A 242,455-nucleotide genomic window follows, 5' to 3' on the forward strand; every position below is an offset into this window, starting at 1 on the left:
TCCTTCCTCCTCACTTCTCTCTTGTGGCTGTGTCCCCCCTTCCCCTTTTCCTTCCCGGCTGGTGACTTTGCCCTGAGGGCAGCCCCCATCCCACCGCAGCCCCACGGCGCTGCTGCTGCCATGAAGATGGCTTTTGGGGCCACAGGGGCTGAAAACGGGCCTTGCACATCCCGTGTCAGTGCCAACAATGCTGGCTTTATGGGACCAACCCCCCGCACACCAACACGCGGTGCTTTGTTCCTTCGGTTCTGAGGGAACCCTGTTTCAAGTGCCCCACTGCTGTTCCTGCTGCTGTTGCCTGACACCGTCTTGTGCTTTGCTCCCAGGCCACTGGTATGAGAAAAGCCGCTGATAAATGCTCACCTCAGCATTAATCGAAGCATGCAGAGGTGTAGGAATAGTTTCCCATCAGCTGGTGATGCTGTGCCAGTCATCTCTTGCATTTCCTGGGTGCTTTTGCTAGTACAGCAAAGTGCTAGATTTGAAGGGGCTGGGTGGAAACATGCTGCCAAGTTCTTTATTCTTTTTCCACTGTACGGCGCTGAGCTTTTTTTTGCTGATGTAAGAGTGTGCAAAAAATAGCGTGGGGGATTATAGCCCTCAGAAAGAAATATGTAAATATCTGGCTGCCTCAAAACAAAACAAAAAACCCTGCTTACATGGGGCTTGGGCTCTGACTTTATTTTGGTCTCCTGTTGTGGTTGAGTAAATACTAAAGGGAACGAATGCTGATGTCGTTTGTACAGACCCAACTAATGAGAAAGGGTCGGGGTGGGGAGGTGGAGATTACGTGGGGAAACCAAGCGCGCGTTCCATCCCCAAAGCCGGCTTTTATCAATAACATTGCAAATTTGGCTCCTGGCCTGCCTGCGGTGAGCCTCCGAGAAATGATCTCATCTCTCCTTCACGGTCTGCCTGCCATGTGTGACAGGTCTGACTCCGGCCGCTGCGTATCGGAGCGTGCCCCCCACGGATAAATAGAGGAGTTTGTTCCGCCGGCTCCTTACACTGCCACGATGCACCCGTTGGCCCGGGGGGGAACAGGAGCCACCATGCTCCTGGGGCTGCTGCTGCTGATGATGATGATGATGATGTCCCGCTCGGCCCATGCAGGTGAGCTTCTGGCGTCCTCGCAGAGATACCCACGGCTGGGAGCGGTCAGCCAGCCTCGGTCCCTGCTGCCTCAGCAGGGGAAGGTGTCAAACCCTCGTCCTGCACCACAGGAGACCCGAGGAGCCAGGGACTACCCTGGGTGCCTCACCGAGGGCTTCTCCTGTAGCCAAGGAAGGAGTTCTGCCTTCCTCTTTGCTGGTTCAGCTGGCAGGAGCTGTAGGGAACAGAAGTACAGGCACAGATAGCTGTTTCTTATACTGGTCCCCAAAGCACTGTCAGTAGAAGCATGGAAAGGGGCAGCTTTGGCTCTCTGGGAGCTCCAGAGTTACAGCATCTCTCAATAACGCTTTGTCTCTGTAAGCTGCTCCCTTCTCTCTTTCTCAGCCATCCTGGAAGTGAACGGAAACCTGAGCTGTAGGTGTGTAAAGACAACTTCAGACTACATCAGCCCAAAGAGATATGAAAGCATTGAAATAAGACCCGTGGGAAGCACCTGCAGACGTACAGAGATCATGTAAGTGCTGCGAGCTGCTTGTCGTAGCCGTAGGGGCAGAAAGCTGCTTTCTCCTCTGCTCCCGCAGAGATGCAGGGCCAGCACTGAGCGTCGTCTTCTGCAACCACTGTGCTTCTCAGCTTCCTTTCTGAAAGCTAAATCCTTTCAAAAATCTCAGCAGCATTCATGCTTCAGGGCTGGAGAACTTCAGGTCACCTCTGGCGAAGGAAATGTATCAGAGCCAGTGTGCCAGAGGTCCCCGGGACCCATGCAGCCGTGCTCCCTTGTGCAGCTGCAGGGAACACTGCTCATCTTCCCACTGCTTCGGCTTCTGCAGAATTACCTCCCAGAAATGAGGTGCTGAAGTTTTAAACGAGCCTTTCCAAGCAGGGAAAAGCGTGATTTCCCAGCACTGGTGCTGAGTGGCGAGCATACGGGTGGGGTGTGCTTGTAGTTTGTAGGACGAGCCACAACCAGGTTTTTCCTCCACTGACATACAACACTTCTGAGAGCAAGCAGATCTCAGCTCAAACCCTTATCTTCTTGCCTCTGTCCTGTGAGGCAGGGTGTTAAGTGCAAGCGTAGGATTTCTTCAGCTGCTCAGCACTGATACATTTATGCCTTCTGGCACATGTTAATTGACTGATTGAATAGTGGCTGATAGATTGCCTTTGCTCCAAAATGCGAATGGTTTCACTTGTGTACATCTGCAGAGAAACCACCTTTGTGTGGTGGCCCCTGGGCTTCAGGTGCGGTCTCTGCTCAGCACAGGAACACGTTGCATCCTGCTTTTCCCTCTTCTCTTCGGCTTCCCTCTATTGCACGCAGCTTTCTGCAGGTCCCACGCGTGGCGAGCGCTGTGAATGAAAGCTGTTTCTTGCAGATCAGCTCCGGCTGTTCAAATCCCTGCCTCTGGAGGGAGTATAATGCTCATAAACACTCCTTGTGTTTCAGAATTAAATTAAAAACCTCGGCAAAAGTGTGCGTGAACCCCGAGGCCCCTTGGGTAAAGAAACTACTGAAGCGTATTGCGACCACGTAAGTTTCTTTGCTGAAGCCCCTTTGGCTCATGCCTGCAGTCCTGGGAAGAGCTTACAGGAACAAGGGCTCCTGGGGGGCTGCTGGGGCTTTCTGTGGGGCTGAGGGACCCCGTCCCATGGGGTCACCCAGCAGGGTGAGCCTCGCAGCGCTTGGTTGTGCACCAACACCGCCACCCCTAGGCTGTGCTCATCTCGGTTTGTGTGCGGCGCCCCACCTCTGAAAACATCTCGGGGGGGAAAAGAATGTTTTTTGGGGGAAAAAAATCGTGGCAGGAGCTGTCGTGAGAGTGCAATGGTGCTTCAGTGCTAGGCTGGGAAAATTTCCTCCTGCAGTGGTGCCAGGTCCCTGGCCGAGCGGAGGGGTGGCAGGAGGTGTCTGTCCCTGCCAGTGACACCAGCCCCAGGGGAAATGGTGGTGACCTCCTCCAGCTCGGGCAGGAGCTTCCTCCCCTAGGACCCGTTTTCTTCTGCGTTCACACATTTCTCCTCCTTCTGCTTTTTGCAGGAAGAAAAAATAAGTTTCCTGCTGAGGAAGTTGATGCTCAGAGCCCCGAGGCAGACTGCCAGATGATGCACAGGCGTGGAAACCTGGCCGCTCCTCGCTCTGCCCCTGCTTCCCCCTTTCCCGAAAGCCAGAGCCCCGTGTCTGGCCCTGTGGCAGCCGAGCTGCTCCCTGTACTCACAGATGTGTGAGTGTTGAGAGTGAACCCTTCGTTTGTTCCCCTGCCCATGCACTTTGAAGTCTGTGTTTTTCAGGGGCTATCCCCACCTCTCTTGGAGCAACTTTGAGAGCGCTCACCAACAGAGCGTGCGTCTTGTCTCTCCTTACAGGGCGCGGTGCCCGGTGTCCTGAGAGCTCGAGTCAAATAAAATCTGGGTTTTTCTTCTGTTGTGTTTTCCCTGGGTCTTGCCTTGAGCCTAGTTTTGAAGATGCTCCGTGGGGCTTTGGTAAACCCCAGCTGTTGTAACTTAGACCTGAGCTTGCTTTCGTTCTGCATCTGGGGTGCTCTCTGACTGATCCTTGGCTGGCATGCCGCAGGCATTGTGGTGCGCTTTGAGTGCACATCAGATGGGGCACTTTCATGACAGATCAGGGGATGAAAACCCCTTTGGCATTAGGACGGAGACAGAGGTTTGTGCAAGGCGGCAGCGTTAGCTGGGATGGGTGTCCCAGCCCTGAGGCCCCAGGGAGGGTCGGGGGGAAGGGGCCAAAATGAGTGTCCCCAAAGCTCAGGCCAGGATGTGCCTGGTGGGGGGGAAAATCAGCTTGTGGGGCACGGATGTCACGGACCTGCTGATGTTCTGAGGTGCTTCGTTAGCTTGCCTCCTGCCGATTCTGAATGTCCCAAAGTAAGTGGGGAATGTTTTTTAAGTGTGCCAGGCTGTTACAGCTGACACACAAACAGTGACTGTGCAGAAACAAGGAATGGCTGGCCCTGCAGAAGGTTAAAACACCCCAGGTTTGTGTGGCTGTGTGAACTAAGAACAAGCGATGGGGGAAACGTTGAATGTTTTCACAAGACCCAGCTTCTCAGGAAAGGGAAAACAGCGCCGGTTTCGGGAAGCCCACACCCCTACACAGCCCCGACCCGCTCTTTATCAGCAGCGCTGCGACCTCGGTGAGCACCGTCAGCGGGGAAGGGCGGCGGGCGAAAACCACCCGACCCCGGGGCCTCCCGCCTGCGCCACCGCACTTCTCCTATTTTCTGACTCAAATAGGGGGATGCCGACGGGGCCGGGGATGGGGCCGGCATGGCAGCGTGGGCGGCCCTGCTGCTGGGGGTGCTGCTGGCGACCCACCGCCCCGGGGGCGCAGGTGAGGCCGGGGGGCTCCCCGTGCCCCCCTTCCATCTGTGGGGCTGCCGGGAGGAGGGGGAAGGTTTTTGGAGTGGCATCATGCTCCTCTGCCGGGGGCTGAAATGTTTCTGAGGCTCTTTGGCAAAGAGGTGCCGGCCCCGGGAGGATTGGGGAGGGGGGGAGACGCGTTTTCCGGAAAGGGTTTTGCAGAGGGACGGTATGGGGGAAGCGGTCGGGGGTGGGTTTTGGGGTGGTGTGTGAGCCGTGTGCCCCTCCAGCCCTCCTGGAAGCCAACGGCAACCTGAGCTGCCGCTGCGCCAAGACCACGGCCACCTTCATCCACCCGTCCAAGTACGAGAGCGTCGAGGTCCGGCCGGTGGGGAGCAGCTGCCGGCGCCTCGAGGTGGTGTAAGTGGCTCCTGGGGGGCGAGATACTGCTCCCCTCTGCCCTCCGTCAGTTCCTGCACTCCTACACCTCCCCTCACTATAGGAAGCACTGGGTGGGGGCCAGGAGGGGGCTCGGTTCCCTGAGCCTCCCCCTGGAGGGGCTGGACGTGGTGGTGCCGAAACCCCGTGTGTTTTCTAGGATTAAACTAAAATCCCTTGAGAGGGTCTGCGTGGATCCCAACGCCCTCTGGGTGAAGAAACTCCTGCAGGACCTCCCGAAGCTGTAAGCAGCCCCGGCACTGAAGGGGGTCCCCAGGAGGCCTGGGATCCCTCCCGGGGCCCGCTCTTCACACGTTTTCCCCTTCTGCTGTCGGCAGGAGGAAGAAAGCTGCTCCTCCCTGAGGAAGCTGCCGCCGCCGGGACACACAGATGGGCCGTGCCCAAAACTGGGCAGCCCCCTCCCCGCCGTCGCTTCGCCCCCAGCCCGGAGGGGAGCGTGCTGCTGTGTGATGCCCCGCAGCCATTTCCCCCCTGAGTGTTCCCCCACTTTATACACCTAAACCCCTGCAAATGCCTGTGCACGCTTCCCTTGCCCCCACTCCACAGTGACGTTCCCCACAGCCCCTTGGCCCCAGCAAGAAGCCAAATGTCTCCTTTGGGCACAAGCATCCAATAAAGGTGGCCACCCTCAATTACCGTCCCTGGTGTCCCTGCAGTGCGCCGTGGGGCTCGGGGCAGGGGGCAGCTTCACTCAGTTTTTGTGCTAGCAGGTGAACCCGGGTTTGGGCCGTGGCCGTGCTGGTTTCTGCATTTTTTGGTGGCGATGCAGGGCGGGGAGGCGCTTCGGGCCACGTGCGAAAGGGGGAAGCGACGGCAGGGAAGTCGAAGCCGGGGGCGCGGGGCAGATCCTTTTCCCCCTGCGTTTCCCTACCCGCAAAATCCCCGCCGGGGCTGGCTATAAAGTGTCCTGCCCGCGGCTCGGGGCGGGCGGCGAGGATGCAGCTGCTGCCGGCGGCGCTGGCCCTGGCCCTGCTCCTGAGCAGCCTGGTGCCGGGGGACGGTGAGTGATTTTGGGGCCCGGGCAGTGCTGTTAGATGCGTGGGGCTTCTCCAAGCTTTCAGATTTCTCCTTCGCCTTTCGGCAATCGTTGAACTCAAAATTTCATCTTTTCAACCCGCCGGCTGAACCGAGGGGGGATGCCTGGGGTGGGATTCGCACGGTGGGGTTAAGCTGCTTCTCTTCAAGGCCCTGTAAGCCTGAGCGCTTGGCGGGTGGGCAGGGAACAGTCTTGGTTCTGAAAACATCAGCTGAGTTTTCAAAACCCCGAAGCTAAACCCTGCGATATGCACGGGAAGAGAGATTTGAAGCTCTTTGGGGAGGGATGAGCCTTGCTTCAGCCTTGCGCCTTCCAACGCCAGCTGCTTTTGCCCTTTGCTGTGAGCCCCACTGAATGGCACCACAGGGGGATCGGGATGGGGACTGGGGACAGCAGTGGGGGGTGTCCCCGTTTGTCCCCCACCGGCTGGGGACTGAGCCTGGGACGTGGGCTGCTGCGGCGCAGGTCTGTCGCTGGAGAGCCTGCTGACCAACAAGAGGTGCAAGTGCGTCAAATCGACCGCCCAGGTCATCAGCTTGGGGCTGATCCTCGCCATCGACGTTATGCCGCCGGGCATTCACTGCAGGAGGAAGGAGATCATGTAAGTGCAGAGCCCAGGGCCCGATCGGTGCGAAAACACCTGGGTGCTTGCACCCTCTCCAAAGCCCCGAAACCCCGCGGTGCCTCTCGCAAGGCCCAGCCTCTTGCAGGGGATGCTGCCGCCTGTTTCAACCGGGGTTACCTCCGGCACGGCTCCCAGGGCTGGGGTCAGAGCCCACCAAAGCTGCCCCTCTCGGTACAAGGGCTGTGCTCGGGACAAACCCCGTCCCAGCTGCCCTGTGACCATGGCGGGGGGGCAGGAGGGGTTTTCCCTGCAGATGGCAGCGCGGTTGGGAAATCTTTGGGGGAAGAGGCTCCTCGCGGGGGACTGAGCGGGTCTGGTCGCCTTGCAGCCTCTCCTTGACGAGGAGCAGGAAGGTGTGCGTGGCCCCCGAGGCGCCCTGGATCCAGCTGCTCATCCACAAGCTGACGCAGAGGAATGGCACCAGAAAAGAGGCGGCGGCGCGGTCACGGAGGGATGCGGAAAGGCGGCCGCTGGCCCCGTGACAGGGCCCGTGCCTCCCCCCCCAGCATCCCCCACCTCTGCCCCTGTCCAGCTACGATGAGAAATAACCAGACACGGTTATTTATCCGCCCACAGGGACAGCAGTGGTGTAACCACCCCACGCTCAGACCTGCCTGGTGTCACAGCACGGCGCAGGCGCTTGCTCCGCTCCTGGCCCCCCCGCGGTTTTGGCAGGGGGCAGGAGCCTTCCTCCGTCCCCTCATCCTCCCCCAAAAAGGCTTTCCTGTTGGTTCCCACTGCTGCCCCTTGTTCCAGTGACCCTGCTGCTCCCGTGCGTGGTGCCAGCCTGCCCTGGGTGCCGCTCAATAAAAACATGAACGTGCTCGCCCTCGTTGTGGCAGCTTTTTCCATGCGGATTTGCACGAAAATCACAATTGCCATCAAGTGCACCCCAGGGTGGTGGCCGAGGTGCAAAGCCCGCTGCCGGTCCCGACGGGTTCCCTCCCGCCCCGTGCTTCCCAGGAACCGCAGCAGGAGACCAGAGGGGTTGCAAAACGGCCATTTATTGCCTACAGAAGGAAACAAAAGTACACAGGTGCTAGGAAACAAGCAGATATTTAGCCCTATACATCACGTGTGAGCAGTACCCGATTTCCAATGGTAAAAATAAAATATAAAAAATAAAAATAAAACATAAAAATTAAAAAAAAAATAAAAAAGGAGGGGTGGAGAAAAAAAGTGACAGTTTGGGGTTTTGAGCATGTCCCTTCTCCATGCTGTTGTAAGGTTAAAGCAGGCAGGACTGCTTGGCTCAGGTGTCCTCCTTTTTCTCTGGCTGGTCCCTGCGCAGAGTGAGTCCCCCAAAGGCCCAGCCCTGGCCCCGCCGCTGCCCGTGTCCCTGCTGTCCCCCCAGCTCGTGGGACGTTCGTCTCTTTGCCTGCCCTGGGAGCTCCTCCCTGAGAAGTGGGGATACAAGGTTTGGGGAGGGCATGGCATGTCCTGCAGAATGTAGTTTTTCAGAGTGCAAAAAAGGATCTTTTTGTACAAGTGGAGCTGGCTTTCCCTTTACATAGCGCGCAAGGATGGAAAACACAAATTACTGGGAGGGAGGGAGAGAGAGAGAGAGGGAGAAGCCCTCTCCAGCGTGCTCCCGATTTCAGGCTGGGCTGCCATTTCCACGAAACGCCCCGTAAAGCCCCTTAAAACTTCAGCATGCCCAAGAGTGGCACTGCCGCTTCCTGGTTCTCCATCTCCGGGCAGTTCCACGTTCGGGGGGAGAGGATGTTGTGTCACGGAAAAAAGGAAAAAAAAAAAAAACAAAAACGAAAAAGAAAGAAAGAAAGAAAGAAAGAAAGAAAGAAAGAAAGAAAGAAAGAAAGAAGGCTGAACAAAGCCACCCTCCCGAGCCAAGAGCTGCAGGTGGGGCGGGGGGCAGCTCAGGCCCCTGAGGTTAGGGGCTGAGGGCAGATGTAGCTCACGCGGTGTGCACAAACACTTAAATTGCTCAGAAGGAAAACACACGATGCAATACTTAAAAACTAGAAACAAAGCCATGTAACGCCACTTGTAAAGACAGCCACCATGATTTTTTTTTTTTTTTTAATTTTTGCTTTGGAACAAAGACAAATACAGACAAATGCAAACTTGGAAAAATGCCTAAATTTTAGGAACTGTTGAACAAAGAGGATGAGACCACGGACCAGAATCACTCCGAACCTCGCCGCTAAAACGGTGAGAGCTTGTGCAGGCTAAATACATCGTGCTATTGCAGGAGAGGGCAGAAAGAAAGAGCCACATCACTTGGCGTGCGTTGCCATCAGTGCTGTGTTAAAAACCCCGCACCAAAGTGCACGAGCATTTCTCCACCTTCCTGGTTACTTTCAGCTGTACTCCCAGGAACTGCTCCTGGAGTCCTTCGTCCTCACACACAGCCAAAGCAGTGGACTGCCACCTCCGAACACCCACTGCGGAGTCAAATGACTTCTCTCCTGCTGAGAGCTCTTTGAAGCTGTTGTTTTCGTCCCTTTGCTGTTTGTGCAGTACCTGTGCCTACCTCATCAGCCCTGCTGTTTTAGAGTCCCTGCACTCATTTCCCAGAAGAAAAGCAAACCCGTGGTCAGCACCAGCGCAGAGTGGTCACAGGAGAAGGTCCCGGATCACTCACAGCTGTGTCTGCAGCTTTATCATCTCGTCTATAAATTGTTTTTGACCTTATTGTGAGTCTGCTAGGCTGTGTAGGAGAGCGACCCACTGCTCTTCCAACAGCCTGGCTTCAGTGGAGTGACCTCCTGCTGGTGGGCATGCCAGGGCACACGGCAGGCTCTGGAGTTTGCAGAACCTCAGGAACCCCTCAAATCCACCTACGGGCAACACCACCTGCTTCACTGGCAGTGAGGAAAGGGATTCTTTAGTTATTAGGGGAAAAAAAAAAAAAAAACAGATCCATTGCAAAAGTGTAATAAACTCTGGTGTAAAATGACGAGGGAGGAAGGGATGGCATTTCTCACTCTAACACCTTGGTATTGTCTCAGGAAGCTGAGGGGAGTGCCAGATGAGGTCGTGCTCGGCTCAGTCCTTGGCTCTCCCAGCAGGGAGAGCATCAATCCTTATGTTTACATTGGACATTAAATCATTATTACCAAAAAAACGTCTTTTAAGAAATGTGTGGTATCTGAGAACAGACAAATCACAATTACGTACAAAGCTGAGGACTTGGGGGATGACAACTGCTGTCTGAGGTTGGACTCCCTTTTAAACCAAGACAGAGGAGGGTACTGCACTGTTGTGCTATTTCTAGTGCAGGCTATTGATTTGGCTTGGATAGGATGAAAAAAAACCTTTCCATCAACCCCGCTATGCCAAGTTTCACGCCAAAGGAAGGTTTGGATGCTAGAAGCTTAAAACGCCTTGTAAAATGAAAGCTACTCCTGCGCTGCTGGGATTAAATCTCATCTTCAATGCTAAGGGCTGTCAGCCCGCTCTGGCTGCTGCTCACTGCTAGGAAGGCATCACTACTGCCCTCCAGCTGGGAACCTTTATGGTGTTTTCCCAACCTGGCCGGCCTCCTAAAGCCATGCTGATGCACCGGGAGAAACCTGGCCCGACACTCAGGGTTTGGGAGCTGCAGCTGCTCAGCACCTTTGTAAGCCTGGCCTTGAGTTCAAGCACATAAGCATGGATTTAGGAGTCCCAGCAGCTCAGCTGGCAAGGTGGGAGACCTGCGGTGGCCTGCAGCGGTGCCTGACCTCTGAAGACCACAGCACGGTTTTGGATGCTATGTTAGGTCAGTGGTAAGAGCTTCTGAAAAGGTTAGGATTCAAAGATTCTGGCTTTATAGTCTATAAAACAGAGAATAGCAAGGAGCTGAGCCTAACAAGAACTTTTCCGAAGACTTCTGCAGACTAAACAGGAGTGGCTTCAAACACACAGAGACAGCTTGCTGACAAAATGACATATTTTCTTGATGAATGCCAGAAAATGACGGAAAAAAGCTTTTAACAAGGCAAATGGGAAGAAAAGCTGGTCTCAGAACCCATTGTGCCATACCTGACTTCAGCGAGTGGTACGCAAACATTCACACTCCTTACATCAAAATAAGGAAACAAAAATATTCAGCTACATTGTACAAAATTCTCTTTTTATATATATATATATATATATATATACACAAAACCCCATAGCTAACAGATTTACCATATTGAATTTTAAAAAGTTGCCTGTAGAATGGTGTTGGATTTTTTTTTCTCTGCTTGCTTTAGGCAGTGCTGTTGCTTAGAAGTTGACACCAGGCACAGTATTTTTGAAACCAAACCAAGACAGCAAGGAGCAGTAAAAGGCTTCAAGCTTTTTTTTCCAGGCTTTTGGTTGTGAGGGCAATGCAATCTGTTCGAGGATGAGAAACAAGGGACAGCGATGAAGAAAAACTGTTTATAGTTGGTGATATTTGGGTTCGTGTATTACTTCCCTACTTCTCCCTTAGAAAATACCCTGCAGGACGCTGTCAGCATCCTTCTGGGTCAAAAGAAAAGGAGCATCACCACGTGGGAGATGTGTTTCTGGAACAGCTCACATCCCAACACGAGGCGTGCTGAGGGCTCCGCGTTCCCTCTCGTCTGGGAGCAGAAAATCTGCTCGGCTAGAGGAAAAAGCACGACCCCCTTACTGCTCCTTCTGCAGGGAAGGGGAAAAACCAGCAGGAAAACAGGGAGGGAGCCAGACGTGTGAACCGCAAGCAAACATGCCCCCAGTTACGTGCATCAACTGAAACATGAACGGAGCTTTAAACAGATTGTTTTTTTTTTTAAACAGATTTTTTTTTTTTAAATCCAGAAGTTTTGTGCAGCGTCTGGGAAAAGAACTTTTTAAAAATTGCACAGCATAATGGGCTTTGCGAGGTGCATTTTGAAGCAGAGAAAATCCAATTAAACACCTTCCTGCAACAGAACACTTCAGTCAGTTATAAACCAAAGGAAAGCAGAACCTGCGCAGTTTACAATGCTTACCGGTTGTTGGTGTTTTCATCCCCACCCTCTCCCACCCTGATATTACAAAAGATTGTTGTTGGTTTTTATTTTTATTAATAAACGGGCTCCTCTGCAGTTCATATACAATCATAGGTGAACTTTAAATTCCATTTTATACAAACATCTCAAAAAATATTGGGAGTGAAGTATGGTAGGAAATATTGCTCACGTTGCTCGTTAACATGCGTGTACGAAAGGAGGAGAATGGTTTGTTAGTGCATACCTCCAGAGCAGAGAACCCCCGTCCAAAAAAGATACAGTAGCTGATTACAGAAAGGTAATGTCCACAAAATTAAGTTTTTCATGCTATTCTACTTTCCAGTACTATACTCTCAGTCACGTTCTCGACTTATCTGCATGGCTAGGTGTCGAACGCTGAGGTATATTAAAAAAGAGATACCTGCACCTAGAGGAAAATCCGTCTTTCAAAAGGGCTTTTTTTGGCGCTGCACAAAGCAATTTATGTACATTAATTTCACCCAGCTATGATAGCTTCCAATTTATGTTAGGCAATAGATGATGCCTCCATTTTTAGGCACTTTTTTTTTTTTTTTAAAAGGGAGTTGTCATTTCGTTGAACTGATTTTTGCATTTGTCCCACACCATCCCCTCCCCGGCCCACCAGCAAAAGTCAGGGAATATTTTCTACTCTAGGTCCAATTGTTTTTTCCTATGGATAATTTCCTATGTATAAAACGACAAAGGAAATGCATATTTAAAGAGTAGAGGAACAGCCTGACTTATCAGTTTTGCAAGACAGAAGATGGCTCCTTAGCATTTAAAACTGATTTAACAATTTAAATTTGACTTCTTTAAGTATACGAATGAGACATAAATATAGGCTATCAATCTGTTTAAAAATTTCATTCACGTAATGGAAAATTTTTTCATTTATTAAAAATATCACATTTTGAGACTAGAAACAGTAAAGTGCATGAAAAGTTTAAAATATAAGTTCAAGAAAATCTTATAGCAGCAAAAAAGCAGAATAAAGAAAAACTTAAAAACACAGACACAACCTTTTCCTATTACTGTGCCATTTTTTTTTTTAACATTAAGCAGCCAACCAATTCTTGCAGAAAATTGCATTAGGTTTAATGCCTCTCGAGGCACAAGGTTTTGAACTGGCCACCTAGAGCATAAAAAAGAAAAAAAAAAAAAAAGGATTTCCAACACATCTAAAGAGCATTAACAGTTGGGAATGAACCAGCAGCTTTTGAATTCAACCCTGACCGACAACAGAAAATAAAGATTATTAAAAACATATGATGGCTATTTGGCAACTAGGGTCAGGAAAAATAATCCAAGGAATGATTATGGCTACTGCTCTCTCCCCCAGTGACAAAAGCATCCACATAGCTACCTCACATGCGCTTCGGAGACAGAAGTAAGATCATTTCCAGTGGCTTTTTCCTGTACCCTAAGCTCAACCAGCTCATCCAAAGTTCCTCATCTTTGCAACTGAACTTCAGCAAAGGGAACCTAGAAGGGAATTGGAACTTCTTTGTTCTCGGCTGCTTGTAACTGCTTGCTTTAAGTGCAATTCCTTCCCACCCCCAAACCCTGCTCCCAAGCCATGCTGCTGAGCAGCAGGTCGTCCTGGCCTGCCGAAGCAGAAAGGCAGCTCTGTCTCACAGAGGCCGTTCGGATTCCTGAATATCTTGCCCAGAACGGACCACGTTCTTCAGAGCTCCAAAAAACAAAAGCTACCATTACGTCTGCCAAGCAAGCGATCTACCACGGCATCAAATGCTCAAACTCAATCCTTGTGAGATGTATGTTCATTGGAATTTTTGTGGTAAGCGAACTTATGTCACAAGAATTTAGACCTCAAGTTTTATCATGGGTATTAAGCCATCTTTGGTTTTCTACTATTAGTTAAATAATGGGCAGGGCCACACTGCTAATAGCTTAGAGTTGGGTATTAAGTGCTTTGCTAATGTGCAAATTTTATTTTGGATGCGGAGCTCAGTCTCCATTTTGGGTTCAAACAAACATTTTCTAATATTCTTCCTACAAACCAGTCACTTCTATTTTTGTTTTTCTTTCTCCTAAAAGGTTGGCATGTTTTGCCCCGTTCTGGAAAAAAAAGCTTTATGTTTAAATACGTTAATATGCAAGTTTTTAATCTCATTTGTCCATTTATAAGTGCAGCTTCCTACTGAAAAGAAAAAGCTTGCCAGTTTAAAAAACAGAATTAAATTAAAAACCTGGAAAGGGAATAATACTTTGGTTCCAGCCCTAGTGCCAAATGATACCAATATGCACCAAAATGTGCAAAATCTCATATCAAACACATAAGGAAAGGAGCTTGAAGAAGCAGCTTAAGGTTGGCCATACTTCACTCCTATATACTTTGATTTACAACTGTACAGGTCCATAACAACAGGTCCTTGCCCTCAAAGGGGCAGGGCTCCACTACCTCCTGTTCGGCAAGTGCACACCGTTGACAAGAGGCAGGAGCGGAGGATGGAGTTCGAGTTGTGTTAACAGTGAGAAGTGGTCTGAAGGGATGTGAGGGTGTGGACACCCAGTGATGTTGTTCTCAACCAGCCACTGAGGGTCCAAAGGCCCCAGGACACCAAGCACGTTCATGTGAGTGTTGGAATAGAAAATGTAGTCAATCACACCCTAGGGAGAAAGAGAAACATGACAGTGAGAACAGGCCTCGGTTCTGGCAACCTCAACTCGACTGGCTGCTCGCTGCAAGTCACGGGAAGACGCACGGCCCTGGAATTAGGGAAATCAATGCGCACGCCACTTCGCGTTCAAAGCACTGCATCCGTTTTCGTTAAGTCACTGGCCAGAGCCAGGTCAGAAGCTTAAAAACGCCAACAAATCAAGGACTTTTGTGTGGTAGGAAAGCGTCCAGCAAGTGTAGGAGCCAGTGAAGAAGCACTTACAGGAACAGAGAGAAACGGTCAGAAAGTTAAGACAGCATCCTGGGGAGACCAGGTCAATGTCTGCCATTTCAGAAAAATCGCTGCTTACTTTGAAATCAAAAGTGTAATTGGTGTAAGGCATCAAGTTGTTTTCATAGGCGCTCTTGAGTTGGAAGCCATGTGTAATTCTTCCTTCAGAAGCCCCGTTTTTCCCGTTGCCGCTGAAGTTCATGAGACACTCGTTGTAACGCAACTCTTTGAAGTCCTTGTGGTTGTCAGCTACTATGCCATTGCTTAAGTATTCCACTACACCTGTTTGCAAAGGAAAGGGTTCAGGCAGTTGCTTTAAAATACAAGAGGAATACTCCGAGGAATTTTGCCCTCGGAGTTAAAAACCAGACCATTGATAAGAGACCCCACGGAATCAGGAAAAAAGAGCAGAAATCTGCACAGCCAGCGTGTCCATTCCTGATACGTTTACCCCTTTCTGAGAGGCAGCCAAGGAACAGGAGCTCTCCAGCAGCTCTGGCACAATTTCTTGAGGATTACAGTAAAACCACAGTGTGTATACTGCTATATGTATGTGACACAAGGGGTGCTAGAGAGGCAGCTTTTTTACATATGCCTGATATAACAGTATCAAAAATCACAATTACTAAAGCAAGTGCATCTCCTTAGGAAGTTTTCATGTTACGTCATGAACCTCTCATCCAGGTATTTATTTAACCATTTATTTAAGATCTATTTGTGCTTGTCTATGTATCTTTCGAGGCATGACCAACTTTTCTAGAGAGCACAATTGATCATAAAAAGCAATCTGCTCAGCTGGAGGACTTGCATTTTCTTCATTCAAATTTTAGAGGACTGCTGCTTCTAAAAAAGCTTTCCATAACAGCTACCCAGGGAAGTACAAGCTACTTAATCACCCACAGAGGAAAAAAGGACTCTAAAAAGGTACGTTAAAAATTAAGACACAACCAGTCTTACCTGAATCAGGCAATGAGTTAAGATCTGCACACAGCACCAGTGGGATAGAATTAGGATCTGCTGTTGGGCTACCAGGCCTGCTTGAGGCTTTCTCAAGGATATTTTTCAGTTCTGAGACAAACATCATAGTCTGAATGAGTTTCACATCCGAGTATTCAGGGTCCCAGTGCATGTGGGCATTGGCCACAATAAGCAGCTGTTTGTCCACATGAAGAGATTTTATACCTAGATAGATAAATACATTTTTTTTCAGTGAAAAGGCTGATTGTGTGAACACAGCAGATTTATCCCTCGTTATGAGCAGGGTCTAGCTACTAAGGACTTGAAGGGACGCACACCAGAAAACAGACGTACTTTCATTGCTGAGAAAAAGGCACTACTTAACCCACGTCTCCTTTCAAAATCAGCAGCTCGTACGTAATACCACTTCACTAAATCTCACCAATACAGGAAAGAAATAATCAGCATAAGCTGATACAATTACAGTTGCATTCCTTCTCTACTGGTCAATTGCTTTTCTTAACATCTTCTGAATGCTCCCCCTTTCTCTTCCTTTCCACATCTCAAGGACAGATTTTCTCAAGAATCTTCTCCAATGCCCAGTCACTAAAGGACATAATGAACTTAAAGGTGAAGGTGGCCATCACTTGACTTATAAACTATGCACCACTCCAATGGTTAAGGCACAAGCGAATTTCTTGACTCTTAGCTGCCACAGCTAAGATTATTATTAATAGATTAGCTTAGCTTATTAATTACTCCCTTGGGAAAAGAAGGCATCTGCTTGAATAAATGCAGTATGAGCCTAGTTGCCGGAAAACACTACAGCTGCTTTTACTATATACCTGAGAAGCAGTACTCTGAATGGTGGGGCATGAAGTTACACACAATTTCTCCCTGTCCTGCGATCCGGACACCCTGCTCCTTTGAAGAATACACATTAGAAAGCAGTGATCAAAAATCCAGACACGCAGACAGAGCAGGGTGGCAATTTTAAGTATCTTGAAACTGTCTACCGCGTCTGATCAAACATAATGAAAGTGTGACAGTCAGTCAATCAAGTGGCATCAAAAGACACCTGATAATCTCATTCTTCCACATCAATACATCAGCAGTGTCACGTAATCATTGGGGGAGGACAGAAGGATTCAATCAAGGGAAAAAAAAGAGACTTGAAAATAGAAGTTGAATATTACCAACAACTACCAGTAAGAGCATACGCATGCAGACACAGTGACCTTGGAAAAGCTTAATTCATCAAGTAAAATTTAGCAGTCTAACTAAACAAGGACAAAAGCCTCACAGAAGAAAGCTGAATGCTGGGCATCTGGATGAAAGTGCAGCTAGAACTGGAAATCACGTCACCTGTGTCCTGCCTCAGCCACCGATGGGCTTCCATTTCTCAAATTAGCAAAGTGAGCAGTGCTTGCTTATTTGCAAGTACTCGGTTACCACCACCAATGGCAGTGATATCACGTGGAGATGTATTGCCAAAGGAATGTCGTGCCTTCAAGGGGAACTGAGCAGTCAGTCCGTGAGACAGCCACGGTCATACTCACTTGCTCCAAATAATTCCTTGTGCACCTCTAACACCACAGCAACTCCGATGTTGTCCTTCGTCATCACTCTGTTTAACATCGCTTCTGAACCTTCTGAGTTGGCCATTGCCACCTGGTTGAACTCCACGGTGTGCTTCTGCACCAGCGTAAACCTGGTGAAACAAGCAGAATCGCACATGAACACGTGTGACATACAGCTGCATGAAAGGCATCGTTCCTGTCTGACCTCCAGTCTGCAACATCCAGGGACAGAGTCTGAAGGACAGGGTGAGGCACGTTTCTTTTGGCCTCTCATTTCATAAAGCAAAAACAGTTCTAAGAAGCACTCTTCCAGTCAGGGCAGAGTTCTCTGCCTGACAAGACAGAGACTGTCCTGGAATAGGAGATCTCTGGGGTTTAGGAAGCGTTTATGTGCTTCAGCAGAGCACTCTGAAAGGAGTACTCAGAGCAATGCTGAGAGGTTACTACACCTTCCCACAACTGTTCTAGGCAAAAAAATCAAGATGAGATGGTAATTAAAGGCTTGTCTTTTACTTTGGGCAAATGCATTATTAAAAACAGCTTCCTTCTAACCTCTAGCTACCACCATTAGTTTTGTGACATTGTTTTTTCTTTCCTTTACAGCCACAGGATGCCCCAAAACGCCTCGCTTCAGGACAAACCGAAAGCTGCCTCTTGAAAGTGATTGTTTTTGTCCTCTCAGAAAATAATAATAATAAAAAGTATGATTATTATTAGCAAGCAGGTAGAGTTTTTACTGAAAACTGTTCTAAGGGAATACTCTGAGGGATACTCAGTGTGGTACAACATGGGGGCAGCCCCCTGAGCAGTTCACACGAATGAGAAGCGTGAATGCCAGAGCTTCTCCTGCCTTCCCAGTGGTTTGATGCTTTTAGTGTGGCAGAACTTTTTGGAAAAGATATTCAATAATACACCCACATTAAAGCCAAGAGTGTTCTGTGATCCTGTGGCAGCAATACACCTTTTAATACCTGAAGATTAAGCCAGCACAGCTTTAAAGATTGAAGACCTTTAAAGATTAATCTTAGAGGGGTGAAACTTGTCAAGCAAGGCAAAGGTTTGTAAAGAAAGTGAGCTATTTATTAGATCAGCCAAAAAACGCACACGTGAAGCATGTTTGTTTTTACTCATACTAGCCCTCCTCCAACTTTTATGTTTCTTAAGATATCTTCAAGATATCTTCTTAAGAGATATCTTTAGTCTGAAAGAAAGGGAAAGACTCTTGCAAATAATCAGGGCAGCAAGGGGACGGAGGATCATTCTCTGTGGTGAACTTTATTTTTTTGTGTTATAGCACAGTAATTTGGTTACTGTGCACCCTGAGAGAGGGAGACTTTCAGATCTAAATCAAACTTTTTAAGATGTATGTAAGAAAAGCTGCTTCTGCTCCTTACTTCTCAGTTTTGAAGAATATTGCACAGCCATCCACATGCTTTTTCTCCTGCTCAGACATGATTTTGGCACGTGACTTTGGAGAAAAGAATCCATCATATCCTCGTTCTTTCAATGCTGGCAGAAAAAGGGTGAAGTATTGCTCTGTTTCCACTTCCTGGAATTGAACACAAATACTTTAGGCTAACAAAGTCGAGTAAACCCTTCCTATGTGACAACTACTGCTTGTCTTGGCTTGCAATCAGAAGCTCTTACCGAAGTCAAAAGCTTCTGTTTGCACAAATCATCTCACTTCCTAGATTAATGGCCTGATGGAAACAGATTTGCATTCCTGGATAACCTGGAATCCCCTCAAAAGGGAAAGTGATGGGTGGATTTTGAATAGCAAGAGATTACACCTGCTGCTTTTGACATATGAATGCAGACACTGTCCTAGATTAAAACTTGTTAGAGGTCGATAGATATCCAGCGCCAGTTAATATTTAACCTTGAGAACTCTGACACAGAAGGGCCTCTCACTGTAGTCTAACAATCCATTTTCTTTGTAATAGCATCTGATCTCCGAGCGGATTCTCTTGACGTTTCAGACCAAGACAGCTATTCTCTTCTTGTGTGGAATATTTACTTACCAAAGCTTGCTTAGAAAACAAAATACCAGTCTAAAGGCAGAAGTGCTCAGCTGTTCTAAACATTGGCGATAGATTTCTAATAGCACAACAGTATACGTGTACTAATGACAATCAATATTTAACTTTGACGGGCCAATGCCCTCGTTTTCCAGTGAGATTATTTTTGAGACTTTAATTGCTTTACCACGCAGGAACAGTGGCATTTGGGGATATAGCATTCTGCAGTCTCCCCTTTTGTAGGAAATCTCATACACCCAGAGGGAGAGTATTTAGGACATGTAGCTGAGGGGGAAAACCCTGTATCTTGCAGTGCACATTACATACTAATTTTGCTAAGTTTATCTCACACACTTTATCTTGTTTCATAAATCACAAGACAATATGTGAACAAGGAGCTGTGCGCACAGCTTGTATTGGTAGGCCCTGGAATTTGTTAGTGAGCTGGAGAATTTGATGTTTTCAAGGGAGCATTTCATTCTAAAGGTGGAAGTTAGTATTTTCTGCTTCTGATGAAAAATAATTTTCCAGTTACCTGAAGACTAATGATATCTGCATCACAGTTGACGATTTCTTCCATGATTCCCTTTTTTCTATACTCCCAGTTCAGCGCCCAAGACGGGCAGTAGCCATAGAGCTGCCGAGTGGCATATTTATCACACAACACATTGTAGCACATAACTGTGAATGAAGCTAGAAGGAAACAAAGACAGAAAAATGTTACCAAGCTCTGAAGATAGCAAATGATGAAGGTGTTCAAGTCAAAATACTGGTTCTTATAGGGTCTGTTCTGAAGGGCCTACTGAACACAAGTCAGTGGGATACTCCACTGAGAGTTTCACGAACAGGAGCAAAAGGGCCCTCATGAGGCAGCAGTTACGATGTAAGGCTAACCTCTTCCTGAAAAAAATCAGCTTTACTATCAAAATGAGAAGGCATATGTATAAGAAAGCAATGCAATCCCATTTTGCAGTTAAATTTGATTTGCATGGGGGATGGGACAACTCTACTGGTGGGCAACAATTCGGAACAGTGTCTCTCTCTGCAACTGGAGTCAGGAGAAGGAAAGGAGCATGCATTTCAGTGATCTAGTCAAAACCCAGTCATTAGTGCATTAGGTGCCTTGATACAGCGACTTCAGGCATAAATGACCTGTGCAGGTCAACAGCAATATCAAAACCAATCTACTAAAGAAGCTGTCGCCACGTCATGATACCACAGCATCAGAAAGAAATGCTACTTTAGAAGGCAGCATTTTAGGCAGTTTGATTCCAAAACATTTGTACAATTTTCATAGCACCCGTACAACATTTCTAGTGGCCTAGAAAAGAATGCTGTTCCTCTTATGTCTGGTTAAAGTATATTGAGTACAAGGGGAAGAGAGAGCCCCAGGTGAGGTCAGGGAAGATAATGAAAAATGGAATCATGAATTAGCAAGCGTATATATATTATTTGGTGACATTTAAAAAAAAAAAAAGAGAGAGAGAGAAGTCAGCATACAGCTCATGAGATTATTCAAACTGAATCATACTTTCACTTAAAAAAATTCTCAACTCTTCAATTTTACACCCAAAAAAATATAGGTAAATATAACACCCTAGCATCATGCCACTTGGAAAAGACTACTCATATTTGCAGAGGACGAAGTGAGGTTTTACTGTGAGGTTACCTGTATGTTATGTAATGTATGAGGTTACTGCTGTATGTTTCCTACTTGCAGTCAAAGAAGATTGCTGTTTGGTTCTTTCAATTTGATAATAACAATCAATTGGCTTATTGCAGTTTTTATCATGAAATATCCCACAGCTCATTTGCTTAATGCAATGCTATTTAATGAATTCTAAATTCTGTTTCTGCTAAAGATGATGGATTAAAAAATAAAACCAAACTCTGTAGAACTGCAGTGAGATACTGATTTGTAAAGGATATTAAAACGGAAATGCAGAACCTAATGTGGTGGTGGCTTACAGGACTTTTTGCATTTTCCCCTTTCCTACTGATTTTTTTTTCTTTCTGACTTGTTGTTCTTTAATATTAAAAAAGGACAGATGATCTTAACTGCAATGTTGCCTTGCCTAACACAATATTGAGCTAAGTTTTGAAGACCTGCCATCTTCGAGCTTCTAAAAACAAAAGTGTAGAGGACTGCCACATTGCCCTTGATGATTACTAATCTGATCTTCTGCAATAAAAATATTAGCATTTTTGTTCTTTACAAAAGCTCTTGGGTGTTTTTTGAGGGCTATATTGAGGATGTACAGGGGAAGAAGAGGCACTGGATGTGTAGACTGAAGAAATGCTGCCTCTTGCACTTCACCAAAATCAACAATAGAGGGCATTAAACTAACTTCAGTACCACTCAGTACCAGTGTGTTCTCTTGCAGATAGGACTTCCTGAAGTCTCACTCTAGTCAGTTTATGTATCGATAAGGAATTGTATGCAGTTATTTCAGTTCTTATTATTTCTGTGAAAAGGCTTTAAAAAAGGAGCTCTTCTCCTTTGGCATCAGTAGCTGGAACAGTTATGAAAAAGTCTAACAGAGAGAAGAAATGACCAGCATTCCATCTGAGTTACAAAAATTATATTTACGGCACAACCATGTGCTAATTATTTAATACAAATGAACACAAATTGCTGTTTTCAATCTGAGCCATGTAAGCCAGAAGAATTCTCTGTAAATAAAGCCCAAGAACAGTCCTTCAGCACATCATTGTTTGAACGCAGGGAAAAGAACCACAGTTTTACCTGAGGGCAGAATTTGGTCTCGTTCTTTTAAAGTAATCCATGGCCTTGGAGGCAGCTGCTCTGGATGAACTAAAAAAGAAAAAAAAACCACACAACAGTGAATAATTTGGGGTTTATCATTGTAAGTTACTATTTCTAAATCAAACTGATGACTGAACAATAATGTTCCATACTGTATTTGCAACCCCAACTCCCCATGCCTTTTTAAGCTCCACGGGAGACAAGGATGCACAACAAGCATTTAAATGCCAGAAGCAGTTAATTACAGTTAAGAACAAGCCTGTCAGTTGTAAGAATCACTATTTTTGTCTCTTTCTTGCAAATCTAGAACCACTGAAAGAGTCCTGCACCTTGAATAAATTGCTGAGGAAGAACGGTTCAGACAGTGGTTCAGACATCCTATCCTCGCCCCACATCCGTCAGTCCTGCAACGCGTGCTCTCCACTTACGCAGCTAGGGATTGCTATGAGGTGGCACAAGAGAAGTGCCGTGTCAAACCCTGGCCACTTTACAACACGGTCAAGTTCAGCTGTGAGCTGACCCTGAGACCATCTGTGGAAATTTAGCGCAGAGGCGGAGGTTTGTTTTGTTTTACCACAGTTTCTATGGCAAAACGGAAAGCTCAGTTACAGAACCATGAGGCAGCTCCTAGATATTCTTAATCACAGTGGTATTTCTAGATCTAAATCTGACATCCTGCTTGCATTTGGATTATAATTCCTAGTGGAAAGTATCAAAATGGCTTTATCGAGGAAGGCTTTAGGCTTTGTTGGAAACTAAAGGGTTATTTTGGGAATAACCATCTGGGTAACACGGGCAAAGCTTAGATGAAATATGTGAACTTCCTTCCCTGCATGCAAGTGTGTGTCTATGAGTGGAACCACTTGGCAGAAACATAAAAGCAGTTAGAAAAATGTTCCCCCTCAGTGGTTCACTTTCTTGTTTTAGTGGCAAATACTGTCAGCCATGCATGCTTTTAAACCACTTCTGTCAATCAAGGTTTGTAGGTCTGTCACCTGCTAGATTGTCAAGCATGTAGTTCAGTAGCTTTCGAGTTCCGTCTGGATCCTGGTAGAGGCTGAGAATATCTTGTGATAAAGGATTGCCTGCCAACAAAAAACAACTTGGTGATTAGCTGCCTGACTTTCCTGAGGCTTTCCAATAAAAGAAAATCTCCCATAATGAGAACAGACAAATTGACCCAGAAGGTATTTAGATTGCTTAACTTGTAACTCTAGAACACCACAGTAACAGATGCTTTAGAAACAGCTATCACATGCAGACTTTCTTCCTTCAGCTCACCTCAATCAATAAATAGAGTAAATTACGGGGTTTATTTACCTATTTATAGATTTGAAACAGGTTCATAATGAAGCTTAATAGCATTAAAAATAAGCACTGTTTTCCAAACTAGCTAGTCATTGCTGCTCTAACCTCAATATCTGGAACTGTAAGAAAACGTAGAGGTAACACACAAAGCTTTTGAGCCCAACTTCCTCGTTAATCCAAGAGTACTCCGCAGAATATTTAACCGTAAAGAACTCACTCACCTTTCAAACCTAGGGTTTGTAGCTGGAAGAGCCGTCCAAGTTCATAAGGCAAAACCCGTAACAGATTGTTATTTAAAAGCAATTCCCTGCAGCAAATGCAAAAACACTTTTGATGAGTTATCACTTCAGAAGAAAGCTCTTAAAGCTCTCTGTGCTGCTCATCTTCAAAGATGGCACTTTTCACGCTGAATTTTTTGTATTATGGAAAGATATGCCAATCCTCCCATTTCAAAGCACAACTGAAATATTCTCATTAGGAAAAACCAAACCAAAACAAACTAAAGCCAAAGCAACAACAACAAAGCATCCAACAAAATCATATCAGGGAAATATAAACAGCAGGCAATCACAAAGTCTCAAAGTGAGAATGTTTTAAAGCAGAAGACTACACAGCTTATGGACAAGTATCTGTAGAGATTAGAAAAAAAAAGAATAATATAACCAAAAGTAATTGCTAGAACTGAACCTTTATATCAATCTTGAATTTTTCAGAATTACCTTAAATCTAAGAATGGTTTTAAGTCAAAGAAGAATGAATCGAATCGAAGTTAAAAAAAAAAAAAAAACTCAATTCCAATCCCAGAATATAGACTTTTCCTGAAAATGTAACCAGCGTGCTTCCTCTCACCTGAGAGATACCATGTTTCCTAGTTCTGCTGGTAAACTTCTGAGTTTGTTGGATGACAGATCCAGGTAAACCAGATTATGAAGCTTGGCAATATCAGGTGGAATGCGAGTCAGATTGTTGTCATTGAGGTGTAGAGCAGTCAAGTGCGTCAGCGACCAAAGCGACGTACTTAAGCTCCGCACTCTACCTAAAAAAGAAAAGTGACAAACCACATCCTCAGCCAGCTTTACACTCTCAAACCATCAGATACAAACCATGGGGAACGTCAGAATGCCCCCTGGGAGAGCTGGGTGGGGGTCCCAGGGTGAAAACCCAGCCTCAGTGAGGCCTGCAGAAGATAATTGTGTGTTATCTTTTCCAGGAGCATCTCTTGAACAGTTACCTAACCCTCCCAGTTAAGAGGACAGTGACAGAGGTATGATTCTAGGGAAGGAGAAGCGCTATCCAACAACTCACGTCCATTCTCAGTCGGTGTTTTACATCAACTGGGCTGCAAGTGAGTCAGCAAAGCTGGAAGGCAATCTGGTAAGTTAATTAATGCTCCCCCCCACCGCACAGAAACTGTTTTCACTGCAGGATCCCCTCCCTGAAAGCGGCCGGTGCAATTCCGGGGCACTGACAACTCTGCCGAACCAAAATTCAAAGGCAAATCGACTCACCCGAGATCTCTAATTCGGCCCAGTGAGACTTCTTCCCATTGGCTACCTCTTCTGCTGACATGATGGTGTAAATCCTGCGAGGATCGGGAGGATCATATTTTTCCTTTGGCATCCCTCTTAGTCTGAAAGAACATCACAGCCATTACCGTCTGCTGCTTAACAACATTTCTTCATTTCCACCCCGCCGGGAGATCACATCCCCAGTGACAGCCTGCAGAACCACACACCCTGGAGTTTATGGACAAGAAATATTACGCTGACATCAGCCCGGCTGCTCACAGCCTGTGGAGCTAAGCAGGTGCTCAGACCTTTGCAGAATACGGGCCCATAACAGAAAAAGGCATTCTTCCCTCTAAAGTTTGGTTTTCTGCAGTCTTCTACAATGTTCCCTTGTACCGTTCCAATGTAGAATTTCTGTATTTCCTCGTTTATAGCCCAGACCGAGGCATAACCTCCATCACCACCAGGTTACTCGCTGTGCAAGCAGACAGGACAACAGCGTTTCGCTCATTCACTGAGAAAAAGCATGCAGATTGCTCCCTCCCGTAGTTTTCACAGGAAACAACTGAAGGGAAGACTCTTCCCTTTGTTTTTACAGCAATTATTTTCAACAGGCAAAGTCCCTCTTTTGCACTCCACTTATACAAAACTGGAAATTGCAATTTAAAGGGGAATTGGCTCATTTTTTTTCCATTAGCAGTCTAGCTTTTGTGCTTTGTGGTTTTTCGAGCCCAGTATCAGCCAAGACATATTGACTCCTAATGGCCCAGGAGCCACAAAGGAAGTTCAGGTAAAATTCACTTTTGCGGTTCTAACGCATATGGGGCTTCACACAAATGCAAATGATCTCATCTTCCAGATTCTTGTCAGAAGACAGCTCTGGCATCCCACTCAAAAACCATGCGCTTTGCAGACAACGCGGAGGGAGGTTTCCTTCCATTCCTTGCCAGGCCATTGGGCTAAGAAGCACTTGGGGGGAGAGGAGTTGTTTGATTTAAAAACACGAGATCAGCTGAATTTTCTGGTCACTGGTTCTGTCAACCCTGCCCTGTTCTTCATCCCCAGACACACAAAATACACAGACCTTGATTTTACACAAATCCAAAGCAGCTGGTCTCCAGGATGTATTTTTTTTCCTCATACATATGTCTCTTTTCCAACGGGCTCCAATAGCTGGGAAGCTCTTAAAATAACTCTAATTGGTGCCGTTTGCTCAACTGACAAGACAGAAACCTATGAAGAATTTGAGGAAACTCGTTCAGCTTTTTTCAGCCAGCCCAGCTGCGCAAAGCTCACGCGTCCCCGTTGTGAGCCCTGTTTAAAGTGCTGCAGGTTTTCCAGCCGGTAGGGATTGCTGGCACTTTGCAGCGAGATGAGGTACCAGGGCTGTCCTTTGTGATCGGTCTCGGTTACGGGTCTGCGTCTTCACTCCCCAACGAGCACACAAGGGAATCCCATTCACGCTGAATTACGACCGCCTGCTTCAAGCACAGGGCAGAGGCAAGCCGTGGTGCTAATTATAGCACCCTGCTATTTGCAGGTGAAGTCATACGGCAATGAAAGCTACGGCCTAAGAGGATTCTGCGCTCACGCTGCTCAGCTGCAGCGATCCAGTTCTGGGAGATGAATGAGACAGATTAGTTAAGGACACGGGATTAGACCCGAAAAGCTTAGGTCCCAACACCAGGAACGGTACTGCCCGACACAGCTCCAGGTACAGGATACATTTCAGAGCTGCTAAATCTCCAGATCTGGCGTTTTGCTGCACTTATTCTCACTGTTAAACGTGTGCATGTGCAGAGGCAGGGAGCAGCAGCCCCTGGCCTCATGAAGAGACCCTCACAGCCCCTGCAGAGAGCCAGAGCGGCCCTATTTCACATCTCCTCCTGGGCATCCTTGCCCTTAGACGTGTATAAAGCTAATCCACATTCCAGCATGTCTCGACACAGCTCTTCCTGGATTTTGGTAGACCCCTGGAGCCGACCAGAGCTGGGCTGTGAATTGCTGCAGGCCCTGGCAGCCTGGCGGGCACGGCTCCAGTCCCAATACCTGCGAGGATGCACATCTCACTGCCACCCTACCTCCTGTCCCAGCCTAACCGCCTTGTGCAGCGCTGCCTGCGCTATCTCGGTACTGCTCGGTACAAATCTGACACGAGATGCACCCAAATCAGGTCCTAGTGCTTGTCCGTGCCAAAAAACAGCCAGCTTTGTAGCAAGTAGAGCTGTCATGTCACCGTCGCGTCACTGCCATGGGATTGCCTGCCATGATCCCTTAATAGAAAATGAGGTTTCATTACCTGGCAGTGTTTATTTCCTCCGTAAGGCATAGTGCAGATTATATGGGGGGAACTGAAAGGCTATGTGTTAAAAATCAAGCAGAATGCCCACAAGGGATTAAGGGCTTATGGTAGGAGAGAGCTTTTTGGATCTTTAAGTCTTAATCATCAAGCATTTTAACCAAACCAGGATGGGTCTTAATTTTGCTTTTTAATCTGTCATATCTGAAACCAATGTGTACTTCCACCACATCTGGGCCTAGGACAACTGCAGCAGCGCAAACTTTGCTTCCCAATAGCCAGTGTTAGCACTCGGGTCAGTTCTTGGTGAGACAGGCTACGCTCACATGGCTTTTCTGATTGTTTCGTCAGCATAATGTTACAGTAATATCAGACCCAGACAGATGTAAATTTCAGTTTCTGCACACTGAACACACACACACACACCTCCTGCTGCGTACTGCTGGCGAAAGGCTTGGCCGCGGCCGCTTCCTACGAGTTCTCAAGGCGCACTTCCAGTTAAAAAAGGCAAGTGGGAAATCATTTGTATTCCTGCTTGCTGTTTCATCGCAAGCCAGGCGCAGATGGCTAACAGCTCAGGCAGGCCTGGTCCAGCCAGGGGTCCTTGCTATCACACGCATGGCGAGTCAAGGCCTGCGAGCGGCACAGGCCTCCTCTTGCTGTGAACCAGAGCAGGGCTCACGCCGCCAGATCCCCACAGCCTTGCTCCTCTCCGCCCGGCAGAAGTTAGAAAAACATCCCATGGCCCAGTGATGACGGCCTTCGTGCCGAGGTGGCTGGAGCCTGAGTCACCCCACGTTCATCCATACCTGCCCGCCGGCCCGGGGTGACCACTGACCGGGTGACACCTTCGAAAAGCTTCAGGATGGCTGTTTCCTCTTTGGGAGGAAACCCAATTAAGTTATGTTGAAATATCGCCTGTTATGAGAAGGGCTCTGCCAATTTAAAGCAATTTGCGGCAATCAGGGGCCCTCCAACGAAACGAGCCCCAAACGGCGAGTCGAACGACACGCACATTTTTCAGATGTTAGTCACTGTAGGATTATTTTGAAATAGTTGTGAGTCAAAGATCAGTGTGATTTCCACAGTTACAGAAAAAAGGAAAACAAACCCAAATCAAATATACTTGTTTCTTCGGCATAACAACAACGTTAAGCAAAACTCGAAAGCCACTGCGTGTATTTTTTTGAAGCAAAACTGAATTCTGCCCGAGTTCCCAGCTCCTACGGTTCCCTCTCCCCCTCTGCTTGTCCTGGCACTAAGCCAATATCAAAAAATCCCAACCTATTTTTGCTCAGTCTTCAGGGAGCTACACCAAGTCCCTTGAAGCCGTTAACCCCCAAATTGTTCAAGCAGTGGTGGCGTCGCAAGGAGCAAAGCAGCCAGGGGCATGGGGACCGAAGCAGCACAGGTTTGGGGCAGCTTCAGCTGGCAGGGATCACACCTTGAGAGTTTTGTGGGACCTCTGCTAAAGCTCAGCTAATGTGGTGTGACATAAGCAGAATGTGTGCGCTGTTTCTTTTCTTTTGAAGTGGGACAAAAAAGAAAATTCCCGATGTCTTTTCTTCCAAAGAGTTCCCTTGAGAAATTTATGAAGCTATTAAAACTTGCTCTCCACTAAAAACCTAAATATGTAAACTTCAACAGTATGACCCTGATATTGTATAAAGCAAAGAAAATCTGGATCTGAGAACATGAGTGCATTACAAAAATGATATTTAAGCTCCAAACAAACTTTGAAATCTGTGGGTTCCTAAGAACAGTTTCATGCTTATGTGCTAACTCTTCCTCTGAGTCTGCCCTCAGAGGCCAGGAGCTGACTGGCAGAGCAATGTTACCCAGCTGAAATCAAGTGTGGTCCCAGGTGAACTTAAGCAACTCTAGCTCAAATGTATATAAAAGGGGCTAGAAGGAAGTTGCTTGATTTTGGAGTGTTATAAGTAGCAGGTCTGTATCCCTCTTAGCACCCCCTTTGGTGTGGGTTTTCTCATTTTTTTTCTTTTCTCTTCTTGCTTTTAAATGCTATTGTAGGATTTTTTTTTATTATTATTTCTTCTGTATAGGACTTATTGACTATCAACTAGAACAAAAAAAGGCATAATGTAATAGTACCGAAGATGTGAAGAGTGTGGTCTATTGAGGAAAGAAGTATCAAGCTATCAGGCTCTTACTCTGAAGAGATGTTTTGGGTAATGAACAACAGGAGCTTCTGCATGCTTGGAGTTTCAAAAAAAACCCAAGCAGGTAACAACAGAAAAGAGCAATGCTCTTCTGTATCTAACTATCTGAGATCTTCTCAAGTTGTGTAGGTGTGGAGAGCATGAGATAAGCAGGATATAGTTAGCAGTGTGAATTATAAACCATGACTCCTCTTAGTGAGAAGCTGAAGGCGGCCCTACAAACCATATCAACTCAGGAGGAGAAATGAGGACACTGTGCTAGGGACAAGAAATCTCCCAAACTATGCTGTGGGGGTGGTTTGTATGGGTAGGGGGAAATCAACGGCAGTTGAGGATAGGGAAAAATCTCTTCCATTACACAGCACATCCAGACAAACCAAATTAAGTACCTGGGGGTTGCTACGAGAGATGAGCTGCTCTACCACTTCTAATAAAGTCGGGTCTCTTACTCTGAAGGCAAATACACCGTATATAGCCAAAGGATTAATGTATGTTCCGTGGAAAGAAAAACACTGCTCAAAGCTGTCCTGATTATTTGGCATCTATGTTGCAGGAGGACTTTGAAGCCAGATAGGTCAAAGTCCCTTAGAGCTATGTGCTGTTCCAAAATAATGACCAGTCCCTTCCCTGGGGAGCTTAAAAGATGCATTTCTTAAACAACAGCTACTCTAATGTTGTTCCGTGTAAGTTCTTTCAGAACTCAATGCGTATATAAGTTGTCTATTTGTAACGAGGGCAGAAATTGAGAGAAAAAAAATATCCAAGAGAGCTACAGCTTCATCTCCTTTCTGCCCTATATTTGTGGATGTGTTGGTACAACTCAAAATCCTGGCCTCCAGCAGAGTGACATTCTTTGTGATTTTTCAGCCTCTGTGTATACATGAGTCAAACTGCCAAAGCATTTTGAAAACTATCCAGCAGACAGCCCTGAATCACTCCTCCTTCCTCTGCACAGTAACAGCTTACTGTCCATCCACTTCCATGCAGTAATCCCTCACCAGGGTTTAAAAACCTTACCGGCTGACAAGGCCAGAGCATGTGCGTGTGTTTGTTTATATATGTATTATATATGCATACATACACACAGAGGCATGTGTTATTTAACATTGGAAAGTTGGACTCCAAGCTGGAAAACAGAACAGTTTTTAATCTATGTATCTTGTAAACAAGGCTAAATGGTTGCAAAGGGTGGAGAGGAAGGCTACTGCTCTGTAATAAGCACGCTCCATTTTCATACAAGTGTCAGACAAGTCTCATCTCAGGCTCCCCAAGGAGAAGAGAAAGTACAGCCAATGCCCACAAATACAAAAACTGGCTTTTGGAGTACTTTGAGCTGAAGAGCAAAAAAAAAAAAAAAAAAAGGGTGATTGTTCAATGGTATGTTATGGGGGTTTAAAACATAACTGATAATATATGTACAGATATATTAGCTTAGGGTATGTTAGTGTATATACAGTAGCTAGTGTATATACTAGCAAGAAAATATGTATGGAGAACTGTGATAGTCTTTGCTTGGATCTGAATTTTTTCCTCGTGCATTCCTGCAGGAATGTGTTCAACCGCCTCTCTAGCCATTGCATCTACCAGGAGCTCAGTGAGCGCTGGGGGTCTGTCAACAAAGGTACTCTCTCTCTTCAATTTCTTATTCCAAGCAATGTGATTGGTAATAGAGGTTATCAGTGAAATGAATTAAAATACCTCTTCATAGTGGTTTTTTTTTTTTTTATGAGTAAGAGAAAATAGGCTTTCTGTTATGGTCATTTCCCAAAACTGAGGTTTCAAACAAGCTTTGAAAGTACAGACAAAATAAATAAATAGAGGCTACTTGAACACAAGTAAATGTCCTACCAACAGCATAAAAAATAACAGAGGAAAATAACAAAGAGGAAAATACCACAAGGCAAAAGACCAAATTTGAAGTTAATGTTAAGTCTTAGAAATAACAGCTACAATTTTGAGCTGAGTACTATGGAGCTAGCAACAAACTATGCAGTCCACAAACGCAACTGAAAAAAAATCCTTTGTTTTATAAACCTATAAAAAGATGTATTTCTTTTCCTATCATCCATTCAAGAAAACTGTTCCTCGTGAGATGGCACACTGACTCTGCAATACAGAGAGTTTCTCTACGTGAACTCAGTAGGACTGTTGTAGGAGTGATCTCCACTCATTAGCAATCTTTTCTTTCTCAGAAAGAGCCCCAAACCACATAGCCAGGGGAACTTTGGAAATCTGCAGCATTTAGGATCATTTACTTCTAACTTCTTTCAAGTCTGTAGCAACAGAAACTTTGCCTCTACTGTAATGTGTAGACAGAGCCTCAGCACTGTTTGCTTTTTTTAAAACATAATCTGTGCTCCAAGTGGAAAAGACAGGACCTTGCTTGTGGAATGCTTTTAGCAAATTACATCCGCTTGTATTCTTCTCGACTCCTAACATATTTAAAAATACAGCAAGGTAATATGGAGGTTGTTTTGAACCACATCAGTCACGCATCTGAAAACAAACGTGCTTTACTGAGAGTTAAGATAACTTTGTTAGGTCTAGCTCCAGGATTTCACTTCCTTAACTTGAAGCTCTCTTAAGAGTCTACACACATTGCAAGCTGAATGCTTCATTAAAACCCTGCTCTGCTCCATCATCAAGGTAAATACTAGATGTAGAAAATATTTCAACATATTTCATATATTCATATTTCAAAATATTTCAACAAAAGCAGCTTGCTTTGGCCTTACTTGCAACTATCAAAGCCTCATCTGGCAGAGCTCCTTCAAGGCCCAGAGTGTAGCTTTATATCACAATTGACGCAATCTTCTCCCACCCACGTAATGGGGGGTGGGTCAGGGAAGCAAAATAAGTAGAAGACTAGGAAGACTTAAGTCATGGGATCTCTATACTAATGCTGAGAGAATGAGAAGCTGTTATTCCCAGCTGTAATCAGTCAAGAGGCATCCCTTCCCTGACAAGCAGAAGGGAGCAGATTCTTACGACAGTGCTGCCTGGCAGTGTTACCTCTTTGGTCATCAGCAGAGACTCAGACAACCACCAGGCTTCAAAGAAGCTCACACAGGCAGGAGGAGTCTTCATGGAGCAACTGTTGTCTTGGGCTGACGATTTAGGGAGTGCTATAGTCTTTATCACTGGTGGCAACTCTGTGAGAGACTGACTGCAGGATTTTGGCCTTGCACCCACCCGCTCCAGCTAGTGAGCCCAGAAGCATGGTGACAAGGCCATGTCAACAACAAGCACAGGGACAATACATGGAACGTGTCCAAATCTTGCCCTAGTTTTTATTCCATGCAGTACTTAGATTAGGCTCAGCAAGAGGAGGCTATTTAAGTTTCATATGCTCAGTTTAACAGGCAATCCTCTCTTTGTTCATCAGTGAGCTCCCCGTCATGCAAGAGGTGCAGCAGTGTCTGGCAAATCCCTGTGAAGTGACTGTGCTCAGGGACTGAGGACACGTTCACCGTCACCCTAACTTGCTTCGTTTTCAGTAGAAAATTGCCTGTGCCTGGCACGCTGATTAGAGCGCTGTCTCTGCTCACCCACGTGCTGTCAAGCCCCTGCAAGGCAAGCAAAACAAGATGTTCAGCTGGGTGCAGCGACGTTCAGCAACCACATCCTGCGAGGCTTCCCACCTCCTGCTCATCTGTGGCATTGCTTGCCTTGACACGGAGTACAAGCCCGAGCACAGTGAAATTCATTTGCAGGGGGAATCATGCAATGCAAGAGGTAGCCAGGATGCAGCAGCTGATAGCAACTTCAGTGGTGGCGGGGTCCCAGAGGGCTTCACATTATCACTTCAGCGACGATCATAAAAGCCAAGAGAAGCACAGAAAAGTCACAAAAAAAAAAAAAAAGAAAAAGGAGCAAAAGCCAAAGGGAGGAGTGGGAAGGGAGGGAACTAGCTGTATTCTGTTAATTTCAGAGCCAACTGGCACTTGACTGAAATGCTAATTGCCCTACTGACATACACCCATGAGTTATTTCCCCCCGTTTCCTCATCTCCTTTAAATGAAGTAGTGAGGCTTTCCTTAAATTGCAGGTAATGCAAGAAAATCCAGGTTTCCGCCCTTCCTTTTCCTTTATGTCACAGCCCCGTTTACAAGAACAGCTGAACCTTTTACTGCGTGGAAATACTATGCAGTATTAAGTAGTTACTTGAATTTCTGTATTAACATTTTCAGTTTTACTTAGAAAGAGCAGCTTCTGCTCTATTTGAAATGGTCTGTTACCTCTCGTTGTGTACACGACCTCTCCTGAACATCTGCATCCAGTCCCGGTAAGTAATGCCTGCCTTTGTTCGCAGGTGTTTTATACCTGTAACCGTAAGGAGGGTTCTTAGGGACTAGTTTACATGCAAATATGTGGTAGGTACCTGCTCAAAAGCAAAGCTCCATTTACCAGACATGCATACCAGGCTCAGTTATGGGACAAGGAGAGAAGACAGTTTCAACAGCCAGCCTGTAAATAAATCTCACCAGGAGCCCCCAGAGGGATGGTTTAAGCAGCATGTTTATTTACACGAGTGTCCCACACCATTTCAAAGAAGTGACCCACTTGCAGTGCCTCCCCAGCCCCTGGAGAGTGCTGATCTGTTAATGAGATGGGGCAGTGTGGCTTAAAGGATTAAGAACTAAAGTCACTGGGGGTCTGGGGAAGGAAGCAGCCACTGCGGCTGCCTGATTCGTGGCAAACATTGAGACAAAACACTGTCCTGGGCTGTGAGCACAGAAGAAAAGCAGCGGTGTGTGGCTGCAGCTGAGAGCAGGTTTTCTTGCTACCTGCTTGACATTGATAGGACCAAGGAGATGGAAAACTTCCAATGCTGAGAACTGAGTAGGTTCAAAGTGTTGGAGCTTACTAGCATCGCTCCCAGCCTCTAGGGAAGGGACTGTTGTATTGACAAACCTAATCCTACACCTCACTTCATTCAGCCACTCACTCGGAAACAAAGAGCCTGTTCAGGTTGCCCTGAGCCAACACCTTGGCTCATTCAGCTCCTTGGGTTCAATAACTGGAGAGAAGCTGGCTATCGATCCGTCTTTTGAGCAGAACCACACCAGAATTATTAATTCGCACACTCCACTGCAGCAGCTCTGAAGGGGCCTGCTCAACAAATGCTGCTTCCTTTCTTTAAAACACAATGCCAATCATCAATAACCTTTCATCCTCCAAAGAAAGTTTGTGTTCGGAGAAAAGAACGAATGCGATTATTTCCGTGGCTACAATGCTATCTTAACCTTTCCGTGGTAGGCTGCCAGCGCTCTAACAACATAAGCAGAGCCCAGCAGCACTTCAGCTACTCTCCCTACCTGATAGGGAGATAACAGCCAGCTTATCTCTCACAATCTGGTCTTTGCAGCAATAATTAACAACGTGGAAGTGTGCCACCACAAAACTTGCTTCAAACAGCTTTAAAGTTACAAAGCCTGCCCTGTTCAGCTATGGGGAGATTTGGACTAGTCAAAATAAAATAAAATAAAAAAAAAGTCAAAGAAAAAGCACACCAATAGTGGAAAGTGTTTTGCAATCACTGGCACAAAAACCTAGCCCTTTCATATTAGAGTCCAGTTTAACTGGGCCGTGGGATGCTGCACTAGGCCTGTGTGCCCAAAAGTGGAGGAGAAATAAAAGGGATTATTTAAAAAATGAAGTACTTTCTAGGCATAAAAATCCCTTTCTTGGTAGGGTGTATTTAAATGTACTTTACTTTTTTAGTCAAAGAAGTAAGAAAGTTTGCCTGATTGCCAGAAAAAAAGCTATCAGGTATCAAAAATTAGTTCAGCTTCTCCTGTATTCGATAATCCAACTCTTCCCATGTGCACTTATACCAAACCTAAGCTCTAAATGCTAGGTTTAGTTTTAAAATCAATGTTAACGATTAACATGTACTTCTAGATGCATTCCAGAATGATGGCAAGTGAGAAATTATGCTAATAACAGCCCAAGACCGTCTCTGTGGGGACCAAGGAATTCCCATCTAACAGAAGAACCAGCCCCGAACATCTGAAGGTTAACTTGCTCCAAGCACCCATAAAACCTGCCCGCAACGATGAGGCACACGAGCTGTGACCCCCGGTGGGTGAAGGTGCTGCCCAGCACTGAGGTATGCCCGTCTCTAAATCTGAATTCGCGTAAGGCTAATTCTGCTGCCCTGAACGAGGATTAATGCTCACTCTTAGTCTATTAGAGTGAAACGTGAAGGAACCCTGCTGTGTATGCTAGCTAGCAAGGGGCACGGCCAGGAGCTACCCAACTCGGCTCGTTGCTCTGCCGAAAGGTAAGTTAGACTTGGGTGGTTCCCCCGCTCGCCACTGGAAGGGATTTCATCTAACGCGCGCTCATTACCTCACCAAGGAATACCCTTGGCAATTTTTGCTGACGTTCCACAAACAGATCAGTTTTCTGTTCTCCGTCAGCACACAGGCTAGCACACAAGATGATTAAAGAGTTCCCTAACATCTGTTTTCGGAAAGGCCTCCCTGCAGTCCCCTTCCCTCCCCACCACGCCGAGTTTTGGTTGCAGTCCTTCGCTGCAGATTCGGAGCTAGGCAAGCCATCGGCTGCTGCTGGAAGAGCTGCAGCACGCGCTGCCTTTCAAGGGTGGCAATGCCCTGAGACGTGGGGGCATCCAAGTGCTACGTAAGCTTGCAAAGAAGAAGATGGTCTCTGAAAGAAGCGACAGAAGAGCCCAATCTCAGACAGCGGTCCTACCAAGCGGCACTCACCTCCGGGCTGCACACACGCCACTGCTTCGCAGAGACAGCATCTAAAGCAAGAGCACAGACACAGTGGGTACACAGAGGAGACAGGTATGGATTTAGGAATACTGTAGCACTGTCTAGGTTTTAAAACACAGAATTTTGTAAGTAGAAAATACTGTAAAGTTGTACTCATCTCCCTGCATACACATCCAGGGTTACTTTGGCCGTACCTGCATCTACCACGAGAGGAATGGCATCAATTTAAACCTGAACGGCAGCACCTTCAAATGCAAGGGGAGCTCAGTTCAGCAGCATTTGGGGTTACTGCAACAGGCAGAAAAACATCTCGCAGTCGTCACAGGACTGTTTACTGTCTTCAAGTCAAACCGTACACCAAAAAATGCATCAAAGAATGAAATGGATATCCTAAGGCCCATATGTTAGCAGGTCTCAAATACTTGATATATATGCTTCTCTCATCCACTCAAAATATTCCTCATTTATCTGACAAGCTTCCCTCCTTCCCAATCTTCCCCTCCAGACTAAGAGGGAGAAGGATGAGGGTCACTGCACAAGCCAAAAAAAAAAAAAAAAAAAAAAAAGCCTGAAGATTTAACTGCTCCCAACAGTAAGACCTAATTTGTCTGGAGGAAAAAATGCAAGCTAAGGGCAACCTGATGATCTGAACCCAGCTCTTCCTGGCACTTAAGACTATATTCTGGCATATGAGAAGTTGCCCAGCCCTATTTTCCTTTTGCTTTCTTAACTTTCCACAACAAAAAGGGATTAGAGGAAAGGCGTTCACAAATGGAAATTTCTGCTGGGTGGATAATTCATCCTGTGGTAGCTCTCTCCCATTTCCAAGGCCAGTTGTAAATTCATCTACCAGGGTAAATACAAATTGAGTTTTAAGGAATAGAGGAAGCCAGTAAAGAGAAGTCCCCAGTCCTCTGGAATTATGTCCACCACTGCCCCAGCTGGCCTCTTCCTGCCCTGGGCTGGTCAGTTCCTCTCCTCTAAGAAAACGCCAAAGAGAGTGTTTTCCCTTGCCCGGAGAGAACTTTTTGGACAAATATTCTGCCTTTGTGTCCCGTGAAAATCAGTTTTAAGTTTCACATTTCTCTTTATCAGCAGGAAGCTCTGTTTAGCAGCAGCCTGTGTCGTTTGTGTACAAGCTGAGCGGTGCATACCAATACGTGCTCCGACAAGAAGCTAGCGAACAAGCCCTCTCCGAAAAGCCAGGCAACGTTTGCAGTCTCACAGCGCTGGCAGCAGTTCCTGTCCGTGGTTCTGCCCGCAGATGGCCGGGTGATAACGCTATGCTTTCGCCAAGCATTGTAACTCTGCTCCTGCTCTCTATGCCCAAAGCAAGGAGAAAGGCAAAGGAAATACCCCGTTTGTGGAGGGCACTATAGAAGAACAAAGGCGTTTGTTTGGGAAGACCCCCTCACCCCAGAGCCACCAGAAAGCTTAATAACTTCATGCAAGTGTAAGTCAAGGTGCGTGGGGCAGGCAAGTCTCGGGTGGCCATTCACCTCCATCTCCCGGGAGCAAACTCCCCAGCTTCCGTGGAAGAGACAAATGTTTCCGCGGCATTTGAACGGGGCCTTTCCATCGGAAACTCTCAAACACCTCTTTAGACTGTGAAACCTTAGTGCTGAGCACCAGAAGCTGAAACAGCTGCAGGCCACATAACTGAAAGCTTAAAAACCTGCGAGAGCTCTCCACCCCGTCGTTCACAGAAGACAGGACCACAATACTGAGCCAAGCACACAGAGCAGCTTCTCTGCTTTCCCCCTTCCACAGTTCTCCTGCCACAAAAAAAGAGTAAACGAGCTCGTTTATTGCTGAAAGAAGCGATTCCCTTTTCTCCTTGCTTCCTGAGGAGACTGTTTCCCTCCCTGCCTCCCCCAAAAGCTCACAACAAAACTCACTGTGCAGCAGCAGTGTACTAATCATTCATCTATTCCACTACCTGCAGAGCTGCCTCAACCTGTGAATATTCTTTTGCCTTTAAAAAGCGTTTAAAATATTCACATTGGTTTTGAGTTTCAGCTGGCTGCAAGAAGGGACCGGAGAGGTGCCAGCCTGCAGTAGTGTCTGTGGAAGAGCTGGTGGTGAGGACGAAGGATGCACAGGCAGGAGCTTTTGGTTGTGTTCCCATTGCCCACACGGGCCCCCAGAGACCCTACTCATCAGCAGGGCTGGATGGCTGCAGGGTGCTATGAGGGATCGGTCAGTTCAGGTCTGTACACCAGCAAAGATTTACCAACCCTCAAGCTGCAAACGGGGAAAAAAAAGAAAAAAATGAAGTCCCATCTGAAGTTCCATCACCACGTGGATTCAGAAAGCGTACGTCTCCTCCAGAGGGCTGGCACCTTTATTCCCATATCAGTCCCGCCACCTCCAGCAACTTTTCTCTCTGGAACAAGCACTGCTGACGGTCGTAGGCAAGACAGATAATCTGGTGGACAAAGTAAAGCTGTACAAGCGTTCCCATGGACCTACTGGAATGGGGGCCAGCCTGCTGCTGCTTTGATCCTCAGGTAACCAGTTTTGACCCCGCCATCTTTAACTACCAATGTCATAAGCAAGCCTCGCCTTGCTTTCAGCAGCAAGGTGATGAGCAAAAAGCCCTCCTCTTCCTCTCTCCCCTGGCCCTACTCACAGCGTTGTGCTCAAAGTGGCAGCATTTCGCATTCCCCAACGTGTTTACTTTGACAAAAAAAGGAAAAGTATTTCATTTCTCTCCTGGTGTGTGACCGTCTGAACACCTTTGTTAACATGACTGCGTACAAGTGCTGTAGATCTGTGAAACCTGCCTGCAGACAACACACACAGTGTTAACTTTATTTGAAATACACATCTACACATCCTAGGAAATCTGCAGACAGTCCTACAGCCCTTTTAATCCTATTTTATACACCTTTCTCGGGGCAAATATCACGTATAAAGCCCCCTTACCGGCAGGCAGAAAGACAATAAAACCCTTCAGCGAAATGCTAAGCATAACCAGCTACAACGCCGTGCAACCATAAAACGCCATTAATCATTTACATCAGGAAATGCCAAAGTAAGGGAGAACACACAGCCTTATCTGCTCCTTGTGTACACACGCAGGTTGCAAGCTTTAGTTAAACCAGTCGTTTGCAGGACATGCAGCCGCTAAATGGGGTTCTGCTCCCTGGCCCTGGGTGCCGGCTTTGTGTCGCTCCGAAATCTCCGTGTTCGCTGCCTGCACGAGTGGTGTCTAAAATTGTCTGCAGCTGCTTTTTCTTAATCTCGTGGAATTTTTTTCAATGCTGATTTAATGTCTTCCCTCGAAAGGTATAAAAATTGTTTCTTGTAGAACATCACATAAGGTATTTCTGCCTGGTTTTAATTGTATTTTAAATGACTGCCTTTTCAGCCCTAGAGGGAAAGCTTTCTGGTAGTGTCTGAACACTGTTAAATCACTTCTTGATCCTCTGTACGGAGATGTGCAAGTGGCTGCAAAAGTTATTCTGCTGAACAGGACTCCGGAGCAACTTTTCTGGTGAGATCTTCCTCCAATGCACTTCTTTTTTCCTTCAGAACAATTCCAGGTCGGGTTTTTTGGTTTTCAGTGCTGACCTGGGAGATAAGTCCTCTCCTAAATAATGGGAACCGAGTCACGTCCAGTACCATGCCAGCACAGGTAGCTGTAACTTTGCCCTTTTGTGAGTGTATCAAGCTTACAGCAAAACCAGCCAGCGTGTTCTGCTAAAAGCCTACAGTCCCCTCTGCACCTCGCTCTCTGAGGTCTACTCCTGAAAGAGGCACAAAGGGACCCAGTAAATCCTCTGCATATAGAGTCCTTTTGCCATCTCCTGCAGGTTCCTTGAGAGTTCGCTTTGTCCCCTCTGAGCTGTCTGTTCGTTTTTTGGAGGGGTGTCTTGTGGCTGGAAGTACACGTGTGAAGTTTACTGACACAGACCTGGGAAGCGTGAGCCTTTTAAGATTCAGAAATGCTGTCATCAGATAAAGATAGCCACGAAGAAACGTCCTAAAACCCTCTCTGCTTTTACCATTACAGATGAGAGGCAGGAGCCGTGAAGACCAATCACTAAAAGCCACGGGACTGCTCAGAAGATGAAGTTACACGGTGCCTTCTGGAGATCCAACAACCACCACTTCTCAAAAACATGAGCGCCCCGCAGCCTCTGCCTCCTGCTTTGTTTATTTACCGCCAGGTGAGGGAGCGAAACCGGTTCAGCACAGGACCCAACACATGCCAGCGCCGGGGCAGGCAGGGCTGGGAGGAGAGCAGGGCTTCCCCTTCTGGCTCCAGCAAAGCGCAGCGCGCTCCGCTGGGACGGTGACAACTCCACGGAGCTTGCCGCACGTTTTGACACGCAAATTTACAACCCGGTAAATGGGGGAGAAGGCGCAGCTCTTGGATCCGTTCGCAATTTCTACACAGCTGGCTAGGGTGACGGAAGACCCGATGACAACGCAAACGAGCAGGGCAAGGGTTGGGCAAGCAGCAGCACAGGGAGCTTGCCAGCTTGAGCCACCGGTGGGACACAGCGCACACAGGCAAGTGCAGAGGAGAGTGTTTGTCTGCTTAAGAGCTGTCGATGTTTCAACAGCTCTAACGCATCTGCTTGAGGCAGAAGAAACACTCTGTTAGATGGAGGGAGGCAAGTAACTAGCATGCAAGCTTTGTCACAGGCCATTATCAACATTAAGCGCTGAATTAAAAAAATATATATATTAGCAGAAGCTTAGCATTTAACGCTTTAAGTAGAAAATCCACAGCAAATCCTCCTGAATTAGATCCAGGAGGTATGAGTAAAATGTATTTTAACTCGTTTTTCAAAGTTTTCTGAAGCGCCATCTGAGGCTCCCAAACAACTGATCTCCACCATGATGTTGGCTTTCTCAGCGCTCTGCAGATCAGATGACACCCAGCGCCTCACACACCTGTCTGCAACTCAGAAATCTCTTTTTGGTAAATAAAAAGCAAACCGTTTATTTGCATTTAGCCCCCCTCTTAAACTTATGTAACCTGAAAGCCTCCAGCAGACTGAGGCTGAGCTAAGCAGTGGTTTTGTGTGGTTAAAGGAAATTTGCTCTAGAATTATGCATGTTACCACTTAAAACGGAATGTTTGCAGAAAGAAGAAAAGAGAGAGACACCTCCCCGTTTGTGCACACTGACTCTGAACAAAAAAGACAGCAGCTGCTGCGAGCTACCTAAATGTAAGTTTTTCTTTGCGATGTTTTAGATTTAAATTAAGTAAAGATTCACCCGGGTGTGCAAATTAATTATTTTTTCTCCACTGATTCCTTCACTTCACTTCCAGAGTCCACACACACCTTGGGGTCACGTTCTGGCTTACTTCTGGTCAGACTGGTGTGAGAGCTAAATATTGCTGTGCTTGGCGAACTCAGAGAAAAGCCTGCCTTGCTTTTTATAAAAATAAGACCGGTAATGAAAAACAACCAGAGTCTGAATGATAAAAGAATCCCAGCTTATCACACGAAATGAAGTTTTATAAATACCCTCGCAAGGCAAGAAAACAAGTAGCAGTCATAACACCACTTACTTGCGGAGAATTCCCACTGCAGAAGTTACTGAGCCCCTAGCGACGGCGGGTGGGGAGACGAGAGCCACGCACACGAAACACAGACTGACCGCTCGTGCCTTCCGAGTCAGGCAGCCGAACAGCTGATTACACCAGATCCCCTCCTGCCCTGCAAGAGTTGTGCTTTCCTGACAACGACACTGCTACCAGCACAGGGAAAAAAACACCCTTAAAAACGAAAACAAGCTCTATCAGTAAAAGTCCACTTGTGCAGATAACTGCATCTACAGCTGGGGCTTCTGCTGGCACAGCTATGTCAGTCACGGGTCACACTTCGTCACTGCGCTCGCAGACAGAGCTGTGCCAGCAGAAGTTTGCCATATAGACCTGGTGTGAAGCTCAACAGCGATCAAAGTGAATCTGCAAAGTTTTGCGTTTTGCAGGCCGCTGCCAAATGAACTTTTTCCAACAAACAGTCTGATGATCGGCATTCTTGCTCCTGTGTCGTGGGCATGTTCGCATCTTGGCTTCCGAGGGGAGAAGAAACCTAAACTTAGCCCAGGAATGTGGCAATACCTATCATCCAATTACGTCGTACTTTAAATTCACAAATTAAATTAGAAAGCAAGAGCCCCTGCAGGAAGAAAAGGCACAAGCAAATAAATTAAGTTCTGCTGTACTTTAGCACTCATGGTGCTAAAAAGTTCTTGCTTTTAATAGCAAGAAGAGAACAAAACCGAAACTGTTTGACGGGATGTGTTTAGCAGACAGAGAGAGGCAGGCAGCAAAGCACTGCAAAATTCCCACTGTTCAGTTAAACCGAACAGGCAAACTGCAACAGGCCTTTTATCATCTGCAATCATCTCTGAAGACAGCGGGCAAGGAGATTTCATGCCCCAGCGGATGCTCGAACATAAGTTCTGTTCGGATGAATCAACACAACACTGCGGGTCATGCATATGGTGATGCACGTAGTTATCCCAGGGCATGGAGCAGCGAGATGTCACAAGCATGCACCGCTGATCTACTCTGGAGCAACATTACGGGATAAAGTCGTAAATAACTCTTTGCTACCCTCCGAGGGAGCACAGTGAGCTCCAGGTGAGCGTTTGCAGTCCCGCAGGTCCCTGCAAACCTGCTTCAATAACAAGAAGCCGGCCCGAGATGCAGCAGGGTGGCAGTGGAGACGGCCACGCGCAGGAAGCCAGGTCAAGCTGCTGCGCTGGCACGAAGCGAGCCTCGCACGTACAGCCAGCCTCCACCTCCCGTGAGGCACCGCTAGCGCATGGCCGCACCTCGTGCGGGCTGCGTTTTGGTGCTCGTCCGTATGAATTTCACAGTAACTCGGTGTATTTATGGGGAAAACACAGAAATGAAGTCACCGGCTGTGCTGTGTTTGTAAAGGCCACGCTCCTCCCCTGTCAAAGCCTTCTGGCCCTCCAAATTCGGATGCAGCTTCTAGGAATTCCTGGGGTTTTGTCGCAGAGAAGGCGTTATGAGAAGGAACATACTTTGTGGGTTTTTTTCGTCAAAAAACATGCACCGGGGCACAAACATCTCGGAGGAACGGCAGGGGCTAAAAATAGCCGCGTTATCGTCACTTTCGTTATCGGCCATGTCCACACAGGCGAGAAGCGACCTCGAGGCGAGGTGTTTTCCCCTCCAGGTTGGCTGCAGGTGGCGGGGACGCGTCCCCGTGCCTGTCCAAGCGGCACAGCGTGGCGTGGGGGTGACAGCGACAGTGGCAGCACCCCATTACCCCAGGCTGCCTGGCGACAAGTCACAGCTCCCCGAAGCGGTCGCTTGGCCTGCTCCGAGATCCCACGGCGGGCGGCTCGGGGGGCTCTCGGAAGGCCATGTTCCCCGCCGTGTTCCCCAGCAAGTTTCCACAGCGAGCCCCCGCTCCCCGTCCCCGCAAACTCCGCCAGGGCGCGGGGCCGGGCAGCCGAACCCCCCGAGCCCCCCGCAGCGGGCAGCCCTCCCCACACCCGTGGGGCGCCTGCTCCCCCCAACCCCGGGCTCCCCTTCCCGGGGCCGGGCTCCCCTTCCCCGCGGCCGGCGCAGGCCCCGACATGGCGGCCCCGCTCCCCGGGCAGGCCCCGGCGGCGCTCACCTGCATCCGGCGCGGCTGGCGGCGGGGCGGCGGCGGCGGCGGGGCGGCGGGCAGCAACGACATGCAGGCGGCGGCCCGCCGGGGACGGGGACGGGGACGGGGAGACGGTGGCGGCGGTGGCGGCGGCGGGGAGGAGCGGGCCGGGGCTCGGGCGGCGCGGAGGGCGGGGGAGAGGGAGGTGGGGACGGCAGGAGGAGGAGGAGGAGGAGGGAGCGGGGCGGGCGGTGCTGGGGACGGGAGGGGGTGCTCGGAGCCCCGAGTGGGGACGGGACCCCGAAATGGTGACGGGACCCTCAAATAGTGACGGGACCCCGAAATGGTGAAGGGACCCTCAAATAGTGACGGGACCTTCAAATAGTGACGGACCCCGAAGTGGTGCCCCAGCCCAAAATGGTGCCACGACCCCAGCGAGGCCACCCCGTGCCCCCCCAGTGCAGTGAGGGTAAGCGGCCCTCCGCAGCTAATTGTTGCCGTTAATTGCAGTGAGGAGCCTTTTCCAGAGCCTGCGTGAAGAGGGCACCCCACAAAGGCCTGCCGAGCTGAGGAAGTGAGGCAGATGTCGGGGTGAGCGGGCCCCTCGCCGAGCGTGAGGCAAAAGCCGAGCGTTGGGGGTGTAGGTGGTGTCTCAGCTCACATTCGTCACCTCTGTTTCTCCAGAGGAAGCGTCTGTCTGCTGCAAAACCTTTTGGGCGCCCACACTGTGGCTGTACAGGCCCGTGTCTGAGGGCGGATGAAGCACGGGAACGCAGGTAAACGGCGTGCCAATGTTAGAGCCCGTTTTCTCTAGTTGGGCACACCAAAGTTGGAGGTTGCCTTCTTCTCAGGGCTGCTCCCAAGTTCAAGAGAAAAAATAGGGGTGTTGCATGAAGACAGAGCATGGATTCAAAATAGAAAAAAAAAAAAAGAAGAAACCAGGGGTGGAGAGGAGTGTAGGTCTTCGTGCACTCATTCTGTGGGATAGCACAGGAGGGAAAACTGGCAACAAAAGCGGCATAGAGCTGCTGGGAAGTACCTGTGAGGTACCTCGCAGCGAGCAGCTGGGGAGGTGTAGGGTAGGACAAGCAGTTCTTATTGAAACTCAGTTCTTCTGCAGCTGTCTAGACTCGTGCCGGACTCGTTTATGCTCAGAGAACAGAAGCGTGGAAGGAGCCTCCAAAATTTTTCAAGGGGTTCTGTTAGCAAATGGAGTAAATGAGTAATCAGGAGCAAGCACGGACATACAGAGCAGGGCAGAGAGAAAGGAGGGAGAAAGAAAAAGACTCTTCAAATAGAAGTTTAGTGGCCTGCCTTTCTTAGGAGAAAAATCACGTACAGCCTTTTAAAGGCTTTGGTACTGACTTTGATGGCGGTGCCTTTAACTGTTTCGCTCATTACTCCTCTTCCCTGAAAAATACAAACGGACCAGTGAAGGAGGACTGTGCCCTCCCTTTTTCCCCTGCCTGGGTTAATCATTCTGTAGGTTTCCCAGCTCCCATTACAGGCCAGGGCCTCGCCACCCTCACCTCAGGTATTGTTTCCCTCCCTTCTCAAAAGGGAGCGTAACTGAGAAACCAGGTTCTGCGAGTGGCCTGCCCGGGGTCACCGCTGGCAGGATCAGCATCTCCTGGGGGCTCCCCCACCACTTGTACAGCAAACCGCAGCCTCCCCAAGGCCCTGCTTCCTTCGCAGAATAAATTTGTTATGTCTGGGTTCCTCACCGTGCTGTGCACAAGAGGTATTCAGAGTATCCGTACAGGTGATACGGAAGAATCATTAGCAAGTTAACCATGAGCCTGTGTTTCCCCACAGAGCCAACACCCACAATCTGCAGCAGTGACCTTTTGTTGAACAAATGGGAAGCTCATGAGGGGATTCAGAAGTCATGGAGGAACAGGGTGAAGGATGTGGGTTGTTACCCGATCACAGGTGCATATTAAGCAGACTCGCGTGGTAAGTCTTGTATTACGTTTGCCACCACTATAGGATACGTAGGTGCCTATTGCCCATCCAAAAAGAAACCCCGTTGCCCAAACCTGATCTGCCTCCATGCTTGGATTTTGTGCTTTTTCACTTGTCATTAAGACTTTAACTGAGGAGATTTTCTTCCTCCTGTCACCCTTGTACCTTCCCATCTTCCTGGATCCTTTCCTGAGATACAGTGTGAACAGTTACATTGGAGAAACCTGTATCGGGTTTGTTATGCCATGTTTTGCATATGCACATAACATCAGCTACTCTGATTTAAAAATAACAATTCTAGTTCGAGGGGCTCCCTGCCGTATTTGGGAATGCACGAGGAGATGTAAACATCAAACAGCTGCCTGCAAAACAACTGCCGGGCCTTCAGCAGGGTCATTACCCATTACCCGTGGTCCCTGTAGAGACAAAAGCTGTATTTCTTTCTTCACCAAAGGGGCATGGTGATCTGGGCTGAGACCCCTTCCAGGTCAGACTTCCAGTGAGCGTGGCAGCCTCTTACTCAGAAGTAGGAGAGCACAAAGGCACTGAAACAGCAAGAGAATATGGCAGACTGGGTTAGACCCCCATCAGAGTCTATTAAATCAGTAAGAAGCTTACAGAGAAAAATTGGACTCGTCTTGTGCTACTGGAAAATACACTGTTCAGAAAAGAAACTTACAGTGTCAATGTGAGTCAGATGTTTCACAAACACTTCAGAGCAAACCAATAGAAGAGATAGATAAACCTCTCTTCAGAGTTCTAAGAAAAAAAAAGAATTTGGAGAATATTCTTGGTCCCAGGTTCATCAGGGAGGGAATGAAACTGCAGAAGTCAGCATGTTTGTAGCCAAAAGCACGTCAGTGTGAAATAAGTGGGCCCCCTTTAGAGAGCAAGAGACTGGAATATAGCGCATGGTGTATATTGGAGCAGCTCAGCATCCAGATAAACAGAGTCCTTACATGCTCCACAGGTAGTTTTGTAGACCAGACAGATCTTTTCCAAACACATTTGAAATGGGACAAGGGTGACTTTGGCCAGAAAATAGCTTTCTTGAGTTATTTGGAACAACTGGGAATTAATTGACAACTGTTTCCGTTATTAATAGCACAAACGTGGCTTTTAAAGCCACGTACCCTGGAACTGGGGTTTCTGGCAGGGCCGAATTTCCCAGCCAGAAGCATCGAGTGTCTCCAGATGAGCACAGCAAGGCTTGGGAGCGGCTGCAGGACGCAGCAGGTTTAAGCCAGGGCCCGACACGCCGGCTACACAAACCACGCAGCTTCAGAGGACATCAGTCCCTGACTTGGCAGCAGATGTCTGGGGCAGGCAGAGTTTTGTTAGGGACTCGCAGCACATCATTTTGGAGCAGAGCAGCCGATGTTAACTCACAGGGGAGTTTATTACACACAGAAATGTCCCTGGTTGTGAGCACTGTGGCTAGGGAAGCAGGAGGAAATCGGGGAGTAGCCGCGGCAGGCTGGCAGTGACTCACGCGGTGCATTTCTCCCGCAACTCGTTCTGCCTTGTTTCTATTTTAGCATGTTTACGGGTAAGATCTGTACGGCACATTTCAGGTTTCTGGCTGCTGTCAGCTTAAACCGTGATGATTTAAACCCTTTCCCCAGCAGCCACCGGCTCGGGGCCATGGCAAAGCGATGCGGGGCCTGTCGGGATTTGGGCATGGCGGCGGGCGCACGGTGCCTCACGATCCCCTTAATACTGTCCACCCAAACCCTCCCTTCACACACATCACGCCACCCAGCCCCCTGAAAGCACCGAGGGGCGTTTTTTTGGTGCTCGGGCTTTGGACCGTGCCGGGACGGAGGCGTTTTCCCCGGCCTTTAGGCAGAGAGCGAAGGGGGTGGGGGGGACCTTTGAGCAGGGGGAACGTTGGGCGCCGGCAGCGGCGCTCGGGGGGACGGCGGGGCGGTGGCGCCGCCGCAGGCTCGGCGGGGCGGTGCGGCGGGCGCGCAAGATGGCGGCCGGCAGCGGCCGCTGCGTGTGGAGAGGTGAAGGGGAGCGGGGGGCGGGGGGGCGCGGCTCCCGGGGCCTCGTCTGCGTCCAGCCGGCCGCTTGTCTCCTCGCCCTCACGCCCCCGGGGATGAAGGGAGCCCGAGGAGGCGGCCGGGCGGCTGGCTGAGGCGCCGTTTGTGTTTTTTTTTCCCGCAGTTCTGGCCCCGCACTGCCGGTGGGCTTTGGCCGGGCTCCGCCAGCCGCTCGCCGCCGCCTCGCCTCGCCCCCCGCAGCCCGTCTGCTGCTACGCTGCGGCCGCCAAGTGAGTGCGTGGTTCTGCCCCTCGGCTGGGCTTTGGGTCCGGGAGGGTCCCGCTGCCCCTGAGGGGGCCGTGGTGGTGGTGTGTGAGGTGTCGCCCTCGCACCGAGCTGCTCTCGGGGGCTTCCCGCAGGCAGTGGGGTCCCAGGGAAGCAGTGCGGAGAGGGGAGATCAAGGCTGGGCCCGCAGGGAGGGTTTTTGGTAGTGGTTCGAGTAAGGAGTGCAACGGCTGTGGGGGGGAAACGCGATGGGTTTTGTTGTGTAGTTTTGAAAAGGACGGCTGGGTTACAGCTGAAGGAATCGTGTCAGCGTGGAAGCTGCTGAGCTTATGGAACTGGTTTCAGACCGTTCCTCTTCTTGCCTCACGTTATCATAAAATCACAGCACAGAATATCGTGAACAGGCAGGGATCCACAGTGATCACAGAGCCCAAATCCTGGCTCCATAGAGGACCACCCAAAAATCAGACCAGATGTTTGAGAGCATTGTCCGAACACTTCTCGATTTCCAGCAGGCTCAGTGCTGTGAGCACCGCCCTGGGGAGCCTGTCCCAGTGCCCGACCACCCTCTGGGTGCAGAACCTTTCCCTAACCCCCAGCCTGACCCTCCCCTGTCCCAGCTCCATGCCGTTCCCTTGGGTCCTGTCACTGCCCCCAGAGAGCAGAGCTCAGCGCCTGCCCCTCATGTGGAACCCAAGCTCAGCAAACCAAATGACCTCAGCTAGACACCTAGATTGCTTTGATGTTTCTTAAAGTCTGATACCACTGCATAAGTGGGGGAAGAAAAATGAGTTCTGTGCACAGAACAGCGGAGCATGCTGTACACCAAGAGCATTGGAGTATAGTTAACTTTTTCAATTTTAATCTTCATTTTAATAGAGGAATGGAGTATCCTTTTCTACCTCTATTTTTTCCTCTCATTTTGAGAGCCTTTCAAAATAGCAGAGTTAAAGTCTGGGGCTTGTGTTTGTTAACTCCACTGGAAGCTTGATTTGTCTTGGCCATTTGAGACAAGTTATTGGAGTGAATTTAAGGATGTTACTTGGTCTTATGTGTTGAGCCTACCTTGGTAACTACTCATTAATTAACTGACGTATGACAGTGTTTACTTCTTTTTCTTGGAGCAAGTGCCAAACTCTTCTGCTGATGATCTAACAATGGTGTTTGTTTTCTTTTTGTCTCAGAAGTGCAAAAAGAGGTTCACAAAAGGCCAAGCAGGAAGAAACAAAAAAGAAAAAAGGAATTATCAGGCGGCCTCTGATGAGCAAGCCAGTGGATGATGTGTACCTGACGTGGCTTTACAAGCGGCCGTCCTATAACGTAGAAGAGGCTGTCGGTATGCTGAAGAAATTTCAGGAACTAGACTTCACATACCCAAAACAGTATGTGTATATTAATGTGTTTCTAGATATGGCGCAGCAGAAGAAGGTAAGTTCGAAGAGGATAAGGAGGTGTTTTGATTTTTTTTTTTTTTTTTAACATGGGAAGGCTGTGTTTTAAATGTAGAGTAGATGTTTCTGTTGGCCTTCTCAGCTGCTTCTTCCAACTGCTCTGGTTGACTGTCAGAGTACGGTCTGCTTTTGCAGGTGGCTTTATGCCTTTATTGTGTGTACGCTTATTAAATACGGCTCAAATTCTTGGGGTCAAGGTAAGCACCTTCAAGAATTTCAAAGATGGGCTATTATGTGACTGAAAATCAGGTCCAGGCAGAACAGATCAAACTGAACTTCACATTTGTTTGGGCTTTCCAGTTGAAGGTGTGTTACCAAAATCATGCTTATATTTTGTTCTGGATTCTTTGTTATAGGGAGAAGTGTAGATTAGCTTCTTCCCATCTCTGTCCCGTGCCATGTTTTTATTTTTGTTTTTCAGTTGTGCACCTTGAAAGTAGGGTATTGTTTGCTTACGATGTTTTTTGTGGGTACTGTTGGAGTGAAGGCACTTACGCATACACTGCTCTTCGTCCTTACCAAGAGACAGTGAAAGGGAAACCTTTTTTTTGTAGTTGTTTTTTTGAAGAACCTTATTTCATCATTTATTTCCCTGGGATCTTTGGGGTTCATGCAAGAGCCCTATTACATTGCTGCATGCCAAAGAGCTGCCGGTATCCTCAGCAATTACTGGGAGATAGTTTCACTTCCCTTGACCACAGTTGGTACCAGTTCCTAGTCAGTATAACAGACTGGACTTGAATCCAGAGCAGAGGGACTTGCTCTGTTACCTTGATGAAGTGCAAGAGAGCCAGGATTCCTGTTAAGCTGCTAAGACCGTCATTTCTGGAGGAGTTTCTTGCAGCTATTTGTTTTTTCTGGCTTGGATTAATGACGTGTTCATGTTAAGTGGAAATGTCAATGTGAGCACTTTTCATGACACTAAAAGTGGATGGTGTCCTTGCAAGTCTTCAGAGGATGCTGGTTAAGAAATGAGGAAAAAGTATGGACAAATTTTTGCTAGGTGACATTTCTTGCGCGCTCAGCTTCAGAGAAGGTTGCTAGGAGTCTGGTCTGAGTGTTGTCTTGGTGGAGTATTTTAGCTTTTATTGCCAGTCTTCCCTTTTGTCAGTTCAAAGGCACCTAGCCCAGTTTAGATTTTCCCTGAAACTCTTTCTCCTTCCCTCAGAGCTAGAAAACAGTTTGGTCTCTTTAAAGTTTCTTTCTTTGTGCGTGTAACTAAATATCCCTTTGGTATACCAGGGTCACTTAGAGCTAGATAAGTTTATGCTTACACAGACCTCTTGTTCCTGCTTCCAGTAGCAATGAGGCATTCTTAAGCCTTGGTGAGAGACACGTTTCTTGCTGATGCTTTGCATTGGCCACTACCTCCTCAGAAACTTAATTTAAATGAGCTGTGACTGCAGAACCTCCCTGTGTGTTACTGACGGCACCTGAGCGTGGCGGCAGTGCCACGTGCGGGAGTCACTGACCCCAGCCCCTTTCTCTTGGGCAAGCAGCAGCGTACATAAATCATGTATTTTTATGTTGGTGAAGTCTAGATTCTGCTACTCCAAACCAGACCTACAAAGGCAGTCAGAATCTGTGCATTGTGCTGGTTTATTATGATTATTACGTGCAAGTATGTTGTGGGTAAAAATGTTTTAGTCAAAGATGCTTGCATCTGTGCAGTTGTCTGAGTGCAAAATTATTTAGTATAACTTGCTCTGAAGTCATGATTTCTTTTTTGTTTCAATATTTTCCTTTATTTTTAGAAAAAAGTAGATCCGTTTGCAAGCACTGTTCTTCTTCCGTATCGCTTTACAGATGAAGTGAATAAGGTCCTGGTTTTCACAGAGGTGGGTAAGCACGAGTTACTTAGTTCTATGTGTTATGAACCTAGCGTGCTCTTGCATGGGATCTAGTCATGTTGTGTGCGCTGTACCGTGTGTTGGGAAGGCTTTCTAAATGCTTTGCAGGATTCTCAAGCCTGTTGAGGATTCATCTTCAGCAGCGCCTTAATGTGTTAACAACCACCTTGAATTTCCTTCATCTTGATATATCTACGTATACGTAATTTATTCTAGCAATGCACTCAGGGAGTGAACATCTGCGTAGGTGTGACTGAGGGAGAGAAATTATTGAAGTCTGTTTGCAGAGTAAAAACTTTGATTATCCTGTAATAAAGGTGGACAGTTTGGTTTAGCAGTCGTGTCTAACCTTGCTGTCTGAAGCCTTAGAAGGCAGTGCAAATTAGAAGTTACTCGCAGTGGCTTATGCTGTAACGGCTCGCCATTGAGTGGTGGTGGTGTTCAGTAACTTCTCAAATAAAAAAATATAGACAACCAATCTAAATAATCCCTGCCCCACCTCACCCCCAAACCTTTCATCTGCCACGCTAGGAGATCAGTGATGTGGAATGGTGTGGAGAGCCTTTGTAGCATCTGTGTGAGGCTAGTTCAGTCTCTTTGCTGTTGTTCTTTGCCTGTTAATCTTTCTAACAAAATAACCTATATGAAATGATTCTAGAGAAGTGCCCTGGATTTAGTTGATGGTCCTTTGAAAACAGGAAAACCAGAGTTGACTTCTAAATGCTATTTGAAGCAAAAGTTTAATAGCACTTTCAGAAGTAAATAGCTGTATTTCATGGTGGTTTTAAGAAGCATGCTTCATGCTTTTCTTTTAGCGTTGAGTAACAGCACGTGTTGACTCCACCTAGTGGATTATTGGTTGAAGCTTCCAGAGGATGACGATCAGAGAGAAAGGGCATGGGACAGAGCTGTTCCCCAAAGGGATGATTTTTTTTTCTCTCCAGAAACAAACTGAAAGCTTGAATATTTTTTCTGTTAGGACTGGAAGTGAACTGGGGTTGCTGCTCCAATACTAAATCGCCAGTGTTAGATATATTTTTTTCATCTTTGGTTTGTCTTAAACTCTTCTTCCCTTCTTAACTAGTATATAGTCTGTTCTTACATCTCGTTGTCAAGGTAAAGAACCTATCCAGTGCTGTTGATACAGACTAATTGGTAGTACAGATGCTAATAAATTCTTTTTCTCTCAACAGAATGAGCAAGAAGCTGAAATAGCTCGAGAGAATGGAGCTGCTGTTGTAGGAGGAGTTGAATTAATCAAATGGGTATTTTTTTTTTTTTTTAAGAATTATCTAAATTAAACATTGTAGCTTGTAACAGTGACCAAGCGGGGAGGGGGCAAAGAACTTCATGTCCAGCAATCTCTAGCTTGAGGTTAGCAGCCAATATAAAGAGTAAGATACTGGTTTCTGTGATCTGACATTTTTGTACGTAGAAGTTGTGTACTTGGTTAATTTATTGTATTCCTAAATATATTTTACTTTGTTTTATTGCAGATTTTGGAAGATGAAATCCAAGTGGACTCCTATGTAGCTGTTCCGGCAATAATGCCTAAACTAATACCATTAAGAGGCAAGCTAAGACGAAAATACCCCAGCACAAAAAGAAGTAAGAAGCATTTTTATTAATAAATCTAAGTACTGGAACAAGATTAACTCTTGAGGTGATTTTTTTTTTTCATGAGGACATATAATTACACTGAGTATTTGACTGCATATGACTGAGCCACTCCTTTTGTCGTATGCGAAAGTTGTTTTAGGAACCTAGTACTGTGCCTTTCCCCTACAACAAAAATGTTGGGATTACGGTTAAGGTAAGTTTGTCAACTAGTTGTGCGTGTGAGTTAATATCTGATCAACTGTAATAGTACTGCAAACTTTATGTAGTGAAGTTACGTAGGAAAATAGAAACAACTTTGGGGAAAAAAAGATGTTCACTGAGATAGTTGCGCTGTCTGACTGTTGGGCAGTTGTTTGGATCCCAGCTACATGACTGCTCTATGTACTTGTCTGTGCTTCTTAATAACAGTATTTATGCTTCTTGTTAGTATAACCTGTTAACTTTTCTGTGTGGTTGCTCCCTTTTCATTATGCTCAAGAAACTTCCTATTCAGATCAGGTTCTTACAGCACCAAATGTCTCTGAATATTTTGTCTCCCTTGCTGACTTGATTTATTTTTGCTGTACTTCGGGGGTCTTTCAAACACAGGAAAAAAGTTATTCACGTGAGCAGTGTCAGTTGCATGAAACGCTAGATATTGAACCAAATTCCCTTCCCCTGCTGCCCTAACAATGTTTTTACAGGCTGCAGGCAGTGTTTTTAGCCTCCTAAATGTTTGAGGCAAACATACGAACCTGCCCAAGGCATTGCAACAGAATACTCCAGATGTTCTGGGGACAAACAAAAGTTATGTTACGCCATTACAAATTTGCTTGGTTTGTAGGTTATTGGTGGCTGCTTTCTCTTGGAGCCACTCAAAGGCATGTGGGAGAAATAATACTTGTAGTTGAAGCAACCGAGTGGTGCTGTAAATCTGTCAAATGAGCTGCAGCTGAGATAACAAAACAGCTGTCTTGACTTGTTCAATGGCTGGACTGGGCCAGGATGTTTCGCGTAGTGTGTAATCTTGCTATTGCACAGTTGTGGAGTGTTTGTTTTCAAGGTAGACACTTGGGGCTTATTCTAAATTTAACTCAGTAGGTTCTGATCTTCCAAACTAATTATATTAGGAATTAGGTAATAATGACTGCTTGTGTACGCTCTTCACAGGTTCTTTACTGGAAGTGAAATCTTACTTAGTTTTTTTTTTTTTTTTTTTTTTACTATATCATCTATTAATGTCTGCTGATTAATGAGGAAGGAGGGAATATGGAGAGAGATTTTCATAGAAGATGTGTGAGGATGCTTCATGAAACTACATTTTTCTTTGGAATTTAACTGCTTTAGCTGAAACATTGAATTCTCCCTTTTCTAGTAGTATGTTATGCCCTACTCTTAAACATTAACCAGATTTTGTGTTTTTAATTAGATTCCCTGGGCCACGATATCCCCAAAATGCTACAACTCTTTAGAGAAGGTCTAGAGTACACGGTAGAAGACGAGCGTGTAATCAAGACAAGAATAGCAAGAGTAAGTATGGAGAGTTCTTAAGTGTTCTCTACTGAGCAGAGTTGAAGTCAGTATTAAAACAGGGAAGAAAAGTTTTTGACCTGTGCATTCTCAAGATTTTAAGTGTTATTTCACTGACTAAAAAGAACTTTACTGTTTCTTGTGCAACGTGTTCAGCTGATGTGAGCCTTGTATGTCACTGAAGTATGGTGATGGAAGCTGGTTCCACTGGGAGCAAGACATACCTAATGCTGAGAAGTTAAGGATGCCAAGAGTGGGATCTCTGGATCAAACTGTATTCACTTGAACCTAATAATTAAAGGCTGGTTTAATTTAGGAAATTTTTAGTCATGGTTTAATTTTAAGAACTTTTAGTCCTGGTTCAGGGGAGGAAACAAACCAACTGTTTGCACCATACCTGAAATGTAAAATTAATCTGCGCTTTGACTACCGTCATAAGAAACCGGGTTATTGAAGGGTGTCTTTTCTCTTGTTATAGGCTCTTAAGCTTTTTTCCTTATTTTTTTTCCTGTTCCAAATTGTTTTACTTCCATTCTATTTTGTCTATTTGTAATCCGACCCGTTTTTAACTTTAACTGATACTGGTACAGAAAGGAAGTTCACAAGACTTGTGTTCTCTGCAGTTCTGTCTGGTGATATTAGATAAGCAAGTTTGTTGATTTTGGCTAGCTCCTGTGAGTTGTGCATATGAATTTAAAGGGCTTGTTCTTCTGTACAGTACCTCAAAACTGAGGTTTTCAGGACTATTCTCCTAAAATGTGTTATGTATTAGATTCTCATACAGGCAGGAGGTATCTTTAGCTGTCTGTAAGTCTGATGTGACTATACAAAACACTTCAAATCCATAGATAAAATGGAAAAAGAAAAAAAAAGAAAATACTTTTCAAGTATTTTGCCTGTATTCTATATCTTTAATTTTTTTGCTTTGGACTACTTTAATTGTAATCCTCTTGATCAGCCTTTAAAATACCTGCAAATTAAATATCTTTTAAAGTTTTTTTCACACTTAATGTAAAAAAAAAAAAACAACTTTTTTTTTTTTAATAACAGCAATCAAAACTTGGATAGCTTGACAGCATTCCGTGTAGTTGGTTGTACTTGGTATAGCTTCTTACTGCTGTGGTTAGAGTTTTTGAGACTTAAACCATGTCCTGTTACTGCCATGAGCTGCTGGTGTTACAGGGCACCTTAGGTTCTTTGTCTGGGCGGCCCAGGCCCCGCATTTCTGTAAGCACTTCTGAAGCTATGGTGCAGCCAGAGATGTCATTTTTTAAATTATAATTAGTAAATAGCAGGTTCTTGTGAATGAGCTCTTAATCTTGGATCGGAAATAGCGTGCTGGGGGTTTACTTGTGCGCAGTTGAGCTGTGGTAAGGTAACATCAGCTCCGTGGCAGAGGTGACTCCACCGCAGTGGATGTGACGTGTTCAGGGAGTTGGACGCCGGAGGATGACTGTGGTTACGGCTCTTGTAAAATGTCTCCACCCTCTGTAGCTGCTCTCTTGCGCCTGACCTAGTTGTGCTGCTCTTTGTGCAGCGCCGCTGGGAGGAAATCTGGCACGGGCAAGGCTCTGGGTGGTGGTGGAAGCCTTGAGTGGTTATGCATGTCTGCTCACCACTAAATCAAGAGCTCTTTAAATTTAAACCTTGTCAGTGAGAAAATAATCATTTGTGAATTACACAGAAGTGTAAAGATCTATTGCTGTGTTCCAAGCAGTGGCATAGATGTTTCTGGGACTCTGCCAAGCTGGTGTTTCTCAAAGAGAGCTTTTCCCTTTAGTGCTGCTTGCTGTCTTACGTTGCCTGTTAGTTCAATTATGGCCCATAGCTTGAAGTAATGCCGCCCTCCCACATATGTCAGCAGCCTCAGTGGTGTTTTCTTATGTAGTGAGTAATTGAGATGTCTTTGAAAAGCCCGGGAGTTGGCAATAGTTAAGTCTAATTAGTAGATCTGAAGTTGTGAAACCAAGAATGTAAAATCTTCTTTTAAGACCCAGAGCTTAGGGCAGAAGAGAGACAACTGAGACACTTGGGATGTCTCCTTCAGAATCATGCTATCTGAAGAGGGCAGCTTGAAGTCATTTTTGTTGAGGGTTTTGACATAGCTTTTGAATTGGGATAGGCTGCTGTTGACTGCTATGAAGTATTCTTTCTCCCAAGTTGGAGGTGTTGTCTTTAGAAAATGTAAAGGTGACACCAGGAGGGAGTTTTTGGTTTGTTTCTGTGTCTGTGCAGGGAGCTTCCTGGGAAGTGGTTCTCTTGTGAAATGCAGGAAGGTTATTTTGAGTTGAGAGTTAAAAGTTTGTTTGGAAGGATATACATTTTGGGAAGAGACGTGCACAGGAGCACCATTTCCTTTAGAGGGTTAGGAGTGTGGAGAGAGGTGTACTGAACCAGAGGCCTCTCAAACTTGGTGAGTGGAAATCATGAGTTAAGGCTGGAAATGGCAATTTGCACTGGCAGTAGCACCTACCTCCCTCATCTGTCAGTGTCGGGAAGGCCAGAAGTGTCAGTGTCCTTGCAGGCTGTGAGGGACATTGAGCCTTACAATACATATACCTCAGCGAGAGCTGAAGGTTTTGTGGAGCTCTTGATGGTATGTGCTATACCAAAGTAATGTCTTCCTAGTAATCCTGTATGGCAAAAGGCTTGAATTTGGAACAAAACAGGGACTGAGGGTGGCGAAAAACATAGCAAAGTAAACTATAGAACGGGAAACGGCACTTCACAACAGCGAGGACCATGGGCACAGCCTCAGTAAGGGGTATTCTTTGCCTGCATTTTTCTTTCCTATACACTGCTAGTATCTCAGAAGCGCAACCAGCTTGAGTGCCAGGATGAGAAAAGGATATCTGCAGGGTCACCAGGCTCTTACAGAGAAATGCTTTTTTTTCTTTCCCTTCTGACCTTCTTGGGAAGGTTCATAACTGAGCTGAAGCCAGTGAAAGCAAGGCAACACAAAGTGGGTCAGTGCTCTTTAACTGATACTGTCTGTCCTCCGAATGGTTTCTCCAATTCTGTGGAAATGTTCATCTGCCACATTTGTCAGCACTTAGCTCTTGGTTTGGGGGCTTTTTTTTTGTTCTTGAAAGCAGAGATGTTCCAGTTCCTGCCTTCGCTGTCATGAGAGGCATTTGACTTCCCTGAATTATGGCAAAATGGAGTAGTTTTATTATGCTGGTGCAGTGCAAAGTAAAATTTGTTAGGAGTTGCTCTAAACCTGCTCTGAAGAGATTTAGTTAACATTTTATATAGAGGCATCTAAGGACAAGTTCTTGGAGTTCAGCCGAGTCAAGTGCTTCTCTTGAAATTAAGAGGAAATCTGGTTCTACTTGAATAATGCAGAGACATACAGAGGTTACATATTGTTACGGGATGCTGGTTACAGTACCGTTGTTAATTGCTTGGCGGCTTATTGTGCTCCAGAAATGTCTCACCATTGCTATAAGCTAAAAGGTAAAACAGGGCTCTGTTCATCTCTTATTAGCACCAGGAGACAAAATGTACTTGCTCAGAAAACAGAGCTGTGAACTCATGTCTCTCTTCATGAACTTGTTTCACATTTGACTGAAATAAAAAATAAAGTATTGTTGGTAGTTGGAACTCTAGATCTTGGAGTTGATGGAGCTAAACCGTGAAATGCTGGGGATCTGTGGGTTTTCTGTTCTTGTTAGATTGTCTTATGAGAGCTGTAGTAGGGGACTTGAAGTAGATTTCCCCCGTGTCAGATGCCACAACTGTAAGCCCAGTTTAAGTGCCTTGAGAACTGATTTAGCTTTCTGGCTGAATGGCTGCTGGGCAGCCCAGGTCTCCGACATGCCGTGAGATAAAGCCATAAAAATTCCAGTTCCCTTTTGAAACGGCTAGTTTTTAGTGACTGCATTGCCCTGTAAGTCTTCAGAAAACCTGGAACCTGAGTTCTGAGTGAAGGTGCCAAAACTCTTAATTTCTGGCTGATTGCAGCCTTCACTGTGGGAGCCCAAGTCCTCATGACTGCAGGTGGGAAGCCCTCAGCTGGAGACCGAGCTGGAAATACGTAGGTGGATCCGTGCTGATACATGGGTGTTCTGGCCACGCCACCACAGAGGTAAAGTGGCTGGAAGTAGAGGGCAGACTGATCTGCCCCACTGTATGAGGCTCTCTGGAGGGCATTATTTTAGGACTATATGTTAGTGCTTACATTATCCTTCATCCTGATTGCTGGAAGAAGAGGACATGTGAGCGTTGAGATCAAAGCACAAGCTTTACAGCTCCTTTAAATTTCTTGAATGTGGTGTGAAATGACTCTGTTCAGAACTGAAAGTGACTGTTCTGTTAGAATGGCATGCAAAAGAGAAGGAAAAAGGCTCTCTTTGTCCTCCTTGAGGCAGAAATGAGTAGAACAAAACAAACATGACAATGCAGGTAGTATTACAGGGACTCTTGCTGGACACAGGAATGAGGACAGTTGGATTGGTTCACTTGGAAGTTAATACATATCCATGTTTCTTGTGCATAAACCGTGCTTGTGAGGGAAATGAGGCAGCTTGAGCCTGTCAGCTATGGGGTTTTCCTTTAGACACAGGGGTGCCATACCTGCTAGTATTTTCACTTATGTTTAGAAGTTATTTTAATTGATTCAATAGTGTTTAAAATATCAGAGGGACTAAAATGTTAGTAGCTGAGATGGTCAAGTACAGTTCCTTTCAATAACAAAAATATGAGAAGAGGGCTATTTCTAAATAAAAGGAAGGGCTACTGGACTTTGTCACTTAACTGAAAGGATCATGGAGTTTCAAACCATTACCTTTTATAGATGAACCAAAACTAGACTTTGTATAATGTTGTACACTCTCTGTTAGACCTTGTCTAACTTTGGGAAAGATGGCACGTCCATTTTCTGAAAGACAACAGCAGTATGCCTGGACTGCTGTCAACTAGTGCTTATTTATCTCGGTGCACCAGAGGTGTTTGGAGAAGGAAGGTAGTGGTAAACAGATGTGCCATTCTTCCTTGGTTTGCTTTGGCATGCTTCTTGTTTCATGTAATGTGCAGGGCTAGCCATTTTCTGGGTTTGTGTAAGTCGGTTGCAGATTGCAGTGGACATGTAGGTTTGTACATATGTTAGTGCATGACTTGAACTTCAGAGCTGTTAGCTTTGTGGTTAGGTAGGTGGTTTTCTGCTTTGCTTTTTAGCCCAGGCAGTGAAACCATTGTAAAACAAGTTGCAACCTGAAGGAATTGATAGAAATTCCCATCAGGAAGCCTTTTAGCATTACCTTCATTTTTTGTTGCTCAATTAAAAACAACAACAACGACAAACCTATGTGTATGTATAGCCTTTTGGATGCATAAATCATACGTGCTGTTTCTTTATTTCATGTTTACCAAATAAGTCTTTCCACATGATGGTTCCCAGACCATTAAGTATCTTACAGCATGATCATGAACCTCTCAAATCACACCTCTTCCCTGCACCAAGGAATGGGAAGGGTTTTTTGTCAGCTGGGGTGTATGAGGCAACAGTTACTTTCAGCCTTTAAGGTTAGCATCTGGAAGACTTGGCTGTCTCACTGTTTTTGGAGGGAGGTTCCTCCAGCTCTTGAGCTCGAATGTCTCGAATGTTGTGTTCCTTTTTGGGCATATCCCACTTCCTCCCATGCTGTGCACGTTCTCTGTACAGCTTCTGCCATGCAGAGCAGCTTTGCTGTGTCTAAATGACTTCTGTAGCTAGCTTGACTTGATTCTCCTGTCCCCAGATTCCCAAAGCATTTAGTTAACTAGCTGGTGATAATCCTGTTTACCACAGTGTTCTGAGTTGTTGGTGTTGATAACTTTTTTTTATATTCTGTCAGGTTTTTCTGCCCTTCCATGGCTGCCATTCCCTACATACAGCCCTTGTAGTCAAATTAGTAGAGCAGGTTTAGTGTCACGACTGATCTCTTGATACAATTCCCTAAGTGCAGTTTAACACTTAAAGCTAGTGTTTTGATAGCGGGGCATCTTCTAGTTCTTCATTTGCAGATGTATCCACCAAATAGCTGAGCGGGTCTTCTGTATGTTCAGTTGCAGCCTTCTAAAGATCCTCTAGTAGATTAGAAGCTTTGGGACTTCGTAAATGGAGCTTTAAACATCATCTCTTTTGGTTAAACTTGTACAGTGCTGGATATTTATAGGTAACTTCTGCCTAGGCAGCAGAGGTAGTGAGAGCTCCTGTTAAAGAAACTTGTTTCTTCCCTCAAAAAAGAACAGATAACTTCCCTGTACCTCCTTACAGCACCTTGTGCTGCTCTAGAGAGAAGCGACCTAAACTATAGTTAGGTAACGCTTCAGTTCTGTGCTCTGGTTTTAGCACATACTGCCATCTTTTCAAGCTCCATTGTGGTTAGGTTGTATTTATACAAAGTGGACTAGAAATAAATTTATAGTTGTTCCCTCTGGAGGCATTGTTATTCGTCAGGGTGGCTCAGGACTTAGATGTTGAGGTCCCACCGGAATCGATCTGAGCAGAGCAGCTCGTGCAGCTTTGGAGATCTGGTCCAGAGTGCTTCTGTCAGTTTGGGGAAGGCTAGAATTAACCTAAATATCTAAGTGCTGATACACAGTGACTGTGCGCACACCAAGAGTTACTGTGGGATACTTTGGTGATGTGGAAGCTATTTTGAAATACTTAAAACCCTTTGGGCATTACCTGTCTTCATTATGGAGCCATCTGCGTCTCAAGAAAATTGTGGTACACGATCTCTTGGGATGTGTCATGTTGCATGATGGAATGTAACTCACTTTGCCCTGTTTTCCTGTAGTATCAAACAGGGGATATTAACTAATGTCTTCGTATTTTGATGTGTTTGTCTTCTCTCATAATGTGTTATAGTTCTTAGAAGAAATTGTAACTTACTGTTTAGAGCAGCTTGCTAGTTCTGTATATTTTGTGTTCTTGCAGGCTTGGTGACAGATGATGAATATTAAGTAGCTCACTCAAGTTGCACAATTGGAGGCTTGCTTGAGACTCGAACCTAGTGCAAGATTAGGAAGCAAACACTGTTCAAGCCTTTATATATAGCTTCTAATTAGTTACTATAATTGTTGAAATTGTTGCAAGTGTTCCTTTATTTTGAATTCTGTACAGCATGGTGAGTCTGTCAGTGAAGTGAAATGCTCAGCATTAGCAAACAAATTTTTACAGCTGTTAATTTATGAAAGATTAAGCACTTCGCAGTCAGGCTAACAGTAATAAAGATGAATGCGTACTGGCCTGTGTAACAGAAGAATGGCATTTGGATCAAAAATCTGCCAGAGGAGCATGAAAAGAAATTAATGGACCAAATCTGGGAGGAGACTAGGGAAGTATAACAAGATTTCTATTGTAATGCATACCTTTATGGACAAGTGAATTGTTAAAACCTGCTTGTGCTACATTGAGAGGGAGTGGAGAAAAAGGTGGGACCCAGTGATGTCTGTACACTCCACTGAAACAAAGCTAATTCTGTTTAAAAAAAAAAAAAAAAAGCAAGCTCATTTTTCTTAATTCCACTTCTGAAACTTCTAGAAAAAGACTTCGTAAAGATGGGTGATACGGGTGAGACCAGGGAGATTAAATAAGGCATAGCAGGGTGTTAACGCTAGCAGAACATTAACTCTGAGAAACGTGCGTTAAGCTCTCCAGGAGCTGAGAGAAGTCAGCCCTGGGTTTGACCCCAGGGTGTTCAGGTTTGTGCGTCTCTTCCTCGTGAGTTGCTCATTGTTGAAGAGACTCCAGGTGAGATGAATAGCAGTTGTGGTTTAAGGTGATTAATAGATGAGGGAAGATGGAGATACTAATTTTTTGGCAGCGGTGTTGGTTTACTCCCAAGTATTTGTGATCTGTTCAGCGAGGACTGCTTATGTGCCTGAAGTAGTGTGTAAGTACTTCGTTACGTGAGCACGTCGGGCAGAACCAGGAGCCACCAGTCTACGGTGGATGCCCCATCCAACCTGGCCTTGAACCTCCAGGGATGGGGCATCCACAGCTTCTCTGGGCAACCTGTTCAGCGCCTCACCACCCTCTGAGTGAAGAATTTCCTCCTAACATCTAATCTAAATCTCCCTCATTCAATTTAAAACCATTCCCCCTTGTCCTGTTATTATCTGCCTGAGCAAAAAGTCCTTCTCCATCTCTTTTTTTTAAGCCCCCTTTAAGTATTGGAAAGCCTCAATGAGGTCTCCCTGGAGCCTTCTCTTCTTCAGGCTGAACATCCCCAGCTCTCTCAGTCTTTCTTCATAGGAGAGGTGCTCCAGCCCTCTGATCAACTTCGTGGCCTTCCTGTGGACCTGTTCTAACAGATCCCTGCATCCTTCTTATGCTGGGGGCCCATATTTAATACTTAATTTCAGTACTATTTCACAAAAGCACTTGTATGTGGGTTGTTTTTAAAAACATCTTTAAGGCTACATGTTGTATACAGGGTCATGGGAATGGAGTAATTGAATGTCATGAGTAGAGAGAAGGAAAACAATGATAAAAATACAGCCTTGTATACTTCTCAGAGTCATTTTGATAAGGTCGTTAATGGGATTTGTAACTCTTTTAACAGGGATACAGAGAAACAAGATGTATCCAAATGAAATATGTTCATACCCAGCACATACTGATTTATTAATCTAAGGGTTTAAGTATCACCATGGCTAACTCTGCATTATCCTTTTTCAGCTGGATATGCCTACTGAGCAGATAGTTGCCAATCTAAAAACAATTTTAGAGGATATCTGCAAATTCAAGCCATCAAGTTCTGGTAAGTAGCTGTTCTTTCAGTCTATTAGTTGAAGCTCTAGAAACAAAATAAAGAAACGATTATTAACCAGGGTGTCATTAAATGACCTCATTGCTTTGTCTGTTTGGGACGGGAGGAGGGAGCTGTTAGGCTACTCAGAGAATTAAGGCTTGACAGCTTGACAGCCCATAACGACATGAATAGCGTCTGCTTTTATTGACGTGAACTCTCGTTGCACTGCAGAAGTGTCTGTGTGAGGAAAGAAGTGAGGTGATGTACAAAACTGAGTTGGCAGGTTGATGCTTAAATGGATTATAACAATACATTGGAATCCTTGTGAGACATGGGGGTCTTCAGGGTATGGGTGGATTGTTTTACCCCACTTGAAGCTGAATACAAAGAATCCAAACCCAGAATCTAACTGCAGTTGCTTAAGACAACGCCAGTGCTTCAGCTAACATCTAGTCTGATGCTAACTACCCGTTTGAATATATACAACCATTTTTTTTCTGTCGCCGAGATGTTTTTTAAATTTCTGCTGTTCCTGGTGCAAAGCTGTTAATCTTTTCTTTTCCTTCTCTAACTGAATGATCATGTTACAAAGGAGTAAAAGCATGAATTCGGCGTGCTGTTCCTGTGGGTTCTGCTCACTGTTCTTTTGTAAAGAATTTGACCAAGTAATACGCTAGCTGTTCTTTTTCATATTGAAGTAAATGTAAAACAGATGTCGTCTGCATTACTGGAGTGGAAACAGTGATTTAAGAACATAATTCTAGGGAAGAATAGCCTTCTGTAATCTAACCAGCCAATTTTTATATTAATATTGGTTTAATGTCTGCAAAAAAGAGTCAAATTTTGTCTCTTCCACTGATGCTCTGACTGTACAGACAGAACGGACTGTGAAAAGCAAACTAAACAAGCCTTTGGAAGCATTTAATCCCAAATAAAAGTATAAGGGTTTAGTTGACTAGAAATAAAACTAAATAAAAGCAGAAAGTCATGAGTTTTTTTTTTTTATTGATGAGATTCATATATAAACTACACCAACTTGGTTAAGTAAGGGTAAGCCGTTCTGGATTGATAACATTTCTGTTTGCTTGGTGGTATCAAGCTTGATGACTGTGGTGTGTTTTTTTGTCTTGTTCTTACTTGCTTGGTCAAAAATATATGCCATTTATAGGAAGCAAGCGTGGTCCTCAACATATCTTTACAGGAAAGGAATCTAGGTAGGCTTGCTAACTGTCAGTCGCTTCGTTTACAGATTTCTGTTCGTTTTAGATTTTCCATATGTAGTAGTGTGTCTTCGTGCAACTATGCAGTTATCACTAAAAAGGCATCCCTCTGCAAGTCACTTGATCTAATGCAAGGCTAAAAATACCACCAGCCATATGTTCTCAGAGTATAATGTAGTTCTAATTAATCCTCCACGAAGAAATTGGGTTATTTCTGTAGTGCCTCTTGTCAAAAGACTCCTTCAGCATTTGTTGGTAGGATCCTGAAATAGGATTGTTTGGGCTATTTTGGTGCTCTCTATCACGCGTGAATATTTGTGCGATCAACAGGTGGCAAGTTAATTTTTGTGAAGCTGCAAATAGGGGAAAGCCAATTGTAATGTGTTTTGGAGCCTACAGCAGCTTTTTTTTTTTTTTTTGACATGGTTGTTCTGACCTGACCACTCAGTGAGGGGTGGAGTGGGAGGGTTGGAAATGAACTCAGTGCCCATGTGGTCATCTTTACTAGGATTAAAATGTTAGAAAGCGGGCTTAATTATTGTATATAAGGAATTGTGAACGCTCAGAAGCCAAGCTATGTAGGGGTGGCATTGACATCATGAAGATGAAAGGATGATTTGAGTTGACCTGAGAGAATGTTGTTTGCCGTATGTGGGAAGAGTGTGTTGTGTTAATATATCTATCATCATTTATTTTATTTCAGTCTTTTGACTTGTTAGGTTTCTCACCTTGAAGCGTATTCTTCCTGCTCTATGGCATTGGTTTGCTTTTTTTTTTCTTTATACTAGGAGCTCTATTTTAGCTATCAGACATGTATCATCTCTACTGCTTCCTAATCATCTTGATCGGATACGTATGTGTTACAAATAACCACATCTTAGCCTTTTCCTCCACAGTCTGGGTTTTATTCAGTTCCTTTCCAAATCCAAAGGGAACTTGAAAACCGCTGCCTACCTCAGCAGCCCCTTCCTCAAATGCATGCTGTTGTCCTTACCTTTGCCTCCTGTGCAGCTTCAATCCAAAATGCAGATGTGATTGACAGATAATCAGACTGCACTTCACAGAACTTTCCTGCATTGCTTCCTCTGCTGCTCTGGAGGAGGAATAGGGAGGAAGCGTGTGTTGGACTTTCTGCCTTGAGCTCGGTATTATTTCCACTGCTTTGTAATACCCAAATAATTTCTTGGAGAGCACAGGATAGCAGAGCACCATTCTTAACCCATGCAGAAGCTATGGGTGCTACATGTTGTGGTAGATAAAAATGTAGGGTTTTGTTCGTGGAATAGGCATGCCTGCTGCCTTTAAAAAGTAGGCTTTTCACTTATGCTTATACGTCAAGTGCTTCCCAAGGCACTCTTCAGAAAACTGGATCCTAGGCTGGTGTATATGACTGCTGGAAGAAAAGCTGTTAGGTTGTTAGGAACTTCCCATCTTTAATTTGCCAGTCAGACTAGATTCCAAACTGACTGGATTTTTTTCTATACTTTAGAGGAGAGTGTGTATGTGTGTGTAGCTTGATTTGTATGTTCCAAGGCCCTGGAATATCAATTATGTCAAGTGCTGGTGAGGTACTGAAGGAATAATGTAGCCATCGTGTTACTACCTTTTTGTAGCACCGGAGTATGAAGTGCATTTTGAGCCCTATCTGGCAGGGTGCATGTTAAACTGTCTGTACTGAAATGATTTGTCTACTCGCATCGTTCTGTGACTGTCATATACCTGACACGATCCAGATTAGTACTAAGGTAACTCAGCCTGGAGACACAAAAAGTGTTGGAGTAACTAAATTGGTGGCGTCCTTTGTTTTGTAGGTCCCTTTGTGCAGAAGTTGGTTATTAGATCTTCAACCAGTGAAGGCTTGCTATTGAACCTTGATGGACTTCTTCCTGAGGTAGAGAAAGTAGAAGAAAAAGAAGAGGAAGAAACAATGGAAGGAGATGATGAAGAAAAACCTGTTCAAGAATCCGTTAGTACCTGATGCCTTTCCTTGTAGATCTGATGATCAGGCTTGGAAAGCTAATGGTGGATTTCAAATCATATTCCGTGAAAAGGAAAAATAAATACACAAGTTTCATTTTTAAATTCTGTGTAACAAGTAACTATGTCACAAACGGGAGTATGTTGTCAAAACTGAAGACACTAAGTTTCTTCTTTTGGTAGCTGACAGTTCCCTAATTTGTGTGTGTGTTTTTTTTTTTTCTTTGCACATAATGGTTCTTAGTCTAATAAATATAGTGCTATAAGCTCGAGGTACTGGCATCCAATTTCCACAGCTGCAGCTGGAAGGCCAGCACGTGTTATATCCATAATGCTGGGTTTTCTACTCTGTTGAAATTGCAAAATTGTTCAATGCTTTTGTCTGTTAGACCCAACCTCACACAGAGAAGCTAATGCAGTTACTTCTGGAAAGCTGCTGTATAACTTGCCAAGAGAAAAGCTAGATTTTAATTTACCGTCCTGTTTTCTGCAAAATCAGAGGTGGTTTTGCTTTTGAGTTGGTGGGAGCCACGTTTGCATGATGCTTGTGGTATCCCACTTTGTTTTCATTTAATCTACATACATAGAGGTGTGATGTATGGATTTCTGTTCTACTTGGCACTCTGAAATTACTTCTGAATGTGGGATTGTCTTTGTGACAAACTTTAATAGTTGATTTTTTTTCTACAGAAAAAAACGGATTATCTTCTTCGAGAGGAGTGATTGTGCACCTTCTTTTTCTAATAACACTTCATCAATGCATAGTTGATATTATGCCCCTCAGCGAACCCAATTAGTGGCTTGTTTGTACTACCCTGGAAAGAGTTGATCTTAAACTATTTCGAGATGAGACCTGAGTGAAGCTACAAAATTTAAGTATCCCTTTCTGGTCGGCCAAAGAGGTTCCTTTTTATGGGCTTCCAAATAACCACAAGGGATAAGTGGATATGGTTTGGAGGGGGGCGAGAGGCAGCTTCACAACAAGCAGGAGGTCTTGCTTCCATACTGGTGACTCTAAGAAGGCTCCTGCAGTACGCTTTGTGTTGAGACTTTGCCTCAAAATGCTGACTGATGCCTTAGGAGTATTTCATGTGTTACCAGCTGGGAATGAAGAGCACGTACATAAGAGCAGCAGTGAGTAGCTAGGATATGTAGGGCCGTGGTCATGTGCTGGGTTAGTTACCTCGAGAGTGCACGGACCACTAGACTTGCCTTAGAAAATACTGATTTGCTTATTGGGTGGAGGCTCCCCAACTCCTCTGCCAGTGTACAGGGAGAAATGCTGTGGGGTCCCTTTTGGTTATGTATTAGCTTAGCTTGTTCCTTTGACTCTTGGTAACTATGAATACCACTTAGCTTTGGTGGAAAATCTTGAAGGTAAAGGCTTCTTCGTTGAAATGGAGGTCTCTTTTAGGAATAGCACAGTTTGACAAATGAATTGAACTCTTGTTGGGGTTTGAGCTCTTACACCAGAAGGCTCAACTTGGCAATGTTTCAACTTTTTGCACAGTTAGCTTTTTGTTCTTGAGGGCTAGTTGGTGTGGGTCAAACCAATTAAGAACAAAACACCAACCCTTTTTTTGCAACAGGTAGTAATAGTAATGAGTGTGCTTGTAGTGTAATCCTGTCATTCTGCTCAATTTAATTCAGTTTGTGTGGCAATTGCTCTGACCTGTTATTTTGCCTATTTGTTTTTTTCCAGCATAGTTCTTAATTATTAACTGGAGACCAGAGAAAATACCCATGCGTCTTTTAACTGGCTGGCTAAAAAACAGGTGTTTTTCCACCTTGCTGCAGAATTTTTCTCAGCTTTCTGCACGTTGTTTCCAGCAGGTGGCATTCTTGTTCCCCTATGTAGGGTTGTTAGGGAAAGTTTCTTGCTGATATTTTTGTGTTTCATTGCTAGACATATGCTAGTAGAAATGAATCCAAAGAATTAAGATGATTCCAGAAAGGATAGGCCATTTAAAAGGGGATGAGGTTATCCAAACCTGGAAGGGTAGCTTGTGTTTGGGGCTTTAAATCATTCCTTTTATTGGACATGAGTTGTTGGTTTGTTTTTGAGGAGGTTACCCATATCTGCTTAGAAATCCTTGCACCTCCATCTGAAGCATTTGGCTGCGGTCAGTCAGGGTGCCTGACAGCTTGCTGCTAGGCCACACTGCTGTTTCTTTAAATATGTGGAGTGCTTTATGCAATTTCATCAGAAAATTGTCTTAAGGGTAAAGGAAGGCTTCGCGCTAACTTCAGCAGACTTTCTATGTAGTATTTGCAAAAAGGCAATGTCGGTACTTCTGAATAGCTGTGTAAACAACCTCGGCTATGGGCTGTGCTCATGCCTTGTGGAAGGAAGAAATATCAACCGAGGTTTGTGGAAGTGAGTTGGTGCGACTGGCAGAAATATTGTGTCAAATATATTCAGTGAAGTTAACTGACCTAAACATCAAATTTGGTCCAATTCTAGCTAGATCAAGAAAAGAGGTATTGTAAGGGGAGGTGTTTCCCTATAAAAACGTGTGTATCCATGATCAGGTGAGACAGAATTGGCAACTTTCGGAAGACATAGAAAGATATATAATAAAGATAAATTTTTTTTTTTTTTTTGAAGCATTAGATTCCAAAGCATTAGCATTGAAGTTTAGGTTTAATTTTAAAATATATTTAAGACACCCTGTGTCTTAAATAGCTGGCTGTGCTGATTACTGGCTGTGTGCAGGCAAGTCTAGTTTATGCCAGCGTAGAGCAGAGGAGCAACTTACTGTGCAACAAAAGGCTTGATTGCTTTTGACAATCTTTTCTAAGATGACTTTTTCTAATGAACATGATCAATTTTTTCTACAAGTTCCTTGCCTGTACGATGTCTAGCTTCATTAGCTCAAGTACAGCATCCTCTAAAGGTACATCACTTATACGGTAAGCTTTTTTTTTAAACTTGGAGTATGTACGCAGGTCTGAACAGGGAAGATCAAGCCATGGGAGGTGTGCCTTGGTTTGAGGATGTCTCTTAAGCTTCTGCGCGACTCAAATAGTTCATGAGCAATTGATTAACACTTTGAATCTTAGCAAAAAGTAGGATTTTTTTACAGGCTTCCACTCTGCAGAGAAAGTTGTGTGTGTGCATGTAAGCAAACAGCATCTTTAGCACTAACAAATTGTATATACGAGTAATGCTGTGAGATATTGTAATGGTATGTGCTGTTTGTGACTGCAGTGGAACATGACGAAGGTAAGATACCTGCTGATATAGACAAGTTAGGCTTATGATATCATTTGCCTAGGTTTCTTGGTCTCATGTAGTTTTCTTGACTTATTTCAGATTTTACTATCCGTTGTTGCAGGCCTATTGTTTAGAAGATGGGTGTTCTGTTTTATTTAGCAATGCTTAAGCATAAATACACAGGTGAACGTATCTCAGGCTGACTACTGAATGTATTTTCAGAGAATAAAAATGTGGAGTACTGTATATTCCTTCAGAAATGCATAGTTTGAAAATTTGAACACTGTGGCAATACTGTAAATCTGAATCTCTAGAGGTCAGGTGAGGAAAAAAATAGCTAATGAACTCAGCAAACTGTACCTGAACAAATGCAGCTGAAAATCTTGCAGTTTTGAGTACGCTATGTTACTAATTGATGTAGTAATGATGCTCCTGGCCTTCATATTACCAAAATGGCATTATACAAAACGTTGTGTGTTTTATGATATTATCCTGAAATGTTTGATTGAGATAGAGGAGAGATGAAAAGGAGGAAGACAACCTGTGATTGATCCCCTGTAATAAGCTTAGTCCCAAAACACGCAGAGTAGGAACTGTTGTACGTGTGGTTTTTGTGCCAGTGTGCCTTGGAAACCTGTTTAATTGTCACGTAAGCATAACTAAGATGGTGTTGCTTGCATCTAGCTATGAATACTACTGTACTATTTGCCAATTGTGGTTTTGTAATGCTTTGGTGGTTTCTGATTTAGTTATGGCACTATATAAATTGGTTATCTGTCCTGTACATTAAGTTCTTGTAAGTCACGTATGGTAAGAGGCAGCCCTTTGCCAGCGTTTCTGTTAATGAACGCTTAATACTCCTTCGGTACGTAAATAGAGCACAGATCATCAAAAGCAAAACTCCATTAACCAGGTCTGTCTCCTTGTGAAAAGAAGGGAGTGCTGCAGCGTACTTTGTAATGTAGATGATGTATGATTGCTTTTAAAATTATCCCGTATGAACCTGCTGTATAACTAAGGGGAAGCAGGCAATGAACTTAAATTCCCAGTTGATACTTAGAGAAAAATGTGCCCAAACAAGGAAGAAATTACAATGGAAGCGTGTGTGCAGTTGTGGGGAATGAAGGGTTTAGGCTGTCAGCCTAAACCTGGACTTGTATGGAAATTAGTTGCACTCCAAAAAACTTCAATCTGGGTAGGTCAAACTGAGTTCACAGAGCTTTTGCTGTAAACTATGGCACAGAGGTAAAGCTAGAGCAGGATAGGGATGTTGCAAATGCAGCGTTCAAAACTGATGCACGAAAGACTGGCTGGGGATTTCCCAGGTTGCTCACTGTTGGGATTAGCACTAGTCCCACAGTTGCCATTCTGCCATACTGTAACGGAGTGCTGCCTCCAAAATGTCAAGTAACATCAGCCTTGTACACATCCTGATTTAACTTGTCAGGTCCAGGCTCCCTCGTTAATTTTTCCAGAGCTGCCAAGTCCTGCTGCGTGCTGCCCCTGCTCTGAAAGTTAGGCTGGCCTAAGGTGTCAGGCTGAGCGCTTCGTTTGGAGCAAACAAAACTGCTTGGAAAATCTGGGCTCAGCACGATGCTTGTCTGGGTGATGTCACTGATGAAGTCTTGTTTAAACATCCCATGGTGCCTACAATGAATAAGGTCGTTCTAAATGCAGACACAGGCTTTATCTGTAACATACAGTGAATGGAAATGAGAAGGTGAAGGAAATGTCATTAGCAAAATCCCTAACTACCGTGCAGAAGGGGACAGTGTGGGGCAGTAAAAGTGGTGTTCCGAGCACTTTCTGTTCCAGAAGTTCCTCCTTTGTGCACAAAGGTGAGAAAAACACCTTTAAAAACGAGAAGGGAAGGAGTAGTGGAACGGAGATCTGGCTGGCGTGGCTACGTTCATGTTCTGCAGTACCGTTGGCATTGTCAGTCTGGATTGTGGTCTCCCAATTTTGGGTGAAGCTAATGCTAAGCTTAGTTCTGCCCATAGGATAAAACTTCCATTGACTTAATTAGGAGAGGGGGAAATGAAGCTGTCATGACTGACTAAAAATACAATATAGCACCCTGCTACGAGGAAGAGGCTTTGTGAGAAAGTGGATTTGGGTTGACATCTAAGGCTTAGTACTGTTTTTCATCAGTGGCCTTCAACATAAGATGCTTGTTTTTAGGGTTACCTGTACCTATGGTGGGTAACATTCCGTCACCTTGTGAAGGCAGGCACTCACTTGAGAGGCTTTTGAGAACAAAGATGAGGCTTTCTGCTAAAACAGCCTATGAAAAATGTAAAAATAGTCAAAACAGAGCTGAATTTGCTACCATAAAGTTCCATTAAGTTAAACGTGAGACAGTTTTCTAGCTCCAAGAGTATTTGGGGAAAGGAAGGGGGAAAGTTGTTCTTCCAAAATTGCTAGGAAGTTGGAAATGCTGAGTGAGGAAGCAGTTATTGCCCTTGGTAACCTCATGATGCTGTATTGTTTTGGTCAGTGGTGGAGCTAGACAGGTATATGTTAGGGCTGTGACGGTGGGAAACTGCTCGGTGTGATCCTCAGTGGGGCGGCAGGACCCTTCAGGGCCCGATACGTTGTGCTGGGGTATCTTTATATCACAAACCTGTGCTGATGGTATTTCTTTGCAGCTGGAGTTGTAGTGGTCTTTGTGGGTTTTGTTGAAGTGGAGAAACATTTTCTGTGTGACTTTTCCCTCAGCTTAAAGAAAACTTAGTTGAAAACAAACAAAACCCCACTGAAGCCTAATTTTATTTTATTTTATTTTATTTTATTTTATTTTAGTAAAAAGAATAGTGATTAACAAATGTTTTCTTCTCTCCCGAAAGCTTCATCTTTCCAGCAGGAGGAGTCCTGTGATTACATTGCTAGCTGCAAGGCCTCTGAGTCGGTCGTTAGGAGGAAACTGACTGGAGTAGAAATGAGAGCAGCAAGGCAAATGGCACTTCAGTGTTTTTTCTTTAAGACACTCCTTGTAGGAAGGCAGTTAAGCCTCATTTCCCAGCATTAGTGAAATCTGGTTATGACAAAACAAAATTGTAAATGACCTGTATACAGGCTAACTACTACTCAAAGCCTTAAGAAAAGATGGCATGCTAACAAGGTGGGTAGTGACTTTACACCAGAGGTGCCCTGTGGGGAAGAAAAGAAAAATATTTCAGGGGATCTGAACCATTGCAAATACATTTCCTTTCACAGGGCTTTCCCAAACATACTTGTTCGCATCTTTCAGGGTTTGTTGGGGATGGGAGTGGATTTGGGGGACTGGAACAGTGAGATAAAAACAGAATCCTGGTTGGCAGTACGCATGCAGATGCGCTAGGCAGTACAAAAATGTTTAATGCTGAGGTTTGTGGAAAGAGCCTGCTGGATTGATTTCCAGGGTGCTGCCTGGTGACTTCTGTACTTTGTCGTCTGGGTGCTGCTGGACTGACTGCAGCTCTGCTAGAAAGCTGTACTGCGTGAGCATGGTCAATCATATGTTTCCCCAAAACTAAAGACCGGGTGTGCACATGCTGTGTGTAGCCAGTATATGTGCACATTTGCATTGGCTATCCAAAACTGAAATGCAGTCACCCTATAAAGAGAAGGGAGGAAACTGCTGGGTGCTCAGTTTGGGAAACGTTTTTTTCTAGTTTCACTAACAGGGCTGTGTGTAGATGAGGAGGCGATGAAAGCCCAAGTTCGTCATTATTTAAAGACATATTTTAAAAATACATTTTAAAATCCCTTCAAGAATCCAGCATCAATAGTGGTTTGAGATGCATACTTTATCTTTTAATAACCTAATCTCCATGTATTTTTAAAATATTCATTAACAAAACCTTTTATGTTATGCATAGTGCACGGAGGTAGTCTCTTACTCCTTGTCCATGTAGAGACACTAGAAAAAGATTGGATTTTTCTTTATTCCAGTAATGATTTGTGCTCTCGAATATTCTGTGAAGAGGTGAAATGTGCACTAAACATGTAGCTGTCAGGATCGCGGATTCTTCTTAAAGCATGTCACAGTGGCCTTCAAGCTATCATTTCCCAAAGGTCTTTGAAAGGAAAAGGTGCTACCTAGAAAAAAGTTGGTAATCTTAGAACTAAAACCACGGATAGGCATTGTATCCTAGTGTAGTGGGCTACAGACTTAAAGGCATCATGTTAAAATTACATCTGTCCTCTCTAAATATATGTATTTATTAAAAGCAAAATGAAAACAAGACAATTTTACTGACCTTTGAGAAGAGTGACTGAAATGCAAGACAGAGGAGTCAAAGGTGGCTAGGGTGTATCAGGCTTCATGCTGCATGAGAGCAAGCTCCATCTCCTAGCTTTATCACAGCATCAGAGTATTACGAAAGGAAGTTGTTTTCTCTTTGGTCAGATAAAACCCTTTCAGTGCTTTATCTCAAGCTTAGGTTAGATTTTTTTTTTTAATTAAAGTAGTAAATCCTTCATCCTTCTGGGTAAAAAAATACCATCAGTAAACAACCCTGAACACATTAAATTCGGGCAAAGCTTCTAGTCAATGACAGTGTCTTGACATGTTAGGGAATGAGTTTAAGTCCTCTCCCAAAAAGCTTATGCCACATAATTCCACTTTTGTTTATTTTTCATATGAGAACTGTGAATTACTTAGGGCACAGTTGCAGCCTCTGGCACATTATTGTTATGTGCCAAGAAAAATATCTACTTTTTGAGATGTTCATTCAATTTTGACAGGATTTGCCTGGAATTCAGCAAAGCACTGTTATCAGAGCTAAATTGTCTGCTATTTAATATTTGTTAGGAGAGTTGCATCTGATGTGCACTTTTTCACTCCAGGGAAGGGAAGGAGGTACAGGGTAATTTAATTGTTTGTGGATTGTTTGTACCTGTAGCTATTGGTTCCTTTCTCCTCAATTTTCTCTATAGAGAAAGCCAGCTGCTTTTTTTCTGGAGATGTTAAAAAGCTCTGATCTGTGCAAGCACAGTAGTGAGACTGTTCTTCATTGAAGAAGGTCAATTCATTACACTAGTCTCTGACTTCATCAGGCCAACTTATCTTCAGAGAAGACAGAGCAGAAATAGACCAAGATGCCAAAAAAATAAATCAAATAAAATCAGGTATGGCAAAACTCTGCTCAGAGCTGCCCTCTGGAAGTCTACTGCTGGAAGTCTTAGCACTAGGAGAAAGGAAGAGGTGTACAAAGGGTAGATTTTGGCCTCTTCACTTTTTTCCACACAACAGCAGTGACTAGTTTGACTGGAAGTTTCAAATTCAATGTCATTAAATGTAATTAATATACATATATTTTTATATAACATGTTTATTTCTGTGGAACTTTTTATGAGACTGAGACAGTAAGATTTAGCACCCTTACAGGAAGGAATGCACGGTTATATCAGGTAACATTTGGGAGAAGTTTTAACTGTAAGAACTGGTGCCAGGGTTTCTGTTATTGGGGAATTCACAAAAAAATCCACTTCATGATTGTCTACTTGAGTTGTTCCAGAAAGCACCTGGCTTGTTAGAAGACTTGATTCAGACTGCATCTGAGTCTGCTTCAATTTAACGAGTTCCTAGATGAAGGTCACAATCTTCGGAAGGCCTAACCCATAGATTTCTTAGTCTGGACAATGTGGACTAAATTCCAAGCAATTTAAAAAACCCTGAGAAGAGACCTCAGCCAACAGAGCTGGATTGAGATGGATCCGTTTCAGAAACGTGTTTCTTAAACTATTCTGTGTGTATGTGCCAGCGCATGCCCAGCTTTCCATGGACATAAGTTATGACTGATCCAAATCACTTGAGCCAGTGACTTGCATGCCAAATTGAGAAACAGTGCCTAAACACAAATGCACAGGGAATTGACCTCAGCCTAGAGATTTGATAAAGTATGCTTTAAAAAAAAAATCCTTCAACCTCAGTGACTTTCTGTCCTGCCATTTCTGAGATGTGGCTGCGGTTGACAGTTGAGTTATTGCTTTGCAAGATGCATACTTCCAGTCTTAGTGCAATCTCATATTTCTCTAGATAGTCTGAAGTTCATTCTGTAATTTAGTTTGCTGTTAACTCATAAACAGACTCAAAAATGCTGGTTTTATATTGAATTAGGGCTTGAAAAACAAGATGTCAAGGACAAGGCTTTACAAAACTTTCAGTTTGAGGCCTTGGTGCAAAATTTGGTATGTTTTCTTTTAAATATGTTGTCTTTTCCAGGATATTAATGAAGAATATTCTCCTCTGGAATGGTTAAATTTTTGAAATCATGTCAATTATGCATCTTGAGTTCTATGACTGACTTTAACAGCTTCTTTGGAATGGTGTTAATATTAAAATAAGTTACTTTCATGGTAATCTTGAGTGAGTTAAAACTTGTAACTCTTATCTGCCTTGACAGCTGAATTGGGAAATAATGTGGTAGAAAATCCACTTATTTGGATCTGGTGTGACTGAAAAGGAATGGATACTGGCTGGAAAAGTGTATTCCTTCACTCTGGATACATTTGTGAGATGAGAAGGAATTGACTTAAATCTTTGCTGTTCCTCTGTGTTGTACCAGAGCTTGTAGGAAGGTGTGACGTAGTGTTGTGTAGAAATGGACTCCCCGAAGGACAACGTTTCTTCTGTTGCTCAGCTTGCATCTTTGGCTTCTCTTGCCTGCTGACTGGTCTCACACACCTTAAAGAGCTGCCTTGGTTGACTTTGAATTCTGAATTTCCTTCTTAATTTTTTTTAAAGTATTTGGGGTTATAGCATAGTAGTAGGACCCAGGATGTAGCGGGGAGCGAAATGCTTCACAGCAGGAGGGATGGAGATTGTGGGAATATGTTAGAGCTGGAATAGAGAGTATTAGAGAGGGGATGACACTGATAGCAGAGAGACCCTGCTGAATGGGCAGATATGACTACTGACACAGGGAGTGCAAGGAAGCATGGCAGATCTGACCTTCCTAAACCTGATTTCTTTTCTGTGACAGTTTGGGCATGGAGAACAGCCACAGCCTTTTTACCAAAGGAGCAAAAACTTGTCACTTCACAGATGTCAGCAACTGCGAGCTGTCCTGTAGGATCTGTTGGAAGGAAGCTGGAGAAATGACAAAAGCAAGATAGTGGCATGGGAACAATGAGCAGGTCAGCACTGGAGATGGGGAGAAAAGGAAGAGGGAAAGAAAATCAAACTGAGAACAGCAGAAAGGAAGGTAGGAGAAATAGAGAAGGGGAGGCTGCAGCTGAAAAAGGGCAACAAACTGTAAAAAGACAGAGGATGATCGAGGAAAGACGGACGGCAACATGAAATAATCGAAGAATCGGCAGGTAAGTAACTTGTTCTCTGTTCCCTCTGTACGCATACCCTCCATCCTCCCCCTGGACACAACAGAACAGAAGTCTTGCATGCAGTTGAGCACAGCAGTGAAAAAATAGTTGTGAAAGCAAAAGACTAGCAAGACTCATCTCCCCAATACTTTTGCCATTCCTCAGTAATCACTTATTTTCTGTCAATTTCTTTCTGTATTATGTAGTAAGGACAGACCCATTTTGCTCACGTTAATGGATTGGTATGAATCAAAATCTCATCAAGGGCATGAGCAGGTGATAAAGTGTTGTTTTCAACTGGTAGGTGGAGTGGTGCCAGTCAAAAATAACTTATTACTAGATTCTACTGCATCTTGGGGCTTTTCTCCTGCACTGGCTGAAATGCTTGTATGGCAGAGGCTGTGTTTCTGCATGGCTTTGGATGATCCAAAGTTAACAGCTAGACTTCTCTGCAGCAGTAATTTGAAACAAGCTGTGCATTTTGGGAAGATGGTTATAGGGAGAGCAAACATTGGCAGCGTTGTCTTTGGTTGCCTAGTTTATATCTGGTTAACAGAAAATGAGGACAACCAGAAGTATTCCACTTGGTTGTTTTGTTGAACGTGCACCTGGTATAAAAGTGCCTCTACATGGCAGGCATCTCTAGGGCTTTGCACATCTATAAAGTTAATGAACGCTGAATGCCTGGCTCTTCTTACTATTTCCACCTGCTTTGCCTAGCTAGTGCTCCTTTGAGTTCAGTCGAGCTGTCCTGATTTTTCATTTAAGTAACTAAGAGGGAATTAAGGCGCATGTGTTTATTCCCTTAATAATTTGTACACTATTCTAAATTAACATGAAATATTTGTTTGGTTAGTGTTTTTGTGTGTGTACCAGTGGTTACGAAGTCTCTCTGCTCCTGTTTTTATAAAAAAAAAAAAAAAAAAAAAAAAAAAAAAAAAGTAGCTCCTGCTAATAGCTAATGAGTAATAACTTGGTAAAGCAGTGACAAACTCATCATGCAAATTACAGTTTGAAACTTGGATCGGTGCCATGCTGTACATCTTATTTCTCCCATTTCTTGCTAGAGTTGTTACAGAAATTAATGGCATCCAGTCCTGAAAAAAAATGACCTTCAACTCTGAGTTCAAGAGAGTAGTGTTCATTAGAAAGTGATCAAAATTGAACAGATTGAATTACTATGAGGAATTGCTATTAAATTTGCTAGCATACTTGCATTTAATCAAACAAGCTTTGTTTAAAGCAAGCAAGAGGAAAAGACTTCGTCAGTGCAGCATTGTACAAATGACGGATCTGCTACGTGCTAATTAGGATACCGCCATGAAGCGTGTCCATTGACACGAACTGAAGAGGACTACATTCATACCCTAACAAAACTAGGATCAATTTTCTATTTCATCCCTATTTTAGGTTTTTGCTTAGAGTTATTGAATGTCCACGGTTTAAAAAAAAACAGCCACAAGGTTTTATCCCATGACTTACTGCAGAAAGCAATATTCATATTGCAAAAGCATGTGGAGAAATTAGCACCGGTCTCTTCTATCACGTGTGGCACTGGAGGTGTGAAGTAGTAAGTTTGTAATGAGTGGTCAGGAGGTTGGAAAGTGCCTAAAAGAAGAAAATCTTCTACGGGGAAAAGTTGAACTTGAGGTGTATGGTGCACTTGGTAGGTTCTGTGAAGTTCCGAGTGCTTGGTTTGTAATCACTAATGTTAATTCTTCCTTTTTAGAGGAAATTATATAATGGGTGAGGAGCAAAGTGTATTGAGCTCTGGACTCGGTGGTGGGAAGATGGTTTGAGCGTGCACCTCTGTCAGGGCTCGGTCCCTTCCAGCAAACACCGCGCCCCTTCGACTTTTACCCTGCAAAAGCGAGCCGCGAACAAAATGAAGGAGAAACCTCCCGCTCCTGGGGTCGACTTCTGAGCGCCAGCCCCTCGCTGCCCAAGCAGCCCCCCAAGCTCCCCCTGCCTCGGCTCAGCTGCCGGCAGGGAGGAAGAAGAGGAGGAGGAGGAGAAGGAGGAGGAGGAGAGGCGCAGCCCCAGCCTCCTCAGCCGCGGCTGCCGGGGGCGGGGGTAGCGAGGCGCGGCCGGGGGCCGGGCCGGGCGGAGGGAGGGCGGCTTGCAGCGCATTTTTGGCGGCGCGGAGCGGGGCCGCTTTGTCTGCGGGGAAAGTTTGGCGGTCGGCCGGGGGCCGAGGAGCTGCCCCGGCACCTGCCGAGGGCTGCCGGGGCTCCTCTCCGCCCGCTGCGGGGCCATGGGCGCCTGGGCGCCGCTCTGCCTCCTCAGCGCGGCGCTGGCTGCTGCCGCCTCAGGTGAGTCCCGTCCCGGGAGGTGCCTCGAGGAGAAGCCCCTCCAGGCGGTCCCCGTGGGTTTTGGGGCGCCTTCCCTCCCTCCCTCTCCGGCCGGGGGTCCGTCTCCCGCCCCCCGCCATTTTGGCTGCCCCCCGGCTCGGGCCGGCTGTGCCCGCTCCCAAAATGGTCGCGGGGGGGGGACCGCAGGCGGCTGAGGGGCGGTGGGTGCGCACCGTGGGGCTTGGTTGTGGGTTTCACCTCAGGCTCGTCACCTGAGGTGACGGAGGGTGAGGAGGGGGCTTGGGACAGCAGAGAATCCACTAAGAGGCTGGGGGTTTCCAAAGCCAGGGTCCTTTTTATTTTAAGGGTCCTTTTTATTTTAAGAAACGATGGGTTTCTGGTGCCTGGGTGCGAAAGGAACTGAGCAGAGCCCTTGTGCCCCTGTCCCATCCCGCTTGTCACCGCTGTTGGTGGCGGTGGGGAGGGCAGAGATCATTGCCCATAGGGTATCTGCTTGCGCTGTGCTAGGGCAGTGATAATAGGGGCTTTGGGGAGTGCACAGGAGGCAGCATTGTCACCTTGCGCTGATTTAAGAGATTTCTGAGGTAAACTTAACGTTGTGTGGATGTTGCTCTGAGTGCAGCTAAGGCATTGACCGCTGACTGCTTCTGTCACTTGAATTAAAAAAAAAAAAAAAAGTGTTCTGGAGAGACTTATAAAAGTGCAAAGCTATGTGTAATCTTACTACAGCTGTCAGTGCAGGGGTTAAGGTTATCGATAGCTTGATTTTGGCAATGCACCGGGGCTGCACTTGTGCTCTTAGGTTGTCTTCTGGCTTTCTTTTTGACTGTGCGGCTGTGGGCTGTTGGTTCCTGAAGTGACAGACTCCCCACGTACAGCTCCCAGTGTAATGTGTCATGTTTGCTTTAGTTGTCTTAACGAACAGCAGGAGTTAGTAGCCATGTCTGTGTGTGAATGGGGGAAATGGCAGATGTGAACGTGGGATATTAACTTGGTGAGCAGAGAGATTCATTTCGAAAAGAAAAAAAATCTGAAAACCGCCCTATCAACCACCTGTATCTGGTATGCCCAGAACAAGTAACTAGACAAAAAGTCAGGGTGTTTATTCCATAGCTCGCTCAGTGTATGAAAGGCACCATGCTCTTTTGAGGGAACCCTTTCAGGTGAGCTTTGCAAACAGTCCTCTATCACTCCGGTGACCTGGAGCTGTGTGGAAAGCCAGGGTGCTGCAAAGCTCTGTTTGCTTTGTAGCTGCACATGGGGTGAGCCTGTGTGCAGAGGGTGCAGTGGAGGGAGTGGGCTGTAGTGCCGAGAGAGAGACTCGAAGGCCTCTCTCATCCCTGCTGATCCCTGCCTGTCGATGAGTTCCTTGGCACACGACCGCTCTCTTGCGAGGTATTTACAGTGCCTGGCACAAAGGGCCCCAGATGTAATTACAGCCTTTTGAAGCAGAGGTAGGAAATGGTAGTGATTTTTTTTTTGTGTGTCCCCCTCACACGGCTTTCTTAAGGGCTTCAAGTCTTTAGTGAAGGCTATGACACAGTAATTCATCTTTTATGATGTTAAGTCATTTTTTCCATACTTTTAAGGAACTATAGTCATTAAGTAAAGAAGGAAGGGCAGTGAGCCCTTTTCAGGATTAAAATGGTCAAGCTGTATCAGCTTCAAATAATTGGTGTTAAGTATTATTTTTTCATGTGCCTTCCAGCCATATGTGACCTCGTAGCGTTTTGCACTGAATTTTGAGGTGCAGGAGGATGATGAACCTTGAAATTATTCTCTCCTCTCAAAAGAAGAGTATGGGGGGGAGGAAAGGGATGTGAGGGGCAGGAGAATAACTGGTATTTGATGAAAATAAATGCAGTATCGTGAAGTCTAGATATGGTAATGTCTTTTTTTTTTTTTTGCCTTTAACCCGGGTTGCTATGGAAGTCAAGTAAATTAATGAACAGGTAATTGCTGAGAGCCTAAGTCTTAGTGGCACTCGAGTACCTTGGCACCACCATGAAAATGCAGAGTGGATGTGAGATTGAAACCCGGCGTTTCAGCATGTCATCCTCTCCCGTGCTCAGTCTGCGCGTGTGATCTTCCTAGTGCCAGTGTGAGTAGAAAGGTACCTGCAGAGTTTGAAAGAAACACAACTGGGCTCTTAGGGCTCATCTTTTTGGCAAGGGAAAATAATTCCTGATGGTGCCTCTGCAGCCTCTTGTAGCTGAGCTGAGGACCAGCTCGAAGGAGGAGCTGTCAATCTCAAGCAGTGTGGCTCCAAGGTTTTCTGTACAAATTTGTCTAATCTGCTTTTTATGGGAAAAACTACTCTTTGACAAGGAAATTCTTAGTTGTCTGGGTGGTCCCTTGAGGCAGCTTTTTTCCCATTCTTTGCTTTTAATCTTTGGTTTTCTTGGGTTGCTTTTGATTTCACATTCTTGTCACAGTAGACAGATACGTGCTGTTGTTTGAGAAGGGCTGTTTCCCAGAAAATCAATGGAAGAAGTGTCACTGAGCTTATTCATGGCTTTATTTTCTAACCTCTTATTTGGCTTATTGAAGCAGAATATATAAAGTGTGCTCGAATGGGCGCGCATCTCTCTGTCACTTGCTTGGAGAAGCTTTCGCTCTCCCAGTAGCATCAGGTGGGGAGCCTGAAGGGCGGGAGTCCCGTGAGCCTGTCAGCAGGGGAGATGCGATGCGTTGCCCATGGAGTGAGTTAGGGGCAGGAATTCATGGCTGCTCTTCTCACAGTGATCGTGTTTTTATGTGTATATTCACGTGCTTATTTGTTTCTCCTGTAGATGGTAAAAGGATTTATAGGAGCACAGAGAAGAGCCTGCTCTTTAGCATGCAATTTAAGTGCTGTGTAACCTTGCACTTTTAAGGGTTGTATTTTGCCATTGAATAGCAGTGGCTCGCCTGTATTTCAGCGAGAGCTCAGGCCATGAATCAAAGTAGAAATAGAGTTGTAAGCTTCATCTTACGTGTATATTGTGAGGCCTTTTTCCTTGGAGGAGGCAGCTGTGGCAGCAGAGGGAGAGAAGATGTGCCCCTTGCATGAGAGGCACCAAACACAGGAATCTGTCACCCATCTGAGGGGGTATAAGGTGCTTGTGGGAATGCGTTGGCCTGATCAAAATAAGGCAGGTGACTGGTGATTGTAAATTTTTTTTCTTCTAATCCATCTTTTTTTGTTGTTGTCCCACAGGTGCCTGTGTCTACCAAGGCTTGGTTTTTGAGGTAGGTAAGCTTCAGTGTATTATGTCGGGGAAAATGTTTGAGGAGGTGCTGTTGAACTTTACTCTGATTGTTGATTTTGTCACCTCTGCTGGGGATGGCTGATCTTGCAGCAGGTCGCAGAGCAGCCTTCAGCCTGCAGGAAAACAACAGCAAAATAAATATCGCCCTCAGGGAGGTCAGCAATTCTCCCTGGGCCTTTGTGAACCCAACCGTTCTCCATCTCAGTACAGCTCTGCCTGCTTCTAACTGGGGCTACTTATTTGTCCAGCTTGTGAAGGATGTGTGCGATTTTACAGGTTGGAAGATAGAAATCATAAGTGTTCGGTCCTGGACAGGACAAAATAGTCTTTTGTAAAATGTCTCAGTGATGCTAGGTACGTTCTGTGTTTTTTTTTTTCCCTAAATATATAAGGTATTTGTGGCAGCAATTTAACACTTTTTCTCAATTGATTATGGTAAGTACTGGGTACCTTAATGCTTCTTTCTTGATCCAAAGTATTTTGTTTTAGTGTCTTCCTCTTTACGTGTACATATTCTACAAACAACTTCATAAATAGTCAAAATCTGTGATTCTTGTACAAACTGCTTTGTTCTGTAACACTTGGTAGCATTGCTTAGGTGCTTTGGGCTGAGAGGGAAAGGCCGAGCAGCTTGCTTTCCTGGAGCGCTCCTGTACCTGCCTCCGACCCCACAGCCAACTTGCTCAGGGATCTGTTGCTGTGGTCTGGCAAGCAGCATGCAGCAGCCAGGGAAAACCTGGGTGTTCATTTCTCTTCCAGCAAGTTAGCCAAACATGTGGCGTGTGAGAGAAGCATGGCCCCTGTGTAGCTTTTGGCCTTCTGACCTGGACCCTCGCTCTTGGAAGTTTTTTTTTTTGCCCCAAGAGGTAAAATGTAGTGCAAATTGCTGGATGTGAATGTTTTCAGTGGGTGGCTCGGGGAGAAGCTGTGTCAGGCTAAACGGGTTTGCTTCTCTCAGTAATGCACTGTGGAGCTTCAGTGTTTTAGAAGCAACTGGGAAGTTTGTCTAGGCTCCAACTTTAATGAGTTGTATGGCAGATCGCGCTCTTCTGAGCATTGCAGCTCAGTGAAGCTGAAAGGTTGGTAAATGAGGGGTTTTAATCTGTTACCACTTCCCACTGATGTCAGTTGCAATTTTTTTTTTTGCGTTCTGTGTTTTCTTGCTGTTGTTTCTCCACTTCCCCTGCAGCTGCGTCTGAAATGCTAGTGCAGGTCTTGGCGATATCGTGATACAAATTTTGCATGTGGGGATATTTCACATTAGATGTCCCCATTTAAAGAACTTGCTCCCCGTATCCTTGACTTCATCTTTATCTGTGTTTAATAAGTTTGTATTTCTTATTAGGAAACCATTTCTGTAATCGTACTAGTTTTCATTAGCTGCACAAGAGAATTGCTCTGCAGTAAAACTTAGCTCAGCACCTGCATTAGTATTTTTGTTCTGACATTTATAATAGAGTAAAACTGGAACGACTTAAGCGTATCGTTCTTAGAACAAGCTCCTATCCTCTAGAAGGAGCAGCGCTGCCAGAGCAGCATGCAAGGGATTTGCCTCGTGGCCAAGCTGCATGTGGGTGACAGGAGTAGACCCGAGTGACTTTGTCTGTACCCGAGGAGCTCCCTGTGCCTTCGCCTGTGCTCTGGAAAGCCAGAGGAAAGCAAGGGCAGGCCACGTCCCAGCTGGAGGGGAGCTGAGCTGGGCTCAGCACCGCAGTGGGCAGCGGTGTTGGAGCTGCCTTGAACTCCCCATGCTGGCCATCTCTGCTGTTGTCTGCATCAGGGTTAAAGCGAGTCTTACACCAGTGGGGGCCGACTTGTGAGAGCACAGGTGGGGCTGACAGCAGAATTTGGCTGTGGGGTTCCTCGCTGGTGATGCTGCTGCGTGCCCCGAGGGGAGCAGAGAGGGCTGGGGGATAACTTTGTGGTTTTAGCGTTTGTGTGCGACTGTGGGGAGCTGCATATAAAAACACGTTCAGTGGAGAAATCCCAGTGGCAGGGCAAACCTGCAGAGGAGGGATCTTATCTCGACAGAATCTGTTGCAGAGGAGGAATGTGCCTTCTGGGTACCTTTGCTTACAAACCATTTACTCCCGGGGAAGACAGCTTTTCTGAATGACAAGAAGGCATCGGGCCAAACTCTGTAACCTCACCTGATGGCTGTCGCCTGCAGTGGCAGCGTTGCAATGTGTCCATGGCTTTAATAGAGCAGTTCATCCCCTCCCTGCAAATACGTCTGTAGAAATTTTCTGACATCCAAAATTATGGTTAGAAACACTGTTTTTCCTTTCAGTCTCATGTTATTCAGGGCTTTTCTTGGTGTGTCGGGTGCAAGTAGCTGTATGAGAGCTGTTCCTAGGGTATTGTAGGAACGCTAGTTGCTGCAAATCTTGCTTTATGGCACTTGGCTGCCTTGCTTCTGCTGCAAACCCGAACTCTTAAGTCACTTGAAAAATCCTCTGGGCATAACTCAAGAACAGTGAATGCAAGTGCTGCAGAGCTGCGTGAATCGTTAACACTGAGGAGAGCGTTCTGCATCTTGCTTGGCTGACTTAGCTGGTTGTATATCAAGGGTCAACTTCTGTTCGTGCATTTCCTCTGAGGAAAAACATCTCTGTTTCGTTTCCAGCTGTGCTGAGGAGGCTTGTGTTATTCCCTCTTCCTTCACCTTTGAAGGAGTTTTCAGGTCCACACAGCCGGCGCTGCTGCTGCTTTTGTTTAGCAAAGAAGAAAATGCACGTTACTTGCTTTTCTTAGCTGGAGGGTAGTGTAGGTGGGCTGAGGAGACTTTCACGCCCCAGTGAAGGTAAATGTTTGGGGGAGGTATTGTTAAAGTCTGTGTTTGCATCTTTCTTCCAGCTGGCTTGTACCAAGAGTAGTTCTCAGCCCTGGGAGGATGAGAGAAGGATGGGGCTGTGAATTAAGGTGGGAGTTGGATTAAATGGAAAGTGTGGTTTGATAAATGACACTTTCTGGCTGGTAGACTTTGCAAGAGGGAAGGACAAGTCCAGCTGAGCGATCTCCACTAAACTTTCTTTTGGTTGTGTTAAAACACAGGTGTTGTCCGTTCCAACACTTGTGGTAACGGATGCAGGAATGAATTTGGGGAGTGACAAACTCATTTAGAAATTTCTGGAAACGCATACAATGGTTTTCTAACATTACGAAGCAGCAATGAAGCTAAACAACGTTTCTTGAAATAGAATATGTTTTTAATCTTGGAGTTTGGATGAAAACTAGATGGAATACAAAGCCCTAACCTTACCCCCACACGTACTGTACTTGTGCTTCTACCAAAAATTTATCTTCCCTTTTTCCTTTTGGAACTGTCTGAAAAAGGAATCAAGGTAATTCAAGTGCTTGATTGACTTGAATGTTTGGAGAGAAGAGACCTAGGTTTAGCAGTCGGTCAGAAGAACAACACGCCTTTCTGGAAAAGGGAAAAACCCATCTCATAGCTCTTCTGATCATTCAGCTTTTCGTCTCTCTAATTCTGCTCTGCAATCAGTCATGGGAGAGGTCACAAAAAAATCGCAGGTTGGCAAACATCTGTTGTATAAATACCAACTTCCATCAGCTGCATTTCAAATCTGACCATCAGCTCAATGTATGCTTCAGTTGTAACTTTCTGGAAACACTTGCAAGGAGCTGGACCAACAGGCAAGGATGCTAGAAAAAGTTGAAGGAATCAAAAAAAAAAAAAAAACAAAAGTGGAGGCATGGAGATGTGTTGTGCAAGAGGTCACTTCTTGCTCAGCTCCAGTGTGTGTTTTTTTTGTTTTGTTTTGTTTTGAAACTGGATTACGTTTGGGTTAGTTAATTTGTTTCAGTGGCTAGCGTAGTCAGAGTAGAGAAACAAAGTGCTACTTCCAAGTCCTGAGGAGGGAAGGGGCTTGTTGCTGGCTGTTTTCTTACCTGCTAGTGGCTGAAGAAAGGAATGCTCATGAAGATGTTAATGTGAAAAGTTTGGAAATTTGTGGCAATAAAACAATTTGAAGAAATTTGGCATGAGTGATTGCATATAACACCTTTGTTAATAAACAGTATTCTTTTATCATTTAAAAAAAATTACAGACTTAGAAATCTCGAGGTTATATGAGTATATTGTTTCAACTCTAAAGAAAGTCTCATTGTATGCATTTTAAATTTAATTCTTCTGTTTCCATCTGTGCTTTGAGTCCGAAATGAATGGGGAAATATAAAAAGTAATGTTTCTTCAAACTTGAAGTAAAAGTTCCCACTCTGGATAGCTTCTATTTTAAATGAATTAAGTGACTATTAAAATTAATTCTTGGCAGGTGCAAAGCACTTCTGGATAGGGAACATAACACATTAGGGTAACAACGAGGTAAAGAAGTAGCAACCTCTTGTTATCCATCTTAAAAAAAAATACTGAAGAAAACGGGATCAGAATCAGTGATTTCAGTTGAAGGTTTTGCATACTTTCGAGATAGTGAAGGTGTCTTTTATAAATAATGTGATTTAATTGCTACCACTTAGCCTGGGGCTTACATCCTCAGCTCCTCCAGGGAGCAAACTATAAACTCCTATTTATAACGCGCATATAACATTGTGTCTATAAACTCTAGTTTACCGCAGCATGAATCTCCCTTCTGTGTAATGTTCCCGCGACCGCTGCCCAGAACACACCGCTGCCCGCTTTGCTGGGGGGTTCCTCTTTGAGCAGCCTGCGCTCGGATTGCTCTTCTGCAAAGGAGAACGAAGGTATTCAGGAGGTAATGAGTTACGTGTTGGAGGCTTGCAAGACTGAGCTAGCTTTTTCCTGCTGTTGCAGGGTGGAAACGTAGCTATGAGAGCTGACCGACATCCTATATATGAGGAATTTTACTTATTGAACAGGTACAATGAGATACTGCGACTCTCCCAGGTAACAAAGGAAAGGCCAGGGGAATTTGGGGGTGAATTTGGTGTAGCAGCGGCCTGATCCTGCAGTGCCCTTGTGCAGCCTCACATCTTAGTGCTAATACATAACACAATGTCCTATGTGTAGTGCTTAATATCCAATTTGTTCTCCCATTGTATGCCTGTAAATGGGCGTGCAAGGTGATAGCAAATAAGCCTCTTGATTTACATGACTTGTATGTCGTTAAGGCTTATTGATGAGACACTTCGCACATAGGAAATGACTTCCAGAAAGCTGAGATCAACTGAAGATCAAAAATAAAAGGCAAATATTTGCATGAAGGTTTTTTTTTGAATAAAACAGATGCTGGCTGTGTTCTCTGTGTTCCTTAAAATAATAGCATAAGGCAGGGGGATGGGGGCAGGCTCCTTTTTTATGGCACGAGGTAAAAGAAGCTTTTATGAAAGATGATTATTCTCCTGAGGATGTAGTGAAATCTTGTCTTTTAATCAGTAAAGAGTTATTACTTGGTGGATCAAGGCTCACATCTTAGTATTATGTAATAACTCTTTTATATTGTAGTGGTTCTCATTCAGAAGGCATGTAAAAGTCATTTTTTTGGGACTAAGAATGCAAACACCAATTTTACAAGGAAAGAACACGAGCAGCATAGCTGAGCCCTGCTATCTTCCAGCATTATCATGTTTTGTGTTTTTTTTTTTGTAGGCACTTGAAACTAAACTCGTTCTGAATACTAAGCACCACACAGTAAAAGCCTCACAGTGGGCGTACTTCACTTTTCTCTCGCGATATATTAGGTTGTACATCATGCATAAAGACAAGCAGCCTAGCTGGCCCATCAGTTCCTTTTCCAGTTGCTTTTTCTTTTTTATCTCTGTGAAGAAATCAGGTGGAGCCTTAACCCCCTCCCACTGTTATCCCTTCAATTAAAAACACCTGTGGTGGGGAGGTGCTGGGCATTGGGTTTCTAACGTCAGAGAAACCAGCAACTACCCCCACTTGCACCTGAAGGTCTTTTCACAACGTGAATAAAGGGCAACCTGGAGGCTGTGAGCCTTGTTAACAGCTGCCTGGGAGTTGTCCTGTACTGGGTGCAGGAAGAGCTGAAGGGGGGGACCCAGGGCTCTGTGACTCTCTGCAGCTTGTATTTTTTCTTTCCTTGAAGCTCTGAGGGTCTGCTGCTTGTTGGCATCTCCACCTGGACTCCTCTCCCTGTGCCGCTTCGTGGGAAGAGATCTCAGATCAGCTGGGTTTGGAGAGTGGGTCCTTACAAGAGCTGCCCTCTTCTATATTTTCCACTGCAGTGCCCTTCCTGCACGGTGGCTGTTCGTCCACGAACACTGCCTTAAGTAGATGATTAACATTTAATGTCACAGTTACAGGAGCTATACGCCGAAGCCTTGGCGGGGTTGCTCGTGGATTCATTCACTAGTACAACAATTCAACAATTACGCAGCATTTATACATTTTACAAATCATTGTGTCTTCCAGTTCTCTGTATGCACTGCAAGAGCCTTGGTTAGGACGTAATTCCTTGTGATTTGTCATTTACTTTTCCTTCCTAAGTTCCCCGCATGAAAAATTCTGTTTTTCTTTGCTAGGTCACTAATTCAGGTTGTGTTTCCTCATTCCTTCCCTCTCCTCAACCCTGTCAAAACCTCAATCAGGGTTCTGGTGCTTTTTTTCTTTAGAGGATGGCGGTTGTGATGTCCAGTTAATTGGTAGAAGAAATGGTAGAGGTCAGTTTCTGCCAGTGGAACAAGGCTATAGTGCATTAAAAGGGGAAGCCTCTGGGCAGTGCAAAGCAGTGTAGCTACAGAAAGGTGACAGCTTGCTTCACTTGGGGACCTGTCTCAAAGGTAGCTTGTAACTGAGGGGCTGAGGACCCTGTCATGTTGGGGTGTGTGCCAAACTTGGGCCCTCTGCTGAAAACTTTTGGGCTGCAAGTGCCAGCTTTGGGGTTGGAAGCGGCGTCCCACAGCTGGTGAAAACGTTGGGAGGGGAAAAAAAGCTGGTTTTGCAGAGGGCTGTATGATAAAAATGGAAATGGCAAGCGGTGGTCATTAAACCTGTACATTTATTCCGCTGCGGCAGTGCCTTTGCAAACATGAAGCCATTGCTGCTCCGTGTGGAGCAGTGGCGTGTGGCTGAGGTGTGGGAGCAGGGCGGTTCTGCTGGGTTGGGTTAGCAGGGGCAGGCGTAGATGTGCCCCGCCGTGACAGGTCTGCGTGGCACAGGCAGAAGACAACAGAAGATGCTCAGGTCGGGCATTGCAGCTTCTCCAGAAGGGATCTCATTGTATCATTCGGAGGGCAAGCGTGCCACAATGTGACTTTAAACAATCAGCACTTGATATTCATCTTTCTCTCCTGAATGGTAAAGGACAACTCACTGAAAAACTGATTTCCCCTCTCTTCGGCGCAGTGACTGAGCTGCAGAAACCAGCCCAGCAGGGCGCAGTGCTGGAGGCAGTCGTCTTGTCGGTTTTATGGACTACTGAAAAGTCTGTAATCGTGCTCCTGGGACGTAACGCTAATGTTCATCAGATGACTTGTTAAGGTCTTTGAACCTAACAAGAAAATCAATATAGTTTTGATTATTCCCAGGGAAGATTTTATGGAGGCGGAGTTGACACTATGAGTGTGTGCATCTATCAGCAGCTTTAGGAGAGATGAAAAAGCTTTAGGATGAGGATGAAAGCTTTAGGAGAGAGGCAAAAAAAATGGATGAGTTTGTGTTAGAAACACAAAGGTCTTGTATTGGAGTGAAATATCTGTACCCATACATGCGGGCAAATCTTGTTGAAGGCTGTCGTGATCTGGGAATTTGGGCTGTTTCCTTGTAATGTTGGTTTTCTGCCGGAGGGACTTGTCAGATCCAGAATCTGGAAAAAGTGCTGGAAACACCAACACAATTTTTCAAAGCTCTGAGTGCTTCTTCCCCAGCAGCCGTGGACTCAGAAGTGCTTTTAATTTCTATTTAATACTAGTTATCAGAGGTTTATATCTCAACCGCCAAAGTTTTCTTTTGAATGACATTGAACATCATACCAAGGTCTTTTGGGCTAGGATCTTTTTTTAGGAGTTTGAAAAATAATCGGCACTTGATACGAGTGCCACCAACTAATAGAAATGCGCTGTACGTTTTTGATGACCCCCAAAGAACTTCTGGATGAAATCTGTGAGACAACCGATGAAAGGTGAGTGGATGTCGAGCACCTTTCTCTTGCAAGGGTATAGGAAAATCCTGGTTTTAGTTTTAGAATTTAGAAATGTTGGAGTCACTAATATTTATCAGTAAGAAATTTTCCCTTACATACAGAAAAATAAACTGAAAACGAACTGTTTTGTTTATAAATGAAAAAGAAACTGTTAGTATAGAGTGAATTTCTCCTGTATAAACAGCTTTCTGTGTCTGTGCAGTAGGATATCTATCAGCTGGCACAAGAGCGAGTCAGACAAATGGAACAGCCCGGTTTAGATGTGTCTGTATATCACCAAGTAACAGCAAATACATAAACGGTAGTTGGGATGTGATCTTTTTGACTGACTCCCAAAATGCTGCACAAATCAGTTAAGGCCAAGGTTTGCATCTGGGTAGCTCGAGTCATGTAGGTAGCAAAAATCGGTGTTCAGTACTGAAAAACAGGACTTGGCTCTCTGTAGTTTGGGGCTCAGAGCACAGCTACTTGCCCTGGCAGAGCCTAGAGATGTTTATCCTGTATCTTATTCCTTTTGGGGAGACAGCTGAGAGAAACAGCTGTGGAGGAAGGCTGCTGATAGGGGAATTTGTGCGAGTTGTGTCTGCTCCTACATGCCGCATGTCAAATTGCTCCTGGGACAGGCAGCTTTGCACTGTGTCGGTGCCAGGCTGCGCTTGCACATTTGCCAGCTGAGGCTGGGTTCGAGACCTTTTTCTTCAAATTCAAAACATCTTTGGCAAAGAAATTCCGAGGAACTGGTGAAGACTGCTCCGTGGTTGGAAATAAATTATTAGTGTTTTAATCAGTCATAAAGCAGAATAGGACTGCTGTGTCTGGACAGTGGTCCCATGTTGAATTTTTTATCTTCCACGTTGGTTTTCTCCATTTCCTCTTCCTCTTTTTTTCCTGTGAATAACTCGTGTCTCCATCTGAAATGCCAGTATGAGATGCCTTCGTCGTTATAGTCGTTCCGCAGGCTTATTAAATAAATCGATTCCAAGCTGTCCAGGATAAAACATTCTCTGAGACGTTTCAGTTGTGCTCTAGCTGTTGCTGTTGTAACTGATGAGTTTCACAAGGAGTCTAAGATACTCCTTGGTGCTTTCAGGAGGCCATATAGTAGATGGAGAACTCTTCCAGGTGGGGGTATTGCTTTTATACCACATCTCAGATCTGTCACCTTGAAAATACCTTTAGAGAGCCACGTGATGCTACGATGCACTGAAATTTATGGTGCTGGGATGTCTGTGTTTCTACCATGCATATTAAATAGCTTTTTGTGCAAATATATGCAGCCGACTTCCATTGGAAGACCACTGTAGTTTTCCTAATGCTGTGATTTATTGTTGAACCATAGATTAGGGAGGCCTATTAGAATAAAATGCTCAGTGCTTACCCTATTCTGTAATCATTATAGCTACTTCAGAATCATTCGGTAATTAATCCTCTCACCCTGTGAGCTTGGCATCAGAAGTATCTTGGTATTACCAGCTGGAATGCTGTGCCTAAAGGAGAGTCCTCGGCATTTTCAGAGATCCTTAACTGTTTCTGAGGATCTGTAAGAAAAAAAAAAGCCCTCCCTCCTCTCCCAGATGAGAAATCACAAACACGACCTATTTCTTCCTGTATTAATTTGAAAAATTTTGAACCAGATGTTTCCTTGCTCAAGAGAAACCGAAAGTTTCATAAAGTGCTTTCTGTGAATATTAAACTACGTGAATATTAAATTACGTGCAAGCTCAACGTTAGAAAATTGTAATTTGTTTCATCCGTATAAGTTCATATTGAACATAAATTTCCAGTGACATCAATGGGAGCTGAAGTTAAGGTATTATAGCAAGATGACAAAGATAGGCATTTTTGGACCTTGCAGCTATATGCATACCCATTTATCTTAGTTATCAAACTTGAAATCTTACGATTTCTAATGGGAATGTGGTGTCCCTGAAAAATAAAACCTTTTTGTTTTCTGAGAACTCAGCTGCTGTTCTGCATTAATGGACATGGTCACAGTCATGTGGGAATGGTTGGTTTTGCGTGCTTAGCCAGCACCAGACCAAAGTTGCAACTTACCTGATACGGTGTAGGTTGTGTCTTCTGTGGTTCATGGATATCAGAGGAAGTACAGGGTCAGTTGTTTCATTAGGAACTTCAAACCTGCCCTGATTTAGACAGAGCTGTCACCATTGACGCACTAATGGCCGGTTCTGAGCTGGTGGGTGCAGTAAATCCTGGCATGCACTGTGTCTGGTAGAGCGGCTTCAGGTGAAAACATGAGCAAACTTGTTAGCAGTTTCTTTTCCGCATTGCTAGCAGTTTTATAGATTCTTCTATATATGTAAAGACCTTATTTTCTGTAGCATTTAAGGAGTTAATTTACAGTTAAATTCTCAATATTACAGAGTAAACATCACTTGCTACATTTTTATTCCACTGGGTGTTTTAATGTGATTTAAAGAACCAGAATTTGAGAAATGTTCCATTTTGAAAACCTGGGTTGGACCTCAACTGAGATGCACTTGAAAATTGTGCCCGCTCCTTTCTACCTGAGCTCCTCAGTGAAGCTGACGGTGCCCCAATCTCCTCCTGTGGGAAACTTTCCAAAACAAAAGTGAATTATGTGCTTCCATTGAGTGACCAAGGAGTAATTCTTAAGTCTCTTTTCCATATTTTGTTTACTACATAGATTCCCTAGAATGAAACAAGAAAGCTAATGAAAATCTGTTTAAAACGTAATGAAATCCTTAGGACAAAACAAAGACGAATACGTTACTTTCAGAGACATCTGGAGACATCCTATGAGATAATACGGAGCTAATTGAGTTACAGTCAAATACAAATTGAGCAGAATTTGTCCCAGACTTTAAGTTTACATTGCCTAGGTAGATGAAGTGAAATTTCTTTATGTGCTTATTACCAACGAAGCTTACTTACAGTCCAGAGAAATACTGAAATGCAGTGTTACAGAGCAAGAGGGACTTAAACCTTCAGGCTCGGGATGTGCTCCCTCTGCCCACGAGCACTTTGCACGTGTCTTTAGTGCAGGTGACTTGTCTGTCATCACAAGTGGGCTGTGTTTGCATCGGGGAAACTCGGCACTGTCAGACTGAAGTAGTGGGGAATCTTACATTGCAGACTTCTGAGAACGTAAACATTATCAGGGACATCTTGGCTTTTCTGCTAGGAAATTGCAGGCAGAGCGTCAAAAGGAATAGTAAGTAAGGTGTTCTGGAAGCAAAATGGCATGGTTAAAGAGTGCTCTAGCAAAAGGAGCTGGGCTTTCGCTCAGCAGGATTTTAAATAGGAAGGCAATTCTCCTTTCCCATAAGAGGGAAAAGGCAAGGGTGGTCCTGGAGAGCTTTAGACCTTTGTCTCTTCTCTGTTTGTGCAGTGTTTCATCAAAGGCATGTTCCGTACTTGAATGCTGTGTCCTGGCACCGGTCTGCACCTTATCTGGCTAAGCAGAATGCTCTCATCGTGCTCCTGCTTACGCTGGGCAAGTTGAAGGTGGCAGCACGATATGTAACGCAACGTGGATGGAGGTTTGCTGTCAAGACCCCATGGTTGTAGCCACAATGAATGCAGCTATCAGCCCTGTTATCTGGCAGTAGTAGATCTTGCAACTGCAGAGGTTTGGGCATGACTACAACGTATTGTTTTACTATATTAAAAAAAAAAAAAAGTGTAATTTTACTTCCTAGCAGGTTTTCCAATGTTTGACTGTAATCCAGTAAGTGATCCCATGCGTAAGACGTGTGACTGACCAGATAAACTAAGGGCGTACCCATGGTGGCCCAGGATAGCTGCAACACACTGGCATGGTAGAAGTAGAACTGAGTTTAACAGCATTTACCTCTGTAATGGTCCTTTTTTCCTGTCTGTCTGGTCCGTTAATATTTTGATTTATCAGGTGCGACTTAACACAACACTGATCTACCTTTTTTTTTTTTTCTTGAAGACGTGGCTTAACAGACAGCTTGACAGCCCCGTGTCTGTCTTTGGTATTGCAGCAGAGGGTTTCTGTTTGTCCTGTCCAGTCCGCTTTGTCATTACAGCAACAGCCTGACTCCACAAGGCCGTGGGATCCTTTCCTGTGAGTTTCAGAAGGATTTGCTGGCTGTAGAAGAATCATGAGACCTCAGGATCTCAGGCATTGGAGAGCAGTGTGCTGGACTTACCATAGATACATTTCTTTTTGAGGGCAAGATCTAAGCTGGCAAGATCTAAGAGTATCAACTCTCCTTGCTTCAGGCAGGAAATATCAGAGATCAGAGACAAGCCTCTTGAAATCCCTAGGAAAAGGTATTATCTGCGATATTTGGCATCCTAGGAGGGGGCTGTGCAGTTAAACTGCTTTTTCTGCTAGGATTAGCATCCTCTGGCTTGTCCAGTTACCCCCTTGGCATGGCATTTCTGTTTAGTAATAGGTGACTGCGGGTGCTCCATGTGTTGTGGTGAACGTTCCTGGGGCTGGGCTGTCAGAAGCGTTATTTATTGATTTGTAGTGTGGAGCCTTCTCCTCAGCCTTTTTTTTTTTTAATTATTATTTTGATGTTGATTTCCCTGATAAAAATAGGAAGCGTTTGTATCAGAAACAAACTAGGAACGGTGCCTTCCACGCAGAATATTTTTGCTGGACTTCCACTGCTCGGGTATCCACAGGTAACACTTGGTGCTTTTGAGCTTGTGGCTCTGTTATGGATATGTAGGATGCAGGCAGCTCTGATTTGGAAACTGGACTCAACCTCCCTGCTACAAGGTGTTTCGTCTTAGAACCGTGGCACTGTGATATGTGAGGTGTGGATTGCTAGAGCCTTTGCTTATAAGAAAGTCTAGCACAGTGGCCCACGGAACTTGGTTAATATCTGATCATTTCCCTCCTTTTAGTCTTGTGTGTGAATATGCATTTTGTTCTGCAGGTGCCAGCAAGGGGCTGATCTGATTTTCGAGGTCATTTCCTTCACTCAGCAACCCGTTTACCCAGATGCCTTCTTTAGCCTCTAGAACTAGCTGAGAAATCCACATGTTCGCGCTGAGGAGATGAGCGTTGCTCATATTGCAGCTTCGATAAGTAACCTCCTTGTTAAAATCAGCAGTGCTGTCTCTAAGAGCTACGCTGAGGTCTCTAAACATAATATTTTCAGTGCTTTCTGTATGATGCCAACAATTTTTTAACCTCACTGAAGTCATTTCATGCTTCTGTAATTCATTGGCTTTCTAGTGTATTAATAGAAGCTGGTTTTTTCAAGCACTGCAGTAAAAATGATGAGAGCATCTGGCTAAATCCATCACATCTTGTACGACAACCTCTTAACAGTTATTCTCAGTTAGATGAAATAGAAAAAATACTCTCGGTAATTGAGCCTTTCCCCCTTTAGATGATACACCAATATTTTAAAGGCTTTAGATATTTAATATAATTAGAGTGCCATAAGTGTCACCGCTGTGCTTTTCTGTGATGAAGACAGCATCAGTCAGCTATGAGAGCTGTAAAAACAGAGCCACGTTTCAGCTTACACGTAGTTCCAGGCAGCTCTGCTTATACCCTCTTGTTTTCCCGTACCACAGAGGAGGGTGTATCTGGCAGCTTTGATTTTGCTGAAGACGGTTTTTTCTTTCTGTCTGCAGTTGTCTACTTTTTGGGGCGTTCCGTGCAAGTAAATCCACAAGTGGGCTGAGTTCAGCACGGCTGGGTGTTTCTTTGCTTGGTTCTCCCCTTCAGTTTTGTGGGCCATGGCTCCTTTTTCCTCTTCAGGGCGTTGTAGTATTGTGTGCAGGAGATGCTTTCCGATCCTCACTCTCCCACTGTGAAATTGGGCTGTTTTTGTTAGGAGCTTACCCTGACCCTTGACTGCAAAATGATGTGGAAGTGACACAGCTGTGATTTGTTGGCATTCATGTTTGGAAAGCTCTCTGAGCTCTCTGCAACTGTGTTGACAGCAATGTCTGAGTGGCGAGATAGAGCGGGGGGTTGTGTGAGGATTGCTGGTCGGAAAGCCAAGAAGTATCTGCCCGGCTGGTATGGAGAGTTGATCTCTTTCTTAATCTTCCATTCCCTGGACAGTGGTGCCAGTGTGATTGAGGTGGTGACTGTAGACTTGCCACTTTGCAGTGTTGCAGAGAATCCAGAGGTGTGGCCAGAATTGCCTTATGGAAACATGATCAGTATTTCTGTTTTGGGGAGCCCAAATTCCCATACCGTTCTGCTTTACAGGCCCGGGTCCTCTGCTACTGTAAATGGCTTCAGCTGCTTTGATGTCTGTGGAGCCGGGCATTTCACCAGCTGAGCATTTGACCCTAACGCTGGCAGTCAGCCTTTGAGCCACCGAGCTTATTTAGCACTTGAAATAAGGCTGCAAAATGGGAACCAGTTTATCAGCTCGTGTTTAGTAAGCATGGGGTTGCCTTTTAACTTTACCTGTAAGAGATTTGGGCTTCTCTGTCCCGTGTTCTTTCCTCATCTTGGCCCCACGCGTGAGGTTTTGGCTCCTTCCTTTGAGCCAAGCGCACACACCTTCAGACAAAGAAATGATTTAGCACTGGATATGAGTAAGTGGTCAACTGCAGATGTGCCTGCACGATAACAGTAACAATCTTAGAGGCTACCAGATCCATCGGTCTTTTAGATCTGCCCTAGTGGGAGGGAGGAGAGAAGTTACTCAGTGACTTGTCCCTTCCCTCTCGGTGCTGTTTGCTGTCTCTGGGCATACGAAGATACCAGCTCTGAAGCTTAGCTAGTAGGTGTGGGACAACTCATTATTTTGTTCAACCACTCAGCGCTGTGTTTCTTCTGTGTGTCATGGGAAGACCCTCTTTAGGGGTAATCCTTCGTTTTGTCACCTCCTGACCACAAAAGCGGTTGTTACGTGGGTGTTAACAGACTGCTGAGCAAAGCATAGAGCTCGTATCCTTTTGTGGGCATTACTTGGTACTCAGGGTGTCTGAAAGCTCGAGGTTAAGCCTTGTGGAGCAACACAGACACTGGCATTAGGCAAGGGGTGTTGGAGGTTGTGTGTGGATGAGGAGCTGAGGGCTGGACTCCCCAGGAGGTGCTTGTGGGTGTTCCCCCACTGCCTTTTGTAGTGTGCTCTGTGAGTTACTGGTGCACATTGAGATCTGAGTTACTCCGTGCTCGGCATCAGCGCTGGAGCTGGCGGCGTGTGCTGCACAGCGTGCTCTGCCGTCCAGACATCCTTGCTGAGGCGGCTCAGCGCTGGAGTAGGGGAGCCCTTGGAGCACAGCTGGGTGGTTCTTGAAGCTCTCCCTTCACCTACCCCGGTGCACTCACCAGTCCGTGTCCTGCTGGGGCTCCTCTGGCTGGGAATTTGCTGTGCTCCGTGCACGTTTCTGCAGTAGGTTCCGCAGGGCTGCTCTTACTCTAATCAAACATGATTATCTTTGCCTTCCCAGGCACTTTGAGTGTTGGAAATCCATCCGTGCTTTGCCTCTGGCTTCTGTGGGAACAGCTCCTGGCTCTGCTTTGTGTTCTTGTCTCCATTTCCTGGCAAGGCAGCTGCTGTGACTGCTGAGAAGGCAAATGAGGTCTTCTGCTGTGTGTTTCTTTCCTTGGCACAGCCAGTTTGGTCACTAGGAAGGTGAGGACCCCCTTGTGTCTGAAGGAATTGGGAGATGCTGCTTTAGGAATCCAACGAATACTGCATATCCCTCTCCCCACCCCTTTCTCTTAATCGTGCTTTTATGTAGACTTCCAGAGGATTTTCTGACCGGCTTTTGGCCTCCTTGTGTTCCAATTGCTAGTTTATTGCCTACATTGTCCATATTCTGACCTTGAAATGAAAGCAGTGCAGCACAACTGTTGTGCTGGAATCTCTTGCTATCTTTAGCACATAGGAGAATGTAAAAATTGATCACAGACAAGGTTTTGTTTATAGGGAGGTTCCTGGGACCCTTTCCATCTCCCTCTCTTTTTCTCACCGGACTCTTAATATGAGCGTGTACGTGAATAAATAAAAGTTCCTGTGGACATCATTATGTTTTTGCACAATACGTTTAAATAACTGCACTTAATTGCCTGTTTGCAATTTTATCTGACTTAGGGAAGCAAAAAGCCTCTCCACCGTTAGCTGTGGACCTTAGACAGTGGAGGCCAGAGTTTGAGAGAAGCCGGGCCAACAAGAGAGCACTGTAGCAGTGCTTGCTTTGAATTCCTCTAGGAAGGGTACGTGCGGTGGGAGGAGTTCCTCTGCAGAGTCCTGGCTCTGTTTCTGCAGGTAGGATGGAAATGAACAGCCAGGGTGGCGAGTACTTGGATGACCGAATTGCTCGCTTGTGACCTTCCAGCTCAGGGAAAACTCTGAGAAAAATGTCCCAGAGGTTCGTTCGGCAGAGAACGCAGCGATATTTTTAAGCCATGGGTGTGAATTGTGCAAACGTGTGAAAGTGGACCAGGAGGATAAAGCACAAGTTCCCTCATGGGATGTGCTGCTGGGGGAGATTTTGGTGTGTAGGCAGAAAGACAGATAACTTTAAAAAAAAATAAAATAAAAATAAAAAAATAAAAGGTGTACTTGTGAGATGCTAAAAATTGGTTAAGTTGAGGGACTTCACCATGTTCAAGTTTATGATGTTTAGGTTTATTTCGGGTCGGGAAGAGGGGTGAAAGGAAGTAATTCGCAGGGAAAAGTGCTGACAGAGATGAGCTGTCGAACAGGGGACAGCCAGCGAGGGTTTATGGTGTGCCACGTGGTGCTGAGTGATTTTTGAAAAGTTTCTGAAAGCTCTGCTGTGGTTTTGGTACTGTTAGGAAGTTCAGAGATTGCAAGAACAGGTTTTTGTCCACCTGTTTTTTAAATTAAGCAAATACGTGATATCTTTCCTGACGGGGATTTCTTTTAAGCATTTACCTAATTTGCTGTTTTGAACCAAGGCTATTAGTTGAAGTAATTTATATGCTAGATTCCACTCAATTCAGAGCATATTTTCAAAAAGATAGGTTAAAACCTTTATTGGGGAGACAGAGAAAAGGGGGGAGAATTGCTTACGGTGTCCCCCCGCGTAGCTTTCTGCGTTGATCCAGATGCTGTCACCCAGCTGGGCTCTGCACCCCGTTTTGTACAGTCAGCGAGGACGCTTAGTTTCACTGGTGGTTGTTTCTGTGTCCTTGTAAATTGCTTGTTGTGTTTGAGATGGTATTTAGGTGGGGGAATTTAGCTAATACTTTATAAGAATATGCGGAGCTCTGGTGCTACCGGATGGTGCTGCCATCCCGCTGTCCGTCCCGTCCGTATTGCGGAGGAGCAAAGGGTGGGTTGCTCTCCTCTGGCTTCACTTCTCGATCTTCACTGCAGCCCCAAGCCAAATTTTGCTGCGTGCTCTTTTTGTTGTTGCTTAATTTTTAATCCAGCTCTTATTTTGTGCTTCTGGGGAGTATTTTGACGGTAAAGCTGTTCTGCTGCGCCTCGCTGATGCAGCTGCCCTCTGTGCCGAAGGTGCGCTTGTCACTCAGGTCCCGAATCCCATCCTGCAGATAACCAAGGGGCTGAAAGGTTTCTTGTCCTCCTTGCGCCCACGCTGGTGGGTCGGCTCTGCTGTGGACAAAAGCCAGCGCTCAGGGATATCCAGAGCAGCTGGCTTGTGTCGGGGCAAGTACCCCGACCCTTTGATGTGTTAAAAGCAGGTATGTGCGTCCTGTGCCAGGTTTCTGAGAGGGGTGTGTGTACCCTTTAAAAACGCAACTTGGAAGCTGATCAAAAAGGTGGGTGATTGGATTTCTGTGCCTTTGGGTTAACTAGAGATTTGTTGTCGACCGGAGGTTTTGCTGAGCTTAGTTTGTGCATACGAAGTCTGAGATGTGCTTGTTGATAAGTGCAGTCTTCGAGTAGTTCCATGGAATAACATTAGAAAAAAATCCCACAGAATTTTTTAAATGAAAGAGGCTGTGCGTAAAGATTTTTTTGTTTGTTTTCAAAATTGTTTTAATTTGAAAGCTTTCGATTCAGTATTTTGACCAGCTCTGGTAAATATACCACCAGCCTTTACTGGCGCTGTGTGTGAAGGTGCTGTGGGGAGAAGCGAATGCTTCTGCCAGCGCTGTGGCTCTGTCAATGACCCCCCTCAGTAACTCAGGAAAAGTTCCTGCCCCTCTCCCAGCTGGACTGGCTTTCTTTCTCTCAGCATTAGGTTATCTCTGCAGTGATAATGTGAACTGCCACTTGCTGCTGGTGCAGGTCACGTAGGCTGGAAACCCCGAGCCAGTTTGGGCCCCCAGACTTGGTTTTTAACACATAAGAATTATTCGTGGAAGTTGCTGAGGGCCTCGTTGTGAGCAGAGGTGCTTGTCTTTGTCCTTCTCACATTGATAGTTTTATCAGAACTGAAGTCTTTGTAGACGTTTCTTAGTTCCTTCAGACTGGGAAATGTGTTTTTTTCCCCTTTTAAGCTTTTTTGTGCGCCTGTCCCCGTGTGGTCTGGCAAAGCCCCTTATCCACGTGCTTGTTGCTGCTTCGGCATCCTGTAGTGGTTCCAGAGGGCAGTAGCTGCTCCTTTGAGGCGGCTGTAGAGACCTGCTCATCGGTTTGGAAATGACCACGTAACTGAAAGCAGCTTGCCTCTGAGCCTTCGCGTGCCATTCACAACAAGCACGTATCCAGGATGGGATCATTTGATAGCCCCAGGCAGAGGAAATCTAATTCATTAAAGCGAACGAACGACGGAGGGGTTCAAAAGCGTAAGGGTTGCTCCTCACTGTCTGTCTCAACCAAGTTTGCAAACTGGAAGTGCAAAGCAGGGTTTGCCTTGGAAAGCAGTAACTTCTCATGTGTTTATTGATGTGTTTGCACATGACTCCTTCGGGCACATGTAGCAGGTTATCTGCAGAATCTACCACAGAAGTATTCATTTCTTCTTATCTTGCACCAGCAGCCAGGACCAGTTGCATATTTTTGTTTCTGTTGCCGAAGAATTGGCTTCAGGCAGAGATAAATTTGGATAGAGAGGACAAACCTTGAGGGGGTCTTCAGGCATTCGGGGTTTGGCCTGTTTCCTATCTGGTCACTCTTCACTTTTCTCAAAGAACAAACTCCTCCAGCTTTTTTCCTTTATTTCTTCCCCAGTGAGAGAAGATAACACACTTCAGGGTGTTTTCATTTACAGGTCTTGTTTACAGAGTTAAAGTGTGCTGCTACAGAAAAGTATCTGTGAACACGGCCTCGATAAATTTGGCCATAAGATATAGGAGAAATTAGATAGGAGAATTCCAGGTTTTGCGTGCTTTCTTATTTAAGGTGAATGTTTTGCTGGTAGCTTGGACGAGGTCTGCCTGATGGGGATTTGGGGAGGCATGGCAGGATTGCTATACTCAAACAAAAAGGTGTGCTTTCTCAAAGGGGAGGCTGAGCAGTAATTTGGGCACTGGGTGGAAAAGACTACAGAGGGAACAGAAATTCTAAGAAATAAAACTCTTCTGCCCATAAGGAACTGGAGGAGCCAGACGCTGAAAGCTAGATAAATTCGGTTTAGAAATTAAGTAGACTTTTAACCGTGAAGGGAGGGAATGATTGGAACAGTTCCCTGAGGTGTGCTATGAATTACTCTGTATCGCTAGAAATCTTTAAATCATAGTTGGCTTTTTTCCCTTAAAGATATGCTGTGCTTAAATTGCAGCTTTTGGACCAGAATCAGGAATTCATTTATTCCGTGGAGTCAACGAGCACAGGTCTCCTTGCTTTAAAAACAAGGCAAGCTCCATCTTAGTATCAGGTCTGCAGAAGTATGGGAGCATAGATGGCGTCGTGGAGAAGGTGTAGTATTCGTCTCACCTGCTTTTTCACGTAGCAGTGAAGGGGAGGCTGAAGTGCCATAACCTCTTCGCCTTTTTACTATGGTAGTTCTTGTGCATAAGTTAGTACAAGGTAAAAACTGCACCTGTTTCAGCTTTAAAGGATCTGTCTTGATCACACTTGCTGTGTGCAAAATGTTGTACAGAAATAGCCTCCAAACGTGGATGGTCGAGTCACTTGTGTGCTCCTTTATTTCTTGCTCTGTGAAAAGGGAAGGGAAAGGACAAAGGGAAAGGGCTCCCTCCTAGTCCCGTTACTGTTAACATCCGGCTCCTTTACAGCCTGTTCCTGGGGGTCACGCTCTCCGCTGGCTGGTGCGAGTGGCCAAATGAATGCAGAGAAGTTACGACGGCAGAAAACTGGTGCGAGAGCAGAGTTATGGAGGTTATAAGCTTGCACCGCATCAGAAACGCAGCTTGCAGGAACAAGCTGTGCAGCGTTCTAGCTCCTGGGAGGATTAATTACAGATGGTAGCCGTGACAGCTAAATCAAGTACCTATAATGTTGTGTAAACCTCATTAAGCAAACTCGGTAGCGGTGCTGTAATCTCTGAGAAATGGGATAGGACGATGAGGGAAGAAAACAAAAATACTTCGTGGGAAGTTTAAAAATCTCTCCAGTGTCTAAATCCACTGACGCAATTTCTTCTACCTCTTACCCTTCAGCGGTGGAATTTCAAACCACAGGCTTTTAAACTTCTTACGTGGGGAAGCCTTGATAGCCTGAGTTAAGAAAACTTTGCTAGTGTCTGCTGAGTTCCTCTTAGTCAGCAAGTCCTGTGTTATCTGATGTGCTAAATCCTTCCTGATATTCTGCAACCAAATGTATTTGGTCAATTCTTTCTTGCTGGCTGGAGTCTGAGAGGAAAAAGCACAGGAGGCCAACTTCACTTGGCTGCTGTTTGATTACAATGCAGGGGTTTTGGGAGGCTTTGAGTGCAACTTTGGCTGCAAGTAAATGTTTTACTGTATGAGTTAAGCATTGCTGCACATCGATATGCTAAGTGTTATTTTCCAGTTTAAAGAGAAGCCCAACAAATTCAAGTTCAGCACATGCCAGCTGTCGCTGGAAATGTGAGGGTGTCATTTAAAGTTGTGCCAAATTGTAGGCTACAGTGTGCTGTTGCAAAAAGGGAGGTTTTCCCCTGACTCCCTCAGGGGGATTTCCTGAATGAGGGTCAAGTGATTAATTCTCTGCTGATTTAGCAAGTTGAATCTGCTCAGCAGAGGGTCCCAGGGGTGCCAGTGCTGGGAAGCAGGGCACGAAGGAGAGTGGGTCAAGGAGAGAGTTCCCGATGGAGGCCCCCGTTGGGTTAGTTCATCTGTAACTCCTGAGCTCACCCCGAGCAACCTGCCTATTGCAGTGTTAAGGAACCGATTAAAAGGCCGATTAAATTAACTGGGCTTTCACTTCCCAGGCAGGGAGGATTAACCGAGGAGGAAAAGCCAAGCTTCTATTTCAGAGTGCTTCTTCTCCTTGTAGTCTGCTATGTCTTGGTGTGTTTTGCATATTTTGAATTCAGAAGGTGTCACTGTATTGGACTTTCCTGAGTATATGTATGCTCATAGCTGTGCCCCTTCGCCTGTTCTGAAGAATTACGTGCTGATAATGGCTTGTCCTTAAAGGAGCTATAGTATATCTAATACCCAAAGGGGGTATTTTTTTTCCCAAATGTTCCCCCCAAATTGCCCTGCCCTCTCTCCCTCCTCTCCCCAATCCTTGCCTGTGGACATCCCTTTAAATCATGACTTGTGTAGCTCTTTCAAAATCAGGAGGCTGAAGCCAGGCTGTAGATTTAGGGACCCTGATTGTGTATTGATTCTTTTCGCTGCTTTTTTAACTGTGTGTTGGCTCCCCTTGGCTTCTGGAGGCCCAACTGAATACAATATTTTTGGAGAATAACACTGAATACTTTGCTGCACGAATGTAGGCTTTAAACACCTGTTTTGGAAAACATTGACTTTTAAAACCATAACAGTAATTTGGGAGGGTTTGAAAGAGAAACTGCTCTCGCATAATGTTTCTTTCAATGTTGGAAGCAAGTAAAAAAGATGCACCATTTAATAAAGGTAAATTTGAGGCAATGAAATTCCTTCATATTGGTGTTAAGTCTGTTTTTTTTTTAATGCAATTTTGTCTGTAAAGTTTCCTTTAATGTAGCCAGGACTAGAAGGCAGCCCCTGCACTGGCCTGTGTAAGTGCTGATGGGAATCAGTTCTGGTTCCCCATGGGTTAGATGCGGCTGAAGAGAGATTTTGGCCTTTGGGCCCCATCAGAGAGCCTGGTACGGTGTCTGTGCTCAGCAGGTCAAGCACATGTTTTAAGGGGAAGTGTTGGCATTTTAATAATCTGTTGTTAAATGCTGCAAAATTCCTTTTTCCTCTGGAAACTATTCCACTGAGGGGAAATCCTCTGTCCTGCTCTAAAAATGCTCCGTTACGCTTGATCGTTTCAGTAGGATACAGCACTGTGCTTGTACAGCATCCTGGATGTTGGAGCAACTGCACGGTGCCTGTTCCTTCCCTCCCTTGTTCTCTTCTCCTCAGGTACAGCCCAGGAAGCCCGTGTGTGTTTTGTTCCCTGCGTGTGATTAAACTCTACGGTTCTACAAAGCTGATGAGTGGCGTATCAATGGCATCCCTGTTAGCCTGGTTTTCGGCAGCCAGAGACACGGCTGTGAGGCAGGCAAGCTGCCAATCATGTCGAGTACCAAAAAAGATAAAGTAATGCAAGTCCAAACCCAGCTGAATTGCAAACAACTTTGGTCTTGAGCTTTAGCCAAGGTGAAGATGTTTGTTTTTTTTTCCAGGATTTTAGCTTTTTTATCCCGTGGCCGTTGCTGTGACACACTGCCTGCAGAGCCTGCTTCGGGACAGGTGTGTGTTCAAAGTTACGGTAGGAATTTCCCGTTGCGGACAGGCAGAGCATTTCTGCAGATGGGAAGTTAACGGCGTGCTTGCCCTTCCTATAAAATCAGGTACCCCTGTGGTCTGCGTTCAGTTTGCCGCCACGGCACAAAGGTGGCATTCATCCTGTTTTAGCCATGCTGAGCTGCTAAGCAGTTTGCCCAAGGCCACGCCGTAGTCTGGGACAGAGCTGCGAACCTGTCTCCTCTAACGTCTGCTCTGTTCTGCAGCCCTCACGCACATCTCCTTCGCCTTTTCCTCTCTGACTTTTTATGGCCGTGTCATTTCTGTGCATGCACGCGTGAAATGATAAAGTCTGGGGGCTCTTTTCCCAAAGGGATGAGGGATTTTACCTTCCTCCTGTCTCGTGTGCTGTTCTGCGGGGTTACAAAACCTTCTATTTGTTTTTATGGCACATGGCACTGGGGCGTTCTGCAGTGTTAGCGTGCGGTCTCCAGGCGCAACTGGAGGACAGATTGCTCTTAAACAAGGCTGTTGCCTGGCAGAGATTGTCCCTTTGTAATCATTACTACTTCTGAAGCTGAAATAAAATGGTACATTTCTGAGGTTAAGAAACAATAAAATCCTCGTTTGCAAGTGCAGGACATAATAGTGCCTTCAAATATTTTCTCTTCCATATAAACACCGGCTAGCACTTGACTTCAATAAGCATTGAGGGCAGAAGCTGTTTTATGTGAGGAAAATAATTTTAAATGGTCCTAACACAAATTGCAGGAAGATGCATGTTTTCACAGCAAGACTCCTGCTCCAGTAAATATAGTAATACTTTTAAACTCTGGCTGTGCTTTCTGAATGTGCTGCTTTCAAATTCTGAACTGTTTCTGCAGAGGCTGCAGTGATGGGAAGGTCTTTATTCCATTTCTTTTTTTTTTTTTCAAAGGAACACGTCTTTCTGTTCCCTACAGGGACGGTGGCGTTGTTTGATGAAGTCTCAGCAAATAAATCACCCTTTGTATTGGAGTAGCATGAAACATGATTGCCCAGGAAAGAAGTGTCCCCAAACAGGGCTTTGTTTTGTTGCCATTTAAAAATGGCCTTGCTAATTCTCTTCTGTTCCAGCCTGCAGTCCATGCTGCATCTTGATGTAAGCAGGCAGGGTAGGTCTGGAAAATGCAGAACAGTTCCTGAACAGGGAGATGTTCTTGGTCAAGTTATGGGCGTGAATCGGTAGGAGAACGATAAAGAAGCTTGACTTCCCACAGGGGGAGGCACACGTTATTTACAAGTTTGGGGATTTTGAAACACAGCTGTTCTCTGGTGCTCTTTCCTGCAGCAGGTCCCAGGGATGGAATTGCAAAGCTGAAGGCAATTAAAAGATGTTTAAAGCCATTGTGGGGAAAAACCATAGCATTTTACATGCATGTGGGCAAATAAATTGATTTCCAGTTACGTGCAATTTCAGGTTCTGTTTTAGGAGCTTTAGGAAACAGATATAGAAAACTGAACTTATAAAAGGTGCAGTGATGAAGGAAATAAGGACGCCATTCTGACAGTTCAGAAGGCAAAGAGGGCGGAGCTGAAAGACCGACAGAGCAGCGTGGGCACACATTTTGCCTCTGCGTTTCTTTGCTGTGTGTTTTATACTTAAAAAGAGAAAGGGCCCATAAGGATTAGGGGGAAATAGGGAAGAATTGGAAGCTGGTTGAGACATCCGATGTCTGGCGGGAACGTATGGTGAGTACTGAAATCTGCTTGGCAAAGGTGAGTGGCTGGGCCACGGGGACCTGGCTTGTAACCCCGCTCCTTACCTGGCCTGCTGCGTGGCCGGACAGCCCCCGTCGGGTGGACCTTTTGCTGTCCGAGGGAGCGGTGACACGGGTACGTGGGGCGCTGTGACTTCAGAAACACCGTCACCAGGAGTGCCAGCCCTGTCCGTGGGTGTTCAGCCCGCCTGGAGATGTTCTCCTTGCATCCCGCCTGCTGTCAGCTAAGTGCATTTTATGTCAGTTTTCTGAACGTGTGCCTGTATCTCAGCCCTGTGGCATGATTTATTGGGGGATTTGTGGAACTTGTGTCGGTGTCTGTGGCTGCTGGAGAAAACAGCCATTTGCTTTGGTGCCTGGAAACACTTGAGCGTGCCAACTGTAAGGACCGGCCAAAAATACATGGCACCCGGGGAATAAGAGTGAAATTCCACAGCTGGTCAAAAAGCCCAAACTCCTTTGAGAGGAATAATCCTTAATGTGTGACCAAGGTGTCACGTTTTCCACAGACTGCTTCCCTTGCCTCTCCCCCCATGCTCCATTGCAAAAGCGAGCCACGGGTTTTCAGCAGCAGCTCTAGCTCAGAATTAGCCCTCGTGTACAAGACCTGCCATAATTTCTGTGTTTCTTCTGCATCATGCCTACGGAAGAGAATACAAGCTTGTCAATCCAGCTGTCCCTTGAGTTGTAAAAATATTTTCTGAGCAAAAATATTGCTTAGATTTCTTCAAATACCTCAAGGTCCTCAGAGGGGCTTCACAAACCTTTCACATCTGTCAAACTGAAATCAGGAGAGCTGAACTGTGTCAGGCTTACCTGATATTCAAGACTTCGCAGCACCTCGTTTCCTACCTGGGCCAGCAAGTGACTCTGCATTTAGCCTTTTTTCTGTGTTTGTAAGGCACCTCTCAATTATCAGCTAAAACTGAGCAGTGTTACACATACCATTAGGAATCTTGAACGTGGGCCAAAAGCAGATTTTTATATTAACTAGTTTTTTAATGGTATGCAAAGGCATAATGATGCCTACCGCATGCTTTTGCAGAACTACATTACATTAACTCATGCTAAATCCTGCAAAGATCAAGCTCGTTTCGTTATTCCTATTGCTATGCCCCATTCATTAAATTAAGCACGTGGAAGGCTGCAAGGTCAAGGGCTTGTTCTGACCAGGGCTGGTCTGCCTTGGGCTGCACGTCTCGGAGCTGGTGCCTCGTGCAGTAGCGCTGGTGTCTTCCCATTTGCCAAGGTATTTGTTTTGTGTGCGAGGTCCTAGTACTTACTTTTTTGCAGATGCTCTGAAAAGGAACATTCCTGGAGAAATCTTTGGTTTATCATCATCTGTTTAACACCTTCTCCTTCCTGTTACTTCATCTCCATCGCTGTGAATTGTGCTTGCTCGGGGAAGCTATCTTCCAAGAAGAGCATTTGCTTGTACTGAAGTTAATTATTCACAAGAATTGCAGAACTTTTTGTTCTCATATCAAGTGCTTCATCTCAGGAGAATTTGGGATAAAAGAAGATTCTTGCAGAGACCTCGCTTAGTTTTTTGCCAATTGCTCTATGTGGCCTTTTTCCTCCAAGTGGGAAATAGCTGCATCTTGTGAGATATGAGCAGCCCATTTGTTGTGTGTGGAGATCTGGTTCTTTGATTAGGTAAAGGAACAGCAAGGAATGTTTTTGGAGACTCCTCTTTGTGCAGAGCCATTGTGTCTGATAAATTCAGCACATTGCTGGCTCTTTGTGGAGGTACTTTACGTGTAAAATGTCTGGTGCAATTAACAGATGACAGAATGAGATGAAGGGTGGAGGGTCAGCTTTCAAATATTGGCATCTCTTCAATGGCAAGCTGAGACATAAATTGTGCTCTGGGTCAGACTGCAGCGTGCTCTTATTAAGAATGTGAATGGGACCACAGGTAAAGCTCTCTCATCCGGGCAAACGTAGCAAAAAGGGCAGACTGCCATGCACAGCTGAGGCATCTAGGATAGCTTGCCTTATTTTTTCAGTCATGATTTAACACATTTCCCTGCAAAAGCTAACCCTCTGAGCACTAAAAGGAAACCTAGCTGAAAAAATGAGTGTTCCTGATTGTGAAGCGCAATATCTAAAGTTCTCCTTATCATCAAGGAAAGATTTATTTTGTGTGACTGAAGAACAGATCAGACTCACCAAAATTTGTGTTTGTCAGGTTTGTTTTCAGGTTCCTGTGCCTCCTTTGCAGTTTTGACTAGGCAGAAAGCAGGAGAGCATCTCAGATACAGGTAGATCGATAGACAGATATCAATATATGTCTATATATCTGTTTTGAGGCTTTTTCAGAAAGCCTCTATATTTCATGGCCACCATCTGTAGGAGTAACCTGCATTAGCTCCAGGAGACTTGGATTCATTCTGCTCACTGGGCATCCTTTTTGTGTATTTTGGTGCTGCTGTAGACCTTTTTCTTTGGCAAAGCCATCACTTAGTTCATCTTAGATCATCTTAGTTGGTAATAATAAACTCCACTTTTCTTGTCATTAGTCTTTGTTTCCTGGCTTGTTGTTTTGTTAGCAGACCTTACACGTGCTTCTTGTGAGGCGCTTTTTACGTTAGAATATCTATATTTTTAAATTTCTTTCTTCCTGAAGTGTCTGTTAAATATCTTATTTTGTTTTTCATTTCTCGAGTCTGTGTAGAGCTGCATCCAGTCGTGTCGTGGTGTGCTGCTGGGAACTGTGTTTCTTTCTCCCTGGAGTTTCTAGGGATTCTCAGTGGAGAAGTGAGAGTCTCCTCGTATGCAGGCTCCAAACCCAAATACCCAAATCAGCTTCCATTTTGGAAGCCATCCTCCTGAAGTGACAGTACAAGATGAGACAAGGCTGTTGCAAGTGAGATGGAGCTGGAATGTGCGGGGGTGGATTTCAGCGGGAGAAGAGGTGCCCCCTTCCTCATTTTTGACTCCTCTTTGTGTGGAAAAGGAATTTGTGTGATTCTGTAGCAAGAAGTAGATGGTAGCAGAGGTTACATTTAGTGACCAGCTGTGACTTGGATGTCTCTGCACCTGCAGTTGGTGTTTCCACTTTGTATTTTTCTCCAGCTATTCTCTTTTTTAGGGACAGATCCTTCTACAGAGTAGCTGTTGGTACCACGCACAGGCAGGTGCTGCATAGTACTGAGATCTCCTAGATGAACCAGGTAATGCTATTGCACAATGCTTTTCGAATGGAGGAGTGCCAAAGAACCTTCAAATCTATAATCCTACCAGAAACAGGTCTGTAAAGATCCTACCTCTGACGTCAGCTATGTTCAGTGGTTCCGTCAATTAAAAACATCTTATGACTCCTCGCCAGAGGGAAGCCTGCTGTTACTCTTAAGGTCTTGCCTTATATTTCAACTGCAGAGAATATACAGGGAACACGTGGTGTTGAGCACGAGCACCAGTATTTGTCTTCGTTTTGATCTGAGAAATCCTGCTGAAGTTTGGAGGGCGAGAGGACAGCGATAAATGTCGATCGTCATTTCACAGACAGAGGAGGGGAGACGGCGACTTGCAGAGTTTTACATGCTGGTAGTGGGGAAGGTGTTGGGGAAAATCCTGCGTGAAAATGAGATCCTGGACAGGACAAAATACTCCCTGCCTCACTGCCCCCACAGAACTGTAAAACATGGCATTCTTCAGGAGGGTTTCTAAAAAGTCTTAAAAGGACGGTTTGGTACTTCGGAGGTTCTTTTTTCTTGCTTTAAGAAGACTAAAGTAGTCAAGGTTTTCTGGTCTTCTGGGTAAACCTTGTCTTTATTTGCATTTCTCTTACAACGCTTTGTTTATGGGAAGCTTCAAAATGTCTCTAATTAGGGGAATGTTTAAAAAAAAGGAAACAGTTTTTTTTTCTGGTGCAGTGTTGACACTAGCACTTTTGTGGAGGTTGTTACATGCGTGCTCTACGGGGCTGAATAACTGGAGGGGGTTGATGGATGTGGTTAGCCACTGGAACGCATTTTGCCGCTTTGGGCAACAGCGAAATTGTTGTTGGCTGTGTCTTACGTTTTTACAGCTCCTCTCGGTGGGAGGTCACAAGCCATATCCGCTGCACATGAACGGAGAGGAAAGCAGCCCCAGAGTCCCGGGAATTGCCATTCCACTTGAAATAAAGCGGTGGCTGCAGAGCAAGCCCCTCCACTGCAGTCTCACGTGAGATAGCTCCTCACCCATAACCACGGGATTTGTCAGGAGAAGGAGAGCCTGGTTATATTATATAACTGGACTTTGCAGTTAGCATAGGAAGCTCTTCTGGGGAGAATTTGGGTGTAAATATTCAGTAGTCTTCTATCAGCAGGAGATGGTGTTGCAAAGAGTCTTACTGATCACAGCTGCCTGCTGGATGTTTGACCAACTTCAGGTCAAATTGATCTGTGCCTTTCTCCAGCTTAAGCTGCTGAGCACTTCCTCAAATATGATGGAGGGTGCCTGTTTCAGTACCGATCAGTGACTGTGATAAAGGGTGTTGCACGTTGTGCAACCCTGGCTGATGTGGTCCAGTTAATTGCAAGCTCTTGCAAGTAAATGACTTTGAGATACCATATAAAAGAATTAAATCATAATGGCCTAACCATATGATACAAATCCTGGTGACAACTGGATGGATGATAATGGTTCCCTCATTTGCTGGAGATGTAAGCAGACACTTCGCACATTTTTTCTGCAATTGTGCTTTAACTCAGCTTCTAATTGAAGGATAAGTTTTCCTGAATTTAACAAGATACAAGGAGAGAAAGAGTGGAGGAAAAAAAAAAAAGGATGGGAAGGCTGTACTTGCTGATGTGTCTGCAAAATGCTGAATGCACGAAGATCAAGTAATTAAGACAAGCCAAGTGTTTGCACAAGGGTATTTCTGGTGCCCCCATCCTCAGCAGGACTGAAGTTCAGTTTGCCTGGAGGATAGGATGAAATGAGCTAATTGTAGGCCAGGGACTTGTTTAATTTTGTTTATCTGTGGGAGGATCAAAGCAGGTCAAGGTACAGCTTTGATGCAGGGTCAACTGTGGGTTTGGTTAAGTGCAGCTTTTGTTTTTGATTCATTAGCTGGAAGTTGAGGGTGGAGAGCTTGCCTGGATGAACACCAACATGAAATAATTGTTTGGCTGGGAGAAGGAAAAAATCAAACCAGTGGAGTAAAGGATGCCTTTCTGCTGGCTTTGTTGGACTCCATTATTTAAAAAATGAGGAATGATGGCTTTATTTCTGGATTGCTCATAGAGAGACGCACAAATGGTCTCTAAAAAGGCAGCTGTCTGCCATTACCTGGGCCCTTTTAAAGAATTTTTTGTGGAGCACTTTATCTCATTCCTCTTTACAGTCTTGCTGAAAGGTTGTTTTTTCTGGAGTGTGGTAATGGAGATCCCCTTGTGAGGAAGGTGGCTTTGCTCACCATCACCTCCTCTGTATTAGTGCTGTTGTGTTTCAGAGCAGCGCCGTTTGTGCTTCGATGTACTCACCAGGCAGTGTTCCCCTTCAGTTGCCAGCAAAGATACCTGGATCCTGGAGACAGAGTTTGGAGATTCTGGAGAGAGCAAGCAAGATGTGTAACTGGATGCTAGGAAGTCATGGATGCCTAGTATTTTGGGCTTTAGAAAGGTGCCCTCAGGGGGCACATTGCAGCCAAAACACCCTTGGATAGCTTAGTTCCGAGGGAAGTGCTTTGTGGGGATCCAAGATCAGTTTGTGTTCTGAGATTTTATCTGATTTTGTCTATTTTGCTGAAACTGTCATGTAAGGGGACACTTATTTCCAGGTGTGATTTGGCACGTGACCACGCAGGAGTAAAACAGACACTGCTGGCTCATTTTATGAAGGCCACCAAAGAGGAATGACTGCCATTCATTAACAGCTTGCTGACACAAAGTGGAAAGCTCTGCTTTTCTGCCACTCTCCTAAGAGGATGGTTCCCTGCTGTCTCCTTCCTTTGAATTCGTGCAATTTGCAGTGACACTGGAACAATGGACATAGTATGAGAATTGTGTGTGCGATGGGCCACTCCTAGGGCTTCCATCTGGCATAAATCCCTTTTCATATGCCTCTCTCTAAAATTTAAATGACATCGAGGAAGACTTGCCAGACCCAACCACCTGAAATATTGAAGTTGTTTTACATTACATTGGCATTGCTCAAGTCAAAATCTCAGCTCTTGGGATGGGACATGTGTCCAGCTGAAAATTAGGGCTCAACATCCCCGAGAGACATTTTTGGAAAGAAAAGGTAGTAATATTTTTTTGCCCTAAGTCGTTGAGCTTTAGTTTTTCCTCTGGTGTTACACTGGTTGCAGACTCTTCCTTGAGAGAGATGACTGCTTGCAGTCCTTGGGTTTAGGGTCAGCAAAGCTGCCAGGCTTGGATCTGCCTTACACTTGGGTCCTTTAAGTGTCACCGGCTGCCAGTAGTGTCAGGTCGTGTGATGGCAGCGTCCAAAATGATTTTCCTTTGAGCAATTAGATTTTGGGAACAAATTCTTTCAAGAAACTAGATGTTTTGGTGGAATACTTCACTGTCCTTGTCCTCAGAAGTATTTCAAATCACCGCTAAAATGTCTTCTCTTTTTAGAGTCATGTTACCTTCTGGGAAAGTTTAAAAGCATAAGAATTAGAAGATTCACAGGCTTTGTATGAAATCCCTGAAAATTCTCAAGACATTTGGATAACGAGATTGCACCAGGATGGCAAGACCTGGATTTTCCTCATGTCACATTGTGACTTTCCACAGCCAGTGAAGTTCTGAAAAGCGACCAGAAAGGAGCAGAGCTGACCAACAAAACAAAGCAGGTGCAGGGGCAAGTGGGAAACAGCAGGTGAAGTAAAATGGTGTGAGTAGTGAGAACTGAATGCTTCATGGCAAGAAGAAACAAAAAAATAGCAGAGAGAAGAAAGGAGATATGATGCAAAAGATGTATTATAGGAAACGGTGGAAAGCGCTTAATCTTGCTTCTGACTCAAAGCATTTGCAATAATTTTTGACATTATCACTTTTTCCAAAGCAGCACCTTGTCAGGCATCTGAATTACGGTTTGCTTCCCTGAGTGTGCACGGCAGGGCTTGCTGGCAGGCTCTCAGTTTTGTAGAGTCTCCGTGACCTTTCTTATCCCATAGCGTGTGGTGGGGACCATGTGCTGATGATTCCTAGCAGGTGAAGCAGCTGGAGGAGATTATCAGAAGTGGCAGTCCCTTTTCTTCAGCCCAGCAGGGAGCCTGGGGGCCTGGCTGCTCTCCTTCTGCCCAATCCTTCTGCCCTTCGGCTGGGGAGATGTTCTTGGATCTGGATGTGCCCACTTCAGCATGGCAATGAGAGCAAAAATCCAACCTTTCCTGGCGTCCTGGGTGGCATATTTTTCATTTTGGAGATACAGCGTGTGAACACAACCGTAATAATATATGGCTGGCTGCTGTGGAAGTTATACTGGAGTGGCTACTCCTCTTCCTAGAGAGGAGCCCCTCTGTTTTATAAAACTCTCTTACCACAGTGCAAACTGGGGGGTGGGAAGGGATTTGGGGGAGGATGCGATTTGACTTGTGCACGTAGTTCATGGGCACTTGGCTCTTGGTGTACACTGTGTCTGCAGACATGGGAGTGCTAATGAGATTAATCGTTCAGGTAAGAGTTGTACAAAATCTTTGTATTGGCTTGCTTTCGAGCCAAGACTGAGCTAGACTCTGAAATTCTGTATTCTTTGTTTGTTTTGAGGGGATGGGAAAGCTCTGCAGAGTAATAATGGGATAAGGAGCAAGTTTTTATCTCCGTTTTCAAGCACAGGGTGGCTTGGCTGCCTCAGTATCTCAGCCTGATGGGGGTTGGCAAGGGATGGGAAGAGGAGCGTGGAGCACTTGGCTTTTCCCCTGTGCAGTCTGCTTTTGAAGGGAGAGCCCCAGCTTTCTCGAGGCCCTTATCAGGCATCTTTCATCGGCTGAAAGAAGTGGTGTCACACGCAGACGTCCTCACTCAGCCACACGCTGTGCTTTGCAGGCTTCAAAAAGACTGATGTCCCTTTGAAGGTGAGGGGAAGCTGAAGAATTTTTAGTGGGCAGGTTTGCTTTTGGTAACCCTTCGTATTTTGAGGATCTTTTCCCAGTTTGAAGCTGCCTCGTGCGTTTTTTCAGGGGGAAGATGCAAGATGGCTGCCTTCAGGCTTCACAGGTGCAATTCCCACTTGCTGTAGCTGCTATTTTAACATGTTTGTCCTGAAAGGTGATAATGCAGCCGCTTTCCACTCATGTCTCACTGCTCTACCTCTGGTCAATACTTCAGAGCTTGTGCAAGGAGAATCATGCATTCCTGCAGATAGGAGACGCTCCTGACGTGAAGGTGGTGAGTCCACGCTGCCAGATGTGCACGTAGCATTCATGCCAAACCGTGCTATGTGCTCCCAGCTGGTTCTAAACTTGTGTTGTATGCAGCCCCAGAAACTGAATACAAATCCAACTCTAGGGTATGACGTGGTGAGTTGTGTTTTTTTCCAGCTTTCCAGCTTGCTTGGACTCTGGCAAGGAAATGATGGCAAGGACACAGCATATAGGTGCCCTACACAGAAATGTTCTTGTTTAGGCCGCTGCTCAGTAATTGGTGAGGGTTACGTTTATGGTAGCTTCTTTCAGGCTTTCTCAGCTTGTGGAATAAACCTATAAACCTGTATTTTGGGTCCCAGAACCTGAAAGTAAGATTAACAACAGGACTTAAACACCTATCAGGTGGATTTAAAGCACAATATTTACTGCAGCATAGAACAGAGCACTGACATGCTTAATGACCCCAGCCCAGTGAAGAACAGGCTGTCTGGCCATGCCTGTGTTACGGCAGTTTCTCTCCAAAGCCTTAGACAACCTTTCTCGTGGTGCCAATGAGGAAGCATCAGGCACAAGTTGTGACTTGGGATACACTTTCCACAGTCTCTCCAATTACTCTGGGCAGCTCAGGAGAAGCAAAGTTCCTTGGACTTGGGCAAAAAATGGCAACCCCAAGAGTCCTGCTCAGAAAGGAGACCGTTTATAGGGACAGCTCGCGTCCGTATACCTGTAAAAGGTAGCTGGTGCCTGCCGGTGTTTGCAGCTGGTTGGAAAACCCACCGCGCTTTTCTGCACAGACCTCCTTGAAAGTCTTGCAGCACAGAGGAGTGAAACAGCAGTACCGGAGAGGATAGTTTGTCTTCTTCCTTGTCTCTGGTATTTGCAGTAAAACAGAGTTATTTCCCTTGAGCTAACCCTATCATCATAAATATCGTGTGGCTTCCTCCCCGGAGTTGTATCAGCTATTCCGTTCACAGTACCAGGGACTTGAGCAGCGCTGCATCCACACGTGCCCTGTGCCGTCTCTGCAGCACTTCGCCTGTCTTAATTACAGTCCTCAGCATGTGCTTCCAGGTGTCTCGTGATAGTAGAGATCGTTGATTATATGTTTCTTTCCTTTTAGGATTCTGTGCATTCTCGCCTGTGTTACTTTGCCTTTACAGTGCACCTTAGTGAAACCTGGAGTAAGTTTTTGTTTTGACACTGTTCACTCCAGCGGGCTTGGGTCTTCAAGTTCAAATCAGCACTCACTGGTGTGGCAGGGCTTTATTTCTCCCCTTCCAGATTATCTGGTGGCCATGGGGAAATAGCCTACAAAAACGATAGTGGGTTCAATAGTCTTGTGTCTCCCAGTTTGGCGTTATTTCTCTACTGGGAGGAAAAAAAGGCAAAAGAAGAGGATGGAAAAGCATAAAAGATATTCTTCTAAAACTGCTATCCTTTTATTGTCAGGTTGTGCTTTTATTTATGTGTTACTTGTTTGAAAATCACGAGAAGTAAGGTGTGGACAGACACTTGAAATCATGAGAAGCACCAAGACCTTAGCAGTGGGAACTGCCATCACCGAGGTCACAGGGAGAGGAGGTTGCACTGGAACAAGTTGCTGAAAGTGCTTCTCAGGTCTTGTAGCTCCAGGACTGCTCCTTCATGTTCGCTGCAGCGTTCTCAGAATCAGGTCTTGTGCATTAAAGGATTAACCTCCTTTTTCTTTGGAGGTCGTCTTCCTTACATTTTCACCCATGCGATCAGATGGGTCGCATTCATACCTTTTGTGGGATTCCCGTAGCTCTGGGGAGTCTCCAGGCTGCTGATTACATCGGCTGCATTTATGGCACAGTGCAAAACAGGTGAGAGGAAGGTGGGGAGGTGAGGGTGTGAAATAATCTCTCCAGACATCGCTGTGTGTCTGAGGAACCTCTCACTGTGGTTCAGACTGGCCAGAGCAACACTTGTACCCAGAGTGGTCTTCATGGTGCACTTTGTTCAGAGAGTATAAGAGCTTCCAGAAAATAAGTCCCCTCAGATTACAAAGGAACAATGCCACATCCACCCGCCGGGTATCACTCACTGCTGGGTGGAAGCTGGAAAGAGAGACAAAGTAAATGCAGATAGTTTTTTTGATGCATGTTGGGGTGATGCTTCCAGAGTTTTTATTCTGAGTAATGGCAAGGTGAACGCAATGCTGGGGCACTGGGAATAAGCCTAGTTTTTCTTGTGACTCTTGAAATGGTGTTATCCACTCAGGTGCTTGGAAGAGATGGCAGTGAAGCATCCCCCTCCCATAGCCTGTGCTCAGCAGACTGTCATTTTTGGCAGCGAGAAGAGGGTGAGTGTGATCGCTGTTCTGCTTTGAGACTCTTTTACAGCCTGGGGTGGGCTGGGGTGGAGGTACGAGGTAGATTTAAGATCCAGCTCTCCTGACAGTGGGTAAGGTGAGAGCAACATGGGAAATGCTGCGCTTGTTGTTCCTAACCCATAGGGTGGAAAGGGCCTTAAAGAGGTTTTCTTGTGCACCTTTTCCTAAATCTCTTTGTTCTTCTGGGAAGCGGTGCATCTTTAAGGGCGTAGGCAGCCATCGTGCTTTCTCAGAGTAGATGCAGGTGAAGGAAAACTAGAAACCTTTTCAGAGTCCTGCAGGAACCAGGAGTTAAAAGCACTGTGGATGTTTCCAAAGCTCTGTAAGCGCTACCTGAGCAAAACCTTGACAAATGTGATTTATTTATTTTTTTTAAGGAAAGAAAAATTAATTAAAATCGCTGGAATCTGTAGCAGTTGGTGTTGAAGAAGAAGAAAAAAGAAAAAATGGAAGGGAAGGAAATTGCAGAGTGATCCCATATCACAGTGTCATTATTAAATTTGTAATGAGGCAACAATTACTCCTAGCCAAGTGTGAAGTAGCACGACAAGAATTAGCTCACACCATGTCAGTGAGCAGTCTTCAGGCTGGCGAATATCCACGGCAGCGCTGAGAGCGATGTGATGAAAGCTTTCTGTTAGTCTCTCGTCTCTGAATGCGTGTAGACGCTGAAGCCTGGGGCTTCCTGTACCCAAGAGATGTGCTTTGAAAACGCACATTAGCGAGCATTCATTGAAGCTTATTAAGGAAACAGCATTAAAATGGTTCTAGAAGTTTAACGAAACCAAATTATCAATATTTCAATATTCAGCCCAGTCTTGCATGCCTGAGGATGGAGGGGAGATGCATTTTCTGCAACCTGAACTTGAGGGATGCAAAGGTTTTGCCTCTGCTAAATACTCCGCAGAGCAGCTCCTGTAGATTAAGACAGCACTACACTGAAGGAATGAAGTGATTCAATCTAAAACCGTCCCTTCTTAAAACTGTGAACATCAAAGAGATTTAAGGACCACCTGGTCTGTTTTCAGGAGATTAAATAAGTGCTTATGCCTGTGCTCTTTCTTACCCTGACTGCTCCGGTCATCCTATAAATTGTTCCTTGGCTTTTACTGCAGATTTATTCTGAGCAAGATCTTAAGTACTGAGAAGAGAGCAAGAGAGAAAAATTCATGTGCATGAGCCTTAGAGGTTATGGTAATCTCTGTCCCTTAGCTTGCTTCGATTCTGGACAGTCGAGTTTTGTAAAATTGGCTTCTCAGTAGCAGAAAACCTGTAGTAAAGTGAGCAAACTGGGGAGATGTGCACAGTACAGACTGTGTTTATTTTCAGAGCAACTCCTGACATGTCTGGCATTATATTGGAAGAACAATTCACAGAATCATGGCATTTCGCATTCTTATGCATTGAAAAAATAAATGTACTTTAGGTAGGATCATAGGGCTTTAACTTTAAAGAAATATTTTTTTTTGCCATGACCTTTTGTGCAGTGCTTCTGAATAACAAAAGCAAAAGGAACCGTTCCAGCACGAGCCCAAAGACATCTGCAATTTACTTCCTGCTGAATGCTGCCACTTACCAATGCAAAATGCGATTTATTTCTGGCTAATAGCCAATCATGCTCATTGCCACAACGATGCTTCTCCTGCAAAGACCAACTGTGCCCTGATTTTTGCTTCTGCCTTAGCTGACTCGTGAGCCAGAGTTTCAGTGCCTTACAGGACTGTTTCTTGTCCCTGCCTCCCCGAAAAGCAATGGCTTGTGATTCAGCTGACCGATCTCTCTGTCATTATTTCTTCCCTCTGCTGCCAAAACTGATCCCTTGCAGGCATCCTGAACAACTTTTTGCCTGTGCTCTTCCTCTTGAACCCTCGCTGCTTTTTCTGGTGCCAAGTACCTTGTGCCAGCACGAAGCTCAGGGCATAGACCTGGCAGGGTCTTGTCAGTGCTTTTGGTATCACGAGTCAAGCTCCCTTTATTTATTTTAGAGAAAATCCTGATCGATGGCAGTTTTGGCATTGTAAAACTTGTGGGTTTGTTCCCCAAAAAATGATACTTGGTTTCGGAAGCGGGTGGGTTCATAACCATAATAAAGAATAACACTCGGCTCGCCGTCAGTAGCCTGGCGGACTGGAGTACAGCAATGCTGAGTGCTCAGCGGAGGTGTCCACAGGTGATTCTTGCCCTCTGGGGAAATCATCATTTCAGGGTGAAACTGCAGGGAAGTGGACGTGTTTCCCTGCATCACAACACAGTTTGCATGTTTTATTTTTAAGAATACCTGTAAGTATTGGTGATGCTCAGGGGAGCAATTGCCCGTGGAGGTAGACGATTGGAGATGGTAGCACTAAAGCTTGGAGGTTGGCTAGACTTTTTGGCCATCTCAGGCCAAATCTTTTCTTCTCAATAGATTTAAAGCCATGTACAAATTACCAGTAGTATCGATTCAGTTTCTTAGTTCTTTAAGGATATCTTTGTCATTCCCCACCCCTCTTTTATTTTGCCTTCATCGTCTCCCATGTTCAGCTGCTTCTTGCCGACTTCTGAGCCTGTCGTGTACCGTGACGGCTGTAGCGAAGCTGTTGTCTTCTCTGCTGCTGAAGAAAACCTCCTTGAAAACCGGCTGTTTCACTTTTGGTTAATATTAGCTTGAATGAAAGATTTTGTGCTTGGCAGTGGTGTCCCGGAGGGGAAGTGGCATCTTGTTCGTTTTCAGGCTGCCACTGCTGACGGCAGTTTGCCACACGGAGGTCACCTTTCTCTCTACCTCCAACTAGCCATGAGTGCAAGGCTGTGCTCCTGTTATTTAATGGTGCAATAGAGAAAGAAAAGTTCGTAAAAAGTGAGTAATTTATGAAAAAGAGGGAAAGAGTTTATGGAGAAATAAAACGTGTTAATTCCCCAAGCAGGGCCTGGTTGCGTGTCTTTACGGTTCGGTAGGAAAACCTCCTATTAGCAGAGGGGTGTGTGGAAGAAGTGAAGACAACCAAACGACAGGGTAACCTTATACCCATGGAATTTCTTCTTGTAGAACCAGAGATAATTGACTGTAATTTTCCTCAGCTTGTTTCACGTGGGGTGCACTGGGCTGTCACTGCAAGGAATCCATGATTCTCAAGCACGTGTGACCCGGTGAACGGTAGGGACCACGTTGCTTAACTCAACAGCTTCTTCTTTCCTTCCTCCCGTGCTGTAAGAGGACCTGTCACTCTTCATCTGTCCTGGCAATCATTCACCACCCTGGTGCCAAAGGAGCGTCTTTGGAATAGTTTGAGCTGCAGTTATAAGCACACATGATTTTTCCTTTAGGTGGTATGTGTGCTTTCGTAGTACAGAGACAGAAGGACGAGCACAGGGAAATCTGTCTTTGTGTCTTCCCTTCCTTTCTAGTGATAATTGTGCTGGGAGTTACAATCTCAAATTACAATGGGAGTTGGCTTTTTAATTTTTTCTATTTATTTTTAATGTATATATATATTCATCGCTACCCGATTTGTTTTTTTATAAGTCGGCCAGGGAAGAAAGCCAGTTCTGGCATATCTCAAGGTGAAACGGTTGTGTGTTATGTTTTTCTGCACGCTCTCCAGGCGGTTGAATGTGCTGATAATGCAGATAGAGACTGGACAGATATAATCCTTAAATCAAACAGTAATAAGAAAAAAATGTACTGCTGGAGGAGCTGCTGGTTCTCAGGTGTGTGTGGAGAGTGCTGATAGCAACGTACAGTAAGGTAGTACCCACATCCACCCTGGTGTTTCCTTCCAGAAATCTCAGGCCCTTCCTTCACCTCAGACTCAGCTTTAGGCAGGTGCCAGTCGGTCGGTTTTGGTTCTGGTTTTCGTGCAGGACGTATCTGTGTGAGGGAGCCAGCGGGCAGCTCATCGCACGACTGCTTTTGGTCCATCGCTTGGACCTGTCAGAGAGCTGGCAACAGACCTGGGCTTTTCCCACCCAGGGGCCTGGCGCCAGGTCTGTAGGAGAAAGGGGTAAGAAATGGGGACAGTGTAAGTGTGATGCTTCTCTCTGTTCCTGTTAATTAGCAGTTCAGGGCCTTTTGGAGCCGAGGTTTGAATCTGGGCAGCCGTATTTAACAGATTGCTTTGTCTGTTCCTCACACACGCTCCGTTGTCTTTGTGAATCCTGTCCCGGTTTTTTGGTTCCCCCCAGGTGAGGTCCTCGGGATGGTCCCTCTCTTGTGGGGCAGGAAGAAAAACCTCCCTGTGGGACCTGTTGAAGACATGGGGCAGTGGTGTGGAGGAACGCCAAACACTGCTCTGTAGAAAGCTTGGTATAAACAGAAAGGAAATGAGGCAAAGGTTGGGTGGTGTGAAGCATTTCAAAACCAGCGTCTCTTATCACAGAGACCCCTTTCCTTATTATAAGAAGCAGGCAAATACTTATATCATCTTTGCCTTTTTTAGGGTATTTTAAGCCTCATTTTGTTTTTGAACCTGTAGCTTCTGTGTGCCGAAGTCAGTTAGTGTAATCATTTGTAACAGTAGGCACCATGGAGCCTAGGTATTCGAGTAAAACACTACGCTGCTACATAACTTTTGCTGCCATTAATTTCAATTTCTTTAGTCATAAAATTACCACCTTTTTAAATCTTGACAGCTCCCAGTGAACCAGGGGCTCTTGAAACAATCCTAGAGGACATGAAGGCTGCCTAAGAAATCTCTTTTTCCTACAGGCCTTTCCCAATCACTTTTGTTCAGTAACAAAACCTTTGTTCACAGATTCATGACGCTGTAGGCCTGTCGCAGGCGTCCTCTGCCCCCTTTGAAGGAAAGAGAGAACCGGTTTATTAATCTGCATGAGGATCACAGATTAAAGATAAGGACATGAAGGGTTGTATTTTCTGGGAGCTGCGTGAGGGATTACTGCGCTTGGATCTGCAGTAACACCAGGAGGATCCGAAGGGCATTATGCCTTGCTTTGCACCTTCAAAGGATACTTCCTAAATATCCAGCTTGGACTTGGAGATGCGCAGGTATTTGCTAAAGTGGCTGGCAGAATTGCCCTAGGGTGTACTGTTGCCTTCAAGAAGTAGAAATAGAGCTACGTTTCGCCCAGTACGGTACTTCGAGGGCCGATTGCAGATGACTTTTACTGAAGGATATTTTCTTCCTCTGCTGAATCAGCTGGCTGAGCTGCAATGATTTTTATACCCTGATGTTTTTTGTCAGAAATGGGATAAAAGGCTTAGCCTTTTATCTGTCTATCTCGTTCATTCTGCCGTGCCTAGGTACAGCTAACACTGAAGCATTTGGCCCAGCGTTACCTGCGTTTCAGCAGCGCGACAGGATGCACGTGAAATTACGCATCCTGCCGGCAATATTACTTCGTCATTGGCATAGCTTTGTTGGGTCTACAGAGTCCTCCCTTTGAAAACATTTTTCAAAAAGTGCTCAAAAGGCCAGCAGTGTTTCCTAGAGTATAGTAAGGCTGTGCTCTGCAGGGAATCTCTTGTAATATATGCACTGGATTGAGGAGGTTTAATGGCCATTTTCAAACGTGATTTTTTTCCTTTCTGTTCGAGCTGCGGTTCTGTGCGCAGTACCTGACTGCGGTTGCCTGCGGTTCTGTGGCCTTCAGTGTTCAGCTCTCAAACAAGCAGCATCGTTTTTAGGGGGTAGAATAAAAACTCCTCGGTGCTCGTGGACAGGTAAAGCTGCACTTTTCCTTTAGGTGCACCTGTGCTGTGCACATACTCTATCACACGCCAGAGAATCTGACTTTTGCTTCTCCGGAGGTAGCCATCATACCCGAATAAATGCTATAATTAAAGCTCTGATCAAGCTTAGGTTCAATCAGTCCTTTACCTCTTTTTTTCCCAATCAAATATTCTGGGTTTGGTATCCATTCAGAAGTCATTTGTGGGAGGATGTCCGAAATTTGTCAGGTGGCAGGCTAAGAAATGTGAAGCAGAGGACGAGGAGGAACCAGAACAGCAGAACCCCAAGTGTTTTTCTGTATGCTGGGGAGAATTGCTGGGGTGTGTGCTTCATCAAACCTAATGCGCAACTGGGCGTGGAAAAGGTTTGCAGAAAAGGAAGGTAGATGGAAAAACCCTTTCTTGTTTAACGGTCATCTCTCCACGGGCCCTTTCCGAGCTCGCTGCAGTGAAGGCGTGTGTGCAAGGGGTTTGTTCACAGCCCCATGGCATCCGCGGGGGCAGGCAAGGATCAGCAGCACTGCCACTTCTGTGCTGGCTTGGTTCAGACACCCTGGCACCGGCTCCTTTTCAGGCCTTGAGATCAGGGCATGCAGTGCCAAATGCTGGAGAAGGAATAAGAAAGACTGCTCCAAGTGCCTGGAAATAAGGCATAGACACAGGATGGGAAGGGTGGTGCAAGCACAGAGGAGAGAAAGATCTTGCCTGAGAGCTCAGGAGTTGCCTGCAGAAGTAGCAAAGGAGTGTGAGTCTTCCATGCTTTCCTCTTTATTCCCTCTGTTGCTCCCTACCTGCCCATAGCTATTCTCAGCTGCCGTCCTGGGAAAATGTCCGCTCTCTGCAAGGATCTGGTGCATTATCCTGCCGTTTATTTGCCTGACCCCCGTTTTTGCCCCTGCTTCACAACAGCACGGTGCAGGCTGTGCTTCTCCACCAGGGAGATGCTGTTTTCGCTCCCTGTGTGGTTAAGCGCTAAAGCCTTGCTGTGAAATGTCGATGCTTAAAGTTTACCTGGATTCAAGGGGAGAGTGGACAAATGCACAGGGGAGCAAGCCGTAAGCGTGATTAAATGCAGCAGCACGACTTCTGGCTTAGGAAGTCTCTGAACTGTGAACTGCATGGAGGGCATTTTTGGAAGAAACACAAGTGTCTGTCTTTGTGTTCTCACCTGTCTGATTGGAGCTGTTAAAAGGCACAGGGGAAAAATACCTTTCAGCGTTAAAATCTGGGACGAGATCCACCAGTTCTTAAAAACTCAGTGGGATGCATCTGTTACTTTTAATTAAATGCTTTTAAAACCAAAAAGTTCTCCTAAAATTATTTTTCTTATGTACTCAACGCAGAGGAAATCATTGAACTCACAGAGAGTATTTTAGAAATAGCGTTGCTGTTAACTTGTCATTTTAGAAGTATGGCCATGAATTGATTACAACAGGGAAAGAATGTGTAAGAATCAGAATAAAAGTGGGGTAAACTACAGTCACGTAAGTGATTATTAATAAGGTGGCAGTGTTTCTTCCAGCCAGGAGAAAAAATACACAGTATTTATTATAAAGGATGTATTTGACTGCAGATGAATATACTTTAATGGTTAGCAATCAGAATGTATTAACCTTTGCATAGGAGCACTGCTGCAGAAAAACAATTGACTTGTTGGTCTAAACAAAGATTTAAATCATGATTAGAGCTGATGACTTCCAAAATTTGTTTTAATTCACGTACGCTGTTTGGTCACGGGGAATTCAGTTGGTTTGAGAGCTAAGTGATGGCTTTTGTGTCGGTATGAAAGGTAGGATGAAGCTTGCAGCAGCACCTGGGTGATAGAAGAATACCTGCTTCATCTTTCTCCTGTCTCTGAAGCTACTTAGGATTTTTGGGAAGTGGTATTTGTAGACTCTTGATCTTTAAAAGGCCAGTGCATCTGGTAAAAGACATAACCCTCAACCACGAGACATAGAAAAGCATCAGACTGATGGACCATATTTGGAAACAGTGCCTTGCTTTAATGCATGGCTTTTTAACTCCCTGGGTGGAAGAAGGGGAAAAAGAGGTCCCAGTTCCTGAAGCAATGTGCTCCTGCTGACGTGTTGATAATCTAGCTGTGGGCTCTGCCTTCACTGCCCTGTTCTCTCCTAGTGAGATCTTCCAGTGAGATCAGCCAAATTGCCTTTTGGTTTCAGAGACCAAGCCATGTCCGCGTCCTTCTCCCTAGGAGCATGCTGTAATAAGCCCACTGCAAGACCATTGTCAGGGGGTGTTATATGTGATCACACGCCAGATTTGCAAACACACTCAGCATTGGCAACTGCTGCCTGTTACGCAGGATAAAACACAAAGTCTAAGCCTCACCGGGCACCAGGAATCCTTTATGTGTCTGAGCTACTTTCATCTCCTCATCGCTCCGTTCACGGATCCACCCCGCAGCCCATGGAGCACGCTCTCAGCTTCCCTTACGTCTGGGTTTCTTCTGCCAATTGCCCGGTATTGTCAGCTAATTGGAGTGGAAATGAGAAATGAAAGCAGTACTATCCAGCTGCCAAGTCTCCTCACTTGGCAGCTGGTGGCTGATGCTGGTAATCGTTACCAAAAGTGTAATTGCTCTGGGCTCTGCCCGCGGTTTCAACAAAGCAGCCTAGGATTCCTCCTCCTAGACACCCGATACCTGCCGCTCCCGGGCCTCTCTGCATCCAGTTTGATGGTTTCTCCTACCAGCAGGAAAGGGAATTAGGAGGGCGCCCGGTAAGCAACGCTGGCCATGCCGTTTGCAGCGTGGTGGTAGAAATTTCAAGCTTGGTTCTTGGCTAAAATTCAGGCTTCAGCTGCAGACTGCTGGTTTTGCCCTGCTTACTCATCGCAGCAGTGTCCCGGCCAGGTGACCAGGTCTGTGAGCTTGCCGTGCTGTGGGGGGAGCCCAGCATCCAGTGGCATTTTATGGACTGCCTGAGCATTTTCACAAAGCCCGAAGCGATGGGAGGGGGGGACACAAACCCGCTGTTGCACTCTCCCTATTTCCAGCCACTGCACCAGAATAAAGCACGGGCTGTTTTCGGTATTAACAGCAGACACCCTCTCTTCTCAGTCTTCCCTCCGAGTGCAGCTATTAGGCTTTCTCTCCAACCTTCTTCTCCTCATCAGTATTCTCCGAAGCCACCGAGTGCTCGTGCTGTGCTCCAGCGCCTTGGGGTTTGTTTTGTGTTGTGTCCGGGTGCCTGCAGCTCTGGAGGCTTGGGAGCACACCTTGCACTGTGGTCCCTGTTGTGCACAGCGAGCAGGTAGCACATGTCGCTCTCCTTGCAGCTCGGCATTGAAAGTTGGGCTGAGTCGGGATCCCTTCTTCTTTTGATGTAGGGAAAGCCAGAGAATTAATTAATCCTAATGGCACTGCTCGGTGCTTAAGGAACGCTTTCTATCTTCAAAGTGTTCTGCGCACAGTATTTCATTATTTATACTGTTAATTATATTAGCACTTGTAAGGAAAAAGCCCCTTAAATTGTCGCTGATAAAAGTACACTCCTAACAGGATAGGAACGTGGTGCTTAAATTGTAGCACATCGTTTATCCACCGAGGCTCAGCGCCTTAGAAAAAGATGTAATATGGATTTACAGCTCTTCTTTAAGTGTCTGCAGAATAAAGTTTTGCTGTCTGTTGTAAATGGTAATATCTAGGAACTTTCCAGTTTCTTCGTGTGTGCCTTTGAGCACATTATCCAAGGGCTTGGGCTCACCAAGCGCTCATGGTTAGCTGGGGGCAAAAGTGGGGAGAACGTACACAAGGTGCTGGCCCCTCTTTGGTTGTCTTAACCATCGAGGCATGTTTGCAATGGGAAAAAAAAAAGAATAATGAAAATACTGGCAGTGAAAGATTACAGTCTGCATTTCCAGGTTAGGAGGCACTGATAGGCACTGATAAATCGTGTTATGCTTTTCTGCATTAGCAGCTGTTAGCAACACACTTGTGTGTGTGCAGGGAGCGCGTTAAAAATAGTTTTAAACGTGGTCCTAAAATAGTCAGTACCCAGCCACGCCACCCGAAAGTAACCTTTGCAGTAACCTCCCAGTTCCTCTCTGTATTTCCACCAAGCGTACGAAGGAGGCGTCCTGCTCTTCTGAACCATCCCAAAGGATGAAATGGCTTGCACCTCACATGGCTCATAGCTGGGACGTGGCGTTTTGCTCAATTTTCCATGGCTGTAACGTTCAGACATTTGGTAGCATTACAGCAGATAAAACCCCTGCCTTCCTGTAGCGAGATCAGTAAAATCGATTGTCACCAGGAGTCAGATTTTTAAATTTGATTTCAGGTCTGGTGCTCCACAGCCAGCAGTCCGGAGCTGAACGTTGAACGGTGGGATCTGTGAGCTGCTTGGAAGGCTCTCATATCTGAAAAATCAGGCAGTAGTTATCCAAATTCCTGAAAACCCTGCGGTGATGTGCAGGTGTTGGTCTGCCACCAGCAAATGGAAGTCATTGACACCTGTGGGTGGCTGCAGGCGTGTACTGGGTACCCCGGGGTCCAGTTCAGGTTCTCGCCTGTGGAGGATTTGGAAAAAAGCTGATTTGAGCCCCCAGGGAGACCCAGCCTGCTGGGTAGAAATAGAGATATAGAAATATAGAAATATATTGCAATATAGAAACAATAGAAAATGAGGGAGGGAGAAGTCAGGGGAGGAAGTTGTTTTTAGCAGAAACTTGAGCATTTGCGTCTCCAAATGTGTGTAAGGCTGGCTCAGCACTGATCGCTTGCCATATGAGTCCTTTGGCCACCATTCCTCCGTAGAAATACTACTTATTTTTTTAAAATTAAAATCGAGAGGCTACAGGGTGAAGGCTTAGAGCCCCAACTGCCCCCTGTGAGCGGCGGTACGTGCACCCCCAAGTGACGAGGTGCTCCGCCTGCGCTCTCCCTTTCCTCTCCCAGTGGCCAGTACCAGCCCCGTGGCGTGCCAGCAGCCTCACCCTGCAGCGAGCTGCCAGTTTTGAAATGCAGACTGCTGCTTCTCAACGCTGGCATCGTCCGTGCACAGATGTTCTCCCTCGCCACCCACCGTTCTCGGGTTCCCCCTCCAGCTGGAAACAAATGAGCATGAATAAATCAATAGGTCTGCCACACGGGTTTGATGATTAAACGCCGCTTTTTGCCAGTGGGAAGATGTTAGGAGTCGTGGGTATGATCGTGGTGTTAAAGGGGATCTGAGCGTGGTAAGGGTTTGCTAAAGAGAGCTGGAAGAGTTAACCACAGCGTGTGTGCTAGCTCGAGCTTTGCATGTACATAACTTAACCTGAATTTATTCTGTAGCTGTGCAGTAAGTCTGCCGGCAGAGACGGTTTCTAGATTTCTGCCCTCCAGCCTCAGCTGCGTGTAGGAGAGGAGAGACCCAGCTGTATCACCCGAGCAGAACCGACCTCCTCTCTGCCTGTGGATAGCCTGCCCCGAGGGGCTTGCTGCCATCCTTGCTGTGCTTGGGGTGAGTGCTGCCACCGTCCTCAGCAGAGCATCTCCCGAAATTCCTGATCCTGCCCGAGCGTTTGTTCCTTTGTGAGCTTTGCTACGAGTGAAGAGCATCGTTTGATATCGGTGAAGGGCAGTGAGGAGGCATTAGGATTTCTGGTTATCTTCCCGCTTGCAGGTCTGCGCTGTTGATTCGGTGTCGCAGATTAAGCCGTTTCGTTTGGATAAAGAGCTCTGTTTCCCAGGGGAGGCAATAATAAAGCAGATAATAAAATATGGATAGAGCAATTGTATCATTGGTAATACCTCTGTGTGTAGCTACCAGCTGCTTTTTTAAACTGCTGGAGAGAGGGTGTTTGGTACGGGAGAGCTGGCGACTGCAGAGGAGCTGAGTGCAGGCAAGAGGAGAGCTTTCCGAAACCAAGGCAGCAAAGCACTCACCCTGTGGGTTACCCAGTAAGCATCCCAGCAGCAAACCCTTGCTTTTGTGAGATGTCGTGCGGAGGCACCGAGACTCTGTAAGTAAGAACAGGCAAATTTAGCCGTGGAGCTTCAAGGCTTACTGGTGGTAAGTGGAAGAGAGGCTCCTTCCCTCACTTCTCTCCTTCTCCTCACTGCAAGATCGAGGGACTCTTTTCCATTTGCATTACCTTTTGAGAAAGCCTTAGAGTGACAGGAATGCCAACAGCTGGCTGTCCGTAGCAAGGCCCAGCACTCCTCGCGGGGGGATCCTCTCGTTGTGCTCACTGACTAACCTTCACTGTTCTGCTAGGCTGAACCTTGCCAGACAAATCCGACCCAGCTGCGTGCCTACCCTGGGATACCCACTGCTCGTATGCTGCCTGCGAGGGAGGAGGCCCACCAGAGCCCCTGTCTGCACTTCATTCTGCTCTGCTTAGCTGCACCCAGCTCTGGGGATGCCCGGGGTGCCAGCCTTCTGCCTCAGGAGCTGCCATCTCCTCTAGCAGAGAGCCCCGCGTGCCAGCAGGGAGCCTGCTCTCTCCAGCCTGGTGCCAGGACGTGCTGCTGTTTTCCCTGTGTCACAAATCCAGCCGCAGCCCCTTTCTCTGCCGAAGCTGGCGCGGGGCGTGCTAGAAGCTTCTCTGGCTCTTGAGGCAGATTTTCTTCTTCATCAGGCTCATTTTCCTAGGAAAGCAGGAGCAGGCAGACCTGGCTGCTTCTCTGGGGTGCTGGTGTTGCTGTGCGGTGTCAGGAGAGCTGGAAGTCAACGTTCAGGAGAACAGGGAAGGCGAGCTTTGTTTTCCGAGCGTCTCGCCAGAAGTAACGAGTCCCGAGAGGCTGCTCAGACCTTGGAGAAACCGATGGAGGGGAGAAGTCTGGCAAGCGCCCAAGCAGCTGGGCGAGGGCCTGAGATGGCTTACGACAGCCTGGCGGCGGCGTGGGATCGTGACCTCGGTGCGGGGGGAATGGAGAGGGGTCAGGCAGCGGTGGCGAAAACCTCTGCAAATTGGCTGCGGGCGTTCCGGTCGGGCGCCCTGACTGAGCGGCGGTGACAGCTAGTTCTGAACGTGCCGGACCACCTGCGTGGGCAGGGCTCCTCCGTGTCGGTGTGGAATGGGTGTGACCAGGCGGAGCCTCCTCTGCCTGCCCGTGCATTAGTAACGCTCTTCAGGCCTTTCCTCCCACCTCACAGCCCAACGCAAGAAGCTCGGTTTTGGTTTTGGCTGAAGAACCGAACTGGAGATGGTTTTGACTCATGAACTTTTTCTTTTGCGTTCCTTGCAGGCTCAAAATGTTGAATGTTGCATTCAGCGGGAGCTCCCCTGGAGTCGAGGCTGTCAGTATTTTCCTGTGCGTTGCCCCCCAGCAGCACGTGCTGGGGTGTGTGCTGCCACAGATGTCTGCCCAGGGCCTGGGTAGCCTCAAAGCTAGCTCAGGTGCCCTCGCACAAACTGTGGGTAGAGAAGTTTCACAAGAGATTATGGAGATTATGTCCTCTCAGCTATCTTGCCGTTGGAGCTGGCTATTTGCTACGCATGCCTGTGTCTTTCAGCTGTGTGTTTGGATTTGTGGTACCAAAGTTGTGAATGATAAGCATCGGGAGGGAGTGTGGCCCACTGCAGACTTAACTCTGCCAGCCTGTCTGTTTTGAGCTACGTGAGCCATGTACTGTCACCTAAAGTAACGCACACCTTCTGCATTGTGGGTCTAACTTAAAACGTCATGTTTGTTTGCAGAATAACACAGTTTGGAAGCCAGATTCGTGCCAAGAGTGCCGCTGCCGTAGCAATGTCATCACCTGTGAGCCTACAGTCTGCAGACGCCCCCAGTGTGACTTCCAGAAGGTAAGGGGCTGCAGCCATCCCGCCGCCAGCTGATCTCTTCTGGCTGGTAGGAGCAATGTCAGGTCATTCTGGAGTTCCCAGCCTTCTGCTTTCAGCTCCTGGAATAGTTGTATGTTAAAACGTTCACATGGGCACGCACATGGGGTGTTACACATAAAGGTATGGCGGGGGCAATTGGACTTCTGCATCAAGCTTGTGTGCTCAGCTGCCTCCATGCAGCTCCCTTTGAACCTGAGGGTCTGATTCCCAGCAGGGTTTAGGGGAAGCAAGAGGGAGCAGTGAAATCACGCTTTCCCTCCCAGGGTGTGTGTGACTGCCCAGGGTCAGGCACAGTCTTTGTGCACGTTCGCTCCTCATGGAGGACAGCCCGATGAAAGGCAAATCGCAGCGTGCGAAGCTTTTGTCTGCATCACCACGCCCCAGCCAGAGGCTTGCTGGTGGAGCGCCGTGCGGGCTGCCCGTGCTCCAGGGGCGGTCTGGTCCCTGCAGGGAGCCCCTGAAGTGGGCTCGGACCTCCCGGCAGGAGCCCAGCTTCCACTCACCCTTCATTTGAACGCCGAGCTGGGTCGCTGTCACCCAGGCAGACGGACGCTTTCCACTCTGATGAACAACAACAGAGCTGGGATTGTCTTCCCTCTTCGTGTGCCCTGTGGTGGTTGTTGAGCTTTCGTTGTCTCCTGTTTATCTTCCTCTGTCTGAGCCTTCATTAATGGTTGTAGCTAATTGGCCGTGGAATTGGTGTTGCATTAGCATCTGGATGGCTGGGGTAGTACGCATGAATGACAATAAAAATCAGTGTTTTAAAGAGGTACTGCCAATATAATAATTATATTGCTTTATGAACCTAGTTGAAATGTTTTTCAGTATGACAGCATTAACGGGGAAACAATTTTCATCCTTACTGTTTTCCCCCATTATTATCACTGTGGGTTGATTAAGACAAGACTGAGATTTTAAGAATTTTTCTGCTAAAGGAGAGAGAAATAAAAAGAAGAAAGCTGTCATGGTGCACCTAATAATGAGTGGGCTAGAGAGGATGATGTTCATTTAAAAAGAAACAACACAGATGAATGAAAAGGTAGGAACTGTAATGCTGATAATGGGAAATGGATTTACAGTGTGAAATGAATCTCTGAGACTCCTCGATATCGGTAATCTTAAAGATGAAGAATTTTAAGTCTTATGTAAAGGTGTGGCCACTTAAATGGGGAGAAGAATTGGATCAACCCTCAGAAATCTTGATCATCCTTGAAAATTCTGGCCGCTGATCAACAAGGTCAGAAATCGCCATCCCTTTCCGTGGTTTATTTCTTATCTGCTTATTATGAGATTTATGCTAATATTGCAACGAGGCATAAAAAAAAAAAAGGAAGTCTACAAAAAGCACACCCAAGTGGAATCCTGCACGTGTATGTACAGCCTGCTGCTGGGTGTACAGACCTTCTTTGCACATGGGCAGGCTGAAAGAATGAATGTTCCAAACAGACGTAAAAGCAGCAAAAATGATTTCCGTTGTATGAACCAAAAACCACCCCAACAACCCACAACAGTTTCCCTTCACCAGGATCACAGCTGAATACAATTTAATGGTTTAAGATAAATTAAATATTTAATTTTGTGTTCCACCTCCTAAAAATCTGACATTGAAGGAAATCTTGAAGTAAAAAACTTTTTTTCAGTTTGAAAAATCCAAATGTTTCTTTTAGAAAACAATGAAACCTTGTGACATTTCAAGTAATTCTGCTCGTGTTTATTAAACAACTAAGGAGGTAACAAGTAAGACAATTTAGGGCATTGCACAGCCTTCGTTTTTTGTTAAAACAAAACAAATAATGAATCCCTCCTGAGCACGAACAATCCCTTGAAGGTTGGCCTTAACCTTGGGGAAAGAAAGGATAGAGATTGTCTCCTGGGAAACACTTTTGCAATATTTTGAAGAAGGTAGTCTTATTGGTAAAAAATTCCTGCAGTTCTCTTTCTGAACCTTCTCTAGTTTCTGTTTCTGCTTCCTTCCTCTCCAGCTGCTGTGCTCACATCAGTAGAATTGTCTGGTGCTTTGATTTTTTTTTTATTAGCTGTGGGAGAAAAATGCTGTGATCTGTGGTACCTCTAAGGCCGTGTCAGGGCCCTCAGATGCTGCTGCCATCAGTGACAGACACCCTTGCACAGTAAGGTTTAACATGCAGCTGGGAGGAACATGAAAGCGTTGCTTTGGAGAGTTTGTGGAAACGTTTCAAGGACAGGAGGCCAAGATCTTTCCCCATGCTGGCTGATGCCTTCACTGATGTGTTGTTCCCTTTGTTCAATGAGTTGCTTCCATCAGCATCATCTCTTTCCCTGCAGCTGAAGAGGATGCAAAATGTTAGACTGAGATCCATCCTGTACATGTAGAAAACTTTTGTCTATTGAAAAAATTATGGTTATACCACGTTCCTCAGAGAACAGTCGGCGAATAATCCTATTTGTTGTCTTGGATAAGTGCTTTCCAGTTATTATTCTTTGTTCTGATCTGAAAACTAGTCCTGCTGGGGATTTTCCGATCTCACTGTTAGGAGTGTAAGTTCTGCTCCTGTTGTTTTAAAGGCAGAATGTCAAATACAGCAAAATGATGTGATGGCTCTCAGCGAGGGGTCTTCTGTAATAATGTATTTTCTCTTTAAACTGAGAGCATTGGGTCCAGCCAGGCCCCGTATCTTTCACTTCATCTGAAACTCTCTGTTTTACATGCATGGCTTATTGGATACTTGTATCTTTTCAGGGAGAAGTGCTTCAAATAGCCCCCAACAAGTGCTGCCCTGATTGTGCCTCAAGAGCTGAAGGATTTTGCCAGCATGAAGGACAGATCCACAGCGTGAGTGCTCTGTCCCGTCCCTCGGCCGGGACAATCCTTTCCAGTTTCCAGCTCTCAGACTGTTTCATGTCAGTGAAGGATGCTTAGCTGACATGAAGGATGGGTTATTGGGCTGTATTCTGTTACTATCAGATAATAAAACAGGAGTTTGGTCTGCAGGGTTTGCAATAAGGGGATGTGTCTTTGAGCAATATTGTGTCCTGCTTGGCTTAACAGGAGAAAATTTCCCATTTGCTGTTTCTGTGGATTGTTGAGACAAATTAGTAATGTTAGGAGAAGCAAAACACGTTGAACTTGGTGTATTAGCTAGCCTGAAAGAAGGCTTTTCTATCAGCAGCCATGTATGCTGGTAGAGATTGACTGTTGTCATGCAAATTGGGTTTATGTATTTCATAATCCCAAATTATTCAAGAAGCAGCTTTCAGCATGTGGTTTCACCTAGGGGATCTGGAAGGCCAAACCAATAGGAGTAAGTGTCTATAGATAAGAAAAAAAATAAAGATTTGTGGGTAGTAGTTAATGAATCATGCTGAACAATAGGCATACGGAAAAAAATGGCTTAACAGTGAACCCGAGTGCTATGTGCGGTCTCTTATAGACCTTTTTGTTTGATAAGAGGCAGTTCAGGTCCAAATCTTAAGAAATATGCTGAAATGCCCAGATATATTTGAATATCTGGACCTTACAGTCTGTGTTTCAGATGGAAGTTGTAACGCTATTTCAGCATCTGGCACAACCAGCACGAACCTGTCACAATCTAGTCAAAGACTGGAATGCTTAGCGCATCCATCCTTTTCTCGTATTTCTTTGTACCCCTGGTTTGGGTGATAGTGTGTTATATTACATTGTATTTCTTGTTGCTGTTACTGCATTTTATACGGTTGTACTCTAGCTACAGCTTTTGCCATTCAGCTCTTTTTAAGTCTGTCCTTTGGGACTCAAGTCAGGAGAACAAGTAGGCATGCTCGTGGGGACCACAGCCAGCATATTTGTACATGCGCCACATGTCACACCCAAATTCCTATGTGAGGGCAACATCAAACAATGGTTTTTGGCAGTACAAAGTCTCGTTCTGATGGTTGGCACAGATTGCCTGAAGGAAGAAGTTTTCTCTTTTGTCATTAGGCCAGTGTAGTGCTTTATGACTTCATCCTGCAAGTGTCTAGCTAGCAGCACTGGCCCTGATGGCAGCTGCATCGAAGGAAAGCTGTATCCTTTATCTAACAAGAGCTTTTTTTCTCCCTGCCTAATTTAATATTGTGTGTTTCGTAAAAATTAACATTCTCTGTTGGAGAGCATTACAATACACTGACATCTTTCTTCTTAGGGCCAGTTTTTCCTCACCCTGCCTCAGGGCAGAGATATTTGTTGCTGCATTAATGAATAAGCAAAGCTAATGAGATTTTACTCGTAGTGAAGAGCTTAAGTATATGGGGCAGGGGGTGTTCAGTGTTGTCCTGTGTGTGTTGGGGCACCTCTTGAATGTTTCCCTAAAGAGAACGTCCACCCTGTAGAAGCTGTAGTGGAGAGGAGGTACAGGCAGGGGGTTATTGCTGGATGCCTCTGCGCTTGGGGGGATTCGGCTGGTCTGCAGGGCTGCTACGTCACCAATTTTAACCTATTTTTTGCCCCAGTAGTGCTGCCAGAACTAAGGGTTATGATGTACAAAGCTTGACTGGGCTGGCAGAAGAGTGAAGCTAAATACTATTATGGGGAGGCTCAAAAAGGAGATGTATTCACAGGTCTCATTGGCAGCTGGATTCATGGATGTATTTTCTCTGCCTTTGGTTGTGTTCTGCGCTGCAGCACGGCACACAGTGGGCCAGCTCTGGATGTGTCCTGTGCTCCTGTGCCCACGGGAAGGTGAACTGCACCCACACGGGCTGCCCAGCCCTGGCTTGTGGAAGAGGGGAGCTGCAGTACACTGCTCAGGGAGCCTGCTGTCCCACCTGTGTGGGCCTTGGCGGTGAGTATCGCATCTGAACAGGGCTGAACTCTGGCTGCAGTGATCTCCCTGGCTGGGAACTTCGGAGAGCTTTTCTTTTTGCATTCTGTTCTGTTGGGAAGACACCGGGGTCAAGTGTTTCGCTTAATTCTCTTTCTGTTCTTCTACCGTGTTTACATTTTTAACAGCTTCATCCCCAGGCCAGTAGCAAATGATAAGATTTCAGCAGTGAGCAGATGTGCCTAATAGCTCTTTATTATGGCTATTGCAATTTGAGGGAGAAGAATGCAGATATTTCCTATGTAGGGAGGGTACTTTAGGCACTTACAGACTTGGACTGCAAGTTCCAGAAATGTCTGAGGTATTGGATACCTCTTCTTGCTAAAATCCAGTGGCTGAAGTGCATCCAGAGCTCTTAATTCTCAAGTCTAAAACCCTTGGAAACTGTTGAAATTGTTACTCTTATTTTCTGCTTTGACAAAACAGAATTTTGAATTCTGAGATGCATAAAGTCTGTGTTTTAACTGTGGGTGATGGAAAAGGGATTAAGGGACGCTGAAAAAGAAAATGGCCCGATGTTTTATTATCTCTTAGAGCCCTGCTACTTTGATGGCCGCTTGTTCCGGGATGGTGAGGACTGGCGCCTCGGTCAGTGCTCCAAATGTGTCTGCAGGGACGGCGCGACTCAGTGCTTCACAGCTTCCTGCCAGCCTGTGCTGTGCAACCAGGTGAGGACTCGTCGGCCTTCCAGGGATGCTGCTCCTGACTGCCTTCTTTCCCTTGGCAAGATCCATTTCTCACACCAATGTACAAGTTAGCAGGCACATCTTCCACGTGACAAGTGGGAGATTTGAAAAAGGGAGTTTTGATGTGCGGAGTGATGGATAAGTCTGTCGGTATAAATGTGCTGTCCATCTCCTCCCCTATACATTCTTTCCCCACCAATTTATTCTTATCATGCATTTGCTGGCTGAATGAGCACAAATACTCTCTAAAGAAACTGCACTTTTGGTTTTATAATTAAAAAAATGATGTAGGAAGGATCAGAAAATATTTTTATTTCTCTGGGGGAAGGAACAAAAGCACAAGATTTTAACGGGAGTTTGTCTTCATAAACTTTAGTATTTGGCTTGCAGCTTTGGACTTTTTTTTTTTTTTTTACAAGAACTGTAGAAATACCGTTGAAAAAGTCAGTCAAATTTCACCAGTCAAATGCTGGTAAAATTCCCCTTAGAAATAAGACAATTTCAGCCAAAACAGAAGTCTCAGAGCACTATTCCTTACATCTGCTTGTGTTTAAAAAAAAGCTAAAACTGGTAAGATGACTTACCCAAGCTCAAATAGTGACTCTCTGTTTTAGATCAAATGAGAGAACTGGGACATTTCTGTCTCTGAGGTCTTTGCTGTGGACAAACGATGAGTTCTTAGCGCTTAGGCAGTGATAAAACCAACCGAAACACCACAGGATTATATACAGTGCCAACACACTGGTCAGTAAAGACAGCAAAGTATGCACAATACGCTCTCTAAAACTGATTTGATTTTTTCTAAGTTCTGTTTATTATATTACGTAGTGGAAGTGCTTGAGGGTGTGTTACGCTCTTTGGATTTCTTTTCATTGAGCCCATTGTAGCAGGTTTTTTGGGCATCTCAGCGTGCTCCCTTACAACAGTATGCCATGCTAAGGACCTCTTGGAAATGCAGGAGCTGGCTCCCTGGGAGTCCCTCCTTCTGACCTTCACTTTGTTTTATAGGCGCTGCCATTTCCCACGAATGTTTTTATCTATTGTCACGCTCAAATGCTGAATCCAGAAGTTAAGCTCCCTTAAAATGTGTGCTTCAGCTGAGCGCACTTCCTTATAACACCGAGGAAAAAAAAAAAAAAAAGCAATAGTCATAAACCTTTTTTCCTATTGATGCTTACCCAGATTACTATTACTGGACCAGATGCTTGTGCAATTAACACTTTTTTTTTTTCGATAGAAGGAAAACCCACCTGTTTCTCTGCATGCTAATTGTTTTGCTTTGTCTGGAGATATTCAATTACTATTAGTTGACTAAGTACTGTGCATTAAAACAGATTTATGCCTGCTTTACATTCCTCCCTTTCCCACCCCAAATGGACTGATGTTGCCTGCTGACTGATTGCACTAATGTTTAATCAGCTAATCATTAGGATTTAATTAGTGGAAACAGAAATTACTGTGTTGTTGCCGTGATGTATCTGAGAATAATCAGCTGAAAGCATACAAGTTAATGTAGCAGAAAGCCAATTCTGATGGGGCTCCAGTTGTTTCCAGCCAAGGAAACATGCCTAGTGGAAGGAGCGTTGACAGGATGTGTGGGGATTCTGTTCTGGTCTCGATCACACCTAACATTTTGTTGCATGTGTCTTTTATCCCTCTCCCTTTCTTCCTTCTCAACTCCTTGTCAAAAGTGAATAAATAACTTCACCCCACAGGGTGACACCGCTATTAAACTCATTTTGCATCGTTTGGATAGAAGCTGTGCCTTAGTGCTGAGTGAGGGCAACTTCAAAAACACTTGCTGCATGCAGGAGGGCACCTGAGTATGTCCCACCATAGGAGAAGAGGATCTGTGGGGCAGGGCAAGCCCTAACTTTTTAGCTCAATGTTAAGACAGCATGAAAAAAGTCAGGAGTGAAGAACATGCTTTCTGGGCATGTGTTCTCCCTGAACGTGCAACCCAGCTCGCTTCTTGCTTCCAGTGCAGAATGAATGTCTGGCAGATTGAGCTCACCGCGCGTACTTGTCTGCAGGGAGCTTTGCCACTAGTTATCTCTGGCCAGTAAGCCACCAGAAGAGCCAAACAGAAGGTCTTCGTTATGCTATCCCAACAAAACCCACGATGAATGAGTTCTTTTAACTCTGCTGGCAAACCTGTGGTTGCTAAGTTTTATACAAAGTCATCCACTTTTTCTTTAAGACCTAGTGATTTGATTAACAAAGGAGATGAGATAATAATGCTTGAGCATTTCTGCACTACTTTCAGTCCACAAGTCAATCTTGCAGTCATCCTGATGTGGCTGGAGGGAGGTGTTGGTGAACAGTACTGTGCCCATTCCCAATCATTGCATTGTAGTGGGGGGATTTCACGTTTTGAACAGGTGGAATTTGAGGCCTGAAGGAACAGTTATATTGATGTGAAGTGCCAGCTTATCCCAACATGATTTAAATCAGTCATGACAAAGCTTAAATTAGAATAGTCTAAGTTTTAAGCATAATTTTATACCTGCACAGTCAGTTGGGCTGCATGGATTTAACTAAAGCATAGCAAATGCCTCTGTACAGCACTCCTGAGATGGTGAGTGTAAATCACACACTCAGAGCCTAATAATACAGCGGTGCCAGAAAAAAAATCCCTCCATCTCATACTTCAGTGTGCTTCTCTATATGGCTTTATATACACATTTTTTTCTCTGTCTATCTGTATACCTGAGCATGTGTCAGTACTTTTTTCTACTGCGTGTGTGTCTTTATCTGTACCTATATACCTATCTACATATCTGGGTTTTGATTGCCATCCAAAGAAGAGCCAGAAAATGGGAAGGGAGAAATATTTTTATTTCTAGCCTTCTAGATTGATCTCCTACTGCAAAGATGGGCCCCAGATTTTGGAGCCAAAACCAAGCCTTGAGTGACTGTGGTTTATCACACAGATAGTAAACGCCAGGAATTCCAGGCAGTGATGCGAAGTTGCATGTTGACTATCCATGCGCTTATTTTACTTGTCTCACCTGCTTTCTATTTAGGATGAAGCTATGGTTATGTCTCCTGGAAAATGTTGCCCAGAATGTGTTCCAAAGCCCTGCTCGGTGTCAGGAAGAGTGTACCAGGTAAGCTCTGATGAGCCACACCAAAAGCCAGCTGTTCACAAGTTCTGGCACATACCTCTTTCCCTTCTCCCTCACATCTGACTTTCTGCCAGCATTAATAGCTTAGTACAACCGTTGCTTTTTCTCTTCCTGGAAAGCCAGAAGAGTTGAAAGAAATTAGGACTAGATAAGAATTTGCTGGCAAGCAGGAAGAAAGTTTGCAGGGTGAAGCAGATTAGTTACTTTCTTTTAAACCTTTTTTGAAGGAGGAAAGCAAAAAGCACCGGTGAAGGTCAAAAGTATTCATAGCTTTCACTGTATCATCTGGAATTAATTCAATGCACTGTTTAATGAATGTACATATGTGGGGTTTTCTTTTAACAATACTTTTTTGCTGATAATGATAGTGAAGGCCTCCCAGTGTCACTGGCTTGCAATTAACAAGAAATGCACACCAGCGTCATTTAAGCCTCATACCTCTTTTTCCTGTTTGTTGATCATGTGGAAGTAAGCATCTCTTAAGAAAAAAATTGGTATTGGATACAGATATGCAGAAGGAGCCATCATATTTAACAGGCAACACAGATTTCTGGAAAGAATTTGGTTATTTATGGTGTTTTAACAATTGTATACATCTCTTGTGTTCTTTTCAAACAGCACGGTGAACAGTGGAAAAAAAAATGCCTGCACTGCATGTGCTTGTCACAGAGGAGAAGTCAGATGTCTGAGAGAGACCTGTGACTCTATTACGTGTCAGAAGGTAGTTGAAAATCCTTCAGCTCTGATGCCCAGGCTTCAGGTGTCACTTTGCCCACTTAAGGGTTCAGAAAGGGTTCAGAAAGTCCTGCTTAATGGTTGTTGATGTTTTGTAGGGGGAGAACAAAGTGCAGCGTTCTGGGAAGTGCTGTGAGGAGTGTGTGTCTTCCAAGGGAAACTGTTTGTATGACGGCACAATCAGGTACCACAGGGAGATGTGGAATATTACTCGCTGTGACTTCTGCCTGTGTGATGAAGGTCAAGTCACTTGTCACGAAGCAGAGTGTGCTAAAGTGGAGTGTGCCAAGGTAAGAGAGGTTTTCTTCTTTCAAAACGTATCCATCAAGTCCTGTGAATTTTTTTGCCCCCTTTTTTCTTCCTTTTTTCTCAACTGCCATTTTGAGACAAAGAAGCTGCCCTTCTTTTGGGCTTGTTTGGTGCAATTACCTTGAAAGCGCTTCACAGAAAAGGCGAGTGAAAACCTAGGATTTTCCATGCAAGGTTGACTGCTCAGAGGGGCTTGCACTGTGAAGCTAGCTAGTCTGAGTCAGTGGCTCATTTAACTTGGATTTTCTGCACCACTGCTGTCTGCCTGCTAATGGAGGGTCAGAGACATCTGGTTTCAGAGAAAACTTGCTTTACCAGGAGCTGAATGTGGGGAGAGATGCACGGGTCAGAGATAGTTAACAGCTGAAGAAGTGTTCCTTTTGTCTTCATTCGGTATGCAACTGTGGATTTCGGTAAGGTGGTTGGACATGGGAGACTGTGTTCTACTTTTCTCCATTTTTTCCATGCCATTGTGGGCATGGAAGTGAAGCTGATAAGGTGTTTTATTCCAAATGCTGTTTACTCTAAATACCTTGACAGGTTATGTTATAGTTGCTCTGTAATGGGTGTGGAAAATGCATTAGATAGGGTTGAATGTCTTTTATACACACGCGTGCACGCACACACACCTTTTGGATTGCCTTCGTGCACTGCGGTAAGACTTCTGTGTTTGTTCTCACTGCATCTGTTTTAATCAGTGGGTTAATACCTGATCATACCAACTACTCCACAGAGTCAGGGAAGAGAAGGAAAGGAACTGTGGCCTTCTGAGATGTCTCTTTCAGTGGCAAAGCTTTTCTGACAATTCCGCATGCATGATAAATTTTGACTAGTGGCACCCTTGTGTTGTGCCTGAAGTCCAGCCAAAATCCACACAGTGCACACAATGGGTTCACCAGATTAGATCGTTTTAATGTGTACTCAAAAAAAAAATTAGAATCCACACACAGGGTCCCAAACGGTGCATCATACAGAGAGAATGCATCTAGGAATAAAAGTGTTCATCTGAGATTGGGCCCTTTAAATAGCAAAATTGCATTGAGTGTGGGACCCAAACTCTTGTTGCTGGTGCAGTGCTGATGATTATCATCTGACCTCAAACTGCATGGAGAGATTTTTCTGGATGGAAAGTCGTGATTGTCATAAAATCTTGAGCACTTGCATCTGTTTCAGTCAGCTTCCTGCATGCTTATGGCTGTAAATTGGATCATTTACACTAATGATGATGGCATGCTGTCATGGCTCAATAGGGAAAATGATTTAATATTCATTCTCATATCTTGGGTTCTGACAAAGAATCCATTATTCAGAAAAGCTGGGGCTATTTTACAGGACGATAGCTGGAGATGTTAACACACGAGGTTCAAAAGGGAGGGTTCAAAAGTGTGCAGCATTATCACTCATGCAGCTCTTTTTCAAACGGAGGCTCTCAAAGGTAACCACCGAGCTCAAAGCCGGCGCAAGTAAAAATGATACAATTTATCAGAGTATGAACTGCTGCATTTTCGAATTGAATGAAGCGCGATTGCGAGGAGGACAGTGGCAAGGAGGAAGACAAAGTCCTTTGTTGTAGACAAGAGTTGTGTTCCCACTTGATAAAATATATTTGCCCAAGGATTTATTATCCAACATAGCTTCCCTCAAGACAAACTGGCTTCCCCAAGTTATGTGCAGTCATAGTTTATCTCAATAGTGCAAGGTGCCCATTAATTAACTGCAATAAAATATTAGCTCAAAAAGCACATAAAATATTTTTTTTCCTTTCCTTTTTCCTTTTTTTTTTTGAGGTGCAGGTTTGGATTTTAGGCATCTGCATCAATAAATCAGAGCTGATGTGAAGCTAAGAGCATTTGGATTCATCTCTTCATTAAGGCACTATTAATTTTCTGGTCACATCGTCCTGTTTAAAACATAATGAGGCCACAGATATGAACTGCAAATCCTAGACAGCTCAACGCAGTATAGCAGCATTATGTGAAGGTAGGGCGGAGGCTTAGCTTTTAAACCCTTTCAAATGAACCTGTGCAGAACTGCCGAATGAAAACGTCTGCGGTGGTTCTGACCTAATCTTCAAAAAGCCATTTTCAGCAGGTTACTGACGAGCTGTGGGTGCAAGTTATGTGGCAGGCTGGGATAGCTTTGGATCTTGAAGTGGGTGCACTCAACCAAAACTAGTCAGGCTGTCAGCATCACAAAATCCTGCTGGAGCACTTCCCAGCGCCCTGCTAAGTAAGCACGCTTGGTGACGAGGTTCAGGTACGTGCCCGAGGTGCTCGCAGGGGACGCTGCAGCCCATCTGAATGGGCTGGTGATGGTGCCTGGGTTGCCCACCTTCAATATTACTTCCAACAGCCCTAGCAGCCCCAGAACTACAGGATCAGGAAGGCAGAGCTTGCAGGGTGCTGTGTGCCTAACCCAGCCAGCAAGCTGCCAGCAGCATTCTGGTATTTAGAAGAAACAGAGGTAGAAGGTAGAGGTAGAGGTTCCCTTCCTTGCCTCCCAGCCCAACACGGCCTTCCAACATTCCCAACCTGAAATATTCGGAGTGATCTCTCTTCAGCAAAGCCACACGTGGCCTAGAAATCTCCGTAGCCTCTCCCTTTTCTGGCAGAGCAGTGTGGTTGCATTTTTGGGGGGTGTAGGGGAGCCATGTTCCATGCCTGGTTGTTGTTGGTTTTCCTGTAGTTCGTGTTTGCCTGTGGGTGGGGATGTGGGTAGGGTTGGGGGTGGGAGAGTTTACAACACATAACAGTGACATGAGAGCCAACCATCGCCAACGGCAATTTGAAATAATGATTTAAGCAGCAAAAATGTATAGAACCAGGGGAGATTCAGGCTGTGTGTGGTCCTCAAAGAGGAAATTGAAGCTGTTTCTTTTGATCTGTATCCTGGTTCCTTAAGATGGAGTCTCCCTCTTTCCTAAATATTCAGCTTCCACGAGGGCTTGTGACCAATCAGGGCACGTCATTCCTTTCTCCTGCTGCTAAATTCTTACCTTCAAACCAGAGCTGTTTAAGTGAATCCTGTGGAGTTATACATTTGTAACAAAGAACAGGCTTTTTCCATCTGGGATAAATAGAGCATGTACTTTGAAATTCTCTTGGGGAAAAAAAAAGCATTGAAAATGAAGGTAAGCTTCTGTGCATTTGAATCTTGACAGTGGTCCAGTAAAATGCTGGAGATGGACAGTGAATAATGGCATTCCTGTTCTCTGTATTTGGAGTGGATTCTACTGGGGGGTTCTTTGCAGGATTTAGGGATGAAGCAATACCCGTTCACTGAGTTCCCTGGCCTTCTCTGAGGTTTCTTGTGTGACTGCAATATTCATTAAGCACATTTTTCAGACTGTACCTACAGAGATGAAGTAGGATAGAGAGAAGATAACATGAAATTAGATACTGAAGATTGCATTCCAGGGCAAGAGCTGTTCTGCCTCTGCATTCCACAGTATTTTTGGTATTGTTGATTTTGTTTGAATTGCTGCAACCTTTCTCTTCACAGGGTGAAGAATTAATTCACTTAGATGGGAAGTGCTGTCCTGAATGTATTTCGAGTAATAGTTATTGTGTTTACAAAGAACATAGAAAAGCTGTAAGTATCTTGGTACTTTGGAGCACATAATAGAGAATTCTGCTTTAGAGGTTTGGAGAACCGACTCTCCCTCTCCAGTTCCAAGACGGATATTATTTGCAAGTATAGCAGAAAAATAATCCATTAATGTTATCTGCAGATTGCTTTTATAATTTACAGAACACTTGTTTATAATGTGTGCATCTGCTGCAGAGTTTAAGTTTGCCTTGCTTTCCTCTGTGCGGTATAATCAATCATTTTCCGTTAATATTTAATACACATACTCATTGCTTTCCTGTACATCTCGTGGAGTTAAAGATGCCTGACTTTCATCCGACACAGTAGAGGCTGCATAGCAGAGGCAACGTATAGACTTCTGCCTGTTCCGTCAATTATGATTTTCTCTGTAACAAGAGTCCATTGTTTTATGAATATTTTCAAGGAATGTTTTTTCTGAAGTTGAATAGAAGGAGCAGGTTAAGTATCTTTGTTGAAATGTACCAGTAATGGACTTTTCATTGCTCTGGCAGATAAGGGCCGCAGCTAATGGCTGCTGTTTGCCAACAGATGTGAGAAATGAGAAATTTAATGCTGCTCTTTCGTTTTTTTTTTAATGTTAACACATCCCTTTCCTTCCTCACATCTCTCTCTCTGACCCAAGTGAGGTAAAGCATACTCAGGTGTCAGGTTTATTCCGATTTGTGCTTTATCCCTTTCAAGAGAGGAACTGGCACAAAAGCTTCACGGGCAAAAGGCTTGCTGACTCTTTTCTGCCTCTTGACTTCCTCACCTGGTACCAGCAGAGCCTCAGCCATCGAGGGCAGCTTCAGTGACCTTCTGAGCAGACCCAGGGATCGCAGAGGGTGTGAGATCTCTCCCCTCCGTTGACTTGTAAAAGTAGGCAGCGTCAGGGGGGCAAAGGAGAACAAGGCAACAGAAGAGAGGAGGAGAGGAAGTCAAATGCTGCTGAGGTTAGAAATTTACCTTGTGGTGAAAAGATCATTATGCAAATGAATAGATTCACACCCAGAACAGACTACAGGTATCTGTTCAGAGAAAGGACAGATTCAAAGACTTGTTACTGGACAGTGAAAAAGAAGGGGACAAGTGAGGCAGCAAGATGTGGGAACACAAGAAAATACCTTCAGTGAGAGCAATTGAAGACAGGTGTAGAAGCAGAGAAGGCTGCTAACTGAAAAACACCCCGGTTTGGGGAGGGAGTGCTGAGAGGAAGTGCAATTAGGAATTCGTGAGCACTTTGCAGATTGCCTTGATCTGGAGGGCGAACATTACAGAGGTGCATGGTCCTACATCACCTGAAGCAGCCCCCAAGATGTTTAATTCGCTGCTAGCACTGATGTAGCCTGGAAATATATCTGGGGATTTCCATGCATGAGGAAAACACCTCATTTGTTCAAAGGCTCCCCGTTGCTGTCGAGGCAACAAGCAGCAGGGAATCCCCGCAGGGCGGCAGGCCGGCTGTCGCTGCTGAAGCACGATCCAAGCCTGGCCGGGCTGCAGAGCTTGGCAGCTGTGCCCGTGGCGCGGGGTGCTAATCCTGCCCGTTTGGTGTCACCTTTTGCAGAGCGGAGAGAAATGGAAGGAAGGGCCGTGCAGCGAGTGCGAGTGCCGGGACGCGGAGGTGATCTGCTTGCAGCGCTCCTGCCCGCCCTGCCCGCCGGGCAGCCTGCCTGCTGGGCTGGAGGGAGACTGCTGCCCGCGCTGCCAGCCAGGTACCGACCCAGCACCAGGCGGGTCTCACCGCCGCTCGTGAATTTTCGTCTTCAGTTTGCAGTTGTAAATTGACCGTTTTCCACATGTTTCTGGACCTGTTAGGGCGAGGCCAAAGGAGGGCCAAAAAGGTGATCACGGGGCTGGAGCACCTCTCCTAGGAAGAAAGGCTGAGAGAGCTGGGGATGTTCAGCCCGCAGAAGAGAAGGCTCCAGGGAGACCTCATTGAGGCTTTCCAATACTTAGAGGGTTCTTATAAAAAGGATGGAGAAGGACTCTTTACTCGGGTAAATAATGACAGGACAAGAGGGAATGGTCTTAAACTGAAAGAGAAGAGATTTAGATTAGACATTAGGAGAAATTTCTTCACTGTAAAGGTGGTGAGGCACTGGAGCAGGTTGCCCAGAGGAGTTGTGGGTGCCCCATCCCTGGAGGTGGTCAAGGCCAGGCTGGATGACCAACCTGATCTAGTGGGTGGCATCCCTCCCCATGGCAGGGGGGTTGGAACTAGGTGATCTTTAAGGTCCCTTCCAACCCCAGCCATTCTATGATTCCATAATTAAGGTTTCTGGAGAGGCTTAGGGCTCCATCCAAAGGATGGAAGACAATCCTGCTGACTTCCCTTCCCTTAAATCATGGCTTTCCACTGGCAAAAGATGGGATGGTGTTTTGAAAATGTTTTGTCTATTCCTTTATATTCCAGACAGCAAGTTTTATAAGGCAGAGGTCTGCACCTTTGCAACTCCTAACAAGTGTTTTGGAGTTTATGGGCTCCTGAGTATTTCTCAGGAGCGGGAAGGAGAAGGAACCTGCCTGCACTGTCAAGCCACAAGCTCACCTGGTGCTGGATGGCTTCCAGTTAATAATTGTTTGGAAAAATCAAAATAGTCTTAGCTATGTGTTAATTTTGCATATAAATTCCTTTTTCTCCAGGACGTTGTCGTTCTCCTTCATTTACACTTCACAGTTAGTATGCTTTACATTTCCTACTTGGTAGGCTTTATCTGTGGTTTGCTAATTTTTCATATTGGTAGCTGTTCCTGTTGTATTCATCTAACTTTGGTTTTATCAGAGTGCTCCAGTTAATGGTTTATCTGAGTAAAAAGAAAATAGCTTCACAGTTTAATTATGCTGTCATTTCCAGGAGTGGCTTGGCACATTTGCCATATTAATGTTTTAAAGCTTGTTATTTACTGCATGCTAATAAAAATGCAAAGCACTACAAATTGAAAAGTGAGGAAAATGGGTTTTGGGCAGTTCAGATACAATTGTCCTGGATTTTCAAAAGGGAACAGTGCCTGCATATACTCCTAAGGAGAGGACAGATTATAAAGTGCTCTCAGCACCCATCTGTTCTCCTTCTTATCAAGAGGTACCACTGTGTGCTGGTTACCCTTGAAAATCAGGCCTCTTCTTTCAGCTTCTGCAGTGGTAGTGCTCTGCAAAAGGCATCCTTTGAAGTCACGGCAGTGGACGAACAGAGCCAAACATGCATTTTTGTGTCCTGATAGGCAAATGGAAATTTCCCTTACCAGAGCCTACAGTTTTCCCTTAATTTTTTTTTCTTCTGTTTTTGCATCAGAGTGGATGAGAAACAAATGCAAAACCCAGCCTGCAGCAGTTCAACCTGTGAGCCAGGAGCACCAGCTCCTAACACATCTGCATCTTTAAAGCCACTAAAAATTCATGGCTGCTTCTCACAGATGTGCTGGGGGAAGCAGGCAGACAGAAGCCATTTGTTCTCAGCCACTGTAGAGCATCTAGCCCTAAGCACAATGATATTTTGGTGAAAAACAGCAAATATGCCAACTTACTGAGAACATTTGTGTTGGAGCAGAGGGATTTTTTTTGTACTTAGAGAAAAATTGCCTGTTCTGTGGCTCTCCGAGCAGTCAGTTCATTGTCAGCCTGTAAGGATCGGGCAGCATGTACCTTCGGGAAGTTACTCTAAGAAATAGAGAGAGAACTTCCTATTCATTTCTCCTGCTTTTCCACTTTGGATTCCTCGTCACCTTACAACTGTCTGCCTTCTGTAGCTCCTGAGTCCCGATTCTTTCCTTAGGTACAACTGCCTGGAAACTTGCAGCTTATTTAGTGTAAATGAAGGAGAGTTTTCAGCATTGAGTCCCTTTTTGCTGACTCGTCAGCAAAAAGGAGCAGCTTTTCTTCCAATGAGCAAAATAAGCTCAGTAGTAAAGAAAAAATAGTCTTCCTTCTGGCTTCTGCAGGGAGATCAGCCGTGCCCTTTGAGAAAATAACCTGTGGTCAAACAGTGTTTGCTACAGTGCTGGGACACAAAGCTTTTGACTGGAGGGGATGTGGTCTGCCACCTGTACTTTGACCAGGTGTAGGCACAGTCTTGACTTATTGCAGGGTTTGGCTGAAGGAAATTCAAATTTAGGTAGTTTTGAGCCATTAATTCCTGATGACCTAGGATTTTTACTGTTGAGCAACAATGTGGACAATGAACATTGTTTTTATCAATACTCTGGGAAACCAGAGTCTCAACAATACCCTCCCACATACCAGAATAAATAAATAAATGTCATATTTAGCCCCTTGCATGCCATTTTGGAAAAAAGCCACTCCAAAACTAACACACCTTGAACCAGCAACGGAAGCTAATAAAGAATGTTACTTGGATTTTGGAGTATGCATTGCTTTATGTCTCCCTGACTGAAAACACTCCTCTTGGTTTTTGCCTTTGTGTCTTTTCTTTGTGCTAGCTGAGTGCCACCCGGACTGTTTGACCTGCTCTCACTCCTTTGATCACTGCAACGCCTGCCATGATCCAAGGAAGCAGCTGCAGAATGGGCGCTGTGTGGAGACCTGTGCACCGGGCTTCTACCAGGATGGGGGCACTTGCTTAGGTAACCTCTGCAAGAGTTATATGCCCTGTCAGATGACTCTTCTGGGGCTTGCCGTGCTTTTGTTTGCAGGATCTCCCAGGCTTACTATAAACAGATTGTCTGGCTCTGCTTGGAAAAGCAGTCAGGCACATCCTGAACAGTAACCATGAGCTTAAGGCTTTCAAAGGTTTCAGGTGGAAGCCCCTGAAAAATGTGAATTCTCAAATTCTTTTGCCAATGTGAGACAAAATTGTCTCTTAATCAGAGCAGGGGTGTCTTGCTGCATCAAGATGTTTAGAATTAATACATCCTTCTTTTCCTTTGCTTTCTCTTGGAAGCCTGCAATGAAACATGCTCAGCCTGCACCAATGGATTTGAGTGCTCCTCGTGCCGGACATCCCTGCTAATGAAGAATGGGCAGTGTGTGACCTCGTGTGGGAAGGGGTACTTCCAGGATCAATTTCTGTGTGCAGGTAACCCGAAGCTAAAAAGACTGCAATGCTTTGTGATAGCAAAACAGCAGACAAAAGCTGTACCCAAACTATCAGATAGATAGACTCTCTGTTGAGGGGCATGCTGTTGACATAGGTGTTAATATTCACCCTAGAGTTAAGCAGGGAGTGAACAGAGGAACCAAAGTCATACAGTGTAAAACTGATTACTGGTTGGTTTACTCATTAAAATTCCTCAGCTGATGGGTTTGGTTGGTCTAAAACTCTGTGCTTTTGTACAGGTCAGTTTCTGATTTCCAGCGCTGTCCTCTTCCAATTCAGAATTCTCTTCTGGAAATGTTACTGGTGGTGTCGAGGGTTCAGAGCAGGGTGTATGCATTAATTTTACAGAGGATATAACACCCCGAACCGTGCCTGACAATCTGGTCGCCATAAGGGTTTTCTCTTGAGTTCAGTGTGAACTAAGCTGCAGCTGCTAACGGCAGACCTCTCAGGAGGCAGTACTCTGACGTGGAAAATTATTTGGAGGAATGGGGGATCGATAGGACCCAGAAAAACGCACAGAAAACACTTCTTGGAAAAGTTTTACCCTGTGTTACCATTATTCCTTTCATATGGTGCTCTCTCTTCCTGAAAGTTTCTTGGGCTAACTGTTCTCAGGAAGCATATTTACAGAGTAAATTATTAATTCCATAAGACACTGAGATATGTCTGAATCCTACATCTTAATTATTAGAAAGACTGAGATTAAGATTGGCATGTTACAGTTTTCTCTTTGATGGAACCATGATAGTGTTTTTATGAGCTTCCTCCACTCCTTTGAAATATTTGTATTTTTCCCAAACTGTAAAGCAGTTGCTTTTTCATTGTGACAGTTTAATTGTTTTCTCTGAAGTTAACACTTTTCTCCTCTTGGTGTTGGCCTTTTTAGAAAGCTTTTAATTTCTACAGCTCTAATTCAGCAGAGGTGTGAAGACCATGCTTAACTTCTTGAGCCATCATTTTAGTTTCTTTGGGACTGGCCCACCTGCATAAAATTAAATACAGGCTTAGAACTTAGGGCAGGTTTCAAGGGAAAGCACTTTTGATTCCAGGTTCAACTTCCTTTTCTAAAGTGGTTTGCCTTGAAGAGCTGATTATTTGTTTCAGGTTCTGAAAATTTGAGAAACCTGTGTCTTTCAGCAGAGACTGGAAGACTAGGGCCCCATTGTGCATGTATAAATAGAAAAGAGAGACCCAGTCCAAAAGAATTTACAGTCTTAAGTACCAAATAATCTTCTACTTCATTTGGTTTTATTTTACCATTTCCTTTCCACCTGCTCCCAGTGTTTTAATTGGCAGTGCCCATGTACTGCTGGAGCAGTAGGGAAAGGCTAATGTTTCATTTTATTACTGGTTTGTAGATTACTGATTGTACATTCCATCCAAATTTGCAGTCACGCATGCTTGTAGCTGAAAGTCGCTGGGAAAATTTGTTCCTGTTTCCTCAGAGGAATTAAACCAATTTGCTTTAGTTCTGCCTGGCTGCATTTTCTGCATAAAGTAAAACCAGTGGAGAAAGTCTTAAATTTCAGATACGGTCCCTAACTTGTTTCCATTCACTCTTTCTTTGTAACCTCTTCATTTTTATAAGTCTGTAATCTGATTGTCCAGACAGGCCTTAGGCTGTTGAGGAATAATTTTCTCGTAATCGTTCTAACATCTGCGATAAGCATGTTCCAAAAGCATAAAAAGGATGAACGGGGCTCTGTTAATGGTTACGGTTCCAGTAAACTCTCTTTTGAGGAATTCACTCTGGAGATGAAAAACACCTGTAAAAACAGGTTTCTTACTCCGTCCTGCTGCTGAGACACTGTTGTCAGAGTTGCAACAAAAGGCAAGGAATTAGTCTTTCCTTTTGTTCACGTTTTATCACATCTGGTTTAATTGAATCCATTTGAAATTTTGCAGTGCAGTTGTTTGATCTCTTCCCAGTTTTAGTCTTATGGCAGGCTTGTTTCCTGCCTCCCTCCCTACACCTGCTTCTGTAAAGTATTAAAACCAGTAAGAGAAAGTAAAGTTGAGAATAAGAAGTGATAGATTCAGATATGCAGTGGTGTATTTAAAGGTCATGGGTCGCTTTGACCTGGGCTTGTGGCGGAGCAGTAGAAGCAGTCTTCCCTGTCAGAAACAGGCCGTGGAAACAGTTAAGAACCCCCCCGCCAAAGGCAAAGCAAAGTGAAGCAAAAAGAAAAGATGTCTGCCTGGTAGAACAGAAGGGCTCAAAGGACTTGCAGTGCTCAGTGCTCTCATTGCATTTTTCTAACTTAATTATTTATGTTTTCAAGATTATTCAAAAGCCAAGGCAGAACGCAAGTGTTCCTGCTTTGATCTCCCAAAGCGCCCATGTTGAAACGTGTAACTTGACACTAACAGACCCAGCTCGCTCTGCAGCAAAGCGCTCGGATTTTTGTTCACAACCTGTTGTTTTTCTCTGCTGCTTCCTGCCTGCAGAGGCTCACCTGGAGAGGAAATGACCGAATGGGTCTAAGCTGACCTTGCCCAGCCCACAGTAAGGATGGCAGGTTAGAGGTGCTTACTGGTACCACGCAGCACAGAGCCTGGACCCTTCTGTGCTTTCCCAAAGCCAGGCAATAATTTTGCGTTGTGGTCTTGCTGGGGTGTCCTTTGCACTAGCCCTCCCGCTGTTAAGCCAGGGAATATTACATGTGGATGAGAGACAGTTTGAGAAGTGGATCTTTAATTGTCTGATTTCTGGTCAATCATAAAAGAACAGAAACATCACTATTCAGGATCTCTCATCTTTAAAAAGCCTTGGGCCCGTGTCACCTCTGCGTGACTCCTGAGGAACAGCACAGGAAGAGACCCGTCGGCTCAGGAGCCACTGGAGTGCTCTTGCTCTCATCGAGAGGCAAGACCTCTGAAGTTTTGTCTGGTTAGTGTTGATTTTCTGCGAAGATACCTAACTGCAGCTTCATGGATGCCATTGCGTCAGCTAAGGCAGAGAATTGTGCATCCTGTTGCAAGAGAAAGGTCAAATACATTCTTCTGAATGTCTTGCCTTCAGCGGCAGCGTCTGGTTAAGGTGCAAGATCTTGCATGTGTGTCCAGTATCCACACTGAAGGGAACAGGGAACACAAAGTGGCTCCTACCAAATCTGATCTGAAAACAGCGAGGAAGGGTGAAAACAGTTTCCTGGCAATGCCATCACTTCTGTTGACGTGTTTTCACACAGCCACTTGCTGCAGGCGAAGATGCCTTAGCTGACAGTGGCTCATTGAATGCTTCCATTTTTCCCCTGCTTTTTCAGTGAAGTTGGTGACTGGCTGTTGGGGCAAGGAGCAGCTGTCGAGTCTGGAAGTGATCCAGTGCTAAAAAGAGCCAAAGCTTCTGCAGGCAGGGTGTGTCAGAGGAGTCTGTGGGGTTTGTTCTCAGGGAGGGCTTGCAAAGCAGAGCTGGTAACTGGGGCACTGTGTCAGAGCTTGGTCTCTTGCTCCAAAGACTTGTCTGTTGTCCCACCTTGCGGAGATTGTCACTGACCTTGTACTTTGAGTCGTTTGCTCTCCTTCCAAATGCTAAATGGGCCTGTCTTGCTAAGAATCAGGTTGCATCCTTTCCTTTTCCTCCCTTCTTCCAAACCCACTGCTTAAATCCCCTTCCTTTCTGGCTGAAAGAAGATGTATGTCAGAGAGATATACTCTGTCAAGTAGTCTGGATGCAGAGGATCTGTTTCTTAGCTTTTTGCCAAATTCACTGCACCTTCTCTGAGGGTCTGACGACCTCTGGCAGGTTGTAGTTCCTTTCTCTCACTGTAGCTGAGGTACGACAGAAGTCATCCCCCACCTGGGAAGACCTGCAATTTCAACACAACAGCTGCCTCACTTGAAAGCTGCTGTGATACCCTGCCAAAAAGGCTTACGAGGGCCAGAGCCAGAAGTGAAGGTGAGCTGGGAGAGAGGGTTGTTGGAACCACGATCAGGCGTGGGTGAGGACAGCCCTGAAGAATGGCTGCGTGCAGACGGGGGCAGAGAGGCAGTACTGCTGGGCACCATCTCCAGAGAGGAGCCTGGTCCAGCCACGGCGAGGACCTTTCCAACATGGGTGTTGCTTATGGTGGGCTTAGACCCAGCAAAACGGCTGCTAGTGGAAGGAGGCCAAGTCTTTCTTTCGCCCTACACAGAGGGACAGCTTAAGGCAGCTGTATGGGAGAACAGGCTGAGGTGAGGAGGTACTCAGGAACACTTGGTCTGCTGCAGGCAGCAAACGGTGCCAGGTGGGAGGGAGAGGCTTAGAGCCCAAGCACGGTTGCCCAGCTGACCTGGCTTTCATCAAAAGGGCATTTTGAATACAGCTGTATGCAAGGCTGTCTGGTTTTGAACGGAGTCTGGAGGCCAGGCAACCATGAGGGAGAAGCCTTTCCTGGAAAGGAACAGTATCTCCAGAGAGGACTTGAGAATTTTTGGAAATAACTGGGTAACTTCGGATGTGTCAACGCATTTAGGCAGGTCAACAGTGAGGAGGTCAAGCTGTGCAGTGGGAAATGTAGTATTAGGAGCTCGAGTCCTGCTGTCCAACCTTTCCAAAAGATGTTGAAAGTTAGAGAGAGCTCAGAGAGGAGCAAAACAGTTGTGGCTGGAAGGTGAAGTGAGGACATTTCAGTCCTTAGGAATTTACAGCATGAACTCATACTCTGCAGTTAACTTGCAAGTGTAGACGTGCCCTGAGAATCATCCAAGCTGGAATGAGATGCAGCTTTCTATCAGCAAGGGAAATTATCAACTGGAGCAGAAAAGTGTGCACAATCTTTACCTTGAGATGGGATGCCTGGTATTCATCGTGTTGTGATTCAGCCACGATTAGATGCACGTGATAGTTGTGACATATGTGCTGGTTTACCTTGCCGTAGGAGTGAGTGGTGGAGAGCCTGTCGGGTGCAGGATGATCGGCATCCTTGTGAGAGACTCCTCACATGGAAGTATTCAGGAGATAGAATAGTCACAGCTTTCTGGAGACATGAGGAATAATGCAGGAGAAAAGTGAGCAGCCAGTTGCAAGGCAATAGAAGAGGAAGATGAGAAAAGGTAAAATAAATAAAGGTGGAATTAGGGAGAAAGAAAATCAAGAAGGTCAAAGGACCAAGTGCTGGGCATGTACTCAAATGTCCTCTGCCTTGGCCCCATAAGTTCTCCCTTTTCTAACCCCATGCATGTCACATCACACCTCTCTGTGTTCCAGTTGCCTGCCTATGAGATGGAGGGGATAACGCTTCCCTGCCTTGGGGAGTGATGAGATCCACTCAGATGGGGTGTTTGTCTTCTGCGCAGTGTGACTCATATATAAGCACAAACATAGGTGCTCCATCTCGTTAATTAACAAACCACAAGAGCAATTATGGCCTGAAGCAGACAGAAGAAGCATAAAAACCATGCAAAACAGGAGTGAGAGGGGAGTGTTGGTGATTGCTTGTTTGCTGTAAACTTTAGAGCTACATGCTCTGCTGCATAGTCATTCCTTCTCCATTCTGCACTTGCCCTGAAATATTAGATGTCGTCCTGGATTGGAAACACTTCACTCTCACCTGTTCCTGGGGTCAGGAAGAATTGCCTCTCATTTAGGGGCTTATTTTGGCTGGAAGGTGTTTGCTTTTGTCACTGTTCCGTACATAGGCGTGCTCTTAGTTGTGTGGATTAAGCTTCCCAGAGAGTGCCAGGTTTATTGCTGACCAGCTGCTGCTGCATCTGCTGGTCCCTGCCTTACACTTAACTCAGAGGTGAGTTTTTCTTGAGTGGCTGCAACTTCAGGCATGTTTGTGGATATGGGGCAAGTGTCATAAGGTGCTGTTTTATCCCACCTGCTGTGGTCTGGGAGCACAAGCATGTACCTGCCTCATTGTGAAAGACTAAATTGAAGAACATCTTTGGTACATATTTGGGCGTAATCGAGAAAAAAATGTAACGGTTAAAGGAACTGTAATTTTTACAGTTAGTGCAAGCACTGGTAGGACAGGATTTAATGTGCGTCTTCTGCACGGATCCCATAAATGGTGAGCACAGTGGGCTGCATTTTCCTCACAGCTGAATTTGGAGAGTTTTAAATAAAACTCCTTCAAATAAAAATTCAAATAAAAAGCTCGTTCAACAGCTGCTTTGGGAGGCAGAATTGATCTCCCTACAGCTATTAGCTGAATTGTAAGACATCATCATGGGTTGAGGATGACTGTTCTGCCTACGTGTTCCTGTGCCCAGGTTCCTGAAAGGGCATTTTTACTGCCTGTACTGCCGGCATGTGCTGGACTTCAGGTATATGGTGTCAGAGAAAAGACAGGCAGTGCACACTGTCCTGGACCAGGGACCCACTGCCCCCATGTCCCCAGGAATTACTGAGTCTGATCATGGAGAAATTTCTGCCCTGCCCAACAAGGGTCAGCCAACAGCCAGAACTGAGTTATTCCTGCACAGGTGCAGAGTCCTGGCAGGGCAGAAAGAGTTGTTTCTGGATGTAGGCCATCTTGTTTCTAATTTTGCGGGATCTTCACTGCAGCCCTGCCGTCTGATTTTGTGTTTGCTCATGAAGTTGGCTTACTGTCAGTAGTTGCTGCAAGGACTTGATTGCAGGAATGTTTTTTCAGTAGTGTGTGACAGGGACTCTTCCCACTTCCCTTCCGTTTGGGCTCATGCAGCACCCAGCACCATGATGAGCAGGACTTGACAGGGTTACCAATGTTCTCCTAATCTGACTACAGCTCCAGAGACAACGCCGATGTATGTTATATGTCACACTGCGTGTACAAAACAAAGGTGTAAATCATACCCCTGAGATGAGTCGACTTGAAAATACTAACATAGCAAAAGCCGTTATCCTTTGTCTTCTTTTCCTTTTCTGAAGTAGTGAGTGCCTCTGAATTTAAGATACAAAATTGCAAATAAGTGAATTGCTGCAAATTCTTCATTTTAAAAAGATGATTGGAAGTCGATCGTTCATTAATCTTTCACCTTTCTTCCTTGCAGCTTGTCACGAGTCCTGTTCCTCGTGCTGGGGACCTGCTGCCAACAATTGTTTGTCCTGCAAAGACACGTCACACGTGCTAAAAGCAGGGCTCTGCGTGGCCAGCTGTGGACAGGGATTTTATCTGAAGGATGGAATCTGTAGTGGTAAATGCCTGTTTTCTTCCTCTAATTGCAAGAAGCTTGAGAAATGCTCTACAAAACAGAAATCAATATTTCATTTAGCCATGCAGCAGCTGTGATTTTATTCATGTCTAAGAAGCCAGATGCACCTTGTGCATAAATATCGGATGAGGAAAGCTGATGTTTGTTTGTAAGATTATTAATTCATTTAAGATAATCAGATGCTGAAGGGTTTAATTTTTTTTTTCCTTCATTGAACAGCTTGAAAGCCTGACTGAGTTGTTTCTGGGGGCTTGACAAATCCATTTGTCTGCGGAAAGAAAAATGACCCTTGCCAGGAGGTTTCTATAAATTTGATTATAATTCAGCATCACAGTAACTAATACCTGCACAACAGATGAGGCTTGAGAGCTGGAAAGGTTTTCTCAGAAGAAGGGGAAGAGAAGGCTGGAGGGAATTAAAGACCCAAGTCAAACAGATAGTGAAGGGGAAAAAATCAAAGGTTTTAAAATGTCCTGCAACCATTCAGGCCCTTCTTGTGTTTCTGGTGGCAGCCACCTCCAGCTGCTTTGAAGGACTGTCCAGCATAGCCGGTAGTGTTGATGCAGGGGTTGGTTGCCTTTATATAGCCCTATCTGAGACACAGCTAGCTAGAAAGCCTAAAACCTGGAGCATGTTGACAAAATTGTTTCTATTCTCGCCACTTCTGGATGGGTCGCACTTTGACCGGGTTCCCCTTCAGTTTGGTTGATGCCTATACCAGTAAATTTGACACACCTGTGTTTTGCAATGCGCAGAATTGAAATCTTACATCTGTAGCTAGAAATAATGTAAGCCTAAAGTGAAATTTTACTCCAGTGCAGCTTGGCCATATTTGTGATTTTATCGCCAGCGATTTCTCAAAACTGCATAGCTGTTCCTCACAGCCGCCAGGATTCAGGCCTTTCATCTTCCACCAAAAGCATTGATTTTGATACCCAGCTGGAGACCTGTAAGCTGTTCTAAGAGAGGCTGCCTGACTGGTGAAAAGAAACAAAAACTGGTTAAGTAAAATGCCTGGCCCCTCTGAATACATGGCAGCAGTTCTGCCGACTTAGGGAAGGCAGAGTTTCATACCGCTTCTCCTAAACAACAGGTCAGTTAACTTCAGAACTGATTGCCTGGGAGAATACAGACCACAGGAATTGATTAGAAACGTTATCATGCTTGACTTTAGATGCATTTTCACACTTACAACTTTAATTTGAAGAAAAGAGAAAGAAGGGGGAGAAATAATAATTTTTTCTGCTCAACTTTTCTCCCACCTTTTATTTCCTGCACAGTCTGAGAACTGATGTTTGTTGTACAAAGCTATGTAGATTTATAAGATGGATTATTTCTGAGACCATTGGTGAACAGGAAAAAAACAACCAACCAACCAACCAAGCAAAAAACATTAGCTGGAAGGTTTTTTTCTGTATGTCCTGGGACATGTATACCTGTCTCTGGATTCACTGTGTAGGTGGTTGAGCTTTTCATTAGGAAACAAAAAAAAAATAGATGGAAGAGTGTCTGGTCTGCATGCAATATGCAAAGTTGATGTCCACTTTCAGCATAAGGTATCACTCAGTATGGCAGCAGACAAAAGTTGCAGGCAGGCAGAGTCCTTTACACTGAGTTTCAGAGCATTAATGTAATTTTAGCTCAGCCACCTAGTTGGTAATGTTGCTGCCGGGAAGAAAATCCTTTCAGACCTGAGGTGTGTGCTGACCAAATGGGAGGCAACCCTGCTGCAGGCAGGGAAACAGAAGCTGGAAAGCAGCAGTGAGATCCTCCACCCCACTTCACCTTGCTGGAGCATTAGCACCAGAAAGCACCAGCAGTGGTAACAGTTGGGTCAGGCATGGAGATGCAAACCTTTTGCTCCAAATGGCCGCTTATGGAGAACAGAAGACCAGTGGGATTTATAAGAGTCTTCCTTGCCCCATGGGGGCTGCGAATGTGAGGAGGTAGCGTGGCTGTAGACCTGTTCCTGCTGTTTGTACTTAGGAGTCCTGGACATGATACGGGTCAGTGAGTACGTGTCTGCACTCACACGTCTACCCCTGTGAATGTCACTACTTATTCCAGGGAAGTGTGAAAGGTTGCTTGTGCTGGAGAGGAACGTTTAAAGGATGCCTTTCTGACAAAGAAAGGACAAGGCATGGTTTGTTTTCCTTTATTTTATCTGCTTATTGAGTGAGTTTCATTAACAAGCTATCCTTCTTTGGCAGTTTGCGACCAGGCCTGTGAAACATGCTATTCAGACCAACCCAAGTGTTTAATCTGTGCTTCAGATAAGCTGTTACACAATGGGAAATGCATTTCAGAGTGCTCAGATGGGTATTTCCCAGGCAGCCATGGAAGATGCAGAGGTAAGAGACATATATGCATGGACCTTCTTAAGTCTCTCCAGGCACCGTCCACATGTTGTCGTCTTTTCCTCAAATGTTTACCTTTGGGGAAAGAATTTTAAGAGCGCATAATTGAGAGTGGGGTTAGGGAATTTGATTTTTTCATTTTCTTTGGTTCAGTTTTGATGGATTATTTTAAATAACCTTTTTGCTTTGTGAAGCATATTAAGACACACTGAGATACATGTTCGAAACACTGCATGAGTGGGAGTTATTATTATTGTGTTCCTGGTTATTAATGCTTGTGCACTTCTGCTCTCATTAGTTCACATAGCTGAATATCGTGCCAGCTGGGAGTTTTCATTGTTGCCTGGAGGATACTGTAGTCAGCAACACAATTTGCAAGGAGGAAAATGAGGATTTTTCAGTTCAGTGTGCTCTCTTTCTTTATCAGCTTGTCACGATTCGTGCTCCACCTGTGAGGGACCTCTGGCCACGCACTGTACCTCCTGTTCCCTTCCTCTGGCATTGCGCCAGGGCCAGTGCCTGCAAGACTGTGGAGAGGGTTTTTATCAGGATCACGACGTCTGCAGGGGTAAGCAATGTACTTTGTTTAGTTCTTTAGCTGCTGTAAGTCACTGTAACTATGTTGGCTTTTGTTGGAAGGCACTCAGAGTGCACCCAGTTACGACACTGATCCTTTATTCTCTGCGAAACCGGTCAAGGAATGAGTAATTCCTGCGTTTGCTTACCGATTGCTTCCCATTTTGAGAAAAATCAAATTTTCTCAAGTACTTTGTGGTTTCACACCCTCAGGATTTACTGATATTGGGAACTTTATTTTCTCCGTGCTATTGAAATAAATGTCCATTGCTAGCACTTCCAAATTTTTCTTGAGACAGGTTAAGAGCTGGATGGAATTGTACACACGCCTAGTATACTTGCAAAGACTTGTGGTCAGTTTTGCAACAATGGAAAACCTGAAAACTCAGGAGATGAATTTAAGCTTCCTACAAGCCCTCCAGATTGCCATTTCTTGCTGTCTGTCCTAGTGAGGTTATGGTCATCTCTGCAGTTCCAGAAATTAAATGAAATTTGACTGCCTGTAGCACGGTATCACGGTTTTCTTCCAACTTTATCAACCTTATTTGAGAAAAGAGCTGTTATTTTGGGGTGTGAAAGATACTTTTTTCCAAAATGGCTGTTCCATCATAGAAAATACGGCACTCCATCCCTTCATGGAATAGATTCCTTAGCACACGAGTTGCTGCAAGGTGTCTGCTCTTTGAGTTTCAGACCGTCTACAGCAATATAAAACCGCAAGGAGGGATGAACAGGAGGGCTCAAACCAGTGTTTTCTCCCCTTTCATGTTCACGAGATGCCCAGGTTTGCGTGGTTATCGGGCCTTGCCTGTCCCTGTGAGACAGCTGTCCTCAGGCTGCGGCTCTGACTGCTCTCCTCACCTGCTCACAGGTTGCCACCCCTCCTGCCGCACCTGCCTGGGCCCGGCGCCCTCGCAGTGCCTGCGGTGCTGGGCACCAGAGGAGGTGCTGCAGCCTCACCAGCCTGCAGAAGGAGCCGTGCATGGACTTTGCCTCTCTCGCTGCCAAGCCCGGTTCTACCTGGATGTCACGGGAGTCTGCAAACGTGAGTAGAGAAGGGGAGCAGTTGTTTGAGGCACAGGGCTGCACTGGATTTGATGTGTTTGTACAGACTTTGTACTGTGTTTGCTTGTAACATGCTTTGAGCTCCTCTGTAATGCTTCTGGAGGAAAATATGCTCTATATACAACTTGTAAGTAAAGGACTTAGTTACTTCTTTTTTTTTTTAAGTGACTGGGTTCAAGTCTGGCCATCTTAGCTTAGCTTTCTTTTCATTGAAGTTGAGTATACAGTTTTTAGCACTGACTTATTTTGAAGCAGGATCAATCCTTAAATCCTTTTCAGAAAAGACTGAGCTTTTTCTTTATTTAGCCCCTGGAGCAGGTCAAGACATCCCACAGCAGGCTTTTCTTTTGAGGAAGCTCTTCTGATACATGCCCTGCAGCCCGAGTGCTATCACTGCTCCTGAAATACCAAGTAGGAAGCATTCCCATGAAGGTCTGAAGAGAGACTAAGATAGTGTACATGGGGGATTTATATGGTTTCCCACTGCTCTGAGACAAAGCTGTTGTGGACTTCAGCTAAGAATGGTTTCTGGGTGGATCAGCAGGTCAGTCAGTTGGGTTGTACAGAGAGCTTGTGGCAGCCAGTCTGGATGTCTGTATAACAAACATCTTGCAGTGTCTTGAAAACAGTGCAGAGAGATACAGGCTGAATGAGTTGGAATGTCTCGTGGCAGCACAGACCATGCTAAACCTAAGGAGCAATACTTTCACAGGGGCAAATGTTTTCGCTGTGTGGAAAGAGCAGTCACAGAGACAGTGCCTCTACAGCACTCGAGTAAAGTAATAGTAATAAAACCAGCAGCAGCAACAGTGCTAGTGATGGCTGTTTCTTCCTGGTCAAAATATTTTCTGGAAGTGGACATAATTTAAAATAAATTTATGTTGCGTGTGCCTCTTCATGGCAACTTGACAGGAGACCGTGGGCTCATTTTTTGCCTTAGGGACTCTTTAAAAAGGAAGAAATCTTTTTTTTTACAGAATGGTTCTGTCTTTAGCAGTGACATATACAGGCTGTAAAGGGCCTGGTGCTTTGGGCTGGCTCCTGAAGGCATTAGTGCAGAGCCTCCAATCCAAGCAGTGTCTGTCCCTTGGCAGGGAATGGCTTTTCTTGGCTGAGTCCAGGTTATGGGCTAGAAACTGAATGAAGAAATCTGTATACTGCTGCCTGAAGTGGGTGAGCAGACCTGCACAAACAGGCCTGAGCAGAGTTCGGTGACAGTGCTAAGTTATGTCACTGGGCAAGAATGCCGGCACGGTCCTGCTTTATTAACGCTGCCGTTTTAGTAGTGGCATTAGAACAGTCCTTTGATTTATTGCAGAAGAGTGTGAATGTTCACAATTTGAGATTTTGAGCTACCCGTCTAAAATATTGATGTAAAATTTATAGATGCACCTTTTTGAGAATGTAACCCCCCGATAGATATAGAGCATGCCTGCATTGTCTGTGCAGAAAAAACACGTTCATATGTAGGTTAAAATGCTGATTTTGAAAGTTTTACCTCTGTAGTTGTGAATTTCTCATCAACGCACAGAAATATTCCTGTCCCTGGATTTTGAATGCTGTGAGATCTCTCTGATGAAACTGTAAGGGATTTCTCTCTGATTTGATTTGAGTCAGCTGAGCCGGAGATAGTCCTGGAGACATTACATCTGTGATGAGGATCCCTGATTTCTCTCTCTGGCTCTCTGACAGTCAGATAGCTAAGTGTACTTGCATAAATCATTCTATTTCATTTCTTCTCTCCAGTCCTGTGTCTGTCTTGTCTCCCTAGAGGGCAGGAAGTCTCTCTGTGTATTTTAACAGGGACTAACACAGTGGAACCTGTGGCTTCAAGTCACTGTTCCTATAAAGACTAACGTTGGTTTTTAAATAATCAGTTTGTATATTTATTTGATCAGATTATTTAGTTTAAGCTGGCTTGTTTAAGAATCAGTACCAGTAAAGGCCAAGGTGAAGAGGTCTGACATTTTAACTGCACTCTCTTTATTCTTGCTGAATTGTCCTTTTAATGAGCATGCACTTCACTAGCTGTAAAGTCCGGTGGCCAGCGCAGCTCTGTACACGTGCTCTCACTGCTCCAGAATAGCTGATGAAAACCATGCACTGGTGTTGGATAGAAAATCCTTCCTAGGATAACTGTAGGGTGATAGCAAAGGATGATTTCAGACTCTGTAAGTCTGCAAGACTCGGGGCTCTTACAGAGGAGAAGGGTATTACACTTCGTTGTGCATCTTGGCTTGCCATTTCAGAAATGAAGTGCATGGGTGCAATGACATTCAATATGCAGCTATCTGTGGTTGCCCCTTATCTTCAAGAAGTGCGCTGTGCTGCCTTTTTGCGCTCCTGCCCTTTCTACCTTTCACAAGCAAACAATTCTGTAAAGGAAATGCCTTCTTGTTGTCTTGGGGGACAAAGCAATCTAGCTATGCTCTAGGACAGTGACAACACAGATAAGCTAGAAACCAATTTCATTCTATCTTCTTGTTTTTCCCTTCCCTGCAGAGTGCCACTCCTCCTGTGCAGGCTGCATGGGGAACACTTCCCAGGACTGTACGTCGTGCCTGTCTTCCCACGTCCTGCTGGAAGGCAGGTGCCTCTCTGAGTGCCCAGAGGGGCTGTTCAGCCACGAAGATCACTGCTCCCGTGAGTGCACAGTGCAGGCACCTGCAGCTTATACTGTTGAATTTCATTGCATGCAAGTTTTCTAAAGCATTTCTCAATGTAATTAGAGATGCTGTCAGATTTATATGAGGCTATTTAAGTATTTTCAGGGGAGAATAGTATGTTCCAATTTCAGAAAATGGAATCTCCTCCTAATGGGAGAGAGGCATACACATTGAATCGTAAATTATAATCAGTTTTGCTTCCCTGGACAGCTTCCCTGAAAATATTTTGCTTTTCATTTCACTAAGCTTGGATGATGTTCTTAGCCAGCGCACTGTGGCAGAAGAGGTCCTATTGGACAGCACTGAAACATGGTCTGCTTTTGTTAGACTAAATAAGCATATTGAATTTGCTTTAGCTTTATTTTTAATCCACTGCTGGCTATAGGGCTGGGTTTCGAAAGAAGGAATTCTGCAGAAACAGGAGAAAAGACATTACCTGTACGGATATGCCTCGTTGGTAGAGGGGACAGCATTGTTTGTGTCTCAGCTTTGCCCACTGGTCAGCAAGTGGCTTTCTTGGTCACGTTGTTTGATCCCATCTAAGCGGATGACTGTGACTACTGACCTTCCAAGTGACTGTATCAATTAACTCCTGTATGCCACTTGCAGAAAATTACAGCCTTTGGGGTGTGTCTTTCATTATTAATGGCTAAGTACAATGGGTGAGGAAATGCTGGCATTTGAAATCTGGTTAGTCCCTTCAAGGTCATCTGAAAGGTGTCTGTTGTTTTATAATAGATTCATTGGGACAGGCGTCCCTGCATCTGTTCTGGCAGTAGGATAAATTTGCTGAATTTATATTAGTCACTTCCCTGCGAGGGCTCAGGTTTAGAGAGAGGAACCCCTTCCCCAGTCTGTCACTCTGTTTATGCAATTTATTCGTCCAAGGAACAACTCTATAAATACTTTTAGTTGGCAGGCTATTGTAAAGATTCATCAATTTTGAGGTTGTGCTCTGCCACCTTAGAGCCGAGGTAACTGCTGAATGCTGCATTACTCAGTTCCATATCCCAGGCTTATGTAAATGTCTTAAAAAACAGAATTTCAGTGTCGGGGAAGTGGCATCTTTCTGTATGCTGCCAGCTTAGATCTCCTGCAGTTTTTGAACAGCGAAGCTCAGTTAATAGAGGTGCGTCTAGAAAATTGATTCTTCCTTTTGAACACTGATTTCACGGGCATGATTTCTGAGAAGCTGGGAAGGAAGCGGGACTTGATGCATTGGATCTTAAACACCGGAGCCTTATGCTGTGGCAGCTGTGAAAAGCCCAGCTTCCACGTGGGGAGTGAGCAATTGTATGTTGCCTGGGGGAGTCCTGAGGTGGGAGACTTTGAAGTTGTGTGGTTTTATTCATGAAAGAGTTTTTAAAGTAGTTTTTAAGAGGTTTTTACAGATCATTAGCTGTAGTATTTCTGTCTCCCTCAGTTCTAGCCTGGAAATCATGGAAATATGGCGTCTGGCTGTAAAGGTAGAAGGAAACAAAAGCAGCCTGAGTGAAATTGTTTTGAGCAATCTTAATCGCTTCTTCTGCAATCCTTTTGTTGAGCTTTTGGGAGACAGAATAGCTAATGCGCTGGCACAGCAGCCGGCTTTTATTCGTTTCAGTCTGGGAGGTGTTTGTGCAGAAATAATTTCCTTGATTCCTCACTCATGAATATCAAACTCATGCCACTGTAATTTTATACAATCCCCCTCTCTTTCTTATATGCGCATGCATATGCTGGAGGGAGGAATAAAAGGTTCAATCTGTTTATATTTTGTGTAGATCTCTACCTTGATGAATGCAGAGAACAAATGCAACTGTTTTAATCTTCAACTCTTTTTTTGATCTTGTTTATTCAAAGTGAGGATGGAAGAGCCTTCCAAACCACAACTCACCAGTTACTGGTGCTATTAGCATCAATTTATGCCCACGTTTTGTAGGAGTAAATGATGATTATAGGGGCTGTTCTTCAGGGGAGGGAAGAGTGTAAGATGGACTGCACCGAGAGCATAACGAGTGTTGATTTTCTTATCCAGCCTGTCACCCATCATGCAAGACATGCCGCGGCCCTTCTGAGTCGGAGTGCTTAACCTGCCATCCCCATGCAGCTCTGGCTGGTGGAAGGTGCAGGACTAGCTGCAAGGAAGAGCAGTATCTCAACATGGTGGGATATTGTGTGGGTAAGTAAGAGGCAATGGCAGAAAGGGGTCCTACAGGGTGATGATCTTTCTGCAGCATTAACCAGCTACTTGAGCACGCACCAGGAAGAAATCAAAATGCCTGTTATGGATAGAACATCAGACGGATGAAAATATCATTAGGGAACTCTCTGGTGTGATATAGGAAAGCCACTGGCCACTCCTGCACTACATGCCTTCCACAGAGCTGCCTGAAGTTAATTGCAAATTGTGTAAGGTTGGTAGAAGGGAGGGGGAGATAAGGCACACTTTGGCCAGGCTTGTTGCTGCTTGGTTTGGTGCTAAGACTTGAGATCACTTGAGATCAGCCAGGAAAGCTGCTCAGGTCCTGCAAAGAGCTTCAGTAAAGTGAGATAAGGAAACATTTGTCATTCAGAGAAGCAATTTATGGGGCCCTAAATTAAAATTGGCACAGCTAGGATTGCTGTGTGCATTTCTGAGAGGTATTAGGGTTTATACACAGGGGTTATACTTGGGTGCTCAAGTGCCTGCACTTAAGCCTATCATCAGAAGCCACTGATTGCATTTACCTGTTTAAAAAGGAAAATCATTTTTAATCCATCACGCAGACATGTATAAACATATCCTGGGAAGAGCTCCAACAATTTCTAAACTTTATCAAGCCATTTTTTTTTTTGTTATCAAAAAACGGTACAGTATATGGGGCTTAAGCTAGGTTCAACGGTTCCATAGGATATAAAGAATCCTAAGAAAAGGGAAAAATGCAATAAATGTAATAAATACATCCACTGAGAGGCTATCATTCTCAATTTAATCTAGATGGCTCCCTTTCACAGGGACTTCTTTTTGCTTGCGATATACGTGTTTGGTTTCTGTTTTGTTTTTAATGAAAGACTTGTTTCTTTCCTCTCAGCAGATTACTTTTATGAACCATTTCTTCACCTTCCTTGTAAACAAGTTACTGTTTAGTCTGCAGGGGCGAATAGGGAGGGGGGAACAAGGTATCTGAGGCGTAGGAAAAGATCCCAAAAGCTTCTAGGTATATAGGAAGTTAGGTTAGAGAGTCGAGGTGTTTCAGACAGTCAAGTAGTTACAGTATTGAAATTATACAGCATTTCAGTATAAAAAGCTGTTTCTGCCCTGTAAAATCTCAGGGACTGTAACGATACTCATTGATGTCATGTAACATCATAGTTGCATGCACCGTGTATATTCCACCTTGTTTTCCCATTAATTTGCATTATACTTCCTGTGAAAAAAGCCACTGGAAATGTAGTCTTCCAGATGTCGGTTTCATTTGAAAAAATAGTACCATTTATCATACACCAGGATTCTTTCTGAGAAGGGTTTCTGCTGCTTGATGCATGCTGTGTGCTTTAATTATCCCTTTCAGACAACAGTTTCCTGAAAGTTTGGTGTCATGGAGCAATAAGCATGCTCCCAGACGATTAGGTAGACATCACGGTGCCTGACAATAATGAGAAGAAATTGGAAACAGTGGGGTCGCTCAGGCAATGCGCAGGGCATAGTTTGACCTCCAGACTCATTACGCTGACAGTGATGAATCATCTGCAAAGAACCTCGCTTGGCTTCCTGGGCTCCAGAGCAATTGCAGTTGGTGATGCATGTGTTCCCTACAAACTAGCAAGCTTTGCTTTGGAGCTCTGTAGGCCCTGAACGTGGTCCACTGTTTCGAGAGCTGTCTTCTCAAAGGAGAAATATGTTTTCAAGACTTGGTTCGTAGTGCCTGGCATCATGGAGTGTCAGCAGTGGTTGGATCTGTGCCCCCAAAACAGGCTTTGCAGGTACAACATGGTAAGAGTGTAAGGAGGTATCATTCTTCCTCCCAGCTCTGATTTTAGTCTTGCTCTGCGACTCCCCCATGTCACTCCTGTCTTGAAGAGGCCACTGCATATTCTCACTTGGTCTTTGTAACATGTGGAGCCTTAATGTCCATGCGGTCTTGCAGGTAGATGCAGTGGTGCTTCTTTATCTAACTGAAGTTTTAAAAATGCTTGTAGAGGAGCATAGTTATTTGTTGCCTTAAAGAAAAAATAAAGTTGTGCTTAGGTCTTGGATCTGCAGTCCTAGGTATGTTGCTCTTTGTGCCAAATTCATGTCTGATGTTTACGCAAAGGGTATATGTTGCCAGTTCTGCTACAAATAAAGAGCTCCACATCCAGGTTGTTAAATTTCACTTGTTCTCCTCATTCAGCACTGAATGAAATGCTAAATTTGCCCTTGCAAGTTATTAATTACCAGCTAAAGAGCAGCTGTCCCATAAAAGAAAACATTAAAACCCATGACACTTGCATAATATATAATTTGCATCAGACTCTAACAAAGCTATTCTCTTTGCTTCCCAAAGCAGTATTTTTTTTACTATTATCTTCCCATTTTTGTCTAATTCCTGACCCTCCAGGCAGAACTGTGGTACGACGTACAGGGACTGCTGTGCATTACAGCCACTTGTCATACTTTATGGACGTGCAGGGGAAAACCTTTCATAGAGGACGAAGAAAACTGTCACTTGAAACCATTGCCTGTGAATTAATGTCATTATTGTACGTGTTACCTAAGCGAGGACTGGAATATTAACCTTGTTTTCGGCAGTTTACCAAATAAACATTTCAAATGTAAGCAGAGGAAAGACAAAATGGCCTCAAGTTTCAAAGGATCAGTGAGTTTCCAAGCTCTGCTTGGAGCACACTGAATTGTGTTAATTTTCTTTAAGAATGCTCAATTCATAAATTTTATTTCATAGCTGAAGTGGTTGTATAGAAATATGTTTGTGTCTTTTGCGGTCCCCTACTGAGTCTCAGGGCTTTTGTGTTTTGTGTTTTCCTGCTTTGAACACGCTCTTTGATTTCTCTCCCTCTCTCAGCTGCTTATCCAACACAAATTTAGCTTCTGGGAATGTTGCAGTCACCAATCTAAAAAATAACACCATTGCTAAAACTGTTGGCCCGCTCGCAAAACCCCGCAGTTACTTTTCCGATTTGAATAAGTCATGTGCCTGTCTTGGGGCTTCCTCATCAGTCTTCAGGCTTCCTCATCGATCTTTTCCTGACTCGGTGCAAGGGCAATTAGAAGAAGGCAGATGGACCATGCCTTGGGCAAAGCGAGGAGCTCACAGCCAGGGCTGCGAGCTGTCAGACTCCTGCTCAGCTAACATGGAACCAGATGAAAGGGCTCTCTGCAGGAGGTAGTGCAGAGGGCAGCTGGTGTGAAATGCAAGTCAAAACACCCACTGATACAGTATCCTCCAAGCTCCTTGATTAACTTCTGAATGCATCTTCCTTGCCATGCAGCTCCCGATTCCTTTGCTCAACTCCTCAGGCCCTTACTTTCTTAGGCTGGGCACAGTTGTGAAAATGTACAAAGATCAGCCAAAGAGCTCGCTCAGGGGGTTGCCTATAACAAGCCTTTCTGCCTTGCTCATAAAATTCCAGAAAGGACACCCTGACAACAAGAAATACTCTCAGCTACTTGTAAAATTAATGAGCTGTACACTGAGAGAGACATTGATGTCATCACAAAGAGCTGCAGGTTCTCTGAGCAAAGCAAGAGGGAAATTAGTAGCTTAGCTCCATTTAGTCGCTGGCATGCAACCTCCTATAGAAATTCGCAGCTGAGCTGGCAGTTGAGGAAAATGGAAGATCGTTTCCCTGCTTGGGTCTGGGTCTATTTGTGCCAGGCACCTTTCAGCTGGATTTCCCCACGCGTTGCTGCCTAAAGCAGCTCCCACCTCTTTCAGAAGATGCAGGCTGCTCCCTGCAGACATGGTGGCACTTCAGGAGTTCTTGCTTGTTGCAAGGAGTTCCCACCACCCTATGACAAAGCCCTCTTCAGGTCTTTTATGGGAGGGAGAGGCAAACCCTTCCAAAAACCAAACCAATACCCTGGTCACTGTTGAGTGTCCTTCTGGATCAACCATACTGATTTTCTTTCTGGACTTACTCTAAGGTGCCAGAGAACGTTTGCATGCTGACCCTCCTGTAAATGACCTGGTGTTTGAGGTACTGATTTAAGGCAGTGCTCCGTTGTAAACCTTATACCTTACCTTAGAGTATAATACTAAACTTGCATCAGGGATTTTTTTTTTCCTGAAGAGCCCTTAAGAGGGGAGGCATATTTAAACAATACAAGTGGTTGATTGCTTAGCAAATTAGGGAACTGAGAGGTAGAAATGTCTCTGCTTTCCTTTATGAGCGTTCAGAAACATTTCAGAGGTCATTTTTTTTCTCCCCGGATGCTTTGGCTGTGTGTTTACAGGCAAGGGAACAGTACATAACAGATACTTTTCCATCTAGGAGGAGCACAGTGTTTAGTTTGTTTGGTTTGTTTGCATGCTGAGAGAAAGCTAAAGAGGATGTGGAAATAGAGCATCTCTGGAAATTGAAACCTGTGTAAGTAACTGTATTATACTTCACATTGAAAGTTGCTTTATAGGAAGATCACTGATAGCTAAAGTTTTTTGCATAGGGGGTTGAACTGACAAGGAGGGAATTAGAGCCAGCTGAAGGGGTTGCAGGAAAAAGCTGTGTTTGGAGAGTGGGAGACAGGTCAGTAATCTCAGAAAGGTGAGCAGGGAGGCACTGGAACTATGAGCAGGATAGTAACTCTGTCCTGAGGGATGCAGTTTGGGTGCTGGAAGAAGTCTGATGGAATTGAGTAACCGCCCCTCACTGACGTGCAACAAACACGGCATGCGAAGCCTCTGGAAGCCCAAAGCACGCAGACAACCTGCCTTTAACTGAGTGGGACTGAGGATGGGCAAGGAGAAGGCAGAAGCAGGAAACACATACGGTCTCGTGAGGTGTTATTGAGAAGCATAAAGAAAATACTCTGCTTCTTTTCATCTTCATTTCTAAGGGAGCCTGCTGTGAAAAATTTAAATAACCTTTTCCAAAGCAAAGTACTTCACTCCTTCCTTTACTCTGTCACTAGTTCTCCAGCGTCCCTCAAATTCACCACGAGCGTCAGGGTTTTTTTGTTGGCGGTGTTTTTTTGTTAGGTGTTTTGTGCTCCTTCATCTCCAACTCTGCAGAGGAACCAGAGAGTAATGAGAATGGTTTCTCATAAAACAGTAGCTCAGAAAAAGATCTCTTTCAACATGCAGGAGCAAACAGAGGCCATAAAGAGAAAACTGTGCTTCAGCAGCACCTAGTTTTGTAGACACATAGCTTTGTAAGTGTAAGTTTGGGAGAGTCTAGTTATTTACATTTGATAGCAGTTCTTTGGGCACCCTAAGATTTTCCTGTCTCATTTTTATTCCCTGTGTCTGGAACCTGTTTGACTGTACACGGGTGTCTCTTTTGTTCTCGATCACTGAAAAACTGTTGCAGAGTTTTGTTATGTATTTCATCCAGCCACACTGGGAGCCAAAGCTCTCTCTAACAGAGAGCAGTGGTTCCAGCAAGAGATTAAGCTAGAGGGGTGTGATTCTTACCACTGCCCTGACGGGGGTGGATTGAGAGCTTAAAGGATCTCTTTAAGGATCTTTAAAGGATCTTTAAAGGATCTCTTAAAGGAGCTTAAGCATACTTTTTCTTCTCAGCCACCTTGATCTCCCGTCTGGCTCTCCCTTCCCATCTGCAAAATTGGGAGCGCGGAGCAGAGAATAGAGGGGCTATACACCCTGTGCAAGGTCAGGAGGAAAGAGGCAGCTGCTTTAAGGGTCTTGAATCCTGCCTGCAGTCAGGATTGCGTTCAGTTCCGTGCTGCACCGCTGCTTTCCCATCAGTGCTCGGTGAGAGTCGTGTGTGTGTAATGTATGGGAAGATATTGGGCTAGGTTTAGGTTCCAGTTGCAATTACACACTTGCAGGGATGGATGCAGCAATCTCCAAGACTCCCATGTGAGCCTGTCTTCAGCTTGTAAAATTAGATTGCCTGACGATCTGTAGTGGTGCTGTCGCGGGAGACAAAAGGCAGAAAGCTGAACCTTCAGCAGAGAGCTGACAAGAGGCCAGGTACTCGACTCAAGCCTCATTATTACATTTCTTTCAGGACAATTGTCATTTCCTTTATAATTTTCTGAATTACCATGATGAGGATTAATTTGGCTTCCAGGTTACCTTACACTGCCCCATTGTGCACACAGAAGGCCTGTTGTAAAACCTTTTGAAGCGCCCAAGTTCAGGCAGAGGTCAGGAGACATAGGTTTGTGCGCTGCTGAGGGAAAAAGAAGAAAAGGGAAAGGTTTTGAGGCGTTCTCATGCTGCTAAATGCTGCTCTTGGCTTGGCTTTGAGGTCTGCCGTGGCCTCCTCAGGGTGTGGGAGAAATTGTCTCATTTGTGTGGGAAAGTCTGAACGGGATGAACTGTGAGAGAAGGCCATGCAGCTGTGCAGGTTGCGCTTTTCCTTCTTGGAGGGTGGGAGCAGGGGGAGTTGGTTAAAGAAGAATCTGTTGGTAGGAGCACCTAAAATTGGAGAAAGGTTTGGGAGAAGCAAAGGGCTTTAATCTGGCTTTGTACAAAGCTTTCTCAAGCTCGCTTAAGGACAGATGGGATGGAGGGTACTTGGATGGGACAGGAGAGATGCAGAGAATGTGTTTGCTGGGGAAAAGCGGAAATGTTGTGGTGCTCGGGAAAAGCACAAGGTGGGGATGAGGGCAGGAGGAGAGGAGAGCTCCTTGAATGTGGTAATTTCTGCTCACCCCTCTTGCAAACATCTGGGAGTGCAGTGTTTAGCATCTGAGCCCTGCCCTTGTGCACCAGATAACAGTAAGGGTCTCTGAAAATGAAGGCCCCAATATCTTCCTTGAGTTCCCATCAGTGTTTCCCCGTAGCAGCTCTGCTTTGTCCAGCTGTACTGACGGTCTCCGTTATTCCCTGCTTCCTTCAGACTGCCATCCTTTGTGCCGTCACTGCGTGGCCAACCTGTGGGACACCGGCAGCATCTGTGTGAAGTGCCAGAACACCCGTCACTTGCTCCTGCGGGACCACTGCCTTCCTGACTGCCCGGGGGGATACTACGCGGAGAGTGGTGCCTGCAAAAGTGAGTAGTCCCTCCAGACACCTCAAGTAGCAGCGAGGTGGCAGGGATCCTCGCGAGATGTGCCGTGAAATGCCTCCTCTTCAGTAGGGGAGCTTGGTCCAGCCAGCAGGCAGGACACCACACGTGGAGCTGGGGGTTTCCTTCAAGTTTTCTGACTGAGTTACCTGAGGCAGGCAGTGCTCTGCTGTCCTGAGCACACACTGAGGCTAGTGGGACCTAGCCCACTATTTTACAGTTAATAAGCGTAATGAGTACCAGGCAGCAGTGTGTTTGCGAGGAGGAGTTGAAGGTGAGTTTTTCTCTCCGGGAAATTCCCCCTCTCAAAGGCAGTGGCACAGAAACAGGGTGACAGTACACTAGGTCCTTCCTGGGTAGCTCCCCTGAGGTAGCTTCTGTGAAGGGATGGGCTACTTAACCATAATCAGGGGTAACTTTAGAGACTTTTCATGTGCCTGTCACCAAGTCTCCAATTTGCGTGGTACCAGCATTGTTAAGGGATACTGACACTTGAAAATACTTTGTGGATGTGTGCTGCAAAGAACCATGCAAATCTGCCAAAAAAATAGAACTCTTGCTGGTAGGAACTTGTCAGGAAGTCTGCAACTTGAAACGGAGTTTGTCCCCTTCCACACTGATAGACATTCAGTTTTGTCTTACTCCAGAATGGTTGAAAGGCGAACATTCCCAGCAGCCTCTGACACAGAAAGCTAGTCCCGTTCAGCCTCATAGCATGGCATGGTAGATGAAACATCTCAGCTGTGTGGGTGAAGCTGCACTGATAGCACATTTTGTTCTCCAGCTTCCTGTGTCTTCACCTTATCCCTGCATCTCCTTCAGATTTTGTTGTTTGTGCTCTCATGTTCCAAGCTTTACATTTCTTGGACTCTTAGAAGGAAGTAGGCTGCTTTTCTTGTTACGTGGCCAACAGAGACATGTTAAAGCATCGCACACTGAGCGAAGAGTATTGCAGTTTATTTTAAGAGAAGAAAATCAAATAAGAAATTCTGCACATTAGAATTAAGATGTAGATGCCAAACTTATTCCCTTTGCAGGAAGTGGCATTTCCTAATCTGGTCTAACTATTGATGATTAATGTTTTGATGCTCCTGTCAAGCGCACTGGGAGCTGTGTGTTTATTTATTTGGTTTTTGACAAATGAAATTTCAGAGACTTATGAAATATACTCGGTGTCATTTAATGGGGAAAAAACCCCTGAGAGAGATATTTTGCCTTCCTGGAAATTTACGCCCAGGGATAACATTTCTTCCCTTTCGTATGAAGGTTTTATTTAAAAAAAGTTTTCCATTATTCTAGCTGTGTCGAAGCTCATATTACAGTTCATGCTAGCATTTAAGATCTCCATCATGGTGTGAATCTGATTTCTTTGCCAGCTCTCACTCGTGATTAATTTTTCCTGGTAGTTGTAATGATGGCATCAATCTTTAGGTAAAGGTCTATCAAGAAATGAAACAGACTAATAATTTTGTGCATGTGTAACCCTTTTGAGAAATTGGTGCGATCCATTGGCCTCCTGCACTATGGTATTTTAAATCTCGTCAGTCAGACTAAGAAGCAGAAGTGGGAGAAGAAGGGATGAGAAGGAAACAAGGAAAGAAAACAAGTGTGACATAATATCTCTTTGAAAATGCAGGGGAAGACAAAGGTAGTAACGTCCTTCTGTACCCGAGACAGCGGGTTTGCTGGCTGTGAAGCAGAAGGATCGTGTAAGTCTGAGTGTCTGGGCAGTAAAGCAAGAGGTGGAAGCTTGGTGTGTTGTAATGACGCACAGAGGGATGACTGGTTCTAGCCTCACATACAAAATGATGGCATCCTTGCTGTGACCTTGAAGTGACGATCAGTAAGTCTGTGAAAATGCCGTCTCAATGTTCAGCAATACTGAAAAAGCAAATCAAATGTTAGGAGCTAGCATGAAAGGAAGGAAGAGCTAGAATTCATTCTGCTGCTGTCTGTAGGTGCTGCGTGCTGCGAGCAGTTCTGCCCATCCCAAAATAGAAGGGCAGGAAGGCTGAATGTGGGGATTGGATGACTTCTGTGCCATGAACAGCCATATAGGCCCCAGCATTTGAGCTTGGGAAACTGGAGACCTTAGGAGGAGAGAATATGATAGAGGCCTACAAAGTTGTTAGTGAAACGGAGAAAGATTGCATGGAAATGAACTGTTCTGGCTCTGTCAGTGTCGCTGCTTGGAATTGGTAGTGGCTGTGCAACTCCTGCTGAAGGATGGATATAAATCTTCAGGGAGCTGTCGGAAAAGTACTTTTGGTTTCTGGGGGAGGATTCTAAACAGACAAAATACATTAGGCTCAGGAGGATCTGACCTGAAAATAGTTGAGAAAAAGCATGAGCAGGGTGTACCGACACATGCTTGCCCTGTTCCTGCTGTTCTCTGATAGGCACGTCTTAGCCAGATATTGTGGGGTTGTTCTTAAAGGGAAGGGAAGACTGATAAAAAGAGGAATGGGTAAAACGAGAAAGAACTGAGAGGAGAGGAGAAAGCTAGTGTGTATGGCTAAGAACAAAAATAAAACCATTTAAGCCATCTTTCACAAGCTAGGATGTTTGTGGTTCTGCTCCTGAGCACTGAGCACCAGCAGGGGCTTAGGCCTCAGAAGGAATGTTTGGCCCTCAGTGTTTTGAAACTTGCTCAAAGATCTACCTTTCATTAGACAGAAACATTTGCTCTTGCTCTCCCTGCAGGGTGTCACCCCTCGTGTAAAACCTGCAGAGGCGGGGGTCCTTTTTCCTGCTCTTCCTGCAACACCAGCCTGGTTCTGTCCCACACCAACATGTGTGTTCCTGCCTGTTCCCCAGGATACTACAGGGATGAGAGCCACACCTGCAAACGTGAGTGCTTCTCTCCAAGCCCTCTCTCCTTTCCACAGTGTGTTCACTGACATGTCTTTTCTTGCTCCTTCGGTTACTGTTCCTGTTGCCAGGAAAAGAGAGATTTCAAGTGCCTAAAAATGAGATGTGAGTTGTCAAAAGTGATTCGCTGCCTTAGAAACTGAGCCTACAGCATGGTTTAAATTTGAACATCAGTTGCAGTTTTGTTACTGACTTCAAAGACAGGAGGCTTTTGGGTCCCACAGTAAAAAGCTCCAGGAGAGCTTGTGTAGGCTTCCTTGGTAAGCTTTCTAGGTGGTGCACAGAGAAGTGGCCAGGCATGCTGGTGGATTATGGGCTTTGTGAAAACTTGGCAAGGTTAGACCAGTTCTAATCAATTCTTACTAAGGCAACCCCCTCCTCACTGCACTATCTGCCGGTATCTACCTTGGGAGCTGTGTTACAGCCTTAGCATTTATGCCCCGTTTCCCCACATGTGAAGCCTTAGTAGAAACAAGGTACAGCTTTGTAGGCAATCCCCAGCTGACTTAGTTGAGCTGTGACGTTTGTATCTCCTGGTGATCTGATGCAACTGATCTGATGTTAAGTCCAGTAATATTCTATTCTACTCATGCTGTCCGTTGTGAATCTCTCAGGGCCTCTCTCTCTTTTTATTATTCTGTGCTTACTCTGGCCTTGACGTCAGTTGAGTTATTCCTCACGTAACTGTTGGGCTTGATGTTCCAAAATGCCAAATTACATGGCCCACAGACATAAAAAAAAAATAGTTTAAAACCCCCACTTCAATTGACCCACTATAATACACAAACCAAAAAATGAGTGAGTGCTTAAGTGGTTTGGTTGCTCTGAACCCGAACACTCAGATTTGTTAAGTCCTCTATTACCTTGATTTAAAATATCCTGATTTATGATAGAAGAACTCTGTTGCACTGCAATGAGCATAGGTATCAGTGTCATCCTATCTAGACCCAATTTCTTTACTGATGAGGCCATGTAGGAGGAAGCTGATAAGGTTGTCAGTTTTACCTGCCTTTTGTTGAAATATCTGCTCCTCCTGAATCTATGATTTCCATCTTATCAGCGGAAATGGAAACGCCCTGCATAAGTTCAAAGAAATAGCTGGAAGAGTTTGTACCATTCTTCAGTTGACAGAAAAAAGGCTATTCAGTAATCATAATATTTTTTTTAAAAGGAAAGGAATAAAAAAGAGGAATAAAAAAGTGATGACAGGATTCTCATGGTCTGTCCTTTCCTAATGAAAACTTACCTACTGCTGGCGTCCCCTCACTTTGGACATCTTGGTAGAAGTGGAATGTTCCTGAGGCCTGCGCCTTTCCTGAATTTGGTTCAGTAGCTCAAATGCAAATAGATTTTTGCAAGCAAAGTCAGCTACAATGAGACATTTCTAATCTCTTCACTTACAAATGGCTTTTTAAGAAGTGTAAGTAATCCCTGTGGCAGGAAACTCAAGGCAAAGTGTGTTGGTGCACTGGATTTTTTTCATTCCAAGTGTCACTTGTGCCTTTTCAAGTGCAGTGCTGCTGATAAGCCATGTAGATACCAACTGTCCCAGGATGCTGGAAAACTAACACTTAGAGGTGAAGAAAATTGTTTAATCAGAGGTTGGCAGTTAGGCAGGGAAAAATTGGTCTCTCTTCAAAGTTTATTTTAGTCACATTGCAGTTCTGAGGAACTCAGGTTTGGAATGAAGTTCAGAGAAATGCTGAATGCATGCATGTGCTCTCTGACATGCTCTTAAGCCCAACGACATACTGTCCGAAGAACAGTGCAAAGCTTAGCAAGTTCTTCATGGGTTTAGAAATGCAGATACAAAGTAATGCTGATACAACCAACAGGCAGAATTGCATTCAAATATACTTTTGCTTACAAGGCATGCTTCCTTGGAAAGCCTGATTTTTAATAAATTTTGACCTCATGTGGAATGTTTTGCTGTACTTTTAGTAGTTGGCTTTTCTTAGCACTTCACAAATAATGATTATTCCACATATTGTTCGTAAATTAGGTGAAATGGCACTGGCACCAGAGCACCTGAAAATAGTTACTAGATTCTTTAGATAAACAATTTGTTGGAAATTTTTTGCACCTTGACAAAATAGAGACCTTTTGTGACATTTTTGAGATGAGATAGAACAAGCAATTATTTTGAAGGACGTGGGATCTCATTTCAATGAGAGCAATATGGGTATTTTCACATTTGCTTCTGTATCTTGAATTTTTGTGGCTGCAAAAATCCACCTTGATTGAAAAGCAAATGAAAATGGATTTTCACAAGTAGCATGTTGGTATTTGGCACCTGAACTGTAATTGCACTAAATCCTATGAGAGGTTTTTTTTCTTCTTGTCATTAAGAAATGATCACCTAAGCTTTTTTCTTTGGTTCAAACACCTGGGGCTGTGTTTTCAGAGCTTTTTTCAGATTTATCTTAAGCGCAGAATTGAGCTTTGGCAAAGATCCTGACTCCATATGTGTTTAGGGACACTCGTGGGTAGCTGGTTGGGAATCTAATAGTGCCTTTTGCATAAGCTGTCATTGTACTTGCTAAGAGGGAGTTACGGTTGTTTGTATAAAGCAGGCATGTGAACCTCCATGAGTTTTCTGCATCTTATTTTTGCAAAGTTTGGTCTTACCAGAATCCAAGAGGGCTTTCAGTGTATAGGCCCAGGGGTAGGAAATATTTTTCAGTCTTTATGAGTCCATTGCTGTTAAACCTTCTGCTGTAAATTAGCTAGAAGCTGTGATATCAGCGTTGAGTGCACTTGGCTGTTAGTACAACCTCCTGAGAAGTTTAGACCCTGGACATCAAAGAGGTGAGCTAAAGTACTCTGAACCTCTGGCCTTTGATCCTAGATTCAGTAAATCCCTGAATTATTTTTTCCTGTTGTCTTCATTTGCATCCTAGAGCTCCCAAATTTTAAACTGTTTAAATAAAAAGTAGGAAGCAGTAAGTGAAATTACATAGGTCTTTGGTCCCACCCTGGTTTACTAACTAATTCTAGGAGCCTATTATGGTCCCTAAATTTGCACATTTATGAGGTAAGTCTGGAATTATGTGAAACACAAGGTTACTGAAAGAGACTAAGTAAAACAGACAGGGAAAGCTCTTATTTGGGGATTTGAATTCAAGGGCATTGTTTTACCCTGATCTTCCCAGAGGAGAGAGAGAAACAGTGTGAGGTTCTGTGAGGGGACATACCAGTCTTTTTCAAATGGAAGGGGGCTTTTTACATTTTGAAGGCTGTGGGAAGGAACATAAGAAAAAACTCCAGGTTTTTCAGTCTCCACAGGTGTCTCTCAAAGAGGACCTTGAGTAGAGAGGCTACATGATAATATCATTTTTACTTGCACAGTTGGCTGGTGCATCAGTAATTACAGTTATTTTCTTTGTCTTTGTCTTTCCACAGCTTGCAATAGCCAGTGCCTGAACTGTGAGTCAGCTGCAGGCTGTACGTCTTGCAGAGATCCAGCTAAGGTCCTGTTATTTGGAGAATGCCGGTATGAGAGCTGTGCTCAGCAGTATTATCTGGATTTTTCCACCAAGACTTGCAGAGGTGAAAAACACATTGCTGGCTTAAAGAAAAAAAAAATCACAAGTAACTTGACCAATAATCCATTACATTACAGCTTGATCTGTACAGGTAGCCTGCTTTAAAATTGGTGTATGGGGGGAGTTGCTCAGTGACAGAGCACTTGCGAGGTTTTTCCAGTTTTCCTCTTTTTTAGCAGTCATCTGTCACATACTTCAGCCTTTCAGTGAAAAACAAGATTATTGCAAATCCTTCTCTTGTAAACGATTTAGTAAGTGAGCCAGCAAACTTCTCAAAGGTCAGGTCCTGGAATTCATTTAGTCATGGGTCAGCTGAATAACGAGTGAGCTTGCCGCTCTAAATCTTTTTTAGAGTGCTTACAGGGCCTTGTGTACTTACCTGCTTCTCTCTGTCTTATTAAATACTGCATCACTGGCTGACTGCAGAAACAAGAATTTTGAGTGATTTAAAAGACACATGGCGTGACAGATCTCCAAAACTTTCAAGGAGAGTGTTCCATAATGGGAATAAGTGAGGATAACGTGGCTTTATTGTGTGCCACCACCACCACATGAAGATATAACACAAATGGCAGCTCAGTGTTCATTTCTAACTGGCTCTGTCAATACCTGAATGCGCCCTAACTAAGTGGCGCCACTCCCTTTAGCACTGCAGTTCTTCAGTGACATTGCCTAGTGTTGAGCGGGTTGGAATGAGGCAGGAAGCTTGTGCTGGCTTTGCCTTGGGCATGCTGCATTGGCTCACCTTGGTGAGTCTTTGTTCCCATCTCTTCTTCTTGTCTGTCTGTCTGTCTCGTCAGCTAGATGTGTCTGTCATTAATTACTGGTACGAGCCCTCTGAGTGTCACCAGGGTACAAACAGCAGTGTTGGCAGCCCAAGCAGTCCTTTAGCACAGTTGCATGGCTGGGACTCTGCTTAAGACCAAAGGGAGATAGTGCAAGGGCATCTGAGGGCAGATCTAATCCCAGCTGGATCTGGTGTGTTTCTGCTTTCCAGTCAGGCATTTGAACTGTGAGAGACAATTTCATTTTCCTTTGGTCAGAGTCATTTGAAAGGATGAGACTGATGAAGCAGGGTGGATAATTATGAGCAACAAACTTGTTGGCAGAGGAGGAGCATGAATACTTAAAGGATGAAGTTGGACTTTATCCTTCATGAGCAAGAAAACCGTGCCAGTGTTAGCAGGTCTGAATGCTGAGCAAGAGGCTAAGCCTGCTCAAATGTGACATAGTTAGGACATGTCAGGTCCAAGAAGGGAAAAAAAATACACATCTTGTGTTGTAGTAAGACACTCAGTACTAATCATGTTTTTTTGTTGTTGTTTTTTTAAAGTATCTCTCTAACAGTTTTTACTTTGCTTTCTGCTCCTAGGACTTACATTCCCACAGCTCACAGATCCCACTGTGCTAAGCTCTTGTGCAGGGTGAGCTGTTCACCCTGGAGAGAGCTGCCCTACCTGGACTTTTTTTCTTCCAGAGTGTGACTGGAGCTGCAATGCTTGTAAAGGCCCCCGGAGGACCGACTGCCTGCAGTGTATGGAGGGCTACGTTCTTCATGAAGGAGCTTGTGTGGAACAGTGCCCTGCAGCTTTCTACAAGGAATCAGACACATGTCAGAGTGAGTTCTTCTTGTGTGTTACCTCTAATCACTTCTGCCAGTGATTCTCTGCCTGTCTCCAGTTTGTGCACATCTTGCGTTCAGAAAACACGCTACAGCGGCAGCTCTCGGTGCCCTCCAGCACACACACACAAAAGAACTTGGGGTTCTTGGGGTGTTACAGCACCGTGCGGGACGCCGTAGGAAGTGGTGTTGAGCTGAACTCTTTACGTGTGATTTTTAGGGTGTGATCAACACTGCCTTCAGTGTCGCCAACCAAACGAGTGCAGTCTTTGTGAAGCCCCGTTTTTCCTCTTGGACGCTCAGTGCGTTCACAGATGTGGGAAGGGGTACTATGCAGACCAGGCACAGCGAAAATGCACAGGTAAGCAAAGTGAGTATGATGGGGTGGAGAGGCATCAGGGTTGCAGTCTGTGTTCTGTACACCGATATTTCTCTGCAAGGCACTTTGATGACGTGTTAAACTCACTGTTGAGGTAGTGCACTCAACTTGAGAATTAAATGACGGGCTCCATCTGCATTTACACGTCTAATTGAGGAGGAATGAGATTCAATGTAAGCACACTGTACATAAAAAATCAGTATTAAAAACACATTGTTAGAAATGTTTCAGTTGTATTTGTGGGTTAAAAAACTGTGTAGGACTTTAATTTGTATTTGAAAGTGTTTTTTTCAAAGAGGTACAACAGTTACTTAAAAGCATGTTTCTTCCACTTGGAAGATTGTGTCAGGTTCTCTGTATGAAAAACACTGGTCAAATTAGAAAGGAATTTATTAACAGCTCTTTTATCTGAACTGTTTGCCTTCTCTCTTCGATTTTGTCAAGTAGGTAAGACAGTAATAGCATTGCTGTTTCCATCCTGACCTGAGGGACACCTCTGCACACCAGTAGCTGCTTTGTTTTTGCAGTGGCTCAATGGAGTTGTGCTTTCCCTCCAATGCAGCTTGTCCTCCTGGTTGCTTGGACTGTGAAAGTGATGGCCTGTGCCACCTCTGTGACAGCACCACCTTTCTGAAGAACAAGATTTGTGTTCCTGTCTGTGGTCAGGGATTCTTTGGCGACAAGTGGACCAGAGAGTGTGAAGGTAAGTGTCTCTCCTGAGAAAGCAGCTAAGCTGGCAGGCTTCCAGCAGATTTTAAGGCCAGAAGTAGTGTTCATTCAGTTGCAAGTTTGGAACTCAGTTTTGTGCAGTTTTGTGTTGGCTGTTGAAAGTTGGCAGCTAGTTTTTCTCCAACATGTTCTTTCATAAAATGTGCATGTACATGGTTTTCTAAGTGAGGTTTTTTCACTTAAAACGTTCATTCAGTAAAGCTTTTACCTTCTCTCTTTTTTGTTTTGTTTTTGGTTCTGTTTTGTTTTGTTTGTTTGTTTTTGTTGTTGTTTTTTTAGCCAGCAAGCATCCTTCAAGCTTTCATGTGAACAGTACCTTCACAGTAGGGATTGGCAGGGTAAAACCCCTAGACCTCTCTTTATTGGGCGTGCATGATCTGGATGGTGATGCAGGAGAGCTCTTGTTCCATATCGACAGCACTCCCTCCAACGGCAGGCTAGTGATGGTGGTGAATGGGAAAGAAGCGCAGCTGAGCAAAGGCGACCACTTCAGCTTCAAGGATGTAAAGGAGAATAGAGTCCGCTTTGTGCACAGCAAAGAGAAATCCAGGTGACTGCATTGATACTTTTTTCTTAGCTCTTGCCTGAAGAAAATGTACATATCTTGAGAACAGATATTCTTTTGTCCCTTGGAAACATTCTTACAGTGAAGCACGGTTCTCACTGCTACTAAACAAATTATCATTGTGTTTTGGAGATATTGTGCCATACTGTAAATGGTGGTGCAAAACTTTTGTTCATGGTATAAGAGATCACTGTGATCCATCTGCCAAACCTCCTGAGCTCTGGGGGTGCCGGAGTCTTGTCTGATTTTTAGCATATTCTGACGTGTATTTAAAACTGATGTACTATGCTGGCTCTTACAACAATTTCTGTCAGGAAGATGCTCAAATGATGTCACCACTGACCATGCTCTGCAGCATATACTGCATTCATCCATTAAAACTTTGCTTGCAACATGAGCCCTGTTAGTGTTCGGGGACAATTAGCAGTGATTAGCGTCTGGCAATGCTCACTCTGCAAGCATGTTGCAAGGAGGCAGATTTCTCCTGCTGCCAGGCAATGAGCCAGTCATCCTGCCAAATTTCACACTTGATTTACATCACCATAAAGCCTTGGCCCAGACTGATACCAGTGGAGTTGCTTGAAATTTCTGCCTGTATATATCAGGGTGTTCTTTGATCCACTGTTTACAATAAGATTCTTGGGGTGTCCTTCCCATGCCAAGGGTTAGCTCATATTCACCAGCCTTTTTTCACCAGTCAGCAGCATGAGTTTCTGCACCACGCTTTGTTTTTCTGCCTGGTAGTCACAATGAAACATCAAGTTCTTGTCATGAGAAATGTAGCTACTTGATGTACAAGGCTGTGGGGTGGCACTATTGAAGAGTAAATAGGAAGCAAAAATGCTGAAGAGGGGGAGCTTCTGTCTCAAAGCCAGATAAGTGACATTTTTCTTCAGCAGAGAATAGCTGACATTTAGAATCAGTACTTAATCTTGGAAGCACCATCCTATGTGGGTAACATTAGTTAATGGGAAATGAGGGGATATTATTACATAGTTAAAGGTATTTATTACATGCTGTGACTATTGTGACTCTTCAGGAAAAAGTCCTATAAAAACATAATTGCAAAAACTTGAGCTAAAGTATCTGTTGCTAGGTTAATCATTTTTACTTAATGTGTAATATTTATACCATTATTGAGGCTTGCGAGATCACTTCATTTATATTATCCTGTATTTTGGATTTCTGGGGACTTGTTTAGGAAAGGACAATTTTCCTTGAAGGTCAGCAATCAACAGTTCTTCTCCCATCCCTTGGTGGTCAACATTCAAGCATTTTCAACACAGGTAATGTAACAAAGCTTGGAAACAGCCTCAATTTTTGTACCATTTGGAGCCTTAGCTTCTTGCAGTGATAACGAAGCAGCTAGGCAGGACTTAAGCTGGTGTTCAGGTCAGGCAGATTAAACACAACCCTCAGCTGAGAGGCAGACAGAGTCATACACAAGAAGTGGACTTTGGGGTAAGTGATCGAAGAAGCTGGCCTATCTAGTTTTGTTTGTTCAGGAAATTGCAGCAGAGCAATCACAGAGCAATTATCAGGGAGGGCTGAGGAGTCCCTACTGTTTAAATTATTCTTTGGATCAGCGGAAGGTCTAGTTCAGTCTCTTACTGCAGGGCAATTGAATGATGATTGATCCCTATGGTAGGGATGTCTTGACAGTCAAGAGCATTTACTTAAAAGCTCTGTTCTAGGGCAGCTGGGAATTAAATGAGCATAAGCTTTTTACAGTGCGTCTCTTAAACTACTCTCCATTTCTACGCAAGCTGATGGTACTGTCAAGTGTCTAGGTCTCTCGTTATTGCTATTTAAAATCTGTAGCATGATATTGTGGAGGGGCATCACCCAAAAGGTGCTAAACAGGCAGTACGTGAATGACTCGTTTTCTAAAGGTAGGCCTTCTAAAAGGCAAGGCATGTAGAGGTGTGCAAGATGCACATTGAGGGAGAGGGCACGGCATTGCAGAAAGGAATTGTTCAAGGCCAGCATAGCTACCTGTGCCCATCCCACCCCTCTGGTAGCCTTTGATTCCCACTCAAGCTGTGGGTGTTCCTCTGACGTGGCTGCGGGGGCTGTGGATGTGCTGGAGCTGCCCAGCCTAGCTCTTTGCTGGCTGCTAGTCACGGTAGCCAGAAGTTCCCCGTGGGCTTATTTGCTATAAGGGGCCCAGGTTTCAATACATAATGTCTTGAGTTGTTTCCTGTAAGGTAGCTTCATGGTTAGGAATTTATCTATATATAAAAAATTGCATTTTGTTGCTTTTAATCGTCACATTCCATATGAGTCTCAAATGTTCTAGTTTGACTTTTAGTGTAAGAAAAACTGCGGATTTTGATCCTGTTGCATGTATATTGATTCTGGCTGGCGCTGAAATCTTTTTTCAATCTAATCTCTTGTTTGCCTCAGTAGGAAATCCAGCTAAATAAGAGCTGCAGTCACTGCCCCAGAATACGTAAGTGAGGTTTAATAATAGGAATTTTGCCTGTCGATCATTAATAACCCTGATAAGTTGTATTCAGGTGAGATGGCAGCAGTTAGCTCTCTGATGAGCATTGCCTGGGCTTTGACTTTGTCTCTGCAGGATCACCCACATCCTGAGGCAGGGTATTACTGATGGCAAATGTTGTTTATTGTGATCAGTAGAGACAGCAAATTTGAACTTGCTTGATGGCGAAGAACTAGGGAACTAATTTGAATCAGCAGGAATGTGAACTCTAGCTGGTCTTCTTTCTAGCAGGAATAAGGCTGTGTGTAGTCTTCAAAGATAAGTAATGATGCTGATGACACCCAGATTTGCTGTCTTTGAGATGGACTTAGTCAGTCCAAGACAAGCAAAAGCACATCCTTAAGTGTTAGCTGGTGGATGTATTTCTACTTAGAAGTGTTAATTCAAGCCTCTGCCTGTCAGTTTGGCTCACTGTTGGTATTCTTCTTTCTTTCTTTTTTCCCTCTCTGCTACTCATTTTAAACAGCTAACGTGGGCACACAGATTGTGGAGGGTCTTATTTTCAAGCATTAGCACTCTGAAAGACATCGAAGTTATCAAAGCTATAGGTTATACACAGGGAAAATGTGGTACATCTCCATTCCAACCCTGAACTTCTTATTCACATACGTAAATCTTCAGTATCTGAGGTGTTTGTGTTCCAGTTGGGCCTGCTGACGTACAAATAAAGTGTAGCCCTTCCTAAATAGTTGGGGTCCATGATTCCATTTGAATTTCCATGGATGGTAGTAAAGCAAAGCTGTGTCCCTTGTCTCCTATCCGTGCAGGCAGCAAGGGAGTACAGACTCTGGGTGATAAATAAATTGCTTTCTATATAAATGTCCCAAGTATTTTTCCTTGCTAAGCTTGCTGTGGCATGAGAATCCTATTTTAATGTAATTAAATCAGTCTAAATTGCTAGATATTATTATATCTTCCCACTGGGGTAAAGTGTGGAGAGAGATCCTCCGCTGCTTAGATACAGGAGGCTTCCAGAGGTGAAGCAAGCTAATTTCCTTAACCCTGCATTTTTTTCTTTTCCTTTTTTCCCTTTCCTTCAAGTCACTAAGATGAAGCAAACAGCTAAGAGCTGCTTTTATGTTTCAGGCCCCATACGTGCTGAGAAATGAGGCTCTCCTTGTCCGCAGAGGGGAGATTGGAACCATAACAGACCTGTTGCTTGGTGTGAGAGATGATGACAATCCTCAGGATGTCGTGCTGATGGTTTTAGAGCCTCCACGTCATGGGCAGCTGATCAAACCTTCTGGGAAGTCAGAGTCTGCAATTCACGTATTTCACCTTGATGACCTTGCTGGTGGACTGCTCCGCTATGCTCACGATGGCTCTGACAGCCAAGATGATGCAGTTCTTTTCCAAGTGAATGATGGGTACCACTTCCAGAACATCCTGTTCCTCATTAAGATTGCTCCCAAGGTATGTGCCATGACATAAAATCTCACAGGCAAATAAGAAGTAGTACTGTGTCCCCCGAGGTGTCACTAATCCTGCATTACCATCAGGCTGCGCTCAGAGACAGGAGAAAGTAAATAGGTCTGGAGTCGCAGGTGAGAGTTTTGCCCTGGTGAGGGCAATAAATTAAAGTGGATGGGGGGAGAGAGGGCTGGTGAGATAGTCAAATCACTCACTGGGCTGATGGGAGCGTGGTGGGAGCGACAAACACGCGTGAATTCAATGACTTGGCTAATAGGGTGTGTCTTTGGTACCTTGGTGGTGGTGTCAGGATCTCTGCTGTTCTCTCCATTGAAATCTTTCACCTGATCCTTCTGTAATGACAGGACATAGATACCTAAATTCAGAAAACATTCATAAGTATTTTAATTTTTCTTACTTGTATTGCAGTTCATAATTAAAAACCAGCTGTTTGTCTCTTCCGTGTTTGGACATGAAGTGGCACTGGGTATTAAATTTTACAGGGATTATGGCAGTAAAATTAGAAACAGTCATGCTTTAATCTGTTTCGTTTTTAAATTAACCTCAGCCAAAGCATGAAACGTATACCGTTTGTGTGGTGAAGGCTTTTAAAAATAAAGTTGCTGAAGTGCTTGCAAACATTTCAGTTCTGGTATTGTGGTGCTGTTAAAAAAAAAAAAAAAAAAAAAAAGCTGAGAACTTCCTTATCCCTTAGTTAATGTGAAAGAGTAATAAAAAAAAGTCCACTGTTTGCAGTCTTTTTATGTATGGATCTGAGAATTACACAATCTTTCTGTGCTTGCGCTCCATAAAAGGGAGCTAAGAGATGATACTAGCCTTCTTTTGTCCTCCTCTCTGCTGTACTAGATGTCTCTCGTGGCACCTTGGGCATGCAAATTTCAAGGAAGGTTTACAAGCACTACATGTGTCTGTGTGCAGTTAGCACAAGGAGGAACCAAACCCATTGGGACCCTGCGGGTGCTTCTAAGTCTGAAGCAGTAATTAATGGCAATTAGCGACACGACTCACACATCAGTCTGGAAATCAGAAAAGGTTGCTTACAAGGCTGGTGCTGACTTACTAGACTCACAGCATAAGAGCAGCCCTGCCTGTGTTTTCTTTACCCTTACGTGGCCCTGAAGAGCCCACAGAAGATCAGGAGGACTGTGAAATGCTTGGATACCACTCTGTTCTTTGTAACTTCTTTTTTGGTTTTTGTTTTTGTTTTGCTATTGATTAAGCAGGTCCTCGTTGTAAATGCCAGTGAGGGTGAATCGCTGAGTTACAGTTTCTTTCAGTAGCCGATTTTGTGCTCCCTTGTCTCTCATTATCTTTCCAAGTCTCCGTGCAGCACTTGGCTGCAGAGAAGAATGAAGGTGGTGACAGAGGTGAGAGTGGAGCAGCTTTTAGTAGGAGGGGAGAGCTGGCAGACACCCAGCGCCCGCGTCATCCTAATTATTGTCTTTGTCGAGTAGCCTTGGGAGCTGAAATGGATGCAGGGTTTGTTGCTGAGGTGCTGTCAGGACGGGCATGCAGAGACACTTCTCTCTTTCCTTGGTTTATACCCAAAGACTGCTGAAGAGCCTGGTAGGGCCCTGGCTGGAGGGGTGGGGAGTTTGAGGGGTGGTTTTTAAGCCATGCTGCTTATCTAAGTACATGGAGCTCATTAGAATATATTGCTGGATGGTTTTATGTGCTAAGTCCTGGTGTGAAAGGACATTTCTAGGATTCCCATTCAATGGGCTCAGACAGTATAATTTTCAGACATTAATCCATAGAAGCACTGCGATGAAAATGTGAAAACATAAAAGGACAACAAAACCTTCAAAGTATTATGAATTGGAGGCTTTTGTTTCTTCACAACGGGTGTGCCTTGTTTGCTGCAAGGTCCTTTTTTCAGTCCCTTTGGTTACTAACAGCCTGCTTTTCCTTATTTGCCCCTATCCCAACACTTCATTTCATCTACTGCAGGCTGAACAGCTGGCCTTTATTTTGAGAGCTCTTAATAATGATTTGCACTGCTGTGTATTTCTGTTGATGTTCTTTAACAGTTACAGCTTCTGTGAAGTTAATTTGAGACCTGCTGGTGCTCCATGTCTGGCAGAGCACCACCAGTGGTGCTCCAGTGGGGAACAGTGAGCCCGTTCCCCACACTACGCAGCCGCAGGCTGTGTCCTGTAAGTCAGACGAGGTCAGACCAACGCTCAAGTCATCTGCCCGCTGCTGGTGGGATATGGAAGCCTTTCCTTTCTGGGTGCAGGAAAAGGACAGGAGATGCTTGTTCCAGGCATGTGCGTTAGGTCTTGTTGAATGTGCTGCCTCTGTTCACTTCATAAAACTTTGCCACACAGGCACCAGCAAAAAAGAAATCTCATGTGATTTCAGCTGTTTTGCTGAACACAGAGTGAGGTGAGCACTGTGATCAGGCAGTAGTTTGTCACTGGATATGTTTTTTTAAAGCTTACCAAGCAAAAAGAGCTGTCTCACAACTGTCTTTCTATTAATCAGCAGATCACAGCATCAAGGCCAGCTGGAAAAGGTATTAAAAAGTGCCTGACTGGTTTAATGTGGCCAGTGAAGAAGCACTCAATCATTTAGTTCCCCAAAAGCCGAAGGGTTCCAAGTTTATAGCAAAAGTGTCACCTCATATTGAATTAGCATTTACTTTAAAATATTTTATTTTCAAACAGTGCATTTCGCATGTCATGCTTTGAAGTGTGGCCAGTTTCATTTTTCTCTCCTCACACAATAAATCCAGGGACCTTTCTGGCCTTGTTTCTTGTTTGTTTCCATTTCCAGAGTTAGGCTTTGCTAGGCCTATACGAGTCACGATGTGGTCGCATCAATAAGGTCGGAGGAAAGTTATTGTACGTACTGGCAGGGTTCTCTAGGCTGGCACTGGGCCTGGTGTACTTCTTTATGTAAAAATAAAGCAGCCATCACGCTGGGAAACTGTTGGTCCCAGATCACGTGGAATTTAAAAATTAGCTCCTCAAAATAAATACAAATTAAATGGGTGAAAAATGCTCAGCAGACAGATGTCAAAATGGAGATGGGTAATGACCCCGTAATGTGGTTCTTTTTTTAAAGCATCCTTTTAGCCCTCTCTGGTGTCTCCATTGCTTATTTGGAAGAGAATAATAAAAAGGCTTTTTATCGGTTCTTGGGGTCAGCCATTATTATGTGGAATAGTAATGAGGAGGAAGATGATTGCTTACATGGAGCTGTCATTTTGACTGATGATGCAATTCACCACAGCCAGTTTCAAGATGAATCCTCAGAAATCAAGAACAGAAATCACATTTACAGCAAGTGGGCTTATAAGAAAGAGTTGTGACACTGAAGAGGTCACAGGGATTTCGGTGGCCTGTCTAACAAAGCATGAGCTAACGAAGTAATGTAGAGCCAGTAAGGGCTAATACAGTCCTTGAAAGCCAGAGCAGTGTTACTGAAGTATATGTCAGCAGTGAAACCATTACTGCATCCAGTCATGACATCCAGATTTCAAAAAGCTTGAATGAATACTCTTAAGCTGACTGAAAGAATTTTTCCCCACCTTCTGTTAGAAAAGCATGAGATTGGTTTTAAAGCTGGGTTTGCTCGTGGAGAGTTAGTAACAGTTAAGGGTTTGTGTAAAGATACTGGAGGTGCCACCAAGAGATTCTTTTGAATGGGTAAGAAGCTGTGGTTCTATAAGCACCCTTGACAGGTGTGTATTTTTAGAAATAAAATGAGGAGGGGTAACAGAAAAGGTGGATCCAAAAGCTGTTGTTGACTGGATAAATTTTTTTCCAGTGGCGATGGCAGTGAATTTTCCACTGTGCCAAGGAGACAAATTCTGTCAAGACATGTCAAAATTCAAGTGGAGAGAAAGTGAGGGTGGTGGTGAAAGACAAAATTATGGAGGGAGACTGACATCAGGAAGGTTTAGAGTTGGAGACAAGCAATTAGAAACACTGTAGGGCCAGGTCGGTTCTGCAGGGGGAGAACTGTGTCCGAGGGCTACAGGTGAAAGATGCATGTCCTTTTCTTGAAGAAGACAACCAGGGTTGAATGCATAGGAAACTACAACATACTCGGTGTCATCCTTTTCACTTGAAAATCTGTTTGCACTGGCATTGCTGATGTTAAGGAAAGCCTCTTCTTGTTGTCCCCCTCACATGCAGAGTGACAGAAGCCCTCGGTTGGTGACAAATTCACTGGTCTGGGTGCCCCAGGGAGGCATGCTGCAGATCTCCAAGACGATTCTGCATGCTGAGGTACCCGGTGCCCGTGACTCCGAGATAACTTTCAACATCATCAAGGACCAGCCAAGACACGGTAAATTTGTTTGGAGTTTTATTATCAAAAACCAGCTGTAGGGTCTTGCTTTTCACCCTGCACGTCTCAAAGTCTTCAACCACTAAATAAATGTGCAGGGTTCTGGTTGCTTCAAGGGAAAAGTATGTTCTTAGACTTTCCGGGGCTGATTCTTCTATGGTATTTTGCCCACAAGAAGTAGCACTTGAGGGAATATTTCTTTGTAATACTATACTGAAGAAGTGCCGCTAACCTCATCTTTTTCTAGTTCAGATGGGCGTGCAAAGTGATGAAGCACTGTTATTCTGCCTAGTAACCTGAACTTCTGCCACTGTTTTTCTCTAAGGGTAGTGAAATCCTGGTGGATTTACGGCTTTGTGAGAGCAGAATCTCACTCACTGCCAAAAGATAATAGCCTGTAATTAATGTCTGGTTTCAGAGCAGCATGGAGCAATATCTGCCTCTAGAAACTGCTGAGCAAAAGTTTACCTTGAAGAACTGGAGAACTCCCTAAACTCCATGACATTTAATTTCTACTAATGGAAGAGATTGTTGACTCAAACAGAAATTGGTGACATTTGTATCTGTTTATAATTCTTGTTTCCAAATTCCTTTTGAGAGCCTCTGATCTCACCTCTCAGAGCAATGGCTTTTCAAGTGACCCCTTGCGTAGGAAGGACTGCAGCTTTCAGAACATCCTCCAGACCCAGGCCGAGGAGTGTGGAAGGTGCTGGGATTTGTGACAGATAGAAATGCAGAGAAGCTGGATAGGAAAGAGAAGATGTCATACATGGAGGAAAAGGAAATAAGAACAGACAAGAAAAATGCTATTTTCACCATCAGCATCCCCATTTTCTTCATTAGGACTATGCCTATAAGTAGCATATGTTGTACTTCAATGAAATGGTACAGTTAATTTTAATTTGCTGGGCCAGATAAAATGAAAGGGTCACTTCAGCAACGTAAGTGCTGTGGTTTTGCCTTTTGCTGTAAGGATAGACTGGTTTCCATAACAGCTGCTGGTACCTGACAGAGACATAGATTATGTTATTTTTGCAATTTAGTAGAGAAGTAATTAATTTGTATTCCCTCTTTCATTTTCTGCAGATGGAGAGCTATCTTCTCATTTTTAATAAGCATTTACATGAAACTGGATTTTTTCCCTGAGGAGTTTGTCTCCTGCTGCCTAACCCTAACCAAAATTTATAACCCTGTATTTGTATCACCATAATTATCTCTGCTGTAGTTAATTGCAATAACACAAATGGGTTTGTAGCTTCGAGTGAGGAATATGCAGTAGGAATCAACGATCTTCAAAGTTTTATCTAAAATGCTATTTCACAGAAAGGGAGGAAAAAAATAAGACAGAGAAATGTTGAAAATGGGTCCTTAATTAAGGAGGACCTAGGACCTATCTGCTTATCTTAGTATATGACTAATGGAAAAGGTATTCATACCTGTAGGAAACGCATCACGTGCTTTTAGGTAGGAAATAAAACCACTTCGGAATTAGCTTCCACATTTCTGTAGCACACGTGCATGTACAAAGAATGCTTCCTGCCCTTTATTTCAAGACCCAGAAACCCAACAGAAGGGATGTGATTAGGGAAGGAAGATCCCTCTCCAGACCTCCTCCATCTGCGGGGGTTGATTTGTTACTGTTCAGTTGGTTGCCAGAGCACAGTTGATCTTTCTAAGGATCTCTTTATGCTGAACATCATTTTGTCCGTAGAAATAGAACCGGTGTCCTCCCTGGCTCTTCTCCCAGCCTGCAGGATGCCTCAGCATAGCTCTGTGACTTGAAAAATACTTATTTCTATGAGTAGGCATTGTAATACCCTAAGTTGCTCCATGTGGCACACATTCGTAGAGGATGAAATTTCTAAAGCCAGTGAAAAATGGTATTTGTCCACTCACTTCTAAAAGAAAGAGACCTCAGTACCTGAAGCCTCTAGGCAGCCCAGGGAATGCAGCTGTCTCAGTGGATTTCAAGAAATTGCCTGAGCGTACACAAGCTGTACGTTCATGTGTGTAACATATCAGTGGGTGCTTTTCTGTTTAAAATAAATTTGAAATGAAATGATGATCACAAACTATGTAACTAAGTAAACATCACAGAGTTGTTCTTCCTGAGTGAGTGAAACGCTAATTTATAAGACATGCAGGCGTGCATCTTGCTTAAAGCTGCTGTATGTTCTCGTTGTGTCTTCTCTTCCTTTGGAAGGGGCAAACAACTTGCAGGTCCTAACTCTTTTGGGTATGTGATCAGCATCTTTATAAATCACACAAAAGATTCAGGTGGGAAACTCCCGTGAGCAAAAGCATCTGACTGGGAATGTAATTAGGGCAGTGGATTTCACTGATAAGGGAATATTAACAGGGAATTGGGTTATAAAACGGAAGTGTGATATTTCAGTTTGAATTATCTTTTTACTACACTGTTGGAGGGTGGTCTGGGGAAATGAACTGCGAGAGCTTCTGATGGATATTTTGCATAACAGAATGATTAATGCTGTAGGGAGAGCTGGAGTGAGTTATAATAAATATGGCTTCTGAATTGGTAGCCATGAGGGGTATGTTCAAAGATGGGTAAAAAAAGCACAATATACAACTAACGAGTTACGTGGAGAGCAGCTAAATTATATATAGCCAAGAGTAGGAAAGACTGGGGAAACATAACTTTTTTCAGATTGTGTTAACTCCCAAGCAATTAAATTACATTGTAAAACAGAAAAAAAAAAAGCCATTTATTTTGATAATATAGTTCTTTGTCAGGTTTTTGTTTCCTTTATGTATGTGGATGGAAAGATGTTCACATTTTGTGTGTCTCAGGGAAACTGATGACCAAGGTTTTGATACCCTTCTCTTGGTGGGTAGCACGTGGCTCTTTGATTAATTGTGTCGAAATAATGGTTTTAGAATAAAGTCTGTTGAGTATCACTAGTGACATCTAAATTCAGACCTTGCAGGCATACATGAGGAAAGCTGAAAAACAGTGGGATGTGCTCCCATCCTGCTCTTCTCTCTCACATCTGCAGTGGAGCCAGTGACATTTCAGTCCAGCTGAGAGCCTGTTTCTCAGTACAAAAACCAGAAATAAGCTGAATGTTAGAGATACAGAAGCTATATACCCTTTGGAGTAGGAGCTACGAGCCAGGGCATACAGACTTTCTGTACAACCTATGATACAGGGGTTTTTTTACTCTGTCTGTTCAAGAGCTCTTCTTCAATTAAAGACTTCTGTTCAGAGAAATCGGTTGAGGATACTTCTTGGTGTAATAAGTGCCCAGAAGAGCTAGAAAATAGCTGACCTTGAAAAATTAGTGTGCTGTATTCTGATAGTTAAGTTGTATCCTTGAGGGGAAGATGGATAGTCTGCTGCAGTGCTTTTAACCCTGATTGTGTCTCACTTCTCTCTTGTCCTTTCACAGGAGCTGCAGAAAGTGAGGCACATCCTTTGTGCCTGCTTTTCTGCTCAGTTTATCAGACGGGCAAATTTCAAGGTTTCAGCACAATTTCAATGTGCTGGTCAGTGGGCAGAAATACATTTTGGGTGTTTGAAGTCAAGATCCTGTTTTTTGCTTGGCCAAGTATTTCTTCTGTGTCCTTGTACAAGCTGTTTGATCTGCCCTTTGCCTTGGCACACACGAAATAAAATTTCCCTGTGTCACTGGGGTGTTGCGAGGTTCTTTGGTGTATAGGAGCTCTACTGCTGAATCTGCTTGTCTCACTAGGTGGAAAAAGATGTAGAGTTGGTGGACATTCGTCTTTGGATGCTCATTAGTTGTTGAAAAGGCAATATCTTTTCCTTGTTTTCTCACAAGTTGTGCCCTGGCTGTTCATCCTTGCTTTCCCCAGGTGAAGTGGTGCTTCTGGTTCCAATGCCAGCAGATGGCCCAGCAGACTCCTGGCAGCTTTTGCCTGATGGAAGAGCAGCCTCTCCTACAACTTCTTTTACCCAGCAGGACATCAACGAAGGCGTTGTGTGGTACAGGCACTCTGGAACCCAAATAGAGAGTGACTCCTTCCAGTTCCAGGTACTCCTCCCCTTCATATTCCCAGGAGATCACAGAGCGGTTCTGCAGGCATTTTTCTCTGAGATTATTTAGTCTACCGTTCCCTCTATCTTTTGACACAAGGTTTTTATATATACGTGTACATGTATACACAAACACACACGCAAATACGCATGTAAATATATATATACATATTTACACACAGACCAGTTATATATAATTATAACATATATACATATTTACATGCAGACTTATGTGTATATAGTTGCACATTGTTTGTCTGTAAATGAATGTCCACGTGTTGATATGTCAGGGTGGATGCACTCCTTTTTTGTATTCCTGGGAGACTGTCATTCGTGTCCAAGAAAGCTGTGTGTGAATCACCACATTTGATCTGTAGCAGTGGAGCCAGCCAGCTACCCACAGTGTTGAGCCTCATGCGCTGGCGTTAACCTTCTAGATGTCAAGTCACAGGCCATATTGCAAATCTGGAGAAAACTGTCTTTCAAATAGCATCTAACATTTGACGTATTAAACTAATAGCTGGTCTGACTTTCCATAGAATAATCCCATTTCAGGAAGAAAAGGGTTTTGTAGAAAAGGAGTGTTGTTACCCTAGCACCTACTAGCTTCTGTAGGCAGGAAGGTGATCTCAGAGCAGGAGTCCCCAGAGGGAATGGGCAAGCAGGTGAGCACTTCTAATTACCATGAGAAGAAACCTGCAGGCTCGTAGCAGCCTGTCAGAGGGACAGTGTAACCAGAGACTGATAGTTTCTGTGACGTTGATCACTTCTCCAGTGGCCCTATGCCTGTGGGGTAGGATTGACCCTTGGGGACGCTCTACTGACGTGCTTGGGGTTGGTGTGAGAGGAACCGTCTTTTGGGGAAGAAATAGGAACAGGAAATGTTTTTTGCCTGCCAATCATTAGAAGAGGTAACAGAACAGGTAACAAGATAACTCCCATCCTTCTTGTCATCTGGTGTCCCCTTTCCCCCAGCTTTCTTTGAGATAAGGCTTATCCCAGGAGACGAGGGAAAAGCCAGGATGTGGGTCCAGGTGGCTATGTGTATTGCTGTCCTGGGGATCCTCCAGCTGGGTAGCAAATCTGCTCAAGGAGATCCTTGAAGTCCTCTGGCTCACGCTTTCCTAGGGCATCCCTGCAAATCCAGACCTGAGTGAAAAGGCAGGGTGTGATACTGCAGCTCATATCCTGGCAGTTTTGATGTCCCATTTCAGACAGTAGGTTTCACCCCTTGGTACCACATAGCAAATACATCTCCCTTTCCTAAAACCTGTAACATTTACTCCAAGTGGAAAGTATTCTAAGTGCCTTTTTTTAAGTTGTTTGTTTTGCAAGCTCCAAAACCAAACAGCCCTCTTGATTTCTGCAGTCTCTCAGCTAATAATTAAATTTTTGGTGTAGAGTAGTTCTTCTTGCAGGCAGACAAAAAGGTACAAGTATTCTCCAGCAGATGTAGCACTAAAATAAATCCCACCTCCCCACAGGTTTAATGGCCATAAAATTCCTGAGACAGGTCCTTGCTGTTTGAGTGGAAGGTTTAACAGCATCCCATAATGCTAAGGCAACACGAACACTTGCATGCAGTGTTTGCTACATCTGGTTTAAAACTCAGAAGCTGTTACTGTAGCACCGGAGGGGCAATTAAGGTAATTTCTAAAGTAATTAACATAAGTGATAATGAGGAAGTTGTGAGTGTTGATGTTGAACAAGCTAATCTTTAGCTTAATTGCCATGTTCCTCTTATAGAGTATGCATTTTGCATGAGTTAAATGTTTGGTTTTAGTAGGTAGCGATAATTGTACGGAGAGCCCTGCTGAGAAAGGAAGCTGTGATTAGCCGGGTGACATCAGGAGACCATAACACATCTGTCTGAGCCTTGAACTGTGGCTTGGGGTGCATCAGAAAAAGCTGACAAGTTGTTTTCCATCAGTACTTTGACAATCACTGTTCAGACGACAGGAACTCTGAAGCGGTCCAGCAAATGGCTAAAATAATTCCATTCTGTTCAGCAGAGCGTTTTTAATGCATTTTCTTGAAATTGTGTGCTGAAGTCCATTCTGGCTGACAGAGGGATCTCCCTGTTGAAGTCAGGTGTGGACTTTCATCTCTGCTGACAGATGAAGCTCTAACCAAGTCTGACGAAGAAGGAGGCTGTATTTCTGTGGGGGCTTGCCTCTCAGGATTGCTGTGAACACTTGGAGGCATATCTCTATGGAATGGTTTTGGTCCTTTGAGTTTTTGCCAGTGGAATAGTACTTGCTTTATATATCATTAATATGAGTTTGCTACTATAATTTAGATACAGTTGACTTAATTTTGCTGCTGGAGTGCCATATGGGAAACCTTTATGGGGTCTCTCTGAAACAGAAGCACAGCCTGTCTTGGGAGATGTTGGGATCATGGGGAGTCGCTGCCGTTGTCAGAAAACCAGTTGTTTTCACCTTATCAGCATAATGGGCTGTCATTTTAAGGGTGAGAAGAAGGTTTAAAAACAGATTATCTTTTCTGTTCTTGTGATGAAGAGTTCCACTGAAATATACAGACAGTTGAAGTAAAACTGAGGCAGCGACTGGCAGAGGTGGGAACGAATAGATGAGGGTAGAGAACTGTCAGACAGACATCCTTCATATTGTTAATAAAGAAGTGAACCACTTACGGACTGTACAGGCAATTATGGAGAAACTGGTTACTGTTTAAAGGCCTCAGTGCCCAGCAGTTAGCATCCACATGTGCATTGGGTTGGTGTCTGCTGGAACGGCGCGTGTCTTTGCCTTCACAGGCTAGGAGAAGAGGAAAAGTATGAAACTGGTCTTGAAATGCAGTGATGTCCTCTGTCAGGTTTCTATTCATGCAATCTTCTATTCTCAGGTGTCCAGCTCTGCCAGTCCACAAGCCAGCTTGGAAAGCCACGTCTTCAATGTTGCTGTTCTCCCGCAGACACCCAGAGCTCCTCAGCTTTCCCTTGGCTCCTCTTTGCACATGGCTGTAAGTGTGAAACATCACTGACGGCTGGTTTCAGTGTTCCTTGCTGCAATGCTCAGTGACCAAAGCCTCACATCGAGCAGTAACCACCGAATGTTGATTTCTCTGCTTGCCATAGTCTGTGCAATTGTGCTTGGTTCGAAGATTGAATCCAAGGAACAGGGTGTATGCACCAGATAGATAACTAGAGTAGAAATAATAATAAAAAAAATAAATTAAAAAAGCTAGATAGGCTGGAAGAGGAAGTGGTTGAAAAAAAAAACAACACCAAGAAATAAAAACATTAAAAGGTAAAAAACTCAGAAGTGCTGAATGTACAGACTGGAAGGGATGGGGAAAAGAGAAAATCTTTAAACATTTTTTATGGAATTCCTAGCAGTTTCAAAATACTGATTTCTGAGAAGCCATTAAGAATGGCAAGAGAGAAAAACTGTGGATTAGGGAGACATCTTGCCAGTAATTCCACTGCAAACTTTATTTATTGGAACAGTAGCCCACCCACATCAGAAAGTTTTCATCAATCATTGTAACGCCGGGAACACAGGTTACAAACTGAACTATTTTTTCTTGCAGCATCGATTCTGGGAACAGCCATTTTGATAACAGTGGTCTCTCTAACATAGTTACATCCCTGATTGTGTTAATTTAAAAGATGACCTCAAAGTTTAAAGTTGGTTTTGTGAGCCCTCCAATTATGGTGCGTGCTTTGTCCGTGCGTCCTCATCATACGTGGGTGAAATCCAGCTTTCCCCATTCTTTCTCCTGCTGTCTTCTGTCACCTCTTGGAACCTATAGGGAGGGTTCCTGAGTGCATGGGCTGGAGGAGAACTACAGGGCTCTGCACCTGTGTCATCAGGAAGCTCGGAGAGCCAGGATCTTAGAGGCAAGGAGTTTGGTTCAGACATCACCTCAGCCACCTAGCCTTGCTGTGGTCTGTGGGGCTCTCTGTGGGTGCCTAGGATCATAATCCATCCTGAGGCAACGGCAGTGAGGCGGAGGAAGCTGTGATGAGAAAGCAGAGAGAAGCACTTGCAGGAAATGTGTGCAGAGCTGAGGCCAACCCTTCAGGCAGGAGCTGCGTGCTGGGAGAGCTGGGGCTGCAGGCTTGACTGTAGCGTGCAGTCATCTTTGGCACTGCTCACTCCTGGTGATTTATTTAGAGCGTGCGAGGTGCCAGCAGTACGCTCAGCACTGTCAAGTAGAAAGCCTGTGCCCGTGGGCGCTCCCTGACAGGCAAAAGCACGCTGCAAGGCCTGTGAGATGCAGGAGGGCAGATGTGGCAGGCGTCCCGGGGGCAACGGGTCCCCAGGAGCAGCCTCCTAAGGGGACGCAAAGGACCTCAAAGCCAGGACAGCCTGCCAGGCATGGGGCCAGAAAAGACTGAAGGAAGCAGTGTGAGAAAGTTTAGTGAAAAGTCCTGACACAAGGGCCTTGTCGGGGTTTAAAATAGTGGTGACCTTTCACAGGCAGTAATAAAACATGCTCAGACTGCTACGTGGAGCAATAGCCAGCAATGTATCTTTCTTCTCTTGACTTTTTGTTGTTGCCATTATTGACAAAATTGATGGCAGAGGTGTCTGACTAAGCCATGTAGTGCTGGATTTTATAGCTAATTAGACACCACAAAATTCAATAGCGCCGTAAAATACGTTTTAGTGAGGGGCGCCTCGCAGCCTGCAGGTCCTACCTCTGGTAGAGACAAATAGGCCTTGGAGGCAGCTGTGAGGCAACCATAACCTTAAATCTTTTCGTCGCGTCAGCGTGATTGAGTTCTGCTCATCCATCTTCAGACTCCTTCAGAATGAGACTGTCTTCTCAGCTGAAGAGCAAGCACAGAATGTGCAGTCTTTCCACACCTGTAAACGCTGTCTTTGAGTGTCCTACCAAGAAAGGTCAGAGAAAGTTTGGTGAGGCTTTGGTGGTTAATCAGGGCAGACACCTGTGCCGTTTTTTTTTCTTCCTTCAAGTTACATGTTTCCCCATCCTGATACAACTGATGGCAGGAGCCTGAGCTTTTGCACTCGTAAAGAGATCGGGTTTGTGAAGGAGACAACTTTGTAAGCATATGAAAAAGTTCTCCTCCCTACTCTTCCCAAAGTGGCTGCATGAAAGGGACACCACCATTAATTTTAAGCCTTTTCTGTACAGAGGCTGTATATAGTAGTACTGGTATCACCAGTAAACTTGGTGGCTTTTGACTCCAGTTAGATATGTGACTCTTGCACACCTAAGAAGGGTTGTTGTGGTTTTATTTGCTGCTTCACGACAGTCATTCATAGGCCGTAGTTTCTTTTCTGATGCATTTGCATGATGATACTGAAGAGAGATGAACTGGGGGTTTGGTGCCATTTGTCATGCACTGAGCTGTGGTCAGGGAACCTTACCTTCCTCTGGTGTCCAGACCAGGCCTCAGGAGCAGCAGAATGGGATGCAGGTTTGACAGGGTGGCCATACAGGCATGAAGGCATCAGGATTCAGTGGGATGCGCCTGATGTGGCGGGTGGAAACCTGTCATTTGCTCCTGAACCTGATCGTCTCGTGCTCCGACGCAGATGAATTAATTGCCCTTATCCCTAATTTAGCTTGTACTCCTCATATTTTGTCAGCGATTAGGATATTTTTCATACTCAGCTGAACTGTTTAATTCCGTGACTTCTCGTAGCTGTTAATTCCACAGGATGAAGGTTCGCGAATACATGCAAGTAAATTGCCAATGTCCACTTAAGTCTGTTCATGCAGCAACGTAATTCTTGTAACAAATTGCCCACCATTGACTAATGATAACCTTATAATGGAAGGATCAGGACATTTTTAGGCAGATTTAAAAATAAAGGGAAAGCTTTGGTTCCTCTGTATTCCTGTGGAGAAGGCCAAGACACTTTCAGGACTTTTAAAAAAAGCGAATCCAGTCCAGCTACCTCAGACTATACCAGAAAACTAGCTAGGAAATGAGTTATATCCTTGGCCAGGGAGTTTTTGATTAAAACAGATTTTTCTTCGTCTGTTCTTAGTTGCTGTAGGCAGAATAATGAAACTCCTTAACCTGTGGAGGTTGTGCATCTGCGGGGTACGGAGTGCACTAATAACACTGCCAGTTTTCCAGACAGCCTGAAAGTGTGAGGGTAAGCTCAGTTACAGGAAGGAGGAGGTGTTTGTCTCCTTTTTTTTCAAAAGGTTATAGACCCTTTCTAATTCTCCAGAAAGAACGTAACAGAGGTGAGCCTGTATAGTGGTGTCTTCTGTTGAGCATGATAGTACTCTACTCAGCTTCTGCATTGCACATTCAGTTTGGCTTATAGATGAACTGAAAGTGAGTTTAGATGGTTCCTAAAAGCAAATTTTACTCATTATTAAGCTTTATTGTCCTCTGTAATCTCATCCCAATTAGTTCCTATTCTGCAGGAGTTTGGAAAACTTGGTAAAGGTTCAGCCCATCTGTTCCTTGTCAGTTTTAGGTCTAAGAACCACACCTTTACATTGAAAGACTGTCTTACATTGAAGTATAGCAAAGCAAATTCTCGCTTGATGCAGCGAGACTTGTCTTGCTGAGTCTTCTCATGTCTCTGGCATTGATGCTCTTGGTCTAATGTGTTTATCGAGGTGCTGGAGGACCGTGTGACAGTGATTGAGCCCCATCACCTCTCCTTTGTAGACCCGGAGATTCCCAGTGAAAAAATCCTGTTCAACGTGACTGTCCCTCTCCTTCCTGGACAAGGCAAGTGTATCTGTTCAGAACATGGCAGCTCGCTGCTGAATTAATTGTTATACTTTCTCAGCGCATCTAATTTTTTTTGTTTTTTTTTTTTTTTTTCCCAGACTATCATTCTGTGGAGGCATCTGCTAAGCTGTTTGGCCTCCTTCATTAGCTTTCAAACATATTGTTTCTTAACCCAGTTTCTCCAGCTTGTTTAGGAGTAAGCTGCAGCACAGAGACATTTTTCTTACTATTGTCTGGAATATATTGAATGTTGCACTCCATGGCTTTCTACTTCTAGACTCTCTAGTGAGAGGTATTTGAAGAAATGGCTAAGTGAGGAATCTGTTTTAATTTCTCATGTCCTGTATTGGTCGGTAGAACCCGTACTTGGTGCAGTCACAGCCATCTGACTCATTCAGCAACAACTGAAGATGTAAAAAGAAGTATGAGGGAGAAAAAAAGAAGCCATGTCCTTTCGTATCTGGTTTTAAAATTAAAATTGATTCCTTCTATTAATACTGAGCTCTCTGTTTCTGTAGGCATTGTGGAGCACAGAGACAGGCCTCTCTCCCCAGTCAGGTATTTCACTCAGGCAGATATAAACCGTGGCAAGATTGCTTATCGTCCACCGACTGCAGCTCCGCACTTGAGAGAGATCATTGCGTTCTCATTTGCAGGTAAGGATTTGAACGTTCTTTGCAGCACCAAGTCAGGCTGCTAGTCCTCCTCCAGTCCCGGAATGACGTTGTGGTTATTTCCATACTCGCTAGGGCTTGTGGTATGAATGATATGAAGTATATGGGAATCTGCTTTGTGGGAACATTCCAAAAGTTCACCCAATTCTTGTGACTTCAACATGATTTTCCTTCATGTTCAGTATAGCAACATGCAGTGAATTATTGGAATATGGCCATGTTCACTACAGCATTTAGCGCTGTTGACACTAACACGATGCTGCACTGGTCAAACTGCTGATCCGGTGCTTTGTGGTTAGGAATTACTGCTCCTTCTGTGCTTGAGATCTGTGCTGCAGTGCGTGTTTAGTCCTTGAGATTGAGACAAGAAATGATGAGTGTGAACTGAATCAATTTAGCCAGGATATTAGATTTCTGCCGTCAGAGGGGTAACAACCTGGAGCAGGAGACAGAGGGGCAAACAATGTGGCAAACCTCAAGCATGTTTGACCAGTTGATACCTAGGATTGTGTGATGCAGTTCGATGCATCACCCTGCCCTCCACTGGCACCAAGAGGGTTTTTCACAGACTGAAGGAGAGCAACATGTGTTCTCTCATTACCTGGAGAGAAGGCAGTGGAAAAGAGTGCTTTCCTTGGTAAGGAAAGATGTCTGGTTGAACAACAGCACTTGCTTTTTCCAAAAGCTGTCTAAATTCACATCAGTATGTTCTAGCCGTAATTACTCTGTGCTTATATTTATCCCGTCAGGTCTTCCAGAGTCAGTGAACTTCCGATTCACAGGTATGCAAACCTTTGGCTCTTTCCTGCTTTCCAGAGCAGTTTTCCTCCTTGTGCCCTTCACGTTGCCTGTTACTCCTTGGCCTTTCCTCTTCTGCAGGCACATCTATGGGCACTCCGTAGGAATTTCTGGAAGTGCATGTGCCTGGAGAATACTCATTCATCTATGTCCCAAAGTGTTTTATAGAAGCCAAGATGCAGTTCAGTAGACAAATCTTTTTCAGTAGTTGCCTCAAATGTGTCCTAAAAGCCTCATTCATTCCTGCTTTTCCTCCAATCTGAACAAGGGCATCAGTGGTTTGCTCTGATTTTTTTTTTAATATACCATGGAAACTTTTCCACAATTAAATTGCTACTAATAAGCTGCTTGCTTACTTAATACATATTCCCCTTTCCATGTACTACTTAGCACAGGTATGCAAAGTGACCCACTAGCAAAGAGAAGTGCATGTTCTGACTTACGAGTGCACCTGATAGATACGTGGAACATAGTATGTACATAGGCACACACACACAGACTTATTCAAGTTATGCTTGTCATACTAAGATGAGTTAGGGACAAAGATAAATAAATACTTCTGGGTATGTGTGAATTATGTTTTATGTCCATAGACGAAGGTGTAAATTGACAGGGTGGGAAGAAATTCAGCAATGCGGGGTGGTGATTTGTAGAGAACAGCCAATTTCCAATGTGAGTCCCTGAAAGAACATCCCTACACTCAGGCGTGGTTTCTGTCTGTGCCTAGTGTCTGATGGAGAACGCACGACCCCGGAGATGGTGTTTGTCATTCATTTGGTCTCTGCAGAGCAGCAGCCTCCAGTCTTCCAGATCACAGCTCCGTTCCTGGAGGTCAGCCAGGGGGGCAAGGCCACCATCGGTGAGTAGGGTGGAAAGGGTGAGGTGGCAGAGCTCTGCCTGAGGCACGGTATTTACTTCCAGGAGGCCACATGGATGGAGCAAGGGAGAGTTTTGGTCTCATGCACCTCTGTCCATTCAGCACCATTCAGCATTTTCCACTGAGAAAACTGTGCAGTGGTGTCTCAGACAAGTGTCTGAGCGTGAGGCAGTGCTCCTTGGTATATGGTGTGTCCGTTCAGTGGCTGAGTCTTGGAGAGCGTGATCAGGGATATACTGCTTCTTTACTTTTCCCCTCTTAAGTGCTGTTGCAGTGATTTGTTTGGCATAAGCCACTTTCTTGTGGTGTCAGGGTTTTCTGAGGCTTTTACAGATAGCCCCCTTCTATGTGAATATGTGCACATCTCATAAACTGAGGGTTTGTATAGCTATCGTGCTGGCAATACTGTGACTCAGGTGTGCAGTAAGTTCTTTGATATAACATCTGATCTAAACATTATCAGGGAACTACTTTTTTCCATGAAGGCAGCAAGCCCTTGGGCTACGGATGCTCCAGAATTACTTGACTTTCCAGGAACTGATTAAATTAAAGCTTTTTGGCTCCATTCACAAAAACTGATCACCAAACTTAAGGGATATTCCCAGTGCAGTATCTGAGGGTGCCGAAGCCTGTGTTCTCTTTCCTTGGCACAGGGATCCAGTTGGCTGTGAGCGACACAGATACAGCTCCTGAGGGGCTCTTCTTTGAGCTGGTGAAGCCTCCCCGTCATGGCATTGTGCTCAAGCAGGGCGCAGGTGTGCAGGAGCACATGGGAGCAGGTGAGCTGAGCAGAAATCTTCCTCAGTGCAGGGGAGGAGGTGAGCATGGGCCTGTCCACGCAGCTGGTTTAGTTGGGCAGGAGGAGACGGATGCCTCTGACAGAGTTCAGTGTGTCAGTTCTTTGCCTGGAAGAGTGTGACTGCGGGAGAGAGTGCGTGAAGGATGTTTTCCTGTTTGTTGTTTAGTTCCTGGCTGAGTCGGTGCATTTCTTGTACCAAGTATGTGCAGGCTGGTGGGCAGTTACTGCGTTGTGGTAAAAGTAACCAGCTGCTAAGCAAAAGGGATGTTTTGGTTTAGGTGCTAAGTTATATCTGACATAATACTCAGTAAACTTTTCTACTGAAGTCCAGGCAAAGCTGTGCTGATCGAGCAGTCAAATACTTCTGTGGAGTTTTACTGTTGATTTTGGTGGCAGCAGTTTTCCAGTGTGTGATCAGATGAACAAATATTGTCTATAAGAAAGGAGTGCAAATAGAGATGTGGAGAGGGAAGCCTTGTCTAGTTATGACAGACATGAGCTTACAAAGCAGCTGGGAAGAAAGGAGGATCTGTGCACTTCCAGAGAACTGTCACTGAAAGAGTCCCAAAGAGTGACAGTGTTTGGAAAACAGTTCAGGTTACAGCTTTTGCTCTGCCCTACATACATACTAAGTCCTTAATAAATGTCTCCATAACTCACAGCTCAGTAAGTTTGGCATTAAATGCCAGGTAAGCATGTGATTAAGTCTTCTGCTAAACTGGGGCCTTATGCCATTTGAATTGGATTGGTGCTCTGAACAGTCTTTCTGACTCGTGCATTTCTTTTTGGGAAGGCGACACCTTCACCTACGAGGACGTCACTCAAAATGCTCTGCAGTACGTGCACGATGGTTCGTCGGCAGCAGAGGACAGCATGGAAATCTCTGTCACCGATGGTGTCACCACAGTGACCACAGTGCTGCGGGTGGAAGTGTCCCTGCCGGATAACAACGGCCCGCAGCTGGCCCCGGGCTGCTTGTTGGCAATCACCGTGGCTAGCAAAAGCACTGTGACTCTCTCTCGATTGCACCTTGCTTATGTTGTAAGCTGTCATCTATTTCTAAACCCAGTGAATGCTGGCAGCATCCCATTCCTAATCCCCCCACAGACCCCCTGCCACCCACACCTCCCTGCCCTTAGTGTGGATTCTTGGCAGAGAGCTCAAGTTTTTGGCTGTCTCCTGACTATGGCTGCCAAAACGGGGATAATAGACTCTTTCTTCCATCAGGGTTTTAAGGCTATCCCTGTTTGACTGGAACAGAGGTGAACTGCCATGCTAACATGAAAACTGAGTTAATCCCAGATTTTTGTATCAAACAGACTTGCTAACAACACACATGGATTTGCTAGTTGATAATCCCTTGAAAATTTCTGCCCCCTCAACCCCTTCAGAAATTGTCTGCTTCTTTTTCTGCACACGCTTGAGGGTTTTTTTTTTGAGCAACCCAAGATGCTGTGCTCCTTGTTAGCTTGGAGTTTGAATCAGTGTTTGTGTGTTGTATGAGAGTCGTCCTGCTGGTACAGTTCAGGGAAAGGTGTTCTGCTTGTGGCTGATACAGCTGCAGAGACACCAGCAGTGGATTTGGGGTATGCAGATGTGCTCTCCTTAAGGAGGAGGCTGGAGAGATGACAGTGCACGTGTGAAGCTGGAGAGACCTCATGTAGTGGCTGTCAGAGAGATGGTTAGGGATCTGCAGGGAGTCAGGTAGGATAAGTAGGCAAATGAATGCTTTACTTCCAAAGGATGTGTCCGGGTATAAGTCAGGGGTCTGTCCTGTTCTCCTTAGTAGGCAGAAGGCTGACAAGGGAGCTGTTCAGGTTTAATCTGCGGAAGAGAACAGTCACAAGAAAGAGGATTTCATTCCTGATCTATATACTGAGAAAACGATTTCTGCCTTGGGTCTTATCTTTCAGGCAACCACGAAAAACTTTGAAAAGAAAGATGACATCTGAGCCATGAGATCACAGAGATGGTTATACTCTGTGTAGTTAAAAAGAGCCAAGAACAGCTTTTAGTTTAATACGAAATTGGCCTTTGCAGCATCGCTTCACGTTAACCTTTGTTTTACTAAGAACTGAATTTAGCTGTGTCTCTGTCTGAAGCGTTGATGGGCAACAGTTACTCCCTCTGCCAGGTATCAGATAAATTCTGGCTCACTTTTTCTGGAGTCAAGAAAAGCATATTACATAAAGGGTCCAGTCCACTAGGAGGGTAACTTGAAAATAAAATACCGGGCTTATCTCTGGGAAACTGCTTGATATATTTTCCTAAAAAACATTTTCTTTCTGTTTTTAGCAGAGGGAAACAAAAGCTAATCCTGTTCTGTGTTGGTTTTGTTATTTTTCCTTCATCTTTAGGACAGCAATTCTCCTGACTCAGCGATAAGAATCCAGTTAATATCTCTGCCCACATATGGCACCCTCTTACAGACATCTGGCTCTCATGATGAAGAGCTTTCTAAGGTTTATAATTTCACCATGGAAGACATCAACAACCAGAGGATCAGGTATCAAATAGCTATTGTCCTTCAAGCCACGCCAGTTAAAAGCTCAGTGGGCTTTCCACAAGGAACTCAGGGCTATGTTATGCTAGTAAAATATATCAAAGATTTTTCTTCTTGGCTATTGTGTCCTGTGAGACTCCAAATGAGAGCTTTTCCAGTGTACAGAGTTAGGTATTTATGCATGTCTGAAATGCCAGTGGTTGGTGTACCTTCAAATTAGGAAATTTTTTTGTCTGCAGTGTCATGGTGATAATTAGGGTAGGCAACATGAAAAACAGTGGTTTCACAGTGCTCAGGGAATGAATGGAGTTGGGAACTGGAATACCACCTCTTTTTGAATTCATCTCTAAAGGCAGGGAGGAGGCGTTTTTACCTGGCTGTCAGCAAGACTCCCTGACACGGCTTGTGCTTTGACTTTCAGCTACTCCACCGTATTTGAGACCAGCAATCAGCCAGTTACGGACACCTTCCACTTCGCTGTTTTTGATGCTGACAATAACCGGCTTGACAGGCAGATGTTTACCATCACTATCACCTCTGCCCAGATGGTGCCGTCGCTCATTGCCTTTGCTGACCATATCACTGTAAGTGGCCACCCAGGATACTAGAAACAGTGACAAGAATGTCTTCTGTGGGGGGAATTGAACGGTTCTCCTGGACTGAAGGCAAATCACTGTAGAAACATGGTGTTACACACAGTCTTTTGAGTGCTAAGAGTCAATAAATTATTTGGAGGCCAGAGGGGACTGACAGTACTGCTGCATCCCTGAACCTCACCTGCTCACATCCGTTCTAGTCAGGAGCTAGCTTCTCCCTAGGGTGTCCCATTGATGTCAGTGGAACAAGTCTGACTTACTCCTGTTTAATATTTGGCCCCTTCTTTCACCAGCTTGTATTTAAAAAATGAGCAGAAGATGAGTCTGAAAGCATCTGGTGCTTTGGACTGATGCAAAACATTTCAGACTCCTTATCAAAGCCTTTTGAAGTCATTTCCCTCTTTTTCAGCTTTGCATTCAACCTCCCTTGCCTTCAAAAGGTTCCCCTCAACAAGAAAAGCAGATTTTGCCTTCCAAGAGGTCAGCATGACTCTGCCAGTTCTCTTCTTCCCCTGATAAAGCACTCACAGGCTCCTCTTTAGGGCCAGGCAGGCTTTGTTCTTCGCATCCTACCTTGCCTCCCAGCAGATTTCATACTTAACAGATTTGGGGGAGGGTGGGACAAGACTTCAGAGAAATGAGAGCACTGTGAGGACCAGGGAAGCCTCCTCCATGCAGTGATGCTGCAGGCTTGTTCAGTAACGATTCGTGTGGTGCTGTGTGCATTGGCTGTAGTTCTGTTGTATCTTTTTGTTTTCCAGGTGGATGAGGGAGGCAGGGTCCCACTGCTGGCTCATCACCACTTAGCTGCTGATTATGATACTGCTGCCAAGGAAGACCTGAGGGTCACGGTTATCACTCTGCCCATGTATGGCTACATTGAAAACACTAAGACAGGTAAACGGGGGCATTGAGAGCCTTTTCAAGACTGTGCATTATATTTTCATCATCCTTTATTCTGACTGCGTTTGTTATACAGAACAAACTTCACTGAATTCCTCTAAATGTCACAGTGAGATTTAAGGGTGGGAGAGTTGTGGCACAGCATGGCTGGTAACTTTCAGTTTTGTCTTTGTATTACTATGGGATCTGTGCTGGACTCTCCAGAGATTTTCATCCAGGAGGCTTGTCTGCTTAATCCTATCAGTGGTGCTAACGGCAATGACATATATAATTTCACTTAAATCAAACTTCCCTTTGTAAAATATCACCATGGCTTGGCCAGTGGGGCAGCTCGTTACAACTGTTACTGCCTTCCTTCTGGAGTGCATGGGCTCCTAACCATTACACATCACCCCTCCTAATCGTGCCCTAGGAGTGCACTCCAGTTTGTGCCACTTGGGTAATGGTGAGCCTCTCTCCTCGAACAGGCCACAGCTAGGTGATTTTCTTGGGTTTTAGTTTTAGTTTTGCAAGATGCAGTTTGGTGTAGTGATTGTGTTGAGGCCAATAGGCACACCAGCCATTTTCTCATCACTGAAGAATGTCATAAGCAATTCTGGGACGTGGGCTTGCTGGCACTGTGTGTAGAACTGCAGCTTTCCTAATGTCTGCTCTAATGCAGCAGATGGACCTTACTGCTGCTACAAAGGTCATAAGATGAGTGAAAACCATGTTATAGGAGTGAACATCCTTCTACATCCTTCAGTGTGCCATTCCTCTCTTAATGCTGCTGCTTTTATTTTTAGTTTATCAGTGAGCTGAACATCCTTTCACCAGAGGCATTCTGTTGTGCAGGTGAGAGTTTCGGACCGCAGGGTGCTGTGACCACAGATGCGTCCTTTTCCATTCAAGACGTTCTAGAGAGCAGCATTTACTACTTCCAGAGCGTCCATGAAAGCATCGAGCCGACAAGCGATGTTTTCAGCTTCTACGTGAGCGATGGCTTCAGCCAGTCAGAAGTGCACAGCATTAACATCACCATCCAGGTGCGCCTGTGCTCTCTGGCTGTCAGAGCCCTCTCTTAACACAGACACTTGGCTCTTAAAGTGCAGCTCCCTCGAATTGCAAGCTTTCCTCACACCTTTGTAATGCATGGGAAGGGGATTAAAGAGAGTTTCCTTCCTCCTATCTGTTTCCTTCCCCTAGTACAGGACCACAGTGTGACCCCTGTCACACCAGAGAGTAGTTGTGCATTGCAGCCTCTTCCCCAGGGCTTATTTCTCAGTTTTCTCCTCTCTCTTAGAAGCCTCCACAGTGCTGGAGAGAGATGGAGGGACTGATGTAGTCCATGCATTGGTACCAGCAGCAGTACTGTCATTTGGGAGCTTGTATTTCATTCAGTTAGGCAGCAGTCATTTCTCCTTGGCCATTTCCCTTTTCTGACTGTGTCCCCTTGGGATCTGTGCAGCGGCAGAACGACGAGCCCCCAAAGATGGTGCTGGAGCCTGTCAGAGTGCACGAGAGCTCGAGTGTGGTTGTTACCAACGCCTCCCTCAACCTGCAGGACTTGGACACCCAGAACAGTGAGCTTGTCATCGTGGTTACCAAGAGTCCTGACCATGGTAAGTCCCGACAAGGTGGGGTTGGAGCAGGAACGTCTGTCTGTGCATCTGTGTGTATGTCTAATACCCCTGATGTGAGACAGAAGCCTGGCATGTTTGTATAAGGCACATATAGTTGGTGTTTGGAGCAGCAATTGTGCTTCAGGGCAGACCTGTTCTTTGAGGGTTTTTCCTATTTGAGAGGGAAAAGGGGGACTGCACCCATTTCCTTGGGAAGTTCCCTTTTGTGTTACCTTGTTTCCTAAACTAGCAGGGGCTGTGTGCCATTTTTCAGATCTCATGTATGTAGCCAAATTCTTAGCAGTTTTGGCAACAAGCAGAAAACTTCCTCAGTTCTTCCAGCAAGGCCACATCCACTTCCATGATTTTCATGCATCTGTCGTTTGTCAGGTCATCTTCGCAGGAGGGAGACTGCTGCAGAGCCCCCAGAGCACGGACATGTGCTGTCTCTGGGCTCGTCCTTCACCTACCAGGACATTCTGGATGAGCTGATCGTTTATACTCAGAGCGGTGCAGCAGCACAGACAGACGAGTTTGGCTTCTCCATCACGGATGGTCTCTACACACAGACGGGGAGGCTGCAGTTCTCCATGGAGCTGCCAAAGCAGCCGCTGCCCACACTGGCTGTCAACAGGGGCCTGCAGCTCCCTGCTGGTACGGGGAGGGGGGAGAATGGTATCGCTTGTTTAGGCAGCCCCCTGGGAGACACTTGTCATCTCCCGCTAAGTGTAATTACAAGGTGTAGGTGTGTGCTTTTACCTCTGATTTGACTGGGAAGGTCTTTTTAAAATGATCTTCTCCTCGTAGGATCAATGGTCTGTTACAAGGGAAGGGGGAAGGGGAAAAATAATCACAGGTAGAGATATTTTCATGTTATTATAGGAGGGGATGCTGTAGTTAAGCACTGCCTCCCCAAAACAAATGTACAGTCCAGGGCTTTCTGTCTGTTAGTTGGGAAGGGGCATGTGTTAGAGCACCTAACCGCAGTCCTGACAGACAGCTGCTGTCTGAGCCTGCTCACCTTTCAGAAACTTGCCCTGCACTCAGCTTTATTTCACATTTCTGAAAATGTGACAGCTCTAGGTAAGCTGTAATGGCTCTGTGCAGGGCTGTTAAGAAGAAGTATGCGAGGTTGAAAACGACTCTTCCAAGCCAGTAAAATGCCCACACAGCTTTTAGCCCTGCGCTCCCCAGCATGCCTAGTGTGCAGGCAGTGGAGGCACGAGCAAAGCACATGCCTTGAATGCTGCTGTGCCACACTGAGCATCCCGATGGAGGCTCTGGACAAGCCACGTCCTCGTAGATGAGCCCTCTGCTTGTTTTACTTGTGGTGGAGTTCTCCTTTCCCCCCTAGAAGTACAACTTCCTTGGTTCTGTAAAATAGGACCTCACCTACTATTTATAGGCTATCTAGTCCAGTCTAGACAAGTCACTTGGCTGGGTTGGCTGAAGCTGTTTGTGAGCTTTTTCTTTCTCTGGCCCAGGCTCTGCAGCACACCTCACAGCTCAGCACTTGAAAGCAGCAGCTATTTATCCAGATGACACGATGATCAGATTTGTCATGAAGAAGGACCCCAGCGTTGGCCGTCTGCAGCTGACTAATATTGATAATCCAGTCCAGATCTCTGTCAAAGGACCTGTCAAAAGTTTCACCCAGGCTGATATAAATAAAGGTGAGAATGTCTGACTTCAGATAATCATGGCAAGTAAAATGTGGCCATATCTTTTTGAGAGGGGAAGGATGATTTGAAGCAGGGAAGGGAGAGGGAAAGAAGTAAGAAGATAAGGTTGTTATGATAGAGGAGAAACACATCACTAAGCAAGTGTTAAAAAGGCTCTCTGAGCAGGACAGAAAAAATAAAAGAGAAGAAGTAATGAAACCCAAGTCCAGGAGCTGCCAGTCTCTTCACTTATAGTGCCAGCCTGGTTCCAAACTAGGAATTAAATGAAGTTGCCTGTAATAAACCACCTCTTTTCTCCTGTCCCTCTCTCCAGGGCAAGTGGTGTACAGTCACAAGAAGGGAGATCCTGGTGGAAATTTTGCCTTCACCTTTGATGTGATCGATGCAGATGGCAACAAACTGATGGACCAGTTTTTTTATATTCGTATTTTAGGTAAATTATAGTGCTGAAGTTATGTTATCATTGCTGCAAAGCTCAGGCCTTCATAGATTTCCATCCTACTTGTACAGCAAGTTAAGATGTAATTCTTGAGATGCAGTATTTATTCTCTGTTAATTCAAAGGCCTTTGAAGCTTGGGGTATGGGGAGAGTTTGAGGATGTAAAGATTAGCTCTTTGGCTTCTGACAAACTTGCTGAAAAAGACAGAAAAATTCCCCCATACTGTCTAGATTGTCTTAAGACATTTCTGCCCCCTCCATTGATCACAAGACCCAGCATACTCATTTTGGAATTCCCAGTCTGGGAGGGTTCCCTTCAGAGGAGGGCGTTTGTGTGCCTGTTGTCTTTTGCTTGAGCACAAATACCCAGTGGGAATAACACGAAGGGAAGGAGGGGGACCACCTCCTAACTCAGTCTGTTTTGCATTTAACCCTTTCAGAGGACAGATTCCCCCCTTCCATCACTGCTAACAAAGGGCTGGTTTTGGATGAGAACTCGACGAAGAAGATCACAACCCTGCAGCTCTCTGCCACCGACCAGGACAGCGAACCGGCCCAGCTCCAGTACAGGCTCACCAAGCAGCCGCAGCTGGGGCACCTGGAGCACGTGGCCTCCCCAGGTTAGCAGGAGGGCATTTTGCTCGGCTGGGTGCTCCTAACAGCAAAGCTCCAGCAGGGCTTTTGAGCCACCCACCCTGGTAAACAGTTACTTTTAGTCCCCCTCTTGGCCATTATGTCCCTAAATTCCAGCCTCATGTCGCAGCTGGGCTTTGCAGAAAGGAAGGGGACTAACCTGTGAGTTATTACAAAATGAAGATACATGGTGGTGTGATGGATATGCTAGATAATGAAGTCAGGCAGTTCAGGAGGTTTTTGGTCAATCCTGTGAAACTCAGAAAAGAATTCCATGCAAACGTGATCTGAATTTTAGAGTTGCCTTGAATGCCCCATTATCCATTAACAGTATGAGTGTCGTACTCCTCCCTTCTGAGTTCGTCTAAATCTATACTGTCATGTAATATGCTCCTCTTATTTAGATTATACTCACCTAAGATACAAGTCTTCTTAGAATTAGATTTCCCCTTGACGGGACATTAAAGTGCAAATATCTTCTGTGTTTTCAGGATGCAGTCAGTCCCTGTAAAGCTAAGTTTTAGTCTATGGTTTGCTTCATCATCTCACAACATAAGATGTGCTCTGGCAAACAAGTTGAGAGGGCAGGAATAATGAATGAAAGTTATAAATAAGCAAACCCCCTGCTGTGAGAAAATTAAAAACTTGCAATGTTTTTGTTTGAGCTGCAAACTAAACACTGTGTCTTGTACTTCTGAAATCTGAAAGAGGTGGATTAGGGATTTTATTCCCCTGTTACTTAAGATGTGACAGTTCTGGTTTCTGTGCTTTTTGGGGTCCGTGGTGGACTAAGAAACATACAGGGTCACACATAGTGAAATAGTTGCTTTCATGATTTAAATAGCCTAAACCTAAGGAGAGAGGACAGGAGTCCTCAAAAGAGGACACAAAACTTGAAAGCTAACAAGTTCAGAGGAAACCTTGGTTAATCATTCATTCTTGGGTCATTTATTTATACCAGGTACAGTGTCTTTGGTGTTGTGGTCAATAGTTGTCAGTAGCCATTTAATAAATGATAAACTAGTTGAAAACCTTTTTTCAGGGTTTTTGTTGTTGTTAAGTACAGTAAAACTTGACAAATACAGCAATGAGAGTTAAAGGCTTGGCTGCTTTTTTAAAAATGCTTATTGGGTACTTTGCTGTGTTAAGGGGTTAAGGGGTGTAGCCGATTAACCGTTACGGGTCCGGTCGGATTCAGGGTACTGAACTACCACGATCACAGATTCACCAATAACGTATCACGCCCTTACCCTAGTCGCGTTCAATGAGAACTATCACGGCTAGGAGCAATGCAGTTAGGTGCAATTTATTACAGCAACAGGTACACAGGTTCTTTGGATTGCCGGCGATAATGTACTGTCTGCAAAAGCAAGCTAGCATGAATGAAATACACAGGTGCACAGCCTGGAAATTAACGCGTTAAAAGGCACAAAGACTCTATAGAGATTTCTAAGTTTCCGCGGAGACACCCGGTATAACCAACTGTTCAAATCTCACCCAAAGGCATCCCAATGGGGGGAAAGAGAGGCTCAGCCCGTTGCCTGATGCCAGGAGTCAGGAGGTATGGTATCTTCCCTGACGATGGTATCTTCCCCGACGATGGTATCTTCCCCTCTCTCTTAGGCCAATTTATATTATTTTCTATCTTTTAGGTGGAGCTTGAGTGACTCTAGTCAAGCATATCTTAGTTATGATTGGTGAAAAGTTTTCCCGTCTCCATTTAAAGGAATAGGCTCCGAGAAATTCAGAGCGCGTGCTCAGTGAGGGGTGGTCGCACCTTGGAGGCGGGTAGCTTTTGGGATGGAGGTGTGTTTTGGTATTACAATGATATTATAATGAGCAAAAGTTTACTAGAGTACAGCATTTGTCAAACCGTGACAGGTCGTTGGCTCAGTGTAGCAAAAAGTGCGGCTTATCGGTCTCGGTGTGTACAAGAACAGTCGAGTCCCCATCTCATCACAGAGCCTAGCCGTGGTGTCTCCACTCCACTCTCCGCTCCGTACTGTTCCTTAGAGCCAGCACACCAGGTTCCCCCAGTGCGATAGCATCTAAGGTTGGAGGCCTAGGGAACGCTCAGGTAATGCAGCTACGCCCTACCCTGAAAGCCTCTTCAATGATGTACATTTTCTTTAAAATGTGAATGTTAGTTTTATTTTCCTAGTTACATTAGGCAATTACACCACACTGTGTGTCACACATAAGGACCTGTAAAGATCCTTGTATAAATCAGTGCTGAAAATTGGGCTTAGTCTGTTCTAAATGGTGAGGTATGAGAAGGGGAAAAGAGCAGAGAGTTTGAAGGTATTTTAGAAAGCTGCTGTGAGGTTGGGAATCTTGCCCACAGTCAGTGATGCTGTGGTTAGATCAGTCCTGTGTGGCAGTGAAAATCAAAGTAAAAAAAAAAAAAAAAAAGATAACATCTACTATTTTTGTAATGGCTTTTCTCTTGCTGTGTGCCAAGCAGCCCATCCCAAATGGGGTGTGCTGGCAGTGCGAGGTGCCATGGTATAATTTTAGGTCTGTGAAGAAGTCTGCAGAAGGGGTGCCACTACGTTCATTTAGCAGTTGTGCAGAGTGTGTAGGAGGCTCCGTGCTAGCTAAGTCCCTGGCTCAGTGGAGGTTCATGGTACAGCCTGAATTAAAGTGCAACAAGCCAAGACTGAGTGCTTATGGCTACAGATGTCCAGCTCCCTGTGTTTTTCCTCTTTCTATAGCCCATTTTCCCCTATTGTTCTTTTTTTCTAGGGACAAGAATTAGTTCTTTCAGCCAGGCAGACTTGGCCTCTCGCAGCATCCAGTATGTCCACACAAGTGACGTTGAAAAGCATACAGATGCCTTCACCTTTTCTGTGTCTGATGGGACAAACGAGGTAGGTCACAGCATGTTTTTTCCCCTGAGTCAGAGCAGGCTATTGATTCCGTAGGATATGCTGGGAATCAGTTTTCCTCGTGCGCTTTCAAGGGAGAGCTACATGTAGCAAAGGAAATGAAAAAAAGCCGTACATCAGCTTGTAGTTTGCAAGGTTGTTACCCTGTACTTCCCCTGCTGCAAGGGATGTTATGTACCACAGGGAAGGGGGAGAGGAGAGTCCTGTGAAGGGAAGGGGGAGCTACCTGAGGTGTAGGCTCATGAGACTGGTTTACCAAGATTTCAGTGTCTGTTTTCCATCTGTTTACCAGTTGCTCCTGGAGATCAGCGTTGATTCACTGCACTGAGAAAGTGCCCAGAAGTACAGTTAGACCCTTGAGAAATGTCTCCTTCCTGCCTTCTGAAAGGGAGAAATCATGGCTACAAATAGAGAGATAACGACAAAGTAGAGTGAGCAGTGGAGGAAGAAGTGCGTTTCCATAAATGTGACAGAAAGAGGAAGAAGAAATTAGTGCAGAAGGATAGAAGAGCTGTATTTACAGGATCTGAGCTTAGAAGCTCTTGTTCATTCACCAAACAAGTCCAAAATGAAGTGAGCTGAGCTTAGTGGATCACTGTGGTCTCCTTATAGTGTTACCATTTCAATGGAGTTGTGCTTTTGGTAGGCTGAATTCACTGAGAGAGGCTTTTTCTCCTGTTCCAGGTGAGCCAAACGTTTGACATCACCATAAACCCCGTGGATGACTCCTTACCTGTAGTGCAAAGCCTGGGGATGAGAGTTCAGGAAGGTGTGAGAAAAACCATCACAGAGTTTGAGCTTAAAGCAACAGATGCTGACACAGAGGTAAGGCAGGACTCCCCTTTGCCTCCTCTCTCCCTTTTTCTGTTGCACATCTGGCCTATCAGAAAAACGGGCTTGTGTTCAAAGAAAGAGATTATACTGAGTGTCATCCCCCCCTGCACGTACCCTGTCTGATCACAACTTCAAACAAACCGCTTGTGGGAGGCCCGGCTTGTATATAAATAGATGAATGAACGTTTGAGCAAAGCAAAGCCCTGGCTTGAGAAATACGTACTTCATCTGGGATGTCTCTGAGACACACAAACAGCAAACCTGCATGAAAAATGTTTAAAAGTTGTCATCAGAGCAAACCTTTGCCCTGTCCTACCTTCCCTCTGAACACTGTGGATTTGACCTGAGCTGAGGTCTTGATACTGAGTTTATGCTTGGCACAGATGAAACTGGCATTTCCTCCTACTCCTTCTGGGTCTGGCTTTTTTGAGAGATGAGGACAGGCAGGGCTCATGGTGAATCAGTTCAGTGTGCGATGCTGCCTGTCAGCCCCTGATTGGAAACACTGTGCTAGGAAGACTGTCTGGATGCAGAGAGTCCTTCCCCAGGGCTCTCAAGCTGTAGGGACTTTCCTGACCTGGTCCTGAAGCTGTTTTTTGTGCCACCCTGTCTCCCTGGTGCAGGCTGAGTCAATTACGTTCACGGTCGTGCACCCCCCTCGCCATGGCCTGATCGAGCGCAGCAGCAATGGGCAGCGGTACCACCCCACCACCACCTTCACGATGGATGACGTCTACCAGAACCGCATCAGCTACAGTCACGACGGCAGCAACTCGCTGAAGGATCGCTTCGCTTTCACCGTGTCTGATGGGACCAATCCCTTCTTCGTTGTGGAGGATGGAGGGAAGAAGGTAAGCGGACAAAGAGGGAGGCGAGAGAGACCGCAGAACTAGGTGGTTGAAGGCTTCCTCCTCTCAGAGGAGGGAGACTTGGCTGCTGTCGCTCCACTGAAGATAGGGGCTCAGTATTCTTGGCTACGTGATGCCATATGCTTGTTCAGTGGTGTAATGGCAAACTTCATGCCTGCAAACTTGCCCCAGGACCTTGATCCTAACAGATCTGACTGGAGCAAGGCTGATAATATGGTGGCCAAGGCTCTGACTCCCAAAGTAACGTCCATCTCTCTGAACTTTTCTCAGGTTGTGACAGCAGCACCGCAGCGCTTCAAAGTGGACATTCTCCCTGTGGATGACGGGACACCCAGGGTTGTCACCAACCTGGGTTTGCAGTGGCTGGAGTACATGGATGGCAAGGTAACTGGTTGTCTGGGTTTGGATTAGATTGTTTCTCTGGCTGTTCCAGAAGAAGTGGCTTCACAGGAGAGCACTGTGATCCTTCAGCATTTTTAGTTTTCTGATAGACCGCAGGTGCCCCTTTGTGCTCATGGAGCATCTTGGAAAAGACAGAGGTGTGTAGGGCTGCCTGCACTGCAGCTCAGCTAATCCAGGCAGCGTGGCTCCAGGGCACAAAGTTGCTTCTTTCCCTTACATCAGCAGGATCGCCATTCTGGCTCTTCTTGGCTCTTGCGCAAGCTGTCCAGCTCAGTAGAGCTCCTGCCCACCTCGTGGGACAGAGGTGTCCTGCCCCGTGCCCTCCTTCCCCAGGCAGTGCATTTTCAGTTTTGCTGATGGCAGAGAAGCCTTGATTATGTGCTGCAACAGCCACAGGAGGGATGTACGGCTCTCAAAGAAACATGGTACAGGGATTTCTTGCCATGATAGGCCTTTGTTTTGCTGGAGTCTAAACAAAACCCCAGGGAGTGATATCTCATGCTCATTTTTGAGAACCCAGCATTAACAGCAAAGAAGTACTTTGGTTCTTCCCCAGAAAAATGATTGGAAAGCATGGTATTAAGAAATTGTATTAAGAAGTAGCTACCTCAGCTCAAATTCCTGACTTTGCAAAAAGCACTCCTGCAGCCTCAGGCAGTTTAATTCTTTCTCTCGTTTTCTCCCACTTTTAAAGATGTTTTCTTTTTAGAGAGAAAGCAAAAATGTGGTGGAAATGAGGCACATCTGTGTGAGGTCATTTGAAAGAGGATTAGTACAAGCTCACTAAAGCAGCCTGAACTGTCGTGAGTGCAACCTTAAACTTCAGGCTGTTTGCAAAAAATTTTGGCAAAGCCAGGCCTCACCTGAGCATAAGCCCAGTTCATGGAGTGGTTTCCAGGTGAAACTGAAAGGTTTGTCATATATTCTAGCCCCAACTAGGTAGGGCTCGGCAGTGTACTCTGCATTTGCTTTTCTTTTAGCCCCCCCCCCCCCTTTTTTTTTTTAATTAAACCATATCTGAGACAGAATTTGAATCCTTCCTGTGCTGTCAAACATGATGTGGGGCATAACTTGGGCTCCACGGCCTCTGGGTGTTCAGGGCCACTCTGTGCCACATGCTCTTCAACAGCCCAGCTTCTCCCTCGTGGAGCACTGTGACAGAGGATTGGTTGGGTTTGGGGATGAATAATCAATCAGACTTACACTGCTGGATCTCCAGAGTTTAACTCCCTCGGTTTGGCTTTAATCCAGGCAACCAATCTAATCACTAAGAAGGAATTATTAACGACAGATCCCGACACAGATGACAAACAGCTGATCTATGAGATAACAAATGGTCCCAGAAATGGTTATGTGGAGAACAAGATGAAGCCAGGAACAATGGTGACCACCTTTACTCAGGGTATGGAAGACGAGCTGTATGTTGTTGCTTTTTTCCTTCAGCTGCTTCAGATTGTCAAGGTAGCCTGTGTGAGGGAGAAAAAATGGTGGGAGGAGTGAAGACAAGGGGCAAAATCATATCTAGAACTTCCCTGACTTCAGGGGAGTCTTATACTGCCAAGTCAGGAGAGTGTTGCTCCTTTGGAATCTCAAAGGTGTGTCCCAAAATAAGAAGTGAACTTTACTGTCGATTGCAGAAAGCCTGTAGGGTTTTTTGGATGCCAACCTGTGTCCTGTTGTATGCTCTGTTTCTCCAGACTTGTTAGAGCCAGAGATTTGGCTTGGGACAATATAGAGCAGTGCAGATTTTGCATGTGGATCTAATAATCCTAAGGTCTGGGAGATGTTTGTCCAGTACCGCAGAGTAATCAGCATGTAGAAACTTCACTCTTCCAGGACTATGGGGCCCACTATTAGCAACACGAGGTGAGGGAGTAACTCTGCTTCCTGCGCCCCTGTGCTCTTTCTGATTGCTGCCTCCAGACTCCCCCAGGCAGGCTGAGAGTGAGGCGGCAGCACAGCCTTTAGCATTTCTGCTGCTGCAGTGTGCAGAGCCTCGCACCACACCGTTAGGTCCTGTACAACTGCAGTCAGCAGTTCTGCCTGTCCCTTCTCATCAGGCCTTGCCAGCCAAGCCTGGCATCCCATGTGCTCAGAAAAAAGTGGAAAAGACCGAAGTTACTTGAATCTCCGCAATGAGAAGGAGCCCTGCTAGGACGTGCCCCCTTATAGAACAGAGCTGAAACGTGCTGCCAGGCAAATTCATCTTCCTTGCATTTGATCAAACCTCCTTTAAATTTACCTTATTTTTGAATGAGCCATTACAGATAAAGGCTAGGCAAGGGAATGACTTGTCACGGCTTGTAGGCTGGCTTCTGCCACAGGTAAGACCATGGAAGTTAGAAAAGCTGCAGCGGTGTGAAGGGCTCATGGAGAAGGTCCTGATCCCTGTGGCTGTGCAGATGTATGTGTCTGCACTGCTCGTCTGTAAAAGTACTGCTGACGTTCTGCATTAGCTCATTGGGTGTCTCCTCCCGGCAGAGGATGTGAACCAGGGCCTTGTTCGGTACGTGATGCATGAGGAGAAGGTTCAGGAGACCATGGACAGCTTTCAGTTCCTAGTGAAGGACAGCAAACCCAACGTGGTCAGTGGCAACGTCTTCCACATCCAGTGGTCTCTCCTCAGCTTTACCTCCACCAGGTAAATGCCGTGGGGTTTACAGCACTCTTCTGACAGATGGGGTCTGGTCTGGAGTGAGGCAGGCTGAGCTCTCTCATGTGATTGACCTACAACTTAGAAATGAAATTCTGGGGCAATTACCGTCGTTTGTGCCTGTGTTTCCCCGGCACCCCATCAGGACTGAAGTCTTAGTTTAGCACCACACATAGCAGTCACACTGCAGATTTCTGCCTGTGCCAGGGAGCCAACAGCAGCAGGAATTGGGAACTCGTGTGTGTGAGTGAGGAGGGTTGCCTGCCGGGTTAAACTGTGGAGCAGGGTTGTGAATAACTGACGTCTGCCTGAGCCCCTGGCTATTAGCATTCCTCGGATTTTCCGTGAGGGCAGCAGCCAGCATGAGTTTATTGGTGTCCATATAAACACACAGAGTTTGCTGCCCAGCCCAAAGGTCCTAATCCCCACGGTCCCTGTAGGATTCCAGCGCCTTTGGCTTGTGGGCTACGTGGTGCCAGTTACTTGTCTCTGCTCGGTGTGTTTCCAGCTACGATGTCAGTGAGAGTGCAGGCTCCGTGAGCGTCACCGTGCGGCGGATCGGTAACCTCAACCAGTACGCCATCGTCTTGTGCCGCACAGAGCAGGGAACGGCCACCTCCAGCTCCGGTTCACAGCCTGGAGAGCAGGACTACGTGGAGTATGCAGGGCAGGTAGGCTGGGGGCACCGGGAGAGAGAAGGACTGACCATCCATGCCATCAAGCCAGGAGTGAGAGTGACGGCTGGAAGGCAGGGCGCACTGGGAAGCCGGTGGAAAGCAGCAGCATGCTTTTAGGCATCATAGCTGCGCTTGAAAATCAGGTTACATTTTCACCTGGGATGCCTGGGCACTGCTGTTGTGTTCTTCTACACTGGCAGCTCCCTTGTGTTGAGTGATTGATGCATCTTGAGGGTGAGAAGGGTGGAGAGACAGGGCTCAGCACCTCAGAGCCAGAGCATGATGCAGATTGAACGGCCTCTGTGCTTCTTAGAAGGCTGAGAAGTGATGCAGCCAAGAAAACTAAATTGCTAGGCTGCATTTAAACATAGTAACATCTAAAATAAAAAGCATCTGAGTTGGAATTTTTAAGTCCACAAGAGGAAAGGTACTCTTAGGCAGGAACTTACTCTCATTTTGCCTTTATTTGAAGATTTGACTGCACAGTAGTTGCACAAATAATTGTTAGGATTTTTCCCTCTCCCTGGCCATTTCTTCCTTTAGAGTCCTTAGAATAGAGACAGCAGCATTTCCTGAAGAATTTCTGTCTCCTCAGTGCTGTGCGTGAGATCAAGTTACCTCCATCCTTCCACTTCTTTCCTTCTCTGTGCAGTTAAGGACTGTGTTAATCATCCTCGACAAAGCCCTGGGAATTCATAGTGACATCTTTTTCCCCAAAGGCTCTCTTGACACTTTTCCAGAAAGCTCACTTTTCATGGTGATCAATCCTTTTTCTGCCTTGTCTTGTACTGTGTAAACCCCTGATTTTTGTAACTGTTGCTAATATGACAGAAGTATTGACATGACTTTGAGCGTATTTCTTCTTCTTTGAGCAATATTTCTTTCAATTTAAGTAGGTTTTGTGATACTATGACCTTGAGCAAAGTTCAGAGTGTTCATGCACAAGAGCTAGCAATGCTGTTGCCTGGTAAAGGGTATGGTGCCTGTGATTTTAGAGTCCCAGTAAAGCTGACAAAAACACAGAGGAGACTATTTCCTTTCTAAAAAAATGTGTTTTATTTGCCTTCAGAAGAGGGTCCCTTTTTCCATCAGGATTTCATGTTGGCAGATATGTTTTGCAGCAGTGTTGTGACAGATTACAAACTTTGCAGGCTTGCCTGGATAGGAATGTCACTCACGATCATGCAAAAGCCTAAAACATGACTGAGGTCAGAAGGGTGGGGGCCTGCACGCTGCATTTGCTGCTGCCTTTGACCTCTGCTAGCCATTTGTCCTTGGTTAAGGTCAGTGTACGGTGCTGCCTACGCACAGGGTACGTGACTGAGGCCAGGGTAGTGCAGGAAGGACAGAAAGTTTCAGACCCCAGTCCAGGGAGAGCAGCCCACTTTCTACCTTGCAGGTGCAGTTTGAGGAGCGGGAGGACACCAAGGCCTGCACCATCGTCGTTAACGATGACGAGGTCTTTGAGAGCATGGAGAGTTTCACCGTGGAGCTCAGCATGCCAGCCTACGCGCTGCTGGGGAATGTCACCCGGGCCACGGTCACCATCACCGACGCAGAGGATGAGCCCACCCTGCAGTTCGACAGGAAGACGTACCACGTCAGCGAGAGTGCCGGTGTTCTCTCCGCTCCTGTTGAAAGAAAAGGTGGGTTGAGTCCGATCCCGCTCTGCCAGGGGGTGGATGAGGAGCCCCAGAGATGGCAGCCAACAGTAGCATATACCCTTGCCAAGCTCAGGCAAGTGACAGTTTCCTGTCAGCCAGCAAACAGTGACCCTCCCCCCAAAAAAAAACCACAAGTGGTGTTCCCTGGGGGTTTGTTTGTTTATGATTTTGGGAACGATTCTTTGATTTTTCAGAAGTAGTTTTGTGGTACAATTGAGATGACAAGAAACAATACAGGGCAAGTGGCTTAATTTTTTTTTTCTTCCCCAGCTCTGCCGTTAAGATTCACCAAACACGTTAAAGCTCCATGTTTTTGGATTTGTTTCTCCTCCCAGCATGAGCCTGTATTTATTTGCTGCTTCTCTGTGATCTAGATACTGTGTTTTGTGTGGACCCCATCACTGTGCCATATATTCTTTCATAGGCAAAGTTGGAAGTTAGACAAAAGCCAACTTTGGTGGAAGTTTAGTATTAGGGATGGTTTCTCCCCAGCTTCTCTAGTGAATGCTGCTGTGTTGTCTAAGTGAATGGTGTATAATGTCCTTCACCAAACGGAGTAAAAATATTTCCATAAAGCCATGTTTGTTTTTTTTCTGTTGCATCTTAGGGGATACGAGCAGCACCGTATCTGCTGTCTGCTACACCGTCCCCAAATCCGCCAAGGGAAGCAGCCCTTACATGCTGGAATCCGGCTCCGACTTCAAGTCCAGGGGGATGACGGATGACAGCCGCATAGTTTTTGGACCGGGCGTTAGCGTGTCGACGTGCGATGTCACGCTGATCGATGACAGTGAATACGAAGAGGAGGAGGAGTTCGAGATTGTGTTGGCTGATGCTTCGGATAACGCACGCATTGGCAGCCGGGCTTCAGCCAGCGTCTTCATCGGGGGTCCCAACGATGCCTCTACGGTGTTCCTGGGGAACGCTACTTTTGCTGTCAGTGAGGCTGCAGGTGAAGAGTGGCAGGGGCTCCCCCGGGGCTGCTCTGCATCGCATGGGGTGCTTACTGTGAAGGCATGCTTTTAACAGGTTGAAGTATTAGAAAGGCTGATTTAGGGCATGGCAGCAGAAACACAGGAGATCTGCAGAGAGTTTATAATCTTTCCTCTGTTCCTGAGGGGGAGGCTGGGGGTTGTTCTCCTCAACAGCCTGTGCTCAGTGAGGTGCAGCGATGAAGAGAGAAGCGCACGCTGGAGGTTGAGAAGTGGTTTTGCGATATGTGCCTGCTTTCTAATCTTGGTTCTCTTTTGTGTGCAACTGGTGATGCAGGAAACATTGAAATTCCAGTCCTCCGGCAGGGACCCGATCTCTCGACCCCCGTCTCAGTGTGGTGTGCCACTCGGGCGTCAGACCCTCCGTCTGCCAGCCCGGGAATCGATTATATCCCCAGCTCCAGAAAAATAGAATTCAGGCCAGGCAAGACAGAAGAGGTGAGGTCCCACTTTGTCTCCTGATGAGTCTGCCCATCTGAGGACATTTCTTGCTCGTATACGTGCACGCTCCGTATTTGCCATTTGAGTATTTTGAAAATCCTCTCAGGGCCACTTGAGAATTGTTAATGAATCTGCTAGGCACACATTTGCATCAGATCAGTGCTCCAGCCAGAGAAGATTCAGTCAGGCCACCTCTCCTGAGATAAAGGTTGTTGCCTTTTCTGTGAAATGATATGCTGGACTTACCTACAACATTGCTGCCATCGATCAGTGAACTTAGAAAAGACCTGACATAATGACTTTACATAAGAAACCCAAAAGTGATGCCAGGAAGGATGACAGCTTTACATCTTTAAAAGAGGGTCTTCTGTTTTCCTTCTAGTTCTGCACTCTGACAATCCTGGATGATGCTCAGTACCCAGTGATAGAAGGGCTGGAGACATTTGTTGTTTATCTCAGCTCACCCCACGGAGCAGAGCTAACAAAACCCTTCCAAGCGATCGTAGCCATTAATGACATCTTCCAAGATGGTAAGTTATCCACGGCAGCTCTGTCTAGTCCGTGCTAGTCTCTTCCTTAACACTTCCACACAGGAGGAGGCTCATCCAGGTAAGGTTATTCCTAGGCTGGATTTAGTCTGTTTTCCTGTGTTTCTCCCATTGCATGTGGCTGCCCTGTTTCTGTCCATGCATCACAGTCCAGAAGACCCTGGAGTCTTTGGAAGTGCAGAATGAACTCTCCTGTAGTGTTCACTCCCTTCTAGCCATTGTTGGCCTCCTCTGCTCAGAGCTCAGTCCTCGTTCATGATTTTCGTGGGCTGAAGTCCTCTTACTACGTGAGAATGTTTCACCTCATGTTGCCTTTCTGTTGTGTTTTAACCTCTCTCATGTTTGCTTGCTTAAGGAAAGCACACACTGTATAATCTTAACTTTGTAGTAGTCCTCTTTGCAGCTAGTAATTTCTTCCATGTCTGTCCACAAACAGTAGGATAATGCTTTGAGACCTAGTCCATACTTTGGTAGAGTCCTCACACAGTCCCTGCTCGACATGCCTCACAAACACACCATCCCTGCACCACCAGCCCTGTCTTGTCCTTCAGCACGTTGGAACAGCACCAAAATGTTAGGGAAGGAACAAGTTTCAGCAACCATTGAAAGTAGGTGACTAAGAGGTGACGAAGAGAGAGAGCTTCCTTCTGAAGAGCTGCAGGGTCTGCCAGTCCTGTGCTCTTTGGAGGGCTGATAGCAGTCATGATCACTAGTTTATTTGAAACAAAATCCTTTTCTGGGGCACAGTAAAACTGCCATTTCATTCTCTGGCTGTCAGGCTCCATGCAGCAGTTCCCCAAGGGTGTATGTGCTTTGATCAGCTCTTGTCACTCTGCAAATTCAATGCTGCCTGACGCCCTTTATTGCCTTCTGCAGTGCCAAGCATGCAGTTCACCAAGGATGCGTTCACGGTGAAGGAGAAGGAGGGTACTCTGCACATCCCCATCTTCCGCACTGGCGACCTGAGCTATGAGTCCTCTGTCAGGTGCTACACCCAGAGCCAGACCGCAGAGGTCACGGAGGACTTTGCAGAGAGGAGAAATGCAGAGGAGTCCCGCATCACTTTCTTGAAAGGGGAGAAGGTGAGCTGAACCTGGCTTATAGGGAGAGTGAAGTACTGGTGGGAGAGGTTCAGATCTCCTGCCTGACTCTGCATTGTCAGAGGGAGCTGACAGAGGCTGTCAGAACTGGGTTCGTATATGTGTAAGGTCACAAATCCTTCTGGTCCTGGAAATAGGACGTGACTGTGGAGGAGGTCTTTGTTTCATGATAAAACTGGTTAAAACGTAAAATGCCAATCCTCTGTGTCAGAAGGACTCAGGATCGATGTACCAGAGAGCTATGGGCTTGTGGAAGCTGATGTCTTCACTGCTGTCTTTCATTGTTTAACCGTGTGATTTGACCACACTGAAGAAGTAGCCTTAACAACGGAAGAGCTCTTCTTCCAGGGCAGGCGGTACTCAGACAAACAACCCTAGATAGTGAGGAAACAAGGTAGCCTTTCGGTGGCTTCAGGGAATTTATCAGTGTCTGCTGTTCTCTCCTGTTTGCTTGGCTTTAGGTGAAGAACTGCAGTGTTTACATCAGTGATGACTCTGCCTTTGAACCAGAGGAGCAGTTCCAGGTCTACCTTGGAAGCCCACTTGGAAACCATTGGAGTGGAGCTAGGATTGGGAAGATGGACGTGGCAACCATAACTGTCACCAACGACGAAGATGGTAAGCAAGGAAGCTCAACAAGGATGGAGGAGCTGCAGCGTAGGAGGCAGTTCCAAGGTGGTCAGCATGGTCTCGTCAAGAGTTTGCCGTTCAGTGTAGTGCACGAGTGCACTCAGTCATGTGGTCACAGCTCTGTTTTGTTGGGTTCACTCTCATGGAAGTACTGGTCTGTGTGCTGGAGGACCACGGGCCTGTGTGTAGGACCAGTGTGGTCACTGCTGTGGGGGCTTTGTGCAGTGAGTTGGTCTTACGGGAGGGATCAAGTAACACCGAACTGAACCCACCGTTTGTCCCGTTCCCCTGCTGTTGTACAGGGAGCTGCTGTGCTACCCCTGGGAGATGTTGCCTTCCCTCTGCAGTGCCACAGCCTGGAGAGATTCCCGGGGAAGCAAGGAGATGCAGGGTCCCCCGGGTGTGACGGGGAATGGGGCCATAGCGCCATTGCTTGGCACGGGCTGAGAGCACTGATGGCAGGGGGGTGGGAATCGTGTGCCATAGCCCAAGGCACATGTTCGATTCTTGCCCCATTCCAGCCCTTACAGCTGCACTTTTGTCCCCTGCTTGCGAGCCCCTTGCCCTGCAGACATGTAGATACAGTCTAAAAGGAGCTGGGCTTGGCTCACCCCGCTTGCTGAATGCTATTCATCTGCAAACAGTCAGCTGGTGTGCAAACCTGGGGCTTTTTCTTCACCACTGTCTCTCTAGCACCCACCATTGAGTTTGAAGAAGCTGCGTACCAAGTGCGGGAGCCGCCTGGCCCGGAGGGCGTTGCTGTTTTAAATATCAAGGTGGTCCGCAGAGGGGATCAGAACAGGACCTCGAAAGTCCGCTGTAGCACCCGGGATGGCTCAGCTCAGGCCGGAGTGGATTACTACCCCAAGAGCCGAGTGCTCAAATTCAGCCCAGGTAAGGGGTCCCTGGAGGGGAGAGAGTTATTTTGTTTGTGGTATTTCCTCCGTTTTTTGTTGTTGTTTTGTTTTGTTTTGTTTTGTTTTGTTAATGTATTTCAAATATACTACATGAGGCCTTACCATGTGGTATTTTTTGAAGTGTGACTTTCCCTTGGGCTGTAGCCGTAAGCTCTGCTACAGCTATAGTTTTGTGATGCAAAGAGGCTGAACAGCTAGATGAAGGGTGCCCAGAACAGAGGAAGAAGCACTGGTATTTGGCAGGTGAGGGAAAAGTGGTCCTCAGAGATTCAGCAGAGATCTTTCAGGATCCTGTAAGAGCGTAGACCGTGTTGCTGAGACCAAGAAGCCGTCACAAAACAGTTCTGCCTGCTGGTGAGAGAGAGAGCATTGTTGCTCGCAGCAGAGGTGGGATGTACTTCGGATCATAGATTTTTACTACAGACAGCTAATATAAGACAGGCATTATTAATCCTCAGATGGCATCTGCTAGTAAATCTATCACCTGATCAATCAGATCCGTTGTCATAGTCGGAGTTTTATGTATAGACTCCTGTGTGGAAAGGGCTGAATTATTAGTAGCAATGAGTGGAAATAAAATTTATAATGAGTATTTTGTCATAATGTTTCAGTGGTCGTGGCGTAGACCAGCTGTGCATTTTTTTAATGAGAACTTCAGAGCAATTTCCAATGATGAATCGAGTTCAAGTTCTCTCTGTTTCTCTTGCGTTTCCTCTCACAGGTGTGGACCACATCATATTTAAGGTGGAGATCATGTCCAATGAAGACCGAGAATGGCATGAGTCCTTTTCTCTAGTGCTGGGTCCAGATGACCCAGTGGAAGCTGTTCTCGGAGACACCAGCACTGCAACAGTGACTATTTTGGATCAAGAGGCATCGGGGAGCCTGATCCTACCAGCGCCTCCAGTGGTAAGCTGCCCGTTGCAGTGGGTATGATTTAGTACCCTTCAACTGAAACCAGACTGAAAACTCCAGCGGGTTTCTAAAGTAAATTTTCTAACGTAAAATTAAGAGCTGCAATCATGTGGCAGGCTTAGAGTGTGTGGGAAAGATTGTGTTTCCTATTCCTCCCCTCAGCCCCGAGTGAATGCTGCTGTCTTGCCTCTATACAGGTCGTCACCCTGGCTGATTATGACCGTGTGGAAGAAGCGACCAAGGATGGTGCCAAGAAATCCCCTTCCCCGGGCTACCCGCTCATCTGTGTCACTCCCTGTGACCCTCACTTCCCCAAGTACGCGGTCATGAAGGAGCGCTGCGGCGAGGCTGGGATCAACCAGTCATCGATACAGTTCAGCTGGGAAGTAGCAACCCCCACGGATGGGAACGGGGCCAGGTCACCTTTTGAAACAATCACCGACAACACGCCATTCACCAGCGTCAACCATAAGGTGCGTGGCTAGGTATTGGCATGAAAAGGCTGCAGAAGCACGTGGTGCAAGTCAGCAGAGGGCTTGGTGCAGCTCTGTTGGTCTGTGCGTTGTGTGATCACTCATATGTGAAATTTGGCACTGAAAAAAAGTGGCTGTGCCTGAAGGGGAGCCCAACACGCTGCCGTGACCTGTAGTGCCAGCTTTCGGCAGTGCCATTGGCTGCTTCCTTTCCATCCTGCTCAGGTTGCAGGAAGGGCTGAGCTCAACTTAGGAGTCACTGTTCCTTCAGGCAGTCATTTTGCTGCTTTGCTCCATGTGTGGCCTGGGACCTGTCTGTCCCTGGACTGTTCACGTCCTGCCCCACAAGCAGAATTGCTATTTTCCTCTAGGTGCTCCCAGCTGTGGTGTCTCAGCTCTTCTCAGGCATCGAGGTCTGTTTCTAGACCACGCACATTCATGCAGGAGTCTGAGCCATGTCTAATGGGTGGTGCACACTTTGGTTACACAGAGATTAAGACCTAAAGTCTCCTCAGATTTGGGAGTTAGCACGAGACATGGGGGCCTCTTTGGGGAAATTTATTTTCTTTTGGCTTCAGAAAACTTAGTGCTGTTTCACTGAGCCTGCTGAAAGCGCTACTTCTGTTGCTGTGGGAAGCAGCTGTGAGCACTCAGACACTTGAGTTAAATCCCTGGTGGCAAGGGACAGATGGAGCTTGGCAGGTCGTAAAGAGCTCAGGCTCCCTCTTCCCCTTCCATCAGTAAGTGGGCAGACTTAAGTAGCTGTAAAACACCCAACAGATTCAAGCATCTTTTTCAGCATGGGTGACAGTCACACCTGCAACCTCTGGCCAGGCAGACACTGGCACTCACATGCTCCCATTTTGCACGTGCAGTTGTCTGCCTTGCCTCTGTGCCGCCTCAAAACACCGGGACAACGTGATTTTGCTACGTTGAGAGATGTAATGCTGGCGCGTTTGACCCACGCGCACATTTCTCTCCCCTTGCTCCCTGCAGGTGCTGGACAGCATTTATTTCAGCCGGCGCTTCCTCGTGCGCTGTGTGGCCAAGGCTGTGGACAAAGCTGGCCATGCGGGCACCCCCCTGAGGAGCAACGTCGTCACTATAGGGACAGACAGTGCCATTTGCCACACTCCCATAGTCGCGGGGACAGCCCGAGGTTTCCAGGCACAGTCGTTCATTGCCACTCTGAAGTACTTGGATGTCAAACACAAGGAGCATCCCAACAGGTGTGAACCTGGAGGAGGGGAGCGAGGAGACCCCACATCCCCTCACGCGCCCCCCGAACAGCGCAAGGGTGCTCAGGGAAGCGCTCCCACTCTCTTCCTCACACCCTGCCCTGCCACAGGGGTGCCCTCCCTCTCAGGAAATGGGAGTTGGTGGGACAACGTGAGGGGCGGGTGTGTAGATGGGGGAATCTGGCTGTACCTAAAGATGAGATTGCCAGTGCCAGGCTTGCCCTGTCTGTGCTGCGCTGCTGCATGGCATGGGGTAGTGCACGAGGCTCCCGTGCCTGCCAGGCTGTCCTTTCTGCTGTCTCATCTGCTGTTTGTTCCAGGATCCACATCTCGGTGCAGATCCCTCATCAGGACGGTATGCTGCCCCTCATCTCCACCCTGCCGCTGCACAATCTGCATTTCCTGCTCTCCGAGTCTATCTACAGACACCAGCACGTCTGCTCGAACCTGGTCACCATCAGAGACCTTAAAGGCATCTCTGGTAATCTTAAAAGCCAGCTTTTGTTTTCTGAACTGGGGAGGAGGGAGGAACCAGTGAAGAAATGCAGCGTAGGCTCTGTCTTCCTCTGAGCTCTCATGACATTATGTAAATAATATTTCCTGTAACAAGTAATCTTCCTGTGCTAACAGCAGTGAGCAGAGTTGCCCTGTTGAAGATGAGATGCAGTGCATAGGAATGGTTAAATTACAATGGGGTTAAACAGCGCTGCTGTTTGAAGAGGTGGTAGGTTCACACCGTGCTGGGGATGTTCTGCTTTTCAAACCTGCCTTGTGATATCCATGCAGGTAGAGAGGGATCCATGGGAAGCACATCACTGTGTCTGTGTCACTGAGGTCTGCAATGTGGCAAAGGGAAGCAGTGAAAGCAAGTTCATCGCTAGAGGAAGTGCCAGAGCTAGAAAAAAACGGCAGTTTGTGTCTCTGACAGTCAGGGTAATGTGGTCCATGCTTGCTCCATGGAGGGCAGGGGGTGGTTGTACTTCACTCTCTTCGTTTCATACTCAAGCTGTTCTACATTAAAACTTGAAGTTTAACTTCAACCCTTAATTAGTAGGTTTATAAGTTTGCTTTTTAGGATCGTTGCCCTATTCCTGTAACGCTTTCACTCTTGAAGATCTGTGTGTGTTCAGTTTGACTGCTGGGGTCACGGAGAGGACCCAGGAGGTGTCCCCAGTGTGTTAAAAGTCACCAACACGACCTGAGAGTGAAAATGGGACTTCAGTACATGGCCTCAAACTCTTCAAAATCTGGACTGATCAGTGTCCTGATGTCTCTTAATCCCAGAGGCAGGGTTCCTGGACGAAGTAACGTACGATAGCATCGTTCTCGGCCCTGGCTATGACCGCCCTTACCAGTTCGACCCCACAGTGAGAGAGCCAAAGACAATCCAGCTCTACAAGCACCTCAACCTGAAGAGCTGCATTTGGACCTTTGATGCTTATTACGACATGACTGAATTAATTGATGTCTGCGGAGGCTCCGTAACAGCGGACTTCCAGGTGAGATGGCATATCCACAGCTCTTTCATGTAATCCAGATCTTTGTCCATTCTCAGGCAAAGCTCCACTGTATGTTCATGAACATTTACTGGGTATTTTTGCTGCTCTGCTCTATACAACTGAAGCACATTTTTCCCCTTTTAGCAAGAGAAGAACAGTGCTTTGTGAAATGCACTTAATTAATTTGTTTCGGTCAGGGTGATGTGGGCTTTATTCTCTTAGAGTGCCTGTAAAATATCTTTTGTTAACATAAGGGTATGCTAGAAATACAGAACATTCACACCTGCGCTCCATTCTTTTACAGCTTCGACCATATCCTTAGCCAATACGAATGAGCAAAGAGCAGAGCAGAGGCCCATCAGTTTGTACTCCTCAATGGGGTTCAGTGGAGGCAGGTCATAGGAGTTTTTAGGTAATGTCTTAATTAACTAACTGACAGACCAAAAGCCAGAAACGCTCTCCTGTAAAAAAAACAGTAGCTTTTGCTACTAAGATGTGTCTCACTGCCCTCTCGTGGATGGATTATACGTGTACATCTCTCTCAAGTGAGCATCTCATCTGCGTTAGATTCTTGTACTGAATTCCCAGTCAGACTGTTATGGCCAACATAATCTATTTTAATTCCTGCTGGTCTGAAATAGTTTGCTAACTTTCCCGTTATAGCTCCAATTATTTGCACAGATCCAGAGAAGCTCCTTGAACCAAGCAGCTGCATAATTTAGTATGTGGAGACTGGCACCAGCCCCTCTGGCATGTCTCTTCTTGAGCTGTCTCGGAGGCTTGCAGAGTGCAAGCTGCACTCCACAGATAAATGCTGTATGTGCAGCTGGAGAGCTGTGGCATACCAGGTGCTCCTAGGGGCAGTTCTGAGCAAGCAGAATCGCTTATTTTTAAATGGGAAAAATTTTGAGGTGAGGTTGTGACCACAGCTCCTTTTGTCAGGTGCATTAATGACAGTCCAGTGCTAACTTTTTTGCATATCAGCTAGTTGTTTTCATTGCAAATTCCGGTATTATAATGAGTTTGGGATGCCCCAAAAGACTGCAGGCATCTTCATTTATGTCCATTGCAGGTACTCAAATCCCCACACTATGGGGTCTAGAGTGATGCATATGCTCTTATCTGATCCTGGACTCGAACTTGAGCTTTCTTGCCTCTCTGGAGAAGCTCGGTGAGGGTTTCCAGCATCACTTACTGAACTTCAGGTTCACAGTGGGAGCAGAGAACCTCCTAGACTCCAGGGAGAAGAGGGCTGCTTTGAGCCCTTTCCAAAATTCCGCTCTCTATTGGTCAGGGACATAACTTACATGTTTATCATCCAGTTAATGCAAACAAAAATCACTCATTTTTCTAAACAACCTTTTACAAATCTGTTCCTGTTGTGTGATATGGGAGAGTAGCATTCCCCAGCCTGCTCGTGTCTGTGCCACAGAGCCCACGTGATGCAGGGGTACCGAGGATGCTCGGAGGTGCAACAGCGTGCAGTGACCCGTGCTGCTCTCCCCGATGCATGTGTGTCTCGCCCCACTACACTGCAGTCTGCAATGTGGATGCAGATGTTGTATTCCTGCAGTGAATAGTTTAGGCACCAAGGGGAAGGCAAAATGACTTGCATCTACGTGCTTTCCCTATTTGCAGAGCAGAACATGAATGAAGTGGGTGCTGTGAGTCCAGGCCAGTGACTCTCCTTTGCAAAGTGCATAACCACTTACTGGGTTTTATTGACAGGTACGGGACTCTGCTCAGTCCTTCTTAACCGTCCACGTCCCTCTCTACGTGTCCTATATTTACGTGACAGCACCGAGAGGTTGGGCTTCTCTTGAGCATCACACAGAGATGGAGTTCTCCTTTTTCTACGACACTGTTCTCTGGAGGACAGGTAGGTCCCAGGCGTTGGAGGGGGCACAGGAGAATTTCTTTGTTCTGTTTTTCAATTTTCTTAGTTTCTGCACTGCCACTGCAGTCCTGAGTTTGGGTAGTGCTCACTGAAGTAAAGGGTATGCAGGCTGAGTCCATGAGCGCCTGCTTTTGTGAAAGCTTGGCAAGGGAGCTGTCATTGCCCCCGGCCTCTCTGTTAGTGGAAACCTTCGTCGCTAAGGTACTGCAGGAAAAGAGCTACATCTTCATAGGGGTCTCCCCAGCCAGGCCGAGGTTGCTCCCTCTGGGACATTTGGCATGATTTCTCCAACACTTTCCAGCGGCTGTGGGAACCGCAGTCGGGTTCCTCAGCCTCCTGTCTCTCACAGGTGGGATTTTCCTATCGTGACCCCTTGGTGGTTAAACCCCCAGCACTTCCAGCAGTGAGCCCTGAATCGTTCCTGTCCTCTGCTGGTGGTGACATCCAAGACCTGCCATCACTGTGTCTGTGTGGTTTATCCTGCACCTGGGAGTCTCCCATTTCCAGCTCGTTTATCTTTCTTTCTCACAATATCTGGAGCTTGTGTGCCTGCAGCCTTGAGGGGTATTGCTGCTCCTGTTGGCACCTTGGGTTTCACCCTGGCGGTGGTGATGCCGAGTATCCCAGAGGAGGGACCTGGGATGCTCAGGGGCTATGGCCAGGAGTACCCAGAAGCAGTCATCCACAACAGCCTCCTTGGCGTATAGCTGGTGTAAAACAAGGTACATTCAAGGCACATAAGGGGAAGTTCATGTATTTGCTTCCTTAAGGCTTGAGTGAGACTGACGCAGCACGTGTGGACAATGGAGGAAATCATAACTGACACACTGCAGGGTGTTCCCAGTCAAACTGAGCCTTTCTGGAGCTCTCTCAAATGCTGCTTCTGGAGCTACCTAGGGCTGACAGACCCCACTTGAGGACTTGTTGTGCCACGTGGCCTCTCCAGTGACTCTGTTCTTGCTGCACCACACAGGGATTCAGACAGACAGCGTCCTTTCAGCCCGACTGCAGATAATCAGGATCTACATCCGTGAGGACGGCCGGCTGGTTATCGAGTTCAAGACCCAGGCCAAGTTCAGAGGTGAGAGCGCTGTGAAAACGCAGATCGGTTCTGAAGACTCAGGCAGGAAAACAAGCCATGACCAAGGACAGCGTTCATGTTCAAAGCGAGTATTTCTGCCCGAGAGCCAGTTTGCTGTTCCTCTTAGTAGCCTCTTGACCTAGAAATACTTCCTGTAGCCAGTCTGCTACTACTGAAAGCTAAAAACTGCACCTGGATGGGAGGGAGGCACCAGCAGCTGGTGCTCTGAGCAGGCTCTAAAGTCGCTCCTGAAGAGAGACTTGGAGTCCCTCTGTGCTGAGGTGTGCAGCACGGGTCTCCCAGTACTCCGCCTGAGCTGTCACCTCCTTGTCCTCGCCACAGGGCTCTTTGTGATGGAGCACCACAGCCTGCCTGATGTGAAGTCATCTTTAGTGACTCCAGACCACCTGGGAGGGATCGAATTTGACCTGCAGCTGCTGTGGAGCGCTCAGACTTTCGACTCTCCCTACCAGCTCTGGAGAGCAACCAGCTCCTATAACAGGTGAGGACAGCGGGCTCAGCTTCCCAAATCCTAACAGTCTTCCTAAGTAATCAGCGTGCACGTAATTAGCAGCAGCAGAGCAGTTTCAAATCCTGGCCAGAGAGCACAATCCCTGTTGCCCTTTCAGCAGCCACAGACACAGCAAGCATGGAGTGGCCGGGAGCCAGCTTTATTTAGGGGTTCAGAGCTAGAGCGCGCAGGGTGCTGCCGTCACTGCTGGAAACACTGCTCTGTCAGCTGTGTGAGTAGGGGGAAAAAAACAGTTCATCTTGTAACGGCATTTTTCTAGGAATTAGCTAGTGTGTATGTGTATGTAAATACCGGGGTGACAGCGTATTCAAGGTGGTTTTTGCAGTCTGCAAGTTAAGGCAGGATTTCATGTTTACAACCCACTTAACCACTAGTGCCAACCAACTTAACCTCCTTGGAGGAGAGAGGTATGTCCAGAACTAGAAATATTTGGTTCACTTAAAAAAAAAAATCCTTTTTATTATTATTTCTGTCTGTGACTGTTTCTTCTTTCATCTGTGCTCCTTGCACAGAGGGTCAAATTAAACACTGTCAGTCAATTTCATCCCTCCTGCACCTGCTGGAGTACACGAATGTTTCTGGGGTTGGGTTATGTCCTGCCATGAACGCTGTCCTGCTGACTTTCCCTAATTCAAAACCTGTGGGTGTTAGGCAAACACATCAGCTGGGTGAATGGCTTGGAGCCTGGTTTGGTGACCGCAGTGTCTCCTCTCTGTTCTCAGGAAGGACTACTCTGGAGAGTACACAATATTCTTGATCCCCTGCACTGTGCAGCCCACGCAGCCGTGGATAGAGCCTGGAGATAAGCCCCTGCCCTGCACGGCTCACGCTCCTGAGCGGTAAGGAGGCACCATCGCCACCTCCCGACCTACTCTCAGCTGGTTTGGGTTGTTTGCATGGTCCCAGGCAGCCTGTGTCAGCAGAATGGCGAGGGCAGGAACCTCCCCTTTGGACTGTCACACGTCTCAGCCCGCGGTTTTCAGCCATGGGGCTGCGGAAGCCTGCGTAGTCTTTGGTTGTCCTAGATGGAATTAAAACCAAAACCTATTGTCAGAAGGCTTCAGCTGGTTGTGCAGGGCCTGGCACTGGAAAACGGGGCAGGGTGAGGGGAAACGTGTAAGCTTGTGTTGAAAACCAGTGTTGTATGGGCTGCTGGGCTATAAACAGTAAAAGCAGGATGGAAGAAAGGTAAAGCAGGTGTAACTTCAAGTCACCAGCACATAACTTCAGATGTGTCCAAACCAAACCTCACCTTTTTCCTTTCCCGTCCCAATTTCAGATTTTTGATCCCGATTGCCTTCCAGCAGACCAACCGCCCAGTTCCCGTTGTCTACTCCCTAAACACGGAGTTTCAGCTCTGTAACAATGAGAAGGTGTTTCTGATGGATCCCACCAAATCCGAAATGTCTCTGGCAGAAATGGATTACAAAGGGGCTTTTTCAAAGGGTAGGATTTTTTTCGTTCCTGTTCCTGGCATGGTCCTGTTCTCAGAACTTCCATTCCTGGGGTAGAGGAGGGTAAAGCTCAGATTTGGCTTTGCCTCTTTTACAGCACCAGATGGTATTTGGAGCACATCCACAGCCCTGTGATACCAGGACCAGAATGTGCTCATGGCAGAGCGTTCTGTCATCTGCACATGCATATGTGCAAAACCACAGCCACCTGCAGCCTGACGCCTGTGGCTGTCACAGCGCTTCTCTCGTGGAGCTTCTTGTCACCGCCTTCTTGATGTCCCTTGGAGAGTTTAACCTGACTTGTTCTCCCAACCTCCCCAGGGCAAATCCTGTATGGCCGCGTGCTCTGGAACCCCGAACAAAACCTGAACGCCGCTTACAAACTGCAGCTGGAGAAGGTCTACCTGTGCACGGGCAAGGATGGCTACGTGCCTTTCTTTGACCCAACGGGAACTGTCTATAACGAGGGGCCCCAGTATGGCTGCATTCAACCCAACAAGCACCTGAAACACAGATTTCTCCTCTTGGTAAGCTTTCTGCCCTGGAAAAAAACACAATGTGGAGCGTTACGTGCAATTGTGTCTGGATAAGTCTTGTCTCTTAGCTTCTTGCTAACCTAAGGGACCTGTGAGCAAAATTACATGCCTGCTTTTGGGGAGGGGCTGCACATCAGGGAGCACTGTGAGGGGTCCTTACTGAAACAATTTGCTTGCAGAGCTCTCCTCTGCTTATGCTTCGTGTTTGTTTTTCCCCTAGTGCAAACAAATTCAGACTACAAAGGGATGAGAAGTGAAACGCGGTGGCTTTTTTGTAGTACTAGGCAGACATATCCAATCTGTAAAGATAAGGCCAACTTCTCCTCAGTCTTTATCCCTGAGTATTTTTTAGTCTAAAAAAAAAAACAACAGATGAGGTAGAAAAAAAATGGGTGTACCAAGCTTTTAAATATTCTCGTGATCTCTGTTTATACCATGGCTTGGAATTGACAGGACTGGCAGCATATAAAGGAGGATCTGTTTATCAGCTACACAGAAATTCTCCTTTGCTGTATAAAGCTACGACTACCTCCCAGCCTGCATCCAGCTCTAATTGCATGTTTTCAAATTAACATTTGCAAATTAGCATTGCTTTCCTTCACACTGCCACTGAAGCAGCCCTTGAAGGCTGTCTGTTCAGTGCGTGATGCTGACAGCACACGCTCCCGCTCTGATTCCCAGGACCGAAACCAGCCCGAAGTGACAGATAAGTATTTCCACGATGTGCCTTTTGATGCGCACTTTGCTTCTGAGCTGCCCGAGTTTCAGTCAGTGAGCAGCATGCCCGGAGTCGACGGATTTACTCTGAAGGTGGATGCTCTCTACAAGGTATGTACTGAGTGATGGTGGTACACCAAAACTAACTTGTCTCTCCAGGACTTTCCAAATGCTTTGGGAATTACAGGCCCAGGGCCTGACACTGCCTAGAAGAACCAAATTCATGCTAGGGTGGGTCTGGCAGCCTTCTGCAACACAGTGCACTGGCTCTCCTCTCACACTCACCTGCAACAAGGTCTCCCTGAAGCGAGGCGGACTCACGTACTTGTTGTGATCTGCATTTGCAGATCATGTTGTAATAGGCCTTTCCTTGATTTGCCTCAGTCAAAACGTGGGGTGAGAAATCAGAGTTTCTTCCAGCTGCGGGGCACATAAGCTGTGCTGTCTGTGTCTCTGGGGATGAGCAGAGCTCAGAGCTTGCAGTTCCCCTTCCCACTCACAAGGGCAGGCGACCTCTGGCGTGATTCTGGTCTGTGCGTGGAGGCTGGCTCTAGCCTCTGGCCCGAGGCTGGCTCGAAGGAGCCAGGCTGATCAGGGCAGAAACCTATGGGACACAAAGGAAGCTCTCTCCACAGGGAGCAGAATTCTAGATTGAGGCTTTTTGGTCCCTCCCCAGAGAGGCCCTCTTTTTAACCTGGTGACCGCTGTTGGCTTAAGTGACTTTGTGGCATTCCTAGGATCACACCATAAGTTAACAGTGGAGCCAGTTCAGAAGCAAACTCCCACACAGAAAATGGAGACGAGGAGTTTGTTCTGGTGGTTAGGGCTTTTTTCAAAGGACTCAGGAAAACAGCTCATAAAAGGCGGGTTAGAAATGTTCCTAAATTAATTGTTGTAGTTGCCAAAAGCAGGCAAGAAGACTGAACGCCTCACCTGGTGATAAATATCATTGCTGGTGCTTATAAAAGCACACTGAGCTTTTTTGCTGGTATTTGCATGAATCAAAAAAATGGGGGAAAAAATGCATCAAGTTCTGTGTTTACCAAACAAGATCGCTTCATCTGAAGCCTGTAGTGAAGGCTTCCTGTGTGCGTCTCCCCTTTCTCACAGGTGGAAGCTGGGCATCAGTGGTACCTTCAGGTCATCTACATCATCGGCCCGGAGAGCATCGCAGGGCCTCGCGTTCAGCGCTCCCTGGCTCACCACGTGAAACGCAGCCGCAGGGACGTGGTGGACGGCGACGGGAGGCTGGTGCTGGACGACTCCTTGATCTACGACAACGAGGGCGACCAGGTCAAGAACGGCACCAACATGAAGTCACTGATCCTGGAGATGGAGGAGGCCGTGGTCGCAGCCTCCTTATCGCAGACGGGCGCGTCCCTCGGGAGCGCGTTCGCTGCCGTCATGCTGCTGGTGCTGGTGCTTCTGGGAGTCTGCCTCGTCACCAGGAGGTGTCGGAAGCTGCAGAGGAAGCGAGAGGCTGCCCGAGCTGCCCCGGAGGAGCATCCCCTGAACACCAAGGTGGAGCTGCCCAAGGGCACGGAGAAGGTGGTGAACAGCCAGTACTGCACCGTGAGGAACATCAACATATTGAGGGAAACGGGGGGCGTCTCCAGCCTGAAAGGTAGGAAGGTGAAGCAGGTGAACTTAGAAGTCAAAGTCCACAACAACTTGCACGACGGAACAGAAGTTTAATGGAGCACATACTTTTGTTTTCTAAAAGCTTTTTATAACTTGTAAAAGAGAAAAACACAGAAATGAAAAACAAAAGGTAAGTAAAACTATGCTGATATTTTTATACTCTCGTGAGAAAAGGAGTGGCTCTGGCTTTGTGTGATGAGCAGCAGTCCAGGCTCCCACTCCTCTGCCTGCGACCGAGCTCCCTCATCGCACACAGCTCGTTTGTGCTGATATCTGAGCAGGGGAAAATGCCGTCGGGGCAGAAGTCCCCCAGGGAGGGAGGCCCGTATCTGCAGCGGGGCCTCGTTCAGCCCTCACGAGGAAGAGACCGTGGTTCCACGCGGGACCTGGCGGCGCTTTCAGCTATCACTGGGAAACTTGATGCATTTGTGGCACTGTGTTGCTGAGCCTTGAGCACCCCAGTGTGTGCCTGCAGCACATGGGAGCAGTTCCCACCTCCCTCGGGGCAAAAACAAGAAAAGCAACTTATCCTTGTGTAATAGCAGAGGCAGGGTGACTCGCTTTGCTTCTTAAAATGAGGCAAAACTAGACAGAAAACCCACTTGCAAACATGGTGCTCAGTATTTTGGGATTTGGGGTTTCATTTTGCCTGAGCCTCAGGCACTGGCAGCTCGGCTGCAGCCCTGTGGGGGTTTTGCTGCAGTGGTGCTCGTGGCGGGGGGGTGTGGGGGGTGGCAGGGACATGAATTGTCACATGGGGCGTTAATTGTCACATCTCACCGCACTGCAGAGTAAAGTTTGAGTATGAACCTATCAGAGCGTGACGGGGGTGTCCTTTCCCTGCGCCTCCCTGCCTTCGGCCTCCACTTCTCCCCACTGCAGCACACGGGGGAGGCCCCTGGCCCCCTGCCCACAGCATCCAATGGGGCCGTGGCAGCAGAGTGGTCGGTGGGGAGCTCCCCAGGGGGTGGGGTGGTGGGGCTGCGGGCGGTACCTGGGGGTGTCCTTGGCCCCTTTCCTGCCCCAAGCCCTGCTGCTGCTCCCCAGCCGTGCAGGTGCCCCCATCCCATCCTGAGGCCGTGGCCCAGAGCTGGGACACTCTGGGCTCCAGTGACAAGGCCACCACATGTCCCTGCCCAGGGAGCAGCCGTGAAGGTGACTTCAGGCAAACAACCTGGCAAAGGCGGCCATCTCCTTGGCCAGGTGCCTCCAAGCTCTGTGGACATCCAAGATGTGCCAGAAGAGCTCAGCAGGGGCCCTGATGATGAACAGAGCCAGGAACTGCTGCTGCGCACACGGTTAATTAGCTACACCAAAAAGGTACAACTAAGTAACACGATCGACGTGAAGGGAGCATCTCTGCAAGAGTTTCTCTGCAAAAGCTTCCCTGCAAAAACTTGGCATGAGCTCTCCCAGACCAACCAGACCCTGGCGGGGACACCTGGCTGGCTCAGTGGTGCGCATCGTCTCTGAAGCGAGACTTTTTTACACCATTGATTCATTCCAGTCCTGGGAGCAGTTGCGCACTCACACCCTAACTTCCCCCCAGTAATCTGTGGGGTTCAAACCCTGAATTTTGAGTTGGTTTTCTGTCCTAACAAACTGTTCCCCACGTACTTCTCCATGCCTCTTTTCCTGTGCTGCTTATGCTGCAACCTTGGAGGAGAATGGCATGCAGCACCAGTGACTTGAATGCGCCCAGCAGTTTCAGTGGCAAGGTAAGGTGTCCTGCTTTCCTAATGCTCTCGTCTCTGATCGGTGTGCAGCATTGTTCTGGAACGTTACCACAAATCACAGACCCCAGTGAAAATCCATACTGGAAACCACCACTTACACCTAACCCAAGTTAATCATGCAGGTGATCGGAGTTCTCCTTTCAAGCTCTAAAATTGTTGGTTGTGTTTTGCAGCTGTACTCTGAGGGCCCCATCAGAATTACCTGGAGTTCCCATAGTGGAAGAGTCCTCTCTATCTCTTGAAACAATTCTGTTCAGGAAGTGATAGCTGAAACTGAAGGATAACAACTGCTCCTGCTTTACCAAACAGTAAAGTAACCATACCTGTAAAAAGGCAGAGTTAAAGAATGATTTTTTCCCCCCCCCCCAAAGACTGAGTTTTCCATATCATTGTGCGCACTTGATGTTCACTCTGAATGCAGTTACACGGGCAGCACTAACAGCAGTGCCGCATGGACTAGTGCGGGTAGAACCACCAGAAAACTTGCTCCAAAATACTATAGCAGGCATGCAGCAACTTCATTCGCAGCAAAGTAAGTGTACCCCTGATTCCTGGCATCGAGAGTGACTAGACTCGGCACAGCAATTGTTAGCTAGCAGCACTGACTGTTGCCCTGTGAAATATTTTCAGCCCTTTAAAACTGACAGTCATACATAGTCAGGGAAAATAACAGGTCCAGTGAGACAAATGGCTCTAGCTGCTGACCTTCTTCCCCAGGGGTGCTCTTACTGGGAGCAGGCTTTTCTCCATAAAGCCCCAGGCCTCTGCACAAGGGTTAAGCGGCTGCCACGTACGTAGGTGTACACCTCCAGCAGCAGCTACACAGACGCTCCCCCTGCCCAGCCATCCCTGCTGGGGGCGGTGTGGGCATCCCCCACCTCCCTTTTGAGCCACAGAGCTGTTGGTGTCAGACATCCACTGTCAGGCTCTGTACCCCAGTGTCCCAGTGCTGACCAGTACAAACTGGTCAGGATGGCTGCATCGCCCTCCCTGGGACCAACTGAGGCAGGCGCCACCAGCAGCCCCACGCAGCCTGTGCCCTGTCCCCACCTCAGGCAGCGGGATCAGCGTTCCCCTGCACACACACACAAGACCTGTTGCTAACACAGCGCTGGCAGCTCCACCTCAGCTCCCGGCTGAGCAGGGGGGAACAGCCCAGCCCGGGTCACAGCCAGCCCCCCGCCCTCCTCGCCCAGGATCCCCCACTTACAGCAGGGAAAGCTCTGCGACAGCCACCAGTGCAGCGCTGCGAGGAGAAAGGCTGCAGCCTCAGCGCGGCAGAGAGGGAACAGACCCGGCAGTGCCTGGCAGATGCAGGGAGGAGGCAGAGAGAGAAGGAGGGACTGGAGAGAACAGCCCAAAGCCAGGCTGCTGAGCCCTGGGGCCAGGGGGCTGTCACCTGCAGCCATCGCTACCCTGGGGCAGAGGGGGTGCCTGCTTGGCACATCAGGGCTCTGCTTCTTGCACGTGCTTCTTTACAGAGCCTCCTCCTCCTGTTCTTTTCAGGCATCATTTCCCCTTGGAAAGCTCTTTAGCAGAGCTGGGGCTAACAATTGTCTCCCCAGGTACCAGACCTAACTCTACCACCCCCAGCCATCACACCTGAGGGGGCAGCAGCAATCCAGAGCCATCCCCAATGCACTGAGCACTCCTCAGCACATCACCACACAGGCTCCTTCCTGTTCTACGTGCTGAGCTCCAGCATCTAGATCAACCCCCCCCCCCCCCCAAGAGATAAGTAAGTAGAAAGAAAGGAAATGAGTATTCAGTGACATACTGATAAGAACTTAGCTAGTGCAGACAGAACCCACCAAAACTGGTTTGTGGAAAGACAAAAATAAAGCAAGGTTAAATCTAAAGACAGAAGAAAAGCAGTGCTTCCACCACCAGGGGTAGCCCCAGAGCACCCACACAAGGATTCGAGTCAGCCCAACAACATTGCTCAGACCAAGGCAGAAAAGAACAGCAGCA

General features: G+C 45.6%; 6 protein-coding genes and 1 long non-coding RNA gene across 11 annotated transcripts; 6 read left to right on the forward strand and 1 right to left on the reverse strand.

The window, feature by feature from the left end:
• The first annotated feature begins 845 nt into the window (after nt 1–845).
• On the forward strand, nt 846–3,533 carry LOC121069050 (interleukin-8-like). The gene is made up of 4 exons (XM_040554748.1): nt 846–1,113; nt 1,498–1,627; nt 2,561–2,644; nt 3,152–3,533. The coding sequence occupies exons 1-4, from the start codon at nt 1,017–1,019 to the stop codon at nt 3,162–3,164; spliced, it is 324 nt and encodes a 107-aa protein (XP_040410682.1). The 5' UTR covers nt 846–1,016; the 3' UTR covers nt 3,165–3,533.
• An 818-nt stretch (nt 3,534–4,351) lies between these two features.
• On the forward strand, nt 4,352–5,519 carry LOC121069051 (alveolar macrophage chemotactic factor-like). Its single transcript, XM_040554749.1, has 4 exons — nt 4,352–4,462; nt 4,722–4,851; nt 5,030–5,113; nt 5,208–5,519. Exons 1-4 carry the CDS (start codon nt 4,399–4,401, stop codon nt 5,230–5,232), a joined length of 303 nt encoding a protein of 100 aa, XP_040410683.1. The 5' UTR covers nt 4,352–4,398; the 3' UTR covers nt 5,233–5,519.
• A 220-nt stretch (nt 5,520–5,739) lies between these two features.
• On the forward strand, nt 5,740–7,375 carry LOC121069049 (C-X-C motif chemokine 2-like). The gene is made up of 3 exons (XM_040554747.1): nt 5,740–5,890; nt 6,392–6,527; nt 6,880–7,375. Exons 1-3 carry the CDS (start codon nt 5,827–5,829, stop codon nt 7,031–7,033), a joined length of 354 nt encoding a protein of 117 aa, XP_040410681.1. The 5' UTR covers nt 5,740–5,826; the 3' UTR covers nt 7,034–7,375.
• Nucleotides 7,376–11,552: 4,177 nt separating this feature from the next.
• On the reverse strand, nt 11,553–43,580 carry CNOT6L (CCR4-NOT transcription complex subunit 6 like). 5 transcript variants are annotated; one of them, XM_040554740.1, is made up of 13 exons: nt 43,416–43,547; nt 35,779–35,819; nt 24,566–24,687; nt 23,907–24,093; nt 23,279–23,364; nt 22,745–22,834; nt 21,729–21,797; nt 19,518–19,675; nt 18,359–18,513; nt 16,944–17,095; nt 15,385–15,609; nt 14,507–14,709; nt 11,553–14,146 (listed from the first exon to the last, which is right to left on the reverse strand). In XM_040554740.1, the coding sequence occupies exons 1-13, from the start codon at nt 43,476–43,478 to the stop codon at nt 13,934–13,936; spliced, it is 1,764 nt and encodes a 587-aa protein (XP_040410674.1). In that variant the 5' UTR covers nt 43,479–43,547; the 3' UTR covers nt 11,553–13,933. The 5 variants fall into 5 exon arrangements, with proteins under 5 accessions (XP_040410674.1, XP_040410675.1, XP_040410676.1 ...); XM_040554741.1 differs by having other exon boundaries at nt 22,745–22,833; nt 23,347–23,364; nt 43,416–43,546; XM_040554742.1 differs by lacking the exon at nt 35,779–35,819 and having other exon boundaries at nt 43,416–43,580.
• Nucleotides 27,440–47,180, forward strand: LOC121069052. The gene is made up of 6 exons (XR_005819214.1): nt 27,440–37,253; nt 37,810–42,968; nt 43,899–43,979; nt 44,075–44,164; nt 45,204–45,344; nt 45,808–47,180. It is a non-coding gene; the product is annotated as an uncharacterized LOC121069052 (long non-coding RNA).
• Nucleotides 47,181–47,292: 112 nt separating this feature from the next.
• On the forward strand, nt 47,293–66,096 carry MRPL1 (mitochondrial ribosomal protein L1). Its single transcript, XM_040554746.1, has 9 exons — nt 47,293–47,362; nt 47,523–47,628; nt 48,808–49,051; nt 50,829–50,912; nt 52,118–52,189; nt 52,421–52,532; nt 53,953–54,053; nt 62,722–62,803; nt 65,826–66,096. Exons 1-9 carry the CDS (start codon nt 47,329–47,331, stop codon nt 65,990–65,992), a joined length of 1,002 nt encoding a protein of 333 aa, XP_040410680.1. The 5' UTR covers nt 47,293–47,328; the 3' UTR covers nt 65,993–66,096.
• A 12,511-nt stretch (nt 66,097–78,607) lies between these two features.
• FRAS1 (Fraser extracellular matrix complex subunit 1) lies at nt 78,608–239,561 on the forward strand. The gene is given in 74 exon segments (XM_040555411.1): nt 78,608–78,825; nt 82,025–82,056; nt 130,568–130,675; nt 133,434–133,526; nt 135,333–135,492; nt 136,066–136,199; nt 139,244–139,327; nt 139,964–139,978; nt 139,980–140,066; nt 140,179–140,370; nt 143,891–143,980; nt 145,545–145,692; nt 148,417–148,560; nt 148,878–149,012; nt 156,000–156,143; nt 158,372–158,512; nt 158,946–159,086; nt 159,966–160,139; nt 162,662–162,802; nt 164,843–164,986; nt 171,814–171,966; nt 174,685–174,831; nt 178,255–178,401; nt 179,875–180,015; nt 180,239–180,379; nt 180,960–181,100; nt 181,406–181,676; nt 182,893–182,977; nt 185,284–185,610; nt 189,774–189,927; nt 193,765–193,943; nt 196,814–196,930; nt 200,528–200,642; nt 201,164–201,301; nt 202,069–202,101; nt 202,845–202,976; nt 203,648–203,773; nt 204,587–204,834; nt 206,151–206,299; nt 206,718–206,880; nt 207,654–207,789; nt 208,630–208,820; nt 209,243–209,396; nt 209,787–210,050; nt 210,881–211,069; nt 211,392–211,511; nt 211,958–212,137; nt 214,896–215,020; nt 215,723–215,863; nt 216,496–216,723; nt 217,012–217,125; nt 218,395–218,545; nt 219,625–219,784; nt 220,305–220,467; nt 221,873–222,119; nt 222,745–223,089; nt 223,407–223,567; nt 223,953–224,100; nt 224,995–225,200; nt 225,680–225,836; nt 226,542–226,742; nt 227,487–227,674; nt 227,878–228,153; nt 229,150–229,382; nt 229,712–229,872; nt 230,676–230,890; nt 232,619–232,769; nt 233,761–233,868; nt 234,211–234,370; nt 235,123–235,239; nt 235,680–235,846; nt 236,176–236,381; nt 237,072–237,218; nt 238,218–239,561. Coding segments are annotated over 74 exon segments (11,967 nt in total). The 5' UTR covers nt 78,608–78,767; the 3' UTR covers nt 238,803–239,561.
• Nucleotides 239,562–242,455: the final 2,894 nt, after the last annotated feature.

This window comes from Cygnus olor, chromosome 4, assembly GCF_009769625.2.
Source record: "Cygnus olor isolate bCygOlo1 chromosome 4, bCygOlo1.pri.v2, whole genome shotgun sequence".
In the NCBI taxonomy this organism is placed as follows: Eukaryota; Metazoa; Chordata; class Aves; order Anseriformes; family Anatidae; genus Cygnus; species Cygnus olor.

Bases quoted from the DNA above. Each gene is read 5' to 3' on its own strand.
- LOC121069050 (XM_040554748.1), top strand. From the start codon at position 1,017: ATGCACCCGTTGGCCCGGGGGGGAACAGGAGCCACCATGCTCCTGGGG. The intron at 1,114-1,497 runs GTGAGCTTCTGG...TCTCTTTCTCAG, and splicing joins GTCCCGCTCGGCCCATGCAG to CCATCCTGGAAGTGAACGGA. The intron at 1,628-2,560 runs GTAAGTGCTGCG...CTTGTGTTTCAG, and splicing joins TGCAGACGTACAGAGATCAT to AATTAAATTAAAAACCTCGG.
- LOC121069051 (XM_040554749.1), top strand. From the start codon at position 4,399: ATGGCAGCGTGGGCGGCCCTGCTGCTGGGGGTGCTGCTGGCGACCCAC. The intron at 4,463-4,721 runs GTGAGGCCGGGG...GTGCCCCTCCAG, and splicing joins CCACCGCCCCGGGGGCGCAG to CCCTCCTGGAAGCCAACGGC. The intron at 5,114-5,207 runs GTAAGCAGCCCC...TGCTGTCGGCAG, and splicing joins CTGCAGGACCTCCCGAAGCT to GAGGAAGAAAGCTGCTCCTC.
- LOC121069049 (XM_040554747.1), top strand. From the start codon at position 5,827: ATGCAGCTGCTGCCGGCGGCGCTGGCCCTGGCCCTGCTCCTGAGCAGC. The intron at 5,891-6,391 runs GTGAGTGATTTT...GCTGCGGCGCAG, and splicing joins CAGCCTGGTGCCGGGGGACG to GTCTGTCGCTGGAGAGCCTG. The intron at 6,528-6,879 runs GTAAGTGCAGAG...GTCGCCTTGCAG, and splicing joins TGCAGGAGGAAGGAGATCAT to CCTCTCCTTGACGAGGAGCA.
- CNOT6L (XM_040554740.1), bottom strand. From the start codon at position 43,478: ATGTCGTTGCTGCCCGCCGCCCCGCCGCCGCCGCCGCCCCGCCGCCAG. The intron at 24,094-24,565 runs GTGAGTCGATTT...TTTCTTTTTTAG, and splicing joins GGCCGAATTAGAGATCTCGG to GTAGAGTGCGGAGCTTAAGT. The intron at 22,835-23,278 runs GTGAGTGAGTTC...TTTTGTTGGCAG, and splicing joins ACAAACCCTAGGTTTGAAAG to GCAATCCTTTATCACAAGAT.
- MRPL1 (XM_040554746.1), top strand. From the start codon at position 47,329: ATGGCGGCCGGCAGCGGCCGCTGCGTGTGGAGAG. The intron at 54,054-62,721 runs GTAAGTATGGAG...ATCCTTTTTCAG, and splicing joins TCAAGACAAGAATAGCAAGA to CTGGATATGCCTACTGAGCA. The intron at 62,804-65,825 runs GTAAGTAGCTGT...TTTGTTTTGTAG, and splicing joins ATTCAAGCCATCAAGTTCTG to GTCCCTTTGTGCAGAAGTTG.